The sequence below is a fragment of the Lampetra planeri genome, chromosome 33, assembly GCF_965212315.1.
Source record: "Lampetra planeri chromosome 33, kcLamPlan1.2.h2, whole genome shotgun sequence".
NCBI lineage: Eukaryota > Metazoa > Chordata > Hyperoartia > Petromyzontiformes > Petromyzontidae > Lampetra > Lampetra planeri.
Window position 1 is genome coordinate 5,552,046 of NC_136139.1, and position 286,122 is coordinate 5,838,167.

At 49.6% G+C, this 286,122-nt stretch overlaps 13 protein-coding genes and 1 long non-coding RNA gene across 23 annotated transcripts; 6 read left to right on the forward strand and 8 right to left on the reverse strand.

The window, feature by feature from the left end:
• Positions 1–2,808: 2,808 nt before the first annotated feature.
• On the forward strand, positions 2,809–10,922 carry LOC144729654 (putative palmitoyltransferase ZDHHC24). The gene is made up of 3 exons (XM_078610066.1): positions 2,809–2,993; positions 6,111–6,371; positions 8,742–10,922. Exons 2-3 carry the CDS (start codon positions 6,119–6,121, stop codon positions 9,422–9,424), a joined length of 936 nt encoding a protein of 311 aa, XP_078466192.1. The 5' UTR covers positions 2,809–2,993; positions 6,111–6,118; the 3' UTR covers positions 9,425–10,922.
• A 4,499-nt stretch (positions 10,923–15,421) lies between these two features.
• Positions 15,422–22,346, reverse strand: CIPC (CLOCK interacting pacemaker). Of its 2 annotated transcripts, none has more exons than XM_078610067.1 (4): positions 22,206–22,346; positions 19,254–19,414; positions 18,436–18,629; positions 15,422–17,447 (listed from the first exon to the last, which is right to left on the reverse strand). In XM_078610067.1, the coding sequence occupies exons 2-4, from the start codon at positions 19,393–19,395 to the stop codon at positions 16,440–16,442; spliced, it is 1,344 nt and encodes a 447-aa protein (XP_078466193.1). In that variant the 5' UTR covers positions 19,396–19,414; positions 22,206–22,346; the 3' UTR covers positions 15,422–16,439. The 2 variants fall into 2 exon arrangements, with proteins under 2 accessions (XP_078466193.1, XP_078466194.1); XM_078610068.1 differs by having other exon boundaries at positions 19,254–19,431.
• A 6,701-nt stretch (positions 22,347–29,047) lies between these two features.
• Positions 29,048–48,607, reverse strand: LOC144729836 (vascular endothelial growth factor A-like). Its single transcript, XM_078610351.1, has 8 exons — positions 47,549–48,607; positions 43,454–43,499; positions 42,049–42,245; positions 40,413–40,489; positions 38,830–38,859; positions 38,053–38,127; positions 29,887–30,048; positions 29,048–29,069 (listed from the first exon to the last, which is right to left on the reverse strand). The coding sequence occupies exons 1-8, from the start codon at positions 47,612–47,614 to the stop codon at positions 29,048–29,050; spliced, it is 675 nt and encodes a 224-aa protein (XP_078466477.1). The 5' UTR covers positions 47,615–48,607.
• A 6,666-nt stretch (positions 48,608–55,273) lies between these two features.
• On the reverse strand, positions 55,274–64,218 carry RSPH9 (radial spoke head component 9). Its single transcript, XM_078610071.1, has 5 exons — positions 63,831–64,218; positions 60,219–60,378; positions 58,894–59,017; positions 57,512–57,658; positions 55,274–56,450 (listed from the first exon to the last, which is right to left on the reverse strand). Exons 1-5 carry the CDS (start codon positions 64,064–64,066, stop codon positions 56,290–56,292), a joined length of 828 nt encoding a protein of 275 aa, XP_078466197.1. The 5' UTR covers positions 64,067–64,218; the 3' UTR covers positions 55,274–56,289.
• A 750-nt stretch (positions 64,219–64,968) lies between these two features.
• Positions 64,969–79,570, forward strand: NUDT22 (nudix hydrolase 22). Of its 5 annotated transcripts, none has more exons than XM_078610073.1 (6): positions 64,969–65,453; positions 67,930–68,044; positions 72,076–72,673; positions 73,355–73,462; positions 75,781–75,972; positions 76,884–79,570. In XM_078610073.1, the coding sequence occupies exons 2-6, from the start codon at positions 67,962–67,964 to the stop codon at positions 77,049–77,051; spliced, it is 1,149 nt and encodes a 382-aa protein (XP_078466199.1). In that variant the 5' UTR covers positions 64,969–65,453; positions 67,930–67,961; the 3' UTR covers positions 77,052–79,570. The 5 variants fall into 5 exon arrangements, with proteins under 5 accessions (XP_078466199.1, XP_078466200.1, XP_078466202.1 ...); XM_078610074.1 differs by having other exon boundaries at positions 64,969–65,274; XM_078610076.1 differs by having other exon boundaries at positions 64,969–65,170.
• Positions 79,571–81,293: 1,723 nt separating this feature from the next.
• NXF1 (nuclear RNA export factor 1) lies at positions 81,294–103,491 on the forward strand. Its single transcript, XM_078610081.1, has 20 exons — positions 81,294–81,565; positions 83,259–83,637; positions 83,904–84,072; positions 85,297–85,380; positions 87,407–87,511; positions 88,144–88,224; positions 90,085–90,154; positions 90,549–90,637; positions 91,947–92,054; positions 92,713–92,822; positions 95,949–95,985; positions 96,527–96,651; positions 97,587–97,694; positions 98,041–98,099; positions 98,240–98,355; positions 98,784–98,826; positions 99,376–99,448; positions 100,530–100,712; positions 101,717–101,777; positions 101,979–103,491. The coding sequence occupies exons 1-20, from the start codon at positions 81,514–81,516 to the stop codon at positions 102,015–102,017; spliced, it is 2,091 nt and encodes a 696-aa protein (XP_078466207.1). The 5' UTR covers positions 81,294–81,513; the 3' UTR covers positions 102,018–103,491.
• On the reverse strand, positions 102,734–119,343 carry LOC144729661 (uncharacterized). 3 transcript variants are annotated; one of them, XM_078610078.1, is made up of 8 exons: positions 119,215–119,341; positions 117,061–117,405; positions 116,392–116,581; positions 111,933–115,805; positions 107,667–107,807; positions 107,072–107,244; positions 105,422–105,539; positions 102,734–104,881 (listed from the first exon to the last, which is right to left on the reverse strand). In XM_078610078.1, exons 2-8 carry the CDS (start codon positions 117,369–117,371, stop codon positions 104,633–104,635), a joined length of 5,055 nt encoding a protein of 1,684 aa, XP_078466204.1. In that variant the 5' UTR covers positions 117,372–117,405; positions 119,215–119,341; the 3' UTR covers positions 102,734–104,632. The 3 variants fall into 3 exon arrangements, with proteins under 3 accessions (XP_078466204.1, XP_078466203.1, XP_078466205.1); XM_078610077.1 differs by having other exon boundaries at positions 118,799–119,341; XM_078610079.1 differs by lacking the exons at positions 102,734–104,881; positions 105,422–105,539; positions 107,072–107,244; positions 107,667–107,807 and adding an exon at positions 109,304–110,364 and having other exon boundaries at positions 118,799–119,343.
• Positions 119,344–121,070: 1,727 nt separating this feature from the next.
• TTL (tubulin tyrosine ligase) lies at positions 121,071–138,408 on the forward strand. Its single transcript, XM_078610082.1, has 8 exons — positions 121,071–122,557; positions 125,413–125,491; positions 125,952–126,310; positions 127,194–127,329; positions 129,160–129,292; positions 130,440–130,576; positions 130,861–131,004; positions 132,607–138,408. The coding sequence occupies exons 1-8, from the start codon at positions 122,401–122,403 to the stop codon at positions 132,710–132,712; spliced, it is 1,251 nt and encodes a 416-aa protein (XP_078466208.1). The 5' UTR covers positions 121,071–122,400; the 3' UTR covers positions 132,713–138,408.
• Positions 138,409–140,607: 2,199 nt separating this feature from the next.
• On the reverse strand, positions 140,608–148,604 carry LOC144729664 (N-acylneuraminate-9-phosphatase-like). The gene is made up of 2 exons (XM_078610083.1): positions 148,372–148,604; positions 140,608–142,564 (listed from the first exon to the last, which is right to left on the reverse strand). The coding sequence occupies exons 1-2, from the start codon at positions 148,453–148,455 to the stop codon at positions 141,869–141,871; spliced, it is 780 nt and encodes a 259-aa protein (XP_078466209.1). The 5' UTR covers positions 148,456–148,604; the 3' UTR covers positions 140,608–141,868.
• A 2,159-nt stretch (positions 148,605–150,763) lies between these two features.
• POLA2 (DNA polymerase alpha 2, accessory subunit) lies at positions 150,764–170,980 on the reverse strand. The gene is made up of 18 exons (XM_078610084.1): positions 170,781–170,980; positions 168,310–168,431; positions 167,710–167,786; positions 165,784–165,841; positions 164,729–164,826; positions 164,237–164,424; positions 163,503–163,591; positions 162,581–162,736; positions 162,028–162,090; positions 161,661–161,718; positions 159,710–159,828; positions 159,542–159,580; positions 159,317–159,390; positions 158,385–158,490; positions 157,361–157,464; positions 156,424–156,483; positions 154,192–154,318; positions 150,764–152,033 (listed from the first exon to the last, which is right to left on the reverse strand). Exons 1-18 carry the CDS (start codon positions 170,860–170,862, stop codon positions 151,884–151,886), a joined length of 1,770 nt encoding a protein of 589 aa, XP_078466210.1. The 5' UTR covers positions 170,863–170,980; the 3' UTR covers positions 150,764–151,883.
• A 1,260-nt stretch (positions 170,981–172,240) lies between these two features.
• Positions 172,241–183,539, reverse strand: LOC144729666 (regulator of microtubule dynamics protein 2-like). Its single transcript, XM_078610085.1, has 10 exons — positions 182,469–183,539; positions 180,292–180,571; positions 179,562–179,664; positions 179,006–179,066; positions 178,085–178,160; positions 176,944–177,021; positions 176,311–176,409; positions 175,323–175,376; positions 175,014–175,094; positions 172,241–174,490 (listed from the first exon to the last, which is right to left on the reverse strand). The coding sequence occupies exons 1-10, from the start codon at positions 183,149–183,151 to the stop codon at positions 174,437–174,439; spliced, it is 1,569 nt and encodes a 522-aa protein (XP_078466211.1). The 5' UTR covers positions 183,152–183,539; the 3' UTR covers positions 172,241–174,436.
• A 6,530-nt stretch (positions 183,540–190,069) lies between these two features.
• On the forward strand, positions 190,070–194,755 carry GCHFR (GTP cyclohydrolase I feedback regulator). 2 transcript variants are annotated; one of them, XM_078610087.1, is made up of 4 exons: positions 190,070–190,280; positions 190,418–190,478; positions 192,827–192,921; positions 194,054–194,755. In XM_078610087.1, the coding sequence occupies exons 2-4, from the start codon at positions 190,443–190,445 to the stop codon at positions 194,175–194,177; spliced, it is 255 nt and encodes an 84-aa protein (XP_078466213.1). In that variant the 5' UTR covers positions 190,070–190,280; positions 190,418–190,442; the 3' UTR covers positions 194,178–194,755. The 2 variants fall into 2 exon arrangements, with proteins under 2 accessions (XP_078466213.1, XP_078466212.1); XM_078610086.1 differs by having other exon boundaries at positions 190,083–190,478.
• A 57,491-nt stretch (positions 194,756–252,246) lies between these two features.
• LOC144729669 (tyrosine-protein kinase receptor TYRO3-like) lies at positions 252,247–280,085 on the reverse strand. 2 transcript variants are annotated; one of them, XM_078610089.1, is made up of 17 exons: positions 279,738–280,085; positions 278,116–278,368; positions 277,160–277,263; positions 275,968–276,150; positions 273,721–273,807; positions 272,091–272,206; positions 271,564–271,804; positions 268,907–269,015; positions 265,904–265,998; positions 264,420–264,515; positions 262,169–262,249; positions 261,279–261,368; positions 258,242–258,363; positions 257,436–257,545; positions 257,088–257,247; positions 256,860–256,996; positions 252,247–255,998 (listed from the first exon to the last, which is right to left on the reverse strand). In XM_078610089.1, exons 1-17 carry the CDS (start codon positions 279,805–279,807, stop codon positions 255,374–255,376), a joined length of 2,679 nt encoding a protein of 892 aa, XP_078466215.1. In that variant the 5' UTR covers positions 279,808–280,085; the 3' UTR covers positions 252,247–255,373. The 2 variants fall into 2 exon arrangements, with proteins under 2 accessions (XP_078466215.1, XP_078466214.1); XM_078610088.1 differs by having other exon boundaries at positions 261,279–261,371.
• Positions 257,882–266,237, forward strand: LOC144729670 (uncharacterized). The gene is made up of 2 exons (XR_013587742.1): positions 257,882–258,041; positions 265,527–266,237. It is a non-coding gene; the product is annotated as an uncharacterized LOC144729670 (long non-coding RNA).
• Positions 280,086–286,122: the final 6,037 nt, after the last annotated feature.

Consider the following 286,122-nt stretch of genomic DNA (forward strand, 5'->3'; position numbering starts at 1 on the left):
TTGGAGTCCTGTCGATCTTCGGCTCCACATATGTATGTGAGCAGGTCTTCTCCAACATGAACTATATTAAAAACAAACATCGATCACGCCTCACAGATGACAGCTTGCAAGCCTGTGTGAAAATGAAGGTGACGTCTTACAGCCCTGATGTGCAGACACTGTGCACTGAGGTTCAGGAGCAAAAATCCCATTAACCAGGTAATTTAGCTATTAATTTGCAAAAATATATTTTACATTGTTAAGTGAAAAAGTCCTTTTTTTATTCAGATTGACAGCTGACTGCACGATCCTGTATATAGCAATAAGGTAAGAAACAATATATGCAGTGTTATATTTGTTTTAAATGTTGCAATGGTTTTGCGGCTCCCAGTTTATTTTTTCCTTCGGAAACGGGTCCAAGTGGCTCTTTATGTCTTAAAGGTTGCAGACCCCTGCCCTAGTCACACGGCGTCACAAAAATTCAGACCCCCCCTCAAATCTGACGTCACAAAGCTCTGCCCCCCCCCCCCCAAATAAAACATGCTTCAAATCGCTTTAAACTATTGTCATTGTAGTGCGTATTTAATGTGGTGCTGCACTCTGATGTTGTAGGAGAAAATATTTATTTAAAAAAAAAGTATATTTAATTAAGTAGAACGTGTTGTCTATATTTATTTAAAATTGCGCATTTTGATGTGACGTCACATTTCTCAACCCCCCCCCCCCTCGTCACACATAGTCACAAATGTCTGACCCCCCCCCCCACCCAGGTGCATGACGTCATTTATGGACGGCCCCTATGCTATCAGAGTATGTTTTTCGTTTGCATTCTGACCACAAGTATTGTGGTTAATGCACACACAATTCCTTGTAAAAGGTTTCAGTTTGGTGTTTTAACGTCTTAACACCGGTTTTGTTTCCAGAAAAAAGGGGAACACCTATTCTCATATTTTGGTACTGGCAAAGGAGGTCCCATGATATAAGAACAATAATAGGCGACGTTTCGGGAATTGGCCCTTATTCACAGCACATCATATAACTTAAAAGCTGCGTAGTCTCCCTGCACACCAATCAATCCCTGGGTGAACTCAATGATGTGCTCTGAAAAAGGGCCATTGCCTGCAACGTCGGCTATTATATACACAAGATTATAAGGCAGTGTTATTGACGAATGTGTTGATTTTTCTTTTTGGGATATTAGTAGAACTCTACTGCTTGTCTCCATATATAAATAAAATATGTTTCAGCCGATTGCATATTAGCTTTGCAGATGAATATTATGATACAGTATTTTTTTAAACAAGAAATCTCTGGACCGGGGCCCTATTTATGATTTCGAATCTGCATCCACTGTGCTTAACAGGCCTATTGCTTATTGATAAGAGTCTGGAAAGCCGATAGGCTGACGGACTAAGACAATATTTAACGAATGAATGTGGAAACACAGAACAGAGTTTCGAGTTTGATGTTGATTTTGCTTAGACCAGGATTAGACTTATTTGCAAGAGTGACCTGGGCAGCCAAAATGACAATAGCAAAATAAATAAAACAAAGTGCAGCTTTGACAGTCCAGCAATTAAATGAAAATCAGAACAAATACAAACTCAAAAACTCTATCACGTAAGAAATCCCAATTAATGCAAACACATGTTAAATCAAACCTAAAGATACATTTCCGAGGCGAATTACCTCCAGATCTATCACCGCACAAAGGAAAACTAAATAAGCATTAAACAGATATAGGTTTTCTGTTTTACTCATATGTAAACAAAAATGTGTTTCAACTGCTACACGGTGACATACAATTGAGCCTGCAACCTCTGCGTTACCAAATCAGGAGAGCCTCATAGAGGCTCAATATTTATTTTGGAGGATCCCACTTTTGTAAATCCTTTATATTAAGTTCGCGTGCTTGCTTGCTTGCTTAGGACCGTGCAAATCTTTCGCTCGTTTTTTAACCCACTTCCCGTGATCCAATCGAGCTGACATTTTCCACACAGACTCGTTGTGTGACAATTAATTTTCGTGAAAAAAATCCAAAATTTGACACTGTTTAGGGAAAACAAATTAAATATTTAATTACCAATTGCTTAATGGTGGCAGACAATCATCTGACCCATAAGTGGCAGCCATCTCAAGCCAGAGGACGAGAGGACTCTAGCCGCCACGCATATAAGGGATTTATAGTGAAAAACTTTGTTTTTACGGGTTTACTTATTGGGGATATTTGGCCAATTCCATAAACGAGCGTCTGGCTTCTCGTGGGAGGAAACCGGAGTGCTTGGAGTAAACCCAACACCCATACCAGGAGGGGGGCGGTGGTGGTGGTGGTGATAACAGCCAAAGCTCCGCAAAGACGGACGCAAGAATCCACTCGTCGTGCTGCCGTCTACTGGCTCTCGCATTCCGGCAAAATGTCAAATTTCACACCGCTCCTCTAGCTGGGTAGCATCACGGTGGGGGGCTGGAGGGGGGAGCTGAGCCCCCCAACTCAGCATTGATTAAAGTTTAACATTGACTTTGTCATGCGCCCTTTTGAAGTTTTGTATGCGTCCCCTCCACCATTCACTCCGATAAGCATGGTTGGCTCCGTGCGGTGCGAAAGAAGTTTAACATGCATATATTTAAACAAGGTCACCTTGTGCAGCGTGGCTCTCTGAGCGCGGTCCACCACCCCCTCGCCTCTCACAAGCGCGCTGGATCGACAGGCGCGTTTGGCCATTGTTCATAATGTCAACCAACACCGACGCCCTTGCTCGAACTCCAGAAACAAAAGCCAGGGCAGAGCGAGCGACACAGCAGTCATGACAACGGCGTGGTTGTTGGCACGCCAGTGTGTGTTACACTTAGTTCTTCACACGACAACTGAACGGGCGGCCGCATAGACACATCGCCACATCAGCCATCCCACTCCTCCTGTCTCGCGAAATATCTCACTCCACCAGCTCTTAACCGCAGGCCGGGAGTCAAACCCCGGGAGAAAGAGACACCTTCCAGACGACTCTTGTGGCAAGGTGAGTGCAGGTAGAGTTAATCGATGAAAACGAAGTTGTACACACGCCTCAATTCATTCATTCCTTACTCGTCGTCATTTTATTGCGGTCATCAGTAGCGCGACCACCTCGGCGAAAATCATCATCATCATCATTTAGTTTCTCATCAGCAACAGCAGTCTGATGTTATCCGGAGCAGCAGCAGCAGCAGTAGTAGCGTCGCGTTAGTAGAAGCAATGATCATCATTATTAATTCAATATCAGCAGCAGGAGAAGCAGCAATCGTCATTATTAATTCATCTGCAAAAGCAATTAAAATTATCGGAAGTGGGAGCAATCATCATGATACATTGTATCATCATTGCCATTATTATGTTATCGATTTCGCCTGGTATACAGGAGGTCGCGGGTTCGATTTCAACCCCGACGCCTGTATGTTTGGAGTTTGCATCGCTTGGTTTTTTTTGTCAGGTTTTCCGGTTTTTCCCTCCACATTTTGAAACATGATTTTAAAGTAGTTGGCTGCTATAAATTTCCACATGATAAGCCACTTCCTTGAGCTATCATTTGTGGCCAGGTCGCTTGTGAAAAAAAGCTCTATAGCTCAGTGGGCCTTACCTGGTAAGATAAAAACTAGTTCCGTTTTTGTTTAATTAATAATCATCACCACCATACACCCGTGCATGCGTAAAATGAGAACTACCGAGTGAGCGGGGAAAATCTAAAACGTGTGTGGTCGTGTTATTTAAGGATATACTGAAGCCTGCCGTCATAGCAATGTGGAATTTCCACAACTTTGTGCGAATGCATCTGTGTCTTTTTGCACTTGCTACTTAAGAAAACACTCAACAATTGAACAGGACAGAGTGAGTTTCCACGACGTGGTGGCTGCGTCATAGCAACGTGGAACCCAATCGGAGAAAAGCAGTCTGGCTGATGCTCAATCGACAAGCTCCAAAATTAAGATTCAGCAGTAGTCTGTTGAACAAGCTTGACCCTGCTGATGAAACCCAGAATGTCGAAACCGGTTCCGATATTGCTTTGCTTGAACAGTTGCTTCTGGATTCATCCTGGTCAGCTGGAGAGAGAATAGGCGCATAATAGGTTGATTATCTACATGCCTAGTGGTGCTGTCTTCATGTGCGTGGCCTGTAATCATCCAGCCCTGTGGAGACGATTGTCGGTGCATCGCACAAAGATTGTGAAAATCTCTTCCCGTGGGTGTCTAGGAGGTGCCCATACTCTGGCTCGCCAGGCGAACGCAGTACGGAAAGTGGATGAATTGCCGTTATGTTGCCATCAGTGCGGGGGATAGAGTGTTGCCCCCTCTCGCGCGCGTGGGGCTTCTCCCATTGTGTAAAATAAACAACTCGCCATTAAATGGCTGAAAAACTTCGTTAAAGAAACACTCCATGTGGCAGGACCCTCCTGAAATCGAGTCCCACGACCCAGCGTGGCTTTCCTGGATACATCATGACATTACTGAATTATATATTTTACTGGGCTTACATCATTAATATTACTGGTAGGAAACCACCTGGTTCCACCAGCCCACAGGGGATTATTGTGTCCGTCCGTTGTGCATCCAAAAATGGGAGGGGTCGGGCTGGGTGGAGAGGGGAGGGTGGGGAGGGGCTGGGTGGGGAGGGGAGGGTGGGGAGGGGCTGGGTGGGGAGGGTGGGGCTGGGTGGGGGGTAGGAGGGGCGGGGCTGGGTGGGGAGGGGCTGGTCACCCCGTGGTGCCCTTATAAAACTGAACGTTTAACCTACTCACGCCGGCTTGTGCCCGCCCTCACAGTTGGGCATATTTGCGGAATACACCACGCCGCCGTTGACCCTGGCCATTGACCGAGCAACCCAACGTTCCTACCAGCTCTCTCCGCAGGAATGTGTTATAAGTATACTGTGGATATACACAACGGAATAGTGCGTAATACACTGCTTTGTACAAATGTGTCACGGAGACACAGATCTTTGTCTTGATGTGACACACAAAACAAAGACCCTCCGTATAGCCTTAACAGACTGTTGGGGCAAGTGCTGTTAGCGAGAAGCTATGAAGGCCGGCACAGCACACGAGGGGGTGGGTGGCCAGCACCACGCCCGGCCGCCTTTGTCTCCCCCAGTGGCGATGTTTACACACTGCACCAGGTACACATTTGAGGCTGAGTCGACCTAGGGGAGGCCCAGGACCGGTTCAGGTAATCGTCACCGGTGTTGACCATGAGCGGGAGCCGAACTCGAGCCGCCGAGTTCGTAGCGCGGCGCGCTAACCACTACACCACCGCTACCCCTCCTGTGACAACAACAACCGCCATTCGCCACTAAGTGGCGGTGACGTCATCACGGCGCTTGTGCCAGGCTAAGTTCTTTTTTTTCATTTCATTTATTTGGTATAACCCTGACTCGGGTGCAACCGCAACAAAAACATGGACAAGAAACATCTTAAAGTGACTACACGCAACAGAAAAATTCCAGAAAAAAACACCGCATTTCAACGCTGTGTGCAAAAAAATCCCAGTGGGATGCAAGTCAAACAATAACAAGCATGAGAAAATTTAGATTAAAGTTATCAGTCTAACTCTGTACTACAACAAACAAATATGACTAAATCAAAACGTATTCGAAATCACCAAAATAAAGCAATGTAACAGTGATCATAGGAACTGTGATTCAAATTGAACAATAAACGATATACATAACATGTACGACCAAACTTTGCAGCCATAGATGGCTGCATGAGTCACTCCATAACAGCTGGAGTATCTTCTTGGTTCTTTCGGTAAAGTCACGTAGAAGGGATATAATAAAATAATAAAAATGAAACACAATAAAATAAGCTGGAGTATCGGCAGCAGAATCTAAATTTGTCAATACACCTTTAATGATCAGCACACTATAATCAAAACTCAAAACCATACTTTGCAGCGATCATCCGGAATGATACATTTGATTTCAGGTGCACGTTGACGCCACGTGATGTGTTGAACGCCCGCCGGCAGGAGGTCACGAGACAGACCCAGCAAGGTACCACGGGTCACCTGACTGAGATGACTGACCGATGCACCACCTGTCCCCCCCTCCTGTGACACACACACACGCACACACAAACAAACACACACACACGCACACAACGCAGCTCGAGTCATGTCGAAGCGGAGCTGGGTCGGGACGATGCTCGGCTCGGCGGCGTCTCCACGTGCGCGCCGACTCGCCAACACGTGCGCGTCCGCCTACTTCGTGGCGTCGTCCTCGTCGCTGGCGCTGCTCACGCTCCTGCTCACGGTTCCGCACAACTCGAGCGGCCCCCTCCGCGTGGCTCTCACCGCCGTCGGCCTCTACATGTGGCTCAACGTGGTCGCCAATTACGCGCTCTGCGCATTCAGGGGAGCCCCCGCAGGTGTGCTGCTGTGCACGTGCGTCTGTGTGTGTGTAGAGTGTGTGTCTGTGTGTGTAGAGTGTGTGTAGAGTGTGCGTCTGTGTGTGTAGAGTGTGTGTCTGTGTGTCTCTGTGTGTGTAGAGTGTGTGCGTCTGCGTGTGTAGAGTGTGTCTGTGTGTGTAGAGTGTGTATCTGTGTGTGTAGAGTGTGTGTCTGTGTGTGTAGAGTGTGTGTCTGTGTGTGTGTAGAGTGTGTAGAGTGTGTGTCTGTGTGTGTAGAGTGTGTGTCTGTGTGTGTAGAGTGTGTGTCTGTGTGTGTAGAGTGTGTGTCTGTGTGTGTAGAGTGTGTGTCTGTGTGTGTAGAGTGTGTGTAGAGTGTGCGTCTGTGTGTGTAGAGTGTGTGTCTGTGTGTCTCTGTGTGTGTAGAGTGTGTGCGTCTGCGTGTGTAGAGTGTGTCTGTGTGTGTAGAGTGTGTATCTGTGTGTGTAGAGTGTGTGTCTGTGTGTGTAGAGTGTGTGTCTGTGTGTGTGTAGAGTGTGTAGAGTGTGTGTCTGTGTGTGTAGAGTGTGTGTCTGTGTGTGTAGAGTGTGTGTCTGTGTGTGTAGAGTGTGTGTCTGTGTGTGTAGAGTGTGTGTCTGTGTGTGTAGAATGTGTAGAGTGTGTGTAGAGTGTGTGTCTGTGTGTGTAGAGTGTGTGGTGGTGGGGAGCGAGACATAGGCGGCCGGCCGTGGTGCTGAACCCCCCGTGTGCTGTGTCATAAACAGCACTCGCCACGAGTGTGTTTATGGCTATATGGGAGGGATCTTTGTTTTGTAGTTGTGTGTAAGCGGCGTGATTGGGTGGGGAGAAGGGAGAGGATGGGGAGGGATAATTGATTGGATAAGGGAGTACTTGGAGAGCGATGGGAAGGAGGTAGAGATGACGGAGGAGTTCCAGGATGGAGGTTGAGGAGATGGAGGGAGCTGGAGGCAGCCAGAAGGAACTGGGGTAGACGGATGAGATCGAGGGAGATCATTGAATGTGGGCGTAGATGGAGGGTACCTGGACGGAGGTGGAGGGAGATGCAGGGAAGTGGAGATGGAAGATATATAGTACATGGAGGAAAATGGACAACGGTCGAGGGAGATAAGGGGTGAGGGTGGAGGAAAAAATATGGGATGAAGGAGATGGAGAGCGGTGAAGTGAGCCAGAGATGATACAGAAAGCTTTGAGATGATGGGGACAAGAAGTAACTCCGGGACACCTGCAGGGAGATGATCAGCGGTGGAGCTGGACAGATGGCATTGTGGGAGCTGAGAAGATATGGTGGATGTGCGAAACAGGAGTTATTTGGGAGGCGCTGGAAGTGTCTGGAGAAATCCATCGCGAGAGGTTGCTCGAACCTGGAGGCGCCGTGGTGGTGAGATGTTAACTACCTCGCCTGGTATATAGGAGGTTGTGGGTGCGATCCCGACCCTGATGCCTATATATTTGAAGTTTTTGCACGTTCTCTCGTGGTGGCGTGGATTTTTCTTCAGGTCCTCCGGTTTTTCCCTCCACATTTAGAATCAAAATTATTTTGAAATATTTTACTGCTATACATTTCCACGTGATACGCCACTTCGCTGAGCTATCATTTGTGGCCAGGTCGTTTCTGAAAAAGAGAGATATAGCTCAGTGGGCCTTACCTGGTAAAATAAAAAAATTGTGAGTTGGTTCGAACTGTATAGTTAGAAACTGGTGGAGGTGTAGGAGGTTGCTGGTGGCATTAGACGGAGATGAAGGGAGCTGGAATTGCGACAGCTGACACGAGGTGCAATAATCTGGCTTCAAGCTTTCTAGAGGTTGCTGGTTGGATTGCGCTTAGGGCCATATAATAATCAAGCAGCAGCACCACCAATGAGATCACCGTTTAAACCCATTGCTCTATCGACACTGACTTCGTAACTCATTGACATCGACACTTCGACACCAACACGGCTTTTTACACTCTAATCGCCACAGTGTGCGTGTCACAGAGAGCAACCCTGGAAGATGACACTGCAGAACTAGTTCTCAGTTTAACACGTAGGCTTTCGCGACCAATATTATCCATAATACAGGTTTTTTTTTGGGTTAGTTCTCATGTCTTTCCAATAGGGATCTGTATCAACAAAAATAGTATGATTTTATATGACCTGCAAAGAGTGTTCGTCGCATGACAAAAACTAAAATGGAAATACTCGTCATGTTAGAATAACCACATTTAAGTGAACAGCCAATAATAATATTTTTGAAGTGGTTTGCAACCGGGCAGAGGCCATAAACTAGCAACAATCTGTCGAGGTTGGGGGATGTTCCAGGTAAATTGGTCATTGGCTCACGTCTCAACGCAACCTTTTTTTAAAATGATGATTATTTCTAATGACCACAGCACCTCCAGCATCAGAGAGAGCTCACCACAACCAGCACGACCAGCACAACCGCCACGACCACCTCCTGGAGATCACCGGCGACCACGACGGAGGGGACGAGGCCCGCCCGATGTGCGTGCCGTGCGGCCGCCCCGTGCCACCGCGGGCCCACCACTGCTCCGTGTGCAACGCGTGCATCCTCAAGCGCGACCACCACTGCTTCTTCGTGGGTCGCTGCGTGGGCCACAGCAACCAGCGCAACTTCATCGTCCTGCTCTTCTGGACCGCGTGGGGCAACGCGTTCATCCTCGCCAATCTCCTGGCCTACATGAGCGACGTGCTGCCTGGCCCGCTGCTGTCCCGGCAGGGCCTGCGCTACCTGCTGCCCCTGGCCACGGTGCAGGCGGCCACGGGTGACATGGACCTGGTGGCCTACGCGCTCACGTTGGCCGCGCACCTCTCGCTGGGCAAGTGCCTGGGCTGCGCAGCAATGTACGCGTGGCACTTCACGATCGCGGGAGAGGGGCAGACGTCGTACGAGGCCATTCACGAGATGCGCGACTACGACTGCGGGCTGTTTGTCAACCTGCGCCAAGTGTTCGGCAACTACTGGGCGCTCAACTACCTGCTGCCGATGCCCACGGCGATACCGGGCGACGGGCGCAGCTGGGAGAGGCCCTCGAAGTACGACAAGGGGCTGTAGAAGAGACGGGGACGGGGGGCGGTTATAACCTTTTATCAAAACATGCGTACATGCGATGTTCGCGCCACTCTTAGAGCGCAAGGCTATCGCGAAGGGTATCACGAAGGGTGTACTACGTTTCACAGGCACACTCTGCAGGAGTTTCACAGTCGGGGGTGTGGCGGGCGATGTTTGCTATGTTATCAAATTGCGTGCGGGTAATTTTTCAAAATTCCCAACTGTGAACTGTGACCACGCAAGCACGGATGGCCCACTCTTTTTCTTTGGTTTTTCCGGTAAAGAGTATGAATCCTTGCCGTCACGAAAGCTTCAAATCTAGAATTAACGCCCACTCTTTTTTTTTTTAGAACTTCACGGAATTTTTTACGTCCACTGCAAAGCGGGAAAGCATAGCATTTATGGTCAATACACCCGCAGTATTCACCAGGGCGGCCACGCCGCTCATAACGCAAACCTCTCCGTAACAAGCGGGAGACACGCAATCGATCGGCCCTGCCACCGCCCAGCAAGTCCGTGCGCGATTATGTGGCGACTTGAATTTGATTTGACACCGGTAAAGGTGGCCCACACACCGGTAACGATGGCTCACCGCCCAGGTGACTGCGGCGAGACGCAACAACTGGAGTCCGGGAACGCTTGTGGCCCGAGGCATAATGCTGTTAAGTTGTCCCGTTCATTTATGATAGAAATTTAAAACTACTGGTTGTAATGCATCTACAAGACAAAAACTGTCTTGTAGATACGTACCATGGCAGTCGGCACCATGATTTAGGGCACGATTTGTGACATTTAATTCATGAGTAGAAAAAAATAATTTTAAAGTTATGGACAAGTGTCATTGTAGCATTCGAGTGACGTCACTGCGGCGACAGACTTGATTGTATGGGGAGTGACGTTGCAGGCATGAAGTAATATCGCAGCACCTACCTTCAACGTATTCCACCCCCCCCTCCATCCCCACCTATCTCATGAACGAAGCCTCAAACCCTCGCCACACATTCTGGGACCCGCAGCCGAGGTAAAAAAAATCCACGAAATAAGAGTCGCGTGCATTGCACGGTATCTTTATTTCATGTTTCAGGAAGGTGGGCGTGTGCTGCTGCCTTTTTGTTTGCATGTTCATCACAAGTACTGTGTGCGGTTAATGCAAAAGGTTCCTATTTGGTGCTTGAACATCTTAACACCTGTTTTAGTGCCCTAAATGGTCAAACCTATGCTTATATTTTGATCGTGGCAAGGAAGGTCCCATGATGCAGCTGCTCAGCCCGAGCTATAAATGCGCTGACAGTGGCATTGTCTTGGTGGCGTTCTGTGGTCTAACACTGTTCGAGACGAGGCCCTAAACAAGGATGTCTCTGGTGTGGACCAATCATTTCCAAAGACAATGCATATACCGCGAGAGCATGTTTTACTGGTAGGAACCTCCTGGCTACACCAGCCCACAGGGGATTATTGTGTCCGTCCGTTGTGCATCCAAAAATGGGAGGGGTGGGGCTGGGTGGAGAAGGGAGGATGGGGAGGGGCTGGGTGGGGAGGGGCTGGGTGGGGAGGGTGGGGCTGGGTAGGGGGTGGGAGGGGTGGGGCTGGGTGGGGAGGGGCTGGTCACCCCGTGGTGCCCTTATAAAACTCAACGTTTAACCTACTCACGCCGGCTTGTGCCCGCCCTCACAGTCGGGCATATTTGCGGAATACACCACGCCGCCGTTGACCCTGGCCATTGACCGAGCAACCCAACGTTCCTACCAGCTCCCTCCGCAGGAATGTGCTTGTTTGCATGTTCACAAGTACGTGTGGTTAATGCAGACATAATTCCTTGCAAAAGGTTTATTAACACGTGTTTTATCGCCAGAAAGGGTAAAACATTCTTACACTTTGATACTGGCAATAAAGGCCCCATGTTGTGCTGTGTAAATTAGTGATTGCTGTTGTTTGGCTGGAACGGGGTGGGTGATTGGGAAGGCGTGGGTACCTGTGAAGGGTTGATTGGGTGGTGATACGGGGGGGGAGGTACGGGTTTGTAATAAGCGAGTGAGGGGGAGATGATTTGGAGGGGTCATCACTATGGAGGGGTAGCGAACACAAGGGTGGAAGGGGATTTGGATTTTGAGGGAAGAGCGCGAGCAGCGGTTTGAAGGAGCAAGCAGTTTAATTGCAGATGGGGTGAAATGATGAATCGTTGTGATTCTAAAGGACATCTTGGGTTAAGCGTTCACACACACACACCAACTTTCACCGAGGTAGTCAGCCGGTTCTTGTATTGTTTTAGTCACTGGTGGCTAACACGCGTAAAGAAATAGGAAGATGAGATTCCCTGGATTTTACACACGCGCTTATTTGAATCAGTTTTGATAGCGACTTGGTATGATGTGGGCAGCGACAGCATACGAAGTCAATATCTGTCCTCCGCCCACACCTCCGATTCGCACGGCTGGTTAGGTACGGTGCGAAAGACGTTCCCAACACACATAAGCACACTGCAGGACAACCCCCAGAGGTGAAGACTTCCATTCTCTGCCATGGCTACTAACAAGTGTCGAGTGACATCCGAACCAGTGCTGCCGCACTACCGAACCGCGTGGTGAAGGTACAACCAGAGGTCCCAACCGGGTACCCGATACCCGTACCCTACCCGATACCCGGCTACCCGTACCCAGCCGGGTACGGGTACCCGTTTGCGACCCTGGTGCGGCCTGGTACGGGTACGGGTAGACCGTGAGTCACTGGTGAGTCACCGTTTGTCACTCATTTCCCAACGTCTTGTCTCTTCTCACAATTCAAGTTCTTAGAATCAACCCACCCGCACCTGCAACATGGCTTCATCCCAGAGGTCGCAATCAGGTACCCAAAACCCGTACCCTACCCGATACCCGGCCGGGTACGGGTAGGGTACGGGTACGGCCGGGTACGGGTACCTGTTTGCGACCCTGGTGCGGCCGGGTACGGGTACGGAATCAAAACCCGTTTGCGACCTCTGGGTACAACCCAGGAACCCCCCCCCCCCAACAACACCCCCCCCCCACCCCGTGACCAACATAGGGAAGCGTTCATACAACTGTGGGTTCAAAGGCTGTTAATTATTTTTTTACATTTATATTCTCCTGCCGGGTGCATGGAGCACTCACTATACGCACTGTCCATGGATCAGCTCGTCATTGACCACTGACCGTTTGGTAGAATGCACGCGCACACAAAAAAACCATGGATAGCTGACCATTGCAATGCCTTTAATTAATGGGCCATAAGTCAAAGTTTTCACAACACACACAAGATGCCAAGTATGATGTGGCCTAATATGATAACAGCACTGGCACAAGATTGTGGTGTTTGCTTATTACTAGTGATCGTTTTCACATTGCGACTGAATTCACCAGTACTTACTCCACAGTGTCATCGCAAGCTTATGCACACGTGTGTATGTGCGCGCGTCTAATTCTCATCGATAGGTAAACGTGTGTTTGACCTTATGTATACACCGCATTGCGTGAGCAATAAATTGCTTATTTAAAGAATATAAGAGAACTTGCCAGAGCCTCGTTTCTACCATGACCTGCTGACACGTGTGCATTTCAACGCATCGATAATGGCTACCGATTTTAAAAGCGACGTCGCACGGCAGCCTTTGAAATGAAGAAGAAAAAAACCCCTACAATGTGGTCTTCTTTGTGATTGGGAGGTTTCCAAGAGACACTCAACATCCCACGCTTTTCACCACAACAACCGCCGAAACTCGTTAGGGGCCGTCCATAAATTACGTCACGCACCTAGGGGGGGGGGGGTCAGACATGTGACGTCACATCAAAATGCGCAACTTTAAAGAAATATAGACAACACGTTCTACTTAATTTAATAGACTTTTTAATAAATGTTTTCTCCTACAACATCAGAGTGCAGCGCCACATTAAATACGCACTACAATGACAATAGTTTAAAGCGATTTGAAGCATGTTTTATTTTTTTTTGGAGGGGGGGGGGGGCAGAGCTTTCTGACGTCATATTTAAGGGGGCGTCTGACTTTTTGTGACGCCGTGTGATGAGGGGGGTCAAAAATCGTCCAAAATCGCGTGACGTCATTTATGGACGGCCCCTTAAGTCAAATGTAAGGAATATTGAATGCATGATAATCATAAACCTGAAACGCAGGGTCGGATTTAGGGTTGGGGGTGGTGGGGGTGGTGGGGTGGGGTAACTCATGGGACAATTATCCAGGGCCCAAAGCTCCAGTGGACATACGGGGGGAAATATATAGTTTTATTATTAAAAATAGGACTGTTTATTCACATTATCGTTTAGTTTCATTATTTATAATACTTTGTTTATACGTTTAAGTGTAATAGGCATTTATGTGGATTATTACGGTAGCATAAATCAAACCGTTGCTCATGGCATACTTTTAGATGGTAACCTACGTATCCTTTGTTTGCATTGGAGTGCGGCCCTGCCACAAGGGTTGAACATTTCGTGCGCGTGTGCCCGCTGAGGGCACTTACTCCCTCCACCAGTGTGTGCAGGCCTTTTCGTAAGGTCTTTGTCTTTGTAAGGGCAGGAAGAGGGGGGAGGAGGTCTGCTCTGTTCTGGTTTCCCCCCCAAGGGTCAAAGACATCGAAACACAGCGCCGTCTGGATGTGTTCCCGGCCGTCCAAGTTTCTTGCAAGACTCACCTCACGAGCTCGCATTGGCTAAGCCTCATGCACTCTATTATCCCTTCTCTCCCTCTGGACTGGGAAAGGAAGGCACCGTTCCGCTTGAAGGCTTACAATGGTTCATTTTCTGCGACGGAACAGCGTTGCATCCCCCCTTAAAGCCTTCTCCCAGCGTGTAACGCTGCTCATGTCGCCCAAACATTCAGATTAAAAACACCCGGGGGGGGGGGGGTGCTCACCACCACCCCCTACGGTGGAGATGTTTTTAGAATAAATGCCACAAGAGGAACGCTGTGCTGCTTCCGCTGTCATACAGCGTGCGTCTTCGGCGGTCCGGTCCCCACAATAATATCATGGCTACTTGTTCGTGGCCTTTTCACTTCAAAAGCCTGTAAGTGCTTGCGCGACTGAATGCCCTGCGATGAAAATTCATCGTTTTTTTTGTCATCTCTAAATGACGACCACGAGTATCCCCCACACACGTGTTCAATGAAGCCGATTGGCTCAGAACCACGTGGGGGGGGGGAGCAAACAACATTCACATTTTCGGCTCTGACATTCAGCGTATCAGACCTGATTGGGGGGGGGGAAGAAGACATGGCCAGAAGTTTAACATGGAGAGGAATTCGTGACTCAGACAGAAAGGGGCCTCATCAGACTAATTGAATTGCTCTCGTTTCTCAAGTGAATTTCTTGCACGTGAATACACCCCCCCCTCCCCACTCCATGTCAGATCTGTCCTCTATCGAACTGGAAATCATCGCTCAGCAACCATCATTTCCTGTGGATCTCCATTAAAAACCCCTCAATGTTAGGGGACTGAATAAGTGCCAGAGTTGCTGGCATGACTGGAATTGCAATTGGGTTAATTCCGGCCTCCAAGGCTTAATATCAGCTGGGTCCGGTCATCGACCTGGAAAAGCTCTGCACCTGGCATTCGACATCCAGCATACCTCTCGCTATGGCTGTGGATACTATGTCTACTCCAGGTCTACTATCGACCTGAGATATTCAGTGAGAAACTAAGCCATGTCAGTCTACCTCTGCCCTCTCCTCCGTCCACCCACCCCACGAAGCCACTAAGATTTTCCTCTGAGACTGCCGCCCATCGCTGCGACAGCCACTGCGTTTAAAGCGACATTCAATATTCGCACCTGACGCCTGCCCATAGTAGCGTCAATCTTCCTCCGCTTTAATTTCAAACGTCTCCTCAATTCACACGACGAACCGTCAGAGGCATCAGCACAGAATATTCTACCCCGCCCCTAACAACTTGAATAACTGAACTGCACACGCGTGACACTTTCAAGCTAAACATTTAACAAATTGAAAAAAACAAACACCTTTATGTTAAGGATCAGTTGGTTATCGTGTTTATTCTTCGCCTTTTAACGTCCGATCCATCTGCCTTTTCAGCGACCCTCCCTGTATGGCACAATGTGAGCCTTTGAGTTTTCTGTCGGCTGATGATATTTAAAACGTATGGGGGGGGGGGGGGGAAGAAAAACCCCAATAAATTCCCAGGAGGCGTCAATGGCTTTTTCAAGCCATCGGTAAAAAGGCAAAGCCCTGCGATTTTTTTGTGCTGTGCTCATGCCACTGTTGGCGGAAGACCCTCAAACTACCAGGGTAACTCTAGAGACGCCCCTCCCTCTAGAGGGTAATGTGGCCCACACTTCCACGCTGGCAAGGTGGCTCGAGTATGGTGGGAGGCAGTGCCATCTTATCCCACTACAGGTGAGCTACTGCTCGGCTAATTGTCGAGCCTTACCCCATTAGAAATGTCCACAGCACACCAAAAGAATAACAGCCTTCGTAGAGACCACGTGCTTTTCAATCAACATTGTCTTTTACGGGACGTCCCATTCAATGCCGCTGTCACAGACCCCCACTGTCGCGTGTATAATTTGCGAGCGATCGTTTAAACCGAGATAGGCAGCTTGCCCTGCCTAAATGTCTCCATTTCCCATCAACACCCACTCATGTTACCCAACCTCCTCGCTTCATCTCACCATGAGAATTGAGTTTCATTGTTGACGATGCCATACGCCATGCCTATCATCACTCCTTTACAACCCGCACAACTGAGCTCTGAAACCCACATCAGCCTTCTCTCTCTGCCTAAAAACGCGACTTACGTTCCTTGTAATATTTACCGTTAATCGCTCAACATTAAAATCGGATCTTCATTAATTGGCGACGTCGCCAAAAAAAAAAAGTCAGTCTTCACATTTCACAACCGCAAATTTCAACAGAGATACATCGCGTTTAAGCGACCCTTCTTTGTTCATGACGCGACGGCGAGCGCCTTTCCTAACTAAACACCGTCTTTCAGCGTGCCCACTAACCACCACCACCGACGCCACCACCACGCTCTAGGTGTGAACGAGCGAGCTGAGCCCCGGGTAGGCTCCCGAGCGCAGCATGGCCTCCTGCACGCGCAAGCACGCCCCTGGATCGCCCACCCTGGCCGCCTCGCAGAAGAGGCGCGCGTGCTCTCTCAGCTGCTGGATGTCGCGCCGCGTGGCCGCGCTCTGCTGCAGCAGGGTCTTGAAGCGCAGCGTGGCCTCCATGAGCCCAGAGCTGTTCAGGATCTCCACCGTGTTACGGAAGCGCAAGTCGTGTTGCCGCCGGTTGGGCGCCGAGTGGCGGTGCCGCCGCTGGCTCTGCCCTTTCCGCGCCTTTGGCGAAGCGGCAGCGCAGCCTGGCCACTCGTGATCGCCGGCGTCATCGTCGTCGTCAACATTATCACTGCGGTCGTAGCTGTCGCCAGCTGCCGACGGTGACGGAGGAAGCCGGAGTGGCGAAGGCAGCAGCAGGGCGCCGACGCCCGCGGTCTGGGTTGGCGTCGGGGAGCCCACGGGCACGGCATGTATGGGAGAGGCCTGTGCCGTCGGCACATGGGCAACGGCGGTGGCGTTGGGCTGCTCCGACGAGGGCGCCACCCCCAGCGCGGGCGACAGCGTTTGCTCGCAGCTGCTGCGCGCCGCTCTCCTCGACGGCGCCGCGCAGCCACCGAAGGCGAGCGGCGACGACGCGGCCGCGCGGACGTCATCCCCCTCGACCGCCGGACCGGAGGGGAGCTGGCCCCCGCCCGTCGGTGCCGCGTCCTCGATCCTCCTCTGCGGGTACGGCGCGATCTTGGGGTAGATTGTCGGTGGGCGGAGGGGACGGGCTGCGCCGGCACGCTTGCCGCTGCAGCCACCTCCGATGATACCGGCAGCAGCGGGCTCGGACGCGCGGCTTCCCGCTGAAGGGGTGGCGGCGGCCAGCTGCGGCTGGATGAAGAGGAACTGGGGTGCGGGCGGTGCAGCCGCAATGCCCAGGGGCTGGGGCCAACAGGGCTGCAGCGGCGCCGAAATCAACTGCGTCCCCATCAAACCCTGAACACGCAGGCACACGCATGCCACAAGGTCAGCGCTTGCTGCGCCGAGGACAGAGGCATTCGCACTGCGTTTCCATGACCATGGGGAAAGCAGGCGTATGTGACAGCTCTGTTGTCTCCCCATATTCCCTTCATCCCATTCCCTTCCCTCTGTGACCAGAGGGTGGGAATTGTATATTTCTATAACAAGGTTTAACAGACAATTGGGTTGCATCATAAAATCTCTTTTTTTTTATTTTCCCTTCAGGGTGGTTCGGGTAAAATTGCCGAGTTCCCTTGGGAAATGGAGCCACGTGGCACATCAAAAGCGAGCCACGTGGCCCATTTGCTACTCCTAAGGCTGTTAATGGGAATCTACGGCCGAGTAGTCCAGCTTCTCCAGGGGTCAAGGGAATGTGGCATTTGACCTGCTCTGGTCCGCATGGTTAGAAAAGGTTGCAACCAACTGAAATTTAACCCACTTAACCACCACCATTGTTCACTTTTGCCATGGAAAATATTTTTTTTCAAATGTAATCAATAAGCGTAAAACTTTCTTGCTAGGAAGTAATTAATAACAGGATGGGGGACGTCGAGCAATTCACCAATTGCTTACTCCCCAAAAGTCCGGGAAAGGGGTGACCTCAGGGGATTTAATTAGCTGGACTGAGCAAGCGTTTCATTGGGGCCCTCTAGCCCAGACCAGGTTAGATTTATGCACGCACTTGGGCAAAGGGAGAGCCGAGACTCGCACACACCCCGAGGGTTGGAAACACAAGGCCATTACTTTTAAGAATACCCGGCAAAAAAACAGCGCTATCCACTAACCACAAATTTTGCTTGAGTCTCGCAAACATTATTGTGTGCAGTGTAAAAATATCATTACTAGGGAGACAAAAGGCAGTTGAGTGGAGTGTCAGCCATAATAGCTGGTCACTAAATGGCATTTCAACCAACGTCTGAATGCGGGGAATTATTGTTTTTTTTATCAGTCTCGTTAGACGCACCTGCCCATAGCCCACGATGTAGAAGGGCTGGATGAAGCCAGGGAAGGCCTGGGTGGCAGTTGCCGGCTGGAAGGGACCCTCCTGGGTGGTGGGTGGTGGAGCAGGCGGTGGGGCCGGGGACGGTGCGACGGCAGGGTCGGCGGCGCTGTCCGGGATGACTCGGCGCAGCACACTCCTGCAATCGGAGCTCGTGTCTGTAAAGAGCAGCATATACCACACACCGACCGATGGGAAATGTTAAAAAGACTTTTATATATTTATGAGACACATCAACATAATAGACATCTGTGAAAAAAAGCGTTATAGCTCAGCAGATTCCTCCACTATAAAAATGCACATATTACCAGGGAAACCCATACAAGCAACTCAACGGCCTACTTGCTGTACTTCTATCTGCAGGACACTTTGTAGCCCTGAGAGTTTTACATTGTCAGGCGATAATCTGCGTGTGATCCACCAACACTGCCTTTGAAGTGCCCAATTAGAGGCGTCACCACATCCGGCACAGACGGTGATTTGTATCTTGGTGGCCACTCATTACCATCACATCACCGTTCGTAGCACCGGTCTGGCAGAGATGGGCAGTATCTAAATAACATGTCATTTAAATAAGTAATTTAATAACATTTGCATTGTGTTACTGGTATCTACACAACTCAAATTAATTTTTATCGAACTTGCATGGGACATGGTTAATTGATCATCTGTATCTTTATGGCATTACTCCACAGTAATTTGTCATTTAAAAGTAGTCTGCCCATCTCTCCAACTGCCACTGGCAACTAACGACCGCCGCCACAACCGCCGTCGGTCGTTACCCGAGAACCCAGAATCCTTCTCCGCGTCGGCGGCAGCCCACAGCCGACGCTGCTGCTGCTGCTGCTTGTGCGCCTCGTCATCCCGGTACGAGCCATCGTTGCTCTCCCGGTGCCGGCGCTCCTCCAGCCTGGCCGACTCCATCGTCACGGTGACAACCGCGCTGTGGACAGAGAGAAACTAGGGATGGTCAAAACGGTAAACTGGTAAACTGCGAACCGCATTCAGAATCGATTACAGGAACCAATAATCCGTTTTCAGTGTGATATTCGTAATGACAAACGCCAAGTAACTTCGTTGTACATTGGTGGTAACACATTTTTTTTTACGTTTTTGTTGCCAAAAAACATTTTATGTACGTGCAGAAAAATATTGTTACCTTTCTATTTTATTGCAGTGACCAGTGATGACCAAAAAAACCCCTACTTTAAACAACCAGAAAAAAAAACACCCACACGCACAAACTGAAACCTTCTACCCACAGCCAACCTTGCTCGGAGATTAGATTTCAGCGAAGACCTTGCGCCGTGAGGTTATTTTTGTTCAATTGTACGTCACATTTGTGAGTGTGGGATGAGGAAAATGCAAGCCTGAACGACACACACACTAGGAGCCAATAACGCCTCTCTAAGCGTCTGGTTCACATTGACCCTGCTGCGAATGCCATCACCTGCCTCCTCCGCCCCCAAAAAGAGACTGCACATCACCCAGACTGCATCACAAATAACTACTCCTCTACACCACACAGAGCATTACTACCACACAGCCAAAAAAAACACGATTAACACACACACACAATATACATCATATTATACATTCCCATTACAGTCATATTTATATTCTCCACAACGAAGAAAATTATTTGATTGATTTTATGTATTATATCATTTTGCCTCGAACTGGGACCCAATATCTTAAGGGGAAGAGGGGTCCTTGCCATACGCTTGGCAGTTCAAGCAAAGCCGGACTGCTGATGACACACCGCGTGTCGAAACGGGAGTTTGCGTGTCTTGAATCAATGCTGCCGAACTCACAGAAGGCCGTGCCGCTGATGGTTTGTGTAATACTTTTGTGTTTTATGTGGAGAGAGGAGAAGAGTACGTGAAGGAGATACAGTACGCTTATTTTACACGTGTGTTGAACTTCTTTCGCACCGTACGTAGCCAACCGTGCTAATCGGAGGTGCAAGTGGAGTAATATGTTATATGTTCTACGCAATGTAGCATGTTTGACACTTGTGATTATGCACATGTATGATAATCACGTGCAAATCATTGCCCACTACCTGCCACGACACGCATCAGAGAAATGGGGTCATCGATTGAAGAAAACGGAGCATGGCAGAGGCGGGCGTGCTTTTAATTAAATTGAGTAGCGAACTGGAGAAGATGCACGGGTTAATTGCGTACCACATTCTGCATCAGAAAAGTGGCCTTGGGCAAGTTGGGCTTGGCCGTGGCCCGCCGAGAGAGGGCAGACGATGGCCGATGGGTCAAAGGTTAATAACGTAACGTCTCTCTACGAAGATGGAGCCATGAAAATATACCTCGTGTAACCCAATTAATTGTCTAAAAACTTAACTGTTTTTTTGTTAGAGGTTTATTTAAAACAGGAATGAATATGCAAAGGTGGGAAAAAATGCGGGGTCAATTAATTTTGGGGTAGGGGGAGGTGTCACAAGACATCTGGACCAGCCTGATTGTGAGTTAAGATACAGACGGCAACAGCAGCAACTTGGAGAATCATCATGCAGCAGTGGATTGACCACGGCCGATTATGACGATGTGTTAATAAGAACAATAATGCTGTGTGTAGAGACATGTGCACGTGACACATTGCACAATGCACTTTACACAAACCGCCACTCAGCAGTAGATAGAGAACGACGTGAATATTCTTAGGGTAAAGTCACGTAGATTGGTTCAAAGAAAATAACGAAAAAATAACAAAAAAACTACGACGTTTCAATCGCAACACAAGCGGTCGTCTCCTGCGTAGTGTTTTTTGTTATTTTACTTGAACCTATTTGAGTGACTTTACCGAAAGACTCAAACAATATGAATTCCTGCAGTCACGAAAGCTTTAAGTCAAGATGATTTAACACCACAACGAATGATCATGTGGATTTTACATTGTAGAGTTACTATGGTCAGTTAACCCTGGGTCTCTCTATCTTACCAACTAGACTCAAAAGGAGTTCTCTAACCATTGGAACCTCCTGTAAATGCTTACCCCGAGCTCTCATACTCTGATGGTGCATTGTCTTTGAGTTGTGCGCCTTTTGGCGTCATCTGGTCCAACACCATGTGAGACTAGGCTCTAAGAAAATCTGTCTCGGGTGTGGACCAATCAACATCAAGGACAGTGCATACATTATCAGAGTTATGTTTTTTGTTTGCATTCCGACCGCAGGTATTGTGGTCAATGCAAACATGACTCCTTGTAAAAAAAGGTGTCAGTTTTGTTGCCAGATAAAAGGGTAAAAAACCAATTATCAGGAGTTCTCCCACTCGACTGCTGGATGGACGGTCTCCCTCCCAACCACCCACACCGGGAAAGACGGGGAGCACAGAAGCACCGTACAACGTTGGATTTAGCTGTGCTGGTAACCCACGTTTCCCCTGCGTCCTAGAACAACTAGTTTGTGGTACACGGCTTGTCACCAATAAAATCACGATACAATCTTAGCTTAATCATTACTGTACCCTAATAACATAGGAACTCTATGGTATCAATGATACGTATTTACAAAATGTATTTAATACACGAATTGTGGAACGGTAAACTACCGTAGCGAATATATACATTATAAAAACCACGTGTGTTTGTTATACACAATTACTATGTGTAATCCATATTTACATCGCTGAGCACAATTGTGTAGCATTACACAGAGCACCGTATTGTTACTGATGTGTGGTCACAGTTGGACACGTGTGTGTGTGTACACTCACCTTTCAATAGTGTCTGCGTCGCTCTCCCCACGTCCCCTGCCTTTTATATAAACATTTTAACTTCCCCGTGCGCAATGTTTTAACCTTCTTAAACCGGACAGAATTAGACGCAATAGTGGTTTTAGCACACTGCCACAGATTCACACATGCAGGCGGACCAGCAACACACACTCGCGAACACACACGCCCCAGTCACGCGGCTCCACACGCACGGCCATGCCAAGTACGGACCCCGTCTCCCCCCGCGCCCGCTAGCACAGTCACGTGGGATCCGTAGCAGCGGGGTCCATATTTAGCATGAGTGATAGGGGAGGGGCCGCGGGGAGTGTGGGGGATGGTGCAGGGGGGGTCTCTTGTCTCTCGCGTATGTGCGCATGCGCACGAGGAGTTAGCCCCGCCCCACGGGAGGAATGGGGGGGGGGTAAGGGCTGACAGAGGTTGTTGGAGTGGCTACGGACAGTGGCTTGTTGCTGCGACCAAAGGCTGTGTTTTCACAAAGAGACAAAGGAATTTTCAATTTCAGACGTAATAACCACGCGTAACATGTATAATGAAATATTAATAAATAAATATTTCAAGTTCAGCTAGTTTAATTGGTAATGTATTTTAAGCATAAGACCTTGTTGAAGAATTGGTCTATTCAATATATAAATAAAGTTATATTACACTTAACTTCATTTGTTAAAGAATTTCAAAAGATTTACTGTATTGATCTAAAAATACATATCATTAACATACTGCAGAGAAGTCTCATCTGCGGGTTCTATTCTTTCTATTATCCGTGAATATCCTAGACTTTTTCCATAAGTCTTTGCGGAACACCACCCTATTCTGACCCACCCCTACTGGAAATCTGTGAAGAAAAAGCTTCATAGCTCATCGGATTTCTCCAGGATAAATAAAGATTCCGATAACTGGATATTATCTGCACTTTTTTTTTACCCCACGGATGAAGAGTAAAATCGCGGATAATAGAATCCACAATAATGGTCCTCAATAGCGCTGCGCATGTAATGAAGTTATCCTGTACAACGCATGCATCGTATACGATAAGTGATCGCTTAAACACGTGATGTTCACACAACGCGTTTTCGTTATAACGCGGTTCTTCCATTCGGGAACACTTTTCGCACAACGTGGAACGCGCACCGTTATAACGCGGTTTCTGAGCGGTCGATGATGAACTACTTTTTTAAGCTGCGTGGCTGAGCGGAATGATACAGAAACGCGGAATGATACAGTGACGCGGCGGCGTACCCTCGGTTGATTTTCCCAACACCTCGCTTGTGTCTGCGTGCATGTGTGTGCCTGCATCGTATCTCGCCAAAATGCATCTTTATGTTATTTATGGGGAAATTATTTTTGCTTAATTGGGCACTTTTCAGGGACCCATCTACCGCGTTAAACGAGGACTACCTGTGCGTCGATTTGTTTTGGCTAAATTTAGTTTATGCTGCATGGAAATGTTTATATATATACATTTATTTGCTTGGTAACTCGGTTCATACATTTCTTCGTCGATGACCAAATCACTCGGTGTGCGCCCGATCTCTTCGGATCTCAAAAGTTAAGCCTGGAAAGCAGAGGTGGGACAAAGTCATTGTTATGCAAGTCCAAGTCGAGTCGCAAGTCATCAAATTCATGACTCGAGTCTGACTCGAGTCCAAGTCACATGACTCGAGTCCACATCTCATAGGTGGGACAAAGTCATTGTTATGCAAGTCCAAGTCGAGTCGCAAGTCATCAAATTCATGACTCGAGTCTGACTCGAGTCCAAGTCACATGACTCGAGTCCACACCTCTGCTGGAAAGTGCTTACACGGGCGACCAAGCCGTGCACAAGCAGGCGCTGTAGGCAGCTGAGCGGCTACGTGGTGGGAAGCAGAGGGCAGTTACAGAAAAGCCAATTCTACAGTTATTGCAAATACGTCGTCACTCTATGAATACCACGACTTGATTTGCGTCGCCTCAACCCACGCTTCCATCAACTACCCTGTACGTTTCTTTGATGTACGTCGTGTAGAGATTCGTCGCACCTTTCAGGAACGCATCACCGACGTAAACCGGGATATTACTGTGCTATACTTGTAGGCGGCCACGCCTATGATCCCCACCTTTAACACAGAGTAAGGCTTATCGCGACCAATATGATTCATAATGGAGGTTTTTTTGGGTTAGATTGCGTAAATATGTAAATGTATCGTTAAACCCGCCACCACCCAACAGCCAATTAGTAAGGGTTGTCACGTTAACAGAGCATGCCAATTTGTTACGAGTACATCACACCGGTGTGTTCGAGAGCCAAGCCACAACATTTACAATATGACTACGGCGTTTCCCCAGTAATTGCAACTAGCATCAGGCGACATCCAGATTTGTGGAGAAGTCCACCTTTATTAACTCGCACTGATCAGCGTGGTGGAGTATGGTCAAACAAAGCCCCACGACCGGCATGGCGCAGGAAGATCCTCATCCAGCAGTTGATTGAGAAAGGGGCTGCACATCGAGATGTATGGCGTCTAAATGCGACCACGTCTCAAGACGCTGCGGATAAACTGGGAGGTTTTTTTTTTATAGAGGCCAGGGGTTGTCAACCTGTGACTCCGGCTCTTTAAAGACTGCTTCGTGACGTTGTCTATTAAGGACCACCATCTCGTATTCACCACGTGGCATTGCGGCTCTTGACATTTAGAATTTTATTTTACCTATTTCGAAAAAAATGGCTCTTATTTTGGTCGCCGGCCTCTGATATAGGCAGACATGGCCAGAAGAAAAGACTTTGAGCCTGGAATTGAACAAGGGCAGGGAAGTCGACATCACAGATGGCTGGTGAAGGGGATGCCAGACCGTGGGGCCAGCAAAGGAGAATGAGCGACCTCCCACTGAGCAAAGGTCAACTTGGGGGCTTTGACAAAAGAGATGGGCGATATGAGAGCGGGGGAGGTAAGATCATGAGTGGAGAACACAGGAGTGAAATGAGAGGGGAGAGGGAGGTAGGAGAGTGCGTGGCAGGGAGCAATATTGAAAACGGTGATTGGAACATTAATCTCGTATTAAATTTGGATATGATGATGAAAATGATAACAATACTCAGTTATTGAAAGTACAGAAAGGCTGATGGTTCTGCTGCTACTGTTACTGCTGCTTATGATAACGTTCAATGACGCTGGTGGTGATGATCATGCTGATGATGATTGTCATGATGGCGGTAGTGGGTGACTACAATGATGATGAATGTGTTTTGTGGTGATGATGGTGGTGATGAAGATGACAATGGAGGAGGTTGATAACTAACGGTGTTGATGATGATGATGGCAGTCACGGTGATTAACCCACATAGGCACCATTTAACAAGACGCAAGGGTTCACGTTTCAGGAGACACGTTTTTCTTTATTCGTGATTATTTACAATGCTGCTGTGTAGGAAGTGTGTGGGTGGACATGCTGGGAGATGTGTGGGAGTGGAATAAGTCTGTGGAATAACAATCATCATTTCTTTTTTTTAAGGTTGAAAATAATTATTTTGGTGACGTAAATTTTAAATAAAGCTGCACATCGTAAGCTCCTGAATGTATATATATATATTTTTTATCATGGAGGGAAGTGGGATGCCGATGTGGTGTGAGGGGTAAAGGAATCGTAACAGGCATAAGTGGGATAATTGGAGAGGACAACACGAGTCCCGGTGTCCTTCCGTGACCCCACACCCAGCTGTTACAAAGCCCTCCCGGAACTCCGTGTTCCAGTCGAGAAGGACAGGACGCATGCCAGATATAAAAAAAACCGCAGCCTTCCATTCGTCCATCGTTCGCAAAGTCCCATAATCAATGTTCAGCCACATACATGCTTGTGCAGACCCTCAGACCCCTCTGAAAGTCTCGCAGTCTATATTGTGATTTTTCACTCAATGGATGGCATGGGCCGGGTGCTCCACACCGCATCTCACATGCTGTTCTCTCTGGACTTCGTTTATCCAGTTCTTCATTGTTCATCCAGATGCCGATTGTCATCCAAACCCCATTGTTCATCCAGATGCCGATTGTCATCCAAACCCCATTGTTCGTCCAGATGACAATTTTGATCCAGGCGCCATTGTTCATCCAGATGCCAATGTTTATCAGGGGCGGGTGGGGGGGGGGTCTTCATGGCTTATTACAAGCTCCAATTTTCATCCAAGCCTCATTGTTCAGATGCCATTGTTAATCAGGCCGCATCGGGGCCCCCATTCTCCGGATTCAATTTTCATTCAGGCCCCGTGGCTCTCATGCCTTGATTGTTATTCAGGCGAACATTCTCAGGCTCCATGGGTCATTTTTAGCCCCCAATGCTCATCCATACCCCAATTCTCATCCAGGTCCCATGGGTCATAGAGGTCCCGTGTACCATCCAGGCCCTCTTGTCCCTTTGCCCCAGAAGCTCAATATCTTCAATTGCAGAGTAGTGAGATTTCACAACTCTTCTCAGGGCTCAGGAGGTGCCTGATGATCAAGTCTGATCATATCAAAGTTATTTTTGCCCTTGCAATAAATATGCCTTCTGGGGCACTCTTCCACTCTCTCCTGCTCTCTCTGGCAGCTTAAATATATTTATAAAATGTGGTGGAGAGAGAGAGTGAGGCGCAGATGGAGGGAATGATCATCTGGGCCTCTCGCACCTGTGATTCATCACGAAGCACACACACACGCACGTGCACACAAACACACCCAGGAAATGACACGTTAGTACGCATTTGCAGCTGTAAAAAATTTACACGATACAATGTATTCATCTGACATAACCATATTTTAAATTTGTCTGTGTTTTTGTTATAACATTCTGTCCCGAAAAAGCTGCAAATTAAAAACTAATTCCCAAATATTTGAAATTGCACCCCCGTAAATGGCAAAGCTCCGCTCTAGATACTGAATTTGCATTGCATTCCATTATGTACTTGGGAGGAGTGGTGGCACAGCGGTTGGCGCGCTGCACTATAAACCCGCTGATGTTAGCCACCACGGCTAACATCAGTGGCAAGTGATATCAGCACCGGCCCTTGCCCCCGAGTCCCTCTCCACCAACCTGCATTGACCTGCGCGGTGAAATATGGTCAAAGAACCCCCATGGCCAACAGCATATGGAGGCCTTCATCCACCGGTGCGTTGACCGAGAGCTGGAGTAAAGAGTATTGTTTACAGCCCCTGCTATAGCACCGATTCCTTTACGGGTTGGACACTTCAGGGCAAAACAGCACAACCGCGAAGAACGATGCAGTTGCCCCCGTGATATGATGTTATTGCCTTTGCCTGGGATGCTAGATGACTTTGGTTCAACCTCTACCCTGACGACTGTAAATGTTGAGTATGCATGTGCTATCTGCGGTTTCCTCCTCACGTAAAAAAAAACATGCGTTTAGATTATTTGACTGCTCCAAATACCCACATGATAAGCCACTTCGCTGCGCTGAACAAAGCCCGCGGTTCGGTGGACTTTAACTGGTGAAATAAAAGTTTAGTTTTGGCTATATATCATCCTATTTGTTGTACGTCAGTGGTTCTTAACCTGGGGTGCACGCAAACTCCTGGGGTTGCACGTAAGTTACAACTACTTTGTTTCATCAAACCTATGCATCTATTAACATTATACACGTTTTAACGATTGAAAAACCAAAGAGGTGCAAGGCTGCTGTAAAGGTTAAGAACCACTTCCATTGTGGTCACGCCCACCACACTAGCCTTGTCCAATCACCAACAAGGTGGGCGTGGCCAAGCTGAAGGGGGTTTTCTAATTGATCCTGATGGCGGTACCCCGGGGTACCAAATAATACAAAATGAGCGAGGCAATTAAATATTTTATTTTTGGGACACAATTTTTTTCCAGGGGTGTACTTCACTTCGCGACTGGGGTACCAATCAATCCGAAATCAGTGCTACTCTGCGATGTCGAAACGCCAAACAGCATAAAAAAATCCGTTATCGAAAAATTCAACTTTGAATAGTGCATCGTGTACAGCTCGTCGAGATGAGACGATTGCCGCATCGCCGACCATCAACAGACTAAAAGTGACTGCATCACGGACATTGTGCGAGAGCCGGGGTACCATTATAAGGTTCAATTGGCCTCTTCGCATCATTCAGAAGCCAATTCTATTCGGAACCCTGCAGTGACCAGTGTGTCATCGGCATGTGTCAGATAATGTTCTCAGAAGATGACAGCACAGTAGAACTTCTACCTCTGAAGTCACTGCAATAGTAGGCATCCTTCTTCACACGAGGTGCACGCCTGTTTAATTATGCCCCCATAAGACGGTAAAGTCCATCCCATGGAAAAAAAAAGAAATTTGTAAAATTTACAACTCACTCCATTCAACTGAGAACCCAGTCTATTCGCAGGTGCCTGCAGTGCTGTTGATATAGAGCAGTGGTTCTACTGGTAGGAACCTCCTGGTTACACCAGTCCACAGGGGATTATTGTGTCCGTCCGTCCGTCGTGAATTCAAAAATGGGAGGGGTGGGGCTGGGTGGAGAGGGGAGGGTGGGGAGGGGCTGGGTGGGGAGGGGCTGGGTGGGGAGGGGAGGGTGGGGAGGGGCTGAGTGGGGAGGGTGGGGCTGGGTGGGAGGTGGGAGGGGTGGGGCTGGGTGGGGAGGGGCTGGTCACCCTGTGGTGCCCTTATAAAATCAACGTTTAACCTACTCATGCCGGCTTGTGCCCGCCCTCACAGTCGGCCATATTCGCGGAATACACCACGCTGCCGTTGACCCTGGCCATTGACCGAGCAACCCAACGTTCCTACCAGCTCCCTCCGCAGGAATGTGTTTAACCTGGGGGTGCGAGATGCCCTTTCTGAGTCTGCAGTAAATGCTGCTCTAGAGGATGCAGGCTGTGCAACTGCACCCGGGAACACATGGGACTAAAGGAGGCCCGGGCAACCGAGCTACGAGGAAGGCGGGAGGGGAGGAAAATAAAATTCAACTGACAGCCCAATTGTAATATCCTCGCAGCAGGGGTCAAAATCAACCACGCTTACACCACAGGGTGTCTATCAACTGCGCGATCCTCAGCAGTTATGCTGGCTCCATCGTCTCTGAGCCTCCTCCGAGTCACCCAGGGGCCACTTGCAAGTTTTATTTTTTGGGGTACACTTTGAATTTGTGGTGTGCGTGGGTGGCGGAGGTGAGGATCCCAGAGAGCCTGGCGTGGGAGAGGGGGGTTGGCGGGGGGGGGGGCTGAGTGGGGGCTGGAGGGGAGAGGATGGGGGAGAGGAGGTGGGGGAGGAGGGAGAGGAGGAGGAGGGAGGAGGGGGGATAGGGAGGAGGGGGCAGGGGGAGGAGGAGGTGGGAAGGAGGAGAGGAGGAGGGGGAAAGGAGGAGGGGGAAGGGAGGAGGAGGGGGGAGGAGGGGAGAGGGAGGAGGAGAAGGTAGGAGGAGGGGGGATGGGGAGGAGGAGGGGGAAAGAAGGAGGAGGGGGTAGGAGGAGGGAGGAGGGGGGATGGGGAGGAGGAGGAGGGGGGGGGCAGGGGAAGGAGGTGGGAAGGAGGAGGGAGGAGGAGGGAGGAGAAGGGGGGAAAGGAGGAGGGAGGAGGGGGGATGGGGAGGAGGAGGAGGGGGGGGGCAGGGGAAGGAGGTGAGAAGGAGGAGGGAGGAGGAGGTGGGAAGGAGGAGGGAGGAGGAGGGGGTAGCAGGAGAAGCCCTCTCCGCCAACTCGCCTGCAGCTGCTCGTGTTGAGGAGCCGGCCGCGTTGCAGGCAGCGCGCCGCGGGCAGCAGGCACGTGCACGCGCACGTGCGCGGGTCCTGCGAGAAGAGGCTGCGCCTGCGCCCGACGCACGGGGGGCACGTCCTGCTGCTACTGCTGCTACTGCTGCTGCTTCTAGAAACGCAGAGACAAAGATTCCACCGGTTTAGCCTGAAACAGTGGTCGGGACGAGTGCTGTGAAGCGAAATGGGCACCTTAAGAAGGTCTGCGGCGGTGGTGTGGGTGTGTGCGTGCCAGCACCACGCCCGGCCGCCTTTGTCTTTCCAGCGCTGATGTTAACACACCGCACTCATTCGGCGACCGGTTCAGATGTTCGCCCACCGATTGTTTGTGGCATTGCGCTCCCCACCTCGCCACCGCAAAGACAAAGACCCCCTCCCCCCCCCCGGCCCCCGTTTCGCCTTAACAGACATTGACGTGCAAATATTCTTGGTTCTTTCGGTAAAGTCACGTAGAAGGGAAATAATAAAATAATATAAATATATATCTATATAAATAATAAAACATATTTTTATATATTTGTTTTATTTAATTGTTTCCCTTCTACGTGACTTTACCGAAAGAACCAAGAATATGAATCCCTGCAGTCACGAAAGCTTTAAATAAAAAAAAAATTGACGTGCAAGTTGCTGATGGCGAGTATCTGTGAATGCCACCGCACGTGACGTTGACAAAAATTAAAACTCGTTGGTGCCACGTGCCGTGTTTGACGCTTCGCACCTCTGAACTCGCGTCACATCATTTGGTCGTGGACTATCTATAAATAGATCACCTTGTGTGATTATATCCAGCGTTGCTATTTGACAGGTTTCGCCTAAAAATGTTACGTGTGTGTATATACACACACACACTGGGGCGTGCTCTCGTGAAACTGGGTGGTTTGGCATAGTTGACTTGCAATGCAGATGTCGCATGGTTTGAATTAGATGTTTGCGCTACGGCAGCTGGAACAATGGACACGCTTCCTAAGGGGCCATCCATAAATGACGTCACGCGATTTTGGACGATTTTTGACCCCCCCCCCCCCTTGTCACACGGCGTCAACAAAAAGTCAGACCCCCCCCTCAAATGTGACGTCACAAAGCTCTGCCCCCCCCCCCAAAAACCATATTTCAATTTTTAAAATAAAACATGCTTCAAATCGCTTTAAACTATTGTCATTGTAGTGCGTATTTAATGTGGCGCTGCACTCTGATGTTGTAGGAGAAACATTTATTAAAAAGTCTACTTAATTAAGTAGAACGTGTTGTCTATGTTAATTTAAAGTTGCGCATTTTTACGTGACGTCACATTTCTCAAACCCCCCTCCCCTCGTCACACACAAATGTCTGACCCCCCCCCCCCAGGCGCGTGACGTCACCCAGCAGTACGGATGGGCTCACCACAGTTTGCTGATGGACAGACGTTAACTACCTCGCCTGGTATACAGGGGAGATCGCGGTTTCGATCCCAACTCTGACGCCTGCTATATATTTGGAGTGTGCTTGTCTCTCTCCCACGTGGTTGTGTAGATGTTCATCCGGGTTTAGAGTAAGTGGCTGCTATAAATGTCAACACGATGATCCATCACTTTTTATCAGGTCGCTTCTTAAAAGGAGCTGCTCAGTTGGCCTTACCTACTAAAATACAATTTAAAAAAGTTTTTTTTTTAGATGATCGGCAGGTCGCGTGCGGTGAGGCAACGTGTGTGTGGCTCGCCACTTCTCCCAAGACGTTTTGGCCATTCATGGAAACATCGGCTAAAATATCAAAAGGGGCTCTCTAGTGGACGCCCTTCCGCCAGTATTGGCGTGCGCGAGAAATTGCAGGGATGCACCTTTACTTATACAGAGACAAAGATCCCGTGTATAGCATACATAGGCTGTTGGGGCAAGTGCTTGTTTGCGAGCACCCTTTAAGGCCGGCGCGGCATACGAGAAGGTAGTGTAGCTAGTTCTGATGCTTACCCAGCACTGCAAACAGGTACTGTGCAGTATTCATTTCAGACTGTGTTGACCTATGGGAGGTCCGGGACTGGCTCTCACTCAGGTCGCGGGGTTCATAGTGCAGTGCGCTAACTACTGTGCCACTGCTCCCGGGAATAGAGAGAGAGAGAGACACGTCGTGCCAAGACACCTTGGGTTTGTACATCGTGAATGTTCAAATTTTCCTGACGTCATTGGCAAAGTGTAGGCCACTGTGTGTAGGCGTCAGGGTCAAAATTACCCCGCAAATTACTCAATTGGGATTATACGTAGCAATCATCTGCCCCAACTAGCAGACCCCAGGTCGCTCTTGCAAATGAGACGAATCCTGGTCTCTTGAGTTCTCACCTGGTTAAACATGAAAAAAAGTGAACTTAGAACTTGATGAAACAGTCGAATGACTGAATTATATTTACCCCTTAAAAGCCTCACTGAGTCTCAAGGCTTATATATATATGTGAGGGTCCTGAAATTCGATATTTGGCCAATTCCACGAACGGGCCTCTGGGTTAATGTGAGAGAAAGCTGAAGGATCTGGAGAAACCCCAGGATACGCGCGAGGGGTGGGTGGTGGCGGTGGTGGGGGGGTGGTGACATCCAGCCACGGTGTCTCCTGGCCACAACCTCGCAGTTTCCACGCCTGCATTACCCGGCAAAGCCGCTGGTCATCCAAATACAGTCAGTTGTCCGATAAAGAGTAGAGTTTTCATAAAGCGATGAATGTATTAAGGAACACTTTATATATATAACGCGGATGCGAATTGGATATAACGACGATTGCGTGAACAGAACTGCGTCGCGAAAGTAGGAATAAGCGGTTGTACGGCTGCCTCGGCGTAGCATCACACAAGGCGGGATGCTGCTGGATGCTTCGAGGTGTTCTACCCACGCGCCTCAGTCTTTGTTCAGCCTGTGTACACATCTCACGAGGACTGTGCTTTACCATTTTTTTTCATAACGCGTTTTTTTTTTTGCTCATAGCGCGGTGTTCAGGAACGCAACTACCGCGTTAGAGGAGAGAACAGAGTGTACGAAGTGGTCTCAAGGTGGCCGACATGAGGCGCTCTTCTTTCTACCGTGATCTCATTGTACATCTGCATCGTCGTTGGGGATATAAGCGCCGAGTCGTCACGTTGGCGGAAAGGTGGTTTCCGCAAACATTTGGCAGAAGGAACAACCAGATTGCAAGTTTTTATTTTTACCACGCTGACTGCGGTGTGATGCTGAGCAGCAGAGGTCAACACGGCAACATCCGTTGTTGTACTATACTATCCTCCAACGCCTACGCTCCCCGCCTTCGCCAACCGGTGAATAACGCTCACTGGCGTGCGGAAGAACTCATCCAGCAGTGGATCGACAAACGGCCGTACGCGTACGTGTGCAGGACTGCCATACGACACGCTGCGGGTCGTATGGTGTACCGTTTTTTTCCTGTGGGGTCATACCACCCAGCGGTTGCCGTTCTCGTTGCGCTGTTGACTTTTGGGAACAACAACAACAGGATAGCGCAGTGCAAGAACGGATGTTGCCCTTTAAGGGACAACACGCTTTGGGCCACTGTGGGAGGAATGACGGATACAGGTCAAAAAACGTGCTTGGTAGTCAACTAGTAAATTTTCTTTGCCGTAAGATCGGCTGATAAACTGGTTTCAGCCACTTCATAAACCGGACTCTGCGCTTCAGCGCAAAATCGCCTTCGCTAACCTGCTCACGTTCCTCCCTTAAAACAACCCTCATCTCTTCTCCCCGAGCCCATCCAGCTCCGACCAGACCTACCACTACCCCAACCCCAATCACTACCCCAACCCCAATCACTACCCCAACCCCTATCACTACCCCAACCCCTATCACTACCCCTATCACTACCCCTATCACTACCACTACGCCTACCACCAGTGCCGGATTAAGGTAGTGCGGGGCCCGTAGCACATGTTATAAAGGGGCCCTAAATAAATAAATAAACACATAAATATTGAAACACAAATTTGTAAATGTCGATTTAAAGCATTCGTGACTGCAGGGATTCATCTTCTTGGTTTTTTCAGTAAAGTCACGTAGAAGGGAAATAATAAAATAATAAAAATACAACATCATAAAATAATTATTTTATTATGTTTTCTTCTAAAAATAAAACATTATAAAATAATTATTTTATTATGTTTTCTTTTTATTAAAAGAAAGAACCGAGAAGACAAATTTGTAGCTTGCATAGTAAAGTAATTGTGTTTTTTCATTTGCTATACAGCCAGATAATACGACAAATCGCTAACCCTAAACACCCAGTCGTTCATAAAAGTTTAAGGCGGTATAGTACTATAGTAATAGAGCAAGTGCAGAATCACTTAACCGGAATTGATAGCTTGAAAACATTTAGCGCGGGGCCCTTGATAGTGCGGGGCCCGTAGTAGATGCTACTTTTGCTACGAGGATAATCCGGCACTGCCTACCATTACCCCTACCACTACGCCCATCACTACCCCTATCACCCCTATCACTACTCCTACCACTACCCCAACCCCTATCACTACCCCCATCACTAACCCAACCCCTATCACTACCACTACGCCCACCACTACCCCCCATCACTAACCCAACCCCTATCACTACCACTACGCCCATCACTACCCCCCATCACTAACCCAACCCCTATCACTACCACTACGCCCATCACTACCCCCCATCACTAACCCAACCCCTATCACTACCACTAAGCCCATCACTACCGCTATCACTACGCCCACCCCTCCATAACCTCTTCCGCCTATTCTCTTGCCACCTACATTGCGTCTTGGAATAAGGCGCTGAACAAATCTATCTAAGATAAGAAAACGTGCACGCTGCTGTTACCGCTGCACTGAACAACACCTCTGCAATCTGAACCCACTTTTTTTGGTGAGCATTTATGCACCGGTGACCAATGCGTGGGTGGGTGATCAAACACACATTTTGCCGTGCATCTCAGGACAAATCAGAACGAACGGCAACATCGGCAGACGACGATCTTCGTTACGGCTTATATGTCAAACAAAAAAAAATCCACGACGAAGAATCCATACGTAAAAAAAAAAGAGATAAGCTTCTCACCAACAGATGGCGCTCGCACTGCTTTTGTCCAGAGCAGCGTTCTTCCATTTGAAACCATTGTTGGGTTTGACAGCAGCACGATGATGATGATGGTGTGGGGGGGGGGTCTCACTATTTGTGTATTGTCGGGGGCCGCACGTCAGGGGGGCAATGAAGAACACTGCTCCCCCCCCCCCTTTCCCTGGAGTATTTTACTGCGGGTACATCCGCCGGGGTAATTTGATGGTCGGGTCATAGCTTTTCTGGTGGATCGCGGAGCCCTTTCAGATCCACAGTGCTTGTGGCGTGTTCGCCGTGAATGCATTCCTTCTTAACCCTCTTGTGACGCTGTAACGGGTGGAGTGCGAGGGGTAACGATGATCTAATATGAACCAAGCTGGAGAGTTATTCCCAAACAACTATTGATGTTTGGGAATAACTCTAGAGAAAGGCAGCCAAAACAATCAGAGGGTTACCCAAAGCCCCAAAAGATTCCCAAAAACCAGCGCTAAAAGTCAGCGCCCCCCCCCCCCCCGCTGCCTCTCCCCTCCCGACGACGTCGTTACGCGCGACGTCAACGTGCGGCGTCACGCTTCATGCTCCACGCGACGTTGTTCCTGCGCGACCTGAAACGTAACGTGACCCGTTTGCTGATGGAACCCCTTTTGGCGTGAGATAACCGCGCGTAACGCATGGATTTTATTTTTTCTTCCGTGGGCTGTTCCGGCTTCTGAGCAACCCCGCGCCCGTTACTTTTTCCGACGTGACGCGTCGGCTAAAGCGCTGACATCGCGGCCGTTCATCTGCTTACGGGCTTAGCGCCCCTGCTCAGTGGCAATGGGACCTCGCGAGCGATGGATTTATTGTTCTTGGACATCGAGGACAGAGGGAAACGTCGGCGAGAATTTCCACTAAAGAGCCCAGACGAGCGGGTCCGAGGTTTGCGCCGAGCGGATCACGCAGCTCGTGTCGGGCGCGCCAAGTTGGCAGCCCGTTTTAGATCCTGGCACCAGATGCAAACAAATTCCCGGAGTTAAAATTGCTTCCTAATTTTATGGCCACTCTGATTTCCACTGCGAATAATAGTGAGAGTTCTCACGTCTTATGTAACTGACCCAGTGGACTTCAGCACCCTCTGTAAATGAAAGCATTGATAACTCTACAGTTATTAGTCAATCGAATACAGTCTGTTCTTCTACAACGCGGCATTTGCATTCCGGAAGAGCACCATGCTATGGAAAAATCGCGTTGCAATAAATGAAATAATAAATCTTATATAAAACAGGGTAAAGCACAGTCCGCGATAACACGTGAGATGCGTACGCAGGTTGAACAAAGACTGAGGCGCGTGGGTAGTAGCATCGAGAAGCATCCAGCAGTATCCCAATGCCTTGTGTGACACTACACCGAGGCAGCCGGGCAACTGCGTGACGCAGATCTGTTCACTTAATCGCGTCATATCCGATTCGCATCGGCGTTATAAAAACCTGTGTTCCCGAATACATTCATGGGGTTATGTCCAATTCGCGCTGTGAAAACACGCGTTACGGGAGAACATACTGTACTAGGATGAACGCCTTCCAAATACCGTATCAGCCATGGGGGCTGTTTAACCATACTTCCCGAACACTAGTCAGTGCGGCCTGGTGAAGGATACGCGCCCAGGAACCGGTTCACTAACCTGCAATGACCAGCGTGGGGATGTATGGTCATTGCAGGTTGGCGAAAGAGGGGTTGGCCCAAGAACGGTTGTTCGGATATCGCTCACGTTAGCCATGGTGGCCGGGAATCAATCCCAGATCGCCAGGTTCGTATCGCGGCGTGCCAAACCGCAGTGCCACACCGCTCCATCTCATTTTAAATCATAGGGGGGGGGGGCGGTGGGGGGGGGCTCAATTCTTACGCAACACATGTCATTGTGCGACGTGTTGCTTTGACAACAGTGGCACCTGTATCCTAGCAACCGCGAGTCGCACTTCCGTTGGTAGCAGGCAGCTGCTCATTGACACTTGGGGGGGGTGGAGAATGCCGAGGGTCTCATTCCGGGGGGGCCCAGTTCGCTGCCAGGCGGTTCGTTCAACCGCTGTTAGCTGGGCCCCCCCCCCACACCACACACACCGCACATGAGCGTGGCAAATCGCACGACAACAGCTGGAGCAGAAAAAAAAAATCGAAAAAGTCAACAAAATATTCCCACGTGTTTGCTCCGTTGACTCAGTTTAAATGTAAAACAAATGTTCACAGTAGTGCATTGCCAAGCGTGTCTACCAAATAAATGTTTCTCATTGCCTTTTTAATCGTAGAAATAACATCTATATTTATATTTGGCAACCTGTAGGAGGGTTTTCGTACTTTATAAGCCGTTATTGCTGGGTCTAATGACGTTACAGATATACGTGTGCATGTCTTGCAGTATAGAAATGTTGTCTTGTTGACCATTCTCATCTGTACTTTTGGTTCTTTCGGTAAAGTCACGTAGATAGGAAAATAAATAATAGATCACTATTATTTATTTTCCTATCTACGTGACTTTAATAGATCACTATTATTTATTTTCCTATCTACATGACTTTACTGAAAGAACCAAAGAGTATGCATTCCTGCATTCACGAAAGCTTCAAATCTAGACATTCTCATCTGCTTTAAACCAAAATGCCTACCTGCCTATCTACCCATCCACCTACTCAACTGCCCACCTACTGACTCACAAACCTACCTACTATCCTACCTTTCAAACGACATACCTAACCACCCACCTACCTACCAATCTAACCATCTACTTACCTACCCATCCACCCACCTACTTACCTACCTATCTACCCACCTACCTATGCACCTATACCTACCAAGTAACTTGCTACCCACCTACCCACTACCTCTCCAACTCCATAGCTACCTAACCACCTCCGTACCCTATCACTACCTACCTAACCAAACATTTACACATTCAAAAGCCACAGCGTGAACAATGCCGGGACGAAAAAAAAAGTCGTGGCTCTGCGTTGGAAATGTTCTCTCGAGCGTTTGCAACTTCTGCTCCGAGAGTGTGAAGGTGGATGCGGTGACGTTGACCCCCTGCGGGCGGACTCACGGTTTGGCTCCCTCCTTCCGCTGCCGTTCCTTCCTCCTCTCTCGTCGCTCTTTCCTTGATTCAGGCTCCCGCGCTCTGCACGGAGGAAAAGAATTGAACGCCGCGATTCACGTCCACTTTGGCCGGTTTCGTCCCGAAGAGTCCGTTTGGAACTGTTGCTGAGCTGTGCGACCGGTGTAAGAGGACGGAAGCGGGTATTGCAGAACTACTTCCAAAATCTCTGCAAGTCACCTCTTACCTACACCGGAGGGGGGGGGGGGCGAGGGGGGGGGCAGCACTTTCCCAACTATGTTGCTACAGAAAGTAATGTTCTACGCTTGACGGGTCAATCTGATATAGTTTTTTTTATTCTCAGAGATGGAATTTAGGTCCTTGATTCATTCCAGTCAGGATGAGCTCGGACTCGACTCTCTGTACGCCAAGAAGACATTACTGAACTAAGTTCCGCGAAACAGAGACTCGCTCACAGACAGGCAAAGCAAATTCCTTCTAATTTGAAGTTTTATTTAGCTGCCAAAGCTGCTGTGAATTGAAAAACTACTTTTTTTTTGTATCGCGAAATCAAAGTGTTTGTACACCCCCCCCACCCCCGAGCGAACACGTGGTGGTGCTCGTCTCATCGCAACCGTCGGCCCTGAGGCCAGTCGTGGAAATTCCACGTTCTCAAGGCGGGGCCTGGTACATCACGGTGTACTCTTTCTAATTAAAACAGCGACGACGACGACAAACATTGCGACGAGTGGTGCTTGTGTTTGTTTCCCCGACCCCAGTGCTCACCTCTCTGATTTTCCTCTGCTCGTTACTTGTCTGTGGGGGGCGAAGGGGGGGGGGGGTCACAGGATGTAGAGGTCGTTATGCCGGCAGTGTCACGGAGGTGGTTTGTCAAAGCACAGTTTGGCTTTTCAGTGTTGCCTGTTCTCGTGTGGTGTGTGTGTGTTGTCTCTTCTGCACTGCATATGAACACCGCGTGTTGTGTGTGTTTGTGTGCTGTTTCTTCTGCACTGCATATGAACATCGTGTTGTGTGTGTTTGTGTTGTCTCCTCTGCACTGGACATGAGCAGTGTTTCGTGTCCAACCACTTGCTCACTGAGTGAGTTTCTCAAATGCCCCCTCTTGCTCCGAGATGCACTGCGTGGCAGGTCGTGGCATGAATAATAAATGATGGCGGTGAGGTAGTTAAGCGATCGTTTGAAATGTCTGACCGTTTTGCAAATTGAATTATGTATTGGTGACCAATCTATTCAAAACACTCACTGTGGCACACTTTTTGTTAGTGGTGTTCCCTTACATGCATGGGTTTTCTCCAAATACTCCAGTTTTCTTCCACTCGCAAACAAAAACAAAAACCCCTTAAAAATAGTAGACAGTGGCCAAACATGCCAGTGCAGGAACCAGCATATACATATTCTTGGGACTCAATGTGAGGCTTTTCTGTATAAATAATTGTTCTTATTATTATACCAATGTTAATTGACATTACTTCAATGAGGTGGGGGGGGGGGGGGTGAATCGGCGACGCCGTGCAAAGTGCCCTGCACTGTGAATTTGGCGACCTGCCTCCGATTTGTCTGACATCATTGCAATAACCGCGAACACAACTTCTGCCACATCCTCCTCCTCCTCCCCTGTCCACACACCATGGAACACACCCTGAGCCCACCCCGCTCCCTCCCTAATTTCCCCTCTTGTTTTCTCTTCATTCGTTTTGTGTTCAGGTGGCCGGGTCTTGACTCCAACGAAGCAGTCCTTTTGGTGGATCAGGGAAGGAACGGTAGCTAGAGTTTGGCAGCCGAGGTCTCACTCCGTATCGGTCGAGCGACGTTTTCTTTTCATCGGCTGCGTTACACCGTGTGGAAGCCACCTGGCCTATCATTCCATGCGTCGCTCCTGATCTTAACGGCCGCAGTTATGCACTTCCCCTCTCTACGCTTGCAAAACGTCATCTAGGGTTGGATTAGGGTTAAGGCATCGTGCCTTGAAACGTGCGGTGTCACGATCGGCCTCTGCGGAGAAGGCTCGTAAGAGGATGCTACCTTTCAATTGGAGGCAGTCGCCCTCCAACAACAACAGAGGGCGAAGGAACGACGCTCACAACAACGGGCGGAGTGCCGGGCAGCTAAACGCAGCAAGTTGGCACAGCGGGTAGCACAGATGGTGAATCTGCCAGTCACATTGTTCAGTCAACCCATTATACCGGAGTCTGTCCCATGACCTTCCTGCCAATGAGCCTTCCACACTTCGCGTGGCCTCAAATTACATGTGGCCTGGCACAAGCGCTACGGTGACTTCACCACCACTTAGTGGCGAATGGCACCTGTTGTATACCTGTGTGTGTATCCGTGTGTGTGTGTGTACTCACCTGCACTCACACGCACTGTGCTGCACAAACGTCATCTCTTCCAAATACTGCCCATGCAGCGGCTTCACCTTTAGAATCTAAACATCAGAGAACACCACCGTCATCATCATCTGCACCATCAGCATCAGCAGCCACAACCAGCGAGCAACATCAGCACCACCAGTATCATCAGCATCACCAACACTAGCAGCACCAGGAATAAGAAAAGCATCTTCAACAGTATCACCACTAGGAATGACAGCATGGGTCTACTATAGCATGGATATTACAGCCGTAGTATAGCGGTATTGCGTGTATCCGTGTGTGTACCCTTGTGTGTATCGATATTGTAGTGGTTAGCGCGCTGTGCAGTGAACCCTGGTCCTGGGAATCCCCTAGGTCGACTCAGTCTTAATCGAATACCTTTACGTCGCCACTAGAAAGACAAAGGCGGCTGGGCGGGGTGCCTGCCTCCCACACCGTCGTATTCCATGCTGACCTTCATAGATAATTCTAGATTTTAAGCTTTCGTGAGTGCAAGGATTCATACTCTTAGGTTTTTTCGGTAAAGTCACGTAGGTAAAAAATAAAAAGAATAATAGAAATAAAATGATAATAAATGAAAATAAATCAATTAAATCATAGATAATTATTAGCGCTCGTTGACAGCACTTGCCTCAACAGTCTTGCAGCGCACGTGGGCACTGCGTGGTGGTGTTGTGCACGTGGGCACTGCGTGGTGGTGTTGTGCACGTGGGCACTGCGTGGTGGTGTTGTGCACGTGGGCACTGCGTGGTGGTGTTGTGCACGTGGGCACTGCGTGGTGGTGTTGTGCACGTGGGCACTGCGTGGTGGTGTTGTGCACGTGGGCACTGCGTGGTGGTGTTGTGCACGTGGGCACTGCGTGGTGGTGTTGTGCACGTGGGCACTGCGTGGTGGTGTTGTGCACGTGGGCACTGCGTGGTGGTGTTGTGCACGTGGGCACTGCGTGGTGGTGTTGTGTGCGTGGGCACGCACCTGCATGGTGGTGTTGTGTTGGTGTGGGCACGCACCTGCATGGTGGTGTTGTGTTGGTGTGGGCACGCACCTGCGTGGTGGTGTTGTGCACGTGGGCACTGCGTGGTGGTGGTGTTGTGTGCGTGGGCACGCACCTGCATGGTGGTGTTGTGTTGGTGTGGGCACGCACCTGCATGGTGGTGTTGTGTTGGTGTGGGCAAGCACCTGCATGGTGGTGTTGTGTTGGTGTGGGCACGCACCTGCGTGGTGGTGTTGTGCACGTGGGCACTGCGTGGTGGTGTTGTGTGCGTGGGCACGCACCTGCATGGTGGTGTTGTGTTGGTGTGGGCACGCACCTGCATGGTGGTGTTGTGTTGGTGTGGGCACGCACCTGCATGGTGGTGTTGTGTTGGTGTGGGCACGCACCTGCATGGTGGTGTTGTGTTGGTGTGGGCAAGCACCTGCATGGTAGTGTTGTGCACGTGGGCACTGCGTGGTGGTGGTGTTGTGTTGGTGTGGGCACTGCGTGGTGGTGGTGTTGTGTGCGTGGGCAAGCACCTGCATGGTGGTGTTGTGTGTGCGTGGGCACGCACCTGCATGGTGGTGTTGTGTTGGTGTGGGCACTGCGTGGTGGTGGTGTTGTGTGTGCGTGGGCACGCACCTGCATGGTGGTGTTGTGCGTGCGCGTGGGCAAGCACTGGAGCCGCTCGTCCCCGCAACAGCCGGCGCAGCGCAGGAGGCGCACGCAGGGCGGCTTGAAGAGATGCTCCACGTCCCGCGGCCGCTCGGCCGACACGGGCACCAGCACCTCCATGGCGCGGCAGAAGCTGCGCTCCCACACTGCGCGGAACGGCACCGCTGCGTGGAGGGGGGGGGGGGCACGCGGAGGGGGGGGGGGGCACGCGGAGGGGGGGGGGGCACGCGCACACGAGCGTGGACAATCGACGTCGTCGTCATCATCGTTGTCACCGCACCACGTCGTTGTGGTTGTGCTGATCATGGTGGTGCTCGTGGTCGTCTTCATCCCGAGGCCAACTCTCACCCAACTGTCGTCCCAACTCCAACCCCAACCCAACCCCAACCCAACCCTAACTTAACTCTAACTACAACCGCAACCCTAACTCAACCTTAGCCCAACTCTATCCAAACCCTATCCACGACCGCAACCCTAACTCAACCCTAACCCAACTCTAACCAAACTCTAACCACAACCCTAACCCAACTCTAACCAAACCCTAGCCACAACCCAACCCCAACTCAACCCTAACCCAACTCTAACCAAACCCTAGCCACAACCACAACCCGAACTTAATCTGAGCCCAACTCTCACCCAACCATAACCCTCAGCTTGAGTGTGACTCGTGTGATTTTTTTTGTCCTTTAAAAGAAGTATTTTCTAATCACAAGCGTGCCTTGAGGAATTGAAAATATGCAACAATATAAATTACAGCATCCACACCCTCCCACTCATACTCACACCGCCTCCCACACATAGACAACACGAACAAAGATCCCCCCTATAGCCTCGACGGACTGGAGGGGCAAGTGCTGTTAGTGAGTACCGATGAAGGTTGGCACGGCATACGAAGGAGTTGGTGCCCAGCACCACACCGACTGCCTCATTCTGATGTCTATAAATGGGTTCTCGTTTAAGGCTGAGTCGACCTTGGGGTGGCCCAGGACCGGTTCAGGTATTCACCACCGATATTGGCCGTGCACGGGAATCGAACTCGGGTTGCCAGATTCAAAGCGAAGTACGATAAATACGACACCACCGATTCCGCTTAGGCGCGCACAATCCCGTGTGTACAAGCTAAAGAAAGTAACCTACGCGGATTGTTGGGTTAAGTGCTGTTCGCGAGCACCTATTAATAATGAGTATTTCAGCTGGAAGAGAGGGAACGACTCAGAGTCACGAGGATGAACCACAGACAAGCCGTGAGATGAACCGACGCCAAGAACTGCCCAAGTTCTGCGGTTCTCTATATATGCAGGTGTTATTGGCCAATTAATGAGCGTTTACTTATGAATCAAACACACCGCATGCACAGCCAACTGTTCCTTACCTTCATTGCTGCCTCCTCTTGGCACTTCCTCTGTGTCAAACGACTGCTGATACAAGCACACACGGACAAAATACAAGACCACACACATCAACAACATCACGTAAATATTTTATGCTGAGTGATGGAACTAAATGGGCATTTTCCCTTGTGGTTATACAACATTGATTGATTATGGTAATGACTACACGATTGTTGTACTCGATTGCTGCATTGTAGTAATTCACATTTCTCAAAATTAAGAGCAGCATACCAAGTTGTGTAAGAGGTGCAACATTTTTAATCGCTGCATATTATAATTACTTATTTATCCAGGAAAGCCACCCTGAGTTCAATTATATATTTTTTGTTTTTTTTAATATTAAACCTTTCTCAGCCAATTTAGGAGTTATTTGCACATGTGGAAGGAAACCGGAGCATCTGGAAGAGAAAAAAAACCCCATGCGTGCGAAGGGACAACACTCGATCCCCATGCAGATGGAAACGGATTGGAGACTCGTCTACAATTAGCTGAACCGCCTTATCCTGGCGAGCCAGGCTACGGCTCCTCCTCGACGCTCACGGCAAGGGAGTTTCGTGACATCTGTGCGGTGATCCACCAACCCTCACTGCCTCCACAGCACTGGATTACCGGCCACGTGCACAGCCACCAACGGCCCAGCTGACATGAATATTGGCAGCTGATGAACGACGCACAAACATGGACAATGACCAATAAAGATGGCAGAGGGGGCTAATAAGTGACCCAAGAAAGCACGGAAAGGTGCATGCTGGGAGTGAGACTAACAAACACTTGGCTCAGAAAGCAAATGAATGTCAGCATATTGACTAATTAGAGGAAAACAAGTGGGCTCGGGCACGACACGTGGCCACAGTTGACGATGGCCAATGCACGCGACTGGTGAAGGAGTGGCAGCCAGGGGAGGTAACGCACGACCACCGACGAGATGGAGTCAGAGGTCACTTCACGTGCAGGAGCCGCGTGGGTTGTGGTACCACAGGTCGGTGATGTTGAAGGCGTGGGTTGGCCTTCATCCGGCAGTGAATAGACAATAGACGATGATGATGATGATTGCAGTGACGCATTAGTAATGCTATGGGTCTCTCCAAGGCCTTCACGATGGCCAGGACCGTCTGAGATGATGGGGGGGTTCAAACTTTGAATGCATTCGCTTGGCATGAAAGCACAATTGAGTTTGAGGTGATGGCCTCAGCCAACTTCCTCGGCGTAACATGGTCGGGGTGGACTTGTCGCCGAGTGAAGATTGTTTTTTGTCACGCAACGACCAAATAATGAATTTCAGCGTGAACGCTTTGCAGCTCTGATTGCAGGCGGCGTGATGGGTCTCGCAAAAATTATCCAAGACGAACAGAATGTTATTCTAAAGTCGTGATGACACGAGGAACGTACCCCTACATGAAGCATCCCGTTGTTTGATTGTTCATTATTTATCGTTGTCTGTGTCTGGCTCGTTTGCACAGCTCAGTCTACTCCATTTGTTTTCAAATGTAAAAAGTTGGCTTGTGATTTACGTGTTCGCTAAATAACAACTTCGATTCTCGCACGGTCTTAATGATCAATATTAATTGACGAGTGGACGCGTCCGTTACATGACTACAGTATTCGCAACGACGTGACCTCAAACGAGACGCGCACACGCCTAAGAAGCGCACGGCCTTTTGTGCATTATTGAGAGAGAAAAACAACAACGACAACCAACATTTGCTGAAGAAGTGCATTGTTGGGCCACTTGTCTTCAATCAGCATCAAAATAAATGTTGATGATGGGGCCCCGTGGTGGCTAGGAGATGTCATCTCCCTCGCGGGGTCTACAGGAGGTCGTGGGTTCTATCCCGACCCTGACGCCTGCTGTATATTTGGAGCCTGCACGTCTCTCCCCGTGGTCGCGTGGATTTTTCTCCGGGTCCTCCGATTTTTTTCCCCTCCACATTTGGAATCGACACGCGTTTAGAGTATTTGGCTGCTAAACATTTTCCACGTGATAAGCCCACTCCGTTGAGCTATCATTTGTGATAGCCAGCTCGCTTCTGAAATATAGCTACATTGATCAGTGGGCCTTACCTGGTAAAATAAAATTTAAAAATTCGTTTACATTTGGCAGCAGCAGTGATAATGATGCAGTAATTGGCAACGATGGGCCGATCTCCTCCTAATTATTGTCAATCACTGCAGCATCAATGCTGCTGTCGATCGGTCACATTTGCCCGCGTTTATTTTCATCGTGATCCAAGACGAGGTGGCCACCAACAATGCAGTTCTTCAGGAACTGTTGCTGGGCTTTTTGTTGTTGTTGTTGCCGTTGAAGGTATTTGCACAAATGGCTGCGTCCTTCTTGCACACGTTAGCGCGCTGCTGTTTGAACGCACGGTTTTGTGGCATGCGCTCTCACACGGGATAGTCTGTCCTGGTGGGTAGAGGATTGAACGATGTCGTCGTCGGCGCACGCGGCTTGGAGTGCGGTAATTCTCTCTTGGCTGCAATGACGACCTCTATTGGCCGAGCTGCGTCAATGCATGGACAGGTATGTACGTATGTTGAACGTCTTTCGCACCGTGCGTAGGTAAACCATAAAGAAAAATGTCAATATCCATAATATATGCGGCATAGCCTTAATGAGCCTCAAGACTCTTTTTTTCGAGATGGTCCTGCTACATTGAAGATGCTTGGCCAATTCTATTATCACGGGACCTCCCTTGCAGGTATCAACATTGCCCTTTCTGGCAACAAAAGAACTGTGTTAAGATGTTAAACCACCAAAATGAAACCTTTTGCAAGGAATCATGTCTGCATTAACCACAAATACTTGTGGTGAACATGCAAAAAAAACATGCTCTGATAGTATATGCATTGTCTTTGAAACTGATTGGTCCACACCAGAGACAGCTTTCTTTTGAGCCTCGTCTCGAACAGTGTTAGACCAGAGGACGCCAAAAGGCGAACAGCACAAAGACAATGCCACGATCAGGACATTGAGAGCTCGGGGCGAGCAGCTACATCATGGGACCTCCTCCCATGCCAGTATCAAAGTATAAGAATAGGTTTAACTCTTTCTGGAAATAAAACAGCTCTGGTTAAGATGTTAAAACACCAAACTGAAACCTTTTGCAAGGGATCCTGTCTGCATTAAACACATATACTTGTGGTGAACATGCAAACAAAAAAATGCATGCTCTGATTCGACTTTTGGCGTCCTCTGGTCTAACACAGTTTGAGACTAGGCTCTAGAGAAAGCTGTCTCTGGTGTGGACCAATCAGTTTCAAAGACAATGCATCATATTATATGAGAATGTTTTTGTTTGCATGTTCACCACAAGTACGTGCGGTTAATGCAGACATGATTCCTTGCAAAAGTTTTCAGTTTTTATTGCCTAAAATGGTAAAACCTATCCTTACAATTCGACTATAATGAGTGTTTAGATTCGCGTGGGGGGGGGGGTACTGAAGAACCCACAGAAAACCCACCACGCAAACGAGTGGTGGGTGTCACTAAGCAATGACAACTCCCGGTCACATCCCGCAGTCCCACGCCAAAGGCAGTGCGAATGACAATAGATCTCACTTTTTATTCAAATATATATAATTGTGTTTGCCTGGCCAGGTGAGTAAAAACTCGGTCGGATATCAAGTTGATATGACCCTGTAAGATGCACGCCTGTATTTTGAACTTTTGTCGCACCTTCCGTAGCCAATTGTGCGGGGGAAGGACAACAAACTAAACACACAAAGCAGTTCTAAAGAAGTAACTTTGTCAATCTAGATTTAAAAGTGCATAACTCCAGTGGATTCTTAATATCGAAAGGAAGAGCGTTCCAGACGGCCACAGAAGCGCATCTAAAAGCGCACCATGCAGTGGGCGTCTTTGTTCAGTGTCTATCCAAAAACCACTCCAAGGTCGACCGGAGTTCGCGTGATGGCTTATGCCTCTTGACGAGCTCAGCAAGGTATTGTGGTTCATTCGCAGCAAGCAAAGATGGTGATCGTTTGAGATAACCCGAAAGAGATGTCCAGGTGATGTGGCCAGGTGCATTGTAGGTGTGCAGTAACCATGGTGATAAGGGAGGGAGGGTTGCTCATACCTGCGCCACGGCTCCGTGTAGCATCGTAAGCAGTACGACTCGCAGAGCGTAAAGTCTGTGAGCCATGCCTGGCTCCAATCCCTCCTCTCACAGCATCAGCCTCTCTCTCTCGCTCGCTCCTCTCCTCTCCTCGTGGGTTCGTCTGTCTTTGTTGAGTAGCCAGGGGCGATGTCAAACCTCCATCGTTTTCAAGTCGAAGACGGAGTTCATTTTAAAAATCAAAACCGACGATGCCACCGCACCCACGATCCCTGTCGAATGCGGTTGAATTTAATCCACGCGAAGCCACGCAAAGGGGTCGAGGTCTGTGGGCCCGGGGGTTGACGGAGCACGTGGGGAGCAGAGGCTTCAAGGAGCACGCGGAGAGCAGCCGGGTTGACGGAGCACGCGGGGAGCAGAGGCCTCACGGAGCACGTGGGGAGCAAGTTAAAACCTGCAGGCAAAAATGGGAGAGTTCGGGTCTTCTGCCTTCTTCCTTTCTCTGGCCAGGGCTCCTCTTGAACTCTCTGAGAGGACTCCGAAAAACCTCTTGATCAACCTCCTTTATCACTCCCGAACGCTCTGGAATGCCCCGCAATGCTTCTGTGCTCTCTGGAAGACGTTTCAATATCTCCCCATTCGCTTATTTTTTTTGTTTAATCCAGTCGAAGGCTCTCCGAGGACGGTGTGTCTCTTGAAACACTCTTGAACGCTCGTGGATCTTCTAAAACACTCTTGAACACTTTTTACGCTTTATTCCTGAATCGCCCGGAACGCTCCTTGATCATGCAAACGTCCTTCAACACCGCTGTATCTTCTGAAGCGCCTCTTGAAGATGCAGTGTCACCGCCGAAACCTTCGAAAAGCTTCGGTTGTGGTTTTGGAACACTTTTGATCGCTCGCGTTATCTTCTGGAACACTTCTCGACGCTCCCAATCACTCCCGGGTCCCTTGGAGCGCTCCGGAATGCTCCAGAAGGGGGGTCCCAGAACCCACGATGAGAGCTGCACCTGGACTCGACGGATGGCTCCCGAGTGCGCGCGCTCCTCCTGTCCCACGTGCCGAAGGAGGCGGACTGCTGCTGCTTGGGGATTTACACACCCACCCACTCACTCAGGCAGCCACCCCACGCGGCCAGCCACTCGCCAGCCCACCCACTCAACTACTCACCCAGCCAGCCACTCACCGATGACTACAGCTAGTCACTCACCAGCCCACCCACTGGGCCACTTACCCAGCCAGTCACTCACCGATGACTACAGCTAGTCACTCACCAGCCCACCCACTGGGCCACTCACCCAGCCAGTTACTCACCGACGCATACAGCTAGTCACTCACCAGCCCGCCCACTGGACTACTCACCCAGCCAGTCACTCACTGAGGCATACAGCTAGTCACTCGCTAGCCCACCCACTCAACTACTCACCCAGCCAGCCACTCACCGATGATTACAGCTAGTCACTCACCAGCCCACCCACTGAGCCACTCACCCAGCCAGTCACTCACCGATGACTACAGCTAGTTACTCACCAGCGCACCCACTAGACTACTCACCCAGTCAGTCACTCACCGATGACTACAGCTATCCATTCACTAGCCCACCCACTGGGCCACTCACCCAGCCAGTCACTCACCGAGGCATACAGCTAGTCACTGACCAGCCCACCCACTGGACTACTCACCCAGCCAGTCACTCACCGATGACTACAGCTAGCCACTCACCAGCCCACCCACTGTAGCAATTCACCTACCCAATCACTCACCAATTTCCCTAGCTAGATATTCACCAGCCCACCCACTTAACTACTCACCCACCCAGCCACCCAACAATATACCCAGCTAGACACTTACCAACCCAAGTATCCAGCCACCCAAACGACTAACTACTCACCAACCCATTAATTTACTCAGCGACCTACCTAGTCAGCCACTCACTAAAACACTTACCTAACCTTCCAATGTATCCAGCTAACCAGCCAGTCAGTCAGTCAGCCACTCACTAATTCACCCACCCAGCCAGCTTTTCACCACCTACCAACTCAAACCACCCACCAACTCAAGACAGCCAATGAGTCAATAAACCAGCTACGCACAAACCAACCAATCAACCCACCCAGCCATCTCCCTCCCTCGCTACTCACCCAGGCAGGCAGACCCCCACCCACCGGATGATACCCAGGCCACTCGCGCTGACAGTAGCTGCACGCAGGGCACGTGCTGCCGGGAGTCCCTGTCTATCCCTCCCTCTCTCTCTCTCTCTTCTTGCGTGAGTTTGGAAATTAATTTCAAGCCCGGTCAAAACTGACGTTGAGCAACGCGTGCTTAGACACAGCGATGAAGGAAGACCTGCCGCTTGCCGCTGACGATGGTGTAATACCAATCACGTCGCTGGCTCGCTGCGCTGATTGACTTGCAAGTGGAGAGAGAGAGAGAGGACGCACACGTGCGCATTTGGCTTCTCTATCCCGGGCTAAGTGTTGTGCGGCAGTAAAACCGATCCCTAGAAATTCCCCGAGACACTCAACCCACACCTCTCTCTCTCTCCTCCCCTCCTCACTCAATCCTCCTCCCACTCCTCCTCCTTCACTATAGCCTTCAAATACACAGAACACCGCCCACCGACAACACAAACACAGCAACCACCACCATCACCACCATCACCACAGCGATTGCTGTCACCCCATTCCTCCTCCTCCATCCATCCGTACGACATGGAACACACCCTCCTCGTCTCCCTGCTGCCCTCCCTCCCTTCTCTCTGTTTCTCTTAATAACTTTGTGCTCAAGTGGCCGGATCTTAACTCAAATGAAGCAGTCTTTGATGTAATAATAACGGTGGGTGGTGGGGAGGGAAGGATCGGTGGCGCAGTGGTTAGCGCACTGCACTATAGACCCGGTGGTGCAGTAGTTAACGCACTGCGATATGAATTTGATCGCCCGAGTTCGATTCCAGGCCACGGCTAACATCTTGACTTAAAGTGACTGCAGGAATTCATTTTCTTTGGGTTTTTCGGTAAAGTCATGTAGATAGGTTCAAAGAAAATATTTTTTTCTTTTCTTTTCTTAGAACCTATCTAAATATTTGTATTTTCTTTGAACCTATCTACGTGACTATACCGAAAAACCCAAAGAACACGGCTAACATATCTGAACCGTTCATGGGGCCCCTCAGCTTCGCCAATTCGCTCTGACCAGCGCGGTGAAGTATGGTCAAACAACGCTCATAACCTAATGACCGACACGGCATGGGGAGGCCTTCATCCAACAGCGAATTAAGAACGACTCTACGTTGTTATCATCATCAATATACAGGAATGCCTCAATAAGTCGCATATCCACATCAGCTTTGATACGATGGGCAGCGGTGGCGTTAGCGTAATGCGAACTGAGCAAAAGCTTAGAGTCGCAAGTGGCTCATGGGGGACACCCGGATTCATGAACCAATAGGGATACAAATATCAGATCAAATTAAAATCCTACTGAACATTAAGGGAGCCAATTGACACGACGAGAGAATGAATCTATAATCTCTTGTCTTGCAGCTCTCCGTTATCATCCCACGATTATCGGTATTTTGCCTACATCTCTCTATACTCACCCTCACTACATCTCTGTCCACGTCGCCCATCTCGTAGCAACATCCCTTCTGTCGTCTCACGCCACGGTGGCGAGATGATAACTGCCTCGCCAGCTATACAGGAGGTCGTCGTTTCGATCCCGACCCTGACGCCTGTCTGTATATATGGAGTTTGCATGTGCTCCCCGTGGTCGCCTGGATTTCTCTCCGGGTCCTCCGTTTTTTTCCCTCCACATTTAGAAACACGCGTTTAAAGTAGTAGTTGGCTGCTATAAAATTTAACGTGATACACTACTTCGTTGAGCTATCATTTGTGGCCAGGTCGCTTCGTGAAAAAATAGCTTTATAGCTCAGTGGGCCTTCTGTGGTAAAATAAAAATAGTTCACGGTTTAGTAGTTTCTAATTCTTGCTGATCCGCCCCTGCTTGACATCAGTGAAAAAGAGCTTCATAGCTCATCGGCTTTCTCCAATCTACATAAAGCTTCTGATTCTGAAGAATCATGTCTGCTTAGGGCACCCGATGGGCCAGCACCACCACTTGCCAGTGGCCACGACTTGTTTGTGCCCCATCCTGGACTTAATGGGGAGGGCGCTCGCTTTGCAGGTGATGAGAACAAAAACGACCCCATCAAAACAAACAAAAAATAGGGACGCCCCGGTAAAACCACAAGTTTCAAACAAGAGACACAAACCACGCGTACAGGAAACACAAAGCAGCCTCTGTCCATTCTGCCCCCCCCATCATCATCAGTCGTGCACCGTCGTTATTCTCTCTTGCCTTAGGTCACCTTCAAAATAACTTTAAGCAAAATGTGACCCGACTGGCAGGCAACAGCGGCACAGGGGAATAGACAACTGTAGACAGACAGGGAGCACTTTCAACCACCCGAACTGTTTCTGTGTTAGCGGCACAGGCGTGCTGATAACGCTGTGTTTAGAAAAAGGTTTTGTCCACTCCATCCACCACATGACTGCACTCCCCCCATCAATCTGCTCGTTTGGGCTGCTGGAATTTACGCTCCCACACACGCAGACACGCACGTGCGCACACGACGAGACGAGTGTTGTTAGAGAGCACCTATTAAGGCCGGCACAGCGCACGGAGGAGGGGAGGGGGCCGGAGTGGTGTTAGGGTGAGGTCATAACCCTCCCCCCCCCGTGGTGATGTGGCCACATAGCGCACCGGGTACTCGTTTAATGTCGACTCGAGAGGAAGTTCAGGTCCGTTGACCGGGATTTAACTCACGTGGCCGAGAACTTAGCGTGGTGAGCGAAGCATAATTATACGTACACGGATAGACCGATAGGCAAGTGTTGTTAGCGAGCACCTATTAAGGCGCGTTTGATGGGTGGGTGAGTTGGTATGTATGTTGAACCTCTTTCGCACCGTCCGTAGCCAATCGTGTTCATGGGAGGTGATAGAAATGGAGGCATACACAAACGCCCAACCACATTTGGCCCCCCGGTACGTTATTAATGATGTTGGCCATGCACTGATGCACTAATGGCTCGTTGTTAATATTTTTTTTGAGAGATTAAACAAAAAAACACACCATAGAAGTTTCGATCATCTGACCATCTTCAGGCATAAGGACTTTTTAAGCCAAAGTGAGTGTTTAAATAACATTCTAACCGAAAGACATACAAAAGTATTCAAGGAATGCATTCGAGTATTATACAATTTGGAGCATGGGAGACAAGGGGGCGGGGTTTCGTTATAATTGAGGCACATCAGCGAACCGCACCAATATGCATGCTGCCAACAAGGTCCCAGCGCGTTAGATGGGTGTGCTCATTATCACTGGGCTCATCAGCACTTGCATCTTCTCAAGCACATCATTCCTAAATCCACGTGAAACTCTTGCATCTGCTCTACGCAGTGGTTCTTAACCCCCTGGGGGTGCGAGATGCCCCTTCTGAGAACCAAAGGGGTGCAAGGCTGCAGTGAAGGTAAAGAACCAGTCTTTTTCGATTTAAAGCTTTCGTGACTGCAGGGATTCATCTTCTTGGTTCTTTCGGTAAAGTCACGTAGAAGGGAAATAATAAAATAATACAAATAAAACATTATAATATAATAATATTAAATGGTTTATTTTTATTATTTTATTATTTCCATTCTACGTGACTTTACCGAAAGAACCAAGAAGATGAACCACTGTCTTGTACCTAATAACTAGCTGGTGTTCAATTCGTGCGGCATCCACGAGCTCTTAATGCCCCCTGCCGGCCAGGAGAGAGACACAGCAAGGGGTGGGAGGTGGAATTATTCAGCCCCCCAGCTTTGCAGAAGCCAGCGAGCGGGGGGCCCTTTCCTCGGCATCTCCTCCCTCGCGTCTCCCTCCTCCCCGTCTCGTCGCTCGCACGCGACTCTCTCCCAGCCTCATCGTCGTCCCGTTAATTACCCTCCCCCTCGTCGTCCGTGTTTATTAAAAGTCTCCGTGTGCTCATTGTAAACAGTGCGTGGGTGGCGCCACTATCGGCTCCGTGCCATCTTCTCCACTTGGGCCAGCTGTGCGCAACCTGTGTTCCGCCCGAAGCGTGGTTCACTTCACGCCCGTTATTAATCCAAAGCCCTCGTCCCTCTCAAGACTGGAATCCGTTCCGGATTAAGCTAGTGCGGAGCTTGTAGCACGTGTTATAAAGGGGCCCTAAATAAAATAAAACATAAATATTCAAACACAAATGTTTTACTTGCATAGTAAAGTAATTGCATTTTTTCATTTTGCTATACAGCCAGATAATACGACAAATCGCTAACCTTAAACACCCAGTCGTTCATAAAAGTTGAAGGCAGCATAGTACTATAGTAATAGCGCAAGTGCTGAATCACTGAACCGGAATTGATAGCTTGAAAGCATTTAGCGCGGGGCCATTGAAAGTGCGGGGCCCGTAGCATATGAAGCTACTTTTGCTACGAGGATAATCCGGCACTGACTGAAATGGGTGTCCAGTTCGCTCCAAAATCCACGGTTCGATTTCCGACAAAGGCGTCGACTAATTGGCAATTACTGGGGGCTGCATCGTTCTTGTGATGCAAGACGTTAGGGCACGTCAACCATCATCATCATCGTTGTTATCATCATCATCATAATACAGTGGGCATTCGTCATACATACTGTTTCATCAGCCACGATCACTTCGGGATGAAGGCCTCGCAAAGCTGTCTCCGTTTCACACGGTCGAAGGTCGGCAGTTGAACGTTCGCGAGTGAATTTAAGGATGCGTTGAGTGCAATCCCTCATCTTTCTCCCTTCACCTTGTCCAAACACGCAGCGCCGTTGCACACTCTCTTGTATATTTTCTCAATACCTAATTCTTTATGACTTGCAGATTGCGGTGAGGTGGTTGCCAAATATGAAAATGAACCACGATCTCTTATGAGAGGTTAGTTTTATCAACAGCCGAGAATCCAGAACAAAACTGGAGACATGGGAGAGAGAATGCATCATATTATTTACGGAGTATTATTAGGGTACCATTTGCCCAGGAAAGCCTCACAGAGTCTCAAGACTATTTTCAGGAAGGCCCTGCAAAGTAATTCCTGTGAAGAGACCTTCAGGAAATTCACCAAACTATTTCACTTGTTGATGCGGTTGAGAGATACAGCATGGGATAAAAGAGATTGAGGAACAACGGTGATTATACTCTTCAAGCAATCAAAGATGAATGTTACACAATGGACAGCTCCTAAGATGGAAGAGCTTGACCTGAAATGGGACTGCATTTGTGAAATTAATGCATGTTGTATCATACGGTCCAGAAAACCACTATGACAGATTAAAGACACATATCCCCATGTGTGCCAAGCTAAAAACTACACATGTATTTGTTTAAAATAATTGTCCCAATAGAAACGTTGCTTTCCAACAGGTGCCCCAATAATGAATCTCAACGGGTCTTCACCTGCTCAACAAAAATACAATTACCAATAGAGTGGATGGCAATTTGGAGAGTTGAAGTGTGTGGACTTTAAAGTCAATCGCCTTTATTAAGATCCAGGTGAGAGTCCAATGACACAGACGTCTCCCTTTCAAGGGGTAGAACCCCTATCACTGCACATGAACACCTTGCCACCAACCAACCGATCAATATAATTTATAACCACAAGCCTCACACACAGAGCACTACAGAGTGGCGAGGAAGACCGACACACACATGCAGAGGTGGTATTTTCCAACGCAAATTTATTAACATAATACCCGGCGCAATGGGGGCTCCACAGTGAGACAGCATGTAGAAATGATGTGAGATGGCGGTGGTGGAAGGGTGGAGTGAACCATACTGCCTGGGGCACGGAGAACGGATGAAGCCCTGGGCCATCTTTGAACTGCCCCGACCCAACATGTCCTCTATTAAACTCAACTCCCCCCCCCGCCCCACCTTGTCCACTACCAGTGCATTCCAATGGCATTTCCAACCTGGAACTCGGTGGTGCAAGTTAACGTTGTCTGTGGGAATGGGAATACAGCTCATGCTGGGTGGGAAGGGTTTGGGTAGTGGTGAGGGAGTAACAGGAATTCGCACTCACGCATGGCCGGTGATTGGATGAAATTATAGGGAACCCGCAGAGCGTCAATATTTACGTAGGGCTTGTGTCTGAGAACAAGACGCACGAAGAGCAGTTGATTTATGTATTACATGGTTAAACATGCCCCTGTGCATATAAAATAAGGCATTATGAGGTTCCCTTCAATTCCCACACTGTTGCAAGCCAATACTTGTGTGAGTGCTATCAACATGGTACACGCATTACACTGCAATCCCAGAGACTCGGGATAAATTCTCAGCCACAGATCACGTTATGACCAGCAGCCACCGCATATTGGAACCTATCCTGGTTCTTCCCTAGCTCAACACAACCTGCAATTAGCGCCCGCCACTCTTCAAGTCGGCCCCGCCTAAAACGAGCACTTGGAGAAATGTGGCCAAAGAACGCGAGCGCTCAGGAGACAAAGGCGGCCGCATATTTTACAACCCTACCGATTCATGGGATATGCTACCGATTGTTTTTCAAAGCTAATCGTACCACTTTGTAAATGTAAACAATTTTTACTTTTAAACATAAGTTTGCAGCTCCAAGTAAAAAAGAAAAACAGCAGCCCTTCTCATAATCCATAGGTGTTGGCAAAACATGCGGCCGATGTGCGTGGCTCTGGTCACACATGTGGTGCCTTGCCCTGCGGTCTAGATCATGAAGGGGAGGTCGATGTTCTTCTCGCCAAGCCCCATGTAAATGTAGCCGTGCCGTGGCGTGCCGGGCACGTGGTAGAAGGTGAGGCCCGGCCACAGCAGGCTGCGCAGAATGACCAGCGCCCCGCCGCGCTCCAGCTGCAGGCTCCAGCACCCTGCCGCACATGCGCACACACACAAAGACAAAGATCCCCCGTATAGCCTAAACAGACTGTTGGGGCAAGTGCTGTTAGAGAGCACCTATGAAGGCTGGCACAGCACACGAGGGGGTGGGTGGCCAACACCACGTCCGGCCGCCTTTGTCTCCCTAGTGGCGATGTTTACACACCGCACCAGGCTGAGTCGACCTAGGGGAGGCCCACAACCGGTTCAGATAATCGTGATTGATATTGGCCGTGAGCAGGAATTGAACCTGGGTCGCCAGGTTCGTAGTGCAGCACACTAACCACTACACTACCGCACACAGACGCACAAGCACACACATACTCATACGTGCGAGCACTCACACGCATCCCAAACCAACACTCTTTACTGAAGCACCAGCTTGGATTAGTAGGCATAAATTTAAGGAAATTAAAGATAAGTCTAAAACATTTTGAATGCTCATGATTCATGCTAAAAATCATGCACGTAAGCAGGGCTTATTTCAGCCGGGTCTGTCCAGGTTGGTCACTCAGAATATATTTATGTGATGATGAGAACACCACATTCAGTGTACCTCTCACTATTGCTGTGGCAACTAGTCACATGCCGAATTCAGTCTTCCAGTGACTCATCAAATATGCGGTGAGAAATTAAGCTGCGTGTGTAAGAATGTATTTTTTTTTAATTCGTGCAAATATTGTGCACGTTACCTCTAGGGTAATACAAAGAATGAGATGGAACACATGGAAAAAAAGACAATGCAAACAAGGTCGTGCAAATTAGGCATTTAAAACCATAACTTCTTGAATCATAACCGAGAATTGTGGTCAACATATTGTGGTCAACATATTGTGGTCACGTCCCCAACGCTTTCACGTGCTGCATGCTCCAATGAACCCATCTTCACTCTGACCTCTCTTGCTCTACACAAGAAGCCCTAGACAGATGCTGATATCTCTTATTTTTTTACCATTCATGGAATTGTCAATTGAAAAACGGTTTAACCACTATTCTGCTTGTGACATTTTCCTCTCATGCGTGGCGGTCACTCAGACGTGACGGTCATTCATACCTGCCGGCACGTCGTGTTCGATGGGGTCGAGGAAGTCAAGCGCTGGGTCCAGCTCCGCTCGCTCGAGCAGAGAGAGTTTGGGCAGACGCTCCGGGCGTCTCCAGTGGAGGTATGAGCGCAGCTTCCCAGCCTCCTCCAGTGAAAGCCCTTGCACCCAGCGCCACAGATATGCACAGCAGACACGCACGCACGCGCCACACACACACACCACACACACACACCAACTTTAAAAGTCTCTGTATTTTTGACGATTTCCAACTTAGGTTGAAAGCATTTATGCATGTTTGTGAATATGTAATGAAGGGGTGGAAGGGGGGGGGGCACAATTAAAACTCGTCAAGAAATTATCACTTTCAATGCAAGCAAATTTCACTATGCAAATATTTCCTGAAAGCTAATGGCATGAACGAGAGAGAACAAAACAGACAAAACAAAAAAATATTGCACATACGAGAACAACATGTATTGATGCTTAGAATGATCCTGACTCTGATTTACGACACTCAAAGCATGGGGGTGGGAATCTTTACATACCGATTGTTCACAGTTCTACAGCCAGTGACCACATCATTTGGACTGCACCAGATCTCATCAGATCTCTGAAGCTCAGCAGCTTTGAGACTTGACATTGCTTGGATTGGTGACCTCTACGCATGACGTGTTATAGGCTATAGGCTGCAGGGCTGCACAGCGGACAGCAGTAACCAGTGCAGCAAATTCCATTGTTATTCTTATATTCTCGGACATCTATGCGCCCTGCCTTCATCAACCCGCACTGAACAGCAATATGATCAAATAACCCCCCATGACCCATCCAGCAGTCGATTTAGAAAGGAATACATGTATATAAATATTGGAGCACCTGCGATTTTCTTATAATATAAAGCCATCTAAGGCCCTCTCTAACGCATGCTCTTCCGCCAGCAGCGGGGTGTGTGTAAGCAATTTCACATTTACTCTGCAAAGCACCGTGGGGCTTTACATGTACATTCATAGCTACACAATTCAACTGTATGGGGTGGCACGGTGGAAAGATGTTATCTCCCTCGCCTGGTATACAGGAGGTCGTGGGTTCAATCCCGACCCTGACGATGCCTGTATATTTGCAGTTTGCATGTCTCTCTCCCCGTGGTCGTGTGGATTTTTCTCCAGGTCCTTCGGTTTTTCCCTCCACATTTAGAATAAACATGCATTTAGAGTATTGCTGCTATACATTTCCACGTGATAAGCAACTTAGTTGAGCTATAATATGTGGCCAGGTCGCATCTGCAAAAGAGCTATATAGCTCAGTCTGCATCATTACCTGGTAAAAGAAAATAGAAAAAATAGTATTTGAACTGGGGCTGAAGTACTTGAGCGGTTACTTGTCCTGCACCACTAACCTTGGAAAGTTGGGTTGCGCTGAACTCTGCCGAGTGGGGTGCGCATGAACGCCCCGCGTGGCACCACCGCTGCCTCGTGCTCGATGGCCGTGATGGTTGCCGCCAGCCGGTCCTCCTCCTTCACCTGCACCTCGCCAGGTCACCCACGCAACGAGCACAAACGACATCAGCATGAAAATCAGCAGCAGTGGCAGAATTTTAGTTTTTTTTACACGAAGGGCCCTTTGTCAATCAACGTCTACACGAGGCGCTCGCTACGCCGTGCAGATCCTGGGGTTATTTGACCAAAATTGTCCACGTTGGTCAGCGCAGATTGAATGCTTGGAGCGTAGACTTTTAAGCAAGGTATAGTAGAATGGGTTTTGCACCAGTGCCCTCTGCTGTCCACCACGCAGCCCTGCAAGTGGGGATGAGTTTGGTGGGCTCAGGGAGGTGGGCCTTCATTGATGGGTGTGGTGGGCCAGAACAGTAACCCCGATTTGGTTTTAGAGGCTCAAGAAGGCTACCCAATCTCGTCACTGTGGCGAGATGTTAACTACCTCGCCTGGTATGGGGCCATCCATTTAGTACTTACGCATGGAGGGGGGGTTAACCCAAATGCGTACGCTTGCGTATGGGGGGGGTTTACTGACAATGTACGTACGCATAGGAAACGGGGGGGGGGGGGGGGGGTTGAAGCCTCGATAATGATTTGTCTACATTGGCCTTCAAATTAGTTATACAGTCCGGCGGTGGACTATCTGTTTGCTTAAACACGTTAGTATTATTAATCCTTGATCGTTTCTGCGTGGATTAAATATCGGCCATTCTATAGGATACTGGGGGGGGGGGGGGTGCATCAAGCGTACGTACGCAGGTGGGGGGCGGGTGTAAAAAGTACACGTGCGTACAGGGAGGGAGGGAGGGGTCAAGTTTTGACAGGTTTTTGCGTATGTACTAAATGTATGACCCCTATACAGAAGTTCGTGGGTTCGATCCCGACCCTGACTCGTGCATATTTGGAGTTTTCATGTTCTCCCGGTGGTCGTGTGCATTTTTCTCCGAGTCCTCTGGTTTTTCTCCGGGTCCTCCCGTTTTTCCCTCCACATTTAGTAACATACGTTTAGAGTATTTGGCTACTATATATTTCCACATGATAAGCCACTTCGTTGAGCTATCATTTGTGGCCAGGTTACTTCTGAAACAGAGATACATAGCTCAGTGAGCCTTACCTGATAAACAAAAAAGTTTCGTTTCAATGGTTGCTGATCAACTCTCCGCCATACAAAAGAAGAAAAAAACAGGGTCAGAACTTAGGGGTCAGCAGTGTGCAGCTCTCTCATCACCGTGGCCTCCTCGTCCGTGACGTGGGCCTCCCCATTGCTCTGTTGGCCGCCCTGCTCTGGCTCCAGCTTGTGCGCATACGAGGGGTCTCCCTGGAAGCGGGCACGCAAGTCGGGCACCTCTGCGCTCTGCACCAGCAGCTGCCACTTCAGTCCGTCCAGACTGCAAGGCGCAGGTGTGCATACACATTGCATTGTTAATTAACTTCATTGATCATTCGTTCAATCAATCGTTCAATCAGTTTAACCCCAAATAGTTAAGTCAAATGAGGGCCCAATGAGACGAAGTATGCGGTTTAAAATGCACGCCTGGGATCATTAGAAAGTACTTTGCTAATTGGTGGAATATTGATGAAGGAATCTTGTGAGAGACTGTGATGTTGGAAATAAGTAGTGGGAGAACGATGAGTATTGTTTAGAGGTAGTTATAGAAGGTTATTCTGCAAAGATCCGTAACCCTAATAACGTTAACCCTATCTCTATCTTCCCCATCTGTACCATGCTTCTGATCTACACTCGAATGCTAACCCCAACAACTGAAATAACACGAACGCCAACACGCCCCAGTCATCTATACAGCACGCTCCTGCCCTAACCCTGACCGCCTATCCCCTCTTTTCCTCGCCGGCACAGCGTATTCCTGCACTAACCCTCACCCTGGCCCTCTTTATCTCTCTTCCTCACCTGCACCAACTCTGAGCCTCCTCTCCCTCCTCAACTGTGGAGCGTGGTCTTGCATTCTCTGAGACCCCTCTCCACTCTCCACTACTCACCTGTACAGCACGGCTCCTGCACTATAACCCTGAGCCCACCTCTCTCCTCTCCACTGCTCACCTGTACAGCACGGCTCCTGCACTATAACCCTGAGCCCCCCTCTCTAATCCCCACTGCTCACCTGTACAACACAGCTCCTGCACTATAACCCTGAGCCCCCCTCTCCACTCCCCACTGCTAACCTGTACAACACGGCTCCTGCACTTTAACCCTGAGACCCCCTCTCTACTCCCCACTCCTCACCTGTCCAGCACGGCTCCTGCACTATAACCCTGAGCCCCCCTCTCTAATCCCCACTACTCACCTGTACAGCACGGCTCCTGCACTATAACCCTGAGTCCCCCTCTCTACTCCACACTGCTCACCTGTACAGCACTGCTCCTGCACTATAACCCTGAGCCCCCCTCTATACTCCACACTGCTCACCTGTACAGCACTGCTCCTGCACTATAACCCTGAGCCCCCCTCTCTAATCCCCACTACTCACCTGTACAGCACGGCTCCTGCACTATAACCCTGAGCCCCCCTCTCTACTCCACACTGCTCACCTGTACAGCACGGCTCCTGCACTATAACCCTGAGCCCCCCTCTCTAATCCCCACTACTCACCTGTACAGCACGGCTCCTGCACTATAACCCTGAGCCCCCCTCTCCAGTCCCCACTGCTCACCTGTACAGCACGGCTCCTGCACTATAACCCTGAGACCCCCTCTCTACTCCCCACTCCTCACCTGTCCAGCACGGCTCCTGCACTATAACCCTGAGCCCCCCTCTCTAATCCCCACTACTCACCTGTACAGCACGGCTCCTGCACTATAACCCTGAGCCCCCCTCTCCACTCCCCACTGCTAACCTGTACAACACGGCTCCTGCACTATAACCCTGAGCCCCCCTCTCTAATCCCCACTGCTCACCTGTACAACACAGCTCCTGCACTATAACCCTGAGCCCCCCTCTCCACTCCCCACTGCTAACCTGTACAACACGGCTCCTGCACTTTAACCCTGAGACCCCCTCTCTACTCCCCACTCCTCACCTGTCCAGCACGGCTCCTGCACTATAACCCTGAGCCCCCCTCTCTAATCCCCACTGCTCACCTGTACAGCACGGCTCCTGCACTATAACCCTGAGCCCCCCTCTCTAATCCCCACTCCTCACCTGTCCAGCACGGCTCCTGCACTATAACCCTGAGCCCCCCTCTCTAATCCCCACTCCTCACCTGTCCAGCACGGCTCCTGCACTATAACCCTGAGACCCCCTCTCTACTCCCCACTCCTCACCTGTACAGCACGGCTCCTGCACTATAACCCTGAGCCCCCCTCTCTACTCCCCACTCCTCACCTGTCCAGCACGGCTCCTGCACTATAACCCTGAGCCCCCCTCTCTACTCCACACTGCTCACCTGTACAGCACGGCTCCTGCACTATAACCCTGAGCCCCCCTCTCTAATCCCCACTACTCACCTGTACAGCACGGCTCCTGCACTATAACCCTGAGCCCCCCTCTCTACTCCCCACTCCTCACCTGTCCAGCACGGCTCCTGCACTATAACCCTGAGCCCCCCTCTCTACTCCACACTGCTCACCTGTACAGCACGGCTCCTGCACTATAACCCTGAGCCCCCCTCTCTAATCCCCACTACTCACCTGTACAGCACGGCTCCTGCACTATAACCCTGAGCCCCCCTCTCTACTCCACACTGCTCACCTGTACAGCACTGCTCCTGCACTATAACCCTGAGCCCCCCTCTCTAATCCCCACTGCTCACCTGTACAGCACGGCTCCTGCACTATAACCCTGAGCCCCCCTCTCTACTCCACACTGCTCACCTGTCCAGCACGGCTCCTGCACTATAACCCTGAGCCCCCCTCTCTAATCCCCACTACTCACCTGTACAGCACGGCTCCTGCACTATAACCCTGAGCCCCCCTCTCCTCCGCTTTCCACTCCACACCCGTACAGCGCGGCTTTCTGCAACCCTATACCCCCCCTCCACCACCGCCAGCTCCTCCTCCCCCTCCTCTCTCACACTCACCTAGGCCTCGGCAAGGTAAGGTAAAAGGTAAAAAGCAACGAGCCTACCTTTACCCTACCTTTTACCTTACCACAATACAATCACTCTACCCTACCTTTTACCCTTTAGCAGGTAAGGTAAAAAGCAACGAGCCTACCTTTACCCTACCTTTACCCTTACCCCATACAAATTACCCGATTACAGGGTAATTACTGGGGTACTACTACACAAGAAAAAGGTTTATAACGGTAAATGCTAGGTAGAGCGCTTTATTCATTTAGAATACTCTCGATTATTCCAATTTTACACGCTTGTTGATGTCATTGTTGTCGTTGTTGTTGTCGTTGTTGTTGTATCCTCAAATCTTGTAACTCAATTTTAACTCACTTCACAATGTGGTATCGACTGCAAACTTGGTATAATTATGTCATACTGATGACAATACTATATTCTATCAGAAAAAAATATATATTTTTTTAAACATGATTTTTTTATATGTTATGTTTCGGCTTGGGTCTAATTGTCCACAGCCTCTTACGTTATGGCAAGCTTCGGGGCCACTTCCTGGAGTCGTGGAGTTCTGCCATTACTCGTACATTTCATTAAAGCGTGTTTTTAAATATATTTTTAAAATATTACTTATTAAATGAAGGCCACGGACTGCGCCACGGAGCTTTTAGCGGTAAACAATGCATCGTATTTACCAGGTAACACTTCGCGCTACCCTACCCCTTGGCATGTCGACACCTCTACCCTTTCCCTTGACCCTTTTACCCGGTAAAAAAAAGGGTCAATGACCTGACCTTGCCGAGGCGTATTCGACTCACCTGTAGAGGGTGGTCCTGCCCGTGAGCTCGTCGGCCCCGTCTCTCACGCCGTCTGCCACCAGGTAGTCGCGTCCGCCGAGCGCGACCACGCGGCCCCACAGCCGCACGCCGCTCAGACGCATCAGCGACCCCGTCTCACGCAGTGACACGCGCAGCGCGGCCGCCTCCTCGGGGCTCAGCGTCAGCCCCGAGCTGGACACGTACTCCATGCACTGCTGCAGGTCCTCCGAGTCCATTGCGTGGTCGTTGTTGTTTTAATTGGGGATGAGAGCGACGGCGTTTGTTTGTTTGTTGGGGCTCGAATTGGGAGTTGCGGTGGAGGTGGTCGTGGTGGTGGTGGTGGTGTCAGCGCCGTCGCTATGGTTACCGCGCGCGCCGGCGTTGCCGTTACCTTGGAGACCGCTTCCTTATATGGGCAGCAACCGGGTCAAGGGTCGTCGATGGGGTTATGATATGTTTTAAAAATAAAATTATTGGAACGTTTTAAAAAAAAAAAATTACATAGAACTTCACTTGGTGTGTTTTAATCATATTGCATTGCAGCAACAACAACAAAGGTTGGTTTACCAAGCGACGTTTTATATAGATGTCAACCCATACGGTTTTACTCTGTATTCGTGTACGGCGAAATTTAGTTTTGCAGGTCTATACGGCGTACAGCCGTTTCAATAGGGCAAACAACGTTTGTTTATTTGTTTGTATTTCTCCCTTGTTGATGGGGACTTTGTAGGACGAACGTTGAGATTTATAAGCGGCACGGTGGTGACCAAAAATGTCTGAATTGGTCTGTAATATCTTCTTGGTTCTTTCGGTAAAGTCACGTAGAAGGGAAATAATAAAATAAAAGTATTTATTATTTTGTTTACAAAATAAAAGTATTTATTATTTCCCTTCTACGTAACTTTACCGAAAGAACCCAAAAGATGAATCCCTGCAGTCACGAAAGCTTTAAATCGAAAATGGTCTGTAATAATGTAGGCGGGTGACAGGTATGACGTCATATTGAGTGCCACTTACGCGGACATGTTGAGTGGGGGTGAGAGACGCCCCCGTAGGCTTACGTTGGACGAGCCTTTGTCGCGTCGGAGATGACGTCAACGGCGATCTCGCCATAGGCTTACGCGGTGCACTTGCCCCTACCCAAGATGGCGGTGACACGTGTCGTTTACTTCGTTAGACGATCGCACAGAAGCCGTGTTTTGAACCACAGGAAATGATTGCACAGCAAACGTGCAGCCTGTGAACTTGCTCGAGGTGAGTGGGACTCGCTGAAGTTTCGTGTAGATGCAAACAAGCGTGGCTTCCTAACGCATGAACAGCGTTTAAAGAATGCAGCGACGGTACGCGGGGTGAAAGGTGACGTTCGCTGTGGTTGACGTGGCTGGGGTACAGTCTCATCCGATTACAAGTGGCGGCAACTGTAACTCGGATAATAATGGAATTGGTATGTTGTGTTCGCGAGATAATTAGCGAATATTTGAGCACTCTCGTCGGTGCAAGTTGGTGAAGGGTGAGCGGTGGGACCTGTTTTTGAGAGGCATCTCTACTGATGTTAGCCGTGTGCGAGATTTCGATCTCAGGACGCCGGGTTCACAGCCACAGCTCCACAATAACTTGTATAAGGTGGGTACCGCGGTTAATAAGCAAGAGGCTATTTGCAATTAAAAAGGAATGAACGGTATTTGGAATTGTATGGGGAACATTCCGGTTATAAGGAAAGATATCGCGGCTACAATGTGGGGGGAGACACTCTTTGTAAGGGAGGTTAACTGTGTTTAAAATAATAGCATTCTAAAATCCAGAGGTGTGGACTCGAGTCATGTGACTTGGACTCGAGTCAGACTCGAGTCATGAATTTGATGACTTGCGACTCGACTTGGACTTGCATAACAATGACTTTGTCCCACCTCTGAGATGTGGACTCGAGTCATGTGACTTGGACTCGAGTCAGACTCGAGTCATGAATTTGATGACTTGCAACTCGACTTGGACTTGCATAACAATGACTTTGTCCCACCTCTGCTAAAATCCTGACCGCCAATATATTTTATACGGTGGCACTCCCGATTAAGTAACATGTTTCACAATACTCTGCTTATACGTTTCAAGTGAATCCCTTATTAACGATTCCCAGCGGTTTTGGATAACACTACAATATTGTATTGAACTAACGGACATGATGTCTAACTTTAAACAACACCTAGAACGCAGCTGCAGTGCTTCAAAACTGCGCTACATTACAGGTACAATACGGGTTTGCTCAACATCGTTATAATTGATCATTGGTTTTTTTACCCTTCTATCTGGCAACAAAACTGACACCTTTTTTACAAGGAGTCATGTTTGCATAGACCACAAAACCTCTGATAATGTGCATTGTCCTTGATGTTGATTGGTCCACACCCGATACAGCTTTCCTTAGAGCCTGGTCTCACATGGGTTGGACCAGGCTCTAAGGAAAGCTGTCTCGGGTGTGGACCAATCAACATCAAGGACAGTGCACATTATCAGAGGTTTTGTGGTCTATGCAAACATGACTCCTTGTAAAAAATGTGTCAGTTTTGTTTGCCAGATAGAAGGGTAAAAAACCAATTATCGTATTTTTTACTGGCAAATGAGGTTCCAATAGTGTAAATCGTTATAATTGGCCACCATCAATCCACTGCTGGATGAGAGCCTCCCCAAGTCGTCGCCATCTCACGGTCCCATCATAGGCAAACATGGTAAAGGTACAGCCCTGCAATTGCTTGCTCATACCACTGCTACGACAGGGGGCCTCCACTAGATGGAGCTATAGATAGCGCTTCATCTTTACTGCAGCCTTGCACCCCCTTGGTTCTCACTCGTTAGGGGCCGTCCATAAATGACGTCACGTGATTTTTGACCCCCCCTCACCCTCGTCACACGGCGTCACAAAAAGTCAAACCCCCCCCTCAAATATGACGTCACGAAGCTCTACCCCCCCCCAAACCATATTTCCATTTTGAGAATAAAGCATTCTTCAAATCGCTTTAAACTATTGTCATTGTAGTGCGTATTTAATGTGGCGCTGCACTCTGATGTTGTAGGAGTGTTGTTATAACAATTAGTGTTGTTATACCAATTCTATATTTATTTAAAGTTGCGCATTTTGATGTGACGTCACATTTCTCCAACCCCCCCCTCGTCACACATCGTCACAAATGCCTGACCCCCCCCCCCCAGGTGTGTGACGTCATTTATGGACGGCCCCTTAAAACATGATTTACCTTAAAAAAAATCTGGATATGTCTCGCACCCCTAGAAAGGACATCTCGCACCCACAGGCCGTGCGTGCACCCCAGGTTAAGAACCACTGCTCTACATTATTGGTAAATGACAGGAGCTTCAATATGTACATAGATGTACAGCCTGTTTTGTCAATCCATTGTTGGATGAGGGTTTCCCCACGCCATTGTGGGTCGTGGACAAGTTATTTGACCATACTTTACGCTGGATATTACCGGTTGGTTAAGGGAGCATAGAAGTTAAATCATAGTATGGTACAATGTGTTTTGATGCACTGATCTCTGTTGGCTGCAGAGCATGTTAAACAGGTGAAATACGTCTTAACTTTTAGTAAATAAACTGTGAGTACATTTACCGACTTATTAAATTAATCTGCAAGTAGATTAAAGCGAATGCTAGCGTTTGTTATTTTTTTTGCAGTCTGGGATTGCAATGCGTTCGATCTCCTGCCGCAGCAGCTGAAACTGTGAGCTAGTTTATTAAATCCCCCCGTCGTTGACCACCCAAAAGTATAAATGGATGCACCACAGTCGATCAGCAAGTCTTGTGTGGTAGGGTAAATTGTAGGCACTTCCAATTATCCCAAGACGTTTGGCCAGCATGGAATAGGAAGCCAAAATTCTCTCAAGATAGCTCAGTGGGGCCTTTAGTGGAGGCTTTTCTGCCAGCAGTGACATGAGCTCATAAATGCACCTTGACCTATCTATGAATGAAACACCACCCAACGCATTCTTCGTCATAATTTTTTTTATCAGTGTATCACCCTGTACAGGAGTTACTTATTCACATTCCTCGGGGTATGCTTATCACGGGAGTGGATTGTGTCATGCAGGTGCCACAACAATCATTGCCTGCGCCCTCCCCATGAGGAAGAAACCCCAAGAGAACGGAACTTCGATGTGGAGACTCGGGACCGTGGTGCGGTACAAGCTGAGCCATCCTTACACGTGTGTTTGTGTCTGTGCACAGGGCCCGCGTTGTTTTAGGGGCCCCTTAACATTCTCGTTAGCCTATGACCAAATCACCCGGAACGCGCACGATCTTGTCAGTCCTCAGAAGCTAAAGCAGTGTTGACTACCACGCATAAAATAGGTGCTGCAAGGCTATGGAAAGAGCAGAGGTCGCAACCGGGTACCCGATACCCGTACCCTACCCGATACCCGGCTACCCGTACCCGGCCAGGTACGGGTACGGGTACCCGTTTGCGACCCTGGTGCGGCCGGGTACGGGTAGGCCGTGAGTCACTGGTGAGTAACCGTTTGTCACTCATTTCGGGTAGGGTACGGGTAGGGAACGGATACCCGTACCCGGCCGGGTACGGGTACGGGTACCCATTTGCGACCCTGGTGCAGCCGGGTACGGGTACAGGTAAGGAATCAAAATCCGTTTGCGACCTCTGGGAAAGAGATACAAAGAGGAAGTTGCACATATACAGTAATTGTGTCAATCCACTGCTAGATGGTGGCCTTTAGGCCATGTGAGTCGTGTTGGCTATTTGGTCAGTGTGGGTTTTGTGAAGGCAGGGAGCATAGACGTAGGCCCATACAATTATAGAACAATAGATTGTCCTGCAATTGCCCTCTGCTGGCCACCATGTAACCCGATAGCCACCTATGACAACCTGAACATCATGATCACCCATTAAAGCGCTATCCAGACTCAACCGTGCTTAGCTTCTGAAAGCTGACAGGATTGGGTGCATTTCAGTGATTTTGTCATAGATACAGAAATGTTATATTCAGTTCATAATAATGGTACTTTAATTGGCTAAATGTTCCAGTATTGTACCTAACATGAAAATAAGATAAAGAACATATTTATCACGCCAAAATGATGTCACATTACCACTGCATAATGACATCCAAAATGGACACCATGTTAGCTAGCTTCGCATCTGGAAGAAATAAATGAACACATTGCCATGCCCATTTGCCCTGTTGTTTGTGACGGAGACAAGTTTTTTTCCAAAGTCAAATGAAAATGCGCACACGTCAAGACGTGAATCTGCCACGATATTTTTTACCAACTACATTTTAACTGTACCTCGTGACTTAATATAAATGTGTTTGTAAATCACATGCAATAATTCAGTATGAAGTCTCATAAGCCATTCTGGATCACTTGGCATTGTCACTTTATAGTTTCATATATGTACATTGCATCACATGTTTATTTGGTGCAGTCAGATACCTTTTGCACTTTGATGTCACGTAAAACCACAACGTTCATTACATTCAACACCAGGCCACACCTTGCTCATGAGATTCATCAGCAGCCATAATCTATCGATTGCTGCATGAATTCCTCCCAGAGTCGTAGCCATCCTCCAACCATGCGATGAAAATCCGTTTTCATCGCATGGGTGACTCATCAACTGATATTTTTAAAAAAAATACAATCTCAGTGTGGCTTTTTAAACCGATGGATGTTTTGATACTTAGTGGAATTTGTTTTTATGAGATAATTTGTATGCCTGTATCAATCTATAGGCCAACAAACCGCATGAGCTATCTGGATACAGAAAGTTTTCTTTTATCATGGACCACATACAAACTTTCAAGTTGGATTCAGAAAAAGACAAATAAATATCCAATGCGATTCTGTCTGGACTTTGTAAACTATGGCGAGGCATTTATTTAGTGTAAACAGATGCAGTCATGAGATTGAGCATACCAAGCATTCCTAAACACTGACTATCATTTACGTCACCTCTTTCATCTTGGCACGAATTGGTACTACTTTTCACCTCCCTTTGATGACTTTTAAAATGACACGGCAGAGAATAATTATTTTAATAACATGCTTTAAATAACAGCGTGTTGCCACTCTTGAGGAATCAGGGGATTTGTAAATATTCCTTCATCAGCAGTACTTTGTGGCCCCCCGATTTCCTGAGGCTGTTTGAGTGTTTACATTCAATGTTTTACAACAAAATTCAAAAATGCCTTGAGGACCCACACCTAGGTTACCTTACAGTGTAAATAAAGGCACGTAAGCGAGCAGGGCATCGTGAATATCTGTGCTGTTAAATGTAATGAAACTTTTCAAATCAACTTTTACAAAGGCAACTTGTAATTGATTCTTAAATATGTTATTGTTAGTTTTAATTTTAGGTAAGTAACACTTCTTTTGTACTCTACAGTTGCCTGGGTGAAAAGTGGGCTCGGTTTTTCCCAATCCTGGCCAGCTGACTCAACAACTTAATGAATGAAATTAAATTAAGCCTGGAGAGATTAGTGTTGTTAAAAGCTTCATGATGTAAATAATAACGATAATACAAGTTTATACTAATGTACATCCCTTTGTCAATTTACTGCTGTATGAAGGCATCCCCATTCCATGTCGGTCATGGGAGTTCTTGTCCATGTTTTGCCATGCTGGTCATCTCGAACCGAGCGAATTTGGTTTAATTCCCCTCCACAGTTTACCATCGTTGGCAAGCTGTAACTGAACCGGTCCTGGGCCCATCCCTCCACCAACCTGCACTGACCAACATGGTGGAGCATGATCATACAACCGCCACAATAAATATCACAGTGTGGAAAGGCCTTCACGTTGTGGATTTACAAAGGACAGTTTTTTTTATTTTGTTAATCCTATACATTCCTTATATTCTCTTGGTCATCACGTGGTTCAGGTAACACGTGCAAAAACATAGTGCATTCAAATAAGTATTTAGGCTTGAGTGGGATACTTTATTCGGGGAGGGGAGTGGGGAAGGGGGTGTTATGGCTGATGGATACGATTAGTGATGGAACACCAGCTCAAGGAGGGGATGTGCCTAAGAGGGAATTCACCACAGAGGTTTGCTCATGGACTGGAGTGAGATGGATTGTAACATAATAGGATCATGTGAGATGTGACAACATGGGGACTCCTTCATATAGCAGTTGATGATGGCTGATGATGAATTATACTTAACAAATAATTCGTTGATGCAGTTTTGGCAGTGGTGCACAAGCACAAATAACAAACATATCTACAAATTCGTAAATAACACTGCCTTAAAAGGAAAAGTAGATAATAGGCAATGTTTCAGGGAATGGTCGGTCCTTCTTAGTAGCATATCAAATGGTAAAGGGAAAAAGTTAACATATTCACCTCAAAAACCTTTACTGCAACTGTCTGAAAGGGTAACTACAGAACCTTGGTGTTCGAGATGTATTCTTGAAGTTGTTTTGGAAAAATCAGTTTCCATAGATGTGTGGGTTTTATGCCATATGGGCTTTCTGTGAAATGAAAACAAACCACATCTTAACTCTAAAACATTCTCTATTGTTTTGTCACCTGAGATTAAAATGTTTTGGGCCATTGTTCAGGACAGAAACTGCAATGCGACAGAACCAGAACATTGGGCTCAAGCATTCATGCGTATCTTGACGCACACTTAAACATCCACCCGTGCTCTAGGCAGGTGGGAGGATAGGGGAGTCTTCTTTTTCGCTTTGCGTCATCACTCCTCATTTGACGTCACGACTACTCACCTTACGCAAACACCGCGATTAAACAGCAAATACCACACCCACCAACTCCAAAGTGGAACGTGGGTTCGAGACCAGACACTCCCCCTGCTACGCACTTACACGTATGCGTGCGTGCGTGCGCATGCCTACCTCTTATAAAGCCACCAAACAGCATCGACACTTCTGTGATTTTGTAGAGGTGTGTTGGAGGGCACTGCTACTCTTTGCGCTTTACGCAGTCTCCACAAGTCAGCTGGTGCTCTGTTTAAGAAAACGATAGTAAATATAGTGGCAGCGGATACTTAAGACCATAGTGAGGGTGAAATAAGGAAGCTAAACGTGAAATATTACGTTTTTCTCATCTTTATAAATTAACTCTAGAGGCGACCTTCGTTTTCAACCCACTGCGCATTAGTTAACTCGCCCATACGTCCGTCTAAATTCCTTATACCGCGTCCCCTCCAATTGTATTAACTCACGTCTTGTGCTTGTCCGACCATGCGCTTGGCCTGCAGACGGTGCAGCAACAGCTGCATCACCATCAACAGTGATCACAGTAGCAGCAACAATAACTTCGCGAGCAGAAGAAACAGCGGTCTAGGCAGCAGCTGCAGCAGCACCCGCAGTGAGAACGGCGCCATGCACGACCCGGACATCTCGCTGATGCTGGTGGCTCCGAGTGCCGCGTGCATGCCCTTGGAGAGCGTGCGCGTGGAGCTGTCGACCCGCTACTGCCGCGCCGTGCTGCCCGAGCACGAGCCACGTGTTTCCGAGATCTGGCAGGCGCGCATGCGGCACCAGCCGTGGCTCTACAACGGCTCCAAGTTCCGACTGCACTCGGCCGAGATGGAGGCAGACGGCACGCTGCGCGTGCGGCTCGGCCTCACCTGCTACCGTGACTTCCTCGGAACCAACTGGGCAGCCGAAGCCCGGCGCCTGCAGGAGCACGGCGAGCGCGACGCCGGCAGCAGCCAGGCCTACCTGGCCGAGCCGCTGGGCGTGGGCGCTGTGCTCGTGACAGCCGATGGGCAAGGCGTCTTCCTGCGCCGCAGCCACATGGTGGGAGAGGCGGCCGGCCAGATCGACATACCCGGCGGACACCCTGAGCCCAAGGTACAGCGGTCACGTCTGTAGCAGCAGTGTAGCGTGGTTGGTATGGTGTGGTGGTATGGGCAACCGCAGCTGCCTCGATCGCTGTTTTTTCCTGCACCTCCGGTTAGTACTGTTGGCTACGTACTGTGCGAAAGAAGTTCAGCATAGATACATGCTATTGGTGTGGTTAGTATGGGGGAGGAGTGATATGGTGTTGTTGGCATGGGCCACAAGTGATGTGGCGTGGTTGGCATGGGTCCTGATGTGAGGAATAAAATGAAGCCCCATTTCCAATTTCCCTCCGGCACTAAAATCTGCAATATGCAGTCTTTTTTAAGTCCATACCCTGACCTGAATAGCGGGCAGAAACATTTAATAGAGTGATTGGCTGCTTTCATTAACCATTAGAGAAACCTCTTGAAGGAGTCACAATATTTTTCATATCATCAACATCATATTGCTGTTGGTCGATTGGAAGATGCTTGTCTTCAACATTATCAGACGACTGTCGATGTATTTTGAATATGTGTATTATTCAAATCATCATAGTACAACTGTATTTAAAACTCAAAATCATGCTTTTAACGCGAGCACCAAACGCAGTATCAGGTTGAGCAGCTGTGGTGATCAGCCGACGCCATCACCACTGCCTTGGCCAATAATCGTGAAAACACAATGATGTGTGTACGCATGTGTGTGCAGGCAGTGGCACCGGGCGGAGACGATGAGCGACTGCGCCCTGAAGACCTGCAGCCCGAGCTGGTGGCACGGGAACTCTACGACTCCATCTTGGCCGAGATTCGCGATGAGGTACTTGTTTTTTTATTTTTTATTTTTACTCAAGTTTTGTTTTGTTTAATCAGATGACAATTCAAGAGACCAGGATAGTCTCACTTTGCAAGAGTGACCTTGGTCACCAAAAGTACAAAAGAAAAACAAATTAAATCAAGCGCAGGAATCAAGCAGATAGAAATAAGAGGAAAAATAACTGTTACACGAGAAATTGACAATATTGCACCAATATAAATCAACGTTAAAGAATAAATTCCCTTCAGCATAAGTTGGCTCGGGCAGACTATTTTAGCAGGATTATGGTACCTTTACAAAATACAGTTACGGAAACAAACATATAGAGTGGCTATTGCATACCTGTCAACCCCTTATTAGTGTCCTACCTTATTACAGACCAATTCAGACCTTATTGGTGACCCCCGTGCCCTTATACATCTCAACGTTCATTCTACAAAGTCCCATCACAAGGGAAAAACACAAACAAATAGACAAAAACATTATTTTCCTGTATTGAAACGGCTGTACGCCATATGGATGTGAAAACTCAATTTCCCTGTACAAGAATATGGGTAAACTGTATGGGTTGACAGGTATGATATTGTACAAAGATGTTTACAGGCATACAGTATATTCTACACGTATACAGTCTGTGTTCGATATACTGGGTAAATTCATGGTTGGGGTGCCCCAGTATTACATCTGTTTTCTGAACGAAAGCCCACTACTTCGCATGAAGTAAAAATGTTGCCCATTTACAAATTTTACGTAATTTTTTTAGCATTCTGTATTGTAAAATTATAATTAAAAAAATAAGTTTCCATCACTTAACCAGTGCCACCAAGTGGAAATAAATGCCATCCAAGTGTTTGTTTGAGCATGTAGATCTATTATATTTGTCAACATCCATATCAAGTGCAGGGTTTGGATTTTATCGTCAATTACAGCTGAGGCAATCAGTCTTCATTTGCGTTGAAAAACAAAAGGAAAAGACTTCTCGCTTTCTACAGTTGTACGGTCAGCTGAGCATTGCATTACAATGCCTGTGAACAGCCTAGGAAAATATCACCATATGTGACGTCAGTACTCTTTGTATTAGGTGTTAGACCCACCCAACGGAAAACTACTTGGACTATCTTTTGTCTGAATGCTTGACACAGTTAGCAAACATCCTTGTCACGTACAAGCCAAATTCTTTTGCGGTGAATGGTCATTTTTTTTTCATTGGTCGAAATTTAGGTAAATATCCTTGCAACTTAACACGTAGCCTTTCGCGACCAATAGTATTCATAATAAAGGTTTTTGGGTTAGATCGCGTAAGTATAAATGAGTCATAACCCTCCACCACCAGACACAGCCAATTAGAAAGGGATTTGTCTCGTAAACAATTTGCCCGATGATGCTGGATGTAATTACTAGCGAAACGTCGTACTCAAATTGTAAATGTTGTGGATTTACTCTCCAACACACTGGTGGGCTGAAGTAGTAACTAATTGGCGTTTTGTTTACGTGACAAATCCCTTACTTGTTGGCTGTGTCGGGTGTGGAGGGTTACGACACATTTATAATTACGCGATGTAACCCAAAAATCTTTATTATGGATCCTTGCAACTGTAAAAAATTATGCAATCCCCCACGCGTCTGTAATCTGGCCTCAAGGTAACAGCATACAATGTTATACATTAACAAAATAGAGGTGTATATTCTATGGTTCTTTCGGTAAAATCACGTAGATAGAAAAATAATAACAATAAAATAACTACATTTTAAATGAAAATATTATTTTATTGTTAATATTTTTTTACCGAAATAACCGTAGAATATGAATTCCTGCAGTCACGAAAGTTTTAAGTAAAAAATGAATAGAGGTGTACTGATGCATATATTTGTCAATTAGCATCTAATTGCATATTTAATAATTAATCAGTGTTTTTTTCCATTATTATATGTTTTATGCAATGGGTTCATGTCAACAGCGCAGAAAACCCACAATATTAAAATATTCCCCAATCGAATTGCCACACTTAATCAGGAACAATCAAATCGCGTGACTGATTGAAGGCTTTCATGATAGTTGCTGTATTGTCTCTTTGTAAACTTAATTACCTGTAAATTTGACTTTTGGCTGCACAACTGACTGCACGCAGTCTCTCTACATGGAGGAATCACCACCAGCACCACTACCACCCACCACCAGCGCCTCCCCACCCCACCATCTCCCACTAGCATCACCAACGCTACCTTGACCGCCACAACCACCAGCACCGCCTTCACTCTGAGCACCACCGCCCTCCTAGGTCTCCTGACGTGACCCTAATTTTGCACTCGTACCTCTGCAGGTGAACCTACCGCTCACGTGCCTGAGTCCCCCCTTGCTCATGGGAATCGCGCGCAACAACACGAGCGCCGGCCGGCCTAGCGCTGAGTTCTACGTGCGCTGCAGCCTCAACTCGGAGGAAGTGCGGGTGCTCTACCTGCAGGGAGGGCCCGAGGCTCAGGAGTCGACGAACATCGTCTTCATCCCCAGAGAGGTACAGTCCCAATGCTGGGCACGAGAGGTGCCGCTTAATGTCGTACGATTGGTTGCGCACTAGAAGTGGAAGGAATACAAGGTAATCGTTAGTGTAGCCTGCTTTTGAAAGTGTGGCTTCTGATTAAAATAGGCCTGCGAAGGTCATTGTTGTGAATTTTACAACCCTTAAAAAACACTTAATTGCTCGCATTCTTCAAAAATGTTTCTCCTTCGCAGAAGCAGTTGAATCATAAGGCGTACATTCACACTTTTTGTTACTTTCACCTTTTATAGGTTAGGTATAATGGACTGTGCGGTCTACGTCTTATTCACCACTGATCTAAGCAACTCACTAGCCAAGTCACTGCTCTAATAGTCAAGCTAGTCAACTAACCTTGTATTACCAAATCTAAAGCCTCACGAACCATCTGCTGTATCAACAACCACCTCGCCTACACACTGAATATTTTCACTGAATATTTTTGCGTATCACTGGTAGACTGTAGTAGGCGCTTTACTAGTATCCACATTCATAGAGAAATGTATACCAGCGTGGTGGTGTGGTGGGTGTGGAAATATCTTTCGGATCGACCACCCATACATACCTGACTGAAATTATGCCCAGTTTGTTCATATGTTTAGGTAAATCTGGATATATGCACCAACCAAGCGCACATCTGCCTCGCCACAAACAAAGTGAAATAGCAGACAATATGCCTCCTTCCCATATCTGTCCCTCCACATACAAAATAAAAGTTTTTTTTTCCACATAGCATCGGCCACACGGACTTCTGGTAGTGCGTAATTTCAGCAGCATTGGTTCAGCACCGGTTTTAACTGTGCTCTCATCAGCAGAGGCGTATTGACCGGCAACAAGGTGCACCAGCTAACCGTCTCTCTCTGTGCCGTGTGTTGATGATTTCCTTGCAGTGTCTGTCAACTCTGGAGCGAGACTCATCCGTGTGGGGCGAACTATGCCCCTCGGCTAAGGGAGGTGTGCGTCTCTTCTCGCTGCTGGGACCGGACCTTGGAGATGATCGGTCGTGGAGGGGAGGAGTTGAACTCGCAGGAGGGAACACCACCAATGGCACATCGTGAGCGCAGCTCACTTCTGTGCAGTGACAATGCTCAATTACGGCCACCACCGTGATTGTGTTATTATTATCATTACATTTACCAGGGCTTAAATATCTCATGGAATATTTACCTGGTTGCTGGGAGACTGGAGTAGGCACGGGACTAGTAGTAGCCACAGCCATCGCGAGAGGTATACGAGATGCGCTGTGCCAACTGCGGAATAACTTTTGGAGTCACCGACCCGGACAGAGGTGAAATTATGTCCTGATTATAATTGCTACTGTGTTTTGCACTCAAATGAAAGTGTTTTTAAGGATGGTTTTACTGCATGCACAGACTAGAAGGTTGAAAAAGCACCACCAACTGAATGGGATGTTGGCACAATGACAAAAACTCATTGCACTTTAGTCAGACAATCCGAATATTTATTGTTTGGAAGACAGTGATTGACAATATTTACTTCTAAATGTCACATTACTAAGCCTCTCTCTGTGGATATATGTATTTCCTGAAGGTTAGTCAGCCAAAAAGTTTACATCTCTTATTCCTCTCAGTGACATTTGAATGAAAACCTCTGAATTGTTTTTTTATTTACCTGTTATGTTATCTGTGAATTCACTTGAAAATTTAAAACGAACCACGATGAGCAAGCGATGTATACGTCATCCTTACCATGCGTTTGACCTGCCGTGATCGCCAATTTCTGCCGGAAGAACCAGTGCCGCCAAATGGACCAGTGTTGTCGACTGCACGCTGATGATTTTTCTGAACGGTTTTTAGCAGAGGGCAATTCAGCAAAATAATTTGATATACTGTACTATGCTCCAATGTCTATGCTCCCCATCTTCACCACCCCGCTCTGTTCAGCATGGTGAAGTCATGTTTAAATAACTTTCACAACCTGAGTGGCATGGGGAGGTCCTAATCCAGCAGTGGATTGACATAAGGACTGTACATGTACATACAATGTTGCCGTCAGTGGCTCTTCTCAAGAGCAGTGAAGGGGATGTTTCAGTCTGTGTTTAGATGTCACTGCCAGCAGATCCCTCCGTTTTATTTTGAGGCTGCTATTGGTGTCAACCAGCACGGTGAGGTATGGTCAAATTACCTCCCCATGACCGACACGGCAGTGTATTGACTAAGGTGTCCCCGTCTGTGTGAAGCTGTTTTATTGAGGAGGCATTAACTGGGATGTCATCCCACCACTAACTACGGATCCATAACAGGGTCAATTATTGTCCCATGCGTTAATCTGCAACGTTAAAATTATCGCGGACTTGTAAATACATTCGATTCCTTCAACATGATGTCATGTTCAAGTGTTATGGGACTGCAAGTTTGGCACTGTGTGGGGAATAAATTGGTGTTTACTGCAGTATACACATGCACCCACACAGAAGCACATTTACAATTGTATACGTTGACATATACACACTTAGTTTGGGGGGGGGGGGTACGTCATTGTTTACAATGAGTTGTGCAGGTTTGTATTTAGATGTTACGATACAAAATTGCATTGATTGAAAAGAAAATATCAGCTTGATTTGAAGATTTGTGACTGCAGGAATTAATCTTTGGTTCTTTCGTTAAAGTCACGTAGAAAGAAAAGAAATTAAATAATAGAATACACACAGACACACAAGCAGAGTCTCTGTTGTCTCTCTTTCTGTGTCTCCGTGTCTGTGTTTTGTCTCTCTCTCAAATTTAGCAATCTTTGGAACAACGTAATCAAACAGGTAGGGTGTTGACTGTTGTGTTAGCCGACTCTCTGTGTTGTATTGCATTGTATTTCTAAGTTCACTAGGTTTGTTTTCTACCTGATGACGATTGCATGTGTTGCAATCGAAACGTCGTATATTATTACATTTATTTTCTTTCTACGTGGCTTTACCGAAAGAACCAAAGAGCAAATATCAGCTGTTTTCATTAGGTATGTAGTGCATAATGTTATTAGATGAATGTTCATAATTCAGGGTTGCATTTCGATCCAAGAATGTATTGAAGTCTTGCAGACTCATTTTTCTTGCTGCGTGTGTTGTCTTGTATTTTTGTTTGCTCAACTAGCCTCTGCAATATGACCATTATAATTTGAACTTAATATACATTTAAAATAGTTGACGATTAATGTATCATGAGGGTACGAATACATATTAATCGATGCATCCTTGCACCTCTGAAAAAATAGACAAAGGACCAGTAGCGTCACTGTTGAGTGTGCAGGCGGTGCAACTGCACTGGGGTCCGTGGGAAGGATAATCCCAGGCGCTGGACGACAAAGTGGAGGGGGTGGGAAATTGGACCATGATCCAATATTCCGTGCACTAGGATACAAGTCAACCACGCTACTCCCCTCCCAAGAACCTTATGCATAATTACATTCCTATTTTTTTTATCATGCATTAATAGTTCTCTTTCAGCCAACTTGTTATGTCCTGTTATGAAATTCAGTCTGTATGCACGAACGCTGCACACAACCGCTAGTTTTAACAGCAGTGCTCTCTGTTGTCTCCGACAATAAACACATGCAATGCCGTTTCTAACACATGCATTTTTAGTTTTTTATATGAATGTAACAAATTATATGGAAGAAAAAGCATGCACGTGCATGGGTTCTATCACACTTTCCAACATGCGCTTGTCCTGGGAAGTGTTTTGATGAACGACGTTATGTTACAAGCAACATGAGATATCGTATTTCATTACTTCATCTGGAGGGGTGGCATGGCACACGCATGGCACACGCATGACACGAGACAATCGCTTTGGCCGGCAAAGGGAATAATTTCAGGACTTTAATCACAAAGTTTTCTGGCAATCGTTTGATCGATCTTGGCCAGTTTTCTCAAGGGGTAAGTCCGTTAGAGCAGCACAATTTTATACAATAAATGAGTTCAGGATGGGTCATCTTTATAAAATGGAGATATGAATGCCTGGAATTACACCGAGGGACGGAAAAAATAACACGTGATTCAGAGAGTTAGAAACATTATTCAGAGTTAGAAACGTTATTTTGATTTAAGAAAAGTGTAAGGCCTGGGATGTGTTGCTGAAAGGGAAGATCACTGGTGGTTGAGACTAATGGGAGTGGCAAAGGAGAGAATTTCCAAAAGGACGTCCATCGCAGAAGTGGATTCAATCGGCTCATGTTCAGGGTTTGGATGGATTGTTGCATCGACGAGACCTTCATCCAGCAGTGGATTGACCACGGATGATGATCATTACGAGCGGGGCTGAATTTCTCGTGTAATATTTTCTAGGGCCCCTCAACCCCCGGCTCTCCAACAACGGATACCCCCCCCCCCCCCGAACACACTAAAAAATAGAATGGGTATTTATTTGATTACGTTTGTTGAACCAGCAAAGTCTCGCCGAGTATCACGCCAAATTTCACAGTATGGGGGGGCAATTCTACGAAACATTTGGCAAATCTGGACCAGAACTCCGGCACGTAATGGCCTCCTCCTGTGGATTACGTGACGGGATTTATGAGAACGGCTCGTAGCAAACGGTTTCCATATTTTTACTGTTTATTCAATCCGTGGTATTAATCGGGACGGCCGCTGGTAATGAACCGTGCACATCTGCAACAACAAGCGGCAAATGCCACCGCCGCAAGCCACTGAAGGCGAAATTTTCTGAATTCTCAGCCCTGGATGATGACGATCTGTCCTCGCTGACTGCACGTGCAGGTTGTGGCGTGGGTTGGGAGCGGTGGTGCAGTGGTTAGCGCTACGCTACGCCATGGACCCGGCGACCCGGGTTCGACCAACACCAGGTGACGATGGTCTGAATCGGTCCTGGGCCTCCCCTAGGTAGACTCAGCCTCAAATTAGTACCTGGTGCGGTGTGTAAACATCGCCACTGGGGAGACAACCCCCCCTCCAACTCCAACCAATCCCCTCCAACCCCCCCCACTAACCCCCCCCACTAACCCCCCCCACCAACCCCCTCCAACCCCCCCACCAACCCCCTCCACCCCCCCACCAACCCCCTCCACCCCCCCCCATCAACTCCCTCCAACCCCCACCAATCCCCTCCACCAATATTCTTAGGTTTTTTTCGGTAAAGTCACGTAGGTAAAAATTTCAAATGAAAATTAATAAAAATAAAATAAAAATCACGACGTTTCGGAGGCAACACAAGCTTCCGTCTTCAGGTGGAACCGTCACAGCACGACAGCTGTATCAAGTAAAAACCCACCTCCAACCCCCACCAACCCCCTCCAACCCCGCCCCCCAAGTCTCGCGCCGCCAAGTCTCGCGAGATTCACTTCCGTCCGCGAGACTCGAGCACAGAGAGGTGGTTGACGGGCTTTCCCCCGCAATCGTTCCCGCTTCCGTTGCGCGTCGAAGCAAAATAACCTTTCGTCAATATCAAGATATAACACACACGAAACCCACAGCGGAAAACGTTGTCTTCGGAGTTCGAGCTAGCTGCAAGAGTAACCGGTGATTGTTTTTTTTAAATTAAATAACCTTCAAAGATGTCGCAGAAGCAAGACGCGGATCAGTTCTTCGACGGGCGCCATTATAGCGGTGAGTCAGGCGAGGCCTGCCGAAGGCCTCTGCAATCACCTCCCTCAACTCCTGTCAACCGTGGTCGAGCTACTGCTAGATGATCGCATCTCCCTTCCCCCTACACCAGTCACACCGCCGTCCCTCGCGGCTTAACATCACGCGTCGGCACCTACCCACGATGGTGATTCCACGGCTCCCGTGATTGTTTTGCGTGCGCGTTCTTGGCGCTTCTACGCCTCGTTTTGGCTGTTGCTCTGTCGTTAATTCTTAACCAACGACCACCATCATCATCATTATCATCCCCTCCCAACAGACACCGTCGTGTTATGTACCCGTGTTGGTAGAGTAATCGACGTGCCTCCTATATGCGGTGGCGAGATATGAGCAAATGTGACCCCCCACCCCATGACCCACACGGCGTGTGAAAGCCCTCATCCAGCAGTGGATTTCTAAAAGAGCTGTACATGTATTGCATATTGGAGCACCTGCGATGTTCTTATAATATAAAGCCATCTAGAGCCCTCTCTAAAGGGGACGCTCATCCGCCGTTGGGCTTTACATTAATAGCTACACAATTACAACTGTGTAGGGTGGCACGGTATCAAGATGTTATCTCCCTCGCCTGGTATACGGGAGGGAGGTCGTGTGTTCGATCCCGACCCCGACGACTGTAAATTTGGAATTTGTCTGGCTCTACATACCTGCAGTCGTGTGGATTATTCTCCGGACCCTCCGGTTCTTTTTCCCCTCCACATTTATAAACATGCTTTTCGAGCATTTGTCTGCTATACTTTTCCACGTGATAAGCCACTTAGTCGGACAATCATTTGTGGTCCGGTCGCTTTTGAAAAAAAGCTATAATAGCTCAGTGGGTCTTACCTGGTAAAGTACAAATATTTTAATTAATTTCATCCCATGCACGCACATCTTATGCAATCAATATCTAACAAACTCCAAACTGTCATTCTTAACATATAACCCTTGGCACTCTTCCACTCTGAACACTATCAGCTTGGCAGCAGTGGTCGTTAGGATTAACGATTGATTGTATCAAGATATAAAACAATTTATTTTATTATGTTTTATTTTTATTATTTCCCTTCTACGTGACTTTACCGAAAGAACCAAGAAGATGAATTTACAGACCTTTGCATTGTTGAACTTATTTCGCACCATACATAGCCAACCTTGTAATCGGAGGTACGGGACTCGGAGGTGCTAGAAGGCCTCCCTCCCAGGCCGTGACAATCGTGGGGGTTATTAGCCATACCACCATTGGAACCTCCTTTGCCAGTAGCAAACTATGATAATTGGTTTTTACCCTTTTATCTGGCAACAAAACTGACACTTTTTTTTTTACAAGGTGTCATGTTTGCATTGACCACAATACCTGCGGTCAGAATGCAAACAAAAAACACAACTGATGATGTATGCACTGTCATTTAAATTGACTGGTTTTTTAGCCATACTTCACTCTCGGTGCGGATTGGTGGAGGGATGATGGATCTAGAACCGGTTTATATATCAATTGACACATGTTAGTCGTGGTGACTAGGAAACTAACTTAGCCAGATTCAACGCTCGGTTCGCTGACCACTTCAATAGCACTAACTTGTGCGCTAGAGTATTGTTTTAGATCTGCATTCTCAACCATTGAATTAATTAACTCTTTGGCGTCCCATTCCTCCACTTTCCCATTCTGTGCGCACAGAACATGACGATCGCACGGGGTCCCAGGCTGTGGACCGGAGGAACAGGGGTCGAGGCCCTAGACTCTACATGGATGGGAGGTCGTCGGGGTCCCCTGCACGCTCTAGCGGTGGAGGAAGCAGCAGTGGCGGTGGTGGTGGTGGCGGCGGCGGCGGTGGTGGCGGCGGCAGAAGAAGTGGACATGGATACTTTAGGGGAAATCGGAAAGGGAGGAATAATGGAGGCGGAGGTGGCGGCGGCGGCGGCGGCGGTGGCGGCGGCGGTGGCAGCGGCAGGGGCGGTGGAGGTGGAAGAATAGGTGGCCCAAACCCCCGCTCCCATCTGAATGACGATGATGACGTGGACATGTGGGAAGATATGCCAACTTCACGGGCGCGATTGTACGTATTATTCCAAGTGCGCACACATGTGTGAGAAGTGGTGTGAAGAGTGGTGGCGTAGTGGTTGGCACACTGCACGATGATCCATTTGAAATGAGTTGTTTTCCTGGTTATGGCGAGTGATATTTAAACAATTCTAGCCTATAATTGGGCCTAATGCCAGCTCAGGCAAAAGTGCATGTGCTTCCTCGTGACTGATTGCTGACCGCAGCGTGCTGTCATTTTCTGTGTTTTTTTTTGTGGCGCACTTGGCTTGGCGTCGCCAGCACACCGTACTCGACCAATCCCAATCGGTGGCGGCAGCAGCAGCGGACAGACCACCGGCGCTCGGCCGTTGAGGTCACTTTCCGTCCCGATTCGACGGGGTACGGCGGGCGACCGTCACACAGCACAAGCGGAGGCCACAGGGAGCGGTCGTCGTGGTACAAGATCACGGTAAGTGCAGCAAGTGCCCAGGCACGTGGAGATGGACCACCTGGGACAGCAGGGTTTTGAGAATGAGATGCTGATTGTAAAAGTCGACAGTTGCACCAATATGATTTTCATGACATGTTTATTTGGGTTTTAATTATATTCCAGAACTCCCAACAGTAATTACCAAAATTTTAATGTTTAAAATAACACTGGCTGCATGCACTGTCCTTCACATCTGCATCACGTGCATTATTACACCGGGAATGTTTAGTGTCAATTTGAAGTCCACAGAAATATAATCAGAGAGAAAAAGGGGCTGATAAGGATGAAAAAGGGAAAGGGAGGGGTAGTTAAGAAGGGCTATTTTTAGGATGAACAACACATGCTCACATTTCCCTATCAAAATGTCTGGAATCCCAGAATTCAATATGTAACATGGGAATGAGTTGAGGTTGAAATTTGATTGTAGTCTTTGAGCCTTGCAGTGCTGTAACTCATGTCCCAGTGCTGCCAGCCAAAACAACCCATGAATCACCAAGTCAATTAAGGTGCATGAGGTAGTTGGAAATAGGTGTGTGATACTGAATCCATCATTTGATTAAACTAAATTATTACACTTATGCTATCTACATTGAATTATGCATATGAGGAAAGATAATAATTTCTATAATCGATATGCAAATCTTTATTGTTTATTTTTATAAATTAAACAAAACTACAAATGAAGTAGAATTTTTTTACAATACACCGAAACAGGAAAACAGACCAAAAATGTATTCTTGTGTGATGACCCAAAAACATGACAATTTGTGAAACATTGTGGGGGTGAATTATTAAACGTCCAATTGTAATGTTACTGTTTATTCATAGAGGGGGTGCAATTGCTGATAGAGGTGTCAATAGTTAAAACAAATTCAAATAAGTATGCTAAGTGTTGAATTTAATTTGATTAACATTGAACGTTCTTTAAGGAGGTGAGAACATAGTAACATTACATTTTATTTTTCAATGTGACACCTGCACCACTGGCATTCCATACAGATATTTACTTTTAAAATGTTGAAATGTCTTTGACTTTTTATTTGACGAATGCAGAGCTGTGCACGCACCCATATATGTGTACATGTGGCCTAGCATCGTGTTCAAGTCAAGTACATTTTATTTTCACTTAAACACCTGACGCCCTTCTTGGCACAAATCTTTCACTCACAGCGCCCCGTTGTTGCTGTTTCGTGTGTGCACCAGATTCCCTTTGGAAAAAAGTACAACAAGATGTGGCTTCTGCAGTCGCTGCAGCAGGCTTCCTCCACGCCCTTTACTCCCGTGCAGGTATGTTTGTATTCGTGTGGCCTCGAACTGCCCCCAACCTTGTACAAACACTGGTGATGTCACTGCCACTTAGTAACGAATGGCTGTTTTTGTTGTGCGCCTGGTCTCCCCGCTAACAATCCGGCCACCTGAGTTTGATTTCATGGCTGTGACCAACAGTGGTGACTATCTGAACAGGTCCTGGTCGACTCAACATTAATTGAGTGTACCTGATGTGGTTTGTAAGCATCAGCACTGGGGAGATAAAAGTGGCTGGGTATGGTGATGGTTATACCACCTCGTGGACTGTCCCAGCCTTCAAATGATCCTCATTAACATAACTTTCCCCAAGTCTTATCAATTTTGAAATGGCTACAATGGGCATATTTCGTATTCTTACCTTGCTGTGAACAACGTAATAGGTCCCCCCTAAGTCTGGTCAATTTGCCATTGGTTCAGTGCTCGAGGTTGTACTGTGATTGTGTCGCGACAACGACCACAACAATGATGCTTTCAGTTTAAAGTAGTGGCTTTTGTCAGTTGCATGCCGAACGTCAGGCACCAAACATGGGATTTGTTGGTACAACATGCAAAGCTTTTGTTTTCCTTCACAGCAGCTTTGTGTTGCTACCCTAATTAATTATGATCTTATAGTTTTGAACATACAAGAGCATATTGTGCCTTACAAATCTTGATAGGCGATGCTTAATTATAGAAATAATATACAGCCCTTTGTCGTCCACTGTTGGATATAGGCCTTTATACCGTGTCAATTGTGGGGGTTATATGACAGTACTTTACCATGCTGGTTAGTGTGGGTTGGTGAAGGACAGGGGCCCACTTCCCAGATAAAACTTAGATCACTGAATTTTTAGCACTGTGTGCTAATGAATATTCAACTGCTCCCCCCAGGCTATACTTAATACATTCTGACATCTGAAATTCAGAGACTACTAATGCAGTCCCTTGGATGTTGTGTTAAGTGCACATCTGTGAGTATTATATGCCGTGGCCAGCATCAACTTTCTCAGAGGTGCTGATGTGTCAGCAGGTTAGGACATGCTTGCCCACACTTGCTGCCTTGAAGCCAGGAAGAATTAAGTAGACATGACATAGAATTCAAGATTTTGCATGGCTTGTTGCCACAAGCAGTTGCACCGAGTCTTCAAGACTTTTGAGGCTTAGATGCAGTGGCACAGTGAATTGTAAACCCTGCATTTGTAAAAAAATACGAAATAATTGTGTAGCATTGCAGGACCATGAAGGATGACAATGAGATGAGGGGCATATTCACCCAGCAGAGGATAGACAATGGATGATAATAATGTCAGGGCTCTTTGTTGTCGAGCATTTAATCTGCAACAATAATAATAATCTCACAATTGCTTGATTACTTCCTCGTGGCATTATCGCCACAGGATCACCTTTTCAGGATCCATTGTCTTTAAATCTGCTTAAGGGAGCTTTGTTAAGTCAAACCATTATGTAAATTACTACCATGATCTGGATTGTAAAGCACATTCATAATATTAATTTTGCCTGATATCACATACCAGTTGGTTTTAATGTGAAATTAATTTAACATGAATCTCGTGTTTTACTTTAAATGGTCTGTTGTATGCGGACTGGCCATTGGCCGAAACGTCGCATATTACATGCCTTTCCTTTCAATGTAGTTTTGCTGCCGAATGTTGAGTTTTTTGCGATTTGTGAATGACTTGGAGTCCATGCCTGCACCTAGGCCAAGATCTCCATATCCTGAAAAAAATTATAATTTTGTAACCTTAGCTCCACATAATTCTGACAACATAGCCATCGAGTGGCTAGGCAGGTGCAACTGCACCAGGGCCCACAGGCCAGAGGCCCATTCTCCTAGCTAAGAAGGGAGAATATGGACAGGTTAACCTCACTACTTGCATTCCTAGCACCAGGGCCCATGCCAACCATGTTATGCCGATGACCATAGCTCTGGTAATCTCTATAAAAACAGAGTCCACATACACGCATGCTCGCTCACATGTGTGTATGTGTGCATGTCCTTCCTTAGTTCCACTATGAAGACAAGCGGGCAGTGTTCCACTTGGAGGACCGCGCAGCAGCCGAAGCCCTGAAGAGCATCTCGCGACAGATAGTGGACACCGACAACTTTAAGGTAAGTGCATCGGCTAAACCGTTGGTTTACCACCCAGTTCACCTATCGGCAAACAGCACCACCCGCTTTGAAGTGTCTTGAAGCTCAGTGATGTTTTCCTGGATGAAGGACAGTATGATTATCCTGATGCAGCCTTTCAAGGTATCTCCTTTTAAGATTTCCACCAAAGTGAACTGCAGGTCATGGGATATTGACGTAATCAATGAATATGTATTCCTATACCTACAATGCGTGCATTGAGTCATAAGTGCAAGAATAATTAATTTTTCTATTTGTATATGTTCTCTATGTGACCTCTGCATCCATTCAACACGTTTCACAATCATAAATTAAAATATGTTTTAATTAAATTATGAGTCTGGTAATTCAACTTGTTGGGGGTAGTTAAGATTCAAATCAAAATCAATTCACATGTTTTGTACTTGTGTTATGAGTACAGTTTTGTTTTACCTATTACATAAATTACAATTAATTCTCACGCACACTATTTGCTGCAAGTAGTGTGAACACAAGAATCGATGCATCATTATTTGCCTATTGGATGAACAACATTAAGTTTAAATAACGGCAGAGTGTGCCCGTAATCCCTGTGGCAAGCTAATCGGTGTGGCCGCTCCCTCCTCCGCTTGTAGGTCGCTGTTGTAATGAACCAATCGGGCCCACCGCCGTCGCTCCTTAATGACCTGAAAGAGGAGGATCTGCAGCACATCAAGGTGAGGAGGTCATGCACATGGTCGGCAACCACCTGCAACGTGTGAAACGATGCTGCATGTGTGTGTGTGTGTGTCTTTGTGTGCTCACACACTGCGTTAAAAATCCGAAAGTCCTACTTCAATTCGTGGCAAACACGAGTCACATCCGAGTCCTATCTGAACAAGTCCAGGACCTCGTCTGGGGCGACTTAACTCTACATGACAATACCTGGTGTTGTAAGCGAACATTAACACAGGGAATGGTGCTAACCACACCACCCCTTCGTGCACTGTCCCAGTCTTAATAGATGCTTACTCGCAGCTTCTTGCCCAAACAGTCTTTAATGGTAGATTTGAAGCTTTCGTGACTGCAAGGATTCATATTCTTAGATTTTTTCGGTAAAGTCACGTAGGTAAAACATTAAAAAAGTAAAATAAAATAAAAATCACGACGTTTCGGAGGCAACACAAGCTTCCGTCTTCAGGTGGGACCGTCACAGCCACGACAGCTGTATCAAGTAAATGAGAGATTGCAGGAGCTACCACTCCGACTTTACCGAAAAATCTAAGAACAGTCTTTAATGGCTATGGGGGGGATCTTTATGTGTGTGGAGAGTGGTGGAATAGTGGATTAGTCATCAAAGTTAGATTTCAAACCATGTGCAACATCAGTGGCAAGTGGTATTTTCATCTGAACCTATCATGAACTTCCCCTAGTTACACTTAGACCTAAACAAATACCTGTTGAGGTGTGTAAATATCAGCATTTGAGAGACAAATGCACCTGGGTGTAGTGTAAACCACTTTCTGCTCTTGTGAGCCATAACAGCACTTGCCTCGATAGTCTGGAATTTTCAATGGAGAATCGTTGTGTCTTTGATGTGGTAGTTGAGTGAGCACACTGTACCGTGGTCCTGGCAACCATGGCCATACTCCTTTAGAAATTAACATCTCAGTTTGGTCAGCTTGACCTAAAAAAACATCTGGAGCTCTTATGTAAACAACATAGCATCGTGAGTGGCAAAGGCAGCCAGCTATGAGTGTCCTTGCAAGTGTTTGGGTAATGCCATTTGCCGTAATTGGTGCTTGTTAGCAACCTTTGTCCTCGCAGATGATACTAAAACTCGCCTTTTGCCCGTCCGAGGACGGATGTATTGCAGTAAATCTCAAACTTGCAAGCGAAAAGCAGACTGACGTGATATTCATTGCATTAATGTGTGTGTGCAATTTGCAAGGGCGCGGTGACACAGACCTATTTAATTTTAAGGTTATAATCCCTTGTTCATCATTACGTTCTTTTTACTTTGATATCTCAATAGCGTTACGGAGATCTCGTGACGTGAGGATTCTGCCTTTGTCGTGAGGGTTGTAAGTTGATGCCGAGGAGGGGGGAGGAGGCGCCTCGGCCTCCCATGTAGAGTGACGTCACCCGCTAATTATGAATGGGGGGTGGGGGTGTCTATTTGGAGGACATCACCTGTGAATGATTATTAATGAGGGGGGGGGGGTCCATATGGAGGATGTAACCTGTGCATGATTATTAATGAGGGGAGCTGGTCGACGTGGAGTGACGTCACGAGCCTTGCACACAGACATTTTTGGCTAATTATAGTAGATAATAATGGGGGGGTGCCCATTTGGAGTACGTCACCTGCTTATTATTAAGGGGGGCTGTTCGATGTGGAGTGACGTCACCTGCTCATGATTATTAATGAGGGGGGGTGGGTGGGTGGGTGTCCATTTGGAGGACGTCATCTGTGCATGAATATTAATGAGGGGGCTGGGCGATGTGGAGTGACGTCACAAGCGTTAAGGACATTCCTGGGTGATTACAGTAGGTATTGGACGCTGTGTGTCTGTCTGTGCTTGTATCTTGTCTAGGAATGTTTAAGCAGAAGGTTCGAACCTGCTGAACAAGCCCTAGACTTGAATGGAATAAGAAATGATGAAGGTAACTCACAAAAATTACGTATAATTTTCTTTTAAGAAATATATATTAATTCACACTTCACAAAGTATTTAGTGGTTTACCACATCACCTCTTTCGCTTTTATAAATGATCACGATTAAAGGATACTATTTAATTCAGGGATTGATTGACTTATGTATTGTTTATAATGGCTCTTATATAACTGACTAATCTTTTGTGTGTTGTTCATTCCGTTAACATAAAAGTAACACGTGAACGTTATTTTTTGTGAGGTTGTAATTCCACGTATGAGCAGTCTAGTTCTTGTATCATGAGAGTGAGAATATAATTTTAATGCATCAATTACTGAACCGTTACGTGCCTACTTTCCAACATGGTCCTCAGTTGCACAATGTCTTGTGTGCTGTCCTCCCAGAGCTGCAGGCCCGAGGCGTTGACTTGGTTATGAACCGCAAGAGCTGCATGGACGCGGTGACCAAGATCATCAGCGAGAACATCCCCACGGTACGGCCTCTCCTCACGTCAACCTTTTTGTATTCATCTAGATTTGAAGCTTTCGTGACTGCAGGAATCCATACTCTTTGGTTCTTTCGGTAAAGTCACGTAGGTATAAAATACAATAAATCACGACGTTTCGATTGCAACACTAGCAATCATCATCAAGTGGGAAAATCACAGCAAGATAAAGAAAAACATTTTACTGTGGTTTTCACACCTGATGATGATTGCTTGTGTTGCAATCGAAACGTCGTGATTTATTTTATTTTATACCTACGTTACTTTACCGAAAGAACCAAAGAGTTACTTTTGTATTTTTCTTTATTTCACATGTGCTATCGGCATTGTGAAATGAAGCCTTCATTAGGAATGAGCACGTTTTGGGCATCCCTTTAAACGCAGCCTTCATGTGTCCACAATAAAAGATCTGTTGGGGTTTTGCACCTCCAGTTAGTGGAATTGGCTTTGTACGGGGCAAAAGACGTTCAACAGACATCTTCCTTAAATAATATTAATGCCTTTTGCTTTTCCAGAAACGCCTCCTTGAGTTTTCATGTTTTTTAGGAAGGTCCTCCGCTCAGATATTTGGCCTATTCAGTTCATGTGTATTTAACATTATCAGGAAACTGGAGAACCCGGAGGAAACTCACCACGCCGTACACGAAGGGAGGGGGATGCGTTGTGTGACACTCAGCACTGCCATCTTTTGGCCACATCTGGCAGCCCCACGTCCACAAGTTTTAACCATGCTTAACTCACTTATCTTCCGAGATTCACCTATATTGGGCACATTCAGGATAATTTGATCATAGGCAGTGGTGTAGGAATGAGCACATATTAAAGCAATCATCCTTATAAGCACTATCTTTAGATATAAGAAAATATGTATAATAGGCCAGAGGAACACCTGCTAAACATACAAGGGGATAACACTCAAAGCTAGGCACAATTCGATTCAATCCACTTCCTGCACTGCCATTTCCTAGCCACCTCAGTCATAGATATGGGAGTTGCGAAGATTAATGTGATGCACCAAACCTCTCCAAAATGGTAGATTAGAGGCATGTGTCAACAGCCGTAAGTGGGCATGTGCTTTGCCATTATTACAGCCCATGTTGTACCCAGCGATCATAACTTCCTGTCAACTCGAGATAAAACCAAACTGCTGATGAAGGGTCAAAAATGTTGCATTGTTGCCTCTGCTACTGAAAGGTTTGCAATGGGGTCGGAGCCCGTATGAATGTGATGCACAATCTGTCCACATTGATGGAAATTTGTAAACGTGCTGTGCCTCCCTGTCCCTCCACTCCTGCAGATCATGTCCCTCAACTTGAGCAGCAATCGCCTGTACCGGTTGGACGACCTGGCCGAACTGGCCCAGCACACGCCGTCCTTGAAGACCATGAACCTCTCCAGAAACGAGGTGCGTACGACCGCCACTCTCCACTGATCATGTCACATTTTTTCTGACCCACATCTTGTCATTATTAATCTCATCCTGACAGTGATTCAATGTATCTTTAACCAAATTCGATTCAAGAATCAATATTGTTTCTATTGGTCTTCCAATGTTGTGTAGTTTTGTTTCTGCTTTAGCATTTTTTTTTCATTTTGTTAGATAATGAATTATCACATGCACTGTGAGTGTGGTGAATTTAATGGGTTAATGCATGCCTTACATCTTGGAAATGTTTTTTGAGCTTTGAACAGTTTTCTGCAAGCATTTATATCTCTTGGGTATCAGATGTGGGTTAGGAGGCACTATAATTCAACTAAAGATGGTCCAATGTAAACAAAATTTTTGTTTAAAGTTACGAAGCTATTTGGGATTAACCTGTCTAAACCACAAATTTTTATGAAAGGTTTGTTTAAAAGTTAGGAGACCTAGACCACAACACAGCAAACTATTTTAAAATAGGAAAACACATATTGCTCTGACATCCACCCATCAATCTTCGTACTGCTAATTAACTAATTCCAGAGATCAACGCGTGTTGATCTCCTTGTTAAGTTGGTAATCTGACATCAGGTGTGACCATTCAAACCACTAATCGTATGCAAATGGTATGCATATTGCGTAGCTCAAGTCCGAACGCGATCTGGACCGGATCAAGGCTTTCAAGCTGGAGGAGCTGTGGCTGAGCGGCAACTCGCTGTGCGACTCCTTCCGTGACCAGTCGGCCTACATCAGGTACCGTATCCCCGTGCCGCTGCTGTGAACCGTGGGGCATGCATTGTCGCCAGGTCGCCCGCCCGTCAGCTCGCTCGCCCGCCCGCTCCCCCGCCCGCCCGCCCGCCCGCTCCCCTACGCCCACACTGGCAGTCACACTCTTGCCACACACAGATCGAGAAGAGTTGTGTGATTTGTTTAGAGAAGGCGCAACACTGTACACTGATATACGTTTACTTTTTAGCCTGGGTCGTCGAATGTTTTTCAGTTGTCGAATAGACAACTGAAAAATATTCGGAAAGAAGCGGTTGCCATCGACTAATCAAGATGCGCCAAAGTTTTCATCCTTAACAAACTTACACCATCACTTTATTGTCACGCTCTTGGACCTGCTGTATGTCTGCCGTAGTTACCTCATCCCTCAGACCCACCGAGCATTCTACAGCTGGGTTCTCCGTAAATTAATAACTCGCTCAAGTAGTCGTTGTAAGAGATGCATGCCTTCTCGTGCGCTGCGTTTATTATTTTCCAAAGGTCACAGATTTTAATCTGTCACGCGAGAAGTAATAGTGAATCGCTTTTGCTAATTTGTGAGCAGTCTTGTCAGGACATCTACATCCGTGCTGTTGACTTGGTGTTTGTAAGCGTGTTGCGTGGTTTGTCTCGACCACCGCCGTCTGTTTTCTGGCCTTTGTGTCGTGATTGTGCCTCCCATCTCTCACCGGTGAACCTGCTAACATTGGTTTCATTCATGCCGACAGGTGAAGCTGTGAGGCCTGGGGACATTTTCACAGCTGCAACCTTTCCAATTCTGTTAAAGTTTTGTCCTTAAAATTATTTCATTTGTAATTTTCCTCTGAAAGCCTACCTTGCCTTCGTTTCTTCTGACATTCATCTCATTCTCCACTTCATGATGTGCACTCGATACTTTCAGCCTAGTCAACAGGATGGAAGTATTTTTAATTTCTAATGATGAAAGGTAAACCTATAGAAGGAAAAAGGCGTTCTCTGTTACTGTGCCTCTGAGTTGTTCTCTCTCTTCGAGAGTCAGTGAATACTGTGCTCATAAGTTGAAATGATTGACTATTATAACAGACACAGGTAAAGATACCAGCAGTGGGAAGGAAAAGACTGCCACCAGGCTGGCACCCAGAGATGGCAGGAATAAAAGTGCCCATTGTTGTGGCTCGTTCCGTTTTAAACGAACGCTGGGAACGTCCCGGGAGGGTCAGCCTGTCTCCATAACAACAACGCTTGTGCCGCGAGCCTCGGCAATCAAAGGAGAGGAGACGATGGTGGAAAATAGAAGCTTAAGAAGAAGTCCTGAAGGAAGCTGCCCCTCATGTTGCCGCGTGCCCGTGCAGGCCCGGCCACCGCAACCACACAGGGTCGTTGAGGAAGGCCTGTTAGCCGAGGACGGGTAAGATCCCTCATGGCGAGGGACAACCTAAGACAGGCGCGGCCGTGCAACGACCCTGCCCCTGCTGCCCCCTCTGCCACAAGGGTCCCACTCACCGTCGGCACCCTTCACCCGCCTATCGTTGTCACGCTGCTTCACCCTTTCACCCGCCGCTTTTCTCTTCACTGCGATCGTCGAACATCGTCCCCAGGCGCATGTTAATCCGCTCGGTTTGGGGCCGGCGTTGCCACGTGAGGGGCGCTTGCCGCTACACTAGGTACCCACGATGCAATGGCGGCGGAGGAGTGCAGCAGGGGTGGTCTGGGCTCTGGCCGCATATGGCATAGAGCCCTGTTTGGTGCGGAGAGGCGCGGCTGCTCTGATTGTGAAAATGACCGACAGTGACCCCACCACCATCTGACCACTGCCACCACCAGTGGCAGTGTTACAACAATGGAACCATGACGACCACATCTTGCTGGGAAACTAGGCCAAGCCCGTACCCTCGCTTATCCCCCACCTTAGCTGAGCCTACAGCACCACGGTGGGGTTGGGCTGACAGACCCCGAAAGAGGCCGATGCCTGCAGTAACAGGCAGACTAGTTTTAATGCATTCCACGGGTTATTAAAGGGCACTGTGGACAGAGGAGACACTTGTTAATTAAGCAACTTGTTATTTTCCCTGTTGACCTGGCTGGAATGGCGATTGCCTCCATTTTCTTTCCATCGTCCACATCACTCTTTTTTTTCCGATGACTGGAATGACCTTCACTGGAGCTCTTCTCACTTGCAGATTCAGCGCCGTCTTGGTCACTCACCTGCTTTTTTGCTGTGAACGTTGAGGGTGGCGGAGTGCAGTGTGTCGTCCCACAGCTTTACCCACGTGTGTACCCTTTCCTGACGCCCCCACGTCACCGCAACCCCTACCGGAGATGAGCAGAAAGTGGCGTGGGTGCCGCAGTTCTTGGAACGGCGCCCACCCAGCCTGCCTGGCCGCCCGGCTGCCTTCGTGTCGTATTTTCCAGTTGCAGTGTGAGTGTGGTTGTAGGAATCGCTTGTCGCGACTGGTGACTGGCAGTGGTGAGTACGTAACGTAGCCCAGGAAGTCGGGGTCTCTCTCGACACTTGCTGCTTTCTGTTGGACGAGAAACTTTTTATGCTTTAGTATCCATGCCATTGCAATGGCAAGGTTATATTGAGCACGCAAAATCATGCTCGTGATTCAATCATTGTGATCTAAGTGCAGCAATCACTGCTCACGACCCAGGTCACAGTAAAGCAACACAGGAGGCAGCAAGGGCTTAATATGGTGGCAGTCAGTGACGCAGGTTTGTGTACACAAATGTTAATCAGAAAGGGGGTAATCAAATCGGTCTTTTCCACTTATACTGTCCTTGCTTAAAGCAAAATCCAGTCCAACGGTATTAAAGAAAATGATTTAAAATAGTGTATTGTTTCAAATGCGCTGCAAGAAGCGTTAACAGCTCGTAAAAAAAAAAAACTTAATTTATTTCACGTTTTCTTTAATACGAGAATGAACTTTGCTGAAGTGATGGCAAGCTCCGAGACTCTTGGGTGTAACTTGGCAAGCGGTGGAGGGGGGGGGGTAAAATGTGAGGCAGTGACGCCACGGGTAGGGCGGCTTGGCGGGCCTGCGAGGGTGAATGTCACGGTGCCAGCGAGCACCACTGCCCTGTGCTCGTGTCCTGTCTCTGACTACACGCGTGTGTGCGTGTGTGCGTCGACAGCGCCGTGCGACAGCGTTTCCCCAAGCTTATGAAGCTGGTGAGTTTTCCCGCTTCGCGTCATCTCTCAAGCCTAACCTCGCACTTTTATAATCGGAGAAAGCGTTTGGTAAAAGGGGGGCACCAGTTAAAACTCTCCAAAAAAGTAAACTGAAGAAATGTGTTGAAATGTTACATGTCATGTTTATCGATGATACCCTGACACAAATTGGCACGTGGATGGCTGTTGAATGTCTGTTTTTTTGTTTTTGCCCAACTGGCGATCATCATCACCGTCATTGCCATCACAAAAACTATTATCACCCTAATCAATTTACACCACCATCGTCACTACAACGATCTTCATCATTGAATGATTACCACAATCATCACTTTCAACACATTTTCATCACCATCATCGTCACCACCACCATCATAATCACCACATCACGACTATCATCACTGCTACTTTTGTCACCATCATGTTAATATCCTCATTATTGCCATCACCACTTATCAAATATTTCATCATCACCACCATCATATTCTTCATCAACACCATTGCCATCATCATCGCTCATTTTCATCATCATCGCCATCAGGATGGACAGGAGCTGCCGCCGCCGATCGCGTTTGACCTGGAGGCGCCCACAACTCTGCCGCCCACCAGGGAGGGTTACTTCCCCAACGATGAAATCAAGAGCCTAATCCTGCGGTTTCTCACGCAGTAAGGGACCTTCCCAGGCACCACACACATACATGCTGTAGTGTTGCAAAGTTTTCCAGATTATATCATGTGCTTTTTTCTTCCGTATTTTGAAACAGCAGTAGGTGGTGCGTCCTAAAGCCTGGAGAACCAATGAATCAAACATTCTTTATTTTACGTGCCAATATCAGGCTCAATAAAGTAGGCATCAGTGCACATTACAGCCAAACGAGAACAGTAGTGTGCTATACGGCAACAGGAATGAAACCCGTCATGACCTCAGCGGCTAACAGACTGAGCAATGTGGATTTCAACCGCGCGCAATGAATAGCAAATGAAAAAAGTAGTACATTAAATAAATAATAATGAAAGAAACACTTCTACTTTGGAGAATACCATATGTAACATTTCATAATCAGCCATGATCAGTCCACTGCGGGTTGGAGGCTTTTACGAATTGCGCCATCTCCAACGATCCTCCAATGCAATAATCCACCGATAACCTGCATGCGAGCTGGTTTCATCGCTCTTGTTTCCTCCGTGGATATACTCTTGGGTGCGTTCCCTCCCTTGGCTGCTACTCCATTGTTAGTCTCAACCACCAGCCCATCCCTTCCAGCAACCTGCCCTACCCAAGCCTACTTGTCTCTTGTTCTGAACACAATGATGTCTTTAACCTTATGTATGGTGTCTAATCCACGTGTTACTCTTTGTGTATAAATGTAATTGCACATCATCTCATTTAAAGTTTCCATTTGTTCAGTCTTGTTTGTATGGTGTTCTTCCTTGAGCCTAAATGTATAATTGCAAGTAATGTGCATAAATAATAAATTCTCACGTTCAATTCCATACCACGTGTTGTTGAGCATAAGAATTGATTTCAGTTATTGAATCGATGCAATGTCCCGGGACTGCCGACTAATGTGCTTTTGTGTGCATGTGCTGTGCATTGGCAGGTACTTCACCGTGTACGATTCTGCAAACCGCCAGAGTCTGCTCAACGCTTATCACGACACTGCTTGTTGCTCCATCACCATCCCACACAGCCCTCAGAACCCCTCGAAGTGAGTTGCTGCCCCAGAGAGACAAACACGCACACACTGAATGGCAAGGCTCTCGCACGGACAGATCTATTGTTGTATACCGCAGACGATGAGATCCTTTGTGTGCCCAAAATCAGCATAAGTACTCGCTGGCATGAACAAGGCCACAAGCGATCCATTAAAAGATTACTTTCAATGTTCAAAGTAAAGTCTTGACTGCCAAGTTCATATAAAAAACGGCTTATGCTAAAATATATTGATACCATAAGAAAAAATATCTTCGTGTATGACAAATGAAACACGATTCCGAATGCAAGTGCAAGCCAGTAAGTTTGCCTAATATTCAAATCGACGTTTGCACCTACAGAAGCAGCCTGGGCGAGTACTTCAAAGAGAGCCGCAATATCAAGAGGCTGAAAGATCCAAGTGAGTGCCCGTTTCTGAGCGCGTATGACGCATCTCTCTGGCGGGGCTGGTGCCAGGGAACGCCCCGCTCTGTTGCCGCGCGTCGCCGTTTCATGCCGTTTTGTCACCCGCCTTTCCCTCGTCCCCCTCCTCCCCCGCAGTCATGCGACAGAAGCTGTTGAAGCACACGCGGCTGAACGTGGTGGCATTTCTCAACGAGCTGCCGCACACGCAGCACGACTTGCCCTCCTTCGTCATCGACGTCAGCGTGCACCTGGTGAGCCAAATTATCTTTTGCTAAACCACCTCCCCGTGTAACCCGCATGCCCTCGCTGGCTCAGCCACTTATTAATGTTTAACCACATATTGTTTGTTCGTTCGCACCTCCGATCAAGCATGGTTGGCTACGTACGTTTCGAAAGAAGTTCAACATTCTTATATGTGTAGTGTTATCATTTGCAGACACACTGGTTGGAGGCAAAAACTTTTATTCATACGTGACATCGTTACACACGGTACTATATCACCTAACTCACTTCGGACGGCTACTTACACCTATCCTCTCCGCACAGGATAACTATATATCTGGTCAGAGCAGCCACGTACTGTTGACCCTGGCATCGACCCTAACCCTGCAGTTTCCACTTCTGGGGTTGCTGCTGAGTAAGGCAGCGGTCATGTTGACTCGAAACTCCTGTTTTACAGGCGTCCCTGCTGAACTTCACAGTCAACGGCTTCTTCAAAGAGAGTGAGTGCCTGCCTTATTCACATTCATCAGCATCAACACGGCATCAACATCATCATCAGTTTCATCACCAACAGTAGTCGCATCATTTGCAATGCAATGGTGGTTTAACTACAGCAGGTGCATTTGGCGTCACGTTTCCTACAAACCATTGTAGTTGATCTTCTGCTGTGGTGGTATTTGCCCACAACGCGGTTATCTAATGCCGGTGTTGCCTGTGCCATGTGTGAATGCTCATCGTCGTCACCATCAGCCATGATCACTCCACTATTGGATGAAGGCCTCAAGCCATCACCATTTCTCACGACCCTGCGATGTAACAATGTACACGGCGACTACGCACGAGTCGACTTCATCGCTTCCGTCTCCTCGGTGGCTGCCTTGTCATATTCGTTCCACTCCCTGGCTTGCCCTCTCCATTGGCGTTCTTTATTATCGGCCATCCTTGCTGAACATTTGTTTTTCTTAACAGTGTGAATGAAACCGTTTACCTGCGAATGTTCTCTAAATCCACGTGTTTTACTCTTTCTACCTGTCAATGTGCATGCTCAGCCGAGGGGAAATGCCGTGAGTCAGTGAGGGCCTTCTCGAGGGTGTTTCTCGCCGTGCCGGCCGCCAACGGCGGGTGAGTCTTGAGCACCGTGGCACGCACCGTGGCACACACGTGCCTCGCATTCTGACGCTTTACAAATCACATTGTTCACACACACAGAGCCCCGAAGCGAAAGCCAGGGTCTTGAGTGACATCTCTACTGGGTTTTTTTTGCGGCGTGGTTCAGGTTTCTAATTGAAATGCGTGTGCGTGTCCATCCTGCATCGAAACCACTCGCCCCGCTGCTAGTGACGCGATATTACGTTGCACAATGCGCCTCTCAGCTCGGCAACCTGTACACCAACAGCTGTGAATCGACAGCAACAGACCTGTCAACGCGATTAGCACGGTTGGCTAAGTACGGTGTGAAAGAAGTTCAACAAACATAGATACATTCCATACACACTTGCACTTAAGCGTACTGCACACACCTCGCAAGCACTCACGCAACGGGGTGTGTGCCTCCTTTCCTTCCCCCTAGTGCACTCCATGGGAGGCATAAAAACACAAAGCACGCGAGGGACAATGGAAATAACTATAAATAGGGTTTCCCTCCCTGCACCAACCACCAGTGACTTCCTCTTGCAAATGATCAGTGCTTTGGAAATTAAGTCTGTATGCTGTGCCTAGCGTTTTTTATGTGGTTTACAGACTTGGAGCTGATTCACCAGCCGGTTGTCTGATTTGACTTCACCGTCCGAGCTACCTCCCACCGCATATCACAAAACTCTCGTGTCTCCTTTGTGGAAATGCCTCCGCGTGATGACAAATTCTGCTCCATCATAATCTCACTGCAAATCCTAAGACCCCAATCTTTAATAAATACAACAAAAATCCATACATGACTACAAGCAAATAGCCGATGATTCACTTTCGGTGGCAACACATGTAATCCTTTATAATGGGATAGCCTTGGGGAGGGTCCTACATTGCATATTTGGTCAGAACCGCATTAAGTGTTTTTGCATTGCTCGATTGTTGCTCCTCATCTTTCCCGCTTGCTTGTCCTCTGTTCCGTCTTCTGCTGCTCCTTCCACTTGTGCGCTCGTAACCTTAACCTGCCCCGTGTCTCCCCCCTCCTGCCCCTCCACCCATGCTGTCATGGTGCCGTCAGGCTGTGCATCGTGAACGACCAGCTGTTTGTGCGCAACGCGAGCACAGAGGAGATCCGCCGCGCGTTCGTTATGCCCGCGCCCACGCCGTCGAGCAGCCCCGTACCCACGCTCACGCCGCTCCAGCAGGAGATGCTGCAGGCGTTCTCCACGCAGTCCGGCATGAACCTGGAGTGGTCGCAGAGGTGGGCAAGGGGAGCACGTGTGCAGGGCCTCACGACACGCACAGACAAATGTCCCCCATATAACCTTAACAAACTTTTGGGGCAAGTGCTGTTAGCGGACACCTGTGAAGGCCGGCACAGTACACGAGGGGGTGGGTGGCCAGCACCACGCCCGACCGCCTTTGTCTCCCCAGTGGCAATGTTTACACACCAGGTATTCAGTTGAGGCTGAGTCGACCTATGGGAGGCCCTGGACCGGTTCAGATAATCGTCACTGGGGTTGGCCGTGAGTGGGAATCGAACTCGGGTCGCCGGATTTGTAGGTCAGCACGCTAACCGCTGTGCCACCGCTCCCCACACGCACGTGTCTCTCGTGATGCAGTTGCCCAGCATGCCCTACTTTTATTCTCCCAATCCATCTCCCCTGCCTCTTCCTCTTTTTCTAGTCGGAGGCAAATGGCAGTGAAATTGTTTATTTTGAACGAGGTTTACTATAAGCTGAATTTAGCTTGCCTCATCCCAACCTAAAATCTGAATATTTTTGTCAATTTCTGCTGGGGTTTTTTTAAACACTTACCGTGAGTAAGAGGCGACCCTGACGGTGCGTCATTGCCGCGTTGATCATGTGACGTTACAACTGTGTCCGAGGTCAGCCCACCGCAAAGTCTGCTGCTCTCATAGGAAAGTGAGCCAGGTGGCTCAGTGTAGGGGACAGCACGGCCCACTCACATTTCAGAGCGGGTCATCCGCATTTTCCCTCCACATTTAGAAACGTTCGTTTAGAGTATTTGGCTGCTATACATTTCCACATGATAACCCACTTGTGGCCAGGTCGCTTCTGAAAAAGAGCTATATAGCTTAGTGGGCCTTACCTGGTAAAATATAAAATAGTTTAGTTTAAGAGTGGGCGTGACCATTTCATGCTGCCGTGAGAATGGGAACCAGTGCCCGGTTTGCAAACCGGTTTATGGATACGCAGCATTGACTGGTTTCCCCTCCATTGCTTTGTGTGCGTTAACCAACAGATGCCTCCAGCAGCACAGCTGGGATTTCGAGCGGTCGGCACAAATCTTTACTCAACTTAACGTAAGTGCCGTCCCCCACCTCCTCCACCGCTGACCGATACGCGGGATTGCAAATGGACGGTCGTGTTTGATGAGCATCTTCTAATCATACTGCTTGTCTCCCTTTTTCATTCCACGCACGCCTCTCTCTCTCCCCCGGCGCTGTCCGCTGCTCCGGTTCCGGCTGTGGCCACCGCTCCGGTTCGGATCTTCTCGTCGACAGACTGCAGGGCATATTCCCAAGGAAGCATTCGTGAAGTGATCTGGGGGGCATTCCCCCCCCCCCCCCACTCAACTTGGTTCCGGACAGAACCTGGCTCACGGTCCAAAAGTTTTCCTTCACGTCGTCGGCCTTTCGTCTCGCGTCCTTTTTGCAGAATCCTTTTTTTTTTACAATGGTGGGGAGGGAATTATGTAAAAAAAAACTATGGCAACTGTCTCTCCCCCACCCCCCCCCTCTAATCTTTTCCACTGTACAACCAAGCCATGCTGGGGCCATGCCAAAAGCAGCCCAGTACAACTCAGGAGGCACAAAGTTGTTTTTCCACTGCAGAAGCGAAGCTGCATCATTGACGCCTTACACACACAAGGATTCAAGACGCCGCGTGAATGACGCGGCGACGCCGTGTCGGGAGTTGCGCCAGTGCCACAATGGACGCAGCGTCGTTAGTCCTGACCCTGGCCCTGCTTGGCCCCGAGTCGGATACCAGTGCAGTTATGGTTTGGTTCCGGCTCTGCGCGGAAAATGATCAGTGAAAAACCAGTACTGTGAGGGCCCCCCCTCCTCCTGGGCGGGCTTGGCTCGGATGTTCCATTTGCAAAGTGGGAGGGGGGGAGTACCCTTCCATCTGACCCACACTTTAAAACCTAGACGCGTACTGCTTGTTTTGATCTCGACTTCATTGTATCAAAAGTTATTTAACGGAAATAAAAATCCATCGGTTGAAACTCAGTACAAAAGAGACAGGGAGCCAGTAATGGTTAGAACTGCGCGTTTTTTATGTTGGTTGTGTAACTAACGTTTTAACAAGTATTACGTTTGGAAAATAGATTAATGCTTAGTAACGCTTTTAGCTCCCGCAGCGTTTAAATCAGAGCTCCTCAAACTCCAAACCTCAAAGCCCCCTTCCCCCCCCACCCACTACAGTGCAGATATCCTTATTTACCAGTCGAAAGGATCCTTAAATGGTTGTGTAAAGGCTTCACTAATTTGAAGATCACGCGGGAATGTGAAAAGGCAGATGGGGACAGACAGACCATGATGGGGATGAGAGGTCACTGGAGCTTAAGAAATCTGCTTAAGGATCCATGTTTCGTAGAGTTGACACAGGTGAGCGTGCGCAGCGTATCTTTTTATTACTGTTAACTTTAAGGCTTAACAAATTGTGCTTTTTTTGAAGAAAACCTGGCTTGTACATGTGCAAAAGTAATAATTGTATTTACCAATTAGCATCGCAATGAATGAAAGACTAGAGGCTTATGTGTTGACTTTTGAGAGTTGTGTGTGTGTGTAAACGGTCACACTTGGCAGAGTAAATATGAATCTTAGCCAAGTGCCAACTGCTGTGGTGCTTGAAAACCGTCTTCTACTTTACGCCTGGATGTGATACGCTTTTTTTTTTATAAAAATGTCTGGATATGTGGAAACTTTAAAGTTTATGTAATTTTCTGAGCAGGGCTGGTTTTTGTTGTTTAAAATGAGCAAACGACACAATAATAAAAGATGATCTCTGCTATACCTCCATAATGTACGTTTTTTGTTAGATCGCGTAAATATATAAATGCGTCGTTAAACCCGCCACCACCCAACACAGCCAATTAGTAAGGTTTGTCACGTAAACAGAACATGCCAATTCGTTACTAGTACAGCACACTGATGTGTTGGAGAGAAAATCCACACCATTTACAATCTTGACAAAGTTTCGCCATAAATTACAACTAGCATCAGGCGGACAGCCAGATTTGTGGAGAAAGCCTCGTGTTTCGTTCATTAAATAGAGGGATAGATGTGATGACATTACTTGTGAGCCCTTCACGTGCGAAGGGGGGGGGGGGGAATTAATGCATATACAATGAGCATCTGCAATACCTGGTGTTGGTTTTTGTAAAAAAAAAAAATAACGCCTTCGGGGTATGTTGAGCTCAATCGAGGCAGGTGGTGCTGCTGTTTTTGCATTCGTTTAATTTTCCAGATTCTCAATTCCACCTCGAGCAATCCCATCGCTGTGGGGTCCGGCCTGGGGAAAACCTCGAAGAAGACAAATTGGTCTCTCAATGGGAGCTTCTGCAAGAACTAAATTCTGCATTCAGTTCTGAATTAAATCCAACTCTACTCCTAATCAAAAAATTATACACCTATATCACTTTTCACAACACAGTACAAAAGTAACATTAAAACGATTGAATAATACATTTAAAACAAATATAATTGACCTTTTCAGATCTGCATGTTAGAATGACTCGAAAGGTGATGTGGAGGCGTTCTTGTTGCACTGCAAGGGATACCGTGACGCTGTTGCGGATGGATGATGAAGCCCCCCCCCGGGTGCTGCGTATTTTTTTATCACGCCTTGACACAGTCGACACCGGCACAGCGCGTGCAGCAGCGATGCTGGCTCTGTCGCTGCTCCGCAGAACCATCACTCACCAGGCACTCCTCATGTAATACTGTACTCTGCAGCAAATGTAGCATTGGATTGTGCATTCGAAAACTTACTTTTACCTTTTGTATTACAGAAAAGCAATATTAAATTACAAGATGTAAATGGGCCAAATTTGGTTTGCATGGGCGGGGACAGCCACTTAACCTCACCGCCACCAGAATTAGCCTGGTATTTCGGACAAAACAACATTTTCGCTGCCCCATGCGGTTTGATTTCAGCCTCTGCAGATGACACCTGCCCAGGCCTGATGGGGCAGTGTCGCGTGTGACGTGGGCAGGAGGCCCCGAACCAGGCTGGGCTCCGAGCCGGGCTCCGGGGCTCTGCGCAGACCCAGGCTGCTATCCAAGTGGCCTGGCCCGGACAAAGCCTGCAGGCGACGATGCTGCCGTAGTCTCTCCCGCCAGCGAGCCACCAGCGCCGTAGCCTCGGCCGCCGGAGTTCCTGGTGGAGCGTCCCGTAGGCCCTGCGCATGTGTGTGGGGAGCGGTAGCGTAGCGGTTAGTGCACTGCGCTACAAACCCAGCAAACCGATGTCGATTCCCGCTCACGGCCAACACCAGCAACGATTATCTGAACCGGTCCTGGGCCTCCCCTAGGCTGCTATAAATGACCACATTAGCCACTTCGTTGAGCTATCATTTGTGGCCAGGTCACTTCTTAAAATAAGCTAATAGCGCAAGGGCTTTATCTGCAAAAATATTAATTTGTTTGTGATTTGCTGACCTTTCCCATACTTTGCACACCCGCCCCTACTGGCCGTCTGTTCGGAGCTAGCATGGAAGAGTAGGCCAAAAAAGTACCCAATAGAGAGCAGCCCTCTAGAGCAGTGGCGCTGGAGCAAGGAATTGTCAGGCCGCACCTTTTACCTTCGCTTTGTAGTTATGCATTACCAAATCCTGGACTGCAAAAGTGCACTTGTAATTCAAAGATTCCGACGAGTGAAGCCGCTGCAGTTTGGTTGCAGGCCGAGTAGGGCCAGGGGGAGGGTGTGGGCACGCTCCCACCGTGACACTCGCAGCCTCGGCCGCCCGCAGCACGCGTGCTGCCTCCTCCGCGAGCGTCCGCGCGTTGTGCACGAGGGCCTCGTCCGCGGCGCGATCCCGCGGGACCGCCTCCTTGACCCTGTGCCGGGGGTGGAAGGAGGGCAGCTCAGTGGGAGGGCGCCTCTCGAATGAGCTGGGCGGCGTTACGATAGTGCAAGGACGTAGCCATGGAGTCAACATTGGGGGGGGGGGGGGGGGGGCAAATCTTCCAGGGGGTCTGGGGGTCCCCCCCCAGAAAAAAGATAAATTTGAAAACGAATTTCTTGCCTAAATATTTAAAAAATTCACTAACACACAGGATGGACTTTTTTTTACAATAATGTCTAATACTGTATTGTATTACATTCCTCTGTTTTTTTTACCTTTTCTTGTTTCATTGTATGTAATGGCAGAGATTAATTATTAATTAAGTACAACCATAACCACAATCATATAAACAGAAATCTATTTTATAGCAATATATTGGGAGAGACATTTTGAGCATATTTGAATATTGGGGGGATGTGTCCCCCCGAATATATATTATAATTACGGCCTTGCCACAGTGTGTATGTTATGTACGTTGAACTTCTTTCGCACTGTTCGTAGCCAACTGCGCTGTGTGGGGGAAGGACAATAAACAACACAAAGGAGTTTCAAAGAAATACGTTTTCAATGTAGATTTAAAAGTGCAAAGCTCCAGTGGCTTCATAATATTGGAAGGTAGAGCATTCCAGACGGCCACAGAAGCGCATCTGAAAGGGCGCGATGCTGTGACTATCTTTGTTCGATGGCTACAGAAAAGCCACTGTGTAGAAAAGGGTACGCCATGTGCGCTGGTGGCATGATCCAAACTTGTTAAATTACGACGTTTTATTGGAATAACCGCAACATCGTTCTCTCCTGACAGACAAATGCCCACTTGCAGGCTACTGCTGCATCACCTTGTGCCACACAGGGACAGCTCTCATCAGGGGGTCCTCTAAGCTAAAAGAGACGAAAAAAACAACTTCACATGGCCACTGGCATGAGATGCAATGTAAGGCACTTTGAGATCCTGGGACATTTAAGCGCACTCTGCATGTCAATCCCTATCCTCTCAATGAGTGGTTCCTCCCAATGGGGGTGATGGTGCTCGGTAGCGCTGAAGCTGACGCGACATTGGGGCTCGACGAGAACGACTCCACCGAAACGCAGCCGTCCCGGGGCCCCTTTCAGTCAAGTTTCAAGTTAATTTATTAGGTATAGCCCTGTGAGCCATTCGGCTCTTGAATCGGGTGCAACCGCAACAAACAAAAAAACATGAACAAAAAACATCTTAAAGTGAATATGTGACTAAGTGCAAACAGAAAATCCAAGAAAAGACAGCAAAATATTGCAGAAAAAAGCACCGTTACACACCAACGCTGTGTGCAAACATCCCAGTGGGATGCAAGTCAAACAACAACAACCACAAGACAACTTAGATTAAGGCCATCAGTCTAACTCTGTACTACAACAAACAAACACGGCTAAACCAATACACTTTTCGAAATCACCAAAATAAAGCCATGAAAGCAATGAAAAAGCAATCATAGGAACTGTGACGGAATTTTCACATGTGCTACCAAAACCCTGCAGCCATAGTCGCACCTGGCGAGGATGGCGATCTGAGTGCCTGCGGCGAGGACGCGCTGCGAGTGGGAGAGCAGCTCGCGGGAGCAGCGCTCCTCGGCGCAGAGTCCCGCCAGGGCGCCGCCAAACCTCTCCAGCGTGCGGGCATCCACGGCCAGCGAGCGGGCGCACGCAATCAGTCCCTCGCGGCTCTGTCGTCGTCAACAACAACAGCAGCGGTGGCGATCGACGACACGATTTCAAGCAGAGTCTCTTTGTTGAGTGGGATCCTGCAATGATACTTTGACTTGCCTGTGTGGAGAGGTGGAGGTGGTGGTTGATGGTGGTGTTGAAAATGGAAGTGGTGGTGTTGAAAATGGAAGTGGTTGTGGTAAATATCGAGACGGTGGTAGCCGAGGTGTTGGATACGGTGATCGTGGTGGTCGTAGCGGTGGGGGTAGATATGGAGGTGGTTGTGCCGGAGATGGTGATTGTATTGGTCGCAGTGGTGGGGATAAATATGGAGGTGGTTGTGCCGGAGATGGTGATTGTAGTGGTTGCAGTGGTGGGGGTAGATATGGAGGTGTTTTTTTCTGGAGGTGGTAGTGGCGATGGCGGCGTCTCGCTCGGTCACCTTGATGGGGCCCCTGCGCCGCAGGAACAGCGCCATGTCCTGCACGCGGGACGCCATGTCCTGTGCCACCCGTGCCACATCGGGCACGGCTCTGCCGTCCCACGGGGCGAGCGGGCACGGCCGGGGCTCGATGCGTCTGGCCTGCCGGGCGTGGGGGGCCAGAAGGGGTGGGGGGGCCGTGCGGTGGTGCGAGAAGCAAGCGAGCTCAGGAGAGGGGGGGGGGTGGAGGTGGCGGGGAAAGCAATGGCATGCGGCAGACAAGGTACAGGATAAAAGCAGGTGGCGGGTAGAGCGGTGGGAGCAGCGGTACTTGTCGGGAGGTGAGCCGTAGGGGTTTGCATACTGTGCTATAATCCCAGCAAGATGGGTTCTATTCTTAGCCACGCACAACACTCGATTGCAAATTCATTTCTTTAGAACTCCTTTTTGCGTTTAGTTGTCCTTTCCCCGCACTTCCCATTTGCACGGTTGGCTAAGTACGGTGCAAAAGAAGTTCAACATATGAACCTGATGGCGGGACCCCGGGGTCGATGCTACATCACCCCTTATACCGTGCTTTTTAGGTGCTCTCTCACAGCACTTACCCATACAATCTGCAAGGCTAAGCAGGGGAAAGACCATTTTCTTTTATCTGATGGTGGTATATGAATATTATAATGCAAAGGACAGGGCAAATGTATAACCGTATGCCAAATCTAGATTTGAGCTTCAAATAGAGAGGAATTCGGTTTAATTTTAATATGTACATCAGATGGCCATCTTACTTAACCCACTACACTTGCATGAAGATCCATCAACATTTCTTTTTCAATCTACAAAGAAAGTTCTCATAACGATGATGCCAACATATGCTACGTTTACTAAACGAGGTCCTCACTCCCACGCGTAGTAGCCAGCACGCATCAGTTATAATTGTGCAGAAGAAGAGTAGGATGAATGCACGGAGCGTTGTTATATTGGTAAGCCAAGATTTGTCAAATGAATTTAGTTGAAACCCACCACCCTACAGTTTCCAGTCTTAAGCCATGCCAGATACAAGTGGATATTTAACAAATAGTACTGTTTAGGTTTTCACGGTTGGGCCGTGTGGCTCTCCAACGTGCTTTCAGGTTGTCCGACGTTTTGCTCCACGTGCCAGGAGATACTTCAGGAACTAAATAGAACAGTTCAGTGCCAACGTTTCGCTCTCAGCGCGTGAACCGAATTCGGTACCTGAAGAAGTTCCAAGCATGAGGAGCGAAACGTCGGACATCACGCTGAACAGCACGGGGGCCGTCCATGAATGACGTCACGCGATTTTGGACGATTTTTGACCCCGCCCCCTCGTCACACGGCGTCACACAAAGTCAGACCCCCCCTCAAATATGACGTCACAAAGCTCTGCCCCCCCCTCCCCAAACATTTTTAAACATGTTTCAAATCGCTTTAAACTATTGTCATTGTAGTGCGTATTTCATGTGGCGATGCGCTGTAATGTTGTAGGAGAAAACATTTATTAAAAAGTCTGTTGAATTAAGTAGAATGTGTTGTCTATATTTATTTAAAGTTGCGCATTTTGATGTGACGTCACATTTCTCACCCCACCCCCCCCCCTCGTCACACATCGTCACAAATGTCTGACCCCCCCCCCCCCCCGAGGTGCGTGACGTCATTTATGGACGGCCCCACGCCGTAGAACACAAAAAACCATGTAGGATGTTTCACAAACAGAGCCGGTATGCAATTGAATTGGGAAGACTGGCAGACGTGGAAAGGTGGGCCGTGGTGAGCCTAAAGGACTTCAGGTTGAGAAAGGCCTGCCACGATTCCAGTGGTTCTTAATTCTCCAGTCACCAGTAACACTCCAGCTTCACATTCGTATTTGTCTCTCTGGCACAAACGTGATTCTATAAATGCAACGCGGTACCAATGCATCCTATGGACAAGGCGATTATTATTTAAGTAAACTACCATCGCCCCCTAAAAATGCCTTAGCATGAGTGCCTTGAAGGCTGTAAATGATTTATATGGAATTATATTGTACCGTTATACGTTAGAATTGTGGGTGATTCACTTATAGACACCCCACTGATCTCTAATTACCACCTGCTCTTCTCAACAGGTTAGTATATAATGTGAAAGTGATGAGTCCATGCCTTTACAGAGGAACAGATCATGAAGGTGGTAGCTTTGGATGCAGATTCACCATTCTGCTTTTTCTATAATTTCTCCCTATTTTTGAGCGGGGTATCTATAAATGTACTTTAAAGTATTTGGTATTACCTTACTGCATATGCAAAGTAAAGGTAAAAGGTGCAACCCAACAATTCCTTGCTCACCCGACTGCTGGTGGAAGAGTTTTCACCAGAGAGAGCTTTACAGGGCTTCTCCCTATAGGCTACTTTGGCCTACACGCCCATGCTGGCCAGACGGACACTTTGGAAAAGGTAATTGTATAGTGTTGCACCAGAATCAGAAGCTTTACTCATCCTGGATAGTATTGCACCTAATTAACAGCAGCATAACAAGCCACTCATGGGACTAAATTCCTGGACCGGAGTTGGGCTTAAGACCCAAGGTATTAAGAACCACTGTCCTCAAGCGATGAACGAGTCGGGGTGGAGATAGAGGCTGTGAGTCTGGGTGGACTAAAGGGTGAAAGGATTAGAGAGCTACTGACTCAGCGGGCGGGTTACGGGAAAGTTTGTGCTATGGAAGCCTACGAGTGTTCAAGTGGCAGCACGACGACACCAGTTATTATCCATACTCTTAGGTTTTTTCTGCATGTGCACCATTAGGTGTACCAACAGTTCCACGTGCACTCTCTTTTAGCCCCGCCCCCCCGCCTCCCAATACGTTCCATTCATTGGCTACCGCATTCAGATAAGCCCCTCCCTCCTTCCTCCCCCCTTAACTTGTATTTAATAACTTGTATCTTGGAATCTTTGCTTCACTTGATACAGCAAATCTAGCTGTGACGGTCCCACCTGATGACGGAGACTTGTGTTAACTCCTAAACGTCGTGATTTATTATTTTATTTCTATTATTACTTTTAGTAATTTTAAATTTTATTTTTTACTTACGTGACTTTACCGAAAAAACCTAAGAGTATGAATCATTGCAGTCACGAAAGCTTCAAATCCAGTTATTATCCATCAGCGAGTATAAAAGACGCTGTCGATTACTCATGAGGGAGCTGTTGATTTGATAACCATGTGTATGCATATAGCATACAAAGTACACAATATACACAGGCATGGAAGGTACTGGGTGCAGACCAGTGGTGCTGCAATATGAACTTGGTAAGCCAAGTTAGTGGTGAATAGTATCTGACCCAGTCCTGGGTGGTTGCCGGATTTCACCAACCTGCACGGACCAGCGTGGTAAAGTATAGTCAAACATCCCCATTGGCTGCCATGGTGTGGGAAGGCGACCGAGATAACAAGAGCCACATTTTTTTAATTCGGTAAGAAATATTCTTTGGGTCTTTCGGTAAAGCCACGTAGATATGAAAGTTTTATTTCATTATTATTATTATTAATTATTTTTCTTCTATCTACGTGACTCTACCGAAAGACACAATGAATATGAATTCCTGCAGTCACGAAAGCTTTAAGTCAAGATTCGGTAAGAAACTCAATACTGTATTTCAAGAGCCGCTATGCGTGTGAATTCGAGTCGGTGGTCCTCAATAGATATCACTCGCCACTATGTTAGCCGCGGCTGGGACTCAAACTCAGGTCACTGAGTTTGTAGCGGATTGTGTCAGCCACTCAACCACAGTATCACCCAGAGCCATGTTCAATATTGGACGGAGGTCAGAAAAAACTGAGCTGGTACTGCTGACAATCTTCGGTTCGAATACAGGCAACTGCCTGCGCTTAAACTGGGTCCCCTCAGGTGTGGTGAGTTTATGGTCTCAGCCCGGTCACCAATGACTGCACAAAAAATCCTCCCATTAAATTTGGTTCTGAACTTAAATTGGCCAAATTTTCTAGCTCTGAGAATGAAAATATTGGTTTGACCGGCATGCAATGCAGAGCAAGTCTGAATGCTTCCCTCTGCTGTGTGTGGACCGTAGGTCACTTGAAAGGACCTGAGAAGTAACTCTGTGATATTTACTTCCTTGGGCCATTCTACAGAACGAATTATTGCACTGCTCCGTGAGAGATCCGAAATGATACTTCGCCTCGGGGCGTGACGCCGACCTCACAATCTGAACCAAATTCTGTGAACGTGACATGAAAATAATTATCCTGTGACCGAACCGCCGGTGGATGTCTCACGTGCGTGCTGGGTGACGGTGCTGCACCTCCACCACAGACGGACGCCGCTTTCTCAGCGGGGAGAGGCGGCGCCTCTGGGACGCAGGGACGATCGACGTCCGCGGGTTCCGACTCCTGCGCCGCGCGCCCGGCTCTCCCCGCCTGCCGCATCTCGGCAAAGAACGCCCTCCTCGCGGCCGCGGCCGGTGACTCGGGCACGTTACTCCCCGCCCGCTTCGCCTCCTTCGCCGCGCCTGGCGAGGACACGGGTGGAACCCCGGGTCGGGTCTCCTCCTCCTTCTCCTCTTCCTCCTCGTCTACCTTCTCCCGTGCCGACGCGTTCTCCTGCACAGGCTCCAGCCGCAGGCGACGAACAACATCCCGGACGGTGGGGGATTCGGGGCCGAGGTGCGCGGAGAGATCGGCGGCGATGCTCCCGCTCGCCGCGACCCACGCCCACGCCGCCAGCTGCAGCTCGTCCCGCCGCTCGCACCAGCGCTCGTCCCGCAGCTCGCCGCCACGCTGCGCCTGGGCGGCCGAGTCCGCCGAGAACTCGACCTCGGGCTGGCGCCGCGATGCGAGCGCGAGGTCGATCTGCGCGGCTGACCACCGCAGGCTGCGGCACGCGGACTCCATTGCCGCCCCGAGGTGATCGTCGCTCGGCCGCTGGGTCAGCGCCGCTCTCACGGCCGCCTCCACTTCTGAGAGTTGCTCCTCCAGGCAGGTGCGACTCACGACTTCAGCAACCTCCTTCCCCGACTTCTCGTCCTTCCCCTCATTCTCCTCCTCCTCCTCGAGTCCGAGTGTCACCAGGAGGGCCCTTGCGGACGATGCCGTCGCCCGGTCGATGAGAGCGGAAAGGATGTGGGCCCTGGCCTCCACCTCGGTGCTCAGCAGCTCGACGCGTGCCGCGAGCCGAGCCATTGCCCACCCTCCGGGCGAAGCGGCGCGGGCGAGCAAGAGCCCCGCCGACTCCGCCAACTCCCGAGCCAGCTCGCACGCCGAGTCACCCGCGCCGCTCATGAGTGCCACCTCGTCGAGCGTGAGTGATGTGAGGCCGCGGTGACGATCGCCGCTGCTGTTGTCGCCGTTGCCGTGACCGCCGTTGCTTCGTGCCGTCGTCTGGGCACGCGCCGCCAATCCCGCGGTCTCCTTCAAGCGCTCGCACGTCTCCAGGAGCGCCCGCGTCTCCACACCCAGCGCCGGGCGGTCTCCCTCCCGCACGGCCCTCACGACGCCTCCCGTCAGACCCGCGGCGGCACCGCCGCCAACGCAGGTGCGACGCCGCAGCACGCTGAGCGCCGAGGTCACGCACGCGGCCCACGCCAGGCACTTCCCAACCGCCGCCACGCACCGCTCATCGGCGTCGCCGGAGCCGCGCTCCGCTCCGTCGCCGCTGCCGCGCCCGACGAGGCCCCTGGTGGCTTCTTCGACGGCGAGCAGCGCTTGGTCCAGGCGTGGCTCTGCGCTCGCGAGAGCAGCCTGCTCCACCCGTCCCGCGCGCCTCTTCTTCGCCGCTCTCAGGCCGCTCGGCCGGTCGCCGCCACCCTTCTGCAGGAGCGCGGCAGACGCGGCGAGGGAGGCCGCGACCTCTCGGACGGCCGCGATCGGGCTCGGCTCGTCCGTGGTCACCGCCGCGTCCGACGCCTCCCGCGCCAGGCGCAGCCACGGCTGCAGACGGCGCGACAGCAGCTCCTGCAGCTCGCGGATGCCGTCGCTGCACCGCAAGGCGAGCGCCATCGACGCGGCGCCGTACGCGTCGCCTTGCCCGCCGTCCCGGATCCGGCCTGCCTCCTCCAGCAGCCTCGACGTCATCTCCCGCAGCCCGGAGATTCGGCCGTCGATGTCGCTCCAAGTGGAGTCCTCGCCACATCGGGGGTCGCCGAGCTTGGCCTTTGCGACCGCCTCTCCGTAGCTGTCCACCAACGTACGCACACGCCTCTCCGAGCCTCTAATGGCTTCGTCCGAGTGGGCCAATCCGGCCGCGCGAACAACTGCCGAAAATGCTGGCAGCAAGGAGAGGTCGTCCAATCGGCTTCGAGTTGCTTGGCAGTCATCCTCATGGCCACCAGCAGCAATAGCCGCACCGCAGCACGCACGCTTATCCTGTTCCGGATCACGACGATCACAGGCGTGCTGGGCGGCAGTCGAATGCTCACGGGTCATCATCGCCGCCCTCCTGCTGGCAACGTCCACCACATCCGGGATCTCGGTGAGCTCATCCAGTCCCTCGTTCCGCAGGTTCTCCCGGAGCGGGCTGAGCAGATCTGGATGGCAAGCGGACCCAGACAGGCCCTCCCGCACCCGGCCAGCGTGGCCGACCAGCTGCTGGGACCTCTCAAGCAAGGCGGCCACCACCACTACAAGGCTCTCATTCGAGCATGAAAGGTCTCCATCACCACCCTCCCCACGTTCTCTGCCATCCCCACTCTCAGTGGCTCGGAGGTGTCGGTTGACCTCAAAAGCGAACAGCGTTGTGCAGCTCTCCAGCGGACCGACCAGAGCCAGGAGTCCGTTGCGAAAGAGCGGATCATCGTGGTTGCTCACGAAGTACCTGGCGGCACGAGCCATGAGCTTGGCTCGCCCCGCCGTGGCGCGTGCCGTCTCGGCGACCTCCCGGCTCCCACCGCCTCCCCGGACGGCGTCCTCGAAGCGGTGAGCGAAGCGGCCAAGCGAAGCGTTGACGGCGTCGGCCAGGCCGCGCACGTCCACGGCGCGGCAAAGGCTGGCGAGGAGGGCGTCCACCTCCCGGTGCCACTCCTGGCGGAGTCCGCTCTGCGCCAGCGCCCGGACGCCGACGGCCGCGAGCTCTCTGCGCGCCGCTGACGCGAGCCTGCGAGCGAGCGCCGCGCGGTTACGCAGGGCGAACGCACGCCGGGCGTCGCCGCAGGACGCGTGAGCGAGAACAGCGCCGCGCACCATGCCGTCGGCGTGGGCAAGGAAGGCGTCGGCGAGCGGGGCGAGAGCGCCGTCGTCGCGACCGCCCTCGTCCCCCCCGTCGCGATCGCCCCACGCCCTCAGCAGCCGCTCCAGCGGCTCGGTGGTCTCGGCGAAGGCGTCCGCCACGCGCTCCGTGACGGCGAGCGTCACGACGCGCCGCAGTGCCGCCGCCTCCCGCAGCATCTGCTCGCGCTCACGTGAGGAGCTCCCGCTCGCAGCTGCCGCCCGTGCCGATTCTGCGTCGGTTCCCGGAGCTCGCAGCCGGGCTGCGAGGCGGCTGCGGCACTGCAGGAGCCGCTGGCACGTCTCGGAAAGCCTCCTGCGTGTCCCCTCGTGCTCGGTCTCGCCCATCACCGTCACGGCGTGGGCCGCCACGGCCTCCACCAGGCAGTCCAGCGTTACCATTTGCTCGCTGGCGTTCTCCTGCTCCTCCTCCTGCTTCGTGCCGGGGTTCATCCGACGCAGCGTGGCGACGAGACAAGTGACGTTGTCGGCGAAGGTCCCCGTCGCGTCGCGGGGCGACCCCTCGTCCGCGGGGACGACCTCTCCGTCGTCGCCCTCGCTCCTCCGCCGCCGTCCTTTCCGGGCCGCGGCCGCGACGCCGGAGACGGCACGGGAAAACCTGCGCACGGCGCGGTCTCTGCCCGCGGCCGCCCGCTCGCTGCCCGGGCACTCGAGGCTGGTGCGCACGGCCGTGTGGATGAGCGGCACGCAGCGGCGGGTCGTTTGGAGGGCGCGGTCGAGGCGGCGGCGCCGGCGCCCCCCGGCCTGCATCTCGGCCGCCCGGGATTCGCCGAGCACCGTGAGCAGCAGCAGCGACTCGGAGAAGCCGCGCGCCTCCGTCGCAAACTCGGCGGCCGACTGCACCGAGCCCAGGGCCGACGCTCGCTCGTGCAGCCACTCGGCGGCTCGCTCCACCCTGCGCACCTCAGTGTCGTCCGAGATCGTCAGCACCTGCGCGCCGGTCACGAATGACGGATTCGTGCCGTGAGCTTTCGATTTGTTGGCCGGGTGCACAAAGTGGTTGATTCATGGAATTTTAAGTGAACGTGTCTCTGTATACAAAAAATACGTGGGACTGAGCGCATATCCATTAGCTGCCCTGAGCCGTGGGTAGAAATTCTTATGTAATCTTTTTTAGAGCCTGAAGGGATGGCGTGATAATTCAACCCTTGGCCACCAATTGAACATACAACCTTAAAGGGTCACCGCACTCTCTTCCGCCTCATTTTGGCAAATATTGAATGCTAATCAGATGACGAACTGAGAGTTTTAGTCCTCAGAGATAGAATTTGCCACCTGAAGTGACAAACCACACACGATGTGATGGGTTTAATACGGATTTGAAACGTGGAATCTCAGCTACGTAGGTATTCGCGGTTGTGCCGTGTAAGCTCTCCGACGTGTATCTGGGTCGGACCGCGTTCTGTTCGGCACGATGTTTCCCCAAAGAGGTTCTCGGCAAACGGAGCGAAACGTCGGACATCGTGCCGAACGGCACGTGGCGCGAACCCGAAAACACCTCGGGGTTCTGCGGCACCTCGAGCACGGCTGCCACGAGCGCCGTGGCCGACGACAGCAGACGGCCGACGGCGACGCGGCGCCGGCGACGCCGCTCCACCCGCAGGTCAAGGGCGGCAATGAGCACGGAGCGCCCGGCCACCAGCAACCGCTCCGCGGCGGCCGGCATCTCCCTCCGCGTCGTCTCGTCCTCGCTCTCCGCCGACAGCCTGCAAGGTGCAGAGGTTCCAGTTGGTCAGGCACCACCGTCGAGTGTCGTTGGGCACGGTGTCCGACGTTTTGCTCCGCGCGCTTCTTCGTGGAACCGGATTCCTCGCCCGAAGAAGCTCCGAGCACATGGAGCAAAACATGGTACCACGTGCGGTACAACCCGAAAATGGCGCAGACATAAAGACCTACATGGTAGCACCTCACCATCACTTCCTTTTACCAGGTCACCCCCAGGAGTGACAATGGCACAACACGAAAATATAAACGAGCCCCACCATCGGCGAACCAAGTAAGTTGTTGTGTGCCGTGCCGTGTGGCACTAAAATCACTAGGACACGGGTCGCAAACCAAAATAACATTTTTTTTGTTCGAATTTGCAAAAAAAATACTTCAAGAGCCGCTATGCATGTCATGAAACAGTCCTTAAAGAGGCTCGTGCGACTGCAGAGAAAGTAAGCGAAGGCTGCCTCCCGATTACCTCCTGCTGGAGACAGCCAGCGCCTCCGCTGCCTCCGCAAGCGCTTGTGCCTGTGGCTCCAGGTTGAGAAGGACATCGCAGCGTTGACACTGTTGCCGCTCGTGTTGATGGCTTTGGCGTGGATGGGGATGATGATGGTGGTGGCGATGATGATGATGTTGTTCGTGGTGGAGGGCCGAGTCGCACAGCAGAGCGAGGTGGACGAGCTGGGCAGAGATGGGCGCGAGTACACGCTGGGCGCTGAGGCTCGGAGCGAGCGAGCTCAAGCCAAGTCCGCTCCCTACCAGCCCCGCCAGGGCTAGGGCCTCCATCGTTCATTCGCCCAGAGTCTTTCTCTTCCTTCCCCTGATCCACCAGCACAAGAGACCACAGCGCTCAATGTCAGCCAGAGAAGTCCGGAACACCGTTTGAGGAATTATTTTGGCGCACGCCACATTCGTCTCACTTTATGTTGTGGAATTTGTATTGAAATAATAATTTAGATCCACAAGGTGCCCTTAAATATACACACCGTATATGTACAACCCGTTTGTAAATCCACTGCTGGATGAGGGGCCACCGCACACCATGCTGGATATTTGATGCGGGTAAATTGAGGATGAAGGGAACCACATGCAGGACTGTGGTGGGGGTTTTACAATTCCTACTGCCCGCTACTGCACACGTTGCCTATAGCACCTGGGTTGTTCCTTTGTGCTCGGTTGTCGCCCATCCAATGCACTGTCCAGGCTAAATGCCTGCTTAGCTTCCGAGATCTGGCGATTAGTTCATAGGCTACATTTCATCGCAATCATCGGCCACGGTCAATACACCGCTGGATCAAGATAGGAAACATCTCAACCATACAGAATTTCGTACACACGGCGCGGTAGTATTATGTACACAATTGCAATTTTCTTATGTGCTGAATGTATATTTGCGTGCACTATATCACACGAGGGCATACGCAATTGATAACGTTACAATTTGCAATCTGTATTGCACGTGCAGAGTGGGCGGTAAGTCCCCATACCCTTGCCATCAAGGCTATTATGGACTGCCATAGGTAAGGGCGTATAGGGAGTTCTCGCCCACCCTTTATATACTGTATGCTATATATACTGTGTTGTATATATATACCGCTGGTGTGCACTCTATGCACAGTGCATATGCTGTACATGATAACAGCGCGGTGATGATGATGGTGGTGGAGATGATGATGGTGGTGATAGCGATGATTAACAAAGTATAACCACAAAGCCGGGGGGGGGCAATACTTGATGATGGTGAGCGAATTAAAACTCACAATCAGTCTGGCAGGTAAAGTGATGATTACGATGATGGCGATGATGCTGATGCTGCTAAAGGTGATGATAGTGATTATGTAGCGATGGCGATGATTATCACAGTGCTCATGAATGACGATGATGGCGGTGGTGGTTGTTGTTGGTGGTGGTTGTTGTTGATGGTGGTTGTTGTTGGTGGTGTTGGTGGTTGTTGTTGTTGGTTGTTGTTGTTGGTGGTTGTTGTTGTTGGTGGTGGTGGTTGTTGTTGGTGGTGGTGGTTGTTGTTGGTGGTTGTTGATGGTGGTTGTTGTTGATGGTTGTTGTTGATGGTTGTTGTTGGTGGTGGTTGTTGTCCGAATGAGGGGGCGAGTGTTGGGACCCTCGGCCGTGGAGACGGAGCGATTCAATAATTTCGTGTTCGTCAAGGGGGAGCTGGAGGAGGAGGGGGGGTATTGCTAACAATGTTAACTTACAACGACATCGCAAGATCGTGAGCGCAGGCTTAGCTGAGGCCTTGCGTCCAGCAGTGGACTGAGCACAGCTGCTGACGATGGCTCAAATTGCAACGCGTCAGCACGGCCGATGGTGATGGTGGCGACAGTGATGGTGGTGAGGGGTGATGATGATGTTGATGATGTTGGTGATGGTGGCGACAGTGATGGTGGTGAGGGGTGATGATGATGTTGATGATGTTGGTGATGGTGGCGACAGTGATGGTGGTGAGGGGTGATGATGATGTTGTTGATGATGATGTTGTTGATGATGATGTTGATGATGGTGATGTTGATGATGTTGATGATGGTGATGTTAATGTTGATGATGTTGATGATGATGTTTATGATGATGTTGATGATAATGTTGATGATGAGGATGTTGAATGGTGACGTACCGAGAGGAAACGCAGAGCACGACGGGAGTACAACAGCGGCGAGAGACGCCGTTGTCCCTGGTTACCCAGCAGCTGTTGTCAAGGTTTAAGGGGCCGTCCATAAATGACGTCACGCGATTTTGGACGATTTTTGACCCCCCTCGTCACACGGCGTCACAAAAAGTCAGACCCCCCCCCCTCAAATATGACGTCACAATGCTCTGCCCCTCCCCCAAAAAAATAAAACATGCTTCAAATCGCTTTAAACTATTGTCATTGTAGTGCGTATTTAATGTGGCTCTGCACTCTGATGTTGTAGGGGAAAACATTTCTTAAAAAGTCTATTTAATTAAGTAGAACCTATTCCTGGTTCTTCCGGTCACGTAGAAGGGAAATAATAAAATAATAAAAATATATTAAACAATAAAAATTATCACGACGTTTCAACTGCAACACAAGCAATCATCATCAGGTGTGAAATCCACACCAAGAACATTTGAAAAAAGTGGCGGTGGATTTCACACCCGATGATGATGAATGCGCGTGTGCTGTGCTAGTTTTAGATAGATTCCTACCCGCGTAGGATCAGAATCTATGATTTTCGATTGTCCTGTATTCGTATTTCCTTCCACGTAATGTGGTCTCTCTCTTTCTCTCTGTGCAGCCGCCGGAGGCCGCCAAAGGTGGGTAGATGAGATGGTGGTGGTGGTGGTGGTGTGAATCAGCCAACCCATGGCACCTGCTGGGTCTGTCCCGAGACCTGCACCTAGCCTGGCACAATATGGGGTACAGTTGGTGATGCATCTGCCGGTCATCTTAGTCAGCCAACCCATGGCACCTGCTGGGTCTGTCCCGAGACCTGCACCTAGCCTGGCACAATATGGGGTACAGTTGGTGATGCATCTGCCGGTCATCTTAGTCAGCCAACCCATGGCACCTGCTGGGTCTGTCCCGAGAGCTGCACCTAGCCTGGCACAATATGGGGTACAGTTGGTGATGCATCTGCCAGTCATCTTAGTCAGCCACCCATGGCACCTGCTGGATCTGTCCCGAGACCTGCACCTAGCCTGGCACAGTAGGGGGGTACAGCTGGTGGTGCATCTACCGGTCATCTCAGTCAGCCAACCCATGACATCTGCTGGGTCTGTCCCGAGACCTGCACCTAGCCTGGCACAGTAGGGGGTAACAGTTAGTGATGCATCTGCCGGTCATCTTAGTCAGCCAACCGATGGCACCTGCTGGGTCTGTCCCGAGACCTGCACCTAGCCTGGCACAATAGGGGGTACAGCTGGTGGTGCATCTACCGGTCATCTCAGTCAGCCAACCCATGTCATCTGCTGGATCTGTCCCGAGACCTCCTGCACCTAGCCTGGCACAGTAGGGGGTACAGCTGGTGGTGCATCTGCCGGTCATCTCAGTCAGCCAACCCATGGCACCTGCTGGGACTGCCCCGTGACCTCCTCCTGCACCTAGCCTGGCACAGTAGGGGGGTACAGCTGGTGGTGCATCTACCGGTCATCTCAGTCAGCCAACCCATGGCATCTGCTGGGTCTGTCCCGAGACCTCCTGCACCTAGCCTGGCACAGTAGGGGAGTACAGCTGGTGGTGCATCTGCCGGTCATCTCAGTCAGCCAACCCATGGCACCTGCTGGATCTGTCCCGAGACCTCCTCCTGTCAGCGAGCGAGCCTTCGACACTTTCACGTGGGTAGCTTCAAAGTGCACCTAGCCTGGCACAGGCGCCGTGGTGACATCGCGAATGACGGAGGCGTTGGTATCGGTGGTGGTGGTGGGAGTGTTGCACGTTTACACCCCCCTAGTGTTTAAACGTGCGTCCTGCAGCAGGAGGTGACATCACCACCACCATCATCTTTGGCTTCGGAAGCGGAAACCACAAAGTCCTGCAGAGTTCAAATATCGGAATCGGATAGCGTCCGGTGTGAAAGCTGACCACTCCTCCATCTCCCCTTCCCCCTCCTCCTCTTCCTCCTCCATCCACCCTCCCAAGTGTTTTGTCTCCTCGCTCTGCGGTCTTGTGCCGCTCTTGGCGTTACCGACTGGGTGTGGTGGACCAAGCTGACAGCTGCTGCTGCTGATGCTACCCGGGCACTCACTCTGTTGCAGTATTTGCTCTTTAGTAGGCTCATAGTTGGATGCGTAATGCTGCACGGTTACGGCCGTACAGCACCGCTGTTTAATCGGGGGTGTATTGATTAATGTACGTGTAGTTTTTATTTTTTTAAACGAACGGATTTGCTTGTGCGTTTTGTATTGGGTTATTTTTGTGTGTGTGTGCAGATGTCTCATTTAACTCTTAAGTCGTGAAGGCGTGGGGGCATTGATAACGGATGGAGTTGGAAAACGTTAGCAGCAATAATGTGTCCCCATTTAAACAAAGAGTGCAACCGCCAACCCATTTAGGGCAGCGTTGTCAAATTTATCCGATTACACCCTCCCCCATCGCCTGGGTCTGAAAACAGCTGCGATTTGTCCTCTTAGAACTGTGCTGCTGCTCTGTGTGTGCACATTCATCCCTGAAAATACCGCAGTGTAAAAGCCTCGTTTGGGCGTTTGGCACGAGAGGACTTTTTAATGTTTTGGGTGGCACTGGTCTCTAAAGCCGGCTTCGACGAATTCTATTCTTTGCAGTGCTGTGGGTGAATTTGTGGTTAAATGTGGATCCAGTTTGGTTAAGCAGTTGTCATGCTTTTGCAGCGAATAGATTTTGCTTAACCCATCCAAGTTGGGTTGTATTGAGTTAAGCTGGGTTCAGACAGCTGGACTGTGTTGAGCTAAATCCATGATTTTTTTTTTTAACTGGGCTAAGCTTAGCTGTTGTAGAGGGGCTGCTTCAGACTTGTGCTGGGTTTAGCTGGGCAGAGTTCGGGTAATCCGGGCTAAATGGTGTTTGGGCTGAGCTAACCTGGGCTGTGGCGTTAACCTGGGCTGGGTTATGCTACTTTGGGCTGGGCTCAGCTTAACTTTGCTGAGCTGGGCTAAATTCAGCTTAGCTGGACTTGAGTTTAGGTTGAGCTTGGCCGAGATAAACTTGAGCTGGGTTTAACTGAACTTTGCCGAGCCGGACTAAGTTCTAACCGGGCTGGACTTCCAACCGAGGTTGAGGCTGGACTGAGCTAAATTTCTGAGGCTCCATCCCTGGGCTGGCAAGGCGAGGAGGAGGAGGAAGAGGAAGAGGAGGAGGGGCACCATGTACACGTTTGTACTGCGGGATGAGAACAGCACCGTCTACGCAGCCGTGGCTAAGCTGCTGCAGAAGTCTGGCCACTGGAAACGGCTCCATCGGGACAGTCCTCGCTTCAACCTCATGCTGGGAGAACGCAACCGCCTACCCTACGGCCGCCTGGGTGCGTGTGTGCCACGTGGTGTGCGTGTCCATTCATTCATTCATTTGTTAATTCATTCATTTATATATTCAGCGTTGAGAGTGGCTTGTTTAGTAATAGGGTTTTACCCTTTCAGCTGGTACAAAAACTGACACCTTATTATTTCCCTTCTACGTGACTTTACCAACCTTTATACAAGGCATCATGTTTGCAATAACCACAACACAAGCAGTCAAAATGCAAACAAAAAGAAACAACTCTGATAATGTATGCATTGTCCTTGAAGTTGATTGGTCCACATCCGAGACAGCTTTTCTTAGAGCCTAGTCTCCATTGGTGTTGGACCAGATGACGCCAAAAGGCGTACAACTCAAAAAGGTTTCGATTTAAAGCTTTCGTGACTGGAGGGATTCATCTTCTTGGTTCTTTCGGTAAAGTCACGTAGAAGGAAAATAATAAAATAATAAAAATAAAACATGATAAAATAATTCTCACGACGTTTCGGCCACAACGCAAGCAGCCGTCCTCAGGTGAAGACCAGGTCTGTAGGGGAGACAGCGTCTGAATTAAATTCACGGCTGCTTGCGTTGTGGCCGAAACGTCGTGAGAATTATTTTATTATGTTTTATTTTTATTATTTCCCTTCTACGTGACTTTACCAACCTTTATACAAGGCATCATGTTTGCAATAACCACAACACAAGCAGTCAAAAGGCAAACAAAAAGAAACATCTCTGATAATGATAATGATATGCACTGTCCTTGAAGTTGATTGGTCCACACCCGAGACAGCTTTTCTTAGAGCCTAGTCTCCATTGGTGTTGGACCAGATGACGCCAAAAGGCGTACAACTCAAAAAGGTGTCAGTTTTTGTACCAGTTGAAAGGGTAAAAACCTATTACTATATTTTGCCACTGGTTAAGGAGATGTCTCAGGTGGCTTATTTGTTCACGTGTCCATTCGTCGGTTGAATGCGGACAAACATGTTTGCGATGGGATGGTACATCCCATTTATTCGCTATTTGCATGGCTTTTATGTTGTGGAGCGTGTCTATTCATCCCTATGATTTATTCACGACTCGTATGACCTGTATCTTATGGGACTTGTCCACGGGTAGAATTCCTGGTATGAAATCCATTCGGCCTGCAGCTCACATTCACTGCCTTTTCCCCTTGTGCGGAAACGTCATCGTACGGTACTGAATAGGAACAGTATCCATTCTGGTATTCTATGGCGTACACTTGGCATTTGAACTTTCTAAATATTCTTTCACGTCAGATTGGCGGGATCGATAACGTAGCCTGTTTCATCTCCATCGGTCTTACAACTCTGTTGTCGTAGAATTACTCATGGATATTTTGAACATTAGAGGGCATGTAATTGATTTTCCAACAATTTGGCCTGAAATTGATTTTCATGACCTCCGATTAGCATGCTTGGCTACGTACGGTGCGAAAGAAGTTCTTCAACAAGCATCACCCGAAATCGGTGGCATCACGCAATTGGCACGACACTTGTACACGGAAGACAAAATCGGGGGCTGCGGGGGGGGGGGTGCCCCCCTGTCCACCTTTCTCCCCCCCCCATTCTTTACAGCCTGGGGCTTGGTACCCCCCCCCCTCCATCCGGCCCGTGGGCCTCGGTGCCAGCGGCATGGCCCGTACATCCGACAGCCACGCCGCTGCGGAATCAAATGTCGTGGGCCCCGCTTGGGCGGCTGCTGGCACCTTGGATTGGAGTGGGGTGGGTGGATGAGAACAGCGAACAGTGTAGAAATCCTGACCCCGTCACTCCCGTTGCCAAGGGGTGGCCTTGGCTCGCAGACAAATGAAATTGTTGGGCCACCTTTCCCAGCATGCGCAAAATTGATTTGTTGTCCGCCGTGCCCAAGCGGCTGATGGGCACAGCCCTGCCAGGTGCCCGCCTCGTTCTGCGGTGTTCAGGGGAGTGGCTCGTGTGGCTTTTGCGCCTTTCATCCCAAAATAGAGTAAATTTAGATTCGTGTCGCATCTTGATAATAATAGGGCGGGTCTCTAGCACTGGACAGGGATGATTATTTCAATCCAATAATGAGGAAACTTCATATATCATAGCAATAGTGCATGTACTGTATATAATATATATACTATATGCATTGTGGGTATTGTGCTGCAGTCAGGGTTAGCAGTGGGGTTAGAATTTAAGGTCATTGAGTTGGATAATGGCGTCCGTTCATTCATTCATCCTGGTAATGTGATCAACGTGCTCCCAGTGTGTACAAGGTGCAGCGAATTGTCAGGAGCTCAACGTCTGTACTCGGGCTGAGTTTTGGATGATGTTTTTGGGGATATTGGCCTTTCAGTCAGAGTTACAGATATCTTTTTCTTCACATTTTGAGACTTATTACATGTTAAAAGATATTGCTTAATCACTAAATAGTGATCATTTTAATTATTTTAATACGAATCGGTTTAATCCTTGACGTAAAGTTCCGTCAGTAAATCAGTAATTTTAATGGCAACATCTTAATATTTAAAAAATGTAAGCAAATGTCATGTGATGTCACTTTTGGTGGGTAAAGTAAGGAAGTGATGACATGGGTGTGATGACACTGCCTGCGACATGTATATAATGCTGGATGGATCTGTACTCTTTGGTTCTTTCGGTAAAGTCACGTAGGTATAAAATATATTAAATCAGGACGTTTCGACTGCATCACAAGCAATCATCATCAGGTGGGAAAACCACAGAATTGTTTTTTTTGCTGGAGTGGTTTTCCCACCTGGTGATAATTGCTTGTGTTGCAGTCGAAACGTCGTGATTTAGTTTATTTTATTTTCTACCTAAGGCTATACGGGTCATCTTTCTCATTGTGTGTGCATGCGTGTGTGTGCAGGGCATGAGCCAGGGTTGATGCAGCTTGTTAATTACTACCGAGGCTCCGACAAACTGTGTCGCAAGGCATCCCTTGTCAAGTGAGCTCGATTTGTGCGACACACACACACGATTCCATTTCTATCCATACTCACGATCCCAGTTGCCTATTTCACAGATGGGTGGCTTGCAGCCCGTGGGCTACATTCAGCCCAAGACTTAAGTTAATGCGGCCCACGACTTATTCGTCCGGCAGCGACAAATAACTGCAAGCATCTTGGCTGCACTAATCGGGCACTAGAGGGGGGAATATTTTCGACCTGGCAACACTGAGCTTCTAATTTTAGTACGTCCAATCACTTCTGTCACTACAAAAATGCCATCTTCTGGCCGGCCAAGGGTTTTTAAAAGTCCTATTTGGGCAAATGCAAATGGTGGATAACTCACATTCCTATGGATGGCAGCAGTCATGCCAGAAAACTTCCAGTTCAATTACTGGAAGTTAACTTGCTCATTTTTGTTTCGCAATTAACTAACGCTTGGCGACCCCGGGCGGGACAGGCTGATGAAGGCGTCCTCGTCGCCCTCCTGCAAGCCGGCGTCGTGGCTCCCAGAGTCCTACGTCATCTTCCCGCTGAGTCCCAGGCCGAGCCGACGGCTGAGTCCCGGTTCGAGTCCCGGGTCCAGCCCCAGGTCCAGCCCGGGTCTGAGCCCAGGCAGGACAAAGCCACAGGCACCCGGGCCAGGTTCTGGCCGTGGCGGTGGGGGTGGCGGTGGCTTTCGGGAGCTGGCAGAGGCGCGCAGGCGGCACGCCGAGCGGCAGGCGGATGAGCGCGAGGCCTTCCTCGTCTGCTTCCGCCAGCGAGCGCAGAATCGGCAGGGCAACGTGTGGATCGCCAAGTCATCTGCCGGAGCCAAGGGTACGGGGCGGACAGAGGGATGGACGGATCGGATGGATCGGTGTTCTTCACTAATTTTCAGAGGGGGGGGCCACTATTGCAAAAAAGACATCATCGGCGCGAAGACCGCCGCACATTTGAATCAATTGGGTTTGACAACACGATCAGGTATATTCTTGGTTCTACGTGACTTTACCGAAAGAACCAAGAATATGAATCCCTGCAGTCACGAAAGCTTTAAATCGAAATTGAACACGATCAGGTGTTTTAAAATGTGTGTATTGTCGGGGGCCACCAGGGGCCGCCCGTGGCCTGCGGGCCGTACAATGAAGAACACTGAGACAGATGGACACATCGAGGGATGGACAGTTCGAATGGACGGACGTGCGGCTAGATGAGCGACCCCTCGCTGGATCGACATGGCCTTGAATGAGAGTTCTTGGGGTGCCATCTCTGAACATCCGCACTAAGGAGACGAGAGTGGGTTGGTTTCATGCTGGCTTCACCACCACCACATGCGCCGTGTCAGCCTTAAAAGTTGCCCGCTAACAGCGGTGACGTGGCTGAGTGGTAGCGCATTTTCTGCTTGTTCATGTTCATGGTTTGATCCCTGCTTCCGCCGTGGTTAATACCGTGGGGTGTATCAACACTGGACGTTAAAGAGCCTGTGTGCCAGCGTCACGGTCCAAATTTGCCAAATTACTCGCAGACTACTTGATAACATAAAAATCCACATCACAACATCGCCCTCTATTGACAGGCTATACCTGTCTGTGAGACGCCGCGCTTTCACGATAACCTTGTGCTAGAGGAATGGCGTGGAATTCCGGATGTACTCGGTTATTATTACCTGCCCCAACGGTCTGGTAAAGGCTACACGGGGGATCTTTGTCTTTGCTCGTAGGCGAAGGCATCTTCATCTCGTCGGACGCGGACGAGCTGCTGACGTTTGTGGATGAGCAGAGCCAGGTGCACGTGCTGCAGAAGTACATTGAGGAGCCCATGCTGCTCGAACCTGGCCACCGCAAGTTCGACATCCGGTGCGACAGCCGTAGCCTCCGCGCGCCTGCTATGACCGCTCGGAGAAATTCACCGATTCGTTTGTACCAAATTAATTCTCGTGCTAAGTTCATAACGGTGCATGTGGTTAGCGGTTACTCTGATGGCGCGTTCACCGCATGCTGAAGAGATTCGCGGTTCGAGCCCAGCGGCCGTCCCGATTAATACTGCGGTGTAAATCTGCTTCACAGTGGACGGTAAAAGATCTTGTGTCGTTATGGACAGTGTTTAATCTGATGCCACGGTCCAAATTTTCCTAAATTTATAAGTTACTCGCGAATTACTTGATTGTGAAAACCACATAGCAAAGTCACACTGCCCCTCCTGGCAGACTAATGCCGGCATGGAGGCTGGTGCTGCGTATCCCTCTGTGCCACACAGGAGCAGTTACCACTGGGTGGGGCGGGGGGCAGAGGTCGCAAACGGGTTTTGATTCCTTACCCGTACCCGGCCGCACCAGGGTCGCAAACGGGTACCCGTACCCGTACCCTACCCGATACCCGGCTATCCGTACCCGGCTGGGTATCGGGTAGGGTACGGTTACGGGTACCCGATTGCGACCTCTGGGATGAAACCATGTTGCAGGCGCGGGTGGGTTGATTCTAGGAACTTGAATTGTGAGAAGAGACAAGACGTTGGGAAATGAGTGACAAACGGTTACTCACCAGTGACTCACGGTCTACCCGTACCCGGCCGCACTAGGGTCGCAAACGGCTACCCGTATCCATACCCGGCCGGGTACGGGTAGCGGGTATCGGGTAGGGTACGGGTATCGGGTACCCGATTGCGACCTCTGGGGGGGGGGGTTCCCTTGGCTAGGCCGCAGCAGGGCAGTGGAATGCTTGAGATGAGATGTTGATGCAAGGCTCTTGGGAGTGGCGGAGGCAGCTAAGCTGCACCCTTATTCTAAGGTTTTTCGGTAAAGTCACGTAGGTAAAAAATTTAAATTAATAAAAGTAAAATTAAAATAAAATAAAAATCACGACGTTTCGGAGGCAACACAAGCTTCCGTCTTCAGGTGGAACCGTCACAGCACGATTGCTGTATCAAGTAAGATAAAGTCCAAGAAAACAGTCCTTGTATATATACTGGTTGAGGGTGAGAGGAGCCAGGGCAGGCCCTGAATATTATTTTATTATGCACCCTACACATGCAAATCCTGATTGGTGTGAGTAGAGGTGAGGTTGCCTGCAGGGTAATCACCGTGGGAGCTGCCAAGGCCCACAACCTTCACGTTTACGTAGGCGCTAAATAAATAAACCTCACAATTATCTTCAGTTTCTTTCGAATTCTGTACAAATGTGGGGCAAATGGGATGGCAAACAAACGAATGGAGACTGAACATACGAGACGGGCCGTACAAAAGGCAGTGCGAACCAGTTAGAATCCTGATCCTTAGAATCCTGATCCTTGATCGTGACTAAAATAACCTAAATTATTTTTGATTTGAGTTAAACATTATAGCTATTTTTCCGAAGTGACCTGGCCACAACATGAGCTCAACGAAGTGGCTTATCATCACGTGGAAATTTATAGTGGCCATATAATTTAAACACATGTTGAGTCCAAATGTGGAGAGAAAAACCGGAGGACCCAGAGCAGAAAAAAAAAATCCACGTGACCACGGGCAGCGAGAACGTGCACATTCCAAACATACAGAGTTCAGGGTCGAGATCAAATCCACGACCTCCTGTATGCCGCTACACTAAGCTTTCACGCATCGTGCATGCCTTGATAGGGGCTCTCTAACGTCAGTTGCCCTGACAGTCCGTTAAAGGCTACCTGTCTTTGTGTGCGTGTTTGCCCGCTAGGTGCTGGGTGCTTCTTGACCCTCAGTACCGCATCCACCTCTACCGTGAAGGCGTTCTCCGCACATCATCCGACCCCTACGACCCCAGTGACCTCGGCCACACGACCAGCCACCTGACCAACCACTGCTTGCAGGCGAGGATGCCCGCAGCGAGACACCCGCAGCCTGGGCCTACAGCAGGCGTAGTCAAAAGGACTTGAGCAAATGTCAAATAGAAAACTCGGCAAAAAAAGCAAAAGCTTATGGTCCCAAGTAGCACAATAGGCCCAGGATTCATGGAAAAAATAGGGATACATAAAATAACAGCTCAAATATTGTAATGAACATACAATCCAATTAACCCTTTCCGTTGACATACAAGTACGTTCCGATGATGTGCGTGTACGTCATCGGAATGGAATCAAAATAAAATGTCAAATAAAATATCGGTACCGAGCCTCCCACAAGGCTCTGCGTGAAGGAAGTGTGCCACAGTTTGGTGCCAGCTGTCATGGAGTACGGTCGTGTCGCTCCAGTTCTCTGCGATGAGTACAATGTCTTTACAAACTATGCCTCTCTAAATAAAATTAACGCCAACCGCTTGCGCGTTCCGAGATTCACCGGTGAACGCCTTGGAAAGGGTTGACATGAAGAGCCACTTTAAAAAGCTACTTTGAGTCTCATTTCTATGTTGTCTGTAACTCTCCATCTCTCTATCTCTTGTCTGAATCTCGTCTGTTGCCTCTCACACGAAGTTTGTAAATTGAAAAGGTGGTGGGGGGGTGGGGAGGCTCCCAAAAGAGATTTTTTGCTTTGGACCCCCGATGGGTCGGCACCGCCACTGCTCCTTCGCCCAACACCCGTGCGGACTGCATTTCTCCTCCGTTGGACGATCCTGAAGCAAGTGGTGAAAATTCCACATTCCTATGACACGGGCCAGTCTCTCCATAGGGGCAGATGCAGTTAGCAGACCCTCTTAAGCGGTACTCGTTTCATTGCGATTTCCCCCCCCCACCTTGGGCGGAGCGGTGGCATAGTGGTTAGTGCGCTTGCGCTATGAACCCACCTCGTAGCGATTGATATCACAATCGGTCCTAGACCACCACCCTCCCCCGCCCCCACCCCCCACAAATTCACAATCCTACACTGACCAACCTGGTGAAATATGGTTAAAAACAAAAATCGCCCATGATTATCATGGTCAGGTGAAACAATAATCCATTGGTGGATTGAGAATGTGTGGAGTCATTATTTCATCCGCTTTCTCGCCGTCCCTCCCTTTGCGCGCATCACCGCCGCCAGGAGGCTCTGTCGGGGAACTACGGGCGCTACGAGGAAGGGAACGAGATGTTCTTCCCGGCCTTTGAGGACTACCTGCGCAGCACGCACGCCATCGGCCTGGAGGACTCCATCCTGCCTCAGATCAAGCACATCATCAGGTGCGGCGGCCACCGCGGTAGTAGGGCCGCACGGTGGCGAGATGTTCACCACCTCGCCTGGTATACGGGAGGCAGTGTCGAACGGTGGGGTCCTAGCGGCGGTGGGGTGGTGGGTGGGGGGTAGTACGTGGTCGGCTGCAGGGGCTGGGGGGATGCGCGCTGGCCTTGATTGGGCTTGGGTGGGTGCCATACCATACGGCTGGCAACCGCGGCGTCTTAACGGCGGCGTCTTAACGGCGGCGTCTTAATGGTGGCGTCTTAACGGTGGCGCCCCCTTTTCGCAGGGAGTGCCTGCTGAGCGTGGAGGCGGAGGTGAGCACGCACGACCTCTCCTACCGCAGCTTCCAGCTCTTCGGCTTCGACTTCATGGTGGACGCCGCGTGGCGCGTGTGGCTCGTTGAGGTGAACGGGGCCCCCGCCTGCGCACAGTGAGTCCTGCAGGGCGCCGTGGGTCGCACGTGCCTTGTTTATGTTTAATACAGGGACTCCTCTACTTACGAACATTCGACTTGAAAATTATCGGAGATACGAACAAACCTGTCCGTATTTCATGCAGATGCCACATGAAGAGCCAGTGGCATCTACATCTGCAGAACGTGAAGAACCAGTGGCATCTACATCTGCAGAACATGAAAAACAAGTTGTATCTACATCTGAAGAACGTGAAGAACCAGTGGCATCTACATTTGCAGAACGTGAAGAACCAGTGGCATCTACATCTACAGGAGATTACAAAACTTGTAAAGCCACTCCCCGTGTTTAGTGTTTGGAATTGACTGGAGTCAAGTTGGACTTATAAAAAACAGACTTACGAACAGACCTCTGGAACCTAACTCGTTCATAAATAGAGGAGTCCCAGTACATATGTGTAATATGTGTGTGTGTATATGTGTGTGTATATGTGTGTGTGTATGTGTGTATATATTGGTGGGGAGCGGTAGTGTAGCGGTTAGCACGCTGCGCTATGAACCTGGCGACCTGGGTTCGATTCCCGCTCACGGCCAACACCAGTGACGATTGTCTGAACCGGTCCTGGGCCTCCCCTAGGTCGACTCAGCCTGAAATGAGTACCTGGTGCGGTGTGTAAACATCGCCACTAGGGAGACAAAGGCGGTCGGGCGTGGTATTGGCCAACCACCCCCTCGTGTGCTGTGCCGGCCTTCATAGGTGCTCGCTAACGGTACTTGCCCCAACAGTCTGTAAAGGCTATACGGGTGATCTTTGTCTTAGTCTTTGTGTGTGGACACATCGGGTTATTTTATGTATTTTAACGCTGGCAGTAAAACATGTAATTGTTTATTCTGTAATTTAATATTTTATCTGTTATTATTATATATTTCTTTTTTCCTCAACCATGAGCCCTGAATGAATTGAGACAAAATAAAATGTAAGAATGTTCAAAGGTTACAAAGCTGTAATCTTTGAAAAAAAAGTCCTCATTTCATTTCAAAGCAGAATTCATGCGTGCATTAATGTTCATGGAAGTCAGTTATAATATTTGTTAAAATAAATTACTTCACCCGACGTGATTTAACCCTCTGAGTCAAGAAATGTTCAAGAAGTGCACAAAGCCGGTGCGATTAGCTTCGCAAATCGTCACACGTAAAATGGTTTAAATAGTGGCAGCCCACCGCAGGGTTTGGTAAGCTAGGTGTGATGTCGTCATGGCCTGTGTACAATGGGGGTTTGGTGGGGGTGGGCAGGGGGGGGGGGGGGAATTGGCCTAACAATTTTAGAGAAAAAAAATTGAACATTTAGTTTGAAATCACATCCTCAAGTCAAAACAGTTTACAAAGCAAATGCTGTCTTGTTGTTGTCAACCGCCGGTCACACCTTCCCTGCCGTGTGTGCCGTGCCGGCCTTAATCGGGGCTTGTATACAGCATTTGCCCCCAACAGCTTGTCTGGCTACAAGAGGGATCTTAGCCTTTGTGCCTGCGCGTGTGTGTGTGTTAACACGCGCGTGTGTGTGTGTTAACACGTGCGTGTGTGTGTTTGCGTGTGTGCGTGTGCTCGCGCGTGCGTGAGCAGGAAGCTGTACGACGAGCTCTGCCAGGGCATCATTGACGTGGCCATCTCGCCCACGTTCCCGCTCACCGCGGCAGTGTCCAGCGCCTCCGTGTTTGTGCAGCTCTAGCCGACGGACTCAAAGCTTGCGGTCCCTCCCTCCCTCCCTCCGCCCACCTCCCCACAGCTTCATTTCATCTCACCGTTCCATTAAGCACTATTGTAATGATCCAGTCGTAAGCGAGCCTCTTCGCTGTCAAACCACTTCTCCGCAAATTGCACGCCCCTGTCCTCCTCCCCTTTCTCCATCGCCGTCGTCACCACCATCCTCGTCGTCGTCACAACGAAGGTCCCGATGCACGACCTCTCGGAACCCCTGTTGAGGAGTCGCTGCACTCGGGGATGTTTGACGAATTCCTTGTGGAGCGTCGCGGTGGGGGAGGGGTGGAACCTCGTGTACGTGAAGGGTACCCTTTAAAAAAAATCCGCACAACAAAGTTGAACAACCTACTTGCTTGCACTGCCTTCTACGCGCCACCTCACGTCACTCCGGAGTGGGAGGCTCGGTCACGAGATCATCTCTGCGCGGGCCGCCAACCCTCGCCTCCAAAGCCCCAGATTACGCGCGTCTGCCTCCACACCCGGCTACTTACGGTGACCTGCAGCGAGTGCAGATTTACATGCACGGTCGGCACCCCCACCCCCCCCAGAGTTATGTAACATCATCACGATGCTATTGCGAAATGAAAAGCGTCTGGACGCGTGCGAGTGTCTGTTGCGGGAAGCGGTTAGCACGCCTCCCTATGAACCTGGCGCCCCATGTTCGATTCTTAAACCATGGCTAACATTGGTATTATTTGAACCACGATTGACTCGGCCTTACGTGGGTATCTGGTGCGATGTGTGAGCACCAGCGCTGGGGAGACAGTGGTGGATGGGCGTGGTGCTGGCCACACCACCTCGTGCGCCGCCCTGTCCTTCACTTGCCCCATCGGCCTTTGTAGGTTAGAACAGTCACCTTTGTCTTTGGGGTGAATGAGCATAGTGGTGGTGGAATGGTTACCTCGCTGCACTACGAACAACGGTAACCTTGGGTTTGATTCCCGGGCCACGACTAACACGAGCGGAAGGCTGCAAAGTTCGGCTCGGGATGAACGTGAGCAAAACAAACGGTCACGTACAAGTTTCCCAAAGATCGCCGAACGAGATGACCTGTTGACCTGTCCTTACGAGGAGAGCAATGACCGATGTGGTGGACGTGGTTGATGTGGGAGGGGTAGACCGTGCGTGGTCGACTAGAGAGAAGTTTTCCTTTTCATCCAATGCCTTAAGTGACAATTGGCTAGGCTTGGTAGCCAACATGCTGCCTAGCCCCCCCCCCCCTAGACTCGTACTAGCAGTCACAGTAGTAAACATTCCTCTTCCACGTCGCACGAACACTTTCACTGAGCGACTCGCAACCCCCCCCCCCCCCGCCGCTCCCCAGGGTCGCCCCCGTCCGAGACAACGCGCACGCTACAAATACTGGGGGCCACGAGTGCAGAAACGGTGCTGTCCGCTCAACTTGTACGTGGAGTGCAACGCATTGCAGTGTGCAACGTTTGACGCCTGACCTTATTTATACTCCTACGTGCGAACACAGGCAAGGTAGTCGCTCAGGTCCGGCCGCGTGAAGAGGGTTTGTCCAAAAACGCGTGTGTGGCTTTATACACGTCCGTGCCTGGCCATTTCGGATTGTGTGAACATCTTGAGAGGAGGGACAGGAGAAGGACGACAGGCGAGGCACAAATACTGGCGCAGGGTGAGGGCAGCTGATGGGTCAGGGGCGGATATGCGAGTGTTGCAATCTTCCTCGCTGCTGTTACTGCTGCTGTTACTGCTGCTGTTACTACTGCATGCATGTGTGCTGCAGCCTGAGTGCTTTCTGTCCAAAGGGCTGTGGCTAAATCCATTAATGCCACCCGTGTTAAGCCTTCCGGTGGTGACGTTTCGCACGTTGAATTTACACGGCAACAGGAAATTGGGCTGACGCTGTAATTGCGTCCAAGAAGCCGCTGCGCTTATGAGCAATCGTGTTTTTAAAAATATTTCTACACAACTTAGTTCGCGCAAATTTCACGTTTGTTTCAGTGTTACCCGTATTTATTTTTAGTGTACATTTCAATTTCGCACAACCGGGCAGTGAAGAGCCGCTCGAGTGCTTCGTGTTTTGGAGACGTCGGTTTTGGAGGGATTTTTCGGCGGCTCTCGAAGCGTGGCCGTCCGCTCTCACGACGCGCGCCTCCAAGACCCCGCGCGGTGCGTCATTTCCAAAAAGCAGAGGGGCGACAACGTGGATTCGGCTCACCGGGTTTTAAAGAAATTTAAAAAAACCGCACGTGACGGTTCGCGAACCATCACGATTCGGTTCACGCATCGCTGCTTTGTGGCTCCCTTTGGCTGCAGCAGTTTTAAAATGAACGAGTCGCACACCCGGCGCAGGACCATGTGACCTAACGACTCGGGTGTCCGATTCGCAAACGCGAAGGTGGCATCGTGGTCATCGCAGCGATGAGCCACTCCACCACTTCTCCAAGGCCCAATTATCTGGCTCGGCTACTTTGATGTAAAATTATAGTTGTTGCTCGATAACAACAGCCATACAAAGAAAAACTTTTTTCGCACCGTACTTAGACAACCGTGCTAATCGTGCTAATCGGAGGTGTGGGTTAAGGACAACAAACTAAGCACAACAACGTAACATGCACAAATCGAAAATAGTGAATTCTCACAATCACGATTCGAATCCATTTACAATCGGTGATTCTACGTATCGGTGTGCCTGAAAGCGACCCACACCAAAGTCAATAATATCGAGGGTTAAAAGTAGTGCTCGCATTGCTAAGCTTCCAGAGTGAAGGGAGTTGGGGTAAGTGGACTCTGCCGCGTTTGTGGATTTTCTCTGCTAAAGCTACCGCCAGAGGTCGTTATTTGCAAGCCTGTCAACGAATCGCAAACTCACCATTGGAACCTCATTTGCCAGTAAAAAATATGATAATTGGTTTTTTACCCTTCTATCTGACAATAAAACTGACACCTTTTTTACAAGGAGTCATGTTTGCATAGACCACAATACCTGCAGCCATTATGCAAAAAAAACATAACTCTGATAATATATGCACTGTCCTTGAAGTTGATTGGTCCACACTCGAGACAGCTTTCCTTAGAGCCTAGTCTATGCAAACATGACTCCTTGTAAAAAAAAGTGTCAGTTTTGTTGCCAGATAGAAGGGTAAAAAAACAATTATCGAATCGCCAACTCGTGAAAGGGGGACGCCGCCCACAAAACAAACAGCTGGTTGTTAGGTCGTTAGGCACCCTTAAGGGTCAGGTGTCGGCAACCTGTGGCTCTTTTGAGGACTGCTTCGGGAGGTTATTTATTAAGGACCGGCTCGTATTCACGTGCATTGACTGCTGTTGAAATGCGTGTTTTTTTTACCGAATTCGAAAAAAAAAATTATTGTTATTTTAGCTGCCGGACCCCTATGTCCTGGACTGCCCGCCATGGGTTTTGTGAATGGTTAAAACAAAAAACGTTGTGCATCGTGGCAATTGCTCGACTTCGCCGACGGCACTGCCATGCCTCTTTTTCTACGTGGTCGATGCGGTAACATCACGGGGGGCGTCCGACCTGCCCTGGCTATTTCCCCACCACTCGTGGGATCGGCTGCCTTCCTTGTCCTCTTCCTCTGGGAAGAGAACCAGGAAGGCACCAGTTCGAAACCCCTCTCGTGCTGCCTCTCAGCCAGAGGTCGCAAACGGGTTTTGATTCCTTACCCGTACCCGGCCGCACCAGGGTCGCAAACGGGTACCTGTACCCGGCCGTACCCTACCCGTACCCGGCCGGGTATCGGGTAGGGTACGGGTATCGGGTACCTGATTGCGATCTCTGGGATGAAGTCACGTTGCAGGCGCAGGTGGGTTGATTCTAGGAACTTTAATTGTGAGAAGAGTCAAGACGTTAGGAAATGAATGACAAACGGTTACTCACCAGTGACTCACGGTCTACCCGTACCCGGCCGCACCAGGGTTGCAAACGGCTACCCGTACCCGGCCGGGTACGGGTACCCGTACCCGGCCGGGTACGGGTAGCCGGGTATCGGGTAGGGTACGGGTATCGGGTACCCGGTTGCGACCTCTGCTCTCAGCTCTCGTCCACCTTGGTGCGTCCATGCCCCACCACCTTTCTGCTTCCGAAGTCTTTTTCCTCCCCAATTTTTTTTTGACGTCACATCCCGCACCTCGGATTAGCATGATTGGCAAAAAAAATGTTACAACATACACACACATGTATTGAACATACGTACATGTGTTTCGAACTTCTTTCACGCCGAACGTAGCCAACCGTGCTAATCGGAAGCGCGGGAAATCGTACATACATCCTCGCCGTCGGAGTCGACTTTTTGTCAGATTGTTCTGACATGGGGGGGTATCGCTCTTGCCTTCTTCCTAATCTATCAACTTCTGGCTCGATATCCACTCTCGCAGCACCTGAGCAGGATGCGTCCACAAGAGCCGCTTCCTTGGGTTGCATCCTCCTTTCAGCGTCGTGCAAAGACGTCGATAATGCAACGATCGCCCGCGATGGGCTTTTGAGGTTGTCACCCTCCCCCCGACCGCCCAAAACTTGGCAGGACCCTTCTGGAAAAGAAAATAAGAGTCGAGACTTGGTGAAACTTGGCCGAGTAAACGAGCGTGATATGGATAATAGGGTTTTCCCCCTTTTTTCTGGCAACAAAACTGAAACCTTTTTACAAGGATTCATGTCTGCATTAACCATAATACTTGCAGTCAAAATGCAAACAAAAACACACAACACAAAAAAACAAAAGTATTGTGGTTAATGCAGACATGAATCCTTGTAAAAAGGTTTCAGTTTTCTTGCCAGAAAAAAGGGGAAAACCCCTATGATTATATTTTGGTACTGGCAAAGGAGGTCGAATGATGTAGCGTGATAAGGATATGCAACCCAGAAAAGCGAACAGCTCCTGCGGGAATGCAACAAAGCCGTATGTCCCGGGCTGTCCGTCACAACATTTTAAGCTCGACTCCATAGCGCTTGTGACGTGACAGCGGTGTGATGTATGTCATTTTGTATTATAACTTCACCGCAGTGATGTCACTCCAGTGTGTGTCCCAAGTGAACCTTGTCATTTAATAAGCGCCCAGTCCCAGTCTCGGACTGTCCACAACATTCGGGTAGAGGAACGTGAAACAAAAGCCATCTGTGTGTTTGTTTCCATGGTCTTTTGAACATGTGTGGAACTCATAAGTTATTGCTCGTGTTTTTATTTATTACTATTATCTTTACATTTGATTTCCTGCTGAACGAGCAGTGCAAAATGAAATTAATCCCTTTTTGGAAATGTAAAACGATGTCTTATGTCTCGTTTTACACGACCCGAGGTTGGGTGGAACGGTGGCAGAGTCGTTTGTGCACAGTGCCGCGAACCCGTTTATCCACGTTCGATCCCAGGTCGCAGCTCACATGGGTGGCATCTGAAATCTTACATGGCCTTGTGCCCCCCACCCCGCCAATCCACCCGGACCGTCATGGTGAAGTATGGTGAAACAACCACCACGACGGACACGATGTGTGGAGGCCTTTGTCCAGCGGGTGATTTGACACAGGGCTGTACATTTCATGGGGAGCTCCACAAATACTTTAAACCATCTGACGTGACGATCCATTGAAGCTTCATTGAAAAAATGCTGCTGTGAACGCATGGAAATGAAAAAAATGCCTTTTTGAACGCAGGAACAAATAAACTCAATGGAAGGAAATAATCGTTATGCGCGAGCAGGTGTCTTTCCCAACGTCTATGGCAGGGGTGGGGTAACTATTCCTTTCCGTGAGCTGACTAGAGATTTCCACAACATTTGGCGGGCAACGAAACTTTAGTGCCCACTAAACCTTTGATCACGCGATAGAACTATGCATTGAAATAAAACTAAACTTTTTATTTTATAACTATGCATTGAAATTATAAAAATAACCTTTGTATTTTACCAGGTAAGGCCCACCGAGCTGCATAGCTCCTTTTCAGAAGCGACCTGGCCACAAATGATAGCGCAACTTAGTGGCTTATCATGTGGAAATATTTTGCAGCCAAATACTCTAAACTCATGTTTCTAAATGTGGAGGGAAAACCGGAGGACCCAAAACGAAAATCCACGCGACCACAGGGAGGAGCTTGCAAACACCAAATATACAGGTATCAGGGGTCAGGATCAAACCCACAGCCTCCTGGTGGATACCAGGTGACGAAGTTAACATCTCACCACCGTAGGGCCCATTATCTATGCTCAAAACAACTTTACAGTGACTCGAGCACTCTAAAATGAGAAACGCAGCGTTGCCAGGTAGAAAACATTCTCCCTCTGGTACCCGATCAGTGTGACGAAGACGCGGTGACGGGATAAAAATCCGTCACGTGGGTATAGGCCGTATGTGGCGGTGGCGGCAGCATCAGCAGGCTGTAGGAAAGTAAGTAGCGGGCCATGGTCTGGCCTCACGAGTTTTGTCGAGGCTCCCACACCGCATGGTTTGGGAGAACCGTCACACGCTGCTGCCGTTTGGTCGGGTCACTGCGTGTGCTGTGGCCTACAGGCCCATCCTCCCATTGGCTTGTATTACCGTTGCTATCCGCACACACACACACAACAGAGCTTTCCTCTTGAAAGAAAACTGCGAGATGTTTTCACGTCCAACACACTTAATGTGAGCAAAAAGAAACTCGACACGTTCGTCAATAACAGTGCGTCCCCTCCCCACATTCCACCTCCCACCAAAATGAAAATGACACCAAAAATTCAGCGCTGCACCCCTTTTAACAATAAATAAGATGCACCGCAGATACAATTTGCAAAATACAAACTGTGTTTTTTTTTAATTCACGAATGTCCGGTGTTTTACCGTCGCAGTTTTCATGATGGCCATGTTTTATGTTACAAGTTCATGCATGGGACTTTCCCAACGAAAATAGCAAAATACTTTAAAATCGATTATGTGGTGTATTTCTGCAGAGATTTTGGATTTTTCTTTTGTTACGAAACCACGGAATTATATTAAAAGTACCTATATTTTTTACATTTTATTAGCTTACAACAAATGTTAACACCATAAATTTTGATAGCCCAAAATCTTAAATACAATTAAGAATGCCATTTTAGTTGCTACATGTGCATTAACCACGGTATAGTTGCCTCGATTGTATAAATATATGGTAAGCCTATAGGATAGCGATCAACATGGACACACTTGCAGAGAAGTAGGAGGTAGTCACCCATTCTAAATGTTACAACAATCGGTGCAATAGTATCCCCACTTCCCCCACTTGCTACAAAAACACCACCCACACCATTCGTGTTTATTAATAATACAAATTGGAAGCTCGGTGACGAAAAAAAAAAGTATAATTAAGCACCTAAAAATCAGCTACTACTAAAATGGTAAAATCTCCCAAGTTGGGAATGGGTGACTACCTCCTCCTCCGAGACAAAAGCCACATTGTGGTTTCTCTAGTAAATCTTGACAAGAGTGAGGGCTCTGCAAAACCTTCGCGTGGCCTTTTGAACGCGAGAGCAGAAGGGCAAGCAGTGTGTCACGTGACAGTTTAGGAGTGGCTTAATGTTTCTTCAGAACAATTTAATTTGTGATCTACACCGGTGAACAATAAAAACTCTACGTGGGATGGGTCATTTCGATCAAGTCGGTCATGGCGACTGGAAAATTTCCATCGACTACTTTATACGTGTTCTTGGTTCTTTCGGTAAAGTCACGTAGAAGGGAAATAATAAAATAATAAAAATAATACATAATAAAATAATTCTCACGACGTTTCGGCCACAACGCAAGCAGCCGTCCTCAGGTGAAGAACAGGTCTGTCGAAAAGACAGCATTTGAATCTCTTTCCGACAGACCTGTTCTTCACCTGAGGACGGCTGCTTGCGTTGTGGCCGAAACGTCGTGAGAATTATTTTATTATGCTTTATTTTTACTATTTTATTATTTCCCTTCTACGTGACTTTACTGAAAAAACCAAGAAGATGAATCCCTGCAGTCACGAAAGCTTTAAATCGAAATTTACTTTATACGTGGTTCATTACCTGCGCCTCCCTTAAAAATGTGCGGCCCCTCCAACGACGTACCGACCGAAGGCGGGGAAACCCCCTCCAGGCCACGCTTGGCGTGGCGTGCTTGATGGTGCCAATGCCATCACCAAAGCCCATCCATCACCTCCCGTCCAACAGCACTTGACAGTAAGAGTTTAAACTTTCAACCACCGTCCCCCAAAATAGTTTCGTGCCATCCAATTAGTAATTAAATCGTTAAAAGGTGTCGTAATCATGAATTCATGTAATCGGATAGCTCAGCTCTGAAGCAGATGCACAAACACGTACTGATGAGCACACAAATATGAACACACACACACAAAGACTACGGTTGAAAACTATTCAACCAACGGCTACGTTACACGTTAAGAGAAACAATCAGCTCGGTTGCTGGGTGACTGGGTCGGGAGGAGCGCATTATTGCTTTGTATGTGGACATGGCTGGGTGGCTGAGGGTGCCGTTGCGGATGCCCGTGCCACAGTATTGAGCCAGCACCATCGAGATCCTCGGTTCACATTGAATGAGCCTTGGGACAAGTCAGTGGTCATGTCCATTAAAAACCCTGAGCCAGTGGTAGAAATTCCATATCCCTATGGAGAGGGTCACAGTCTCCCCATGGCCACTTGAATTACCACACAAAGTGGCGCTAATCAACGTATCGGCCGTGAAGCAACGATGGGCTGAGTTGGCCCCAGTCCGCGATTTGAATTGACTCGCAACGTCCAACCACACCACCAATCCGGCCAGCTCCAAAACGAAATAAGAGGGACTCCCCACAGCAAGCGGGTCATGTGGCTTATTACTTGACCCCACGTCACCAAGCTGGTCAGTGCGAGTTGGTAGAACGTGAGGAGCACGGCCGTGGGTGTACAATACAGCAATGGCGCCGCCCTCTGCTGCCCACAGTGCAGCACCGCAGCCCTAATGGAACCTGTTTAATGCAGGTGGTGGTGGTGGTGGTCGCACCTATGCAAACGCAATGGTGAGGATTAAAAAAAAAGGTCAGCGGAATTAGAACGCATGACCGCTTTGTCTGCCCCATAACGACTCGACACCGCAAACTGTGACACACGCACCGCCCGTCGCAGCCCGCGGGTCGGCAAACCGAGACCTATGACCTCCGGCGACAGCTCACGGCCGTGGCGTCCCCGCTTCCAACTCCCGCAGGACGTCCTCCAGCTCCACGACGGAGCGCACCGGGAACCTGCGGCAGCGCGTTCCACCTCCCTCGCCGCCGTCCCTGTCGACGATCGTCTCTCGGGCCACGGGGCCGCGCACCCACACGGCGGCGGCGAAGCCGGCCGCCTGCGCCCCGCGGACGTCGCACTCCAGGCTGTCTCCCACCATGACGCAGCGGCAGGGGCTGGCGCCCAGCAGCCCGCAGCACGCGTGGAACGCCGAGGGCGCCGGCTTCTCCTCGGGCAGCTCGCCGGCGAACACCACGACATCCACGAGCTCCGCGCAGCCGCAGGCCTCGACCTTGGCGCGCTGGGTGGCGCCGTCGCCGTTGGTGAGCAGCGCCAGGCGGTAGCGGCCGCTGGCGCGCAGCCTCAGCAGCATGGCGTGCGCCGCCTCGCTCAGTCGCATGTTCTGCAGGCGCGTCGTGTTCCACAGCGTGAAGCAGGCGGGGGCCAGCGCGGCGGCGGACACGGGGTCGGAGGGCAGGTCGGCGAGCAGGGCGCGGGCCCACAACTCCCTGCGCCACGCGTCCGTGGACGGGAAGGACGCGTCGGGGTCGCTGGGCATGAGCGCCAGGGCGCGGCGGAAGTGAGACACCACCGGCTCCGGGTCACGGCCCGGACGCTCCGACTGCAGCAACTTGCGGATCTTGGTGGAGGAAGAGCAAGGGGATGTGTGCGGTGTTAGTTCAGCTGCGGGCGTGGTAGTCACCAGGCTTGTAGTGGTGCACAGATCATTTGATTAAAAGCATTATTAATTCGTTGATCGCGTTTCTGCAATTTAATCCCGACTGTGCTGTAAGGCATCACATCATTCAGATCCTTCACACAGGAGTGCAACCCTTCGTGTTCAGAGCATGCCCTGTGGAAGCAGCTACACAGAGCTACCTCTGGGATGCCTTCACGTGACCTCTGGTCCACCACTGTAAAAAGTACCATTTTTCCCATTCCCCTTGTCGTCGACGGTGTGTGTCACATAATAGAAAAACAACGTTATGATTTCTAGAGGAAAATCATTGGTGACCAGGCTGCCACCATCAACTCGCGACACCTGAAAACCTGGCTTAATCACAGACTGCCTCGATTCAACCGATGATCTCAAGAGGTGCCAGTTTAGCACTCTGACCTTTGAGACGACAACAATTACTTTGCTCACGTGCATTAATATGCACGTGTACAAAATCGTCTCTTTGCGATTCGTGTAAAAAAAAGGTCATGTAAAGAACGTGCAAGTGTTACATTTGGGCAAAACAAGACTGTACAAACGAGATAGGGGAAAAAAACAAATCCAAACAGTGAAAATTATTAGAAATAATCGATTTAAGAGTGGAACTGCAACACGAAACATCATAATTATTCTAATTGCTGGCTATCATTATGTGGCGAGCGGTGATGCACGCCTCTGATCCATCGACTGCTTTGGAAGACGGGATGAGCGGACCACGCGGACTTTAGTGACGTGTTGCTATTAAACTACAAACCTCCTGACCTGGGTTAATGTCTGTAGAGCAAGTAAGTTCATCACTATGCGGAGCCTTTTCAGTGTTACACACAAGGCTTAATTTCAGCCAGGTCGCTCCTGGTCAGTGACCCAGAAAATATTTCCGCACCCGGCACAGGACAGCCAGTATACCTACCAACTATGGCTGTGGATACAAGTCACGTGCCAGCTACTCCAGTCCACCGAGCAGCCTAGAAAATATTCACTGGACAATTAAGCCCTTTGGTTAATACACCCGGACTGGTGGCTCGGCAATCGAGCGAGCGGCTCGCAATTGTGAGAGGCTGTTGAGATTCTGGTCTGGTGTTGGCTCGGCCAAATGAAATGGTTGTTCTGTGGATATCCTTGCACCCACCATAGGAATGTAGAATGTCCGCCACTGGCTCAAGGCCGTAAAAACGAGATGGGCGCTGCGTCAATGTTCATTGAGCAGGAAATCAGCGACTTTTTTTTAACAACCTTGAAGGTAGAATTTATTTATAGCCACTACAGTTTCCCACCACAATTAATTCACTCCCTTAACGTGGAATTAGCTGAACATGCCAACGGGAGTCTCGAAACTCAGCTAAGACGTTTCGGCATAAATAAGGGACAATGTTTTGTTCCTGGTGACGGGGATTTCCGCTGTTTGTCTCTGTACAGACACCTCTCCCTTCATTCCCTTCTCTATTGTTGACACCAGGATGCCCGGGTGGAGATGGGGGATATTCTTTATACAACACCCAGGGGGATATGCTCAATCAAATGGCATCATGACTCTCTATCCACGTTCACCGAGGATGACAGACCCACGGGGGGGTCCCTATACGTAATGTTTACAATAATCGAAATGTAAATAATTCTGTGTTTTTTCCCTATACAAGAGACAGACGTGTTGTATTTGTGTTGTATTTGTTTTACTATTGCCAAATCCTCATACGACTCTCAAGGCGGCAGACTGCTGTCCAAAATATTTCCAAGAATTGGGTCGCATTGAAAATTATTATAATTGCATCGGTTTATTGTTTCTTATAAAAAAAACTGACCAAAACTGAATGACTACATCATACAACTAATAAACTTTTAAAATAACGGAGAGAGTATTGCGTTTTTGTTGAAGTAGAAGTTATTCAAATGTGTAAATGATGAGGAAATCCATACCAGCACAAACATGAACTGCAGGCCAGAAACAAACAGATTTAACAACGTGCGCACACACACACACAGGTGTGCAGCATTGCATGGATAAAAACACCGAGCCTTATCTCGACCACCAGCTCTGAAGAACTGAATGTGTGGCCAATTTGTCATTTACACAACCGCAACTCACAAGAGTTGAGAAAATGTGGCCAAGCAAAAAAACCAACAAGACAACCGTAGACCAGTTTCAACATCATTAGGATTCATCAGCACGGAACAGCCGTCAATCTTCACCGCTGGCATATGCCTCATGGAGCCCCATATATGGAGAGGGTTTTTTACCTTTACGTAAATTTGTATGCAGGCTGGAGACGACGGCTTTAACAACACTCACACACAATGGTGTGCATTGCATTGAGTACAGCACTCTCTTGCATTACGTGTTGTACAGATAGGCATCACATAAGCATATTATGGAGTTCACACATACACGCACAAACGTATTGTACTTGGTCACATACTGGACCCAAGCGATGCATTGTAATGGGCCAAACCAGCGGGGAGAGACACGACAGAAGAGCATGACAAATACCCCCGATACCAAACATGTCCAAAGTTTGTACGGCACATTTACACTACTGTACAAAGTTATCACAATGTCTATGCACAAGTAACGGCCATTTTTGGGGGTTATTTGACAATACTTCACCACGCTGGTCAGGACTTGTTGGTGGAGGTTGGTATGGAGCATAAGACGTGGGAGCACAGACGTTATACTGTATAGTAGTAGTATAGTCCAACGATAGATTTTGCTGCAGTGATCTCTGCTGCCCATCACCGAAGCCGCAATAGCGCCGATGACATTGACCTGCCACGGTGGTGAGATGTTAACCACCTCGCCTGATATGCAGGAGGTCGTGGGTTCCGTCCCGACCCTTACGCCTTGCTGTATATTTGGAGTTTGCGGTGTCTCTCTCTCACTGTGGTCGCGTGGATTTTTCCCCGGGTCCTCCAGTTTTTTATCTCCACATTTAGACTCAACATGTGTTTAGATTATATGGCCACTATAAAAATCAATAGCACGCGTTTTAGAGTATTCGGCTGCTTTGCATTTCCACGTGATAAGCCACTTTGTTGAGTTACCGATGTTGGCCAGGCCGCTTCTGAAAAAAATCTATATAGTTCAGTGGGGCTTACCTGGTAAAATAAAAAAATAGCTTAGTTCATAGTTAAGTTTGACCTGTTTGTATATTCAGGCTGACAACCCTGCTTAGCTTCTGACACCTGACGAGCTCGGTGGGGAAGGGCATCCGGGGTGATTCGGCGTTGGTGCCCCGTTTGATTGTGCCACAAATAGCAGGAGGAGCACACGAATGGCTCCCGATTCAAACGAATGACGTGCTTGAAGCACCGTGCCTTGTGATAAATAACAGCACCTTGCCAAGCGTACAATAATCTGCCTGTGTGTGCGTGTCTACGGAATGCGGGATGTGAATCACACACACGGGGAGCAGTGGTGAAGCGGTTAGCACGCTGCTCTATGAACCCGGTGGCCCGAGTTCGATTCCCGCTCACGGCCAACACCGGTGACGATTATCTGAACCGGTCCCAGGCCTCCCCTAGGTCGACTCAGCCTCAAATGAGTAACCCGGTGCGGTGTGAAAACATCGCCACTGGGGACACAAAGGTTGGCCGGGCGTGGTGTTGGCCACCCACCCCCTCGTGTGCCACAGTGCCGGCCTTGATAGGTGCTGCTCGCTGACAGCACTTGCCCCAACAGTCTGTTACAGGCTACACGGGGGACCTTTGTCTTTGTGTCTACGGAACGCAGGATGTGCATCACACACGTGGCCGCAGCGAGATTGTGAGTCATCATTGCTTGATTGTAAGGGGAGGGGAGGCAAAATGGGATGGCAAAGTTTCATACCAGTCAACCCATGCGGTTTAGCCGTATTCTTGTGCAGGGAAACGGAGTAAAAAAAAATGTTGTCAATTTTGTGTGTGTTTATCTCCTGTTATGATACTTTGTAGGATGAGCGTTGATATTGATAAGGGCATGGGGGGTGGGTGACCAATAAGGTCTGAATTTCGATTTAAAGCTTTCGTGACTGCAGGGATTCATCTTCTTGGTTCTATCGGTAAAGTCACGTAGAAGGGAAATAATAAAATAAAACATAATAAAATACAATTCTCACGACGTTTCGGCCACAACGCAAGCAGCCGAAACGTCGTGGGAATTTTATTTTATTATGTTTCATGTTTATTATTTCCCTTCTACGTGACTTTACCAAAAGAACCAAGAATAAGGTCTGAATTTGTCTGTAAAAAGGTAGGGCACTGACAAGGGGTTGACAGGTTTGCAGTTTAACTGTTGTCAAGGAGTGGGGATCAATTCCACTGCTGGATAGGAGCACCCAAAGCCGTGCGGATTGCAGATTTGGTCGAGGAGGGGGGGGCAGAAGGGGGTTATTTGATCATACTTCACCACGCTGGTCAGTGCGGGTTCATATGGTTAAGGCGGCAAGGCGCATACAAAGTGCAGTCCAACAATGGGCAAGTTCCCGCTTGTGTCCCAGCAATAACTGAATATGGTAACACCACCACCACACAGTTCAGTATACACACAGCTCATTGTTGTAAATGTCGTTACACAGCACAAGGCTTTGTTGTTTCAAATTAAGTCACAACAAGTATCACAATCGACCTCCCAACCCCCGCGTGCGGTCCAAACCCATAGACCATCACAGACGGAGGAGACACGGGGGAATCTCTCAGTCAGCACGAATCCAATCATCACATCTACCCACCCCCTATTGAAGGAACGAAACAGGATGATGCCTCCACACATCTGGTTGCTGTCCGCCTGATGATGCCGGTTGTAATTATTGGCGAAACGTCGTCCTCTTAATTGTAAATGTTGTTGTGGTCAACACACAACCGGTGCGTGTTGCTGCAAGTTGTAAACGAATTGTCGTGTTCTGTTTAAGTGGTTTAACGACACATAGATTTACGCGATTAACCCCCCCCCCAAAAAAAAACAACCCATCGATTATCGATGACATTGGTCGCGAAAGCAACAACGAACCCGGCCACAAAGACAAAGCTCCCCCGTGTAGCCTCTGACAGACTGTTGGGGCAAGTGCTGTTAGCGAGCAGCACCTATGAAGGCCGGCACTGTGGGGTGGCCTGGAACCCCCACGCCCGGCCGCCTTTGTTTATTCCACGCCGCAACCAGGTACTGTACTCGTTTGAGGCCGAGTCGACCTAGGGGTGGGGCCGTCGTTGTGTTGGCCGTGAGCGGGAATCGAACTCGGGTCGCCGGGTTCGTAGCGCAGCGTGGCGCTAACCGCTGCACCACCGCTCCCCACCCCAACCACACACAAAGACAAAGATCCCCCGTATAGCCTTAACAGACTGTAGGGGCAAGTGCTGTTAGCGAGCACCTATTAAGGCCGGGAACGGCACACGAGGGGGTGTGGGTGGCCAGCACCGCGCCCGACCGCCTTTGTCTCCCCAGTGGCGATGTTTACACACCGCACCAGGTACTCATTTGAGGCTGAGTCGACCTAGGGGAGGCCCAGCACCGGTTCAGACCATGTTGGCCGTGAGCGGGAATCGAACTCGGGTCGCCGGGTTCGTAGCGCTAACTTCCCCCCCCCCTCGCCAACTCAGCCACACACAACAACAACACAACAAAAACAACACACCAACAACAACACACCAACACAACAACAACACACCAACACAACAACAACACACACAACGCCCGCAGTAAACGCGTTACGCGACACCGGCTCCTGCCAACATAACAAAAAGTCCTCCTCCTCCTCCTTCACCTTTTCGTACGCCTTGACATCCGCTCCCTGCGTGTCCACCAGAGTGTTGTCCAGGTCAAATATGATTCCCTCTACGTGGTCCATCTTTCTCGCAGTCGTCTCCTCCTCCTCCTGCTGCTGCTGCTGCCGCTTCCTCCTCCTGGCTGCAATGAGGCTTGCCCTGCTCCACCCTCTCGCGCTATGCCGGTGCGCTGTGTCAATTTGAATTCCGTGACATTGAGACGGCCTCTCTTATGTGCACTGCGCATTGTGAAACCCACTCAGAGAGGAAGTGATTGCGTCACGTTTCTCGTCGACACGCCTTGCTCCCATGTCCCTCCTCCTACCCCCATCTCCTGCCCCCCCCCATCTCCTGTCCCTCCCCCCTCCTCCTGCCCCCTCCCCTCCCCCTGTCGCCCCCTCCCCCTGTCGCCCCCTCCTCCTGCCCCCCCCATCTCCTACCCCCCCCCCCTCCTCCTACCCCCCTCCCCCTGTCCCCCCCCTTCTCCTGTCGCCCCCTCCCCCTGTCCCCCCCTCCTTCTGCCCCCCCCCCTCCTCCTGCCCCCCCCATCTCCTACCCCCCCCCTCCTCCTACCCCCCTCCCCCTGTCCCCCCCTTCTCCTGTCGCCCCCTCCCCCTGTCCCCCCCTCCTACCCATTCCCCCTGTCCCCCCTTCTCCTGTCCCCCCTCCCCCTGCCCCTCCTCCCCCTCCTCCTGTCCCACCTCCCCCCCCTCCTCCTGCCCCCCCCTCCTGTTCCACCCCCTCCTTCTGCCCCCCCTCCTCCTCCCGGTCTCCATTACATATTTATAATCCCACAGCCGATTGAATGGCTTTCCAGACCATAATTATCCTGCCGCGTGTTTATTCCGGCGGGCAAAACTAACTCCGGACGGGGCTTAGACGTTCTGGGTCAGAATCAGAATATTTATTTATCCTGGAGGAATCCGATGAGCTATAAAGCCCCCCCCCCCCCCCACAGATATCCATTAGGGGCACGGGGTCAGAACTTTAAAACACAAAAACTCGTCAGGAGTGCAAAACAAACACCACCCTAGAAAAATAGAAATAAAAATGAACTATTCCAATCCTACCAGGTGAGGCCCACGGAGCTATGAGCTTCCTGTTCAGAAGCAACTCGGCCACAAATGACAGCTAAACGAAGTGGCTTATCACGTGGGAATGTATAGCCGCAGAATAATCGAAATACTCCCAAGTCACATGCCTGTGAAACGAATGTGCCCAGGATTACCCACGGCGTTTCCTGGCAAGAGCACTTACCCATAAACTCTGGGACCCTTCCGTTAAATGCGTAACGCAATATTGTACACACCCCATGTGATGCCGTGGAACATTATGGATAAATGTCCGAATATAGGTCGGTAAATTTAATATTTGACAGTGCAAAGATAATCATAATAGTATCAATGTTAAATGTTTTCAGGAAGGTACTATTTCACTGCATCTCAAGATTTGTTGGTGTCATGGTGAAACTACTATATAAAAATACTTCCCCTTTTATTGCTTAACTATCAAGTGTAGTCCTGAATTATGGGTTGTTTGTATTTTTTATTGCAAGGCACGTTTGGAAATGCACCGCTGTATGCCCGAATCATGTCATTATTTCTCACAAAGCTAACATTTCAGACCACACACACACACGGTAAATTGTCTGCATCAAAGGCTCAGTGGGCAGAAAGAGCCCGCAATGTTTGCTAACACACGGTGCCACCACCTATCCCTAGAATCATGCAAATACAGTGGACGAGGGGGCAATGAATGCATATAGGCACAGTCCACAGTAACCTTCTGTCTAAAGAGCACAGTAATCTTTGAAAGATAACAGAATTTAAACCCCCTTGCCTTATTCTTCGGTGATTCATTAAGGCCCCCCTGGAGTGTGGGTGGTATTAAATAATTACGTTGCAGCTTTTGGACACGGGTTAATAATTGTGTTAGAATGCCAGGGTAGCTTTAAGTCTAGATTACAAACCTGGTATTCATTACTTTAGTGTATATATTTAAAATGTGTAGTTTACAGTGTCATTCTTTTTACGTTCACATCATTTGATTTCTTCTTGGTTCTTTCGGTAAAGTCACGCAGAATGTAAATAATAAAATAATAAAACATAATAAAATAATTCTCACGACGTTTCGGCCACAACGCAAGTAGCCGTCCTCAGGTGGAGAACAGGTCTGTCGAGGAGACAGTCTGAATGACAAGCCCCAGGCTTGGAGCGACTATTTAAGCTGGGATGGAGAGGCGAAGAGCACCTTGACAAAATAATTCTTATTTTATTATTTCCATTCTATGTGACTTTACCGAGAGAACCAAGAAGATGAATCCCTGCAGTCACGAAAGCTTTAAATCGAAATCATTTGATTTGTCCGGATAAGAACTTTAAAAACACAATCGGCGTAAAAATTAATTTTATTTCAAGCACGAATACTTGCGATATTCACGTTTCTCTGTGGGCGGTGGATGCATATATACAGTATCAACAAATCCAATTAGAGAAAACGCATTCACAAAGCAGCCTTGAGAACACAGCTGTTGTTTTGATAGCTCAAGCAAGGCAGCGTGAATAAGTCACTGCGTCTCAGTTTACTCCCCGTTTCAAAACATCACACCACAATCACAAAGTATAAACCGCACTCGACCTCAAAATATCACTCCAAAATGAGTCCCTGCAAAGACAAGTGTGCTGAGTTGAACATCTGTTCACAGGCTGTGAGAAGGCAGGAGACATTCCACATTGTTTTTATGACGAGGCAAGTCAATGGATAAGACAGCTTATTAAAATACACGATTGTGCGTCCTCAAAACATACTGTGACCTTCTTGGTTCTTTCGGTAAAGTCACGTAGAAGGGAAATAATAAAATAATAAAAAGAAAACATAATTTTTTTTTATGTTTTAAAAATGTTTTACAATGTTTTATTTTTTTTATTTTATTATTTCCCTTCTACGTGACTTTACCGAAAGAACCAAGAAGATGAATCCCTGCAGTCACGAAAGCTTTAAATCGATACTGTGACCTGCATATGACGTGGATTTTTTGGGGTCCTCGTGTAAAAAAATGTAATGGTAAATGGTAAAAATGTGAAAACGTTGGCAATTTCAACGGCGTGCAGAGCCCTGCTGAATCTTTGCCGACTGCGTCTCCACGCTGCACAAAAACGTGACTGAGTCTGGCGGTACCAGTTTTTGGGACTGGACTGAGCGCCCCCCCCCACGCTCCTCCACACACACCTCGGGAGAGCAAGTAAGTTTTGATAACGTTACACTTTTTTTCAAGTCACTTTACAACATGTCATACACTATTTGTATTTTAACATCCTTTGACATTTTTGAGCACTCAAAATTAGGGGCAAAAAATCGGCCTCAATCGGTGTTCATTGAAATAATACTTTTTTTGTTAATTAAGAAAATGGATGAGCCTGGTATTTCGAGGACGGCACTGTCAAAAAATGCATTGACGGGACAGGGCTTAGGGGTGAGAGGTGGGTGGGACAACGTTCCCTGGGTGATGCTTTTATATTTTAATAATCTGTGCAGAGAGGCAGGGTGACACCCTGTTGGTCCCGGTGCTCGGCACGCGACCCAGAGCGATGCGCGCGAACGTGCCGCCCACGTGACCCTTGGTGAGGCGGCCGGGGTTGATGCAGACGCAGCCGCACGCGGTCTGAGGATGAGACGATATGACAAAGGAGTGCGATGATTGCATGCGCATGTGTGTGTGTGTGCCCCAACGCATCCGCAACATCCACACAGGAGACTAAACATAGTGGTGACCATATTCTTGGTTCTATCGGTAAAGTCACGTAGAAGGGAAATAATAATAAAATAATAAAAATAAAACATAATAAAATTCTCACGACGTTTCGGCCACAACGCAAGCAGTCGTCCTCAGGTGAAGAAACAGAGCTGTCGGAAAGACAGCGTCCAAATGGACACTGCTAAGCTTGGCAGCGTATTTTTAAGCTGGGTGGGAGGAGGAGAGCGCCTTGACAAAGGAGTTTACATATCAGAGGAATTTAGCATATTGATGACAAATGACTAATCCCATATCTGACCATGTTCAGGACTTGTAGGCGACCAGATGAGTCGACTGGTTTATCTCTACTGTGTTCAACCGGCATACTGTAAGAGGTCAGAAACACTTCCTCGCACAGATCGACTTTGGACTTCCCTCCCATCGTCTCTTTTCACAATTGTGCTGTTTGTTTCTGGCTCTTTGGCTTTTATTGGCCCTTTGACTTTGTGTTCGGCAATCCCAATAAAAAAAAATCAATACCACACATACAGTACGTGAAAAGTCTCTTACAATTTAGCGTAAAGATCATGACACACAAAGGATATTTTAGGAAAATCATTGCCAGTAATATTCACTGGCACATTGACTGTGAGCCATGCCAAGTTGTACAGCAATGGCAGTGACCCAGTTCTGTCTGGAATACAAGAGGAGGAGATGGTGCAGCAGCAAACAGTGCCGGTAGAGATTGCCATGACAACTGCCCTACATTTTTGGAAGTGGCCTTTATAGACTGTAAATTATTATAAAGTTGATGCTTCGGTGGGCTTGTACGTAAAATAAGAGGTTACTTAAAAATAATAAAAGGGTAATTTATACTGTGCCTGAAATGAGAGGAAGATCTTGATGCTTTGGCTAAATGGCATTGTTCCTCCTCTCAGTGATGGTATTGAAATCCTGTAATTATTCGAAATTAACCTCTCATTTTATAGACAGCAAAGGCACATGCTGTTAGCGAACACCGGGGAAAAGAGGAGATTGTCAGCATCGTAGAGCAGCGTGCAAACCCGCTGCATCTCCACTCTCCACTTGCATACACAGGTACAAAGTAAAATGCAAAACAAACTATCTTAATGGTTAAAGCTTTCACCAAACAGTATTTATGCTCCGCCTATTTGCATAGTAAATAGTCCTTTTGCACAAAGACAATGACACAGTTTACTCTCCTGTATCCATGGGCAGATTATTCGGTTTGCAGATTAGCCATGCTGTACAAGAAAATATATTGAAGCGTGCATTGGTTTAATTATTAAATCTCCTCTTTAAGAGTAAGACGCCCACGTGATGGCAAACATGTTATTGTTACGCTTGTTTGTATGTAGAACTGCTTTCGCAAAGTACGTAGCTAACCTTGCTAACCGGAGGTATCCAGAAAATCCTCGAGTCTCAAGACACTTTTTCAGAAGGGTACCTGCAGTAGCGGGTAATGTTGCTGTGTCATCCTGAATTAACAATTTGCAAGCAAACGTATTACTCTAAGGTGCAATAAAACAAAATAAACTTTGTATAGTCTAATTCACGCACGTTCCACCTCATGTGTTTTTAAAAAATCTGGACCACCTTGTCCACCACCGTTACCCCAGAGCTGACTAACATAAAGCTCCCCTACTCACACAGACACACGACGACTCACCGTGTAGCCGTGACTGTTGAGGCAAGGGCTGTTACCGAGTATCACCTATGAAACCCAGAATGGCACACGAGGGGGTGGGTGGCCAGCACCACGCCCGACCGCCTTTGTCTCCCCAGTAGCAATGTATTTACACACCGCACCAGGTACTCATTTGAGGCTGAGTCGACCTAGGGGAGGCCCAGGACTGATTCAGATAATCGTCACTGGTGTTGGCCGTGAGCGGGAATCGAACTCGGGTAACCGGGGTTCGTAGCGCAGCGCGCTAACCGCTACACTACCGCTCCCGTGGGTGTGGTTACCACGCCTAAATACACTCACACATCCGGGGGAAAAAGCAGTTAAGCAACACCCAACGAGATCATAACCACAGGATGTGACAACACCACGGCACCGCACCTTGACGAAGTAGCGGAGATCCGAAGGGATGATCAGGACGTCGGGCGTGACGGGAAAGCGTGCGTGCACCTGCACGGTCTCGTAGTTCACGTTCATCTCCTCGGCAGGCGGGTAGAGCGGGTAGTAACTGCGCAGCGTCGGAGTAACGAAGCCACACTTGAACTGACGAGAGGGAGCATGTGCGCTGTTGCCTCTGTTTAAACGTATGCTATTGGGAAACACTCATATGGGAGAACGCCACCCTCCCTTAGTTTGTTGTCCTTACCCCGCACCGCCGATTAGCACGGTTGGCTACGTATGATGCGGAAGAAGTTCAACATACACACATACACAATCCTTATGGATGAAATGCCGTTTAATGTTGTCAATTTAACACACGCGGACTTTTTGTTGTTGTGCTGTATACGCTTCTGGCAAATGAAAAGTAAGTGGCCTTTGGCAGGCCACGTGGCGAGAATAACCACAAAGTGACATCTAAAGGGGGGAAACGCAGCACCCAAGAGAACGTCTACCCCGACGAGATCGGCTCGTGTGCTGGTGCCGAGCGGAGTCTTTGCATCTCAGGACCGGGAAGGATGGTGGCAACTTGGTGGGGGGGGATTGGGCGGCCTTCTTCCAGCAGTGGATTGCTCACGGCTGCAATAATGATTTGATATAACGACGTAAATATGTATTCATTAAAGGTCTTGGTGAATATAAGGATATTTCAGGAGAATCCTGCATTGGGCCATTAAGGCCAATCAATTTCATTTTCAAAGATCGGTTTTGCATTTAAGAGCAAACAAGAGTACGTAGAAGAAGAAAAACACCCCGCGCACATTTACAGATTCACAAACTCATTTGCCAACTCCTTGGCCACCTTACATGTCAGTGGCTTTTTGAAGTGTCATGCATCTTTAGTGCTAGATTACTGGCGTGCGTCACCATGCCTGGCTGTATGTAACGGCAAACTAGGAGATATGCTCATCTTATACTGGTAGGAACGAAGTGGACCAGACCACCAATAGATTATATCGTCCGTCCGTCCGTCCGCCCGTCCGTCCGTCCGTCCGTCCGTGTATCAACATCGCCCCCTACTGCAAACACTTGGCAGGACCCTACAAAAACCTTTTGACTCAGTGGGGCTTTCCTGGCTTAACAAGTGTAATAATACATTATGTTTATATTCTTTGGTTATTCGTTCCTACCAGCCCACCCCGCAGGGTCCTGTTCGGCATGACTAGTCAGTAGAGGACATTGTTTCACCTCGAAGGTCGCTGTTAGCTCTCCCGTAATTCTCTATCCTTGTACGACCTCTCACATTACCAGCAGTGCTCCTGTAAATTAAGTAAAAAAAAAAATTCCCCCAAATCCTACGCTTCACGCAGTGGCAATTTCCATTCTCATCGACCCATGTATATTATTTTCAGCAGATTAACGTAGATTAAGTCATCTACATTTGAAAGAGGAAACCTTCTTCGTAGTAGGGGGAGTGCAGTAGAAGGGTCACCATGACACGGGAATACGACATCGTACGATGCAAAGTCCACAATACTCGCATCGTCGTTTATAGAATATATTGTTTTATCATTGCTCCCTTTTTTTTATTGCGTTAGGGCCTGACAAGGTATTTATCAAACAACAAAAGCAATCATTGATGTTCTAAATAAAGATATAATTTCCATTAAGCTAGTGATTTGCAAAAAAGTTGTCTGTAGTTGACAGTACAGCGGTAATGCGACACCATAATTTCCGTAGTCCATTTAAAATGAGTTGTGTAGCTAACATCATGTGCATTATACACATTATAGATATTTAAGTTGCAATGATTAGAAGACTTATGGCAGGCTTTTGTTGAGTGAACTGGAGTTGAAGAACGTTCAATCCTCATTAATATTGTGAGTACAGAAAAGCACAACACAATACAATAAACATGCAAAATAATAGTTATGGGAAACTGATATCACCATAAATGTCATATCTTAAACCAGATGGTTGCATGCTGTAAGGGTATATCTTGGAGGTCGATGCGTGTCTAATGTGCAGCAGCTGCGGGATCTGGCAGAGGGCAGAAAGCCCTGGCAAGATGTGGTGGTGGCATCAATAGCTTTAGCCACGGTGACATCTCAATCTTTGTAAAAATTTATATCGTATTATTAAAATCATATCGTGGCAACCTCGTGCGTGACCATCTGGAGTTTGGCCACTGCTGGCTCGAGGAGTTTAAACGACGGCGGTGGAGGCGTCGCTCACCTTCTCTGTGTCAGCAAGTGCGTGACGAGTCGCGTGAAGCGGTCCACACCACCAGGAGGGCTGCGGGTTAAAATAACGCAGCGCGCATCACAAACCTACGAACGGTAGAAACCCTCGCCTAGTCTTATGGGTTAGGCCACAATGTTTAGCAATCTTCTCTCAAGATTTTGCCACGCACTATTATCCTGGATCAAAGCAAAGGGAAATCAAGTGGAAATGGGCGGGCCAAGTCGCAAGAACTGACGAGAGATAAGGGACAAAATTAACTCGAGTGGATACTGAGCAGAGGAAGACTGTGGAAGAGATGGCGGCTAGATGAATTCAAAGAGTTTGGAAGCCAATAATCAACAGGAGCGACTGGATATATTAGAGGAACGGCGAATAAATGTGCGAGGCCTTTGGCCAGCAGTGGGAAATTACATGCTGACAACAACAACGGACAAGGGACCCAGTCTCCAAATCATGACAACTCCTTGAAATGTGGAAGGGGTGAATCATTACATCTCTACTCGACAAACGGCCGCAGTGCCTGTGCGTATAACGCTCCCGCTTTCACCATTAATTTTGTTAACCTTAGGTGGGACGACGCATTGATTCGGCGACCAACGACAATGCTTCGCAAGCTCGACAATACACACACCAAATCGCACCTGCGATTAGCCAGGTTGACTACGTACGATGCAAAAGAAGTTCAACATACATACAAATGAAGCGTGTGAGAAACTATTTTTAGATTTGACTATATGCTGTGCACAATGGGGTTCACGTCACCCTTGCAGACACTAAGAGGCGCTATCATTTGCCCTGAAATGTTAAAGTTTCCATCCTCGAGTTGAAACCCCGACCCTGAATTACAACGTCTCATCGAACTGCAGCAGGGTGTGGAAGGAGAGCCGCATAATTCCGCCCTGGTTTTAGCAGGACGACAAACACTCACCTGATCTCCTCGGAGCTCATGTGCAACAGGATGTCGGTGGACGTGACGCCGACCACGACGCCGTTCACATTGAGCGTGCACGGCTCCGACACAAACGTCACCCTCTGTGGGGGAACCACGGCAACGGCTCGGGGCGGGCATATAGGGGGAACCTTCTCCTTACCGCTGGATGAACAGAAATGTTAAATACCCTCGACGACAGGTAACCACACGTTGGTAAAGTCTGATCACCCCAGGACTGTACCTATCGACCGTGTGCTCGGAAATACCTGAAAGATAGAAGCAGGTGGCTAAGCGTGGCGCTACTAAATTTAGAGGTAAGGTGTTGTCAGCTTGAATATATCCCTCTTGCTGGTATCCGATTAGTGTTCCCAAGTTGCTTGCAAGAGATGGAGATTTATCGTTTGCGGGCTGTTCTTTGAGATTGATTCCCGGCTGTGCCAAACGCTATTGGCGAGTGATATGTGAACCGGTCCGGGGACTTTGTTATTTCGAATTGGCATAAAATGAGTATGTGGTGCGGTTTTTTCAGTAAAGTCACGTAGGTAAAAAGAAATAATAAAAATAATAGAAATAAAATTATAAATAACGACGTTTCGGAGGCAACACAAGTCTCCGTCATCAGGTGGAACCGTCACAGCTAGATTTACTGTCTCAAGTGAGTAAATCTAGCTGTGACGGTCCCACCTGATGACGGAGACTTGTGTTGCCTCTGAAACGTCGTGATTTATAATTGTATTTCTATTATTTTTATTATGTATTTTTTACCTACGTGACTTTACCGAAAAAACCTAAGAGTATGAATCCTTGCAGTCACGAAAGCCTCAAATCTAGAATGTGGTGCGGTGTGTAAGCCATCAGCACTCGGGACACAAAGGCGGTCCGGCACGGTGTTGGCCATAATCAACACCCTTGCGTGCGATGCTGGCCTTAATATGTGCCCGCTAACTGCACTTCCCCTAAAAGTCGCTGTAGGCTAAATGGGGGATCTTTATCTTGTGTGTGTGCACATCCAGTGGCGAACCTGTAAGCCTTTGAGAAAATCCGGGGGGGTGAACGGAGGCTGAGGGTAGATGCAGCAATGATGCACGTCCCTAAGCGATGGCACGATCACCAGTCGCGAGCCCGAGCTACAATGACAAACAGCAAGATCAGTAAACAACAAAGCCAAAGGATCCCCCGTATAGCCTTAACAGAACATTGGGGCAAATGCTGTTAAGCGAGCACCGATGAAGGCCGAGATGGTACACAAGCAGGGAGGGTGGCCCGCACCTCGGCCGGCCACCTTTGTCTCCCTAGTGGCAATGTTTACACACCACAACAGGCACTCATTTGAGTCGACCGAGGGGAGGTCAAACTTTGTAAAAACCACTGCGACCCTGGGTTGAAATCTGGGTCTCATCCACTTTTGAAAAAAAAATTTTTTCTAAAAAGTGTTAACATCTTAACACTCTGAAACCTAGGACTGCAAAATAATCACGTATATTTGGTATTAAATTAATCCTGATTTGCCTGGCACTGGGGGTTAAAATGCGTACATTGCACACTATTGAGTTTACACGAAGTACCCTTGACAGAGCGTGACGGAGCACCATCTAGTGCGGTGGCGTAGCTTGGTCTGGTGCAGGGAAATAAATGGGGGGGGGGGGGGTGAGTCCATCTCGGGCCCCTCCCCTTGTCCGACTCCATTCCCCCCCCCCCGCATCTTCATAGCCCAGCACCTGGGACCCTTCGGCATGCGGATCCTTGTGCAATTGCACCTTCTGCACGCTCTCGCTACGCCACTGGTCGAGTGTTGCACCGTAGATGCGTTTTGAAGCTCTGTGGTTTCACGGGCAGGGATTTGTCGCTGACACGATGTGAGGCCACACTGGCTGCAGGAGTGTGCGAAGAAGCTTAGGTTGGTGTTCGAGGGGAAGGGTTAAGACGGGGGTGACAACCTGATCTCACGCGTACCTCTGTGTCCGCTCCACAAGGAGCCTGATTGTGTTCGCAAAGAGCTCTGCAAAGGTCTCCTTTAGCTGGCATTTCTATAAAGGAAGAAAAACAAACAGGGGTACACCTTTAAGAAAGCTTAGTAAATGCAGAATCGGTCTTGAGTCAAAGGAAATACTGAACGTGTGTGCGTGTTACGAGGGCAGGGTGACGCGCGAGATGAAGTATCGACAGCGGTGTTCGTACCTCCACGTGCTCGTGCTTGGCATCAACAAACGGCCCCATCTGACCACAGCGTGAGATTTCACAAGAGCGACGGTTAGAGGAGCGGACTCAAAACACCACCGACAAGCAGCAACAGAATGTTCCCCTTCAAATTGTGACGGCGCGTTGTGACCACGCGGTGCGACACACCAGCAGGCAGACTTGCGGGCGTTCGTGGTTGATGACAGTGATGAGGTCGCACAGAGGCTCGTAGTTGATGCTGTCCGATGTGCTGAACGGTCCGCACGCCACCAGCATCGTCACGCTGCCTGTGATGCACGCACACACACACGTGGAAACACAGACAAAAATTTAAAAATCCAACATATATCCTTTATTAAGAGTATAAGAGCAGGTGCTGTTAGTAATCATAATAATAATGCAATTTATAACGCGCGCAAATTTGCGGACGTAACAGCCACAACTCAGAGGCGCGGAGCCAAGCTCAGAGTCGCTCGAAAGCGCGGTTATAGAGGTGAGTTTTTAAGTATCTCTTGAAGGAGGCGATTGAGGTGATGCTGCGAATGTGCAGAGGGGTGATGGCGTTCCAGACTGTTGGGGCTGCCACCGAGAAGCGGCGCATAGACATGACCATCCTGGATCTTGGTATCAAGAGGAGGTCGTGAGTCGCGCTGCGCAGGCATCTGCCGTGTGCTGAGCTGCAAGTTGTCAATAATGGCCAGTACCATGCCCAGCTACCTTTGTCTCGCCAACCGTGATGTTTAAAGATAGCGCAAGCAGACCACTTAAGGTTATATCAAAGTAGAGAGGCCCAGGACCGGTGCATGGATGTACATCACCAGGAATTAAACCCAGGGTGTCAGGATTGCAGCGCAGTGTGCAAACCACTGCACCACCATTTCCCACTCAGACAAAGTTAAATGCCAAACAAACCATCAGAATATTGACTTAAAACTTTCGCGACTGCAGGAATTCATATTCTTTGGTTCTTTCGGTAAAGTCACGTAGATAGAAAAATAATAATAAAGTGAATACAAATAATAAACACAAGTGGTCGTCATCATTTTTCCTGATGACGACCGCTTGTGTTGTGATCGAAACGTCGTGGTTTTTATTTGCTTTATTATAATTTTTCTATCTACGTGACTTTACCGAAAGAACAAAAGAATATGAAAACCATCACAATGGCTACTGCTTTCTCCAAATCAACATCTACATGACTGCTATAAATACAAAGAGTGGTTTTGTATTAACATGATGAGTGCTGGCATAGCGCAAAAGGGGATGATGTGCTCCAGGTAATAATTTGAGGCTAAGATCACATAGAGCAGGCCCTAGTCTAGTTTAGATGTTACTTGCCACTGACATTAGCCATGGCTGGGAATAGAACTCGGGTCGCCAGGTTCTTTGTGCAGTGCGTAACTGTTCCCTTGCTCACACAGGTACACCATACATGCGCACACACACACACACACACAAGTGCACAGACACTACCACACCATCTTTCGAGTGATTATTATTCACGATCATCATCATTGCCATCACTAACACCATCAGGATTCTCACCAGCATCTTAATGACCTCAATTTAAATCATTGCATTGTTTTTTTGCAATTGTCATATATGATCAAAACAGATGACCTAACAAACACCACAACTTTCGATTTAAAGCTTTCGTGACTGCAGGGATTCATCTTCTTGGTTCTTTCTGTAAAGTGACGTAGTATGTTATTATGTTTAATTTTTATTATTTTATTATTTCCCTTCTACGTGACTTTACCGAAAGATGAAACACCACAACGATGACCACGATGACGTCTTCACCATAATCAACACCACGGCAATCTCTGTTCCCCACTGTAAACCGCACTGAACATAAGCGTAGTCAAAAATGTAATTTCTCACTACAAGTATTCTGGGTAGCTGGTAGATTGGAATAGGCAGACGTCACTGGTAGCCACAGCCAGAGAGAGAGGGACACTGAATGTGGTGTGCCAGGTGCAGAAATACTGTCTGGGTCACTGTTCCAAACGTACCCGCCTGAAATGAAGCCCTCAGCAGAGTAACCATAATCCTCTTCACCAACTCTCATCGTCATTCACTCATCCGCTGCACAATCAGAAAGTGAAGTCTTCCTTACCATCACTGATGTTCTCTTCCTCCTCAGGCTCGGGACAGTAAAAGGGCAGAGGCACAGCCTGTCCCAGAAACAGTGAACACAATGCAGAGCATTCCATTGTTGTACCGTACTTCATCAACACCTTTGCTCCCCACCTTCACCAACCCATACTGACTAAGCGCGGTGAAGTATGGTCAAAAAACCTCCAATGACCCACACGGCATAGGCAGGTACTTGTACAGCAGTGGACTGACAGGAGGGCTGTGCATGGACACGTGCACACACGTGCACACAAGTGCACACAAGTGCACACAAGTGCACACAAGTGCATGCACATGCGTGCCCATGTGCACAGCCGTTCAATCCAACATTCCCGGCCGGCACGTACCTCGTAGAGCTTTGACGCCACAAACTTCTTCCCGGTCGGGTTCAGTCCGTCGAGCATCGCCACCTTTTACACGTGCACAGATTGAGACAGAATAGCAAGTACGTTTTCTTAATACGGCGGTGTTCTACTTGACCCGAGTTCACAATTGCACTTTTTTCTGTCATGTTTTTAAATGCCAATGAACAAACCCCAATCCCGACTGCAACTGTGCGGGCGAACTTTTAAACAACAGAAGACAACGTCGTGAACGGTCGCCCATTCACGTCCTCCCAAAGGGACAACAAAAGTTAATTCGGCATTCGACGATGTTCTCAGACTGGATATCTGAACTCCATTTAACGTTGCGATTGTTGCTGTTTTCGTACAACAAAACAAGTAAACCACACAACACATTAATGCTTAATTGTAGGCCTTAGAACAAGCATTAGAACGATACTCTTTACCAAGCGACTGATCGTTTTGTTTCATTTTCACCACCGCATTTCCATTGCTTCAGCCCGCATTTAAAAAATGTCCTTTGCTGTTCACAACGCCGGGATCCTAAGGCACCTACCTGTCCAGGGAAGAGCGAGAATTCTGGGATCTCGGAGAGGTCGAGGGGCGTCGCCAGGCCGGCCGATATGTCCAGGTCTCCCTGGAACAGCACCGACTTGGCGTTGAGTTTCCCGTTGCAGTCGCAGCAAATGCGGCCGAGGACCGTCACCGTGCTCTGCGTGACCACAAGCACGGTCACCGCCCAGACAGAAAGCAGCCCTTTCATCACAAACGATCGTCGTGTGTGCTATTGTCTTCAAGGGACACTACTGCCTTGACGGGGCAAGGAGACTCAAAGTGGCTTGTAGACCCGAGTAGCTATACTGGATAGAGGCACCCTTACCAGTCAGGTACTTAGCAAGTGGTGATACAAATTCGTTCAATATGACGATGATGACTAAACTGAAGTCTTCAAGTGTAGAAAGCCGATGGTCTGAACCCAGTCATCAGTGATGAGACAAACACCCAGCATATTATTTATTTTCCCCTTAAATCCACATGGTATCCCCATTGACACGCACAAACACGCATTAGCTCTAAAGCCAGTGAGACAATGGTAACAGGTTAATAGTGTAAGCACAAAGGTTCTAAATAAGACAACCCACTGACAGGGTGTGTGTGTGGAGAGCCGTGCTGCAGTGGTTAGCACATTGTGCTACAACCCGAGTTCATTTCCCACTCATGGCCAACATCGGTGACGATTATCTGAACGGTCCTGGGCCTCTCCTAGGTTGACTCAGCCTCAAATGAGTACCCCGTGCGGTGTGTACACATCAGCACTGGGGGAGACAAAGGCGGTCGGGCGTGGTGCTGACCACCCACCCCCTCGTGTGCCGTGTTGGCCTTCAACGGTGCTCGCCGACTGCACTTGCCCCGAACAAACTGAAAAGGCTATACGGGGAGGATCTTTGTCTTTGTGTGGCGAAGAGCGTAGCCCCCACCTGCACCGAGTTAGTGACCGAAGTGAGCTCCTCCACATTGTAGTGCGCCTGCAGCTGCTGCCCCAGGTCTTCTATTTGTTGGTTAAAAACTGTGAGAGACGAGAAAAAACAAGAGCAGTGCAGTGAGATTTGCAAACCTCACATCTCCGAACCAGCACACGATGTGATGGGTCGGTGCGAGAGGCCAGTGTGCTCCACACAGACCGTTCAACATCGAGGCCAGATGTTAATTCATTTGGTTTAATAAAATGTTAGTTTCCCATATATCACCCACAAATATAACCCTGACCCTAACCCTTTTGTCTACCCCAAGTTCAACTATAACCCTTAACTGCATCCAGACACAAACCCCGACGCTTTCATTTGACACCAACTGATCATAATGCTTACCTTATGCACTTTTAAATCTAGATTGAAAACTAATTTCTGTAGAACTGCTTTTTGCGTTTAGTTTGGTGTCCTTCCCCCGCACCTCCGATTAGCACGACTGGCTGCGTACTGTACGAAAGAAGTTAAACATACATACGTACATGACTCTGACGCTCAACTAACTGTGGTGTACACATTCATGCTGATGGGCAGACATCAGCGGCGGGAGAGGATTAAAGAAGCTCATATCGTTCTTTCAAGTGCCGCACCGGGAGACCGAATCAAACCGGCAACCCGTGGCAGAATTCCCATCATCTCTAACCCAGTCTCGCTCTCCAGACGAACGATCCGAGGCAAGCCCGTACCCTCGCGCACATCGTGCAGCTTCTGGAACATGTGTAGGTAGGTCTGGCTCAGCGGCTCCCCGCCGGGCCGGGAGAACACGTGGACGCGCACGGGCGCTCGCCCGCTCGTGCCGCTCGGCTCCGAGCCGAATGTCACCACGAGCTCGCCGGGGTTTTTGCGGGAGCTGTACTTTTGTGACGGCGTGGTGCTGCGGTGAGCAAGGGGGGGTAGGGACACGCGAGAAGGAGGCGATATTACACGCGATTAAAAAACAATCGTCAAGAGTGGGACATGTATGATGGCGTCGTGGTCCAATTTAACCAAATTTGAAATTACCTACAAATTACTTAATTGCGAAATTGATATAGCAACTCTGCCCCCTACTGGCATACTATACACAGCTGTGAAACATAGCACCTGCGAGATAGCCTTGCACTATAAGAATGGCGCGAATACATGTTTTCATTTGATTTGCTGCATAGACAAACTACGCTATCAGCGCTGAGATGCACCTGGGGGAGAAGCTGGATGGGGAGAGGTGGGAACTCTGGGACAGGATGCGTTTCGATTGAGGGTTCTCCGGGGTCGTCAGCTGTCTCTTCTGAGAAGCCTGGCATTGCAGTCGCCAGTGCGCACATACAAACACACACAGGGACAGACCCGTAGAACACAAGTACATAGTTTAACACGTAGGCTTCGCGACCAATATTATTCATAATCAACGTTTTTGGGTTCTGCTCTATATAAGAACGGGAAACAGAGCAGAGCCTCACCATTCTGGCGAATTGCCCGATGATGCTGGATGCAATTACCAGCGAAACGTTGTACTCAAATTGTAAATGTTGTGGTTTCACGCTTCAACACACCGGTGGGCTAAAGCAGTGAACTATTTGTCTTTTGTCAACGTGACACTTTTTTACTGATTGGCCGTGTCGGGTGGTGGGGGGTTACGACACATTTATAAATAACGCGATCTAAACCTAAACACGTTGATTATGAACAAGTACATACATTGCACACATTTAACATGAAATATGCCATGGGTGAGAATCCTACAGAACATAGGCGTAACCGGCTCACAGCTATTGTCATATGGCCTGCGGAAACTTGGGGCCTACCTACCACTTCCAAGTGGCAAAGGGCCCACAAACAAAATATTTACCCATCACTGCAAGCATCATAGCCGTGCTAATCGGGTGCTAGAGGGGAATATTTTTGAATTGACAACACCGTGTTTAGAATTTGATCACACTCAAGTCACTTCTGTCAAAGCAAGGTTGAAAATATTTTGCTCTAGCGCCCGATAAGTCCAGCTAAAATGCTTGTAGTGATGGATAAACATAACTTGTAGGCCATTTGGAAGTGGTTGGTCTCAAGTGGCCACGGGCTGTATGAAATAAAGTAACAATCCAAAGGTTCCCCACAGCTGATCTACCCTGTCCAGTGATTCAACATGAACCAAAACGGTTTTTGTTTCCGTTCAGAATCTTGAAATATGGTCCAATTGTACTGTAATTGTATTGAAACAATGACAGGGGGGAACGGCTCAATTGCCACGTGCGCTTACCTTGGCAGGCGTCGTGTAGGAGTCCATAAGGTCATCCTCTTCGTCCTCGGCAGCGATTCTGTGCAAGAACGTCAAGGTCTTCCGCTTCGACAAAATATCGCCTCGTATCGAAACAACACGTCAGTACAGCACGAACGCACACTCGTGTGCCAAGTGCGCCACCAGTGGAGAATGCAAGATTAGAAACTCAACATGCAGAGCAAAAAATGTGCTCTTAAAAGGTAGCACGCTGCTCGGAGGCACTGGCGGAGCCAGTGGGGGGAGTGGGGTGGGACGTGCCCCCCAAATGATCCGATCGAAATCCCTCATTTCGATCGGATCATTGGGGTTTATCTATATATATAAAAGGAAAATTAGTGAATATGTGTGTCTGTTCAAAATGTTTAGCGTACTTCCCGACATGCAACAAACTTGAAATTTGCCATGTGGGCACTTTCCAGACTGTACACCATGCAAAAATTAAAAAAATACACTTTTGTTTTTTGGGGGGGGCGCAATAATGCATATATTTTGCACAGCAAGTGAGCTGTGATGTCACATCTGTCATGTTACCCGTATGCAGAAGCATCACGCAGTGTGCCTGCTGATGTTACACATCCCCCCCAACCCTCCGTGGGTAGTGCCATACAAATGTGTTGCAGGTCTAAGGCGTTCTTCGCACAGCCTTGCTTTATTATTTCAGTCGTTTACTGCTGTACGCACCCTGAAAGTTGTGTGCGTCTGTAGCAAGCGTGTGTACGTGTACCTATGAACGCGCGTGTGTGTGTGTGTGGGGGGGGAGCGGTGGTGTAGTGGTTAGCGCGCTGCGCTACAAACCCGGTGTCCCGAGTTCGATTCCCGCTCATGGCCACCACCGGTGACGATTAGTTGAACCGGTCCTGGGCCTCCCCTAGATCGACTCAGCCTCAAACGAGTAACTGGTGTGGTGTGTGAACATCGCCACTGGGGAGACAAAGGCGGCCGGGCGTGGTTAATTCCATGTCCCGGGCGAAGCCGAGTAGTCAAGCTAGTTAGTAATAATTCGGCATTTTGTGACCTCTACTGCCACTGTGTGGCATATTATTATGTGCCAGGGACTCCATGAGATGATAGGACAATAGTCTGAGTTCATAATTGGCAATAAGTAACGGCAAAGCAGTTATAAGGGACTCAGAATTGTGCGTAGTTGCGTACACAGTACACGACTTCCCTGAAAGCATTCACCTTCAGCGAGCGCGATGCCGATCACACAACGCGGTTCGAATTCGACCCTCGATCGATGGCTGCGCCATCGCCACACACGCGTCGAATAAAAAGCAAGGGACAAGTCTTTACTTACTAACAACTCCTCTATCATTTTTCATTGCTGGAGGGGTTGCTGCCCCCCCCCCTACCTGAAAATCCTGGCTCCGCCATTGCTCGGAGGACTAAAATACCATGGGCCAACACCGCTGAGATCCGAGGTTGAAATCCAGACAGCCATCCAGAATGTATTTTAAAGTGCAGCAAGTTGTATCAGCCAACTGGTATGTATACATTCTAGATTTGAAGTTTTCGTGACTGCAAGGATCCATACTCTTTGGTTTTTTCGGTAAAGTCACGTAGGTTAAAAAAGAAAATAAATAAATTACACAGCAAAATTTTGCTGTGACGGTTCCACCTGAAGACGGAAGCTTGTGTTGCCTCTGAAACGTCGTAATTTAATTGATTTGTTTTCTTTTTTAACCTACGTGACTTTACTGAAAAAACCAAAGAGTATGGTATGTATACATTTTGTTCAAGCTCCCCCCCTCCGTTATTGACGGGCGGACTGACATGGCTATGCATAAACAATTTCACCTTTGTTGGAAAGAGTGAAAAAAACTGGCAGCACTCTAATTGGGTCCTTCATGCATGTCGTATCTCACCCTGCCATGAAAAGTGGCCAACTCTCGCACACAAGGATACAAGTCGCTGAGCGTGTTGGCGTCTTGAAAGATCTTGTTCTGTGTGGGCGTGCGCGAGTTGGACCGTTTTGCAAGGTGCTGCAAGGAAAAAGGGGTCGGAGAACAACACAGCAGGCTTTTATCTCCACGAGCTTCGTGACTGCAACATCGTTGACTCAATCCCAACACTTGCGAAGTGAGTTGCGAGATCACTTTTAAGCCAGTAGTTGGTCCCATGTGTCAATGATCACATCAAGTGATTTCTCGAGCAAAATGAACAATAGATGATCATTAATTCAGGTTATTCACAAATCTAGACTTGGTATAATGTAGCTGCCAAAATTATCATGGTTCAGTGATTTATCCTTAGATCGGAGATTGAATTAAATGAGGTGACGTGACCACTATTACTGTTACAATGCCCAAACACTCCAGCAGTCTTGAAAAACAGTGGTCAAAGCCGACGCGCTGCTTTGGGCCATTGTTGGATCTCGTGAAAAGCCGATGGTGGCCCAAGTGTCACCACAGCAGTGCACGCTACAAACCACGGGGAGGCCTTAGCCCAGAGTAGCTAGCGGCAGCGCAGGCTACCAGACCACGAAGAGACCCTGAGCATGCCGACCTCGTGGTCGAAGCGTTCCAAGGTGTCCACGCACAGCTCCAGGCTCTTGTTGTATGAAAAGGCCATCCACTCCGATGCCATTTTCTCCTCGGTCAGCCCATGCACAATGCACAGCTCCTGAACTGCATGCATTGGACAACAAGCAGAGCACTGCGGTCAATTGAGCACTGTACGTGTGATAATGTGTTTCCGTAACATTTGGGTCTGTCTCGTGACCTCACGCCAAGGGGGCCTTCAACACTTCACATGGCTTCAATGTGCACTAAAGCCTGGCACAAGTCCTGCGGGGATGCCACCGTGGAAATAAATATCAGCACCGGGAGGGGGGGGGAGACAAAGGCGGCCAGGCGTGGTGCGGCACGTACCACCCTCACCCTCTTCTGTGCGTTTACAGAGATATTTGGTGCTCACGGACAGCAATTGCACCTATCATTTACAAAGGCTACAATGGACGCGACTACTTTTGCCTCGTCTCATTTCGTTAGTGGTCTTACAGAGCTCGGAGTGTAGATGTAACGTGCATAAGGCAAGGGATCAGTCTACGCATCTGTTGACTTCCACAAAGTAGAAGCTATTTTACCCAATCCCGAAGGGATAACATATTGAATGAAGTACTGGGCATCGGTAACAGGAAATCATTTTAACTTTGCAAGCTGCCAATAACCCTACTCATGGATATAGGTTGAGAATTTAAACAAAAGTAGCTTCCATATCACAATTGCTCACCTGTTTATGGCACCGAGCCAGAGGTGGAAATTCCACATTCCTATGGCGGGGGATCTAATCACTCCACCTTTGTCGATTAAACCAGACAATACAGGTGGTCAGTGAACCTATTAGCGCTAAACCAACACATCACAGCATACCGTAGTGGTTTACAATGGACACGGTTAATACCGGTAGTATCCTCCTGGTTACACCAGCCCACAGGGGATTATTCTGTCCGTCCGTCGTTCATCCAAAAATGGGAAGGGTGGAGAGGGGCTGGGCGGGGAGGGTGGGGAGGGGCTGGGCGGGGAGGGTGGGGAGGGGCTGGGCGGGGCTTGGTGGGGAGGGTCTGGGTGGGGAGGGTGGGGAGGGGCTGGGTGGGGAGGAGAGGGTGGGAAGGGTGGGGCTGGGTGGGGAGGGGCTGGTCACCCCGTGGTGCCCTTATAAAACTCAACGTTTAACGAATAAGGCCCCGCTGTCTGATGACAACAGGGATTTGGGTTAGGGCTGAGGTGTTAAGGTAAAGATTAGGTTGGGTCTTAATTTGAAACTTTCGTGACTGCAGGAATCCATACTCTTTGGTTCGTTCGGTCAAGTCACGTCGGTATAAGATAAAATAATATATCACGACGTTTGCTTGTATTGCAATCGAAACGTCGTGATCTATTGTTTTTTCTACCTCCGTGACTTTACGGGAAAAGAACCAAAGCGATTAGGTTGGAGTTAAGGGCTTGGGGTTATCAGTGCTACCCGCGTGAAACATCTGGACCCCGCTGTGTCAGGGTTGGGGTTAGGACCAGGAGACCTAAAAGTGTCAGGGTTGAGGTTAGGGTCAGGAGACCTCGCTGTGTCAGGGTTGAGGTCAGGAGACCCCGGCTGTGTCAGGGTTGGGGTTAGGGTCAGGAGACCTCGCTGTGTCAGGGTTGGGGTTAGGGTCAGGAGACCCCGCTGTGTCAGGGTTGGGGTTGGGGTCAGGAGACCCCGCTGTGTCAGGGTTGGGGTTAGGGTCAGGAGACCCCGCTGTGTCAGGGTTGGGGTTAGGGTCAGGAGACCCCGCTGTGTCAGGGTTGGGGTTAGGGTCAGGAGACCTCGCTGTGTCAGGGTTGGGGTTAGGGTCAGGAGACCTCGCTGTGTCAGGGTTGGGGTTAAGGTCAGGAGACCCCGCTGTGTCAGGGTTGGGGTTAGGGCCAGGAGACCCCGTTGTGTCAGGGTTGGGGTTAGGGTCAGGAGACCTCGCTGTGTCAGGGTTGAGGTTGGGGTCAGGAGACCCCGCTGTGTCAGGGTTGGGGTTAAGGTCAGGAGACCCCGCTGTGTCAGGGTTGGGGTTAGGGCCAGGAGACCCCGTTGTGTCAGGGTTGGGGTTAGGGTCAGGAGACCTCGCTGTGTCAGGGTTGAGGTTGGGGTCAGGAGACCCCGCTGTGTCAGGGTTGGGGTTAGGGTCAGGAGACCCCGCTGTGTCAGGGTTGGGGTTAGGGCAAGGGCCTGGCTGTGTCAGTGTTGTGGTTGTAGCGAGGAGACCCCGCTGTGTCAGGGTTGTGGTTGTAGCGAGGAGACCCTGCTGTGTCAGGGTTGTGGTTGTAGCGAGGAGACCTCGCTGTGTCAGTGTTGTGGTTGTAGCGAGGAGACCCCGCTGTGTCAGGGTTGTGGTTGTAGCGAGGAGACCCCGCTGTGTCAGTGTTGTGGTTGTAGCGAGGAGACCCCGCTGTGTGAGGGTTGTGGTTGTAGCGAGGAAGACCCTGCTGTGTGAGGCCTCCCTCTCTCACGTTTGTCCAGGAGGTCCGAGTCGTCCACGGTGAACCCGAACGTGTCCAGCTCCTCCGCCAACTTCTGCGCGTCGATCGGCATCTCGGAGCTCGGCCTCTGCAGCTCCCTAACGCGGCGGCGAGGGGGAGTTAATAGGCGATCGGCGGCACCCTTCACGAGGGGGTATGGTGGTGGTGGTGCTGCGCAGTGCACAAGGGCTAAGCCTAATCAATGAGGTTGACTGACAAGGGGGTTAACGCGACCGCACTTTTTCCCGCCAAATCGCGGCCTCCCACGTGACGGCGGCGGCGGCCAACGACGTCGAGATGTGCGCCAAGACGCCGTCGACTTAACACTGAGAGCGGAGTTGTTGGTAGATGCAGACCAAGACGCTTTAGACTTAACACTGAGAGCGGAGTTGTTGGTAGCTGCAGACCAAGACGCTTTAGACTTAACACTGAGAGCGGAGTTGTTGGTAGATGCAGACCAAGACGCTTTAGACTTAACACTGAGAGCGGAGTTGTTGGTAGATGCAGGCCAAGACACCGTCGACTTAACACTGTGGGCGGAGTTGTTGGTAGATGCAGGCCAAGACGCCGTCGACTTAACACTGAGAGTGGAGTTGTTGGTAGATGCGCGCCAAGACGCCGGTGATGTAACACTGAGAGTGGAGTTGTTAGTGGCAACCCAACGCTGGTAGGAACGTTGGGCTGCTCGGTCAATGGCCAGGGTCAACGGCGGCGTGGTGTATTCCGCAAATATGCCCAACTGTGAGGGCGGGCACAAGCCGGCGTGAGTAGGTTAAACGTTGAGTTTTAGAAGGGCACCACGGGGTGACCCAGCCCCTCCCCACCCAGCCCCACCCCTCCCAGCCCCACCCAGCCCCTCCCAGCCTCTCCCCACCTCTCTCATTCTCCCCACCCAGCCCGACGGACGGACACAATAATCCCCTGTGGGCTGGTGTAACCAGGAGGTTCCTACCAGTATAACAGGAAAGGTAGCTAACATCTCACCACCGCAGCGCCTATAACGGCTATGGGAGGACTTCCTTTAGCAGTGCATCGACGATGGCTTATATCGGGCTGCACCATAGACACGAGCTTATTAAGGAGGTGCACAAGAAAGCCAATCATTCGACGTTCCATGCAGTGTTTTAGGCTATGCATACGTATTTTTTTTAGGATGGCAAATCAAACAAAAGGGAAATAAATCGCTCAACACAAGGCCTTTTGCCCACTTGAACAATTGTTTCTTGCTGTGGTTGTCTTGTGTTGTGCCCGAAACGTAGTGATTTATTTTCTACCTACGTGACTTTCCTGAAAGAAACAAAGAGTATGGATCCCTAGTCACGAAAACTTCAAATCTAGATTCAAAACAAGGCCGTTCACAAGATACTGTCAAATGCATTTTCCCAAAAAGCACGACACGCCAGAATACAGACAAGTTTCTTCTCACAATAATGATAAGATACAGACGAAAACATTATGCAATGGCTTTATTTAGCAATGTAAGAATTCTGGGTGGCTTTTTTAGTGTCAGCTCTTCACAAGGACTGCGATTGCTTTAAAATAGGAATCGGGTGACGAATGACTGCAGCCAACAAAATAATAAATCAGTTTAGTCCACCAGTTTAGTCCACCGTTTAGCTGCCATATTCACTCACGATTCAGAATTAAGGTATTTTATGCTTTGCACGTAACCAGTGTCATCTCATAAGGCATTATATTTATAAAATATGTACATGTACAGCCCTTGTCAATCCACTGTTGGATAAGGACCTCCGGCACGGCGTGTGGATTGAGTCGGTGAATTAACAAGAACTGACCACGGTTATCAGTGAAGGTGGAGACCATTGCCCTCACCAATCCAAACACGATCCAATCTCAACCCAGCTTAGCTTTTTAGATCTGGCGCATTACAGGTCAGTGAAACATAATGCAAATACTTAACTGTAATCAAAAATGGGTATCATGTATAACAAGGCAGGTCTGCATACGTACTATTTGTATCACTTATTCAAGCATAAAATCCTTTGCGCAATGTTCCATCACACAGGCATGCGGCTTTTGTAGGGCTCATTGCATCAAACCAGAAACAAAACACACAACTAAACCTGCACGTGTGTAACGAACGGCAGCACACACAAGAGACATAAACTCACAAGCACTCTCCTAGCATAAACTGAAATCAAATATTTTACGATGCGACAGATTAAAATAAAAGCTAAAGTATTTTGTGAAGGGGTCTCACAAATTACCGAGGCAGCAATAATTTACCGAAAAAGCCGTAAAATACTCAACGTTAACATGGTCAACCCTGCACCAAAAGTAGCCTGATACAAATTGCCAATTGTCATGCCAATTCCACGTCACCTTAAACTGAAATGTCACAACAAAAATCCACACTGAAAATACAGGTGTAGCAAACCAAACAAATATTAGGATATGTTAAGTAATATAGCAACCCATGTATGAAATAATCTATCCGATAAGAGTGGGCTACGGCGCTTTTGAGACTGGTAGTGTTGGTGATGGATTGTGAAATGTAATAGAATACAAATCATGCATTCGCTTGGACTGCGACACTTTCCAACGTTGGTTTGCCTTCGTAAGTATGTAACTAGTACAAGGGAAAACTGACAGGTAGCCGTTTGTATATTTACAACAGCAATTAATTAGCATATTTGTAATAGTATATTTTTGCTCTGGTTTTAGGCATCCCGAGTTTTTCAACCCTTTGATCATTTTGACTAGTTTTCAACAGGGTAGGTACAACACAGTAGCACAACTTTATACTAAAGTTTCTTTCATACGAGACCATGTTTGGCAGTGTCCAGGACCTACCATTACGAATGGACTGAGCAAGGAGAAACACATTCAACCCTCGTTGGAAAGCGTGACAAATGCATGCGTTACCCTTTGGCCAATTACACTGCTATTTGACCAGTTTAAGCAAAAGCTTGGGGATTCTCAATGTTTTACTTGAGAATGTCTGCACAAACCCTACCCCCACCCGCCATACCTTTTCCTTTAAATCTGGAATGTGAATATTCACCAGCACTCTGCGCAAATTAGGAATAAACTGTGGAATGGTTAAATATGTTCACTCGCCACCATTACGCACTCTTTGTTACGTTTGGCCCATTGCAAACAACAGTGTCCACGCCGACTATTGTATATAAATACAAACTTCGTTAAAAGACTACACAAGTTATTGCACGGGCAATCCGCCTTCACAGTACAGTGCATCGCCCACACCTTTCACACCAATTCCTGGTGAAATATGAAGGCTGAGTAAAATCCAATGTGTCACATAAGAGGTTGAAGTGTTTTTTTTTTGTCTGGACATTTATCAGACTGATACCACCATGAACAAACGCCAATAGTTACTGCTCTAAAGGTTTTATCTCGGCACCTTAAAACACAATCGCATGAAAACAACACACATCGGCTCAAAAACCACCTTTAAAACATAGGTGTGATTAAAATCCTTACAAAGATCTACGTTCTTAAAATATATAAAATTCGTATACGGGCAACTATTGCAGCTAAGAATATGCATACATAATTGTGCTAAAGTGGACAGACTTGAAGATTCGCTTTGAAATAGATCCGCCGTACACTGTCTGTCCTGCTGTGGTTCCAGCATTGTGGCTCCAGTCCATATTTTCTGACATTCAAACACGAAAGTTTTTCATCATCTCCTCCAAATCACGAGTTGCCTCTTCGTCCTGTCGAATTCATGGGCAACGGGGGTTTTGGGCCGCAGAGCAAGCACAATCAGACAAGAAAGACCGAGTTAAACGTGAACATTTCTCATTTCAAAACGAATTATTAAAACAAATTCACCACGACACATTTACCACCACCACACTAAGTCAGGACACTGCTATTGCTGCTTCTTTACTTGTACCAATGGAATTTTGAATTCCCTCGCATAATTAATTTATTTTCCCGTGTTCTTAAAACCTTGCCAAATTTAAGAAATGTATTCACGCTCATCTACTGTGATATTATTATTATTTTAGTTTTATTACTTTTTCTATCTACGTGGCTTTACCGAAAGAACCAAAGAACATCTACTGTGCCTTCAGTAGCGCTGTGTGTTTCTGGCTACTTGGCAATCTGGGCCCTTAGGGGCATGTGCTCAACAAATTGAGATAGATTAAACCCATTCACAAGCGGCAAGACAACATTCACAACAGGCAGGTGATTGGAAGTGGTGCGAGACGCAGAACACGACGGATGGCTGACCTCAGCGGTGACGCTATCCATGAGAGAGGCAGAGTTAAGCCACTTCAAAGTATTGCCGCTGTCTCCCAGTTGATCGTAGCACTGCAACACACACGGTCACCACAGCAGTGTGGAATATCCAGCACTTGGCTCAGCAACACCCAATGAACATTAATATATAGCACGATAGTCATTGTTTGCAGGAACATGTTGTGGAAAAGGTAACTTCAATAAGTAAAATTTGTAGAACCACAATTTGAATGACCTATTCACCCAGCAATGACATAACCAAGTGTGAAGAGTCGTTCTCTGGAGCATCAAGGTGCTTACCTTAGCTATGAACACCTGATTGGCTTTGGAAAACTTTGGTTTCAATTCTTCTGTCTGAAAAACAAAGAAACCAACGTTGCATATCATCAAAAAATATTTATAATTAATCAATTTGAAACATCTGCCCATTAAACCTTTGCCAAGTAGCTACCCAGAAATGAAGGCAACGCAGTAAATATATAGGATGATACAATCGAAAACCAGAAAATTATGCATAGACATGGATTCAGTTACTTTCCAACGTGTTTATTAATTTAAGGCTGAGCCCACATAGGGTGCCAGGTGCACAGGGAGAAGTACGCATGTAGGCCTTGATGAAATCACAGGCATCGGATAGCGGCTCTGCTGGGGAGGGCGCACGCACACACCTCGGCCGCCAAAGGCGAATACTTTTAGCACTGGTTTTAATGTATCTCAGTTTAAAGGCGGCCGTTTTATGAATTTGTCCAGTTCTGTATGGGAAGTCCCTAAAAGCAAAAACAACTTTATACTAAAGCTTGGTTCACAATGGTTAATCTTTAGGAGCGTAAACGTGCCTCCCGCTGTTTCAAACAAGACATATGCTGCAATGATAGCGCTACTATGTAAACACTTTCAACCTTAGTTGGAAAGTGTGAAAATCACAAGGCTCTCATCTCACAATACCACGAAAGACAAAGATTCCCAATGCCGCATTTGAGCAGACTGTTGGGGCAAGTGTTGTTAGCGAGCACCTATGGGGGCCGGCTTGGCGTAAGAAGGGGTGGTTGTGGCCAGCACCACGCCCGGCCGCCTTTGTCCCTCCATTGGTGAGGCTTTCCACATCACACCAGGTATTAATTTAAGGCTGAGCCCACCTAGGGTAGACCCGGGACCAGTTCAGATATCCATCACTGATGTTGGCTGTGAGCGGCAATCGCACTCGGGCTTGGCAGCCCAGTGCGCTAACCACTTCACACTATCGCTCTCCATCGCAACTACCACCACCAGCAACCACTGCAGCAGTCACCTTTAGAAAGTTGTCGAGGGCATCCTGGATGGTCGCCATCGGGGTGACCGCAAACAGAGTGGCTGCCACCTTTCGTTCGATCCACGTGAGCTGAGACACCTGGATAGGTGGGATGATGGAGGAGAGAGGAGGGATCGAAGGTTCAGAAGGAAGAAAAGGAGGTAGGGAGATGCACAGTCATTTGTGCACATCGGTAGCGTATCCAATGCTAAATAAAACGAAGTGCTGCTCATAAAGTTTATTCTAGCGTTAAGCCTAATTGACACGTAGCTAATGCTTAACCTAGCACTGACCTTTACAATACCATCAACCTAACACCTGTAAAATTAAATTGGCTGGCTACACAACGAGAAATTCATGGCGACTGGCCAGGATAATTTGCAGTCTATTGGCAATCCACTGCTGAATGAAAGCCCCTCACCCCAGAGGAGTGTCGCTCATGGGAGTTGTTTGAACGTACTTCACCACTCTGCTCAGTGCAGGAGTGGGGGCCCCACGACTGGTTCAAATATCACTCGCCACTGACGTTTGCTGTGACCAGGAATCAAACTCAGATGATCTGGACTCATGGATCAATCAGTGAGGGCTACCCTTGCGGCGCAGTGCGAGGCGCGGAGTGGCGTAAGTCTTTACCCCGTAGCACCAGCGTCCCAGGAGGTAGTAGTTGAGCGGATCGCTGGGATCGAGCTCGATAGCGCGGTCGATGTGCTCCTGTAAGACGGCAACAAAACACAATCACATTACCACACAACACAAGGCATGGCTCTCGTATTCACCAACTCGGCCAGTGTCTCCCCGCTCAAACGAGCCACAGGGCGGCGCTCAACTCTCTTATCGGCAGCCCCGAGGCAGCGGGGGAGTAAATTCCATTCGTATGGCGATGGCCTGGTCAAACATTGAAAAAGTACAACACCACAATTACTATTTAACTTGTATTGATGTACACGTTTAGTCCTTTAGACAATCAACCGTTGTTCAGGGCAACCCCATGGTGTCTCTTTGTACATGCCAACAAAGAGGACTAAAACCTCTAATTTACACTTAACCAGCTTCATTATAAATATTCGGGAAAAGCCGTGCCTTCAACACTGAAGTTGAACAACCCCCATGGCAGCTTCATTATTATTATTAGCCACTGCGGGAGGAAGGCCTCCCCAAGCTAATTCTAGATTTGAAGCTTACGCGACTGCAAGGATTCATATTCTTAGGTTTTTTCGGTAAAGTCAGGTAGGTAAAAAATAAAAAATGTATTTAAATTAACAAAAGTAAAATAAAAATCACCACAAGCTTCCGTCTTCAAGTGGAACCGTCACAGCACGACTGCTGCATCAAGTAAGATGCAGAATACTTGATGAGGCAGTCGTGCTGTGACGGTTCCACCTGAAGACGGAAGCTTGTGTTGCCTCCGAAACGTCGTGATTTTTTTTTTAACTTTTATTAATTTAATTTTTTTACCTACGTGACTTTACCGAAAAAAACCTAAGAATATTCCTCCCCAAGCCATAGCCATCCCTCACGATCCTGCAATGTCACATTCCACCAAGTATCTGCACTCAAGCTGATTGTGTCACTTCCTATGATATAAAATTTAACGTAATAAAAGAAAACACGATAACAACATTGCGCTCAAATATCATACAATAATGCTGCATCAATGAACGATAAGTCGATTCCACTCACCTTTAGAGAAACAGGTGCTTGTTATTAAAGTGAGTACAATGGGCCTAAAGTAAGCAGATTAGAAATAAAAAAGGCTACCAAAGTCAGGATTTACCTTGAAAAGAAATCCATTCTTGATCCTGTTCTGTGTCGTTTCATAGTCGGCTAAAAATCCGCACATGACTGCATACCTGACACGAGAATACCGGGCAAAACATTAACTCAAAATTGCATTTGACAGCGTTTTTTAAAGATAAAAAGTAGTAATATTAAAATAAAAGTCACGTGATAACACAACCACTACTTATTAAAACATTTAAAGTGTTTTTTTTTTAAATACACTTGAAGATGGATTAATAATCTGTTGAATTTCATTTAATTGTTGTTTTTTCTGTACTTATATCAAAATGGCGGCCACCCTGACATCCTGTCTCCTAAAGGCAGGGAATGCCGAAACAGGCACGCCGCCCAATGTGACACCGCCGATGAAGCAGATGTCACCAAGCCCATGCGCTCACCTCCCGTCCAGCGGCACAAATGGGGCGAGGGGTTGAGACTTGTTTTTCACCAATTGTTTTCGTGTTATCAATTCGTCGCGTAATGGAACCGATAATCCATGACTTAAAAAGTGGAAATCTCAGCTCTGATTTAATAATAGTACCTTTCTTTTATATACTGCGCCTTTCATCGTAATATCACATGCTGAAATTGCAATGCTCCACACAAAACAAGGTGTGATAATAGACAATATAGCATTAGCGTAAAACATTGTTTGAGTGCTCCAAAAGCAATGATATAGAAAGTAAATCCTGGTCTCCAAAAATAAACTCCTGGTCTCAATGACCCCCACTACGGTTGTATAGGTCATCTATATAAAAAGCAGGTATTGAAACCTGCCGCGCACACACACTTGTCATTAGGTCACAAAGTTGCTTTGGATTTGTCACGTTCCATTGTATTGGACGACCTGCAAATGCTTTCCAAGCCAGTGTCAATCACATATGAAACGATATATAGGAAAACGAATGCCACTCACCACTGATGGCAGTTTGCACTCTGTTCGTTGACCTTGATACTTTCTACTGCCACTTCCTTCCCTGGTTCATTTCAAGGAAACAGACAGGAGTTAGTGCGATTTTTTTTTACAATAATCACAATGCTGCATGGACTGTGTGATGCTTTCCAACATGCATGTTGTCCTCGCAAGCATCTAAAACAGTAGCTTGCCGCCAACTTGACCGACCAGCGCTGACCAGCGTGGCGAGGCATGATCAGGTATCCCCCCCCAGGAACCAGAGAGCGTGGAGAGGCCTTCATCCAGAAGTGGATTTGCAGTGGGAATGTGCACGTGTCAAGGCTGTCTGGCACGAGTTTGAAGCGTCATTAATGATAAGCAAAAAAAAAGGATTTAAAATCAGGGTTAGATGGCTACTTCATCAATCTGTAGTGATGTTACTGTGAACGATGTATTAAAACGTGCGGGGAGTGCCATCACAATGACATCTCTAAAGTCTCATAATAACAATGCCTGATGTGCAGGGACCAAATGGTAGTGTCAAGGCAATGTGTTATGGCAAGTGTTGAAGGCTTACCGGCATTGGCGTAGATTTTCTTCTGTTCCGTGTCCGTGGTCATCTCGAACAAGTCGCTGTACCCACGTACGAGGCGCCATAGGAATTCTGCGCTGTTGCTGTACTGCAGAGACGGTAGAGGAACCGATAATTCAACATCGCTTCCATGTGGTGGGTGTGGCAACAGAGGATTGTGCTGATACATCCATTGTTATACAATACTTTAAAACGCTCACATCTATGGCTTACCACCTCGCAAACCCATATGGACCAGCATCGTTAGTCAAGGTCAAATAGCTCCCAAGAACTGCAGGGTGCAGGGAGATCCTCATCCAGCAGCAGATTGACAAGAGTTCTACGTGTACATGCACGACTGAAAAAGGCAAACACCTCTTCTCTACAATGTGTCACCTGGGCATTTAAACACGAGTTTCAAGCTTCAATAATGTGAAAGTAGACTTGTATTTATACGTATGTTGAACTTCTTTCGCACCATACATTGCCAACCGTGCTAATCGGAGGTGCGGACTTCACAGTTCATGTGTTTGGGTTAAATAAGAGATAGACTTGCGGATGCACCACCTGTGCTTCCCACTGTGCTACATTGCTGTGTTTTAGCCACATGTTCTGTTTGTTGATATCTCTCATCGTTGTAGAAACAACTGGCCCGATTCGCAATAAGTAACGGTGATATCACCACAATGACTGCACCAGGCTCCCTGGTAGGTGCACACACACAGACGGGACACACCGTGCCCCTCTGCTGATCCAGGACGCGGAACCCTTCCTCTCGGCTGCTGGCGTCGCCCGAGTGCAACCGGTCGGCCTCCACGAGCAGCCGCATCAACTCCTCATCTGCGGTGCTGTCCAGTGGCACAACGACAGCTTCAACCTCAGCGTCGTTCACTCCCTCTTCCACCTCCTGCTTCACCGCTTCGCCGCCCACCTCGGAGGCCTGAGTCACGCATCGCGCTGGGACAGAATTCTCGTTGTCTTCATCATCGTCCGAGTCGCCTCTTGCCGTGGCGTAGCTGTAACCAGGAAACGAGAAGGACGCGTTATGTAATTTGGTGCGTTCAGTTATTTCTGTCCAACTGTTCCACTGGCAAGGGCGACCTGTTTAAAATATTCTGAGCAGGTGCTGCAGGAGCAAGTGGAAGACCCATGGGGAATTCGGCAGCGATGCCATTAACTTACAAATATCATTGTGGAGCGGCCGTGCAGTGCATTCAAAGTCAAACGATCACCTCCACTGGTGGTCCCGATCCCGTAGTAGTGGACATTTTAACATGCCAATGCATGTGACGGAGTGGTGGAACGGTGGTTAGCTCAGTGTTATGAAACCCGATTAATATCAATGGTTAGTGATATCTTAACCAGTCCTGGGCATCCTCCACCAACCAAAGTGAAGTATGGTCAGACAACCCCCATGATTGACACAGCATAGGGAGTTATTTCGTCCAGCATTGATTCTATGTACGTATAACAAAAAAATATTATTTGCGTCGTCTCTGCTTAAATAGGCATTGGGCATCGCTTACATCCATTGCTGGCCCTCAGCCAGCCGTGGAAATTCCACATTCCTATGGTAGGGGCAGTTTTTCCATTGAGTGTTGGGATGCAATGACATTAATAACCTAGTTGCAAGGGGCACGTATTTTAGTAATGCCCGGTGCTTTCCATTGTGTGTTTGCAAGATCACATGCTTATTCAAACTACAGTATAATGCAGTTCCATCATAATGGGCGAAGATTACCGAGTTTCTATGGGAACCACGACATGAAGAGGCCAGTTTTTATCAAATATATACATTATCAATGCCTGCTAATTACAGTTATCCGACCAAAGCTCCAGTTCAAGAATACCCTGTATTGTCTGTGTAATGAATAGGATTCTTATTAAATTCGATGTGCCCTTGAGCAGTATCACTCTGCACATGAACGCAAAGCACAATTGCATCACTGTGTTGCAATGCCATGGCAATAACACACAATTAGGCCACTTTAAAAGGCCAAAAAATGAGGCCATTCTCTGGAATGCAATAGCAGTGAAAGGGTTAACGGTTTTAAAAATGTAGCTTATCTTATCAGTGCGCAACCTTTCCCCCCTCAAACCTTGAATCAAAGGTTATCCTGTGTTCTAGTCCAAGGATACAACAACAACAAATAAAACGTATTGAAATGTGTCTCCGTAACGTTGACTGCATGCACTGAAAAACTTTGCAAATTGAAAAATCTAAAATTCAAATATAAGTTTATGGTCCAGCAAATGGTACATGTGGGCAGACAATGAGCATGAAGTAATGTTGAAATGTTTACCGATTTTAAACGTTGTGGTTTAGAACTCGGTGTACGGATTCTTAGCCACGATATGAATTAACACGTACATTTCTGCCGAGTGTAGAGAAAAATGATTTTACGACCACGAGTGTGATCACCACCATCACAATATCACGAAATCTATCACCAAAACAAACGTTTACCGTAAACATGACACACATTCAAACAAAATTCACAAGTGCCAACAAAGCCATCACCGAATCAACCATGAAGTGCATACAAACTCGCACACAACCTCCATCACTACAACCACCACCATAGCCTTCACCAAGCTGTCAGTCATCACCGTCTCTACGTCCATCATTATCACCACCAACCACAACCAAAATAAAATTAATAGAAGTAATAATAGAAATTAAATAATAAATCGCATGTTATTTATATTATTACTTCTATTATTTTTTTAAAAAATGTACCTACGTGACTTTACCGAAAAACCTAAGAGTATGAATCCTTGCAGTCACGAAAGCTTCAAATCTAGAACACAACAATCCCAACCAACGCCACAAGCACCATCAACCACAACCACCTCCACCATCAACGCATCCTCCACCCAAACCCACCGCGCCACCACACCGCGTCCGCTCACCCGCCCTCGCTCTCGGCGCCGCCGTTGCTGGCGCCGAAGTAGATTGAGTCGGATCCGTCCGAGTCGGAGTTGCGTCTGCGAGGCAGTCCCCTGCGTCTGCGTCCGCCTCCCCAGGCACCCCCGGGAGGCGCAAGGCTCTCGGTTCTTCTCCTCACCTCCTCCACGGCCGCGGGGAATGCCTCGTGCACCAGGGCGCTCAGCTCCTCCCTCAGGCCCTCCATACCGTGCATCACGGCCACGATCTGCTCGGCCATCTGGGCCTGCCGCTGCAGCAGAGCCGCGACGGCTTCAGAGACCGGAGACATCGCGAAGAACCCGGTCGCGTCATCGCGGTCTCCGCCGCCCAAGACGCCCTGATCTCGGCGGCGGATCCAGGAGAGACCAAGGCCTAGGCCTACTGCACCGGTAACGGCTCCTGCGCCCGCGAGGAAAGCGAGCACCAGCGACGTCCGCCCGCCGCCGCCGCTGCTACCGCTAGCGGCGGCGACGCCGACTGTCTGCAGACTCGACATCATCGCGTCGTCCTCGCTTACTGCTGCAGCGGTGACTCCGGAGAGACGGCAGCCGTGGACCGAAGATCCCCGATTCAATTCAAGCCCTCGGACACGTGGTCTCCAATTCCCTAACGTTCTTCTGCACAGGCGCCCCAAGCGGCTCTCCCATTGGCGCACGGCTCGCCGCATCGACGCGCTTATTGGTTCGCGAGAAGCACGTGTTAGCCTGCACCAATCAGCGGCAGCAAAGCCAGTGCTTGGCGCTTGTCGAGTGTAGGGATTGTACTACAGGGGTGTGGCTTGACGGTGGAGGGGCGGGGGGACTGACCTTGGTGTACCCCCCCCTCACATCCACCACGTGGTGGCTCAATGGATCGTGCCAAGGAATGAATAATTATGAATGAATAATGATGAATGAATAATGATTCAAAAGTATATTGATAGTGTTTTTACAAAAGTCAGAATCTTGTCGGGTGGTATAGGGTCAATAATAGTTTTTTGAAAAAACTGCATCACGTGGCATACAACCCAAAATTAAATGTAAGATCAGTGATGATTGAATTGAAAATGATTTAATTATTTAATCTCACATGACATTAATTGCCGAATGGATTTTTATATTGTTAAATGAGCGGTACGGCTGAATTAATACTCTTGAATGAATACCGTATTGAATTAGTGAATACTGATTAATAAATAAATATATATCTTACAAATATGAAAAGTTTAATGAATAGATATGAATTAACATCTTGCGAATACGGAGTATTGAATTGGCCGGTGTTTTATTGTTGAATGAATTAAGTGGTGAACGAATATTGTTCAATGAATGATTCGTGATGAATGAGTCAACCGCGCTCAATAAATGAATATGTGCATTGTTTCATGCAGAAACCTTGAGATATGGTGACGGATGGGTAACGACCTTCATCAAAAAGTGGACTGATTATTGCAGATGATGAATGGATAAAATATGAATACTTGAAACATGTAAAGTGCTTAACGATGTGTAGAATGTTGTCAAATTAACGAATGCGAATTCCTGAACATTGTGTGAGTAGTGTTAAAGTAATAGCTTGTAATAATGGTCCGATAGGACGCTCAACGCAGAGATGAGATCAGCTTATATATGCAGAGATGAGATGGATGGTGGAATCCATTGCACCGTGAGGAATGGCGGCGGCGTGGTCAGAGGCCCTTTATCCAAGTCCTCCCTTTGCTCAACCTCTATGACCAAAACATCCGAGTGTTGCCGAGTCAATGATGAATCAAGCAAAAGGGACGGATAGGTTCTAAGAGGCTTGAGCACCCAACCGTCAGAAACACTCCCCTTGTCAATATTGCGACCTGTGGGGGTTAGCAAATACAACGATTATAAGACGGTCTTTGTTCGTGCGCAAGTTGTTTCGAACAATCGCGTAGCAGTGGCTGAAATGATGGCGGTGATTTTCGACTCTGGGGGTTGCTTGCAGGACTTAATTTCAGTTGAGTTAGCGGCCCGCAAATGTATTCCGCACACAACATCCAAGATATCTCTAGCTACGGCTGTGACCTCACTTGTCACGTACCCATACATCTCCCGGTCTACCAGCGATCCGGACAATATTGTATGAGAAACCGAAGCCGTGGTTACATGTGGATACTGTTGTTGTTGTGGGGAATTAAGCCATCATTGGTTGTCCTGTGGAGAGACTGCCCCCCGTCATGGCAATGTGGAATTGACACACCAGGGTAGCCAGTACAAACGAGCGTTCACACTGTGCCACACGTTGTACAGAAATAAAAACTAAAACTACCCGAAATTAATGGTATACGGTAGTTAATGGGAAACATTTAAATGAATACACATCCGTCTAGCCACATGCAAATACAATGCGTTCGGCCCATCGACCTATGGGTACTGCGAAAACATGTTTACCTGCAGATAATAAACAAGTGATTAGTTATTATTTGGGTCTTTCGGTAAAGTCACGGAGAAAGGTTGAAATAAAATAACAAAAAACTACGACGTTTCGATCACAACACAAGCGATCGGGAGGATGACGACCGCGTGTGTTGTGATCGAAACGTCGTAGTTTTCTGTTAATTTCTATCAAACTATCTACGTGATTTTACCGAAAGACCCAAAGAATATGAATTCCTGCAGTCACGAAAGCTTTAAGTCAAGATTTTAAGTGATTCGTTTTTACGTCCGAATCAAATATTACACACATCCAGATGTCTATCGAACCACAGCGCGATAGAAAACCCAATATCATATACCGCACAACCCTTTTTGCCAATTCACCGATGGACGAGGGCCTCCCCACGACTTTTCGGCCGCGGTCGATGATTGTGTAAACATTTTTACACCACGCGAGTCCAGGACCTGGCCATCGAATGCCACTGACCACTGATGTTAGACTCGAACTCAGGTTGCATGATCCGCTGGGTTCTTAGTCAACACTCCACACCACAATATTTAGAAGAACAACAACAACAAATAAAATACCTGGTCGAAAGCGCGCCCGTTGTCCACCTTAGTTGAGACGGGCGGATCGATGTTCTACCGAGAATGACGATTTCGACACAAACTAGGTCAGTGAACTGGTCGTTTAATCGGGCAGAGAGTGCTGCCCATTGTTGTTGAAAACAATCCCCACCCCCTCACCTCCACCACCCGCTTGGTTAAAAGCTGACACGTTGCGGGTGGATAGATCCACCAACATGGCTTCCCAATCCACGAGCTCATTTGGGGTCTCCATGGGTGGCGTTCCTTTAGCGCGGGTGGGGGGGGGCGGTTTCTGTGTAATGAATACACGTTGCACGTTTACAAATGTACATTTCCAGAGAGGCAGTCAGACTGCTTTAAAGCTGGAATTTCCAACAGAGTTTGGAGACATGCTTTGCCTCGCTCACGAATGCGTGGAGAAAATGCGGACCGGACAGGACTCGCGCTGAGCCATAGACATTTAAATTCACCTATAGCGCTCGTTCAACAAAATAAGAATCCACAAAGGATGCCGATTATTGTCTTAAACTAAAACATATATATATACCGTATGGTGGGCAACGTTTGAATCAATGGTTATTTTTCACAATTACGTGTAATGTTATTAGCAAATTTGATTATTTTTTGTTTGTTATTTGTGCTTATCCACTACTGCCAAGTCTTGTAACACAACGTTTATCTTAAACTGCTGCTGAACTGGGTTTCTCATAGGCCAGAGAGTCCTGTCCATTGTTTTTTCAGAGATCCTCGTCAGCCATGCTGGATGAAGACCTCGCCAAACCTCTGCCACCCTCTCACGATCTTGCGATGTAGTAATTATCCATCCCGCACATGCACATGAACTAATTTCATCTCTCCGACCCATCCCCCGCCCTACCGATTAAAGCTGATAATATAAAAGTTGTAAAAGGAAATGTATAATGAGTTACTACTCTGTTCTGTCTCCACATATACATAATAATAACAACATGTTTAAGTCAGTTAGCTTATTGCAATTCCAGAGCAATATTTTCAAAGTAGCAATTGTTGAATTAAGCAAGCAAACTGTGGGCCGTTTTCGACATCAACACATTTACACTACCCTTAGAGCAGTGGTTCTTAACCTGGGGTGCACGCACCCCCTGTGGGTGCTAGACATGCCATATTTTTTTTAGAAGGCAAATAATCGGAACACACATTAGGCACGGGCACGTAAGTACAACTACTTTGTTTCATCAAACATGTATTTATTAATATTATTTAAAAAAAATAACCATTAAGAACCAAAGGGGCGTAAGGCTGAAGTAAAGGTTAACAACAACATGTATTAAAGAATACACCGTATATATGTGTGTGTATAACATAGGCGACGCTTCGGGCAATGGTCTTTTAACTGACAATGACCGTTCATAGCAGATAGATCCTTCACGGAAAAGGTGTCATTGCCCGAAACGTCGCTTGTCATATCGTTTCATGTTTTTCCTCTTAAGGTAGCGTTCTTGATAAATGCTTTGAGTTGTTTTGTTGATTGTGCACCAATGCCGACGCAGGATCCCACAAACGAGAGGAATTTTGACAGGAAGGTGCTACGTGCCTGCAATGTTTGGTCAGTTCCTTTGTTTTATTCAACACTTTGCCCATTGCGGTTTGCTAAACAGCGGGGGTTGGCGGTGGACGTGGTAGGGGTTTGGTTCAGATCGTATCACTGATGTTAGCCACGAGTGGGAATCGAACCGTACAGGCGATGGTCGTAGGCTATCTTTTATAATAGCGAGCTCAAATCACCGAAGGCCAACTAATAGTATTGGATTGTTGTTCTTGGTTCTTTCGGTAAAGTCACGTGACTTTGCCGAAAGAACCAAGAATATGAATCCCTGCAGTCACGAAAGCTTTAAATCGAAAAAGTAGTGGATTGTGTTGATGTTCGTTGGCTATTTTTACTATTGAAACAATCACCTGACGTTTCGCAAAGTCTTGCTCTGTTGTTTTTTTATAACTCAATAGAGATCATTGGCTGGCTTCATTTCTGACGAAGATGTTGAAATTGAAAGCGTACAAGTTGCTGATTAGGTGCTGCGCTCTCATCCCGCAGCGGAATGCCGTTTACGGATAGGGCGATTTTGGATTGTTCAACTGTGAGACTGCCGGATTTGTGGAACTGACTGCCCACACAAAGTCTGCGAATGGATCGGATAGCTTCGACTTCGTCAGGATATTTCCAGGAGAGCTTCATATTGCGGTGAACCATTTGTAAGGAGCGCACTAAAATAATAGGAAGCAATTATAGGGGAAAAACAGCAGTGCCAAAAGAGTAAAACAAATCTGGTCACACACACACCTACAGGATAATAAGACGTACTCTATTTTTTGTATTTAAGGTTTGATGAGTGGCAGGGGGGGGTATGATCAGAGGTGGGACAAAGTCATTGTTATGCAAGTCCAAGTCGAGTCGCAAGTCATCAAATTCATGACTCGAGTCTGACTCGAGTCCAAGTCACATGACTCGAGTCCACATCTCATAGGTGGGACAAAGTCATTGTTATGCAAGTCCAAGTCGAGTCGCAAGTCATCAAATTCATGACTCGAGTCTGACTCGAGTCCAAGTCACATGACTCGAGTCCACATCTCATAGGTGGGACAAAGTCATTGTTATGCAAGTCCAAGTCGAGTCGCAAGTCATCAAATTCATGACTCGAGTCTGACTCGAGTCCAAGTCACATGACTCGAGTCCACACCTCTGGGTATGATAATATGGAGAATTTGGTAATTCGTGAACGTTCTCCTCTGTACGATGTGGTGGAGGTTTTGCTTTTGCAATACATTACTGAATTAACCGTTGGGGAGAAACATTATTGGATTTCCCTGTAAACCAGCAGTCCCCAACCTTTTTGGCACCAGGAAGACAAATTTTTTACGGACCGGGGTGGGGGTGGGGTTCATCCTTGGGTCTTTCCTCCTTAATTCTAGATTTGAAGCTTTCGTGACTGCAAGGATTCATACTCGTAGGTTTTTTTTCGGTAAAGTCACGTAGGTAAAAATATTATAATAAAATCAAATAATAATAAATCACGACGTTTCGGAGGCAACACAAGTCTCCGTCTTCAGGTAAATTTGGCTGTGACGGTCCCACCTGAAGACGGAGACTTGTGTTGCCTCCGAAACGTCGTGATTTATTAATATTAATATTTTTTACCCACGTGACTTTACCGGAGAAAAAACCCTAAGAGTATATTTTCCCCCTTTTCAAAGAAGCTCTCCAGCGACGTTTGTTTTTTTTATCCTTTATATTAAGTTCACTTGCTTGCTTGCTTGCGTGCTTGCGTGCTTGCTTGCTTGCTTACGACCGTGCAAATCTTTCGGTCGTTTTTTAACCCACTTCCCGTGATCCAATCGAGCTGACATTTTCCACACAGACTCGTTGTGCGTGACAATTAATGTTCGTGAAAATTTGTTTCCAAAATTTTACACTTTTTAGGACAAAAATATTATATTTAATTACCAATTGCTTAATGGTGCCATGCAATCATCTGACCCATAGGTGGCAGCCATCTCAAGCCAGAGGACGAGAGGACTCTAGCCGCCACGCATATAAAGGATTTATAGTGAAAAACTTTGTTTTTACGGGTTAATTTTTTACTTATTTTGGCCAGGGGTTGGAGCTTGTGGGCTTACCAAAACTGTGAGCGAACCCTGGGGTTGGGGACCCCTGCTGTAAAGTGTTTAATGCCTTCCACTCTCCGCCACAACCGCCTTCTATTGTGCCCCAGCTAATTTCATTTTTGAGATAACCGCTCAGCTCACTGCTGTGATGTTGAGTCAGGCAAGATCGTGGACAATTTCCAGGTCAGTGTCCCATAGGTAGCTCTGAGTGTGTGTGTACCATGGATATGCGGGATAGGGGCCGTCCATAAATGACTTCACGCGATTTTGGACGATTTTTGACCCCCACCCTCGTCACACGGCGTCAAGTCAGACCCCCCCCCTCAATATGACGTCACAAAGCTCTGCCCCCCACCCATTTTGAAAATAAAACATGCTTCAAATCGTTTTAAACTATTGTCATTGTAGTGCGTATGTAATGTGGCGCTGCACACTGATGTTGTAGGAGTGTTGTTATAACAATTAGTGTTGTTATAACAGTGTTATAACAATTCTATACTTATTTAAAGTTGCGCATTTTGTTGTGACGTCACATTTCTCAAACCTCCCCCCGTCACACATGTCTGACCCCCCCCCACCTAGGTGCGTGACGTCATTTATGGACGGCCCCATATGCGTCTGCTGTGAACCTGCGTGTGTTGGTGGGGAGCGCTCGATGCCGATTCCCAACAACTCCTTACTTCGAACCGGTTCCTGGCCCTCCGCCCCCTAGGTCGACTCAGCCTTAAACGAGTACAACGGTTGGCGTTGCGTAAACCCCCATCAGCACTGGGGGAGAGAAATGCGACCGGGCGTGGTTGGTTGGTGGTGGTGGGTCACAGGCGCTCTCGCTGCCAGCCACGTGACCCCAATCGATCTGTTGAAGGCTCCACGGGTGATCCGTGGTGCCACTGTTGCACCCCCGACCCCCTTTGTTACCCAACGCCTGTTGCGGTGCGGTGTTGTGCCTCGTTAGAGACTGGCGTCCATTCAACTGCGATCCCACCACCCACCCGCTTATTCCGTGCCCCGGCTAAAGTCCTAGCGAAACGTGATGCAATAGTTGGGGTATTACACCACTACCACCACCGCCAACCAACAACTTCAACAACATCACCACCACCAAACAACCACCATCCCCCCCACACATACTGCCCGGGGCACGCGACATCGTCAGCTAAAGCCAGCCACGCAGCAAAACCTCGTGGGGTGAGGCGAGGCTGTTACTGCTGCTTCTTTTGAGCCATTTCGCAAAAGTGTTCGTAACACAATTCACGGTTATCTCCGCGTGTGAACCCATCCAGGCGTGGGGCAATCATTCGAACGGTATTTGTATTCTCTCAAAGCCTTCGGGAGAAGTCGACACGGAGCATGCCGTACATCTTGATAAGCACACAGATAAGGCTGGTAAGTCCTGTAATGCGAGCTCGAAAACAGTACTGTACCGCGCGCTTGTGTGTGTATATATTAAAAAGGTCATTCGTGTATGGATATACCACGCTCCTATGCCGATGAGTTGAGCCTCTTTGGACTAAACGGGCTATCGATTCGCGCGAGATCGATGGCTCTGTTAAGAGGAGCATGTTAACAGCGTTGCACTCTTTAGACGATGCCCTCTTGTTTTAGTCGGGTGTGCCTATAATACATATGGCACAGGGAGTGTTTTTTTCGGAGTGTGCTTGGGACCTCGCTTTGAACCAGCCTGCATCACGGTCTCCACGCCCTGGGTTCGATTCCCACCAGCCACGTGTGTATGTTGAACTTTTTTCGCACCGTACCGTGGCCAACCGTGCCAATCGGAGGTTTGCGTCAAGGGGGCGTCCATAAATGACGTCACGCGCGATTTTGGACGATTTTTGACCCCCTCCCCTCCCCCTCGTCACACGGCGTCACAAGAAGTCAGACCCCCCCTCAAATATGACGTCACAAAGCTCTGCCCCAACCCCAAAAAAATAAAACATGCTTCAAATCGCTTTAAACTATTGTCATTGTAGTGCGTATTTAATGTGGCGCTGCACTCTGATGTTGTAGGAGAAAACATTTATTAAAAAGTCTATTTAATTAAGTAGAACGTGTTGTCTATATTTATTTAAAGTTGCGCATTAAGATGTGACGTCACATTTCTCAACCACCCCCCCCCCTCGTCACACATCGTCACAAATGTCTGCCCCCCCCCCCAGGTGCGTGACGTCATTTATGAACGGCCCCCAAGTGACAATTACGTGGCATCTGTAATATGAGTATCTAAACCGGCCCTGCGCTTTGCACATAGTTCAGCGCTCAGTCTTAAATGACAACGTTTGTGCGTCGACTAAACATCGGCACTTTGGAAATACAAAGAGGTGCTAACCACGCAAACCCCTCGCGTTGTGGCGTGCGCCTCAAGAGGTGCTCGCCAACAGCTCGTGGGAATATTCTACGGATTGGTAATGGCACGGGGAAACCTGCATGCCGCAGTGGATAGAACATGGCTCACGATTGATCACGACAATGATAGTGATGATGATTACATGATAACCATCAGGTTGTTATATGACCTGTTACAAAGGTGAAAGCGCAGCCCTGCAAGTGCACTTTTGGCAGAAGGGCCTCCGCAATTTGGGGAACTTTAGAGACGATCTACAGATAGTAGTTGGCCTACTCTTCCACTGCCTATTGATCGACTAACTGTGGGTGCGCTCATTTATACTGCTGGGTGGACAGAGGCGAGGGGGGGGGTTCAGAAACGTGACCGTTGTTCCTCCTGCCGTGCAGGGAGATCGAACCGGCCATGTGGGAACCAATATTACACGATGCCATGCGGATCATGAACGTGGACGCTGACAAACAGAATGGAACAATGTCTTAAAAAATGTGCAAAGAAGGTAAAGTTTCATAATGCAGGTTTTTTTTTGGGTTAGATCGCGTAAATGTGTAAATGTATTGTTAAACCCGCCACCACCCGACACAGCCAACTAGTAAGGGTTGCCATGTAAATAGAACGTGGCCAATTCGTCACTAGTACAGCACACCGGTTGTGTGTTTGAGAGCAAAGCCACAACATTTACAATCTTAGTACGACGTTTTGCCAGTAATTACAACTAGCTTCATCAGGCGACAGCCAGATTTGTGGAGAAATCCTCCTGTTTCGTGCCTTAAATAGAGGGGTAGATGTGTATGGCAACACTTGTGAGCCCTTCTTGAGGATGAGTCTCATTTGTAAGAGGGACCTGGCTCACTGAACTAACAAAAGCAAAATAAATACAAATTTGTACGTGAGTATGTTGAACTTCTTTCACACCGTACGTAACCATTAAGTACGTCGGTGACAAAATTAGAAATCCTAAATGAAGCAAAGAAACAACTTCGGCCGTGCACGAGAGCATCGAGAGACAGAGTAAAGCAATTATCTTGTGTTTTGCAGGCAGATCGTCTGGTGTAAATTTCGATTTAAAGCTTTCGTGACTGCAGGGATTCATCTTCTTGGTTCTTTCGGTAAAGTCACGTAGAAGGGAAGTAATAAAATAATAAAATAATAAAACATTATACAAATAATTATCACGACGTTTCGGCTACAACGCAAGCAGCCGTCTTCAGGTGAAGAATGAGACACTGCCAAGCTTGACAGGTGAAGAATGAGACACTGCCAAGCTTGGCAGTGGTCTGGTGTGCTAATGCTTTACATCACGGCAGTCATTCCCCTGTGATGACCGCTGCACGGCTTGGGCTGTTTGTTTTGTGTGATCACTGGCATTACCCCGGATTATTCCGCGCAGGAATCGGGGCCAACGACGGTTGGTGATGAACTCTCGGATCCTGAACTCATGGCATTCCTGGGAGCCCAGCAGGTCACGGAGCTGGGAAACAACTTGTGAGTGACCGCACACGCGCGCAAATAAACAAAGACACCAGTCCCTGGCTTAGCCTCTTCAGAATACAGAATCTTCCTTTATCCTGGAGGAATTCGTTGAGCCATGAAGCTCTTTGTCACAAATGTCCAGTAGGGGCAGGTCAGCGAGTTACAACAACAAACAATACAAAACGACATAGGAGTGCAAAGTAGAGAAAGGGTAAGTCACTAAACCAAATTAATAATTTATAAAGTATATAGCTACAAATCGCAGAAGTACATACATTCCTGCCGTTTTTTCAACACTTAATGCAAGCTTGGGGCGCTAACCCTAACCTGCTATGGCTCGTATGGCACACAAGCCCACCTACTTTTCTTAACATCGTTAAAACTGTGCAGAGAAGTAAGCGGGCTTTGGCCAGGGCACACATCGCTGGAAAAGGTTTGGAGGCTGGTGGTCGGGTTATAATGACGGAGGTGGCAGCCAAGGGAGTAGCGAGTGCATCGACAGAGGAGGAGAAGAAGCTCCTAGCACGTGGAGAGAAAATTCGGACGTCATGCCGAACAACACCTGGTACAATCCGAAAATACATCTGAGAGCTAAAGGGAATTATTATTCTTCTTGGTTCTTTCGGTAAAGTCACGTAGAATGGAAATAATAAAATAATACAAATAAAACATAATAAAATAATTCTCACGACGTTTCGGCCACGACGTTTCGGCCACGACGTTTCGGCCACGACGTTTCGGCCACAACGCAAATACTTGCGTTGTGGCCGAAACGTCGTGAGAATTATTTTACTATGTTTTATTTGTATTATTTTATTATTTCCATTCTACGTGACTTTACCGAAAGAACCAAGAAGATGAATCCCTGCCGTCACGAAAGCTTTAAATCGGAATTATTATTGTTGTTGTTGTCTGACGTGTCCCGGTATGTCATATTACAGTGTGACGTGGTCTCCAGTAACTGACGTAATGTGGCGTGGTGTGGCTTGGCGTGATGTGTTGTGGCGTGGTTTGGTGTGGGATGGCGTGGCGCATCGTTGTTGACGTGTCGTGGTGTGATTTGGTGTGGTGTGGTGTGCCCTGGCGTGGTGTGGCATATCGTAATGTGGTGTGGTATGGTGTATCGTGGTGTGCTGTGTCGCAGTTCTGAGTACCGTGTGCAGACGATGCCACGCGTCGTTCTGGACCAGCTCGCGTCGCGCGGGTACGAAGTCGTCTCCATGTGTGGCGTCGGACAAACGCTCATCTGGTGTCTCTACAAACCCTGAGGGCACGCACTTCAAGTCGGCGCCGGACCCGCAAGCCAACCCCGGCCACGGACTGATCCACCACGATTTGTGTTTTTTTTGAAGGGCGAAAGAAAACTGGCCAAGTTTGCCGGCATCACGGTCCAAATTTGATCAATTACTTGCAGATTTATAATTGGGAAAAAAAACACGTAGCAAAATCACCCCTGACCAATGAATGCCCACTTACAGGCCGATTCAACCTTCCCCGTTTAGCTGCACAGGGACAGCTGCCACTCGGTTTCCCCTTGGCTAAACTGCAGCAGGGCATTGGAATAGTTGAGATGAGATGTATGTATATATATGTTGAAACTTCTTTCGCACCGTACGTAGCCAACCGTGCTAATCGGAGGTGCGGGGGGAAGGACAACGAACGAAACACATTGAATGTAAGTCGCGGAGACATTTCGGCAAGCGTCCTGTAAATGCAAATCCTTACAGATACATAATTCATTTGTTTCCACTGTGCTGCTGATCATGGTCATGAGTTGTGAATTTGTGCGATCTTGACTTTGGCATTCATATTGAAAAAAAATACCCCACGTCAATTTTTAAAAGTTGGTTTTCTGTCGTGTGATTTTTTTTTTACGTTCACCAGCCCCTCCAAAATTCTATTCCAGTTGTGCTATCGGAATCACTTCATGAGACAAGACATTTACAGTTGTAACTCTGCAGGTAAAGGTTCATCACACTGTCAGAGAAAACGGCCCTGGAAAGAAGACCTCACAACGATCCCCTTTAGGTCATTTCCAAGTTGGCATCTTTATCCACACTCTTATATTGCACGCAAGGAGTAATCTTCTCATGGCAAACACATTCCTGCGGAGGGAGCTGGTAGGAAGGTTGGGTTGCTTGGTCAATGGCCAGGGTCAACGGCGGCGTGGTGTATTCCATAAATATGGCCGACTGTGAGGGCGGGCACAAGCCGGCGTGAGTAGGTTAAACGTTGAGTTTTATAAGGGCACCACGGGGTGACCAGCCCCTCCCCACCCAGCCCCGCCCCTCCCACCCCCACCCAGCCCCACCCTCCCCACCCAGCCCCTCCCCACCCTCCCTCCCCACCCAACCCCGCCCTCCCCTTCCCACCTAGCCCCTCTCCACCCAGCCCCACCCCTCCCATTTTTGGATGCACGACAGACGGACGGACACAATAATCCCCTGTGGGCTGGTGGAACCAGGAGGTTCCTACCAGTATTAAAGCTAGACTATAGCCACGTTTCTATTGTGGGCATTGGCGAATGGCCTGAGACCATTAACTCACTACACTTGAGGACTCGGAGGTTGCGTGGTTTCACGAGACAGGGCAGGTTCAGCCTCGAGTTATCTGTTGCGTTCGTGCGTGCAAGGCACAGTGCCTACTGTGCCTAGGGCCTACGGAAACTGAAGGACCCACGAAAAAGATGTTGACCATGTTTTGTTTTGTTTGTATGTTCAAAAATGTAACCCAAGATATCTTATTGAGTAAATATGTTTATATAGCAAGGATAGGCATAGTGTGTATACAAAGAGGTAGAGTTATATTAATAGTTTTTTTTTTTCATAAGGTGAGAAATTAACAACCGGAGATGAATTTAGAGATTTTTTTCTCATTGCAAAATTTGCAATAACAGCTTCCAATGGTGTTTTTCGCACAATCTCATTCTCAGTAGACAGTAGTACAATGAAAGACAATCGTCCTATATTTAATCGGAGAGTTTTTAATCAACTTAGCGTGTGACAGCGGCGGTAGCAACACGGGGCAGCAGCAGCATCAGCAGCACCGACTGTAGCGACTTATCACTGAAGGCCTACGAAACAGAAATGCCTTGGGCCGACAAGAACATGAACCCGGCCCCGAGTGCGTGTTAAACACTTAGCAACGTACGACCCTCATGAGCAGTCAACCGACTAGGTTACCTCCCATGCAATGTGACATTAACACCGATAGCCACTGGTTGTGTGCGAGTATAATTTTCTCCACGTGTGTTGCGGTATAACTGTTCAAGCTCGTATAGAGCGAAATCTGTGGGGGGGGGGGGGGGGGGGCGGCTTCTACGTAAGTGCGCAAAACAACGCATCGCTGTGCAGAAACGTTGGTAGGTCGGCCGTTCATTCGCAGAAGAATGTCAAGGATGACGTTGAGGCTGGACTTGCACAGGAGCAGGGAGTCGACAGCACGGAGTGCTGGGGTGGGGGAGTGACATTACAGACAATGAGGGTATCAGAGGAGGGAGAATAAGCGAGCCTCAATTTGTGCTTCGTTTACTGCCGTGCAGGCGTCAACCCTCTCGGACGGATCATGTCGCAACAATTTTCGTGTTCTAATTTTCAAATGAAATTACATCTGAAATATTTCCGCATTAAATACTTTAACAGTGCCCTACAAATGGCTGCATGGCTGCATGTGTATTCGTTATATCAATGCACCACCACCACCACGTGCGCACAGTTATTCCAAACATCGATCATCATTATCAGCCCAGGATGAATCCACTGCTGGATGAAGGGCTCCCCAAGCGGTCACTAGCTCACACAAAGCGATTTAGCAATCCGCCTGGCACACGAGGTGGTGATTCAATCGCTCTTTTCCTCTTGGGTCGCCGATCTCTCTCTCTCTCTCTCTTAGGTTTTTTCGGTAAAGTCACGTAGGTAAAAAATAAAATTGTACTTTTATTAATTTTATTTTTTACCTACGTGACTTTACCGAAAAAACCTAAGAGTATGAATCCTTGCAGTCACGAAAGCTTCAAATCTAGAATATATCTCTACTGTCATTTACAGCTGTCCTACCCGAGTTGTGTGGTTTCAAAATTCCTCCATCGGAGGGCGCCGCAGCCTCCCGTTGGGGATTATCCCCCTCCGATGAGCTCTCTCCATGCATTCCGGTTTCCTCTCAAAGTATTAATCGAGAAATTGGACAAAAATGATTCTGACAAAGCAAAGACTCACCTTTAAAATAAGACTTCAAACGCAGTTAAGGCTTTTGCATATTCATACGTTTCGGATATAAAGAAAGTACAATTCCTCGTGAGCTTTGGATCTTTCTGGCAAATATTAAACAATACACACTTCGCGGGCAGTCAACAGTGGCTTATGAATGGACTGGTCCCCGCCTTATGAATGCGGAATTTCCACAACAACTGGTGGTTAACATCGCCTGCGAGAGCTAGGGAACACTTTGTGACGTTGAAATAAAGGGGGCGTTATTTTTTTTTGGGGGATCAAATCACCCGGAGTGCGCCTCAACTCGTCAGAAACTGGCAAGCTCAGCGGGGTTGAGCCTGGATACTCTGCCGCATTGGCACCCACCACGTACGACACTGGTCGTCACGTGGCCTGTCGCCCAAGCACCGTGGAGGCAGCAGCGAGGGTTGTTGGATCGCCGCACACTCACGCGGTGAAACTCGGCACCTCCCGCGAGACGTCGAGAAGGTGCCGTACCCCTGGCTCGCCAGGAGAAGGCGGCACAGCAAGCGGACTAATCGCCACCTTTTTCCACCCGCACGGGGATCGAGTGTTGCCCCCTCGCACGTGCGGGTTTTCTCCAGGTGCTCTGGTTTCCTCCCGCAACAGTCTGTAACTCCCTTACCCTCAGTCGGCCGTGCTGTCGACTAACTCCCTGTCCCTGTTTACGTACAAGAACGTCCTTCATCCTCTGCCTATAGAGGATTGTTGCCGATCAGTGGTGGCTGTGCACGTGGCCTGTAATCATCCAGCGGTGTGGAGGTGGTGATTGTTGGTGGATCGTACAAATATTGTGAAACTCCCTTTCCGTGGGCGTAGAGGTGCTATACCCTGGTTCGCCAGGAGAAGGCAGTACAGAAAGTGGACTAATTGCCACCTGTTGCCACCTGTACGGGGATAGAGTGTTGCTCCCTCGCGCGCCGCGTGGGTTTTCTCCATGTGCTCCGGTTTCCTCCCGCACGTGTCATAAACAACTCATCGTTAATTGGCCGAAAACATCTTAAAATAAAAAACATAATTTAGTAGCATGACCCTTCTGAAAAAGAGTCTTACGGCTCTGCTGGATTAAAAAAAAACTGATTATGTGCATCTCATGTCGAGGGCAGTTCAGCAGCGTGTAAATCCGCACCTTACAAATGTAAAAAAAAACCACACAATCCTGGTGGAGATGGTCCTGCGAGGTTGACCTATTTATTTTTCCCCGCTCACGGATTACGACGGCCGCACAGTGCGGCCTATTTATTATACGTTGCATGATGGATTAATGTGCCCTCTTGCGAAGCGCTCTGGAGGGCCATATGCACGAGTGACGTTCGAGTGCAATCGTTTAAGCCCTCTCCGCTGTGCCTTGTAAACAATGGTTCATGCCTGCGCGAGTGCGTGAGTGGGGCTGTGCGCGCACGTGTGTGTGTGTACGTCTTAGTTGAAGTGTAAACTACAGCACTGGGGAGACGAAGGCGGCCAGGCGTGATGCTGGACACATCGACCCTTCGTGTGCAGTTCCGGCCTTAATAGGTGCTCGCTAACAGAACTTGCCTCTACAGCCCTGTGCAGGTTATACGGGGGAGCTTTGTCTTTGTGTGTATTTGTGTGTGGGGGGGGGGGCAGTGAGCGCACTGAGCTACGATGCCGGACAACATCGGTGTCGAAGATCTGAACCGGTTCTGGGCCTCCCCTAGGTCGACTCAGCCTTAAAAACGAGTCCCTGGTGTGGTGTGCAAACGCCAACAGTGGGAAGACAAAGGCGGCCGCGCGTGGTTATGGCTACGTGTCGGCCTTCGTAAGTGCTCGCCAGCGGCGCTTGCCGCGAGAGAGTGAGAAATGTTATCCCGGGGCTCTGTGTTCGTGTGTGGGTTTGCCAAAGCGATATGGAGCGGAGTAGGTGGAAGCGATGGGTTCAGGAATAAAGGAATAAGGAGAAGAGCACGGAACTAGACAGGAAAGCGTCACGAGACCCTCCGATTAGCACGGTTGGCTACGTACGGCGCGAAAGAAGTTCGACATGTTTAGCGGTGTCGCGATTAGCGTGCTGCGCTATGACCATTGCCACCGGTGTTCGATTCCCGCTCACGGCCAATGCCAGTGACGATTATCTGAACCGGTTCTGGGCCTTCCCTAGATCGACTCAGCCTCAAATGAGTACCTGGTGTGGTGCGTAAAAACATCGCCACTAGGGAGACAAAGGCGGCCGGGCGTGGTGTTGGCCACCCACCCTCTCGTGTGCCGTTCTGGCCTTCATAGTTGCTCGCTTACAGCACTTGCCCCTAGAGTATGTTAAGGCTATACGGGGGATCTTTATGCTTACACACAAAGCAATGGATGAGAGGATTGGGAGGCAACAGTGGACTCAGTGGAGGTGAGACCGAGAGAAGGGAAAAGCAGCAGCGGAGGAGGAGGAGGGCCGAAGAGACGGCGGTTTTGGGAGATGAAACTAAATAATGCACAGGCCACTCGTGGACATGAGCAGCTGGGCACAGGAGAAGGCGGAGCTAAGACAACGGGATGAGACCTTTACGACACAGCACAAAGTTCAACATCATCATCATCTTCTTGGTTCTTTCGGTAAAGTCACGTAGAAGGGAAATAATAAAAATAATAAAAATAAAACATGATAAAATAATTCTCACTACGGTTTCGGCCACAACGCAAGCAGCCGTCCTCAGGTGAATAACAGGTCTGTCGGAAAGACAGCGTCTGAATGGCATTCACTATACACTATACACATTCACTATACACATTCACTATACACTATACTATGCATTCAGACGCTGTCTTTCCGACAGACATGTTCTTCACCTGAGGACGGCTGCTTGCGTTGTGGCCGAAACGTCGTGAGAATTGTATTTGATTATGTTTTATTTTTCTAATTTTATTATTTCCTTTCTACGTGACTTTACCGAAAGAACCAAGAAGATGAATCCCTGCAGTCACGAAAGCTTTAAAGTCGAAATCATCATCATCGTCGTCGTCGGCCATGATCAATCCACTGCTCGACGAAGGCGTTGTCAAGCCGCTGCCACCTGCGATGTAATAATAATCCACCTCGGACCTGCACGCGCACACCGCTGATTTCATCGCTCCATCTCCGTGTTTCTCTTCTTTGGCCACGGCTCCGTTGTTATTCTTGACCCATCGCGACCATTTAGTTCGGTGGCTCTTCACCTGTGGGTGCGAGATGCCCTTTCTGGGGGTGCGAGGCATGGCCATATTTGATTTAGAAGGTAAATCTGCGAAACACAAATTCAGCACGGGCGCCTAAGTACATACTACTTCGTTTCATCAAACCTATGTATCTATTAAAATTATTCACGTTTTAATGATCGAGGACCAAAGGGTTGCAAGGCTGCTGTTAAGGTTAAGAACCGCTGATTTAGTTGGACCTTACAGACTGACAGCAACAACAACACGCGGATAGATGCAGGCAGTGTGTTTTTATTGCACCCTTGTTTGGCTGGTTGGCTGGACACATTTTGCGAGGGCATTAAACTTGTATGCGGGACGCACGGCACTTTACCATCCACTGTGCCATCACAGTAGTTCTGTCCTGGTGAGACAAAGGCAGCATGTTTTTTTTTCTCACGTGTTTCACTCAATCCGTCTCATTATTATTTATACACAAACTGTTCTTCCCCCCCCCCTTTCTGGGCTCTTAAAAGGGTCAGTGGAAACGCTTTGGGGCACGCGGCTGCAGTCAGGCGTGTAATTGTTGTAAAGCGTTACAGACATTATTAATGTACACGTGCGCCTTGGACGGCACGTGGGGTGGTCGCATTGCATTGTTAACAGTCGTGTCGCACTCACATCACTCTGTCGCCTGGGTTCGAATCCTGACTCGGGCGCCGTTCTGTGTGACGTCTGCTATGCGTCTCCCCGTTTGTTCTGCATGGGTTTCTTCCCCGTTCTCCGGTTTCATCCCAAAAATAATGGCATTTGCGATGCTGTTGGTGTTGGACAAGCATCCATCTCAGGTGCAGGATTCTCCTGAAAAAAAAGTCTCCGGAATCAGTATGGATTTCCTGGGTGAATCAGTAATTATTAATTATCATTAATTGTGCAGCGAGACAATGCAATCATTGCAATAATGATAATAATGATAGACTGGCGTTAATACTGGTAGGAACCGCCTGGTTCCACCAGTCCACAGGGGATTATTGTGTCCGTCGTGTATCCAAAAATGGGAGGGGTGGGGCGGGTGGGGCGGGGTGGGGCTGGGTGGAGAGGGGAGGGTGGGGAGGGGCTGGGTGGGGAGGGTGGGGCTGGGTGGGGGGTGGAAGGGGTGGGGCTGGGTGGGGAGGGGCTGGTCACCCCGTGGTGCCCTTATAAAACTCAACGTTTCACCTACTCACGCCGGCTTGTGCCCGCCCTCACAGTCGGCCATATTTGCGGAATACACCACGCCGCCGTTGACTCTGGCCATTGACCGACCAACCCAACGTTCCTATCAGCTCCCTCCGCAGGAATGTGTTATGAACAAGGTAGCCTTATGGACTGGGTAGGCATGATTCTCCCAATGCTGTTAACAATAGTAAACCTTACAAATGCTAAATGAGTTGAATTCATCGTGTGCTAGCTTTGTGGAAAGTTGTTAATACATTATACAATTATTCCACCAGGGTTCTGTTTAATCACCAAAAATGTCCATCAGCCAAAAGGCCTTGCGAAGCAATATTTCCCAGCAGCATGTGTACAAGCAGCAAACTCAGTGCTGGCAATGTAATACTGCCATATTATAATAATAATGTTATATTCTTGGTTCTTTCGGTAAAGTCACGTAGAAGGGAAATAATAAAAGAATAAAAAGAAAACATTTATTTATAAAAAAAACGTAATTTTAATTATAATTATTTTATTATTTCACTTCTACGTGACTTTACTGAAAGAACCAAGAATATGAATCCCTGCAGTCACGAAAGCTTTAAATCGAAATAATAATGTTCTTTATTTACCCAGAACAGCCTCACTGAGTCTCAATTAGAAGGGGGCCATTACCAACGGTCAAGCCTAATAACCGAGTGACAGCCCAGGAATGGAACACGTCCTAGGCGAGGCAGTGAATAATCACGGGGACGGAGCGATTAAATCAATTCATGTGCAGTTTCACGGTGGATTATAATTACATTGCGGGACCGTGAGAGGTGCACGCAGATCGTCTCGATGAAGGCCTTCATCCAGCAGTGGATTGACCCTGGCTGATAATAATAATTCTAATTATGGTGGCCGCAAATTACAAGAATGGTGGGGGGGGGTGGTGGGGGGGGTATTGTTGGTGAGAGTGGCTGAGTAATGGGACGTCGATTTGCGAGTTGCCACGTGGCGGCTTTGGAATCCGGGACGAGTTGGGGCCCAGAGCGCGCGCGCGCGAGGCGAGGAGTGACGCACGCGCACAAGCACGCACGCGCATACCTGTATAGCGTTACTGCACACTCACGCGTGCATATACATACACACATAAAGATGAAAGGACAATGATCCTCTGTATAGATTTTAAGAGACTTAAACAGGCGGACCATGGCTATAGCGCCGATGCTTTGCGAGCCGTGGTGCCGGAATCGAATCGAAGTGGACGGTTTTATAGGGCGGTGTGCTCACCACCATGCTACTGCTCCCCGCCCCCCCCCCATGGACTATTACACAAAGATCCCCCGTATAGCCTTTAACAGATTGTTGGGCAAGTGCTGTTGGCGAGCGCCTATGAAGGACTGCACGGCACACGAGGTGGGTGGTCAACACCACGCCCGGCCGCCTTTGTCTCCCCAGTAGCTGATGTTGTTTACACAGCGCACCAGATACTCATTTATTGTTGAGTCGGCGAATATGAATCCCTGACAGCAGGGATTTATATTCTTGGTTCTTTCGGTAAAGCCCAGGAGCGGTTCGACTATTCGCGACTGTTATTGGTGGTGAGCAGGAATCGAACTCGGGTCACCGGCTATTGAACTCGGGGCACCGGGGTTGTAGCGCAGTTGCACGAACCACGACTTTACCGCTTCCCATCAACACAAACACCTGCGCACACAAGGCACCCGCATTCACACACACCTACACAAACACTCCCACACACACACGTCGATATACAATACACGTGTGCAATGGATCGCTTTGCATGAATAATAATATTATGGTAAGAATAAAATGCCCGTGAAGGCAAAGAAGAGCCGGGTGATCGTCGAGAATGCAGTATAATGATGATGAAGTATCGTTGGGGATGATGGCGATGATGATGGTTTGAGAAGGGTTAACAATGATTACATTGATGAGCGATTAAGATGGACGATGATGGTTTGAGAGGGGATGATGATGATATTGATAATGATTGGAATGAGATGATGCTGAATTCTCTTCTATTCCTACGTATGACAACATGTTCAGGAAGTGAATGGTAACGTCGAGGTCTGCTAGCCACGAGAGGGCTTCAGGAGAGAGGTCGTGAAGTGTTTTGCTTTTCCTCCGTTGAACGAGACCAAAGCTGCAGCAGTTCACTGGTCCATGCTGAATTGGGATTGTATGATGCTCACGATGATCACGATGATAACTATACAGTGGATTGTGATGATGATGGTCATAATCATAATATGTTCAGACTGGAGGATTCTGATGAGCGACCAACCTCTTTTTCACAGATGTGCAGCAGGGGCACGGGGTAAGAACATTTACAACAACAAACGATACAAAAACACGATAGGAGCGCAAAGTATAGGAACGTAAACAAATAACTTGAAAAAATATACAATTAAAACTAAACTATTTCTTGTCTTACCAGGTAAAGCCCACCAAGCTATTCGTTAATTTTTCAGAAGCGACATGGCCACAAATTACAGCTCAACGAAGCGGCTTTTCATGTGGAAATATATAGCAGCAAAATAATCTCAATTAAAACAAAATATGTCAGCGATGAGAACACTGTTACAACTTCTCACACCGCTTCTTTTATTTTGGTTCAGCTCGCATCCCGTCCATCCCAACTTCCAGACAGGCAACCAGCCAGCCAGCAAAACTTTAAAAAAATATATAAAGGCATCATCAGCAAAGCCAAGCTACGCTATAAACGAGGAGGAGGGTGTATCGTGAACCCGCAGAATCCCACGGCGGCAAGATATTTGAGCCATTTCTGCTTGGCCGAGACGTGCGCGCAGAGAGCCACCCCCTGTCCCCCCTGTCTCCTAGCAATCACGGTCATCACAGCGAGACCACCCCCACCACCCCCCCACCGAGAGGCAGAGGAAGGATGTCCCTAATCCTCCGTGGCACCCATTCCTGGCGTGTCGCGGACACCTTAGGAGACTATTTTTACTGGGGAAATTTTTAAAAAATATTCCAGGCAAACGTCTAATGTTAACCTTATCTGCGGTGTGTACGTGCGCGCAAGTGTGTGCGTGTGTGTATTATGGGGAGCGGTAGTGTAGCCGTTAGCGCGCTGCGCTACGAATCCGGCGACCCGAGTTCGATTCGCGCTCACGGCCAACACCAGTGACGATTACCTGAACCGGTCATCGGCCTCAAATAAGTGTCTGGTGTAAACATCGCCGCTGGGGAGACGAAGTCGGCCGGGTGTGGCGCTGGCCACCCATCATCTCCCCGTGCGCAGTGCCGTGTTCGCTAGCACCTTCATATGTACCTTCATAGGTACCTTCATAGGTGCTCGCGAACAGCACTTGCCCCAAACGTCTGTGAAGGCTACACGGGGGACCTTTGTCTTGCACATTGCAACGATCGAGGTAGGCAGCGGCTTGGGCACGCTTTCATCCAGCAGTGTATTGACGCTGGCTGCTGCTGCTGATTATTATAATAATATAATGTATAAGCACAATAAAGCATAATTTCGAAATGACTGATGGCACGAGGTGGGGGGGGGGGGGAAAGAAAAAAAGTTCCGGCTGAACAGGTTCCACCCGACACCTGCACTCCTCCCCAGGACTCGCGGCTTCTCAATCAGCAGTGTGGTGCCAGTGTGGGGGGGGGGGGGGGTGCCAGTGTGGGGTGTGTGGGGTGCCAGTGTGGGTGGGTGAGTGGGTGGGGTGGGTGAGTGGGTGGGGTGGGTGAGTGGGTGGGGTGGGTGAGTGGATGGGGTGGGTGAGTGGGTGGGGTGGGTGAGTGAGTGGGTGGGTGAGTGAGTGGGTGGGGGTGTGTGTGGTTGGGGGTGTGTGTGGGGTGTGTGTGGGGTGTGTGGGGTGAGTGGGAGAGTGTGTGGGTGTGTGGGTGTGTGGGGTTAGTTTGTGGGTTGGGTGAGTGTGTGGGTTGGGTGAGTGTGTGGGGTGTGTGTGGGTTGGGTGGGTGAGTGTGTGGGTTGGGTGGGTGAGTGTGTGGGTTGGGTGGGGTGAGTGTGGGTGGGGTGAGTGTGGGTGGGGTGAGTGTGGGTGGGGTGAGTGTGGGTGAGGTGAGTGTGTGGGTTGGGTGAGTGTGTGGGTTGGGTGAGTGTGTGGGGTGTGTGTGGGTTGGGTGGGTGAGTGTGTGGGTTGGGTGGGTGAGTGTGTGGGTTGGGTGGGTGAGTGTGTGGGTTGGGTGGGGTGAGTGTGGGTGGGGTGAGTGTGGGTGAGTGTGTGGGTGGGGTGAGTGGGTGGGGTGAGTGTGTTGTGGGGTGTGTGGGGTGAGTGGGTGAGTGTGTAGGGTGTGTGCGGTGTGTGGGGTTGGTTGGGTGAGTGTGTGGGGTGTGTGGGGTGAGTGGGTGAATGGGTGAGTGTGTGGGGTGGGTGAGTGTGTGGGGTGGGTGAGTGTGTGGGGTGGGTGTGTGGGGGGGGGGGTGTGTGGGGTGGGTGGGTGCGTGTGTGGGTTGGGTGAGTGAGTGGGTTGCGTGAGTGAGTGGGTGGGTGAGTGTGTGGGGTGGGTGAGTGTGTGGGTGAGTGTGTGGGGTGGGTTGGGTGGGTGTGTGAGTATGTGGGGTGTGTGAGTGGTTTAGTCACTGCTGTATACATTGCGTCTGCTAAAAAGAGACCAAATTGGCTTTTTGTGATGCCAAATAATAATACAAAAATATTAAAAGTCTTTGAGTAATATATTTAACAAAAAACACACACTGGCAAATCTCTCAAACACCTGCGTATGATCTGATACAGACGCATAAAAGCGGAGCGTGTTTATGCTCGCTGTGTGAGTGGATGTGTGTGGATGAGTGAGTGTATGTGTGTAGTATGTGTGTACTAAGCGTTCAAGGGAAGCGGTAGCGTAGTGGTTAGCGCGGCTGCCCTGTTAAACCATTGACCCGAAATTCCCGCTCACGACCAAAAAAAATGTGATAAAATTTGAGCCGGTCCCGGTGTAGGGTCTCCCCTAGGTCGACTCAGCCTTAAATGACTTGAGTGAGTATCTGCTGCCGTGTGTAAACAAACATCAGCAATGTTGGGGACAAAAGCGGCCAGGCGTGGTGTTGGCAACCCCACTCGTCTGTTGAATACAATGCCGGTGATGTTTTGTCTTTGTGGGCGGCGTGCGCGCTGTCCTACGAAACCGGCGACCCGAATTCAATACCCGCTCACGGTCAACACTAGTGACGCGGTCCTGGGCCTCTCCTAAGTCGACTCAGCCTCAAATGAGTACCTTGTGCGGTGTGTTAACATCGTTGTGCTGTTCTGGACTGCATCGGTGCTCGCTAGCAGCACTTTCCCCAAGATGTCTGTAAAGGCTATACGGGGGATCTCTGCCTCTGGCTTTGTGCGTGCCAGTGCACTGAGCTCCGAGAGATGATAGCATGATTATTGTTGCTGCTCGTGGCCGTGCCAGCCACAGCCGTGTAGCCACACACTTTGGCACGCGGTGCCCTCCTCGTCGCCTCACCAACTCGGGTTGCCAACTCATCCCGGATTGGCCGGGAGTCTCTACCCGAATTGGCATCGATCTCCCGGTGACCATTAAAAAAAAATCCGCGAAGATTTCTAGAATTAGGTATTTAAAGAAAAATGTATTGTTCATAATAATACATTTCCCGTAATATCTTCAGTCGGAGTTGGTAACCCTACCACCACCAGCTAGAGCCGTTCCTCGGGTACGACGAAATGGGGCGACCGCCCCGGGCCCCGCACGTTGGGGGAGGGGGGGGCGCTTCGACGTCACGGCGTCAGATGTAATACTGCCGGTTTAGATTGAAGGCTATGAATGCCACCTGTCCTGATTTTTCCCAGGATCATCGTTTTGTTCAGGGAGCCGCTGTCCTGGGAAATGCTGCACGTTCCCAGGACATTAAAACCCCCGCGGATTTTGTCAGTTGCGTAAAAAAAGACTGTAATCCGCAACTCAAGACAACGCATTCACGTGTACAGTCGTTCCCCCCCCCCTCGTCTGATGCCATAATCGCCCCCACCCCCTCTTCCCCTGCCCTAGTCTCCACCCCCTCCTGCGGCGTCGGCACCACCCCACCAAAAACAAGACGTGAGCCACAAGACCCCCCCCCTCCCTCCTCGGCGAGAGGCGCCTGAGACGACCGGCCCGCCCAGCCCCGCCCAGCCCCGTCCCTGCCCAGCCCAACCCAGCCCCGCCCAGCCCAGCCCAGCCCAGCCCCGCCCCGCCCCTGCCCTGCCCTTTGCTACGACACTGCCTGCGGGGACCCCCAACATGGCACGGAATTCACAGCTCCAAGCGACTCCCCCCCCCCCACGCGTTCACAGCGAGCGTGTGAACGCGTGCACAGAGGCCGGGCAGGGCAAGGCGTGCCAAGAAGAGGTAGCAGGGGCAGCTGGAGGGGGGGGCAGGAGGAGAGGTGCTCACGAAGATGGGTGTCGCTTCAGGGCACGGCATGGCAGGGTGGGGTGGGGGCAAGGTCAGATCGAGTAAGGGCAAGGCCGAGCATGGCAAGGGCAGGGCTTTGTGAGTTAACATCGGGGGAGGGGGGGGGCAGAGGACCCCCCCCCCTTCCCACCCCGCCCAACTGCTTGAAGGGTCGGAAATTCAAGTGAAGTTGACAAAATGATGGTGCGATGTTTAAAGCGATGGAGGACGCGGCCGTCCTTCAAAGTGCAAGGCCGGAGCAGAATGCGCGGATCGCGGCGTTTCACATTTGTTTAGAGTTTAGCACTCACTGTGTTGTTCCCCACACCCCACCACCACCCCGATATTCTGTATGCCCCCTCCTCTTTAGAAAAAAAATGTCATGCTTAGCGCAGGTATGACAAGGTGCGTTAAGGCAGGCAGGGCAGGGCAGGGCAGGGGTCAATGTGAGTAAGGGCAGGGCAGGTCCATGGGCACGTGCCAGCAGCCCGACACAGCTGTGTGTGTGTGTGGGGTGCAGAGAGGGCGGGGGTGTGTGTGTGTGTGGAGCAGTGTGAGTGTGTGTGGGGTGCAGAGAGGGCGGGGGTGTGTGTGTGTGTGGAGGAGTGTGAGTGTGTGTGGGGTGCAGAGAGGGCGGGTGTGTGTGTGTGTGTGTGGAGGAGTGTGAGTGTGTGTGTGTGTCGAGAGGGCTGTGTTGTGGAGAGAGGGTGGTGTGTGTGTGTGTGATAGGGCAGTTCTGGAGAGAATGGAGAGTTTCCCATACCTGGACAGTGTGCTCATGACCGGCTCCGGTTTGACAGCAGAGGTCTCACTCCGAATCAGTCGAGCGGCATTATCTTTTCATCGGTTGCGTAACGTTGTGTGGAAGCTATACATGGTCTGTCGTTCCGCACGAAGCTTCAGGTCTTCTCGGCCACGGTCATTCCCTCCCTTCTCTACGCTTGCGAAACGTGGACCCCCCTAATGGAACATCTTCGCCAGTTAGAAACATTTAGGCTGGCCTGCCTACGATCCATCCTGGGTTTAACCAGGCTGGATTGTGTGAGGAGCTCCAAAATCCTTGAAAGATCTGGACAAAGTCCCATCGGTGAGCTCCTCCGGCAGGCAAGGCTGCGTTGGCTGGGTCATGTAGCCCGATTGCCCAGCCACCGCATGCCTAAACAGCTTTTGTTTGGCCGGATCGAGGGGGCTAAACGGGCGCGGCACGGGCTAGAGAAGAGATGGAGTGATGTGGTACAGGAGGATGTGGAGCTGAGTGGACTTGCCGATGACTGATTCCAGCGGTGTCAAGATCGGCCTCTGTGGGGGAGGCTCGTGAAGGACGCTGCTGGGCAGTTGGAGGCAATCGCCCTCCAACAACAACGGAGCAGGTAGGAGCGACGCTCACAACAACGAGCGGAGCGTCGGGTGATTAAAGCACATCCAGATGGCACAGTAGGGGGCACAGGTGGTGCATCAGCCACTCATCTCAGTCAGTCGACCTGTGGCATCTGGGTCTGCCCCGTGACCTCCTGCCAGCGGGCGTTCGACACTTCACGTGGCCTCAACGTGCACGTAGCCTGGCACAAGCGTTGTGGTGACGTCACCGCACCTTCGTGGCGATTGGCGGCTGTTGTGGAGAGAGGGTGGTGGTGTGTGTGTGTGTGCGGAGAGATGTATGTATCTGGAGGCAGAGGTGTGTGTCTGGGGAGAGGATAGTGTGTGTGAAGAGGTGTGTGGGGAGCGGTAGTGTAGCGGTTAGCGCGCCGCGCTACGATCCCGGCAAACCGGGTTCGATTCCCGCTCATAGCCAACACCAGTGACCATTATCTGAACCGGTCCTCTCGGTCGACTCAGCCTCAAATGAGTACCTGGTGCAGTGTGTCAAAAAAATAATTGCCACTGGGGAGACAAAGGCGGCCAGGCGTGGTGCTGGCCACCCACCCCATCGTGTGCCGTGCCGGCCTTCATAGGTGCTCGCTAACAGCACTTGCCCCAACAGTCTGTCACAGGCTATACGGGTGATCTTTGCCTTTGTGTATGTATGTATGTGGGCAGATCGGACGCAGGTGCCTATGATGCAGGCGCCGGGGTATTGCGTGACGCCGCCGTGGTTCAGACACATTTCTGAGGTTTTTCGTTTTAATCGAGCGAAAGACGTCACACTTCTAAATGCGCGATAGGTTCCTGCCTGCTTTGTACGATTTTTTTTTTAACTCAGGATTATTTTACACAGCGGTGAGTCGAGGTGGGGGGAGGGGAGGGGTGAAAGGCACGCGATTTTTCGCTGACGTTATTGAAACAATCGCCCGCACAAAAGATGAATGTGCCCTAGAAATATGCGGCGTCGCGTTATTGGGTTTCCTCCTCAACTGCACCTTTGGTAGAAGTCCCAGGAAGTTCGTCCAAACTGTGGCAGCCCCCCCCCCTCCGCACCCCCCCCCCCCGGAGCCTCCACAATCCCACGGACTGTTGGTACCGAGTGTTGCAGCATGACAAGATGAGAATAGGCGTTTACACTTTCTGGCAATAAGCCCGGAGTTGTGTTAAGATGTTCAGACACCAAAATAGAAACATTTTGCAAGGATTCGCGTCTGCATTAACCACACGCGGAACTGTGGTGAACATGGCAAACAAACATGCTCTGATAATTTTAAAAGCATTGTCTTTGAGCGTGCAGGTTAGCGAGCGCACATTAAGGTGAATGCGCTAAACAGTCCTCAAATATTATAGAACTCCCCTTGATCTGATGCTCAGTTCCTGACTCAGAACCCAAACAGAACCCTCGTCTCATTCGATACTTCGCTGGAACCCCGGGCAGGCGGGTCGCCGATCTCGTAGGCGAAGTGCGCTAACCACTGCGCCACCGCTCCCCACTGTCTTCCGGGCAAACAGAAAGCTCCTCCGTGTAGCCGACACATTAACTAATCTGAGGTCGAGCAGAGGTCCAGGACCGGTTCAGATATTCATCACTTGTGTTGTCTCATAGCTGGAGGGGGGGGGGGGGATCGAACTCAGGTGGGTCGCCGATCTCGTTGCGAAGTGCGCTAACCGCTGCGCCACCGCTCCGCACAGCAGTAAACACACGGGGCCACAACACACACACGCGCGCGCGCGCGAACACGTGGTGTCATTTGCTCGCTCACGCCCTTCACGCAAAACGCATAACTTGGGCGTGAATTGTAAAGTTGTGTAAAGTTGTCCGAGGCAACCGCTGTGTTATGATTGGGGAGGGGGTGGAGGTTCTTGTCAAATCCCGCATTATCACTTCAGCAGAGAGACAGAGCGAGCGAACGAGCGAGAGAGCGCTCTTAGCACGGAGCGTCTGGGCAGACAAGGCGGGTTCATTGTCCGCGCCTGGGACAATGTCCCCACGTAGCACCACCACCACCACTCGTATTTGGCCGCACACCTCTGCTAGTGACACGCGCTTTTACAATGGCACAAGGGGGCTCAGTAGGGGATGTCGTCTCTGGTCTCAGCCAACAATTACGCACGCACGCACACGCACACACGCGTACACAGATAGGTTCAGAGGAATGCGTACACGAATCGGACCACGTGCGTGCGTGCAAAGCATCGATGCAACATATCTCTACTGGACGGTGAATACGGCCAATCGGTACCGTGTTCATCGCTTGTTGCAGAGGTTCATGGTCCTCTCCACGCACTCTCCTACCTCTCATCTCACTCTACTCCCCTCCACGCACTCTCCTACCTCTCATCTCACTCTACTCCCCTCCACGCACTCTCCTACCTCTCATTTCACTCTACTCTCCCTCCACGCACTCTCCTACCTCTCATCTCACTCTACTCCCCTCCACGCACTCTCCTACCTCTCATCTCACTCTCCTACCTCTCATCTCACTCTACTCCCCTCCACGCACTCTCCTACCTCTCATCTCACTCGACTTCCCTCCACGCACTCCCCTACCTCTCATCTCACTCTACTCCCCTCCACGCACTCTCCTACCTCTCATCTCACTCGACTTCCCTCCACGCACTCCCCTACCTCTCATCTCACTCTACTCCCCCTCCACGCACTCCCCTACCTCTCATCTCACTCTACTCCCCTCCACGCACTCTCCTACCTCTCCCCTCTCATCTCACTCTACTCCCCTCCACGCATTCTCCTACCTCTCAACTCACTCTACTCCCCTCCACGCACTCTCCTACCTCTCACCTCACTCCACTCCCCTCCAAGCACTCTCCTACCTCTCATCTCACTCTACTCCCCTCCACGCACTCTCCTACCTCTCCCCTCTCATCTCACTGTACTCCCCTCCACGCACTCTCCTGCCTCTCCCCTCTCATCTCACTCTACCCCCCTCCACACACTCTCCTACTTCTTCCCTCTCATCCCACTCTACCCTCCTCCACACACTCTCCTGCCTCTCCCCTCTCATCTCACTCTACTCCCCTCCACGCACTCTCCTACCTCTCAACTCACTCTACTCCCCTCCACGCACTCTCCTACCTCTCCCCTCTCATCTCACTGTACTCCCCTCCACACACTCTCCTACCTCTTCCCTCTCATCCCACTCTACCCTCCTCCACACACTCTCCTGCCTCTCCCCTCTCATCGCACTCTACTCTCCCCTCCACGCACTCTCCTACCTCTCATCTCACTCTCCTCCACACACTCTCCTGCCTCTCCCCTCTCATCTCACTCTACTCCCCTCCACGCACTCTCCTACCTCTCAACTCACTCTACTCCCCTCCACGCACTCTCCTACCTCTCACCTCACTCCACTCCCCTCCACGCACTCTCCTACCACTCTCATCTCATCTCACTCTAATTACCCTCCAGGCAACCGCCGACTGCAGCAACCTTACGAATCCCGCGGTCAACCTTTGCCCGGTGGGGGGTCACTCATCCTCCTCCTCTGCTCCCCAGCAGTCTGTAACTCCCTTCCCCCAGTCAGCCGTGCTATCGACTCCCTCCCTGTCCCTGTTTAAGTCCAAGAACGTCCTTCATCTTCCACCTATGAGTATTGCCGGACACTGGTGGCTATGCACGTGGCCTGTAATCGCCCGGCAGTGTGGAGGCATTGATGGTTTGTGGATCGCACAAATATTGTGAAACTCCCTTTTCGTGGTCGTAGAGGTGCTATACCCTGGCTCTCCAGGAGAATGCAGTACAACAAGTGGCCAAATCGCCACCTGTTGCCACCTGTACGGGGATATAGCGTTGCCCCCTCGCGCGCTTGGGTTTTCTCCGGGTGCTCCGGTTTCCTCCCACTTGCATGGCTGAAAACATCAATAAGCCAATACAGGACCCGACTGAGAAAGAGTCCTACGATTCAGCGTGGTTCTCTTGGATAAATAAATAAGCATTGCGTTTACCTCTGCAACAACGCATGCCCACTTTACGTACATCTTCTACATAAATAAAAAAAAATCGCATTGCATTACGGTAGAATTGGTATAGTGATTGTAGCAGTGTCTCAGTAGTCACGCACACAGCTGAAACTGCAGACAGACGTACGGCAAAAACACAAAGACTCCCCGTGTAGCCTTCACATACTTTTGGGGCAAGTGCTGTTAGCGAGCAGCAACTATGAAGGCCGGCGCGGCACACGAGAGGGTGGGTGGCCAGCACCACGCCCGGCCGCCTTTGTCTCCCGAGGAGGCGATGCTTACACGCCCTACCAGGTATTCGTTTAAGGCCGAGTCGACCTAGGGGGGTGAGGGTTCTTGGCGCAGCGCGCTCACCGCTGCGCCACCGCTCCCCGCTAAAACACAGACACACACGGACAATGCAAAGCAAATACTCCATAACACCCTCCCCCCCCCGCACCCATCGGCCTTCTTCACTGGAGACGGATCACCTCCACCTGCGTTCACGCACCTGTGCGCATTCACACTGACAATGACGACAGGTTTTCTTCGAGAAAACAAAACAAAATCACAGGCACCTAACAGAGAGAGAGAGACACCGTGCACGTGGAGACGACACGGAGTTGCCTGTGCCGCGCGCACCGCTGCGGTGTTACGCGTGGCCTACGCGTTGCGCGAGGGGACTTGGAGAGTGAACAACACGTGGACAACGCGCGTGCGCGAACGGGCGCGCGCGTGAACACACGCGCACACACGAACACGCGCACACACGCGCGCACACACGAACACACGCGAACGCGCGCGCACACACGAACACTTGGATACTCGAAAAACGTCACCACGTGGACACGCTTCGCAGCTGAAACTCGCGTGCTGTGACAAACGAGCCGAATGGAGGTCGGGCGAGACACGGGGTCACGGGCCGCACGCTCACGTGTTCTCCATATACCGGGCTAATGAGGAGGTGCCCCCCGCCAGTATATCCGTGTTTTTCTTCACAAAAAAGGCCGTTATTGCCATTCACCTTGCAACGTTGGGGGGGGGGGGGTTACATTGCAAATATATGTTTATAAATCAATGTAAAATAGAGGGGTGTAGCAAAACCACACCTCCGATGAGTACGATTGCCTACGTACGGTGCGGAAGAAGTTCAACGTGGATTAGACGGTGGCGAGATGTCGACTTCCTCGCCAGGAGGTTGTGGGTTCGAGCCCAACCCTGACGCCTGCTGTATATTTGGAGTTTGCGTGTTCTCTCCGTGGTGGCGTGGATTTTTCTCCGGGTCCTTATTTCCCTCCACATTTCGAGTATTTGGCTGCTATAAATGACCGCGTGATAAGCCACTTCGCTGAGCCATCATCTGCGACAGCCACGTCGCTTTTGAAAAAGAGCTATCGAGCTCAGTGGAGCCTTACCTGGTTCGTTTTAAATCTAAAATTCGTTCAAAATTTGCTTAGTTACAACCTAGTTTCTTGGGGCGCACAATTCGTTCCGCCTATTCGTCGTCTCCAAATCGCGGCCCGTGACTGCTGCGACCCGTCGGCTCCTCAGTGACTGCTCCCCGGAGTCTCAACACATTGACCCCCCCACCACCCACCCCCACCCACCCCCACGTGTCAATGCACTGCTGCGTCAAGGCCACACCGCGTCCTGATGTTGCTTCATCATATTTCATCAAGGTGGGGGAGGGAGGGGGGGGCAGTGCGGTTTGGTTAACGGAGAGGGAAGGAGGGGGGGGGGGAAAAGGTCGGGAGTGGTGAGCAGGATCGGTTCAGATATAATTCACCGCAGTGTGCTAACCACTGCGCCACCGCTCCAACCCACAGATAATCTGTGAAACAAAACAAAGCATCCTCTGCTTTTCTACGTATGCGTGAAGTCATCAATGGCTGTTTCACAGAACAAAATATCAACCATAGGAATGTGGAATTTCCACCAATGGCTGAAAATCACGAAACAGAGATGAACGCAGCCCCTTTGCTCGTGTGAGCAGTGAGACAGGACCTACCAACTGGTGAGTGTGAGAAGAGCGGTGAGTGTCTCATGGATGTGCGTCGGGTGAGTGGTGAGTTTGAATGTGTGGTGAGTGCGTGGTGGGTGTGCGGTGGGTGTGTCGGGTGAGTGGTGAGTGTGTAAACGTGTGGTGAGTATGGTGGGTGTGTCAGACAGGTGGTGAGTGTGTAAACGTGTGTTGAGTGTGGTGGGTGTGTCGGGTGAGTGGTGAGTGTGTAAACGTGTGGTGAGTGTGGTGAGTGTGTAAACGTGTGGTGAGTGTGGTGGGTGTGTCGGGTGAGTGGTGAGTGTGTAAACGTGTGGTGAGTGTGGTGAGTGTGTAAACGTGGTGAGTGTGGTGGGTGTGTCGGGTCAGTGGTGAGTGTGTAAACGTGTGGTGAGTGTGGTGAGTGTGCAAACGTGTAGTGAGTGTGGTTGGTGTGTCGGGCGAGTGGCGAGAGAGTGATGAGTACCAGATGGTTGGTTCGTGTCCGCTGAGTATGAGCACCGTATGAGTTGTGAGCATCAGACTCATGCTAAGCGTCTGGTTGGTAGTGAGTCCCTGGTTCCTGCGAGTGCTGGATATCAGCTGTCAGATCAATGCGAGCGTTAGGTTAGCGGCGAGTGTCTGGTGGAAGGTGAATGTGAATGGTGAGCATCTTAGTAAGTCTTGAGTGAGGCCAGCACTGTTAAGCAAGTTTGTCATTTGAGCTTTGAGTGCCAGGTGAGTGTTTACCGCCAGGTAAGAGTGGTGTGGGCGAGATAAATGTCACTGGGCGTGTCACGTCACCTCGCCAGTTGGACGGGCCGCCCTCTCGTATCACTACATAGCGACTTCAGGGTTTCGCGCTTATTGGAGATCTCCAGTGCAGCATAGCACCCTGCAAGCCACATGGGAATCTATACAGCCGGTATAGGAGGAAACCTTTAACTCACACAAGACAACGTTCTCAACGTTGTAGCCTTGACCGACTGTTGGGGCAAGTGCTGTCAATGCGAGGACCGGCATGGCACACGAGGTGGTGGGGGGTAGGACCAGCACCACGCCGGGCCGCCTTTGTCTCCCTCGCAGCGATGTTTTACACACCGCACCGGTTTCTCATTTTAGGTGCTGAGTCGACCTCGCGCGCGCACGCACGCGCACGCCTCCGCATATGCACACGCAACGCATTCTTAGGCTACTACAGTCCGCATTCCTTTACCCCCCCCTACCTCTCCTTCCATAACTTCACTCCTCCCCAAGCTTCCCCCCCCCCCAGGCCCCAAGCCGGCAGCCACTGGGGGCGCTATGAGTGAGAGAGAGAGAGCGAGTGGGAGGGGGTAGAGAGAGAGAGTGGAGAGCGTCGTGATCATCTCGCTCACATCATCATCTTCGTCGGCATCGTCATCCCGTGCGCGCGCGCGCGTATCATGCGTTCCGCCTGTGCTCTTTCTGGACTTGAGGTGGGTCCGAGTGGGTTGTCGTGGTTCGAGAAGGGGGTTCTTGCGAGTTGCTGGAGTTGTAGGGGTTTGTTGTTGTTGGGGGGGGGGGTGTAGGTGGTGTTGGTAAGGAGGTGATGGGGTAGGTTTCGGGGTTAGAGCCTCACACGTTTCACTGCCGCTCCAGTTCAGCGCTGCTCTCGCTTTAGTGTAAGTAGATAGCACGTACACACTCACTCACACACACTCACTCACTCACACGTGCACACTTACTCACACACACTCACTCACACACACTCACTCACACGTGCACATTCACTCACACTCACTCACACTCACTCACTCACACGTGCACACTCACTCACACACACTCACTCACACGTGCACACTCACTCACACTCACTCACTCACACACACTCACTCACACGTGCACACTCACTCACACACACTCACTCACACGTGCACACTCACTCACACACACTCACTCACACGTGCACACTCACTCACACACACTCACTCACTCACACGTGCACACTCACACACACTCACTCACACGTGCACACTCACTCACACACACTCACTCACACACACTCACTCACACGTGCACATTCACTCACACTCACTCACACTCACTCACTCACACGTGCACACTCACTCACACACACTCACTCACACGTGCACACTCACTCACACGTGCCCACTCACTCACACGTGCACATAATATATCTACGGTGCCGTGGCGCACACGGTCCTTGCACATGCGTGTGTCACGGAGCGGTTGCGCAGGGCTTAGGTTTTAATTAGGGGTCTGTGAAGCGTTCAAGGTACCTGTGATCAGCATGGCCCATATTTACGTGCCCGTCTGTGTGAATGTGTGTAAGTGTTTCTGTGTGTGTATGTCTGTGTTGAAGTGTTTGTCGTTGTCAGAGTGTGTGTGTCGCTGCGTGCGAGTGTGTGTGTCTGTCTTTATATATCTGTAGAAGTATGTGTGTCCGTCTGTGTAAGTCTGCACTGAGGGTTAATGTGTGTTAATGTGTGTTTATGTGTGTGTAGGTTTTGTGTGTGTTTTTATGTTTTCATCTGTGTGTAAGTCTTGTGTGTGTTTGTGTTTATCTGTGTGTAAGTCGTGTAAGTGTGTCTGTGGTGATCTGTGTGTAAGTCGGTGTGTGTCTATGTTTATCTGTGTGTAAGACTTGTGTAAGTGTGTCTGTGTTTGTCCGTGTGTAAGTCTTGTGTAAGTGTTTCTGTGTTTAACTGTGTGTAAGTGTGTCTGTGTTTAACTGTGTAAGTCTTGTGTAAGTGTGTCTGTGTTTGTCTGTGTTTATCTGTGTGTAAGTCTTGTGTAATGTGTCTGTATTTGTCCGTGTGTAAGTCGTTGTGTGTCTGTAAATGTATCTGCGCGTATGTATGTCCGTGTGCGAGTGTATGTTGTCTTTGTTGTGATGGGGAGCGGTGGTGCAGCGATTAGTGCACTGCGCTACGAACCCGGTGACCCGAGTCCGCTTCCTGCTCACGGCCACCACCGGTGACGATTATCTGGACCGGTCCTGGGCCTCCCCTAGGTCGACTCAGTCTAAAATGAGTACCTGGTGCAGTGTGTAAACATCAGCACTGAGGAGACAAAGGCAGCCGAACATGGTGGTGTTGGCCACCCACCAACCCGAGTGCCGTGCCGGCCTTCACAGGTGCTCGGTAACAGCACTTGCCCCAACAGTCTGCTAAGGCCACACGGGGGATCTTTGTCTTTGCCTGTGTGTGATGAATGTGAAAGTGCGTGCGCGTGTACTGAACTAGAACACACGCTAACACGCACGCGTCTGAGTCACAGATGCTCACTAGAGATGATGGCACGATGATGGCACAGGGCACACGGTGTCGTGTGTAAGCATCAGCACTGGGGGGGGGAGGGGAGGTGGGAGGGGAGACAAAGGCGGCCGGGCGTGGTGTCAATTCGTTCCGTCGGTGCGCGTGGATTCTACGACGGACCCCCCCTCGAGCCTACTGAGCTCTGCCCTCGTGCGCTTGACAATGCCCGGCAGCAGTTTGACCCCAACGCCCTCCCATGTCCTGCGCAGCACGTGCCGGTCCAGGGCTGCTGAGTTGGAGCCCCGCGGGTTCGCGACCGGGCTGTGAGCGAGGAAGACGAGGCGTCGAATGGCTTCGAACTCGCTGCGTGAGATCGGAGAGTGGACGAGGAGGCAAAGCGCTCCCTAGAGGTAAGAGAGTCGTTGTATTGATCGATACACGCACACCTCTCGCCATGCACGCATACTTATATGCGGTACAAAGACAAAGATCCCCCGTATAGCCTTAACCGACTGTTGGGGGAAAGTGCTGTTATCGAGCACCGACGATGTCCGGCGCGGCACACGAAGGGGTCGCGTGGACAGCATCACGCCTGACCGCCTTTGTCTCCCCAGTGGCGATGTTTACACACCGCACTAGGCACTCGTTTGAGGCTGAGTCGACCTAGGGGGGAGGCCCAGGACCGGGACCGGTTCAGATAATCGTGACTGGTGGTGGCCGTGAGCGGGAATCGAACTCAGGTCGCCATGGTTCGTATCCCGTTCCCCATACATATCCCGACCTTATTACAGGCCAATTCAGATCTTATTGGTCACCCCGTACCCTTATAAATCTCAACGTTCATCCTACAAAGTCCCATCACAAGGGAGAAACGCAAACAAATAGACAACACCATTGTGTTGTACCCGTATTGAAAACTCAATTTCCCTTTACAAGAATACGGGGTAAACCGTATGGGTTGGCACGGTATGTATCCGGTATAGTACACACACACACACACGTGCGATACACATATATACAGACACACGTGCAGTACACACACACACGCGCAGTACACACACACACACGTGCAGTACACACACACACACTGCGCAAGTAGCCCACACAGTAAAGTTCATCTACGGTACGCATTCAATGTTGCTATACAATGCTTAAGGCTACGTGCATCAACAGGCAAAGTGGCATTGAGTATCCTTCAATGCAGCAGTGGATAGATACTGGAAACGCACGCTGTTGTATTGACAGGCATATGCAGTACTGTTCATGGCGCCACGGTGGCTGTGAGATGTTAACTACCTCGCCTGGTATACAGGAGGTCCGTGGGTTCGATCCCGACCCTGACCCTGACGCCTCGATATTTGGAGTTTGCGTGTCTCTCTCTCATCATCATCACGGTGGCTAGGAGATGTTAACTACCTCGCCTGGTGTACAGGAGGTCGTGAGTTCCATCCCGACCGTAACGCCTGCTGCTGTATATTTGGAGTTTGCGTGTCTCTCTCTCATCATCATCACGGTGGCTAGGAGATGTTAACTACCTCGCCTGGTATACAGGAGGTCCGTGGGTTCGATCCCGACCCTGACCCTGACGCCTCGATATTTGGAGTTTGCGTGTCTCTCTCTCTCATCATCATCACGGTGGCTGTGAGATGTTAACTACCTCGCCTGGTATACAGGAGGTCCGTGGGTTCGATCCCGACCCTGACCCTGACGCCTCGATATTTGGAGTTTGCGTGTTCTCCTCGTGGTCGCGTGGATTTTTCTCCGGTTCCTCCGAGTTTTCACCCCTCCCCCATTTAGAAACGTGCGTTTGTAGAGTATTCGGCCGCTATGAACTTTCCGCTTGATATAAGCCACCTCGCTGAATGTCATTTGTGGGCCAGGTCGCTTCTGAAAAAGAGCCGTATACGCTCAGTGGGGGGTCAGACATTTGTGACGATGTGTGACGATGGGGGGGGGGGGGGGGGTTGAGAAATGTGACGTCACATCAAAATGCGCAACTTTAAATAAATATAGACAACACGTTCTACTTTATTAAATCGACTTTTTAATGAATGTTTTCTCCGACAACATCAGAGTGCAGCGCCACTTTAAATACGCACTGCAATGACAATAGTTTAAAGTGATTTGAAGCATGTTTTATTTGGGGGGGGGGGCAGAGCTTTGTGACGTCATATTTGAGGGGGGGGGGGATCTGACTTTCTGTGACGCCGTGTGACGGGGGTTAAAAATCGTCCAAAATGTGTGTGACGTCATTAATGGACGGCCCCGAACATCCTCAGCAAGGAAATGTACAAGTTCAAATATCAAGTAGCAGCGTGTGGTGGCGGTGGAGGTTGAAACGAGGGGTCCGCCACACACGCTCTCGCAAAGGTTTGGGAACAGCGGCAGCCTCAGAGGCTCTCGTGCATGTATCTCAAACCAGCGGCTCTCCTGCCCGGCGAACGGCGGCCAACTTTTGTGGCCAAATTTATCTGCCGTCGAAAACGAAATGTCCGTCGCGCTACCTGCTAAAACACGCGGAATCCGAGCTCTGTTCTCGCCTCCCGTCTAACTGTACCTAGCGGGGTCACAACCACGGAGCCAAAATCCTCCTTCACGCGGTGGTTCGGGGCCAGAGGCAGCCAGACAGATGCCCTCCACCCCCCCCCCAACGCGCACCCCCCGTGTGCCAACTTGTGCCACCCGACGTGGCCAGGAATCGAACTTGGGTTGCCAAAAAATTGTGGGAAGACCGTGGCCCTCTCACTTACTTGACCGATCGCCGTGCAGCAGCCGCGGCACGTACGCCCGCCAGCTACAGTGCTCTGCACAGTACTGTACGCTGAACTTCTTTCGCGCCGTACGTGGCCAACCGTGCTAATCGGAGGTGCGTCGAAAGGACAACGAGCTAAACACAAAAAGCAGTTCTGAAAAAAAATGTGTTTTAAAATCGAGATTTAAAAGTGCATAGCTCCAGCGGCTTCACAATAACAAGAGGAAAGTGGGAAATAATAAATAAATAAATATATAATACATCACAGGTTGCGACGTTTCGGCCAATGGCCTAACTACTCCTCACGCACCCCCAATCGCCCGTGCTGAGTTGACTTAGGAGTTCTAGATTTGAAGCTTTCGTGACTGCAAGGATTCATATTCTTAGGTTTTTTTTTACCTACGTGACTTTACCGAAAAAACCTGAGAATTTGACTTAGGAGGGTAGGGGGGGTCCAAGGGCAAGTTCCGGCGATCTTTCGGGCAATTGCCCATTGGCGCTTCTTGGCACCCACGCCCGACCGCCTTTGTTCACCCAGGGCACTAGTTACTAATTTAAGGCTGAGTCGACCTAGAGGGAGACCAAGGCCAGATACTCAATCGGCGTTTTCGGGGAAATGGCCCTTCTCTGCAATGGAGAAGGGTCATTGCACGAAACGTCACGTGTTGTACATGTATCTCTCTCTCTCTCTGGCAGTGTTATTGACGCATGTTTCAGTTTTCTGTGTTGTTTGTGCACCGCTGTTAACGCCGTCTCGTGACAAACACATTTAAAAAAATTACTGTCGCGCTGTCCCTCGCCCACAGTTGACGATCGCTCACTCTCAGACGGAACGGAATGTAGAAGTCTCGGGCCAGGCGCTGTTTGCGTATTAGCGAGCACCTATTAGGGTGGGCAACGTCTGAACACTGCAGCGGTGCGTGGCCAGAGTCACGGACGCCCTCCCACCGCATTTCTTTTTTACCCACGGCGCCAGTTATTCAGGTTCACATTCAGAGAACCAAGGATCCCGCGTGCAGCCTAAATATACTGTTGTGGCAGGTGACGTGAGCCCCATGCCTGGCCGCCTTTGTCTCCCCCGTCAGTACTGTACTGATGTTTACACAACGTAACTAGGTGCTCATTGAAGGCTAAGTCGACTTCAAGGCCAAATATTCCTCGTATAGCCTGAAGCTGTTGGGGCAAGTGCTTGTTATTAAGGGACGGCATTGGCGTGGACGGAGCCACACCTGGCCACCTTTGCCTCTACAAGCTCTGACGTTTTACGCATCGCACACTCGATGCTCATTCAAGGCTTAGCCGCCCTGGGTTGGCCATTCACGCGCACGCAAAGCACGTGGTTTCTGCGCCTTCTTTTTGGGTGTGAACACGGGCTATTTTAAGGCGGAGGTCATCAACAGATTCGGCTGTCGCTTTTGGGCAATTAATAGGGTTTAGGGCGATACTCTAGGATTAAAATTAGACTCCCTGAAACACCAGGCACAGTGTTTTCGGTGTTCAAGATCCCGGACAATTCAGTTGCATTCACAAGGTGAAGAAGGACACCCTCTCCCCCCCCCCTGGACGCCGAGTGGGTCATGGGGGTGTATTGGCCATACTTCACCACACTTGGTCAGTGCAGGTTGGTGAAGGTGGGCAGTGTAGGCGTGGGAACATAATTTGAAGTATATTACAACACTTATGCTGCGCATGGATTGCATATGATGATAATGACGATAATTGTTGAAGTCTATTGAAGTTCATTCAAAATTAGTTCTGTGAAATTATCTTCCGGGGACCCCTTCTCAGACACAAGGTGGTGCACAGATTTCTGGGAGGGTTTTTAATGGGAAACGTCTTCAATTTAATAACATTGTTGTTAATAGCCTCATTTTTACAGACTCCTTCCCTGAGTGCGAAACAAAAATCTTAAGATTATTTTGAAAGAGGGCCCTGCTTTTGAATGTTTCTGCAAATTGTTGTTCTGCCGAACGCATTTTCACGTTTGGCAAGAAAATCATCGTTGCCCGGAGGTAGACCACAAACACCGGGAGTGAATGCACTCAATTCATTACACAGACAAGCTGTCGACAACCTCCCTGCTGTATCGCTTCGTGCACAACCCATCCCACACAGCCCAATCTTTACGTGAGCCACCAACCTCGCAATCAGGAGGATCTAGGGGTTGAGCGCAGCATGCAGCCTCGCATATCAAGCAGTGGATAGAGCGTGCCCAGGGACAGAGACGTAGCGAACACGTGGCGCGACGTGGCTATTGTCGCGCGCGCACTCAACAACATCATCGTCATCATCATCAGCCATGGTCAATCAACTGCTGGATGAAGGCCTCCCCAAGCCGCGCATCATCTCCCACGATCCTACGATGTGATAATGTCACCCAGCACCTGCTGCGCAAACTGCAGCACGTTCCATTCCTGTTCTTGACCATCGTCCCATCATCCCCTCGAGCCGAGAGATATCCTGCCCGAGCCCACACTCACGTTTATTTAGTGTCGCGTTCCCAGCCCTTTTCTGTTCTCCCACTGTAAACCCGCCACGCACGGCGCGTCTCGCTCCCAACGCTTCTTTGAGCGCGTTCCATCCCCTCTTCACATACAGGTCGAGCAGTGGACGGAGCCTGTCCAGGTCGTAAGCGGGGCGTGACGTGGCAGTGCCGTGCGGAGTGATCATTCCGTGGGTGCGGCCTTGCCCCGCGGGCGTGCACGCAGTAGCAGCATCAGCGGATTAAACTAAAACATATATAGACAACTCATCGCTGTACGGGACCTCCGCCTATAGACATCATCATCATCATACATGCAGGGGGATTAATTTCAGCCGGGTTTGGCGACCCAGAAAATATTTCCGCGCCCGGCGCGCACCACATCCAGTATGACGCCTCTCGGCTTCTCGACTGTGGCTGTGGCTGATGACTAATAGCCATGTTCCGCCTACTCCTCCATTCTACCCGGCGACCCGGGACATGTATTCAGTGGAAGAGATTATGCCCTGCATACTCGTGGTGATGTGGATAAGGATGATGATAATGGGTCGAGAATGGATGATGATAGATTGAGAATGGATGATGATGATGAATTGAGAATGATCGATCATGATGATAGATTAAGAAAGGGCAAGTACTGGTCGCGAGAACACCTATGAAGGCCGGCACGGCACACGAGGGGATGGGAGGCAGGTACCTCGCCCGACCGCCTTTGTCTTTCCCGTGGCGATGTTTACACATCGCACTAATTTAAGGCTGAGTCGACCGAGGGGAGCGGCCCAGGATTGGTTCCAACTCCGGTCGCTATCCACACATTTACGGCTAGCGTACGGGTACCCGTACCCGGCCGGGTACGGGTACGGCTACCCGTTTGCGACCCTGGTGCGGCCGGGTACGGGTAGGCCATGAGTCACCGGTGAGTAACCGTTTGTCACTCATTTCGGGTAGGGTACGGGTAGCGTACGGGTACCCATACCCGGCCGGGTACGGGTACCCGTTTGCGACCCTGGTGCGGCCGGGTACGGGTAAGGAATCAAAACCCGTTTGCGACCTCTGCCGTGGAGGCAGCGAGGCTTGGTGGATCATCGCACAAATTGCTGTGAAACCCCCTTCCCGTGGGCGCCGGAAGAGGTGCCGTACCCCGGCTCGCCAGGAGAATGCAGTACAGAACATATACTAATCACCACCTGTTGCCATCTGTACGGGGATAGAGCGTTGCCCCCTCTCGCACGCGTGGCGTTTTCTCCGGGTGCTCTGGTTTCCTCCCAATTGTCATAATAAACAACTCGTCGTTAAATGGCTGAGAAACGTCTTAAAGTAAAAACCCAATGTGGCAACATAACCCTCCCGGACAAAAAATAGTCCTGTGACTCAGTGTGGCTTCCTGGATAAATGAATAATCGTGATAATTATTCTGACGTGACGATGACGTCACTGCACTGTATGTGCCAGGCTAGGTGCATTTTGAGGCGGTTGTATTTTTTTCTGCCGGGCACCCAAAAAGCGCCCTCCCCCACTCGCTGCTGTACGGGGAGGCGGTGTTGGAAGACGCCACAACCCCCACACGGCACGGCCAACAGCCTAGCCGGCCAGCAGCTTCGCGTAAATCAACCCCCAACTGCGGCAGCACCGCTGCGCGCCGCGGGGGTGATGGCCGCACGTAGCGGAGCGCGCCGTGCCGCTCGCAATCAGCATGTTTATACTGCAGGAGGAATCCGATGAGCTGTAAAGCTTTTTTTTTCACAGATGTCCAAAACGTCACAACAACAAACAACACAAAAAAACATGATTGGAAGTGCAAAGTATCAGAAAGGTAAACCATCTTCTTGGTTCTTTCGGTAAAGTCACGTAGAAGGGAAATAATAATAATAAAACACTGTCTCCCCGACAGACCTGTTCTTCACCTGAGGACGGCTGCTTGCGTTGTGGCCGAAACGTCGTGAGAATTATTTTATCATGTTTTATTTTTATTATTTTATTATTTCCCTTCTACGTGACTTTACCGAAAGAACCAAGAAGATGAATCCCTGCAGTCACGAAAGCTTTAAATCGATAGGTAAACCAATCGGTTTAAAATATACAAATAAAATTAAACGATTAAAAAAAATAGTTTACCAGGAAAAGCCCACTGAGTTATGAACTTACTTCTCAGAAGTCAAAAACGACAGCTCACCAAAGTGGCTTCGCAAGACGAGGACATCGTGCGCCGACGTCAGAGGATCCACATTTGCGCAAATTCTAAAACGTACCCCCGCAAATGACTCAATCGGCATCATTACATAGCAGCAGCAGCCATCGCCCCCGACTGGCAGACTAATGCCCCAGGTCACTCTTCTTCCTAGGTTCTCGCCCACACCCAGGCCTATCGGAGCCGGGCGGGCGGTGGTGGATGTTGCACGTGGCTGCCTGTAATCCAGCACTGTGGATGGAGGCAGTAGCGAGGGTTGCTGGATCGACGCACACTAAATGGTGCGAAACTCCCTTCTACCCGCGGGCATCGAGGCGTGATATCCTGCCTGGCGCGCCGGGAGAAGGCGGTACAGCAGCAGTGTGGACTCCACCTGTATCGTCTGTATGAGATTAGAGTGTTTCACCCTTCGCATGCATGGGGTGGGTTTTCTCCGGGTACTCTGGTTTCCTCCCACATGCAAGCGCTCATTATTTGGCTTAAAAAACACCGTAATATATCTAGAGGACCGCAGAGCTTGGGAAATGGTTGGTTGCGGGTCGCTGCGTGGTTGCTGCTGTTGCCTCCCGGCTTGTCTGTGGTTCCTCCTCTGAGTCGTTCTCTCTCTCTTCTACAGCGAACACTGTGCGCGTTTCAAGTTGAAGTTATACTATTTTTATCACCGTTGTCAAAAGTTGGCAGAGAGATGCAGACAGCATAGAGACGGGAGAGATTAGTTGGCTTTGTTTACGTTAATGAGTTTATTAAGATTTCAATTTGAGCTTTTATTTGGGAGCACCCCTAATGTTTTCACGAATCCGGTACCCCTTGAGCTATTTTGGGGCCCTGCGCTTTTCCTTAGGTTGCTTTGACCGTGCTTCATATGAGATAAGCACATATAAGCATTAAGCAGTACTCCATTCTCTGTCTGCAGAACAAAAAGGGCTCATATTTGAGCCCACAAGCAAATTGGCTTGTGGGCTAAAATATAATACCCACAGGGAATCGGGCAGCGTGTGTTTAAGCGAGTCAGCTCTATACAGTAGAAGCCCTTTTAACGACCACCCCTGTTCACCACTAATAGTGCTGTTGTAAGTACAGTACATATTAATTAATGCATCGATTAACCAGGTTTCTTTTAACATTATGTGTTTATAATGCTGTTTGTATCTTTATGTATGAATATCCATAGTTTAAATATTATAAAGTACTTTTTTGGGTGAAAAGGAATTAATGCATTGATTAACCACGTTTCTTTTAACATTGTGTGTTTATAACGTTGTTGGTATCTTTATGTATGAATATCCATAGTTTAAATAGTATAAAGTACCTTTTTTGGGGGGTGAAAAGGAATAACTTTTGATGCTATCAGAACGAATTAAGAAGCCTTTAACGTGCAATTCCAAAACTCGCTTAACGACCAAATCACTTAACGGCCGGATTCGTGTCACCAATCATCGTCGTTAAGAGGGGTTCCACTGGACCGGCTTTGACACGCGGGGTCTCATCAGCGCGTGCGTGCGCGCGCGTGTGACATGACGACATACGCGCTGTGGGAATTCGCGAATTGCTTTTTGTTGACCCCCACTTGTCCCGGACCACGCTTAAGCACCCAGAGCTCTTTTTAATCTGAGACAGCTGTTATTGTGTTGTTGTGTTGTTGTTACGACCACTGCCCTACGCTGTATGCGGACGACCAAAGCGCAGTCAGCGAGCTCCTATTGAGTGAAGCAATGTCGGTAGGGCGCGCACACACAGCCGGTGTAGAGCTTGGAGCAATCCACGCTCATTATGATGATGATGTAGTCCCAGCCAGGGCCCAGCGACCTGCGGCTCTGTAAGGAGTGCTTCGTGATGTGATGTCTGTCTGTATGTATGTCTGTATGTATGTATGTCTGTATGTATGTATGTATGTCTGTATGTATGTATGTCTGTATGTATGTCTGTATGTCTGTATGTCTGTCTGTCTGTATGTCTGTATGTATGTCTGTATGTCTGTATGTATGTCTGTATGTCTGTATGTATGTATGTATGTCTGTATGTCTGTATGTATGTATGTCTGTCTGTCTGTATGTCTGTATGTATGTCTGTATGTATGTATGTATGTCTGTATGTATGTATGTATGTCTGCATGTATGTCTGTATGTACATCTGTATGTATGTCTATATGTCTGCATGTCTGTCTGTATGTCTGTATGTATGTATGTCTGTCTGTCTGTATGTCTGTATGTATGTATGTCTGTCTGTATGTATGTATGTATGTATGTCTGTCTGTATGTCTGTATGTATGTCTGTATGTATGTCTGCATGTATGTCTGTATGTACGTCTGTATGTATGTCTATATGTCTGCATGTCTGTCTGTATGTATGTATGTCTGTCTGTATGTCTGTATGTCTGTATGTATGTCTGTATGTCTGTATGTATGTCTGTATGTATGTCTGCATGTATGTCTGTATGTACGTCTGTATGTATGTCTATATGTATGCATGTATGTCTGCATGTATGTCTGTATGTACGTCTGTATGTATGTCTGCACGTCTGTATGTATCTCTGCATGTCTATGTATGTATGTCTGTTTGTATGTCTGTATGTATGTCTGTATGTCTGTATGTATCTCTGCATGTCTATGTATGTATGTCTGTATGTCTGTATGTATGTCTGTATGTGTGTCTGCATGTCTGTCTGTTTGTCTGCATGTCTGCATGTATGTCTGCATGTCTGCATGTATGTCTGTTTGTCTGCATGTCTGCATGTATGTCTGTTTGTCTGCATGTCTGCATGTATGTCTGTATGTCTGCATGTCTGCATGTATGTCTGTTTGTCTGCATGTCTGCATGTATGTCTGCATGTATGTCTGTTTGTCTGCATGTCTGCATGTATGTCTGTTTGTCTGCATGTCTGCATGTATGTCTGTATGTCTGCATGTCTGCATGTATGTCTGTTTGTCTGCATGTCTGCATGTATGTCTGTTTGTCTGCATGTCTGCATGTATGTCTGTTTGTCTGCATGTCTGCATGTATGTCTGTTTGTCTGCATGTCTGCATGTATGTCTGTTTGTCTGCATGTCTGCATGTATGTCTGTTTGTCTGCATGTCTGCATGTATGTCTGTCTGTATGTCTGCATGTCTGTATGTATGTATGTCTGTATGTATGTATGTCTGTATGTATGTATGTGTGTCTGTATGTATGTCTGCATGTATGTCTGTATGTCTGCATGTCTGTATGTATGTCTACATGTCTATGTATGTAGGTATGTATGTATGCATGTATGTATTTCTGTATGTCTGTCTGTCTGTACGTATCCGCATTGCGGCTCTTGAAGTATCGAGTTTTGTGCCCAATTCGACCAAAACGGTGCTCTTGTTGTGATTTGTGTTGCTGACCCCTTGCCTGAGCCCGCAGTCTCCCCTGCCAGAGCTGACGCTTAACACACCGCAGTGGGTATTGATTTAAGGCTGAGTTCAGATAGCACTTGTCAGTGATGCTTTAGCGATTGCTGGGAACCCTTTGTGGCCGGGTAGTGCGCTCACCAGAGGTGTGGACCTGAGTCATGCGACTTGGAGTCGAGTCAGACTCGAGTCATGATTTTGATGACTTCAGACTCGACTTGGACTTGCCTCATCTTTGACTCGACTTGACTCGGGACTCGAGAGCAAAGACTTGAGACTTACTTGTGACTTGCATAACAATGACTTTGTCCCACCTCTGGCGCTCACTACTGCGCCACCGCATCTACACACACGCGCTCGTTGTTACAGAGACACAAATCGGAGTGTTCACACGTCGGCACCAGGTGCTCACTTGAGGCTGAGTCGACCTAGGGGGATGCCGCCCAGGACCGGCTCAGATAATCTCCACTGGTGTTCGTAGAGTAGAGCGCGCTAACCGCTCCACCACCGCTCCCCAACTACAATAACACGCGACGACTCGTGTGGACACGCACGGAACAAACACGCGCGCGCTCAAGCGATTACGAGGCCCAACGCACAACCCAAGGCGCTCTCGTTGCTTCTCCCCTTTGCAATTGTAGTAACGCTTATGACTCGTTCACACCGGAGTTGGAGGCACACTTGTTTATTTAACACCACACGTTGTGACATACACACTGAGGGGGTATCGGCCCCCTCACCCGTCTATCTGAGGACACACCTCTAGGCTAACCCTAGCCTGCCTCTGAGTCCTCCTCTAATGGGCTAGGGGAGGCTATCTTGGCCCGACACTGGTCAGTCGGGCCCGGTACCCAGAGTCCAGACCAGCACTGGCTCTGGCTCTGGTACCACGCCACTGGCTCGAGCCTGCGCGGTCCTGATAAGGACAGCGTGCCAGGGGGAGACCAGGGCTCTATCTAGGACGTCTTCCGTCTTCTCTTCTTAGCTAACACAACACTCCCGAGCCCTTCGATACATTCCCCTTTTATACCCAACCCCTCCCTGAGGGGTGGGGCCCCGGGGGATCATAATGACCGAATCGACCCCCCAGGGTGTCTGGCGCGGACGTCGCAGAGGGCACCTGCTCGTGCACACATGTAGCCCCGCCTACTGTGTTTGTTTACCATAGGCTGCCATGCATAACGGGCTCTCTCTCTAACACCCCTACATCACTCCCCCCCGCATAGCATGCAGCCGTCCCGGCTGCCAACATACAAAAATTTGACAATAAAGGTGCCTTCACCCCCTGACCGCGCGTGTGCCTCACTATTTTTGAACAATAACAGGAACCAGAACAAGAACGCAACAGCAAGGTGAGAAACAACCCGTCGCACCCCCCCGAATAAATACGAATTCCGTAAAAAAAACAGCCTATATACAATCAGCAGGGAACCCACCCCGCACACACAACACACGGTGAACCCAACATATGTACATCCGAGGAGCGAGGAACACACCACCCACACAACACCCAATAAACACAACAGCTATGTACACATTTTGCCGGCCTCACAACAGTTTGCGCATTTTAGCGCGCGTCCTTGCAGCGGGCCCCTCACACGGGGTAACCCCGCGTGGCGGACCATCAGGTGGCGAATGTCCGTCTTGGGGTGAGCATTCATCCGACTCCGCGTGACCCTTGGCATCCGCAGGCGGGGTGATCGGGCGTGAGCCCGTCACTCCTGATGCTCCTGAAGGTGGCACAGCCGGCAAGGCATTTGGTGAGAGCGACGGAGACGGACCCAGCGAGTCGGCCGACACCCCACACGTTTGGCTACGCGCATGTGAAGTGGGATTGTGTACCGCCGCGAAGGGTTTTAACCTAGAGGGGTGCACGAACCATCTCCGCTTCCCCCACTTTATGCGCACGCACTGCGGACGTAACACCTCCACCACTTCCACAGGGCCCCGCCACGGCCGCACCAGTTTAGAGGAGGTCGCCAGTGGCACCTGGGGGCAGTGCAACCATGCCTTGTCCCCCGGCTTCCACTGCAGTATGTGCGCTCGACTCAATCTGAGGCGCTCATTCGCCTTCTGACGGAGGTCAGAGTTTTGCATTGCAGCATCCCGTGCCTCGGTCAATTTGTCCAGATTAAATTTAACATGGTCAGCCAGATTAGTTTTTCCCTGCGGCACGGGGATCCGCAACTGGGCACGAACAGGCGGGTCTGGTTCTCGGCCGTACATGAGGTAAAAGGGAGAAAACCCCGTAGCTGCATGGGGTGCCATCCGGTACGCCGCCAAGACCCCCTGAATTTGTAGGTCCCAATCCGTTTGCGAGTCCGAAACTTGTTGTGATAACATGGACGAGATGGTGCGATGCAAACGTTCGACCATCCCGTCAGTTTGTGGGTGATATGGGGAGGTCCGAATTTTCTTTGTGCCCAGGAGATCGCAGACTTGTCGGAGTAATTTACCGGAAAAATTCCTGCCCTGGTCGGTCAGCAACCTCTCCGGAGCACCCTTGTCCAGGACATAACCCTGAACAAAGGCCTCCACGATGGCTGCTGCCGACTGGTTGGCCAGAGGCCAGGCCATAGGCCAGCGTGTAAAATACTCGACACCAGTCAACAAATATCTATTCCCCCTGGGGGTGGCGGGGAATGGTCCCAAAATGTCCAGAGCGACCAGCTCGTTTATCCTGGACACCTTGATCGATTGCAAAGGCGGGTTAGACTCCCGTGCCGGCGGTTTGCGTTGTGCACATTGAGGGCATGATCCCAACAAATCCCCAACATCCCTCGTCATGCCAGGCCAATAAAAATCAAGTTGCAACAAGGCGAGAGTCTTTTGGGTCCCCAGGTGTAGGAGGCGCTCATGAGCGGCCCATACCACCCTACCCCGCAACCCAGTAGGGACCACCAGCCGATGTCGACGTGACTTCCCGTCCCAATGCATCAGCAGACCTTGGCACATTTCCCATGCGTCGGAACCACCTCTTTTCCCCCCCCCCGTACCGCCAACGCGACGTCGCCACCCGAGGAGGGAGACATCCTCCATCTGGAGGCGCCCCCATTCAATGACGGGCAACCCCAACAGGGAATCTTTGCCCTGTTGTTCGATCGAATTAGGAACCACTGCATCGTCGTCGTTGGCGGCCGCCAAGACAGGTACCGATGTGTCCCCTGGAGGCCTGCAACGTCCAGACCCCAGGAGGCATGCACACTCGGAGGCGGTTGGCAAGCGTGACAGAGCGTCCGCGTTGGTGTGGCGAACGCCCTTACGGTATGTGGTTTGGAAATCGTAATCCTGGAGGACCTCCAACCATCGGGACAATTGTCCCGATGGCTGTTGAACCCTCAGGGCGTACTGCAGTGCCGCATGATCTGTGCGGACGGTGAAATGCCGACCGTACAGATATGGGCGATACTGTTGGACGAAATGGACAATTGCCAACAGTTCCCTACGGGTGACACAATATCGTTGCTCCGCTGGAGACAACACCCGACTGCCGTACGCAACCACACTTTCCACGCCGTCAACCACCTGGGAGAGCACGCCCCCAATACCCGTGTTGCTCGCATCGGTGTCGAGCAAGAACGGTTTTGAAAAATCAGGGTAAATCAGGGGGGGAGCGTTTACCAAAGCATCCCGAAGGGAGCAAAAAGCAGCTTCCTCCTCCTGACCCCAGCAGAACCGAACCCCTTTAGATGTTAAAGCATGTAGGGGTTTGGCGATAGTCGCAAAATTAGCGACGAAGCGTCTATAATACGACGCAAACCCAATGAAACTCCTAACCTCTCCCACTGAGGTGGGAGTCGGCCAGGAGCTAACACACTGCGTTTTGGCGGGATCGGTAGAAATACCTGAGCGCCCCACGATGTGCCCCAAATAACGCACCGACTCGCGTAACAAATGGCATTTTTGGGGCTTAAATTTCAAATTAGCAGCCCGCATCTTTAGGAAAACTGCCCGCAACCTCTGGAGATGTTCCTCAAAAGTTTTGCCAAAGACAATGACGTCATCCAAATAAATCAGGCACGACTCCCATTGCAATCCAGCCAAAACCAATTCCATCAACCGCTGGAAAGTTGCCGGCGCTGAGTGTAAGCCCATCGGCAACCGGTTGAATTGAAACAGGCCGTGCGGAGTACGGAAAGCAGTTTTAGGCTTTGAATCATCGTCCAGAGGAAGCTGCCAGAATCCCGAAAGTAAGTCCAATGTGGAGAAGAATCGCGCTCCCGCCAAGGCGTCAAGCGATTCGTCCATCCGTGGGAGCGGGTATGCGTCGGCAACCGTAATTTTATTAAGGCGCCGAAAGTCAACGCAAAACCGCAACGAACCGTCCTGCTTCTTAACCAGGACGATCGGCGCTCCCCAAGGGCTGTTGGAGGGAGAAATGATGTCGGCGGCTAGCATGTCATCAACAGCCGATTTGACATGGTCCTTTTCGGCGGGACTCAACCGAAAAGGATTCTGGCGTATTGGCGCGCTGTCACCCGTATCAATATGGTGACGCAGCAGATGAGTGCAGCCCAAATCGTATTTATCCCGACTGAAAACGTCGGAAAATTCCCTCAGTAGTGTCTTAAGACGTTGGCGCTCTAAATTTGACAGGTCCGTCGATCCCGCGCAAAGCGCCTCGAGCCACCCTTCATCGCTGTCCGAATGTGGTCGCGGTGCAGGGACAGCGCCGACATGACTCGCGACGGGTTCCTCACAGGGCACCGGCGTTGCGTGAGCAAGCACGGTCCCCTGTGGGACCACCACCGTCTGCGAGCCCACATTGAGGACCGCGATGAAGGGTTCTCCTTCCCCTCTCACTATGGTCTGGGCCGGGAGTAAATTAGGTCCACTGACCCCGGCCCTAGACGGTCCCAGCAGAACCCCTTGAGCCCCAATGCCCTTAGCGAAGGGCCGCCGAAGTTTCAAAGGAATTAACATTTGCGCCCCCGGAGGAACGCGCACCGTTCTATCTACGAACGCCGGCACCGTCGCGAACGCCGTCCGGCTCGTAGCGGGGGATGGCAGAAACGCCATGCGTCGGCCCGATGGGAGCTCAATGCATCCCTGGTCGATTAATATCCTAATCGGCATTTTGGCCAGGAAATCCGTCCCCAGCAGGCACGGAACCGCCAGCGAGGAGGAAACAAAAATCGGCCCAGATAATTTAATATCCCCGACACAAATTTGGGCTCGAATCTGTCCGATAATGCCAAGTGAACCCCCGTTAGCAGCAAAGAATGGCACATTAACAGGCATCAAAGGACGGCTCTGGACAGGGAGAATGTTATAAATCAACTCCGAAATAATGGTCGCCGATGCTCCTGTATCGACCAGGATGCGCACCTCCACCCCATCGATGTGACCCACAACGGCCGACGACCCCGACGACGCGGCTACAACCCGATGGGCCAACACGGACCACTGGCTGGGTTCAATGTGAGTACCCAGAGCGGTGCGTGTTGGTGCCATGGTACGCGATATTGGCCCCCCCTTCGCTGCGGTGTTTGAGTGTGCGACGGGCGTGTGCGTGGGCCAAACGTGAGGGGTGCCGCGACTCGCCGGATTATGATGGTGGAGCTTGTGACGAGGGCCAGCGTCCCGTTGAGGCGTCGTCCCGCGCTGCCGAGGAGAGCGGCACCCCGAGGCGACGTGGCCCCGGATGCCGCAGTTGTAGCAGCGTGGAAGCGCTGGTGGCGACGATGGACGTTGTAGATGGCTCGAACCGGCCCGGTCCTCCCGCGCTCCCGCTCCGTGCTGCCGTCGATGGTTGACGGCGCAAACCTCTTCCGCCGGGAGGGTGGCCGCAGCGACGGCGCGCCCGCTCGCCGCCTTGCTGGCCTTCCGTCGTTGAGAGGACAGGTTTGCGTGGAGGAGACGGGCCGCTTGGAGGGAGCACATTTCTGCATCGTCCTGTGCGACAATGACGATGTCTAAGTCGTCCGCCAGCAAAAGTATCTTCTCTGTCACCATGGCGTCGATCCCTTCGTCGTCCATTCGTGGAAAGGCTTCCTTCGCCAGCGCCAGGAGGCTTGTACGGTACGCCAGGGGCGACTCCTTCGCCCCCCGCTGGCGATCGTAAAAGAGTTGACGACAGTCCGATGGTGGCCCATACACAGCGGACAGCACTTGCATCGCCTTCCGCAGCGTGGAACGCCTCTCCTTCGCTGCCGATGTTAGTGTGGCGAGGGCGTCGCTGTCGAGGAGTGCTGGCAGTGCTCGGAGAGCCTCGGCGTCTGTCCACTGTGCCATCTCCTGGTGAGCGAGGAAGCGCCGCTGGAAGCCGCCCCAGTCGCCCTCCTCGCCCACAAATTCTTTGAGCGGCGGCAGTCGCTGATGTAAGGCAGCGGCTGCAGAGGACGATCGCGCTCCCTCGTCTCCCTCACTCGACTCAGCGTCGGCCCGAAGCAGCGATGGCATCGCCGGTCGCACCCGTGGTGACGCGGCAGGTACTGTACTCCCGCCGTTGGACGCGATGCTTAGAGCGGCCACGCCCTCAACAGCAGCTGCGGCGATGGCGGGAGATTTAAAATGTTGCTCCGTTGAAATGGCGGGAAGGCGCTGTGGTCGTTGGCTGCTGTCGCCTCGTGGCGGTCCCGCAGCCCCCAGCCGCGTGATGTTATCGAGCATGGCGGCTGCGGCGTACAGCAGCTCGGCCAGCTTCGCGTGCGCCTGTCTCAGCCCCTCCGTCGACGGCTCCCCTTCCTCCAGCTGCTGTGGCGTGGATGCACCCAGCCCCGGCTGCTCGATGGCATCTTCAGCCGTCTCGGGCTCTCCAACTGCAGCGGTGTCCTCCGCCCCTGGTACTCCGACTCGAGTCGTCCGGCGTGTATCCATGTTCGTACTTTGTTTCACTTCTGACGCCAGATGTAGTAACGCTTATGACTCGTTCACACCGGAGTTGGAGGCACACTTGTTTATTTAACACCACACGTTGTGACATACACACTGAGGGGGTATCGGCCCCCTCACCCGTCTATCTGAGGACACACCTCTAGGCTAACCCTAGCCTGCCTCTGAGTCCTCCTCTAATGGGCTAGGGGAGGCTATCTTGGCCCGACACTGGTCAGTCGGGCCCGGTACCCAGAGTCCAGACCAGCACTGGCTCTGGCTCTGGTACCACGCCACTGGCTCGAGCCTGCGCGGTCCTGATAAGGACAGCGTGCCAGGGGGAGACCAGGGCTCTATCTAGGACGTCTTCCGTCTTCTCTTCTTAGCTAACACAACACTCCCGAGCCCTTCGATACATTCCCCTTTTATACCCAACCCCTCCCTGAGGGGTGGGGCCCCGGGGGATCATAATGACCGAATCGACCCCCCAGGGTGTCTGGCGCGGACGTCGCAGAGGGCACCTGCTCGTGCACACATGTAGCCCCGCCTACTGTGTTTGTTTACCATAGGCTGCCATGCATAACGGGCTCTCTCTCTAACACCCCTACACAATGTGGAGCGCGGACAATAGCAGAGCTGCACAGAAGCGATTGCGAGCCGCGGATTCGCCGCCCCGCGTGCAAGAACGGCACGCAAAGCATGCTGAGAAACCTGTTATTTCGTTTTTTTTTTTACGCGGTCGAAAAACAACGTTTAGGGCGTGTGTACCGACGTTTCGGGCAATGGCCTCGCTTCACAGCACACAGAGAGGTAGAGTGGCTCGAGGGTATTTGCCTGAAACGTCGCCTATTATGCACATTATTATTTTGTTAAAGCCGCACAGTGTTGTTGACGAATGTGTTGAGCATTCCTTGCTTGTGCACCACTGCCAACGCAGCACCACTGAAAAAAACGTTTAATTTTGAGCGTTTAGGATGAAGAAGGTGATTATTTTCTCTTAAATAAAATGAGCCATTAGCGTGAGTTGATGTTGAGCTCAAGTCCGCATCGCCTCCCGGCTCTAACGAGAGTTGGTCCCGAGCCAGTGGTGGGAATTCCTCATTCCCACGACGGGGGGGGGGTGGGACAGGGATTCAAGAGTATAGCTGTCCCGCTTATTGATCACCACAACATGGCAACTCTGTTTTTATGGACCACGCGAAGGAGTACGGCTGAGTTGTACTGGCAAGGCCTTGTTGCTGATCCTGCTTAGCGCTTCGTTGATCCACCACCAGAGGTCGCAACCGGGTACCCGATACCCGTACCCTACCCGACTACCCGATACCCGGTAGCCGTTTGCGACCCTGGTGCGGCCGGTTTCGGGTAGGCCGTGAGTCACTGGTGAGTAACCGTTTGTCACTCAATTCGGGTAGGGTACGGGTAGGGAACGGGTACCCGTACCCGGCGGGTACCCATTTGCGACCCTGGTGCGGCCGGGTACGGGTACGGGTAAGGAATCAAAACCCGTGTGCGACCTCTGTCCACCACCACGACATGCCAGGTTCCGCACGCACGCGGTGGGCTGGGTGGTCAGAGGTCAGCGACGACGCGGCTCTTCGAGGACCGCTTCGTGAGACGTGTTGTTGTTTTTAAAATTATTTTTAACGACAACCGTCTCGTATTCCACGTGGCATTGCGGCTTTCGAAATATTGAGGGTGTTTGTTTTTGTGTTACACAATTCGAACAACAAAAATTACTCTTCTCGTTATTTTGCTCGCAGATAGAGAGAGAGACCCCCTTGGGGCTCTGGGTGATGTGGCCCTGAGGGATAACAGCGCCGAGTGTCTCCCCCCCCCCCCTCGTGTCCTGTACGCTGCGACGGGGTTTTTCTCCGGCGTACGACGAAGCCAAACACGCGTGGATGGAGTTGGGCCCAAAACGCATCCCAACGTTGCAGGGGCCTCCTTGAAAAAGAATCTCGGTACTCTGCTAGGTCCCTTTTTGGCATTTTTAAATTTTAATTTTTTGGGTCAACATGCAGTGTACTTACTGTACGTCTTAACACAAACATGCCAGTGTAAGTAACTCACAGGCCGAGCCACTAAAACATAAACAAACAAACACACACGTGTGGCACGCTGTAGAAAACTCCACACAAACACACACGCAGTATGTTATTACAGGCACACACACAGCACGCATAGCTGCATAACATAAAGACAAAGATGCCCCAATGGCCTCAGCAGACTTTTTGGGGCAAGTGCTGTTAGCGAGCATCGAGAAAGGACAGAAACGGTGCACGAGAAGGTGGTTCTAATTGGTGGCGCAGTGGTTAGCGCGCTGTGCTAACCAGTGTGCCACTACTACAAGAACGCGTGCACACAAGTGCGCAGGATGCCACGGATACACGCCGCTACATCTGGACGGACAGAGGGAGGGGAGAGCGAACCTGGGTAGCTTAGCTCAGTGACACGTGAGTCAAGTCCCTCATGATCTAAGAAAAGATCTGCCCCATGACCTCCATGTCCCCATCAATAACTCCTGTTTCTCTGTCTCCCACCCAGCCATCCACCCACTCGTGCCTCTCATCTACCCTCCCACCCACTCAACTACCCACCCACTCACCTACCTTCCCACCCATTCAACTACCCAACCACCCACTCACCTACCTTCCCACCCATTCAACTACCCAACCACCCACTCACCTACCCTCTCACCTACTCAACTACCCACCCACTCACCTACTTTCCCACCCACTGACCTACCCTCCCACCCACTCAACTACTCTCCAATCCACTCACCTACCCTCCAACCCACTCACATACCCTCTCATCCACTCACCCTCCCACCCACTCACCTACCCTCCCACCCATTCAACTACTCTCCCACCCACTCAACTACCCTCTCATCCACTCACCTACCCTCACACCCACTCACCTACCCTCACACCCACTCACCTACCCTCCCACCCACTTACCTACCCTCTCACCCATTCACCTACCCTCACACCCACTCATGGCTCTCACCTACCCTCCCACCCACTCACCTACCCTCTCACCCACTCACCTATCCTCTCACCCACTCACCTATCCTCCCACCCACTCACCTACCCGTCCCAACCATGCCGACGTCACTGTCCAAATTTGATGAATTACCCGCAAATCACCCGATGAGGAAAGGCATAGCAACGGTATTCGTATACAGAACTGGCATCCCTCGATTTACTAAAGGTGTGAATTCGACAAAAAAACACGTATAAAAGAGCATTTCTTGAATCTCAATGGCTTTTCCCATTTATTTAATACTAAAATTAGGGATGTGTTTTGGACGGTCATTCCAAGCTCTCCTCCTAACCTACAGACATACACCTATATCACTTTTCACAATACAAAAATAATAACGAGGAACGTCAGTATTCAAACGATTGAACAATACTTTTAAACTAGAATATTGCACCTTTTCAGGGAACTCTCCAAAAGATCTGCATGTTGGGATGACTGGGAAGTCGGTAAAGAACCACTCGATAGAGGTCGCCGTGGTGGAGATCCCGTGTGCAAAAATGATGAACAGCAAGAATAGGGTTGACCCTTTCTGACAATAAAACAGGTTTTGATTTAAAGCTTTCGTGACTGCAGGGATTCATATTCTTGGTTCTTTCGGTAAAGTCACGTAGAAGGGAAACAATAAAATAATAAAAATATAAAACAATAAAATGATCACGACGTTTCGACTGCAACACACACAATCATCATCAGGTGTGAAAAACACAGCAAGAAAACCGCCACTTTTTTCAAATGTTCTTGCTGTGGATTTCACACCTGATGATGATTGCTTGTGTTGCAGTCGAAACGTCGTGAGAATGTTTGATTGTTTTATTATTTTATTATTTCCCTTCTACGTGACTTTACCGAAAGTTGTTAAGATGTTCAAACACTAAAGAGATACATTTTGCTACGCATCAAGTCTGCATAAACCACAGATACTTGTGGCAAAACATGAAAAACATGGATTGTCTTTGTACCTTTTTGCCTCTTGGAGTTCTCTGGTCTAACAATGTTGAGACAAGACCACGAAGAAGTCTGTCCCTGGTGTAGGCCAATCGGTTTCAAACACAATGCGGATATTATGAGAGCATGTGTGTTGTGTGTGTTTTCCATAAGTTTCTGTGGTTACGGTAATGCAGATTTGATGAATGATTGAACATCTTAACACCTACATTTTTATTTAAAACTTTCGTGACTGCAGGGATTCATATTCTTGGTTCTTTCGGTAAAGTCACGTAGAAGGGAAATAATAAAATAATTAAAATATAAAACAAACAAAATTCTCACTATTTATTGCTTAATATTTTATTATTTTATTATTTCCCTTCTACGTGACTTTACCGAAAGAACCAAGCATATCTTAACACCTGTTTAACTGCCAGAATGGGGTAAAACCTCTTCCAATTTGTCATCATGGTGGAGACTCCTTCCGCCACAGCAGTGGCGTGAGCAAGCAGTTGCAGGGCTGCGCCTTAACCCGCATCCACTGCTGGATGAATGCCCCCCCCCCACGCCGTGGGAAAGACGCTTGACGTGAGACGACGAGACGCTTGTGGGTCAGACTGTTTTAATTCACGAGTGTGTTTACCGTTTACTTAATGTCCCTTCCGTTGGGTTTTCTCTTACAGAGTCTGGGAATAGAGCGAGCTTTTGGGGCAACTGGAACGCATCCTGGAAGGAGAAAAAAAGCAAGATCGAAAATAAAAACGAAATCCGAATATAAATAATTTGTGTATATATAGAGCGTCTCGGAGTCAACCGGCGAACTGTACCAAGATACGAATTCCGAGTGTCAAGCAAGGAGAGATAATTGAACAACACGAACTAACGTTCACTTCAATCAACAACAACAACAAAATACAGCTTCAATAACAAGTGGGGACAATAACATTTAAAAAATAATTTATTTTCAATTGACCATCATAGCCACCATAATGTAGGTCAATTCACTTCCCTCCCTGCGTCTTCTGCCCACACAGCGTGACTCTGCAATCCCCTACCCATCATCTGAACTATTTCCTAACTTTGGAAACCCCTGCTAAATTAAAGAACACGTATTAACGAGTATCTGTTTACACCTCCGATCGTACTGTTTGTTGCTGGGGAATTTTGGGCCTGTGCTCAGCAACTGAAGAGCCATCACCAATTAGAAAAACATAAATTAATGAAGAGCCATCACCTGCAGGAGAACAGCGCTCATTAAGCCACGACCCGGATAATCGTGTGTGCGAATATAAGTGACCCGCATTCAGTACGAGGGAACATCTCGGGGTAAAGATTGAGCGCCGAGAGGGGAAGGAGACCTCTGAAGTGTCACCATGCCGGTCAAGGCCCCCATGTACCTGAAGGCTCCGCCCAACAAGAAAGGGAAGAAGCCTCGACTCAGGGACATCCTCTCGCCGGACATGATCAGCCCCCCGCTGGGGGACTTTCGTCACCTCATGCACATCGGAGGCTCGGCGATGGACGATTATAACAATGACAGTAGCAACCAGGGTGCTGCAGATCATCGCGTCAACCATCAAGGCGGCAACCACATTCACCAGGGCCTGCACTACAACCACCAGCAGCAACAACAGCAGCAGCAGATAAACAACCTTCTGCACCAACATCATCAGCAGCAGCAGATAAACAGCCTTCTGCACCAACATCATCATCAGCAGCAGCAGCAGCCCGTGTTGAAAACGGGACGGTCACCAGGATGCAGTGCGAGCTGCCTGGACGCAATGCGCTCACCGGTGCTCAAGAATGCCCTCACCTTGCCCTTCACGGGCTCCCCTCGTGCCCTGGACCTGCCCTACCTCTCCCCACACTATGCCCCCACCGAGGCGTCGTCACCCCCTTGGCCTCCCGGTGGGTGCAATTCCATCGCCGTTGCTGCCCCCCCACAGAGCGATTCTTCTTCACGGGGGACAGCACCGAAGGACGGCGGCCTTCGCAAACAGCAGTCTGGCGGCTCTGTTGGCGGCGGCGATGGTGGCTCTAGGTGGTCTAATGACGGCACACTGTGCGATGAACAAGCGGAGGAGTATGAGGACTTGGATGTGTTTGCCGAGGCCGATGGGGACCTCGTCGTGAAACCGTGGCTGCGTCCTCAGGCCAGCATCTCCCGGTCCTTGTCGGTGCCCGTTCACGGAGGCCACTCGGTGTCTCCATCATCTTTTTGTTCTTCTGCTGCTGCTGGTGGTGCTGGTGGTGCTGGTGGTGCTGCTGCTGCTTCCACAGGTCGTGTCTTCTCGGTGCCGTCGCTCGCCCACACCAACACTCCGAACCATCGCCTGTCTTCCACCCTGACCCGCGAAGTCTCCGCGGGCGAAAGCGTTGGGCAAACCCGGTCGGGCCAAAGGTCAAACCGATTTCTCCAGACCATGTTGGTGAACGCCAAACTCTCCAAGCTGTTCCACCATTCTTCGAAGAACAATGTTGGGGACGGAACGCCTGGCGGTGCTGGCGGCGGCGACGACTTTGGCGATGGCGCTGGTGGTGCTGGTCTTGCGGGTCAGAAGACGAACTCCACCACGCGTTTGTGGAACCGGTTCAGCTTCTCGAGGGGTCGAGATGGTGGCGGCGGCAGCAGCGGCGGCGGTGGCGGCAGCGGTTCAAGGTCCTCCACCGCGGTGAAGTCGCGGAGTTCGCCGGTCAAAGCCATGCAGCTGTACCCAGAAACGTCGACCCTCGGTAGAGATCGCACTCACGAGGCCGGGAAGTCCCCTTTCTCTGGTGGCCAGAATCAAAGGGGGCGGCTGGTGGAGCCATCGTCCCGGTACTCGTGGAGTGGATCTCTGCAGAGGGATTTTGGGAATAGTTTTCCCAAGGCGCCGTTCACCGCTGGGAGGACATCGTCCGGTGCAGATGGAATTGCGGGCACGTTGGTTGATGGATCAATGGTGGTGGCAGCAACAAGATCAGGATCGTCATCATTATTATCATCGCCAGCAGTGGCATCAGCAGCATTGTCAACGTCACAGCCATTGTTATCAGGAACACCAGCAACGCCATCATCATCACCATTAGTAGTAGTACCACCACGACCACTACCACAATCAGCGGCATCACCATCAGTAGCACCACCTCTACCAGCAGTAGCAGCAGCAGCAGCAGCAATATCAACGTCTCAGCCATCACTATCAGGAACACCATCATTCGTACCATCGTCTTCCCCGCCATGTGGTGCACCACCTCCATTTTATGCAGTGGCACCGTCGTCAGCAACAGCAGAACCGCCACCAGCCCCACCGCTGTCGACTTCGTCATCGTCATCGTTGTCATCTTCTGCTCGACAGCCGCTGGCGAGGAGTCTCTTTCAGAGGTCGCGCTCCCAGATTGCCGCCGTGTTCCGGGGCGGGATCTTCCACAGCAAACGTCACAGCTCTAACCCCACGGACAGCGAGGAGGTGGTTTTCCCGAACGGGACCTCGCAAACACAGGACCGATTGCTCGTCAGCCCGACTCGACACCCCCACGCGGAGTCGCGCAATGGAGTGGCCCAATTCGTTACTGTGGCCCCAGTGGACTGTGCCATTGATCAGACAGGGGTGCAGGAATGCTTTAAAGGGGCTACGCGCGATGAGCATCTTCAACAGCGAGCAAACGATGCTTTGGACTATGAGGACGTCGGGGAAAATGCGATGCAACATCAGCCTCTTGATCACCATCAGCAGGCACATCATCACAGTCACCACCAGAATCGGCAAAGTCATCAACACCACCAGCAGCAGCAGGAGTTCCATCAGCATTACCATCAGCAACAACATCATCATCATCAGCAGCAGCATCAAGATCACGATCAGCCCAGCACAATTCGGCGGTGCCCATCCAAAGACTCGCTGGACCCCTTCCATCTCAGCGGCTCTCTGCTCTCTCTGGGGCTCGACCTGGGGCCCTCTCTGCTCGTGGATGTCCTGGGGGTCATGGACAAACCCCAGGTCCCCTCCGTGGGGGACCCCACGTCTCGGGAGGCTGCGGACAGAAACCAAAGCTCCCCGGAGAGGGACAGCGGCGTGGGATGCTCCGACGGGGACCTTCCTCACGCCGAGACGCCGTCTCGTCAGCCGCGCCTCAATTAAACACCCGGGGGGTTATTTGCCAGATAACGCACCTCTGGACAATGTGTGTGTGTGTGTGGGGGGGGGACAGCTTTATAGCTCAACCAGGAGAAATGTAAGAATCTGATACTGAAATAAGACGAACTCAAAACATCGGTCAATAATGCCATCTCGAAAGGGAACACGTTATATATATAAAATAGACGACGTTTCGGGCAATGTCCCATCTTGAGAGTACAGAGCACATTCTTACATGTGCCGTAAAGAAGAGCCATTGCACACGACGCTGCCTTTTGTGTATTTTTTCCAAATTTTAAGGCCGCACAGTGATATCGAGGTTAGTGTTGCTTTGTTATATAAATGTAACAAAACAAGATGTTTGCATTTGTACAGCAGTGGCGCTTACTCAAACGCTCCAGCTACCCAGGGTGCCTCACATCGCATCTCAAACATTCGAAGGGCACCCACCCCCCCCCACCTCCCTTGCCAGTGGCAGCTGTCCCTGTGCAGCACAATGATACTCAGCACCGGCATGCAAATACAGAGGGGCATTAGTCTGACGAATGTGTTGGATCTTAATGTTGGTGCTTTCGTGACTGCAGGAATTATTCTTTGAAATGTTATGTAATACAACACAGAGAGTCGGTCAACACACAGTTAACGCATAGCCTGGTCGATTACGTATTTCAAAGATTGCTAAGTTAGAATTTAAGTGTGAAAATTCCAAAGAAAGACAAAACATAAAAACAAGAGGAACGGAGACACACAGACAGAGCAGAACATAAGAACGACAAAAAACGAGTGTAGACAGAAAAAAGTACACAATACAACAGGCAGAGGGAGAAAACAAAAAACCCAGAGAGAGAGAAACAGGTAAACTTGGAACTGCCTTTGCACCACTGCCAAACGCAGTATCGCCGATTCGTTCGTTTCTCAATCCGCTCGTCTTGGCGAGGGTCGCGGCGGCAGCGTGTTGAGTAGTGGTGGTCCACACCTCACTATCCCTGGCGACGGACTCGAGCTCTTCCTGGGGAATTCCCAGGCGTTCCCAGGCCAGCCGAGCGACATAGTCCCACCACCAGCGTGTCCTGGGCCGGCCCCCGGGGTCTTTGCCCAGTGGGACGTTGCTGCTGCCCGATAGAAGTTCTAGGGTGAGTCTACCGGGGGGGGGCATCCTGACCGGGTGCCCGAACCACCTCGACTGGCTCCTCTCGATCTGGAGGAGCAGCGGCGGCTCGACTCTCCCGGATTACCGAGCTCCTCACTCGGCAACCCTGCAGATCAACCTCATTTATGACCCTTGTACCCAGTGTCGCTAAATAAACGTTACATTTCTTGGATTGTTCAGATAATAATAAACACAACTTAGTCCTGACTGAGTCGCGAGACTATTTTCACAGAGTGATTTAACGTGACGCTGACAGATACGTAACTTAAATGTGCACTTACACGTCGCCTTCAAAGTGCACCTAGCCTGGCACAAAGCGTCGTGGTGGCATCACTGCAACCTGGTGGTGGATAGCGGCTGCTGTTGTTATTGTCAAGGGAAAATTGGCTTTTCAGCCGAATATGGGCATCCCCTAGGTTAGCTCAGCAGAGAATAAGTGGGCCTACCTAGTGTGGCACTGGTTTGGAAGATGATGAAGCTAGAATTGGTGGTTACTGTGGTGGTGCATTCACGTGATGGTGGTTACTTTGATGGTGGTGATGATGGTGTCGGTGGTGTTAATTGTTGTGGCGCTGCTGCAGACTGCTTGACCCAAGTTTAAATTCCATTTGGTGGGGTCAGCTAATCACATCTCCAGGATAGATAAAATAGTTGGTGGGGGGAAAAAAATATCTCACCTTTGTTGCCACGTGTGCCGTTGGACGACAGGTGATGAGCGAGGGAGGCGGCGGGGGGGGGGGGCTTGGTGACATCATCAGCAAAATCAGCTGCGTCACGCTGGGCGTGGCTTGCAGGGGTTTCCCGATTTCTCGAGGCAGGATGTGGGGTCATGTGCCATGTTTAAGGGATTCCGAGCAAATGTTCGGTCAGCCCACTGACTCACTCGGTAAATCGCAACAACTCTGAATTTGCGGGCAACTTGTAAAGCTTTTGGACACGTAATGGCTCAACACTTGCCAGCTACAACTTTTATACGAATGTTACATTTTTTTTCTTTCAATAATCGCGTTTTGCGTGACCTGTGCTGTACTGACGAATATGTACATACACATCACCCGGGAACGCGCCAGACCTGGTCAGCTCTCAGAAGCCAAAGCAGGATTTTGAGCCTGGATTGTGCTTGCATTGGTGACCTTCAACACCCCGCTCTAACCAGAGTGCGAAAGTATGATAAAAATAACCCCGACAATCCGCACGGCAGGAGGAGAGTCCTCATCCAGCAGTGGATTTGCAAAAAGGGCACTACACTTAAGCGTTCATGCCAAAGCGTCATGGATTAAATGAACGACGGCTGGGCCGGAACCAGTCTTTGGAATTCCACGTTCTTATGACGGGGCACAGTGTATCCTTGTGAAAGCTTTACTGTGATCTGCAACCACGGTGGGAGCTGCTTCATAAGGTGGTACTGGTTTTAGCGACCCCGGAGGGATGATGATTGACGGCCATCGATGATGGTAATGGGGCTAAGATGACCATGACCACGATTCAAACGCATGCGAACATACGACTAGAGCCCTACAAGTACACGTGGAACGTTGGGTCAACGTTGCCTCAACCTTGGTCCAATGGTTCCAACCGCATGCCAACATTGGCCCCAACGTTAGCATGTTTACTGGGCTGCCGTTCTACGACATGAGCTACGCGCACTATATATAGAGAGAGAGTTTCACGGCACGCCTTAAGTGACCTTTCTTGCAATGTTTGAACGGTACAGGCAAGTACAAACGCCACGTGCAGTGTGCGGAATGGACACTCGCCTTCATGTACATCTGTTGTATATTCGCATCTCGCGTTGTCAATGTACGTTGTTACAATAAAGCATCAAGCTTTAAGCGCAAAGCTGTCTGGGTGTTTCCAATGTGGCTGCATACGGATGTGTATTCCCATCCCCGAGGTTGCTGACGTACGTTGCGAGTGAACGCGTGTAAATCTTGACTTAAAGCTTTCGTGACTGCAGGAATTCATCCTCTTTGGGGCTTTAGATCTACGTCACTTTACCGAAACGCGCCCAATGAGTGAACGCGTGTTGTGCCCTCGTCTTTGTGAACGGGGTGTGGGAACATGTGGGGAGCGGTGGCGCAAGCGGTTAGGTTAGCGTGCTGCCCGACGAACCTGGTTTTTCCCCGAGTTCGATTCCCGATCATGGCCAACACCGGTGACGATTACCTGCCTCCCCTAGCCTCATACGAATACCTGGTGCGGTATTTAAACATTGCCACGTGGTGCTGGCCCACCCACCCCCTCGTGTACCTTCATAGGTGCTCGCAAACAACGCATTGCTCTGACGGTCTTTAAGCCAGTTGTGAGATCTCTGTTCTTTGCTTTCATCCGTGCCTTCGCGATAACGCGTGGGGGAGCGGTGGCGCAGCAGTCGGCGCACTGTTCAATTGACAGCGTGGCTAAAACTCGACTCCCGGTCACGGCTAACATCAGTGCTATCAAAACGGGTCCTGAGGCCTGCCTTAGCTTGACTGGGTCCTAAATGAGAACCTGGTGCGGTGTGCACGCATCAGCCCTTGGGGAGACAAAGGCGGCCGGTAGCGCGCGACACTGACCACACCACCCCCTCGCGTGCCGTTGTTCTGGCCTTAATAGGTGCTCGCTAACAGCACTTACCCCAACAACGGGATAAGGGCTATCTGGGGGAGACGTTTGTCAGTGTATGTGTACTCGTGTGATGTGCGTGCTAAGCGCGCGTGTGTGTGTACGGACAAGTTGCCACACCTGTTTTCTGCAATCACTCGTGACCCTAAACGCCAGCAAACTTGACCTCGGGGTCAGAACAAAGATATTTGAGAGAATGCGATGGGTTAGGGGTGGAGGGGGTGTGAAGGAGACACTCAAAGCAGGGGCGCGGGGAACCGGTCCCTTACGGAGCGCTGAATGGAACTTTGCTGACAACCTTTTGCAGCGCTAAAAAAGACAAAGATCCCCCGTATAGCCTTAGCAGACTATTGGGGCAAGTGCTGTTAGGGGCCGTCCATAAATGACGTCACGCGATTTTAGACGATTTTTTACCCCCCCCCCCCTCGTCACACGGCGTCACAAAAAGTCAGATCCCCCCCCTCAAAATATGACGTCACAAAGCTCTGCCCCCCTTTTCTTGTTTCATTGTATGTAATGGCAAAGATCAGCGATTAATAAAGTACAACCATAACCACAATCATATAAACAGAAATCTATTTTATAGCAATTTATTGGGGGGGGGGACATTTTGAGCATATTTGAATATTTGGGGGGATAATTACGGCCTTGCTATATACACAACTGTATCGAAGTGGGCCTGCGGGCAGCTGTATATGCACGCAGCCAACCGTGCAGATCGGATGTGTCGCTAAATTAAACTTGAAACGTATGGATTGCGTGCTCTTTGCGAATGATGCCGAACGGGTTCTCGTCCGAGACCAGGACTGACGTTCGTGACGAGAGGAACTAGACGACACCGGTAAATTCGCTGAAGCTGTACCAACTGGCCTCAATGCACGCACCTGTACGTTTAACTTCTTTCGCACCGTACGTAGCCATGCAATTTACTTGCTACACGCAAAATCCTGGCGGAAGCGGCTCCAACTACAGAGAGAGATACATCTGTATCTGGACTCTAAGGGGCCGTCCATAAATGACGTCACGCGATTTTGGACGATTTTTTACCCCCACCCCCCCCCTCGTCACACGGCGTCACAAAAAGTCAGACCCCCCCCCTCCCTCAAATATGACGTCACAATGCTCTACCCCCCCCCCCCCCCCAAATAAACATGTTTCAAATCGCTTTAAAATATTGTCATTGTAGTGCGTATTTAATGTGCCGCTGCGCTCTGATGTTGTAGGAGAAAACATTTATTAAAAAGTATATTTAATTAAGCAGAACGTGTTGTCTATATTTATTTAAAGTTGCGCATTTTGATGTGACGTCACATTTCTCACCCCCCCCCCCTCCTCGTCACACATCGTCACAAATGTCTGACCCCCCCCCCCTCTAGGTGCGTGACGTCATTTATGAACGGCCCCTTAGCGAGCACCTATGAAGGCCGGCACGGCACACACAAGGGGGTGGGTTGACAACACCACGCCTGGCCGCCTTTGTCTCCCCAGTGGCGATGTTTACACGCCGAACCAGGGACTAATTTGATGCTGAGTCGACCTAGGGGAGGCCCGTCACCGGACTCGTGGCCCAGCGCGCTAACCACTGCGCCACCCCTGGTGGAGTGACCCAACACCCGCCCATTCGCCACCACGTGCCGGTGACGTCACCACGACGCCTGTGCCAGGCTAGGTGCACTTTGAGGCCACGTGTCGGGGTTAAGACACACAACCGCCATTCGCCACTAAGTGGTGGTGACGTCACCACGACGCTTGTGCCAGGCTATGTGCACCTTGAGGCCACGTGAAGTGTCGAACGCCCGCTGGCACGAGGTCACGGGGCAGACCCAGGTGCCACGGGTCGACTGACCGAGACGACCGAGATGACTGGCTGATGCACAACCTGTGCCCCCTACTGTGTCAACTTGCTGTGCTTTAGCCCACCCGGCGCTCTGCTCGTTGTTGTTAAGACACACACACAGACAGACACCTTGGCGTAAATCCGTGCGTGCCCACCAGGTCTCGAGAGCGTCTTACAAGTGACAGGAGTGACTGCGCGCGCGAACATTAGAAGCGACGTTTTGTTGCAGGTCGTCAAGATCCCAACTCGTGCCCGATCAGCGCTCGCGGTGACGGACGCGGTGCAGTAATGGTATAATTGCATGGTTGTGAGTTCAAATCCCGAGTATAGGGGTAGAATCTGCCCCATTATCCCTCTCGGGAGAGGGCAGTACATTTAGTACCACCTTGTGGGAGAAGTTAACGGTGATTGTATTATGTGAATACACTCACCCCCGCCATATGAACGTGGAATTTCCACCATTGACTCAGGCCTGTAAACAGGCGACGATGCTTATTTTGAGCCGGAAATCACGGATTGTTGTTGTTGTTTTTTAATATGGAATCGGCACGAGTCGCGTGGCAGCCGGAGCTGATGAAACGAAGTCGCGATTTGATTCCGGCCCACGGGATGTGCCCTCCGCCCACCCCCCTCCCCCGAGCTCCACGCTGCATTGCGATCGTGCTGTGCAACGTCTGAATTCTCGCGTCGACCGAATCTTCTCTTGGTCACCACCGCCCTCACCTGGCGGATCGGTGCGTATTGCAGGTCGACGCGACTCGGTCACCCAAGTATAAGAATAGGTTTGACCCTTTCTGGCAATAAAACAGGCGATATAAGATGTTCAAACAGCAGACAGAAACATTTTGCAAGGAGTTATGTTTGCATTAACCACATATATATTCTTGGTTCTTTCGGTAAAGTCACGTAGAATGGAAGTAATAAAATAATATTTATATATTTTTTATTTCCATTCTACGTTACTATTATTTTATTATTTCCATTCTACGTGACTTTACCGAAAGAACCAAAAAGATGCATCCCTGCAGTCACGAAAGCTTCAAATCGAAATTTAACCACATATACTTGTGGTGAACATGCAAAAAAAAAACACATGCTCTGACAGTATGTGCATTGTCTTTGATACGGATTGGTCCACACCAGAAGCAGCTTTCTTTAGAGCCTAGTCTCAAACGGTGTTAGACCAGAGGACGCCAAAAGGCGAACAGCACAAAGACAATGCCACTATGAGGACATTGAGAGCTCGGGGTAAGCAGCTACATCATGGGGCCTTTCTTTGCATTGTTGTATTGCCAGAAAGGGGACAACCTATTCTTATACTCTTAGGTTTTTTCTATAAAGTCACTTACGTGAATCCTTGCAGTCACGAAAGCTTCAAATCTAGAACCTATTCTTATACTTTGATACTGGCAAGGGAGGTCCCATGTCGTTCACCTAAGGCCACAGGGGCTAGGCAAACCATAATACTGTAGCTAGAAGAGAAAATTTAATGTATTCGATTAAAAAAAAAACTCAATTTTTCAAGAGCCGCAATGCCACGTGATGAAAACGAGACGGTGGTATTGGTTAGATCGCGTAAGTATAAATGTGTTGCGACCCTCCACCACCCGACACGGCCAATCAGTAAAAAATGTGTCACGCTAACAAGACGGTGGTATTCTTTGGGTCTTTCGGTAAAGTCGCGTAGATAGGTTCAAAGAAAATAACAAAAAACTACAACGTTTCGATCGCAACGGTCGTCATCATCGCTTGTGTTGCGATCGAAACGTCGTAGTTTTTTGTTATTTTCTTTGAACCTATCTACGCGACTTTACCGAAAGACCCAAAGAATATGAATTCCTGCAGTCACGAAAGCTTTAAGTCAAGATTTAAGACGGTGGCACTTAATAAATAACTTCACGAAGAGCCGCAGGTTGTCGACCCTTGACCTAGGCACACGAGCAGGTAGGTAAGCTCGCTGGCTAAACAGGTAGTCAGGTAAGTGGGAGGCAGATGAAGATATATGAAAGCTAGTGAGTGGGTGTACAGGTGCCTTGGCATCTACGCAGGTGTGTGGGTAGATAGCTTCGTCAAATATAACGTCACAAAGCTCTGTCCCCCCCCCCCCCCAAATAAAACATGCTTCAAATCGCTTAAACTATTGTCATTGTAGTGCGTATTTAATGTGGCGCTGCACTCTGATGTTGTAGGAGAAAACATTTATTTTAAAAGTCTATTTAATTAAGCAGAACGTGTTGTCTATGTTAATTTAAAGTTGCGCATTTTGATGTGACGTCACATTTCTCAAACCCACCCTCGTCACACATCGTCACAAATGTCTGACCCCGCCCCCCCCCCAGGTGCGTGACGTCATTTATGGATGGCCCCTGAGTAGGTAGCTGGGCATGTTGGGTATGCAGCCGGACATGCTGGCACGCAGTTTGGCGAGCAGGTGCATGAGTGGGTAGGCAGCCAGAGATACTGGATACCGCTTACTCGCTGTCTCTCACACAACATCGTCCTCTCGTTGAGGCAGCGGCTGCCGTAGGATATCTATACGAAGTCTCCTTAGGACATTAAAAGTCCCGGCTTTAGTCGGTTGCGTAATAATTTAAATTGTTTTCAACTTCATTTATTAGGTATAACCCTGTGAGCCATTCGGCTCTTGAATCGGGTGCAACCGCAACAAACAAACACATGAACAAGAAACATCTTAAAGTGACTACAAACGGAAAAATCCAGGAAAAAACAGCAACATCTTCCAGAAAAAGCACCGTATATCAACGCTGTGTGCAAAAATCCCAGAGGGAAACATTCACAATTCCACCACGCCACACAAAGCGTTCACGTGGAGCTATCTGCTCTTGCGGCGGTAAAATAGCGAGGGCGTTCTTCCCACGATTGACATGTCCCGGTTATTGTGAAGTGGCAAGTCTCACATTCACAGCCAGTCCCCTCCCCCAGCGCTTGATGTGCTGCTGCTGCTTGGGCTTGTCCAGAGCCACAGACCGGAGTCAAACTGGGGCGACAGAGCCACGGTGGGCCATGGGTGAAAAAAAACATATTTTTCCAGCGGCAGGCATCGGGTTTTTTCTGTAACACAGTATAATTAAACCCGATTTCGGGGAATTAAAACCTGGTTTAATGAATACGAAACTCTGATCCAAGGCTTAGGCTGCTTCCTCGTCCGTGCTGCTATCGTACTCGGGGGGGCCGTCGGGCACGGGGTAGTCGTAGAATGCGGCGGGCAGGTTGGTCTTGATGAACACGAGCTTCTCCTCCACAATCGTGGGCGCCGCCAGTGAGTTCCTTCGCTTGGAATGGATGAAGCCCATCGTTGAGAAGTACGGTTCTGCAATTAGAACCAATTAAACCGGATTTCTCCCAATCTCAGATGATCTTGTTTAATATAAAAAGACAATTAAACCCGATTGTAAAAAAACCCGACTGTACCACCCTTGCGGTGGGCGAAGCAGAAAGTGTACACGAGCAAGCCACGTGGGAGACGTGGTGTGTGCATCACCATGGCGAGAGGAGGAGTGGAACCGGCCCAACTGGACTGGTTTTATAGCGACGATCGACGTTTAAATTGTTTTTATTATTATTTTCTGTGTTCAATTTAAATTTCATGGCTTTGGCCACGGTTTTATACAAATACGTACCCGCGGCATTTCTGAAAGGCGGCTTTCACGACAATATTCGGCCGCCGCAGATTTCGAATCACCCAACTCTACCGCTCCGGCACCCGCAGATTGGAACTCCTCGTGGCACGCGCAACACTTCTAGACGCGCATTGTGGTGTTGACGCGCATTGTGGTGTTGACGCGCATTGTGTTGACGGGCATTGTGTTGACGGGCATTGTGTTGACGGGCATTGTGTTGACGCGTATTGTGTTGACGCGCATTGTGTTGACGCGCATTGTGTTGACGCGCATTGTGTTGACTCCTTGACTCGTGGGTGGGGAACATACGAGAGTGAGACAAGACCCATCCCTTCCTGTTTTTATCAATCACTGCCAGCACATTAGCCGCACTAATCGGGCACTGGAGGGGAACATGTTTTGACCTGGCAAACGCACTCTTTGTAATTGTATCACGCCCAAACACTGTTGTGATTGGGCGCAATTCCCGATCCACACATACGGAGACATCACGGCGATAACGCTCCGCTCACTTCCCCGATGCGGTCATCCGGCTTGACCACCTGAATGTGAGATTGTAGTTGTTGCTCTGCGACTTCCATCAGCAGCCGCTCGCAAGAAGTAGAAGACGGTTGTCATCACAGCACAGGCCTCTCTCACTGGCAGAAGCGACCGAGATGTGTGTTGATGTTGTCGCCTGTCACAGACTCAATTGACTCGCGCAAGCTCGTTTTATAAGATGCGTTCCTTGCAGTTGCGCATTCAAAACAGAGGCTGGCCGCTCAGTGGCGTAACGTGGTTTAGCAATGGGGGGGGGGGGGGAGGAGTTGGCACAAGGCATAGAAAGGGGGGGCCCCATTACAATTTACACGTAGCCCGGCCCGTGGGTTCCCGGTGCAGTTGCACCGCCTGCACACTTGATGGCTACGCCACTGTGGGCGCTCCAAATGTGACCCGCAGCAGGACGAGAAGAGACTCGCGTTGCCTCGATCTGACCTTTCAGCGATTGTCCAGTGCGGCCTCCATTCCTTAATATCTTAATACATCACACCTCTGATTTATCACGGCTGTCTACATACGGTGCGAAAGAAGCTCAACATACATACATCACCAGACTCATCAGCTTGCGACTCCCATTAAATGTCTAAGCGAATGAGCTGTTAAACTAAAAGTCCACGAAAGATTCGAGTTTGCGCTTTATGCCCATCCCGGCATAAAGCAGACTTCGTTTGTAAGCCACACCGCTGAATGTTTGTGTCCTACAGACTAAAAGGGCCCATTCTCACTGTGAACGGACCTGCCGTATAAATGATGCCCTGGCGTACAATCTCTTCCATGACTGAGATTATCATACAACCAATAGAGAGCAGCACACACTGCACTACAGCCCCCCCCCCCCACGTCCAACAAACGGGGTGAATCTTTTTTTCGAAACTGCAGTTTTTAAAAATCGTAATAAATGTTTCACCGCCCCCAGCTGTGAATAAGTCGTAACATCTACTAGAGTACTTCTTCACAGTGGCCGGGCGGTGGAGGGCCGAAGCTTGTTGAGGCTGAACGCCGCTCGCAGGCAGCAACGTACCTTGTAGAAGGGTCAAAAGGTGACCGTGCCGTGCAGGGGGAAGGGTATCGGGCGTAATGTCACTCGTGCAATGCAGAGGATTGTTAGAAAAAAAAACATTCACTCTGACTCCGCACCTCCCAAGTCACGCTCGAACTCTGCGGTCCATCCGCTGCATTGTGGTGAGATGTTAACTACCTCGCCTGGTACACGGGAGGTCGTGGGTTCGATCCCGACCTTGACGCCGTGGTCGCGTGGATTTTTCTCCGGTTCCACCAGTTTTTCCCCCCAGTTTTTTCCCCTTCCCTAAACGCATTTAGAAACATGCGTTTTGAGTACATGGCTGCTATACATTTCCGTGTGATAAGCCACTTCGTTGAGCTATCATTTGTGGCCAGGTCGCTTCTGAAAAAAGATCTGTAAAGCTTAGTTGACCTTACCTGCTAAAATAAAAATTGCATCAAGGACCAATTAATAATTTCAGTTCCGTTTCAGTTCTGACAACATCGGGGCCATCACTGCCGCTCAGCCTTAGCCTCTGTCAACAGAGGGGGGATTGTGGGAGAGGGGGCGGCTTCCCCTCCAGTAGGGAGCTCCCTTCGGAGGAGCCGGCCGTCACTACGCCCTCCGCCCCCCGAGATTCTGGCACCCGCATTGGCACCACCGCCGCCACCGCGGGCGCTGGCATATCAGCGACCCGTGCCGCCGCGATCCACTCGGCCGTCGCCACCGGCGCAGGCGACCCAACGTGCTCGTTCAGCCGCGCCGGCTTGGGCGGAGGAACCAAGGAGGCGGCGGCGGCGGCCTTGGCGGGAAGCGAGTCTCCGTAGTCATTGCCCCTTTCGTCGACGGCAGCGGCGGCAGCGTCGCCGTCGTCGTCTGCGCGATCGTCTTTGCCGCTGGCGCCGCTGCAGTAGATGCCGACGGCGGCCCCGCAGCAGCCGTCACCGCCGCCGCCACCGTCGTCCCTGCTGTCACCGCCGCCGTCGCCGCCGCCGCTGGGCTGCGTTGCGTCGTGGTGGGACGGCACGTTGCCGTACAGGACGTCCTCGCGCCGCGACAGGGGCGGCAGCTCGGCCAGCAGTTCCTCCAGCCGCTCGCGCAGCGCGGGGAACGTGGGGCGGCAGCGGGCCTTCATGCTCCAGCAGTCGCTCATGATGGCGAACCTGCGCCGGCAGGTCGAGGGTAAAGACGCGGCCCCGAAATTGCTCGCCGCGCGCGACTGCTGGCTGACGGGCCTCCACTTGCGGGAAGGTCTTGAGAGCGAACTCTAGAGGGTATGCGGACCGTACTTCCACGCCGACTACACGTTTTCGAAAAGAGGCGAGAGTACTCACACTTTACCCCACCACACGCAACCTCGACTAACCGTGGTGTACCCGCTTAGACAGAGGTGGCAGAATCCGAGAAACTTTTCCATTGCTCCCGTCTGTCGCTCCGGGATATTGAACCGTTTGGCCTACGGATTGCAAGTTCGGTGTGCTACTAAACATTACACCGTAATTACACACACTTAACTATCGATTGTGGAAGGGGGTTGGATGAGAGCGGTGGGGGGGGGGGGGGCAGTGATGGTAAATTACAAAATGTTATCATAAGAAAGGGATGGGAAGAGGAAACAAAAAGAGGGACAATCCTAGGCTCTGGGCTAAGGAAGTGAAGCGCACGGCTGAGGATGTTGTTTTGAATACGCGACTGCATGGAACGCGTGTTGTAAAACGCGTGGCGTGAGTCAAATGGTTTGGTGAGAGGCAACGCACACATCTCAGTCACTTCTGTCAGTGAAAGAGGCCCGTTCTTCTTCAATCGTATTGGCGGCGTCTGTCGCTGTGATGTCTCCTTCGTAGCCAACCGTGCTAAGAGGAGGTGCGGCGGACGGACCAACAAACTAAACACAAACAGCAGTCGAAAAGAAACGGGTTTTAAACCCTCGATGATTTCAACGTGCACAGCTGCAGTGGCTTCCTACTACCGGAGTGCTGTTCATTGACGCAGCGTGTGGCGGAGGTGGGGGGGGCGGCACTCACAGCTCGTCCAGGCAGTCCGGCGGCTGCTTGAGCCGCTTCCCGGTCACCAGGAAGTCGAACATCTCGTGGTTCGCCACGCCGGGGTACGGCGCCTGTCCCCTCGTCACGATCTCCCACATGGTCACGCCAAACGCCCACTGTCGCAAAACGACGAGACGACGGCGATTAGAAAGCCCCGGCGGTTTGGCGGCCGGCGCGTCCCATTACCGCCCTCACCGCGTCGCTCACCACGTCGCTCTTGGCCGTGTAGAGGCGGTCGGCCATGCACTCGGGCGCGAGCCACTTGACGGGCATCCGGGAGATCTGGCCCTGGCGGTAGTAGTCGCCGCTGTAGATCTTCTTGGTGAGGCCGAAGTCGGCGACGCACACGGTCAGGTCCTCGTGTAGCCTGCGGGGGAGGGCAGGGGAGTTGGGGTGGACGGGGCAGTGGCCGAGACCGGCGGTGAAGTGTGCTCGGCATGAAGCGAAAAAATCTGTATAAATATTTTTTTTCCCTTTTTTTACGAAACGTTTGCCGATGCACGATATGGCCACGATGGCCGGCGAAGTGAAGTTGTGCGCCGGGCCTGGACTCACATGCAGTTCCGGGCGGCCAGGTCTCGGTGGACGAAGTTGTTGGCGGAGAGGTACTCCATCCCTCGTGAGATGTCCACCATGAACTGCAGCAGGGTCTGCAGAGGCATGTACTGTTCCGCACACGCATGCACGCACACGGGCACACAAAGGCAAATATCACCCACATAGCCTATAGCGAGACTGTTGGGGCGAGTTGCTGCTCTCAATACTCTGATAGTGCGCTGTTTTTGAGTTGTATGTCTTTTGGCGTCATCTGGTCCAACACCAATGGAGACTAGGCTCTAAGAAAAGCTGTCTCGGGTGTGGACCAATCAATTTCAAGGACAGTGCATATCATTATCATTATCAGAGTTGTTTGCATTTTGACTGCTTGTGTTGTGGTTATTGCAAACATGATCCCTTGTATAAAGGTGTCAGTTTTTGTACCAGTTGAAAGGTTAAAAACATATTACTATAGTCGAACCTATGCTTGAAATCACAGAGTGGGAATTTAGCCAAATTAAGTGCAGAACCAAATTGAATGTTTTTTGTGTGTCTGTGTGCAGTCATTGGTGACCGGGCTGAGATGCCATCGACTCACTACACTCGGCGACCCCCGTCATCTATGTACGTTGAACTTCTTTCGCACCGTACGTAGCCAACGGCGCTTTGATCACGTGCACCTGCCTCGATTCGAACCCAGGACCCTCAGTGGTGGCAGCTCGGCACTCCGACCTCCGAGCCGGCTGGCCACCACACAATAGATTTTTTCAAAAAAATATCGTATCATTTTTTTTTATCAATATGGCTTTTAACGGCGGCGTTACCACGGGCGTGCGCGTGAAGCGCGTGCGCTTGAGGAAGCTGTGCAGGTCCCCGTGGCTCATGAAGGGCAGCACGGCCATGGGACGGGGCAGCTGCTGGCCGGGGCACACCTCCAGGCAGACGCCTGCGGGGGGGGGGGGGGGGGCACGGGGGGTGAGAAAATACGCTCGCGATGAATGAGACCCACAAAGTTGATTGAAAATGCTCTGCGAGTTTGCCGGTTCAAAACGCTTGATTTTGCAGCATTTGTTTTTTCCACACAGAGGTGTGGGAGGGGGGGGGGGAGACGAGGTCGGTACCGTTTCTTAGGCAACAAGATGTCAAGCTGCACCTATACAAGCCTTGTATGTATCTTTTTTTTCTATTCAAAACGGTAAAATAATAGACTGAGTTAGATGGCAGGGGAGTTCCAAGGCTCGGGAATGAGAGACCATGATAGAGGGGTTCATAGGGGTCCATGAACGGGCTATAGGGGAGGGACGGGAAGGTGTAGAAGGGTGAGGGGGAAGAGAAGGGGCAATGGAGAAGAGGGCGAGACTTCAAGAGATGCACGTGCATCTCTGCGCGTGCCCATTTGGATGCAGTGTACGAGCGTTGTCGTTGCGTGCGTTGCGCACGTTTCGCGGGTCACGCGACCCCGGCTCGCGCACGAACGTATCAAGATGAGGATTGCGTGAGGACGGCTCTCCTTTCTGCCGCCCTTCGTAAAACAAATCCTTGCTGTGGGTCGACCCCCAGCCCATCATCCCTCCCTCTAGGGTCGTTTAAGCGAGTTATCATTCTGTGGACATTTACTCCAGTGGTTTTCCTATGGAGAGACTTTGCCTCCTCCGCCATAGGTTAGTGGAATTCCAAATCTTTTAACTTGAAAGCCTTAAAAAGGAAAGAATGCACCAAAAAAAAACCGGCGCGGCTAGCAAAAAAAAGTCTTACAGCGGAATTTTTTTTTTTGTAACTCAAAATCTCTGAACACACAGTGGAGGTGAGCCCGAGTGCGAAGATCACACTCGCTGATTTCCACACATTGTCCGGTGCATTTCATTCCAGGAACCGGTTGGAAGGGAAGGGTCACCCCAACGATCTGCCCTGCCCCCTGGGTGTAGATGCTATCATTAAAACCCGTTTTCTAATAATTGGCAACATACCTCACCCGTTAGCCTTGGGGCACAGCAAGCACGAGCTCCTGTTTCTCATTTTAAAAAAAACAACACGCTGAGGCCTGTCGCCGCGCCTCACTCGCGCGTTGTTCGGGCTTGCGCCCGCTCCCCCATCGTCATTTTATTTCTTGCACGTCACCTCCCGCGCGGTGACGTGCCGTCTCCGCCGAGGGGCGACCGGAGCAAAGGAAGGAAGGGGGGCCTCGGAGAGAATTCACTCACTCGGCGGGGAGGAGGAGGAGGAGACTGCGGGCCGAACGCGGTGTTCAAAAACAACACGAGCATCGACGCCGGTGTGGGAAAAAAATGATAAACTGGCCCCCGGTGGTAGCCCGATGGAAAGTTGCCAAGTTCACATCCGAGTTAGGGTTGATTCAGCCCATCGCCCCTCCTTCGGGGTTGATGATGCAGCCGCCACTCTGTGACGGGAGTTCACGGCGGTTGTCACGTGGACAGATTCAACCCCCATTGATGGAATGAGGACTTCTCCACCACTGGCTCAGGGTTGCCAACAGGAGATAACCGCCGACTGAATGCTCACTTGAGCAGGAAGTCGCTGCGTTGCACCTTCAACTGTGCTCGAGACACCTACGGTAACCCAGCAGTGTGGGGGCAGCAGTGACGGTTGGTGGATCATCGCACACACAGCTGTTGTGAAACTCCCTTCCACCCCGTGGAGCGTGTGCGTCCAGGAGGTGCCATACCCTGGCTCGCCAGGAGAAGGCAAGGGGACCAATCACCGTGGGGATAGAGTGTTGCTCCCTCGCACGTATGTGGGGTTTTTCTCCAGGTGCTCCGGTTTCCTCCCGCACGTATAAACATCATTATGAGAACTCCTTTGCCAGTACCAAAATATACTAATAGGGTTTTTCCCCTTTTTCTGGCAACAAAACTGACACCTTTTGGTGCTGGCAAAGGAGTTCCCATGATGTAGCTGCTCACCCCGAGCTCTCATTACTCTGGTAGTGCGTTGTCTTTGAACTGTGCGCCTTTTGGCGTCATCTGGTCGAACACCATATGAGACTAGGCTCTAAAGAAAGCTGTCTCTGGTGTGGACCAATCAGTTTCAAAGACAATGCATAAATTATCAGAGTATTGTTTTTTGTTTGCATTTGACTGCAAGTATTGTGGTTAATGTAAACATGATTCCTTGCAAAAGTTGTCAGTTTTGCTGCCAAAAAAAAGGAGAAAAACCCTATTCGTATAAACATTGTTGATTGGCGGAAAACATCTCAAGGCAAGAACCCAATGTGGCGTGACCCTCCTAAAAAGAGTGGGGTTGTAAGTCTAAGTGTGGCATTCCTGGATAAGTAATTAATTATGATGCTAATAAATTATTACTAATGACTGCGCAATCAATTTCAGATCACGTACGAATAACTTGAATGTAATACTAAATTTATGAAAATAATATAATTAAAGTAATAATAATTTCATTATTAATCATTTTCATTATCAAAATATATATATTTTTTTTATTTAAATAGATGCGTATTAACAATTTATTTCAGTAATAATATAATTATTAACATACTTTTTTAAATGAACTATTATTATTTGCCCCATTGTCCGTGCAGTGGTTACAAGACAGAGTACATTGGCAGTGACTCTCTCTGTAGTGAGCAAATTCGTTTGGGGGGGAGGGGGGGTGAGCGGGTCCATTTAGAGAGAGGTGAAGGGAGAGAGAGAGAGAGAGAAAAAGGGGGGGGGACGAGGGGGGCAGGGTTCAGGTGTGCGATTAACTTTTTTGTCCGATGTTAATCGTGCGAGAGGATATCAAGGTAAGGATCGCGTGACGATGGCTCTAAAGCCGGGAGGAAAACCATCAGGCAGGCCGAGGGAAATCTTCCCAATGGAGCTTCGCTCGCCGCCCTCAACTCACCGAGGAGGCGGATGACGTTGGGATGGTCGAAGTCCTTCATCGCCAGCACTTCATTCAGGAACGACTCGATGTCACTTGAAGTGCAAACCTCTACTGCAGGCAGAGGAACAAGATTTCATGAAGCCCCGCACTCGTTGTCCGCTCATTAACGCACGCACTTTCACTCGCTCACTCACGCACACATTCGCTCGCTCGCTCATGCACTCATTCCCTCGCTCACTCATTCACTCACTCGCTCATGCACTCATTCCCTCGCTCAGAGCACACTCAACCACAATCACTCTCACTAAACACACATTCAGTCGCACGCTCGCCAACTCATTCGCTCGCTCACACGTTCTCTCACGTGCGGCCTTGCTCACTCGCTCACCTTAATCACACGTAACTCGCATCATGCTCGCTCACCCTCTCATTCCCTCACCAGGGACAAACTGTCTATCTCCGTGACATTTAAATGTCTTCGGAAGTTAACTGCTTTCTGATGAAAGACGGTTGGCTGAAGAGTTGGGGTCTTCTAATCCAGATTTTGACAAAAGCTCCAGGACAATCTTTCTGAGCTGGGGTCGTTTGGCAGCCTTAGCTCTGAGCGACCGCCGCCTGGAAGCACAGTGCCTCCACCATTTCCACTCTAGACCCAACGCAGATGTATATCTGTCAGTCAGCCTATAAGCTCTGTTATCAAAACCGTTAAGTCGTACAGTAAACCGTTGTGAACGCCACACCATCTCTCACAGTTCAAATCAATTGCCGGCACCGGAACACGGATGGCCGAATCCCGGGAATGGCCCCGGGGTGAAATCTCGGGGTCAACGCAACGTCGGGGTCAAAGCCGCAGCAGGTGGCAACCCTCTGACTGCTCGGCAACCATCTGGGAGTCGTTTTGTGTTCACCTTTCATGGTTTTGACGGCGACTTCCACCTTGGTGCCGTCGTCCTTCATGAGTCGCCCCTCGAACACGCAGCCGAACTCGCCTGGGCACACGGGGTCGCCGGCGTCGGCACGTCACCCAAATTATCGCGACGTTACGGCGCACGGACACAACGGCAGAGCGGGTCGCCCTGTTTTGCTTTGGAGCAATGGGTGGGGAAACATTGGGCTTGGCCGACGGGCAAAAATTGGACTCTTTACTTGATACAGCAATTGTGCTGTGACTGTTCCACCTGAAGACGGAAGCTTGTGTTGCCTCCGAAGCGTCGTGATTTTTTATTTTATTTCTATTATTATTTCTATTATTTTTATTATATATAGATATTTTTTTACCTTCGTGACTTTACCGAAAAAAAACCTAAGAGTAAAAATTGGACTCTCAAAATACCTATGGCTGTCACACGTTAGCAGGCAAACCTGGGTCCCTGTTGTTGCTGCAACAGCTCCCCCCCCCCCTCTCCTTTGCGGTGAATCTGCTTCCGTCCATCTGTTCAGCAGAAGACGATCGGCCTGACGAGGACGTCCCTCCTCCATCGCCGTCCGCTTGTCTACAACAATCTCACGGCTGCGCTCACCACCAATCTCCCCCCCCCCCAACCCGGTTCTACATCACTCTTCACTCTGTCAATCCAATGCATTCCCTGCCTCTACTCCTCAATCCACGCAGTCCACGTGCGGTGTTCCCTCGTTAGTCACGACACTTGCTACCCCGTGATTTTGGCTAGCTGCGAATTGCATCTGGAACTCCGCACGACCGCTGCATCACGAGAGAGAGAGCGAGAGCGAGAAAGAAAATAAAGTGATGAGATGAAGGTCAATTCATTTATAAGCAATTATTTAAAGCTTTAATATGTATTTGTTATTTATTTTATGCTTATAACTAATTAAAATAGCTTTGTTATCAAGATAATTTTCACGTGTTTTATAGCGCATTTATATATTCATTTAAGCTAATCAATGAACAAGATCGGTTTTCGTGGCCCAATATCACAATCCGTGAAATTTGCTGCTCACGAACATCTCTGGAATGTGTCCGTCACGAATAGCGATGGCATTGCGTACAGCGTTCTGCCGTGCATCGCCACACATCTGGAATCAGGTCCGGAACCGTTCTTGTCTCGACCACCGAAGTCTCCTTCCCTGGCTACTTTCTTGACTCCCTCGTTGTTGTCTTGCGTCTTCACTTCTTGTTTTCTGAAGCCTCGAAACTCCCCAACATTTCCCCCTCGTCCGACCCAGTTCCGCAGTCTGAATATTTCGTCCATCTACTTTGCTCACGACTCCCAACCTCGCCGTGCCCACCTCCGATTAACACGGTTATCCTACGTACGGTGCGAGAGAAGTGCAACATACGTACGCACGAGGGTATCGGGGGCACGCTCATGGCCAGGGGTTGGCAACCAAAACAAGAAGGGACATTTTTTCGAATTTAGGGGCCGTCCATAAATGACGTCACGCGATTTTGGACGATTTTTGACCCCCCCCCCTTCGTCACACGGCGTCACAAAAGTCAGACCCCCCCCCCTCAAATATGACGTCACAAAACTCGGCCCCCCCTCCCCAAAATAAAATATGCTTCAAATCGCTTTAATGTTGAAGACATTTATTAAAAAGTCTATTTAATTAAGCAGAACGTGTTGTCTATATTTATTTAAAGTTGCACATTTTGATGTGACGTCACATTTCTCAAACCCCGCCCGCTCCTCACACATCGTCACAAATGTCTGACCCCCTAGGTGCGTGACGTCATTAATGGACGGCCCCTTAGTAAAAAAAATCTCAATATTTGAAGAGCCGCCAATGCGCGTGAAGACGAGACCGGCGGTCCACGATTAATCACGTGACGGAGCGGTTCCTAAAGAGCGGCGGGTTGCTGACCCCTGGCCCGTGGCTCACGCGAGGCTCCCCACCAGAGGTCGCAAACGGGTTTTGATTCCTTACCCGTACCCGGCCGCACCACTGTCGCAAATGGGTACCCGTACCTGGCCGGGTACGGGTACGGGTACCTGTTCCCTACCCGTACCTGTACCCTACCCAAATTGAGTGATAAACGGTTACTCACCAGTGACTCACGGCCTACCCGTACCCGTACCCGGCCGCACCAGGGTCGCAAACGGCTACCCGTACCCGTACCCGGCCGGGTACGGGTAGCCGGGTATTGGGTAGGGTACGGGTATCGGGTACCCGGTTGCGACCTCTGCTCCCCGCCCGTACCTTCTCCCAGCACGCTGCCCAGGTGGAGGCAGGGCCTCTTGAGCAGCACGCCACTCAGCTTCTGAGACAGCGCTTCGCTCAGCCCGCATCGCTCCACTGCAGGCACAACGACAAAGATCGAGTTGTAGTCTCCACAGCCTGTTGGGCCACTCACAGATATACACAAAGATAAAGATTTTGTATATCTTTGACAGACTTTTGGACTAAATGCTGTTAGCACCTATGAAGGCCGATACAGCACACGCGGGGGTGGGTGGCAATGATGACACACCGCACTAGGGAATCATTTGAGGCTGAGTCGACCTAGGGGAGACCAAGTATTGAGTTCAGATAATCGTCGTTGGTGTTGGCCGTGAGCGGGAATCGAACCCGGGTCGCCGGGCTAACCACTACACTGCCGCTCCCCACGACAAGGAATACGCACACACAGGCATCAGTGAGCTCACAAGCTCGACCTGCTCATCGTAACTGGAAGGACTGGACAGACCGGGGCATTTGTTGTTGTGCCAGGTAAAGCAACTCGGCAAGCTGCAAATTTGTGTCATTAAAATTCCATTGCGTGGGAGGGGGGGAGTTTAAAAACCTCCCCACTGCAGCGGGGTTCCTTCCTCAAAACATTTTTTTTACTCATCCGCCAACAAAATAATCATCACGGTCGGATTCACTGCGCATGTTCTCATTGCAACACCCCGTAACCCCCCCGCTTGGGGAAAAGGAAACGGTCCTCCACGCCTGGTTTGCGAGCCACCTCGCAATGGCATCTATCGTGGCTGGCACGGCACGGGGCGGTGAGAGCAAGCGAGCGGCCACCTTGGTGGGGAACGTTTGAGCCCCACGGCGCGGCTTGCCAGATCTGCACTTCATTCGGTAAAGCTGTTGCTGTGGGGCGTGGGGGACGTGGAGGCACCATAGCAGGGATTTACTGCTGAACTTGTGTGGGTCGGGGGGGGGACAATGGGTCATTTGGTAGAGCAGACAAAGATCCCCCCAAGATAACCTTTAACAGACTTTTTTTTCCGCCTGAGGACGACCGCTTGTGTTGCGATCGAAACTTCGTGATTTATTATTTTGTATTTTATTTTTCTACCCACGTGACTTTACCGACAGAACCAAAGAGGATGGATTCCTGCAGTCACGAAAGCTTCAAATCAAGACTTTAATAGACTGTCGGGGCAAGTGCTGTTAGCGAGTAGCACCGATGAAGGCCGGCACTGTGGCACACGAGGGGGCGGGTGGCCAGCACCACCACGCCCGGCCACCTTTGTCTCCCGAGTGGCGATGTTTACACACTGCACCAGGTACTCATTTGATGCTGAGTCGACCTATGGGAGGCCCAGAACAAGTTCAAATAATCGTTACTGGTGTTGGCCGTGAGCGGGAATCCAGATCTGAAGTGCAGCGCACTAACCGCTACACCACAAATAAACACAAACACACACACGCACACATACATACATACGTACACACGCGCAATGCGCACGTACGTGTGAGCTCGGGGTTGTCGCGCCGGTAGCTCCGAATCTCCGGGATCTCTATGAGCGGCTCCTCCGGGTCCGCAGCTGCGGTGTCGAGCTCCGACCTGCGCCCACGACACGGGCAGCACCAATGTATGTGTGTGGCGAGTGAAGCGCCGCACTGGACTTGAGGACTCACTCATTTTACCAACGGCTATTGCGTAGTTCATTGTTATTGGCCACACAACAATTGGAAGCCCTCAAGTTATGCACGATGGTGAGATGTTATATACTTCGACCGGTATACAGGAGGTCGTGGGTTCGATCCCGACCCTGACGCCTATATATTTGGAGTTTGCATGTTTCCCCCGTGGTCGTGTGGATTTCTCTCCGGGTCCTCTGGTTTTTCCCTCCACATTTACAAAGGTGAGTTTAGAGTATTTGGCTGCTATACATTTCCACGTGATGAAACGCCACTTCGTTCAGCTATCATTTGTGGCCAGGTCGCTTCTGAAAAAGAGCTATAAAGCTCAGTGGGCTTTACTTGATAAAATAAAATAAATGTTTAGTTTATACAGCCTCAGGTGGTACCGACAAGTGAGATATCTAGGTTGGCACGGTGAGGGTGGCATGCTGAGGGTGGCATGGTCAGAGTGGCATGGTGAGAGTGGCATGGTGAGGTTGGAATGGTGAGGATGGCATGGTGAGAGTGGCATGGTGAGGTTGGAACGGTGAGGGTGGCATGGTCAGAGTGGCATGGTGAGAGTGGCATGGTGAGGTTGGAATGGTGAGGGTGGCATGGTCAGAGTGGCACGGTGAGGGTGGCACGGTGAGGCTGGAATGGTTCCCGTGCAAGTAATGAAATGAGGCCCTCTGTCTAATTCTCTCTCTTCGTAGCCCAGCACCCATAAACTTTCCAACAATAATAATGAAACAAACATTGACTCTTACGCAAGTTAATTCAGTGCATGCATCGTGAGCTTAAGGATCAATATTAATCGATGGATCGATGCCTAAAATATCTTCTTCATGCGTTTAATACTCATCAGCAATTACAATTGTCAAAGTGCCTAATGATGGTGGTGGTGTCTCGTTGGTGTGGACAAGTGCAGTGGCGTCGCGTGTTTAGAAGCATGACCTGTGGCGCATGGAATGAAATGGGGATCCCACCCCTTGTCCAATCACCCCTCTCTCTTTGTAGGCCAGAACCTGAAACCCTCTAACCCATTTGACTGTAATTTTTTTTTGCTCCGATTTCTATTGACTTCATTGCTGTAATTATTTTTAAAAAATGTGTTTTTGCCATCGTGGTGACCCAGGTCACTTATGCCAATGGGACTCATCCTCCTCTCTTATCCAGTCAAACAAACTTGAATATAGTAAATTGGTTTTTACCATATTACTATATCTTGCTACTGGCAAAGGAGGTCTCATAAACAAACTTGAACTTGACCCGTAGGTACAGGTGCAGTTGCACGGCCTACACACTCAATAGCTACAGCCAGCCAAACGAATGGGGGAATTAATTTACGAATGCCCGATCCTGTATACCACCAAGATTCATTCATTATGATGGAAAGAGGTTCCATAGAAACAACAATTGATTAAATTAGTCATTTGGTGGGGAAGGGGGGGGGGGGCTTATTTGACCATATTTCACCATGCTGGTCACTGCAGGTTCATGAAGCGGAGTGAGCGGTGCAGATGTCACTTGTCACTGACTGATGCTTAGCTGTGGCCGGGAATCGAACCCAGGTCTCCGGGGTTCATAGCGCAGCGTGGTCATCATCACCTTCTCAGCATCACCTTAGCGTGACATTGTCCCACCCAGCCCACTTTACTTTACCATTGTCTTGTAACTCAGCCACGAGTTTGCGCAAATGCAGACGAACCGGTTCGGCACGCTTACGAGTAAAGTACGAAAAGTGATATCTCCAGCACGGCTGAGATGTCGTCACCCCCTGAAAGTCATTTATCAAAACTAAACGAACTCTGCACCTGCGGCTTGGCATTCCTAGCGTGCTTTTCTCAATTCACATTCGATCAATTCCATTTTCAGTTTTAAGCCAGTTTATGCATATATTGTAATTTATAATTTCTAAGGGTTTATTTGATATTCAATGCCTATTGAATATGAAATTATTATTGTCCCTCCCGCCCCCCCCCTTCTTTTAATCACAATTTTTGTACCTCTATCAAGTTCACGAGATGACCAATCCACTTGTTTCCTGACCGCGAAAAAGCGGTGTTTTTTTATCATCAGGGCTGCTGGCATTAAACTAAATTAAGTACACAATCCAAATGTAGCAGAGACTCTCAACTCACTACACTTGCGAGGCTGGTTTAATCATGGGCAATCGTTCTCGAAATGTCCCATATTTCTCAGGGCCACGGTGGCGAGACGTTAACCACCTCGCCTAGTATACAGGAGGTCGTGGATTCATTCCCGAACCTGATGCCTTTCTATTTGAAGTTTCCGTGTTCTCTCCTTGGTCGTGTGGATTTTTCTCCGGGTCCTCTGATTTTTTTACCCTCCACATTTAGAATCAACGTGCATCTAATGTATTTGGCTGCTATCCATTTCCACGTGATAAGCCACTTCGTTGAGATATCATTTGTGGCCAGGTCGCTTCTGAAAAAGACCTGTTATAACTCAGTGGGCCTTACTTGGTAAAATACAAATAGTTTAGTTCAATAGTTTTTAGTTTAGGTCTTGTGACCCCCCATTAATTTACCCCTAAATAATGTTCCCTTTGTATGTTCATTTCTGTTTAAAATAAACCTTACAAAATATTACGTTTTAGAGAATTAATGGGGGGGGGGTCACATGGTACATGGACTACCCTGTACAATGCAATCTCCAACTCTAAGTCCGTCAGTCAGTCGGCCTCTCTGTTCTCTTTCTCCACCTGCTCCGAGAGAAATGCCATTGCACCAAAACGTTAGGCTGCTCTGCATTTGTCCCTCCGTTATGAAGCAGTGCTCGTGACAAATGTCGTGGATCGGATAGAGACGCAGTGGGCGAACTCAAACCTAAACTGTTGCTTCTTCTTCCTCCACAAGACCACAACCACCACAGCTCCGAGGACTGCCAAGGCAGCCGCCACGCCGAGTAGCCACGGGACGAACTCAGGGAGGGTGGCTGTTGAGGGGAGGGGGTGCGGGGGGGGAGACACCAGGAAGAGTTGCGTGCACGTGGTTGACACACGCGGATCAATGAGGAGTTGCACTTTTTTTAAAGCGTTTAAATATCCCAGCATCTGAAAACACCTTACGTCACATCTCATCTCAATCATTACAATTCCCAGCAACGGTTTCCTTCTCCCTTGGAACCTCATTTGCCAGTAAAAAATATGATAATTGTTTTTTTACCCTTTTATCTGGCAACAAAACTGACACTTTTTTTTTTACAAGGAGTCATGTTTGCATAGACCACAATACCTGCAGTCATAACGCAAACAAAAAACACAACTCTGATAATGTATGCACTGTCCTTGAAGTTGATTGGTCCACACCCGAGACAGCTTTCCTTAGAGCCTAGTCTCACATGGTGTTGGACCAGATGACGCCATGTGAGACTAGGCTCTAAGGAATGCTGTCTCGGGTGTGGACCAATCAACTTCAAGGACAGTGCATATCATTATCCTTCTCTTTAAGCCGAGGGGGATCCCCTAATGGCAGCTGTCCCTGTGCGGCACAATGCGACGTGACACCGAGCTGCAAGTGGCCATGAGTCTGCCAGTGGAGAGCAATGTTGCCATGTTGTTACCCAATTCAGTAATTTGAGAGAATTATGGCAGATGTGGGCAAGACATGGGCACACACCCAGTGTTTTGTTTTTTCAAGAGAATCGTCACACGGATAATCGAGAGCTATCTGCATGGGTTTGACACTTTATTGAATTTAATTCCTTTTAATTATATAAATATTTCTCTTGGAAAATCCCTTGAGACGGAACATCTCGCTTGCAAGGTTACCCAGGGTGTCAACTGACACGCGCATAGCAAGCACGCAACTTTGCATATGAAGGCGAGTTCGCTAAAGATTACCATCAATAATACCTAACATTTCAATCGGCCTTATAACGCAATGTGGACAAAAAAATACATTTATGATGATTGATTGTTATTTTTAACGCAAAACTATGGTTTAACACGTAGCCTTTCGCGACCAATATTCATAATAAACGTTTTTGGGTTAGATCGCATAAGTAGAAATGTGTCGTAACCATCCACCACCCGACACAGCCAGTAAGGTTTGTCACGTAAACAACGCGACAATTAGGTACTACTACAGCCCACCGGTGTGTTGGAGAGGAAATCCACAACATTTACAATTTGAATACGACGCTTCGATGGTAATTACAACCAGCATCATAGGGCGATTTGCCAGAAGAGTGAAGCCATCCACCTGCTTCCAGTCTTAACGAGAGCAGCAGGACAACGTCATCGCTGAACCCATCAGGTGCATACATCACCTGATGGGGGGGGGTTATTGTAAATATATAATAGATTAGTAATCATGTTGTTACCAAACATTTTTTTAAATCATAAAAATAACATTTGTGAAGCGGAGAAATAATTCTACACGAAGTTTGCTGAGGACTGGGGAGCCATGTTTGAGATGCATCGGTCATGGGGAGGGGTGGGGTTGGGGGGTTGGCTATACTTCACCACACAGGTGAGTGTGGGTTGGTGAAGGGGGCACGTTCTGTCTTGCCTCTGGCCGAGCACCTGTTATGCGCGGGGAGCGGTGGCGCAGTGGTTAGCACACTGCGCTCCGAGCCCGGCCACCCGAGTTCAATTCTCGCTCGTGACCAATCCCAGTGATGATGATCTCAATCAGTATTGGACCTCCCCTAGATCGACACAGCCTCAAATTAGTTCCCGGCGCAGTGTGTAAGCATCGCTACTGGGGATACAAAGGCGTGCGGTCGGGTGTGGTGCTAACGGCACTTTCCACAAAAAGGCTGGTAAGGCTATACGGGTAATCTTTGTCTTTGCATGGGTGCCCCTTCTGAGGTCTACGATGATCTCAAGTCTCTTCTCCTCGACAAGGGCAGTGCCCCAATCAGAAAGAAAACTAAACTACTCTTATTTTATTTTTCCAAAGTAAGACCCACTGAGCAATTTAGCTATTTTTCAGGAAGCGACTTGGCTATCACAAACGATAGCTCAAGGAAGTGGCTTATCACGTGGAAATTTATAACAGCCACATAATCTAAACGCATGTTTCTAAATGTGGAGGGAAAAACTGGAGGACCGGGAGAAATATCCATGCGACCACGGGGAGAGAGACATGGAAACTCCGAATGTACAGGCGTCAGGATCGGGATCGAACCCACAACATCCGGCATACGGGGCGAGGGAGTTAGCATCTCGCGACCAAAGTCATCGCCTGCTCAACCGAGCACCGAGGCAGTGCTCAGCTCCTGTCGACGATCCCTGAGCCTGTGGTGGAAACTCCGCACCCCCATGGCGGGCGGCGAGCCTCTCCATCGGACGACAACCATTGCGCTTTCTCCACAAAATGGTCAGCACATATATTTTTCTAAATCAACCGCGGAGGGACGATGGGCCGAGTCAACCCCCACCCCTCACCACGCCCCCCCCTCCGCCACAACCAGGATTTGAACTCCACCGACGAAGGACAAGAGGAGGACGGGAAGCGGTGAACGAAGGAGGACCCACCGGCTTGCTTGCGCGTGCGCAGCCTGACCCACGGGGACCACGGCGACGCGCCGACCTGGTTGTGGCAGGCGATGCGGGCCCGGTAATCCGTGCCGGGCTCCAAGCCGCCCAGGGGGGCCCCGTACGAGGGATCATCGGGGACCCCTGCCACCTCCTGCACCCCCGTGTCGTCGTCCGGGGCCCAGCCGCTGGCCTCCGTGTCGTTGTCGGCGTCCGCCCACTGCCCGTCGTCTCTCGCGACCTGCAGGGTGGCAACGTGTCCGTCAGGCTCAACCGGGACACGTGGCCGGCTGGCAAGCCCCGTGTGCTTTTAAATAGTCATGCCTGCAGCATAGCGACAGGCGCTTACATACAACAAGAAAGAGCGTGTCATTTGTGCAGTTCAGCGATGCGCTCATGTTTAACATATCCGGGCTTCACAGTCGCTCGCCAACAGCCCTTGCCCCGTCAGCCTGCATAGGCTAACGGGGGGGGGAGGGGGGGGGGAATGACTTTTGTGGTTGAGTGTAATTAAGCGAGGGTCGCACCTGTACCCGGCACCCGAGTAGCGGAGAGAATCCGTCAAAGCTGGGGTTCCACGAGAGCCAAGCGTCGCGTGTGCTCACGGTCACCAGCCGGGGCAGCCCGGGAGCCTCCGGCAGAACTGTGGGTGGGAGGTGGGGGGAGCGGGAAGGGAGGGGCAGCAGCAGCAGCACCAAGAGCGTCGCACTCCACCGTCTCAGCACCACTTCACAGACGCGTCACCCACAGTCGGATACGACTCCGCGCATCCACCGGGCACGAACTCGGGGAGTCGAACTCAGGTGGCTGGGGTTCGTAGCGCAATTCATGAACCGACGTGCCACCATTCAGTGGCGTACACAGGTCGGGGGCGGAGAGGGGGGGGGGCTGAGATGGGGGGGCGAACGTGCCCCCCCCCACCCCCGCGACTCTTCAAATCCAGGAATTTTCCTGGATTTCAATGTAGGGCCCCTATTTTAAAAAATTACTGACATTTCAAGATCGCCATATCCGCTCCCGGGGGAGTTTATAAATTCGCCACTACTGCCACTCCCACAGTAAGGAAGCACACACACACACACTCGTCGACAGTGATTAACACAATATTTCGTTTTCAAATAAATGATACCGTTGCCTGAGGACAGAGGGATGGCACAGTGGTTGGTGCATTGCACCATGAACCCGGTTACACCCGAGTTTGAATCCCGCCTTCGGCTACCATGCACATATCACGTGACTCCCTGGAACACTCTTGCAAACGGGCCATTCCATCTCCCGGGATCGTCTGCAGGTGATCATTTTAACAACAACAAAAACACCTATGGCAAATGATACCTGAACTGGTCCTGGTTCCCTCATCAATAAAACCGCATTAACCAGCCGGGTGAAGTATGGTGAAACAACCCCCTCCCCCCCATGACTCACTTAACATTGGGAGGCCTTCATCCAGCAGTGGATTGACAAAGGGCCATGAGCCGTAGCGTTACGTGCAGTGCCAAAACTAATTGAAAGGCGGTCGTGTTTCATTGCGAAATCTGAGATCTGTCTTGCCGAGCAATCGGAATTGCGACAGAGCCACGTCCACCCACACAAAGCGGCACGCGAGACGCCTCACTGGAACTTTCTGACCACGTGCACACAAATCCCCCCCCCCATAGCCCACCGCGTCAGGTTTGCGAGTGAGCACCGTTTAAGATTGGTGCCGCTGACGCACCACTGGCAAGTACTTGCACTGACCCATTTATAGGCCGAGTTGATATAGTGGTGGGCCAGGCCAGGTTCAGATTCAAAGAACAATTCACCACTGGTGATGCACATGGATTGGAATCAAACCGATGCTATGCGAGGTGCTCGCGCGATGGGGTTACTTTATAATTTACACACAAAGTGTTGCATTTGACCCTGCTCCTCCCCAGGAGGAGCTACAGCAAGGTCAGTCCTAGGGTCGCCACCAGTTCCAAGTGTGACCCGGACAGTCCGGGAATTGGCATCTGCGTTCTGGTGGCTAGGAACTGATTTCTACCCAGATCTGGTACCGGCGTTGCTGCGTTGGACTCAATTCCAGCGCACTGCACAGTTTTGATAATCGACCCAGCGCTGACTGAGGAATACGTTCGGGTTTGGTCTACAGTGGGAGAGGTGTCAGCGTGCTCTCACCCTTCACGTTGATCCGCGCCTCCCTCGAGACGCTGGTGCCCCTGGAGTTGGCCGCGTGGCACGAGTAACTCGTCGTCTCTGAAATTCCTGAAAATCGAGTCGCATCATCATCATCATCACCACGTGCATTCAGCGCGGACGGGAACCCCACGGGCCAAACGTGGCCTAGCTACTTCGTTTTATACTAGCCCCGCAGCGATATGTGGGCCTGCCGCTTTAAAGGTCACCCTTGCAAAAGGAGCAACGGTGCGTCATGCGTCTCGGTGGGTTTATTTCATCCGCTGGTGAAGCAAAGTGTGAGCGCAATCGAACTGGCAAGCGTCTTGGCTGCACTAATCGGGTATACTGGAAGGGAATATTTTCGACCGGGCAACACCGTGTCTTAATAACCATCGCGCTCGGTCACGTGTTGTCTCTCAAGAACCGGAGTTCTGACGGCAAGGTCAATGCGCGGGCATCGCTTCAGTGCGGTGAATGTGAAGCCAGGACGATTTTCTCGCGTTATCATCGCGCACAGCTGAGTGGTGTGCAATCATGCGCGTCCTCCCGCTGTCGTTATTCGAAAGTCCCTTTCCTCGGTGGGCTCACGCAGAGACAACGTGTTTTCGGGATGCGGTCGTGTTCCCAAAGATTGCCACGAGAGAGAATCGCTCTGGGTTAACTGCGCGGCCACTCCTGAAGCCGCTTGAACACCGGGCTCAGCGATGCGATAACCGTGGCGGAAAAAAACAAAAGCGAAGCGTTGCAAATAAAGAACACGGAAGGAACGCTTTGTGAGAGTTTCCTTGTTGGAGGTGACGCCGTGTGTGAGACGCCGACTGAGATTGACTCAGAAAAGAAACAAAAGGCGCCCGGTTGAAGCGAGGGAGGAAGTTCACGAACCGAGACGTTTCACTGAATGCACAATAATTTTACCCGTCGACGCGCCGATCGAGTCAGATCTCGGAAACTGAGCAGATTCGAGTCTGGACGGTGACCGCCACCCAGCGCGAATCAGGGCGGTTAGAGGCCAACGCTGCTGCAGGGGCTACGTTGTCACCAGAAGCCTTTGCAGAAACAAATCATCGGTGTGTGTGTGTGTGTATTTTCTGTATCGTGGCTCTCACTACTCCCGCATCTATGCTCCCCACACCTTCGCAAAATCCGCACTGACCGGCGTGGTGAAGTATGGATCGTATAACCACCGCGACATACGGAGGTCCTTATCCAGTGACGGATTGACAAAAAAGGGCCATACATGTACACGTGAACGCGTGTATTCACCAATGAGTGCGTCCATGCAACACGATGCAGTCGTCACCATCAAAGCTTAATAGGAATTGGACGCTGCTATGAATGTCCACGTGATGACATCAGCCACTTCATTGAGCTATAATTTGCGATCGCCAGGTCGCTCCTGAAAAAGAGCTACATTGCTCAGTGGGACCTGAACCGGTGAAAGGAATAAGTTATAGTTTTCTGAAGCAGGGATGGTGTTGGGGGGGGAGCGCAAATGCCCTCTAGAGGGCCTCTCTTGAGCTTCGTCTCGTGCAGTCGCTGAGATGCCACGGGGCCTGCCACCAGAGCGCCTGTGCCTTGTAGCCAACAAGACACAGGGGGCTTGGCACGTACCGCTGGGGGTGGCAAACGCCACAAGTACGCACCACAAGCAGAGAGCTATGCGTACACACTCCCTGGATTATGTTTGCTAGTTACGGCCTTGTTCCCTGGATGCGTCACATCAGTTGTTAACCCCTCCGGAATGCTCCGACCTTGCCGTCGTAAATGTTTGCCATCTAGAGATAAAACGATTCTCGAAAATAATTGATAGCGTTTGCCACTCTGGGTGGTAACCGAATCGTCATTTGTGGCCAAATGTCTCAAGGACCATCGTAACCCTCAACAGACCGGTGGTGGCTGAGCACAGGACCTGTAATACAGCACTGTGGAGGTAGCGAGGGTTTTGGCAGATCACACAAAACATTGTGAAACTCCCTTCCTGTTGGGCGTCGAGATGCCATGCCCCCCCCCCCTTGCTTGCCAGAGGAAGGTGGCACAGCGAGTGCAGATTCATCAGTTTCTGTGTCATCTGTATGGGATCGAGCGTTGTCCCCCTCCCACGCATACAAACACTCATCGTTCATCCTCCACAAGCGCCTCCATACGGATGGACCTCCGTGACTGCGAACTGCGCGGCGTTGCGCGATGCAGTCGCACGAGTGACGCGGAATATGAAACGACGGAAAAAAAAACGAAACTCAAACGCACCAGACACGTGCAGCTCGGAGGGAGAGGACCCATTGTTGTCTGGCTGCTGAGGCTGGACATCTGCGCTGCTGAACCACTTGATCAACACGGGCTCAGGAGGTCCCAGTGCAGCGCAGCGCAGTGTGAAGGGCTCGCCCCGGCTGACGTTCAGAGACCGAGGCTCCCAGGTGATGGTCGGCCTGCCTGGCACGGTCAGGCAACGGAAGGGATTTCAATCATAGTAATCATTAAATAAATGTACGTTGTTAATATTTCACCTGGAGAATCCATTGAGATGGAACATCTCTTTTGTAAAGTGTGTCCAGGGTTTTCATGAGGTCACTAACCCCGGTAGAATGGTCACACAGTGGGCGTTTGTCCAGATAGGTTATAGCGTGCATTGCCCAAAATGTCACTTGTTTTATATGTTTGCATTTAGGGCCACTGTGTTATTGATGAATGTGTTGATTTTTGTTGTTGTTATGTGTGCCTGTGCACCACTGCCAATGCAGGATCACAAGTAAATAAAACATATTTTGAATATAAACCGGAGTTAGGCTCCTAAACACTCGGCCCAAATGAGGTCTTAATGCATACCAGTAAAATCATTACTAATAATGCCGTTTATTTTTCCCGGAATGTGTCACTGAAACTCGAGACTCATTTTTGTAATGCTTTATGAGTGCATATGTGACCGCATTCATGCACTCGCTTTATAATTCGTAGAGATCATCCAACAAAACTGTCTGAGGAATTGGTGTTGTTATTAGGGACCTCCCCTGGGAAGCAATATTTATACAAGGGTTTTTTGCCCAAAATGTTGTGACACAATCCAGAGCAAACATGAATATGTTAAAATCGTTATGTTATCAGACGGCTAAACCCCGTCGGGTTCCGTACCACGGATTAAAACAAATCCATCTTAAACTAAACTATTTTTTTTATTTTACCAGGTAAAATCCTGCTGAGCTACACAGCTATTTTTCAGAAGCAACTTGGCGACAAACGAAAGGTTAACGAAGTGGCTTATCACGTGGAACTGTATAGCAACCAAATACCAGAAACGCACCTTTCCAAATGTGGCGGGAAATACCAGAGGACCCGTAGAAAAATCCACGTGACCACGGGGAGAACATGAAAACTCCAAATACACAGCAGGCGTCAGGGTTGAAATCGAACCCACGGCCTCCTGTACACCAGGCGAGGTAATTACCTTCCACCTGGATCCACCCCTCCTTGGACCGGACCACGACTCCCCCGGCTAAGGTGACCTGACAGGAGTAAGGGCCGACGTCTCCTTGCTGCACGCGGTGGATACTGCAACAACACACGTGGCAGACAGCCAACCAGCAGCAACGTCACCGCCACCATTGTGACGTGTCGGCCCGTCATCAACTGTGAATTCATCATCGTAACTATCGTCATCAATTCACCGTCATCGATTCTCAATCCATCATCAACATCATAACCAACATCACCATCAATCCATCATCAACTTTCAAATGCATCAGCTCTACTTGTAATGCACAAATGACAACATATCTCAGCAGGCACGATTAAAACACATTCCTGCGGAGGGAGCTGGTAGGAACGTTGGGTTGTTCGGTCAATGGCCAGGGTCAACGGCGGCGTGGTGTGTTCCGCAAATATGCTCGACTGTGAGGGCGGGCACAAGCCGGCGTGAGTAGGCTAAACGTTGAGTTTCATAAGGGCACCACGGGGTGACCAGCCCCTCCCCACCCAGCCCCTCCCTGCACGACGGACACAATAATCCACTGCTGGATGCAGTCCTCCCCAAGCTGTCGTCATGCGGTGACGTGGAATCGCTGGACCACAGCGATGGGCAGCTGAGAGCAAGGATCACCACGCCGGGACCGCAAATAAAGAGGACTAAGTTTGTCGAGAAGAGGGGAAGATCAGTTTTGACGATGAACACCTCCGGAGAAAAGTGCAGCGCCCCCTAGTGCGTCGTCACTTGACGGGAACTCGGTAGTAGCTCTATGAAACCTTCTTTTGCGGGGCCTTGCTCTCCTAGTTTTCTGCATGGAGCACTTAATCTCGCGACATGACGCCGGTGCCACAATTGGAATGAATTGGGAACAACGACCGACCGTATTAATTTTTCACCGCACGGATTGGAGGAGGAGGGAGGAGGAGGGGGGGTCGTACGTGAGCGTGCTGCGGTGAACAAATGCGGTGCCGCCGTGTTTGGACAGGGCGAGCTCCGCGACGGAGTGATGAGTGCCACCCCCCGCCGAGCCGGTGCCACCCGAGGAGTCGGCGTCGTGGCCTAGAGGGGCCCCGTCTCGAAGCCACTCGAGGACCGGTCCCAGGCTCGCGCTGTCCGCCTCGCAGGAGAGCGACAGTTCGCCTCCCACCGAGGCCGTGGCGTTCTGTGGACTCTGCGTGAACACGAGGCCATCTGCACGTGGCGACAGCGTTTGGCGTTACGAGGCAGGCGACCCTGGACGTGTGTGTGTGTGTGAAAAGGAGCTTTGTACGTGTTAAACAAGCCCACGTGTACTCTTTTTTCGGTAAAGTTACGTAGGTAAAAATAATATTAAAAGATAAATAATACAAATAATAGAAGAAATAATAGAAATAAAAGAATAATATTTATTACAAAAATTTATATTATTTCTCGTATTATTTTTATTATTTATCTTTTATTATTTATTTTTTACCTACGTGACTTTACCGAAAAAACCTAAGAGTATGAATCCTTGCAGTCACGAAAGCTTCAAATCTAGAAAGCCGACGTGTCAAAGAGCATTATGGTTCATCGGATTCCTCCAGTATCCATACATATTCTGATTGTGATTCTGACCAGAGTTCGATTCCGTCCCACGGGCTAACATCAGAGGTGAGTGTCTGAACCGCTCCTGGGCCTCCCCCTAAGTCGACTCAGCATTAAATGGGTACCTGCTGCGGTGTGTAAAACAACAGCACCGGACAGCGAAGGGCGGCCGGGCGGGGTGTTGGCCACCCACCCCATCGTGTGCCGTGTCGGCTTAAATAGGTGATGCTCGCTAGCAGCACATGCCCCAACAGTCTGTTGACGGCTAAATGGGGGATGCCAGTGTGTGTGCGAGACGGCTCGTCAAGGACGCCGCTGGGCAGTAGGAGAAGACAGTCGCCCTCCAAAAGCAGCGGAGCCCAGAATAAGCGACGCTCACAACAACGAGCCGAGCGCCGGGCGACTAAAACGCAGCGAGTTAGCAGAGTGAGGAGCACTGGTGCTGCATCTATCTGGTCAGTCATCTCGGTCAGTCAACCCATGGCACCTGGGTCTGTTCCGTGACCTGCCACCAGCGAGCCTTCGACACTTCTTCACGTGGCCTCAAGGTGCACCTATCCTGGCACAAGCGCCGTGGCAACGTCACCGCCACTTAGTGGTGAACGGCGGTTGTCGTGTTTTGTGTCTGTGAACGCGACTGTGAATCCGTGTGTGAACGCGTCTGTGAATCTGTCTGTGAATCCATCTGGGAACGCGTTTGTGAATCCGTGTGTGAATGCGTCTGTGAGTCTGTAAATCTGTCTGCGAATTTGTCTGTGAATCCATCTGCGAACGCGTCTGTGAATCCGTGTGTGAATGCGTCCGCGAACGCGTCTGTGAACGCGAGTGTGAATGCGAGTGCATGCGCATGTGCGGTGTCTTTGCCGCGCCGGCCTTCTCATTACGTGCTCGAGAACAGGACTTTGCCCCAAAGGTCTCTTAGGGCTATACGGGGGCGATCACTGTCTTTGTGTGTGCGTGTGTGTGAGAGAGAGAGAACGCGTGCGTGTCTGACCTGCGTGCACCAAGCGCATGCAGATCACCAACGAGAACGCGCTCAGGGCGCGTCGTCCATCGCTACGCATCTCCCCCTCTTCCCGGCGACGCGGATATCCGAACGCAAATTCCTTCTCATCACCGAAGCGCCGAACAACAGCGAGAGGAAGAACAAGCAAGCGACTCGTGGCCTCTCCGCTTTCCTCTAATCAACTTCTGGAGGCCGCTTGACTGGTGGACACCGAGGCAATCTGTGCAGAGTAATCTCTATCCGCCGCGCTTGCGCAGCAACACGCGTACGTCGAGGAAATAAGAAACGCGCTGCGACTCAAAGCGAGCCCCTGAGCGACAGCCCTTCAAAAACTAATCCTCCTCCTACCCTACCACGAACCCACCCCCGTCCTGACCGCCCCCCCCCTCTCTCCCCCCATGCGTCTGACGCGTCTGGCTAAGAGCACGACGAACACCCAGCATCGCAAACACCAAACCTCGTCTTGCTCAACCGGCATGGGAATGTCCCGTGTCTCACAACCCGCGCCAACACCCTCGCTTTGCGCCGTCACGAGCGCCTTCCCAGTGCGCAGCGCGCGCGCGCGCGCATCGCCACGAACCTGGCGACCCGGGTTCGATTCCCGCTCACGGCTAACATCAGGTGGCGATTTTCTGAACCGGTCCTGGGCTTCCCCTAGGTCGACTCAGCCTCAAATGAGTACCTGGTGCGGTGTGTAGTAAACATCGCCACTGGGGAGACAAAGGCGGCCGGGCGTGGTGTTGACCACACACACTCCCTCGCTGACGGAACTTGGACAATCTGTTACAGGCTCTCGGGGCTCGGTGCTGGTGAGAGGGATCTGTTGTGTATCTCTGTTTTTGTTTTCATGCGCCTCCAGAGTGAACTGCCGTCCGATGTAACAAAACTCGTGGATAAACGCAATTCACGAGATTGTGCCGTGATTTAAGTGCGCGCGCGTGTGTGCCTGTGATCTCAACACATGCGGTAGACGATTTAAAAACAAAAGGCGATGGAACGTGTACTACCACTACAGACTCATTGACGCCTTTCAGACACAGAACAAAGATCCCCCCCTGTGTGTCGCTTTTAATTCACGATTCAGGCAAGTGCTGTTAGCGAGCACCTGTTAAAGTAAAGGACAAAGATCCCCCCGTGTAGCCTTACCAGACTATTGGGGCAAGTGCTGTTAGCGAGCACCTGTTAAAGTAAAGGACAAAGATCCCCCCGTGTAGCCTTACCAGACTATTGGGGCAAGTGCTGTTAGCGAGCACCTGTTAAAGTAAAGGACAAAGATCCCCCCGTGTAGCCTTACCAGACTATTGGGGCAAGTGCTGTTAGCGAGCACCTGTTAAAGTAAAGGACAAAGATCCCCCCGTGTAGCCTTACCAGACTATTGGGGCAAGTGCTGTTAGCGAGCACCTGTTAAAGTAAAGGACAAAGATCCCCCCGTGTAGCCTTAACAGACTGTTGGGGCAAGTGCGTTTAGTGAATACCTATGAGAATAACGCACGGCGCACACACAGTCTTGTACCAACGTCCACAGACGTTTAAACTCCCATGTGCCGGACGACTAATACTCCGTAGACATGGACACTGTGCGGTGTGCACGCGCATGCACACGTGGGAAGGAGAGGAAGACCAAATCACTGCAGTTCTGCATCGACGGGTAAGGGGCCGTCCATAAATGACGTCACGCGATTTTGGACTTTTTTTGACCCCCCCCCCCCTCGTCACACAGCGTTACAAAAAGTCAGACCCACCTCCAAAAAATAAAATATGCTTCAAATCGCTTTAAACTATTGTCATTGTAGTGCGTATTTAATGTGGCGCTGTACTCCGATGTTGTAGGAGAAAACATTTATCAAAAAGTCTATTTAATTAGAACGTGTTGTCTATATTTATTGAAAGTTGCGCATTTTGATGTGACGTCACATTTCTCCCCCCTCTCCTCGTCACACATCGTCACAAATGTCTGACCCCCCCCCCTCCCCAGGTGCGTGACGTCATTTATGGACGGCCCCTAAGACGCCGTTGCACCTGCGCGCACGGGATCACGTGTCGCTCGTCCGGAGGGAATGTTTCTGACATCCGCAACTCGGACCTACGGGGTGGGTGGGTGCGTGTGGCTCACAGATTTCCCATAAAACCCTGGCAACCCACAAACGTGTCTTCCCTCCACGTGCCTCCCCGTGAGTCAATGAGTCATCGCGAAAGGCCCCAATCGAGATTCGACGCCGGTGCAGGCGACAGGCAAACTCGTTTTAGTCGACAGTCCCTGTTCACCGGGCAGGGATCTTTGTTTTTGTGAGTCTGCGGATCTCTGTTTGAAAAGCTCTCCTCGGTGTGGGCCTTACTGGTCCAGTGGCATCGTGTACTGGGACGTGGTTGGCATGAGCGCCGGTCGCAGTTGCATCGCCTGCGCATTCGATCGAGAGCTTCGCGACTGATCGCTTGAAGGGGAGTGCCGCCCTCTGCTGGTGACCATGAGGGTAGTAATGTAGCAAATTAATTGTGAAACTTTGGTTGCGACGATTGGATTGGATTCATGATACAAAGTCGATCGTCGTCGACCGCTCAGAAAGCGCGTTATAACGGGCGCGTTGTGTGAAAAGTGTTCCCGAACGGAAGAACCGCGTTATAGCGAAAACGCGTCGTGTGAAAACGCTTTAAGCGAGGACTTACCTTATACTGTTGATCCATTCCTTAAACGTCCTCCTGATTTTCAGGCTTACTTGCCGTGCAGCACCACGTCTGTTGGCCACTCATTGATATGCTAATTTTTTTCTCTAACCCCCCTCCCTCTCTCTGCCTCCGCCCCCCCCCCTCTGTCTATTTAAGGCCACCCCACAGAGACGATCCACCCCTCTCTGTTACCTGTGTTGCTCCCGCTATGTATCTTGGTGATATCTGTCTGCTAATATGTCTGTCTATAGTTTTCTGGTTAGATTTCATGTCGCTATTTCATTATACCTGATGATGATTGCTTGTGTTGCAATCGAAACGTCGTATTCTATTATTTAATTTAATTTATTATTTTATCTTTAGACGTGACTTAACCGAAATAACCAAATAATAATAACGAAGACTCAAGCCAGCTCAAGATGGCTATGACCCTGGACCAAGCCTTCCAGCTCTTGTAAGAGCTGAGGCTCGGCGCGACCTGTGGTCAGGGGACCCACCGAGCCAGCGGTGGGTCAAGCTAGCCTGCCCTAGGTCCCAGCCGGAGGACGCTAGGGTAGCGGGTAGACGGAGATTAGTCCCCGCCAGTTAGGAGGCTGTACCTCCCTAGGCTACGGGTGAGGGAACCGCATATCTCTCTGTGTGTGGATAGGGACTGTGTCGGAAGAAAGACAATAAACCAGTGTGTGCTTTAAGAAGTTTATTCATCTGTTATTTATCGTTCGTGTGGTCCATTGTTCGTGGGGGTCTATTGTCCCATGTGGCCTCACGCGCCTCGTGTTTGCGAGGGCACCCAGAACGCGCCACGTGAAACCAGCCAGACATCACGGTCACTTCGTACACACACACAATCCACGAACAAGAAAGCTCCCGTTATGTACGTGCTCGCGACTCCCGTATTTACTGGTAGATCAGTGGTGTAGCTATCGAGTGTGTAGGCAGTGGAACTCCATCGGGGCTCCATGCCAAACTCCTCGAAGCCGCCTGAGCCATAGACTCACACAGTGACCCACGTACTCGGATAGATGCCCATAGACACACATCGAGTAACACGTACAGCGCCGTAGCTACCGGAAGTGCTCGCCCACCCTCTATTGGACATCTGTGAAAAAGAGCTGCGTAGCTCATCGGATTCCGCCTGCAGTCTAAATAAAGATTCCCATTCTGTTTCGATTTAAAGCTTTCGTGACTGCAGGGATTCATCTTCTTGGTTCTTTCGGTAAAGTCACGTAGAATGGAAAGAATAAAATAATAAAAATAAAACATAATACAATAATTCTCAGGTCTCCACCTGAGGACGGCTGCTTGCGTTGTGGCCGAAACGTCGTGAGAATTATTTAATTATGTTTTATTTGTATTATTTTATTATTTCCATTCTACGTGACTTTACCGAAATAACCAAGAAGATGAATCCCATTCTGATCGCAGCCTCGTCGGAGCCTCACAGGGAGAAGGGGTCCAGGTGCCGGACTACAGACGAAGAGAATTGTATGGGGGGAAAAGAAACCCCACATTGCGTTTCTTATACCAGGGCCCAGGCCCCACGCACGCTAACAGCACGAGCCGGTAAAGTTGCTTACGTAGCCACCCGTGCTAATCCGAGGTGCGCGGGGGGGAAGGACAACAAACTCAGCACAAAAAGCAGTTCTCAATAAATCTATATTTAAAAACGCTCCAGTGGCTTCCCAATATCGGAAGGAAGAGCGTTCCAGACGGCTGCAGAAGCGCCTCTGAAAGCGAGAGTCTTTGTTCGAGGATGAGTTTGCGTGATGATTTGTCCTCCTTGACGAGATCAGCAAGGTGATGTGGCTCATTTGTGGCAAGCGCTTTGTGTGTGTGACGAGTGCGACCTTGCAATGTATTTGTTCCGCAACCGGAAGCCAATACATTTCAGCGAGCACTGGACGGACACGGTCGCATCTGACAGTGCCCATCACGACACGTGCCAATTTGTGTGCGGTCGTTTACAACCAAAACGTTTTTGTTGTACATTCCAGTGGGAGCGGGAATCACAACAATTCATGGAGAGCGTCGCATGCTCACTGTCCGGCTCTTGCGAGATATGTCACGGGCTCTTTAAATTAAAAGCCTTACAATTAATTGTCCATCCAAGATGTTTGGCGAGCCCGGCCAAAGATAGCCTCTTAGAGTGGCTCTCTAGCGCTCCCTCTAGTGGAGGTCCCTTCTATCCAGCAGTGGCGTGAGCGGGGCAATTGCAGGGCTGCGCCTGTACCTTCATCTAATTTTCCAGCAGGGGGCGGGGCTGAGCCAGCACTCAGGGAACTCAGAGAGGGAAAAAAACAACAATGCCAGCGAAAAACTGTCCCACAGATTTTCTGAATATTGTGAAGCTGTGTGTGTGATGCCGGAGCACAATATCCAAATAAATACTGCACGGTCTAAATTTCGATTTAAAGCTTTCGTGACTGCAGGGATTCATCTTCTTGGTTCTTTCGGTAAAGTCACGTAGAAGGAAAATATTAAAATAATAAAAATTAAACATATTATTATATATTCTGTTTTCTTTTTATTATTTTATTATTTTCCTTCTACGTGACTTTACCGAAAGAACCAATAAGATACTGCACGGTCCTTTACGTAGCCATAACCAAACAGCTCACCATCCTTCCCACTGTGCATCACCCCAACCAACCTGTCACTCGGAATAGCCCGAGCTGGCAAAGTAGCCACTCGTTTAGCCCACCTCTTACTGACTTTAACCCTTAACTCACTCGCCAACCAGCCGTTAGTTACCACCTTATTCTCCGGATAAGACGCTCTGGAAAGTAAGACGCACCTCCAAACGTTTGCCCCGCAGTCAATGCTGTTACGCAAATCTGGTCTCTCTCTCACATTATAAGACGCACCTAGACACGGGACGGTGTGGGAGTGCGTCTCAGCATTCAGAGACTACGGTAGCCCATCCACTGACCCTAACACTAACTCACTACGTTACCAGCCCTCTCACTAACCCAACCCTACCCACAGCACTGGCCCATGACACAACCCCTTCCGTGTATATGATAGCCTGCGTTACCATATACACTGTTTTAAAACTTGTTTAATGTACCAGCTAAGGCCCACTGAAGTCTACGGCTCTTTTATCAGAAGTGGCTCATCACGTGGAAATGTAGAGCAGCCAAATACTCTTAAGGGGCCGTCCATAAATGACGTCACGCGATTTTGGACGATTTTTTACCCCCCCCTCTCGTCACACGGCGTCACATAAAGTCAGACCCACCATCAAATATGACGTCACAAAGCTCTGCCCCAACCCCCCCCCCCCCAAAACCATATTTCCATTTTGAAAATAAAACATGCTTCAAATCGCTTTAAACTATTGTCATTGTAGTGCGTATTTAATGTGGCGCTGACACTCTGATGTTGTAGGAGTGTTATAACAACTAGTGTTATAACAATTCTATATTTATTTAAAGTTGCGCATTTTTATATGACGTCACATTTCTCCCCCCCCCCCCCGTCATCACACGTCGTCACAAATGTCTGACCCCCCCCCCCCCCCCAGGTGTGTTACGTCATTTATGGACGGCCCCTAAAGCATGTTTCTAAATGTGGAGGGAGGCGGCGAGATGTTAACTACCTCGCATGGTTTACAGGAGGTCGTGGGTTCGATCCCGACCCTAATGCGCGCTGTATATTTGGAGTTCGCGTGTTCTCCCCGTGGTCGCGTGGGCATTTTTTTCTGGGTCCT

Coding starts and splice junctions, on each gene's coding strand:
- LOC144729654 (XM_078610066.1), top strand. CDS start 6,119: ATGTCGAAGCGGAGCTGGGTCGGGACGATGCTCGGCTCGGCGGCGTCT. Junction 6,372..8,741: donor ATTCAGGGGAGCCCCCGCAG/GTGTGCTGCTGT, acceptor TAATGACCACAG/CACCTCCAGCATCAGAGAGA.
- CIPC (XM_078610067.1), bottom strand. CDS start 19,395: ATGGAGTCGGCCAGGCTGGAGGAGCGCCGGCACCGGGAGAGCAACGAT. Junction 18,630..19,253: donor GAAGGATTCTGGGTTCTCGG/GTAACGACCGAC, acceptor TGCTCTTTACAG/ACACGAGCTCCGATTGCAGG. Junction 17,448..18,435: donor ACATCGTGGGCTATGGGCAG/GTGCGTCTAACG, acceptor CTGCGTGTTCAG/GGTTTGATGGGGACGCAGTT.
- LOC144729836 (XM_078610351.1), bottom strand. CDS start 47,614: ATGGCTCACAGACTTTACGCTCTGCGAGTCGTACTGCTTACGATGCTA. Junction 42,246..43,453: donor AAGAGGAGGCAGCAATGAAG/GTAAGGAACAGT, acceptor CCCTCCACGCAG/CGGTGCCGTTCCGCGCAGTG. Junction 38,860..40,412: donor CACAGTGCGTGTGAGTGCAG/GTGAGTACACAC, acceptor CGCCCCCCACAG/ACAAGTAACGAGCAGAGGAA.
- RSPH9 (XM_078610071.1), bottom strand. CDS start 64,066: ATGGACTCGGAGGACCTGCAGCAGTGCATGGAGTACGTGTCCAGCTCG. Junction 60,379..63,830: donor GGCAGGACCACCCTCTACAG/GTGAGTCGAATA, acceptor TGCGCCTTGCAG/TCTGGACGGACTGAAGTGGC. Junction 59,018..60,218: donor TCACGGACGAGGAGGCCACG/GTGATGAGAGAG, acceptor GGCGAGGTGCAG/GTGAAGGAGGAGGACCGGCT.
- NUDT22 (XM_078610072.1), top strand. CDS start 67,785: ATGCACCTTGACCTATCTATGAATGAAACACCACCCAACGCATTCTTC. Junction 72,674..73,354: donor GCGGACACCCTGAGCCCAAG/GTACAGCGGTCA, acceptor ATGTGTGTGCAG/GCAGTGGCACCGGGCGGAGA. Junction 75,973..76,883: donor TCGTCTTCATCCCCAGAGAG/GTACAGTCCCAA, acceptor ATTTCCTTGCAG/TGTCTGTCAACTCTGGAGCG.
- NXF1 (XM_078610081.1), top strand. CDS start 81,514: ATGTCGCAGAAGCAAGACGCGGATCAGTTCTTCGACGGGCGCCATTAT. Junction 87,512..88,143: donor TGGACACCGACAACTTTAAG/GTAAGTGCATCG, acceptor CTCCGCTTGTAG/GTCGCTGTTGTAATGAACCA. Junction 90,155..90,548: donor TGGAATAAGAAATGATGAAG/GTAACTCACAAA, acceptor CTGTCCTCCCAG/AGCTGCAGGCCCGAGGCGTT.
- LOC144729661 (XM_078610078.1), bottom strand. CDS start 117,371: ATGGAGGCCCTAGCCCTGGCGGGGCTGGTAGGGAGCGGACTTGGCTTG. Junction 107,808..111,932: donor CACCGTCACCCAGCACGCAC/GTGAGACATCCA, acceptor CACGCCCGGCAG/GCCAGACGCATCGAGCCCCG. Junction 107,245..107,666: donor GGCGCAGGGGCCCCATCAAG/GTGACCGAGCGA, acceptor TGACGACGACAG/AGCCGCGAGGGACTGATTGC.
- TTL (XM_078610082.1), top strand. CDS start 122,401: ATGTACACGTTTGTACTGCGGGATGAGAACAGCACCGTCTACGCAGCC. Junction 130,577..130,860: donor CAGATCAAGCACATCATCAG/GTGCGGCGGCCA, acceptor CCCTTTTCGCAG/GGAGTGCCTGCTGAGCGTGG. Junction 131,005..132,606: donor GGGGCCCCCGCCTGCGCACA/GTGAGTCCTGCA, acceptor GTGCGTGAGCAG/GAAGCTGTACGACGAGCTCT.
- LOC144729664 (XM_078610083.1), bottom strand. CDS start 148,455: ATGGACCACGTAGAGGGAATCATATTTGACCTGGACAACACTCTGGTG. Junction 142,565..148,371: donor ATGTCAAGGCGTACGAAAAG/GTGAAGGAGGAG, acceptor TCCTCCACCAAG/ATCCGCAAGTTGCTGCAGTC.
- POLA2 (XM_078610084.1), bottom strand. CDS start 170,862: ATGCCGATCGACGCGCAGAAGTTGGCGGAGGAGCTGGACACGTTCGGG. Junction 164,827..165,783: donor CCTACACGACGCCTGCCAAG/GTAAGCGCACGT, acceptor CTGCAATGCCAG/GCTTCTCAGAAGAGACAGCT. Junction 157,465..158,384: donor ATTTTCTCAAAGGCTTACAG/GTTCGCCACTGG, acceptor GTTCCCCCACAG/AGGGTGACGTTTGTGTCGGA.
- LOC144729666 (XM_078610085.1), bottom strand. CDS start 183,151: ATGCGGCGAGCCGTGCGCCAATGGGAGAGCCGCTTGGGGCGCCTGTGC. Junction 177,022..178,084: donor AGAATGGATTTCTTTTCAAG/GTAAATCCTGAC, acceptor GCCGTCTTACAG/GAGCACATCGACCGCGCTAT. Junction 176,410..176,943: donor TGGGACGCTGGTGCTACGGG/GTAAAGACTTAC, acceptor CCACCTATCCAG/GTGTCTCAGCTCACGTGGAT.
- GCHFR (XM_078610087.1), top strand. CDS start 190,443: ATGCCGTACATCTTGATAAGCACACAGATAAGGCTG. Junction 190,479..192,826: donor TAAGCACACAGATAAGGCTG/GTAAGTCCTGTA, acceptor TATTCCGCGCAG/GAATCGGGGCCAACGACGGT. Junction 192,922..194,053: donor ACGGAGCTGGGAAACAACTT/GTGAGTGACCGC, acceptor GCTGTGTCGCAG/TTCTGAGTACCGTGTGCAGA.
- LOC144729669 (XM_078610088.1), bottom strand. CDS start 279,807: ATGCGTAGCGATGGACGACGCGCCCTGAGCGCGTTCTCGTTGGTGATC. Junction 262,250..264,419: donor GGGCAGCGTGCTGGGAGAAG/GTACGGGCGGGG, acceptor CCGTGTGCCCAG/GCGAGTTCGGCTGCGTGTTC. Junction 255,999..256,859: donor CCGGACTGCCTGGACGAGCT/GTGAGTGCCGCC, acceptor CTGCCGGCGCAG/GTTCGCCATCATGAGCGACT.